Genomic DNA, 288,358 nt, shown 5'->3' with positions numbered 1-288,358 from the left:
ATAAGGCAAAGGGCAAAGGAGCAATTCTCTTTCCCATTATTTCTGAACATTGGCTTTAGTGAAGTCCGAGAAAACTTGAAGGTCCCTCATTTTTGGAAGACTGATCTATAAGACAGTTGCTCACTAAGTTAGCACTATCTTGATCCATCTAGTCAGATTAACAGATTAAGAGAGTTGGAAGGGACCTTGTAGGTCATCTAGTTCAATCTCCCAGCCAGGCAGGAGACCCTACACCATTTCTGACAAATGGCAGTTCAATCACTTCTTGAATGCCTCCAGTTATGAAGCTTCCACAACTTCCGAAGGCAACTTCTGTTCCATTGGTTGATTGTTCTCACTGTCAGAAAATTCCTCCTTATTTCAAGGTTGAATATCTATATTAAATAACACCAATTTTAATTCTTTCGTCCTGGTCCCTAAGATCTTTCCAGGCGTTAGGAACTCTAACAAATGTTTCTGTGTAATTTTGTGCTTTAATGTTAAAGTTTGGTCTTTCCAATTTCTATATACAATACTTTGAACATTTCTGATAACCATAAAATAGTTTTAGATATTGGATATAGAATTCTAAGAATAAATCTAGAATATTTTCTGCATTTCCCCATCATTTTATTTAAAATTGGAGCTAGTTTCATTTTATAATAAGACAAGAAACAGACAGAGAAAAAAAGTTTGGATAGTAGACATTACAGTACAAAGAGAGAGCAGAAGAGAAGAGAAAGAACTGGAGATAAACCACAGGATACAAAGACTTGCAAACAGGAATAGAATAATTGTGGCAAAAGAAAATAAAGATAGTGCCTGTAGTAACAGGTGCCCTGATACAATCCCAAAGCATTTAAAGCACCACTTGAACACCATCAGCATTGACAAAACCATCACTAGTCAATTGTAAAAGACAGCTTTAATTGGAGCAGCTTACATCCTGCAATGATATCTTTAACACTATCAAACAACATCTTCCTATTCCAAGTCTTTGGGAAGAATTTGATAGGTGGATAAACATGCTAAATCCAGTCTAAATATGTGACTGACTCTGTGATCATCATCATCATCCTCATCTTCATCATCCTCATCAACAACAGCAATAATAATATGAAAGATAAAGAGAAGGGAGATGGAGAAGAAGGTTGGATCAAATTATAGGGTTTTTTTTAACTTAGATAATATGAATAGAATAATAGATGAGTCTGGATCCAGAATTGCAGTAAGTGGAGTTCTGTTATGCCACAAAAAGGGGAGAAAGAGAAAATGTGGCTTATTTGCCATTAACCTTGTGGCCTGTAAGTAGACGATTCCAGAGGCTTGAGATCACTCAAAAATACATGGCTTTGGGGGCTAGAAGAGAACAAAAAATAATATAGGATCATAGCACTGAAAGGGGTTATAAAGGCAATAATTTCATCTCTCAGCTCCCTGCAAGAATCCAAATTACAATATATTTGAGAGATGATTATCCATCTAGTAAAAGGGAGTTTCATTATTAGGAAGGTTTTCTTAACCTTAACTGGACAAATGTCATAGCATTTGAAGTGGGATTTCCTATCTCCATCCGGTTAATTATTTTCAAGGCTGCTCTTGTATATGGAATGATTTGTTTTAAATCAGCAGAGTCACATCTTTTAGAATTTCATTTTAATTTCCTAGCACAGTGATAAAAACCTAAAATTTGTGCAGAATAGATATGCCTTTATTTTAGGTACTAAGAATAAGACTTTATTGTTCTTAAAACAATACACATTTTAATTGATAAATCTAATTAAGAACATTAAGCCAATTATCACTTGGAGCGGTAGCTAAAATGAATGCAGTAAGTGAGGAACAATCCAGGCAGTAATTAGATTTCACCCTAGCTATTTAGGCACAATGATGCAGCCAGAAGCTAAGGACTGTAAGTCATATTAATTTCTTAAAATTGTCTCTAAATACCTCCTCCTGATACCAGCAGGATTTAAAATAACTTGATTCTGATGCATGCGCAGGTCAACTAGAGGCGGATCAAAAAATATTAGATTCTGTAAGATATCTGAGATATTTATTTGAGAAAGCATCCAACATACATGGTGCTGCCTTTTCTTCTCTCATGCATTTAATGAAATAAATGGTAGAGGACCTTCCTTCAAATACGTGATGTGATGTTCAAGTTTATGAAATTATTTCTCTGATATAATTAATCATGTGGGCATAATCTCATCAAGCTAATCTGGAAAATCTACACATATGGACATAATGTGTTTAGACATCTGTTTGTCTCTGATCAAATACTTTAGATGCATTTTGATTTATGTTACCACTTGCCATATTGAAGAATGACAAACTTTGTGAAATTCTGTTCTGTCTGTATAAATGACTTGTAATAGCAATGTTCAATCACATCAGGAGGATATTGGAAAAAATCGATTTATTCAGATTCATATGTAATGCTGTGATGAAAACAGAGGGAAGCTTTGCAGTAGAGACAAGAAATTTATACTGCTGGTTGATGGAATAGGGAAAATGATACAAATCCAAAATCATACATAACACTGGATTTTCTTGAACATTCTAGGATAAGTTTGATTTCAGAGATGGAATAGAGTTATTAGTCTTGTCTGAGTTGCAAAGATTGACACATCACAGATAATTCTATTTGAAACAAACAGTTTCATGGGACATCTAACTGTAGTACAAAGCAAGTAGAAACAGTCTCAGAAATTCCTTGCATGCTATAAGTATATACCCTTGATTAGTTATTGCATGTAACTAGTTGCAATACATTCTAAAGGGGAAGCTGTTTTCTTAGCCATTTTTGAATTACTGATGCTAGCAGGATTTTGCTCCTTCAAATGGCAGCATTCTTCTGCTTTTATTTTACTTTATTTTATTAATGAAGTGCCATAGCATATGCTGTTGCAGCAAATTTTATATTTTTAATGTATTGCCTTACAAAATGGACACGAGAACTGGCATACGACAATGTATAATAATACATATAACAAATAGGCCTCTCTCCAATTGCTTAAAGTGTTATAATTCTGAAATACAATAGATTAATTTCAATTTTGTGTTCTTTAGAAGTACTGGACTATATCTTCCTTATCCCCAAACCAGCCACACAGTAAATGGGAATAATGGCAATTGTAATATAGCATACACGAAAATCATCAGTCAATAAAATATGTCTTCTGAATTACTACAGTAGTATAACCCCTAGGTTCAGTTCTCCAGGAGTTCTTACCAGTTTCAATTGCAGTCTTTGGATAGATAAATCAATATGAGTTTAAAGAGGCAACCATCCAATGACCAGCAAACAAATTTCCATTCACATGACGGGACTTCCTTCCGTCTCATCTTGACTTTGGTATCATTACAGTGAGTGGATAATTTGGGGTGTAACTCACTCTTAAGACTAATTATTCCAATAATATAATTTCCCATTGTGATAAAACCAAGATCAGGATGATATACCAACCAACACAAATTCATTAAATCTATCTATTCTCTCTCCCAGTCCCTCTCCCTCCCTCCCTCCCTCCCTCCTTCTCTCAGATAGATAGATAGATAGATAGATAGATAGATAGATAGATAGATGGTATAGCTTTCCTGACTCACAGGATAACAGACAATAAATTATATTCTTTGTCCCATCCAAGTCCTTGATTTTTTTCTTTGAAAGTTTTATATTTTTATTCAGAACTTTTTGAAAATAAGGCCCAGAATTTGAAACATCCAACTATTGTCGAATTGAACTATTAAAGAAACAGGGTCCTGCATGGAAGCAAACACACAGACACCCCCATGGCTTATTAAAGAACATTCAAAACAAAGACTTTAACATGTCATTTTATGCTTGCAGACATGTCTGATCTTTCTAAGCAGTGCCCTGATGCTCGCAGCCTGTGAATTTTTGAAACTTGCTGGAACGAAATTTATGCAGGCCAGTGGAATTGATCAGGCATATAGAACAGTTGAAAAAAAAAAAACCTTAAACAAGAGATCAAATGACAAAATTGTTTCCCCCCACCCTTCCTTAGATTTTTTTGTGAAGATAGATAGAACATAACTTTCAATTTAATGTTTTGGCTAATTCCAGGAATAATTCTTACCCTTGTTTTTATTTGTATTTTTTTTTTAATTTCATAAATAAGACATACTTTGTGACAATGAAAAAGAATCTTCTTCTTGCACACCAAGACACCAAAGTTTAATCTACCACAATGCTAATGCAGCATTGCCTTGGGCACATCGATGCAGTGTATCAGGAAACATATTTTGTAAACATCTTCCCACAGCAATGAAAAATGCTTAAATATTAATTTGTTCATAATTGGCAGAGAAGCAATTAAAAAGATACTGAGCTGACTTCCCCTTTCTCTGTTTTTTCTTGCTTTTCCCTTCCCCCCAATTTATCCCCAATGTAGGAAGTGATTGTAAAACAATAGATCCCTGAGCTGTCCAGAATTCTAAGCTGAACTTGCCTTAAAGCTACAATATGGATGTAATTTATATGCAAATGTAAGCAATAAAAAGGCAGGCACTATCAAAATCATAGTATTTTTAAGGAGATGCTGCTGAACCGGCACGTAAAACTGGAATTGTGATTTTAGTATAGGAGCTAATTATTATTGGTCACAGAGTTCCATTTTCCTTTTAATCTTCTCTCTCTCTCTCTCTCTCTCTCTCTCTCTCTCTTTCTCTCTCTCTTTCTCTTTCTCTCTTAACAAAGTGGAAATGACTTCCTTCAGAGAAAAGCAAGAGGGAGTGAAAGAGAGAGGAAATTAGAATATTGGGAATGAGTGAGTGAAAAGAATCCAAAATATCTCATGTGAGCTTCCGATCAGGACAATTTCACAGTCTCCCTTTTTGACTGTTGTGCCCTGACCTGACTGGCACTATATGCAAGGTTGATCAAAGGCTTAGCGGAAACATCAACGAGAGCTAAACAGAGGCTAACGTATGCTAATAGAGAAGCTAAATGTACTTTAATCCTGTTATAATACAAGGTAACTCAGAGGAAGGGAAGGCCTGGTTGCTGTTTCCCCCTTCGTCAGACCCCACTGCTTTCAGGACCCCTGGAAACCCTGAATGGGACTTGCTTCCTTTTCACTTTTTCCTGTCCTCGATGCAGCTTGGCTATGGCTTTCTCAGATGCGCAGCCAGGCCCCTCCTTCTCCGTTTACTAAGTGTCAACAGTTGGATGAACAAGGCTTCTGAGCTCCTTAGATCAGTACCCTGTGACCTTCCATTTTTAAGCACAGACCATTAGGCTAAGCTTTCCAGCTGTTGCCTGAATTATGAGGGTTTTTTTTTTTCCCCTTTGGAGGAGGACAGTGCATAGTGGAATGCTAGGCAACAGTTTTATATTATGTCCTCACTGCCACCCAGCTTGCTGGTCTGATCCCCGTGCTAAGGAAGGAAGGGAGGGAGGGAGGAAGGAAGGGAGAGAAGAAGGGAGATAGGAAGGAAGGAAGGAAGGAAGGAAGGAAGGAAGGAAGGAAGGAAGGAAGGAAGGACAACACTGGTTTTCTTTCCACATCTTTTTCCCAACCTAGGTCCAAAATCAACTACTTTGAAAGGGAGTCAGATTTGATGAGGCTCTCAGTGCACCATATTTGAGTACCTTTTGCTGAATCCTGATGTGTTTCCTCGAGGGGAAGAAATAAATCAACAGAACCAAATTGCATGCCCAGTTGACCCTCTTGACAATAAAATAGTATTTTCTCACCCATCCTAAATGTAACTTCCTTTGGCTCAATTTTTTTTTCTTTTACAACTTTTGCCTCCTGGTTCCCAAATAAGAGATGGCAACATGCAAGACACTCAAAGGAAGTAGATGGGGGAGGGGTGGGGGTGGGTGGGTAGACACTATTTATAGTTCCTGTAATTATAATCCACACTATGAAATGATATGTTTTAATGGGTGGCCCCAAATTCTGCAGGCAAGGAAAGGCCTAGATGATTTTTTTTTTTTTTAAAAAAAAAAAACCTGATGTAATTTTTAAGCCAGCCAACTGCCTCAGCAACTGTATCAGAAGAAAAAAAAAGCAAACCAAAATGAAACAAAACCTCCACAAAGGATTTATTGAAGCATTACCTCCCACTATGATGCTGAAAATCTTCTGGTTGGATAAATATCATCCTGTTAAGTACAAATTACATACTGGATATAGCAGACTGTAATAGTGTATTTCCATGACCCTTTCTGTGTGAGAACACTAGAAGTGGAAAGAAAGGATCCCATTTATAGATAGCCCTGATCGTGGCTTACAATGTGCACGAAACCAGAAGAATGAAGATATTTTCTTTGCAAAACAATGCTAGGTTCATATTAAATGTGGTTTTTTTAAAGTTTAATTGAGTTTGCTTCCTTCCCTCTCACTCGCTTTTACCCCAAGGTAATCCTTGATTCCCAAATGCCATAAATCCGATACCCTGGATCCTTCTGAAATGTAGGGCGAAGATAACATATCACAGCTTAATGAAATACTACGGATTTATTCCCAAGCCTCACCTGTGTGAGAGGAGTATTTGGTTGCATTTCAGGTCATCATCTAGACAATGTCAGTGCAAAATTATCTTTTCTTTACAAAAGGATGCAGATCCTTAATGCTATGTGTGCATTTGTTAGCCCACGTAAGTAATAAACAGACATAAACTCCCGAATGATTAGCATTCATCCAGATCCCCCGAATGGGAAGTAAAATGTTAATTCTGAAAGTCTGTGGAAGTCTATGAATCTTCCTTGGCTAAGGCTTACTTCACATCAAAAGCTGTAGATGAACCATTCTATTGTCTAGGAGAAAGAAGGAAGAAGAGAATGAGCTCACAATGGCAGAGAATTCTCAAAGTGCTTGTAATAATGTCATGTTTATTCCATGAGCTGCTTGGCTTCTCCAAAGAGCTCAGAAGTCCAGAGCAGCTCACAACTTTGCTGTGCTGAAAAAAACAAAAAAATAATAAATGAGCTTCTAAAAACTCGGCTCAAACTTGGTTCAGTTCTTGCCACACATGACGGACCGCTTGGGATTTCTTTTTGCCAGGAAGGACTTTGAACAGAAATTCATGACAACTGTTGAATAATGGAACAGAAATGGAGTTGACACAACTTATTGCATATATCATTAAGAGATGTTTGTGTGTGTATGTAAACACTTACATACACAGTGTATGTGTGTGTGTGTGTGTATACACACACATATACACACACACTCATACACACCCCTAATGAGTATATGAAGCAGAGGCAAATACCATTCTCTTTTCACAAGTCCTGGATACTTGTAAGAAATGCAAACATCAGTCATCAATGTATTATTTGGCAGAGATATAATGAACTTGATTTGTGAATGTTGAGCTGTAGCTGATACACACAACTTATGTTATTTATTTCCCATTGACACATTTACTTCCCTTTGCCATTTAAAATTCAGGGCAGAATAGTCTATGTATTATCTTTTTAATTTTTTTTTGCATGACGTCCATTGCTTCTTAGTTATAGCTGTGTTCAAGCTTAGAAAAGTGCCCTACAATGCAAGCTAAAACTTTACTGCTACCACTATTACTGCATGCAATACAATATTCTGAAAAGACACACCAACTTATTTATGTATTAGCATCCCCCCAATAACAATTTGAAATGAATTTATCAAATTTATCACATAAATCTAATCCTTTCCATATTGATAGTAATATATTTTTAAGTAAATGTTAAAGAAAAATATGTAAACAAAGCAAGCAATTTGGTGAGAAGAAACATGTGTGATTCATACTTTTAAAGGAAATGGTTCTGTAGTCTTTTGACAAAACCTTACTTTATCAGTAAGGATAGCTTGTAAGGCTACAAAAATATGGAGCCACTATAAACAGCATTGATGCAAGCTAATTTTTAACTATGTTCATTTCCTGTTCTCATCTCAAGTCTTTAATTTCTTTGTCTTAATCTTTCTTACTATTTCCCTGCAGTCTGCATAATATGTACTTCAAAATACTAGTATTTTGAGTATGAATGCCTATTAAAATCACATTCACTTTTAAAATGGGTTACACATACTATTTTATAAAAAAAACTTGTAAAGCATGCCATTGTGATGAGAAAAATGCAGAATTAACACCTTACAATGTATTTGATTGCAGGTGTTAAAAATGGCAACAGCTGCTAAGGATTGAAGCTTACATTTTCTAATTCAGACAATATGGCTTTAACATTACATAGCCATGCAAGGTATCTGTCTGATAAGCCATTTCTGTGGCTGTAAGCTGGAAGACACTCTGTTTAAACCAAATGGATCATACAGGTAAGTCACCTGCGAATATATCTATTGATTTTAGTTCATTTAAAAGCAGACTTATTTTTTTTAATCAGGCTACCTGGGAAAAAAAGGACTGAAATTTCCTCATCCATACAATTAGTGGTGCTATTGGGAATTTGCTGCCAAATGCATAAAACAGGCATTCATATTTTTGCCACAGTATTGGTATTAGAAGCCTTGGCTGGTTGAAAAAGTCATTTTGATCAAGAAAATGCTGTGGGAGAAAAGAATTACATTCCTAGCACTACAATCAGAGTCTCACTGCAGCTTGCGTGAAAGCCTTAAAATAAAAAAAGACCCACAAAACTGAAAGATCCTATTATACATTTATTTATTTTATTGATTTTTATGGCTGCCCACTCCAGAAGACTGTGCGATCTCCAGAGTCACATCCATTAGAACCTAATGAAGGTGTAAAGTGGACCACAATATTTTGGATGACTTGTAAAATGAATGGACACCATTGCCAGATTCTGCAGAGCTACTTTAGGAGCAGAGGAGAACATGGGCATGTCCTGCAGAATATTTATTTATCCATATCACAGCCTGACATCATCCCACACCACAAAGTCTTTTAAAAGATCTTAACTATTTTCAGACCTGAGCATGAACTTATACCATACACCTAGTGCAGTATGTTAACTAGCATCTAGAAATGATGTGTGAAGAGAAGGAAAAATAAATCGGTCCAACTCTGGTAGAATGTAAGAAAGATGCCCTTGACAGAGATATGCAGAAGCTGTTGTGCAGGCAAAAGGCCTAAAGCCATGCTTCTCAATCTTGGCCATTTGAAAATGGGTAAACTTCAATGCTCAAATTTCCCAAGAATGGCTGACTGAGGAATTCTGGGAGTTGAAGTCCACCCATATTCAAGTGGCTATAGTTGAGAAACACTGGCCTAAAGCATAGTTTTAAAATCCAGAAGATCTGCATAACATTCAAAAGCAACTAAGAATTAGCTGAATGAGGAGGAGGAAGATTGCAAGGTTCTGTTAGTATAGCCAATCTCAATAAAAATAGCTTTAGCCTACCTGTGGAATAGATTTCATAGCATGGTCCACTTAGCAAGTGACAAAGTTTTCTATTTTTTTAAAAAAATTGAAGCTTCTGCAAAAATACAGATTTAAAACATGACATCAAACTGAGTTAAATTAATATAACACCAACAGTACAGTATCCATTTATTGTGTACAATACTGAGAAACTTTATTATCCTTTAAGACTGCTAACCTTAGCAAAACTTTCTGTAACTTCTGAAGCTCTATACATTTTGATACGTTTGAGTGTTTCCCTGTAATAATATTCCAACAATTCCAACAAAAGAAAAAAGAATGGAAATGATTTGACAATAATCATTTTTTATGATACTCATTCTACAAATAGTAGAGTTCTGTTCCATGTTTGTCATGAACTGGTACATCAAGACTTTAAAAAGCATCTATGGTTTTGCAAATGAAAAAAGTATTGGAATGGTGTGGATATCTTACAGATAATCCAGATAATTTTTTGGAATTATGTCTGCTATTCTATTCTTGAGCTTTGCTGAAGTCCGCAAATGAACAAAACATTTTGAAAAGAACAAAAGCTATTTTTAAAGATCTATTTCACTATATAAGATCTGCATATTTTCACATAATTCAGTCCCCCTGATAGTGTAATGTCACAGGGAGATTTCTTGATAATGGAACCATCTATATTTTAAATCAACATACCGGAGAATTGTGCTAGCATTCAAATAGATCCCAAATCTTGTGCTTATTACAGGAGGGTACCTGGAAATGTACTGCAGCAAAAAAGGGTGTGTAAAGAATATCACTTTTTGGAAATGCAGCTGCTTTTGCTCATACAAGCTTTGGACACTGTGACTAGAAGAATCTTCTTAGAAAGGCATCTGCACCATAGTAGTGCTGAGACCGAACTTTTTAGTCACCGAACCCTTCCTACTGTCTTTTACTTATTGCTGATGTGGTAGATAACTAAACTGATTTTAAAGGCTTCACTGTTTAAGAGGAATCAGCTGCCATCCTAAACTTACTGACCACAATTCAACTTAGATCTGGCTGATGTAATGCAGTTTTATACCTGCTTTTCTATTGACCTAGAATACAGGAAAAGGTGGGAGACTTTTTCTTCCATAAACCACAGGTAGGCACTTCAGGTTCTATTAAAAAGGGATCAATGGAAGTTGGTTATTGTTTTTTTTTAAATAAAAGTTTTATTTAAGTTTTCACAAAACATACAAATATAAATAAAATATCTTTTTTTGAGAACAGCGTGACCCCGGGTTATCACTTCTCCATACAGACATAAACTCAATACATATTTATCTTATACATTCTAATCCATATCTTATAACTATTTTTGCAATTTTTTCAATAGCTTTTCCCTTTCTTTACTTCCTATAGCCTTATTTTAAATTATCTCATTCTTTTCTTAATTCAATTACCTATCTTTTTCTAATTTTTAAAATCTTTCTAATCAATGTTTTTATATTTTCGTCTGTCCTGTTTACAATTTCATATTATCTTTTCTCATAAAATAAATTTTCCCCTGTAATTACTAGACTGGAGTGTAACACCTTTGCATCTTTTTTCAAATCTTATTTAAAAATTTAAGTTACATCTTTACAGTTATAACATTCATTTTCTAACCTCTATTTTATAACACATACCTATTTTCAATCGAATTCTGCTTGGTACATTCCCTTAAAATACACACTAAATTCTTAAAAGAAAAAAGTATATATGTATCTGTGTATATATGTATGACAATAGTAAATGGAATAATTATTCAAGTACAGCTCTGCCATTAATATTAATAACAATCTTTTACATTTCTATTTCTTTTAACAAACATTACCTAGTAATATCAGTTGTCTTTCACTTTAATCATCTATATTTCATATTTTATTTATTACTGTCTTTAAATAAAAAACCAAACAATAGTTATTAACAGTAGTCAATAAAGTTGTTATTCTTATTCAAGTTCATCTTATCAACTGATAAAAATCTTCCATGTTTCTTTTCATTTTTTTTAAACGTTCTTTTTAAATCATTGAGAGCCTTATTCTCTTTACAAACAAATATTCCACTACACATCAATAGAAATTTTTTCTATCACTTTAATCAGCTAACATATTATATAACAATGCTATCCCATGCACCTTTGCAGAATCCTCTTCTTGAGTTAAATTTTAACCATTGTCTCTGTGTCTTTTAAATAGGTTTATTTAATTCTTGTACATTTTTCCTGTACTTCTATATCTTGTTTCTGTCTTTTGTAGCTTCTTTTCCTTTTCCTCTTCCCTCTCTTCTTCTCCCTCCCCTTTTTATTACCTTTTCTATCCGATTCTCCCTTCTGTGATCCTTCCTTCTGCTTCTTCCTGATGTTATGATTACTTTTCAAATTACTCCTTTTTTTGGTTGTTGCTTTAGTACTTAAGTTTTTAACTCCCTTTCTCCCCTTTCCCCTTTTTACCCCGCTTAAAATCGCTTGGTCATTGAAGATGGCTTCTTTGTTGTCCCGCCCTTCTTGTTCTGCCAGCGTTTCTTGTTTTTCATAGTTCAAGATCTCCATTTCTAAACATTGAAATACAAAGCCAAAAGATCTTGTGCTTCTTCTTTTTGTTCTTTAAGTCTCATTTTTAATTCTTTAAGGAGTGATGCCATTTTAAAATTTTTTAAACAACCCCCAGTTGATTTTATTTTATTTCATTAGGATCCTCCATCCAAAGTTCCAGGAATCATCCAATAATCCCAAACTGTTTCTTGCTTCTTTTCTCACTTTCTCTTTCCAGGGGCTTTGTTTTCTTGTAACAAAGTTTCAGCTACAATGTATCTTTTGCAAGCCTTGTTAAAATTCCACTTTGAAATCCCTTTGAAACTTTATTTTCAGCTAGAAATAGCCTATTAATGTCAAAGTGGATTAGTATCAATTTCTTATTTGAATCTCTTCTTCTTAATGTTTCAAGTCATTTAAAACTGTCGGTGTTAGAGGGAAAAAAGCCAATTCCATTTCCTTTCCCTTTCTCTTTCGCAGCTTAAATTTTTTTTAAGGAATAGTATTAATCTTTAAAATTCAGGTTCCAGGTACCTTAAATAGATGTTCTCCATTCAACCGGGTCAGTCAAACTTTCTCCTTTAAACTTCCTCCTGCACAATCTTGTCCGGTTGGGTTCTTCTTTGAGGTGGCCATTTCTGACCACTGCTTCAACCGCCTTTGGGAAAGGGAGTAATGGCCAGCCAAGGAAGAGAGATGTGGCTCTCTTCAACCCCGCTCACGGCTCCCCCTTTTTCACCACCTCTATGGGGTGGCTTCAGCCCCGAATCCGGGCAGCTCGGGGTGCTCCAACGGCGAGCATGGATCAAAACCACGGACGATCATGATTTCGTTCTGTTGCCGAAGAAGCCCAAACCGGAAGACGGAAGTTGATTATTGTTATTGGTTTGTTGTATAGTTAGCCAGATGTTTAGACTGGATTTGGCATGTTTATCCTTCCCAAGGACCCCAAATAGGCAGATGTTTAGTGATATTAAAGATATCATCACAGAATATATGCTGTTCTAAATAAAGTTGCCTTTTGCAACTCATAGTGATTTTGTCAATGCCAATGGTGTTGGAGTGGTACTTTATATCTTTTGGGATTTAATCTGTTCCTATAGTATTACTATTGAGACTATTTTTACTTTATTTTGCCATAATTGTTCTATTTGAAGGTCTTTGTATTTGATTTTTCTCCACTTCTTTCTCTTCTCTTCTTCTGTCTCTAGATATTTCAATATCTACTAGCCAGACATTTGTATCTTTCTTATCAACAATTATTAAGTCTGGGGGGTTATGTAAGCAGGTGCCTGATTGTTTAAATTCTAAAGTCCCAAAGAACTTTGGCTTCTTAATGTTCTATTACTTTCTCTGCTTTATGGTCCCACCAGTTCTTGCTTGCAGGCAAGTGGTATTTCTTGAAGATATTGCAATGCATCTTTGCTGCTAGTTTGTCATGCCATTGTTTGTAATCAGTCTCGGCAATCTTCTTGCAGCAAATGACTAGGTAGTCTACCATTTCTTCAGCTTCTTTGCAGAGCAGCATTTGCTGATTGTTGCTGTCTTTTCAATTCTGGCTTTATATGCATTTGTTCCTAGGGCTTGACTTGTGAAATCAGAATTAGCTCTTCTTTCTCTTTCTTCAGCTTTCCTGGTCTTTCTTCTCATCATGTCTCTTTTCTATTCTTCATTTGGTCTTCATACAGATTGAGATCAGGGGTGGAATTCTACCTATTCACTAGAACTGGTTGTCAACATTCTAAGAAGTTCGGAGAACCAGTTGTTAGAATAAATTATTGGCCTAATCCTGTAAGGAAGGCAGGAAGGAAACATTCTGGTGTTGCTTACAGAAACTGTCTTTCCATTAATACTTATTACATTCTTGGCAAGGCTAGACTTCCTGTCTCAGGAACGTCTCTGGAGTTTGTTTTCCCCTCCTTTGCTGGTACTTTGCTTGTGTGGAGTGACCATTTAAAATTACAATGGCACTGAAGAAAGTGACTTATGACCATTTTTCACACTTACAACTCTTGCAGCATCCCCACAGTCATGAGAGGCCAGGTGAGGAGATGCGTGCCTTGATGTGAGTGATATTGAGTTGGCCACACCCAGCCAATAACATGTCCACCAAGCCATGTCCACCCGGTCACATGACCACCAAGCCATGCCCACCACCAAAGCCACACCCACCAAACCGGTTGTTAAAATTTTTGAATCCCACCCTTGCTTGAGATCATCCATGTAAAGGAGGTGGGATAGCCTGGTAGTCTGTTTCTGATGTTTTATAGCCATGGTCTGACTTTTTCAATATTGTTGACAGAGGAATCAGAGCGATGACCAAAGTAGTTGGTGGTAACGAGTCTCCTTGAGAGATTCCTGTCTTGAGGTTAACCTCTCCCAGGCTATTACCATTGACCAGCAACTGTGTCTTCTATTGTGCCATTGATCTTTGCACAAAGGCTTCTGATGTTTCTACTGATTCCTGTTATTTCTAGGCACTTGATTACCCAATTATGTGGCAGGGAGCCAAATGCCTTTTTGGAAACAATGTGTGCTATCCAATGTGTGATATTTCTTGATCAGGTATTTCGCAGCTTTTCCATCATCTGGTCCAACTTGCTTGCATGTTGACTTATTTTCCAATCTGATCTTCCATTTTGGTAATGCCTTGTTTGACTCTTTCCCCCTTGTTTGTTGATTTTGCATCCAAGATCTTCAGTTATAACTGCAGCTGTGATATACATCAGTTGGTTTATTACTTGCAGTGAGCTGGTGCTTGGCTTCAATATTATAATATGGTATCTTCTAATATTTAGTGGGTTTTTTTGGTAATAATCTTCAATGTAGGCAACCTTATTCTGCTATTTTTGTGCTGTTCTAGATGCTCAGTTAATCTTCATTTCAGTTTCTCTTATTTTTTTGTTAGACGGCTTTGTTCTTTCTGAGGAGTAGGTAGAACAGAGGGTACCTGATCTGGGTATGAAAATGGTGTAGTAGCCATGCTGACTTCCTCTACTGTCAATTCCTCCTGGGTTTTCCCTGCTCTCTGAGCTATTTAAGGCAAGATTTCAGATAACAGATAATCAGAGTTGGAAGGGACCTTGTAGGTCATCTAGTCCAACCCCCTGCCCAAGCGGGAGACCCTACACCATTTCTGACAGATGGCAGTCCAATCTCTTCTTGAAGGTCTCAGGTGATGGTGCTCCCACAGCTTCCAAGGGCAACTTCTGTTCCATTGGTTGATTGTTCTCACTGTCAGAAAGTTTCTCCTTATTTCCAGGTTAAATCTCTCCCTTTTCAGTTTCCATCCATTTTTTTGCCTTAGGCAAACCTTTCTAAGTCTGGATGTTCTTCCCAGAGCTGGTCCATTCTTTTCAGATATCCTCTTTTCATTAGATTTGATCTGTAGGTCACGGTCATGATTTTTTTTATTTCAGTCTTTATATATTAGTGATGGGTAAGCAACTTTTCTTCCAGTAGTCCTGTAGCTGCTGGCCCTGGTTGCTCAGCCAATCAGTTTCATTTTTACCCGAATATCCAGGAACACCAACATTTAAGCACACTCCTTGTTGACCCAGGTGATGACCAATTTGGTATGGGTTTCTGTAAGTTTGTAGAGATTCTTAGTCAACCAGGGTTGTCCCAAAAGTACTTTTTCAGGAGGCAACTGGACTTTCTTGTTTTTTCTTTGCAGATGGTTTGCTTCTCATCCAAGAAGCTTCTTCAGCTGTGACAGGACAGTGGGGAATGGAAGGATTTATACTCCTTGCAGGCAGCTGGTCATTTGCATCCTTTTAGAGGGTCATTGAAGCACTTGGAGGTTTATCTGTGTCCTCAGGGTCACCTGAGTAGTGCTCCTGGTTCCTGTAGTCTGCCATTTTTTTTTCTGGAAGTTCATCCTACTCCCACACCATTCAAAGGTGTTCATTCCAAATTGTATAGCTAAAAGTCTGTAGAGATTCTCAGTCATCCAGGTCATGGTTGTACCAAAGTTGCTTTTCCAGGAGGCATGTGGACTTTCTTGTTAGTTATATCTCACCATACTATTTATGGGAGAGGTACTCTTCATCTGGTTCCTCTGATCTGTCCATTGTGACTGAACCTCTGGCATAGTTCTCATCTTCCTTAGAGCATGCAAGCTGCCTGCTCACAACAAGGTAGAGGTTACCCCTCGTTGGGGAATTATTATTACTACCTTAAGCCCCAGTATTTTTTATTACATATAAACTTATGTTTTCTCTGCTCTGCCTGGAAAAGCTTCCTCTGTACAAAGTCTAGAGCAAGATTCTTTCCAGGGCCTGGCTCTGCTAGAACATGCAAAGCCCAATACTACCAAATTTACTTTGGGTTGTTTCTCTTGCTCTGCTTAGAAAATCCAGCTTCTCCAGGCAAGATAGAAAAATGTCTGTAATATGCGCCACTTCTCACAAATCATGGGTAATATTCCTAAATGAGAGAGCAAGCATTTATGTTCCTTGAGTTCCACCTCAAGGCAAGGCTTTGGGCTAAATTTTATTTTTTTCCCATTCCTCTTCTGTCTTTGGAGGTTACGAGAATGTCATTGTTGAGGTGCTTTTGAGGCATATTATGGGTAGAAAGAGTAATCTTGTAGAAGAGCCCTGATGACCATGGAGAAAAATGCAAGAGAAGAAGCATTCCATTTTACAACAGTCACAGTCTTTTGATTGTCAGGTACATTGTAATAAAATAGCAATAGCACTCTTAGACTTATACACTACTTCACAGTGCTTTACAGCCCTCTCTCAGCATTTTACAGAGTCAGCATATTTCCCCCCCCCAAAACTACAGAACCAGTTGTCGCTGCTCTTCTTTTTATAGGTAGTCCTCAAGTTATGACCAAAATAGAATCTGTCCATTGTGGTCATAAGTTGCGGTGAGCATAAAGTGGGTAGTCCACGGCCTGTGGAAACCACCAAGTTTTTAAAGAATACTTAAAGATGAGCACCATAGGACCCATAGGGATCTCCAGGAGGATGTTATTCCAAATGACAGGTGCAGTGACATAGAATCACAAATATATAAAGCTGCATCCACTGATACATTTTTAAAACACTTGCTACTGAGTTCTGTAAGAGAAGAACACCTACAATAAATGGAAAAAAGCCATGGTTTTTGATTCACATCTATGCCAGAAAACTCTTATAAAGATATTGGTTGAAATTCTCCAGTCTGTAAGAAGACCCGAAACTTTCTCTCTGACCTATCTGAGGTATCATTTGTTTTTGTTAGCCAAAAATGAGACTAAATATCTTTATCTTGGCTAGAAACATTCATGTGGAAACTTCCATTTGGCCAAGAGCCATAATCTAGCATTTTCTGGGATTTTTATTACTTTGCTGAAAACTGAGAGCAGTTTCCTGCCCATGAGAACTATAGGGTCAATCTTACAATAGGCATGGTGTCATTAAACATCACGTTTTTAAACTGTCCCCATCACCCAGCTTCACTGCTCTCTGGTTCTCTATACCTTCCAAAAGATACATTTAACATATTCAAATTTCCAAAAGAATGTTAATTTGGAATTATCTATATAAGGGCAACTGATAGAGATGGTATGTGAATGCACGGCTGTGACTTGTATAACAAATCACAGTGATGGGTTCAGTTGTACTTTTATGTGATTTAAAATGTGCAATCTAGCCATCTGGTACAGAGACAAGTGATAATTGATTACCGGACCTCTAAAACTCAAGACAGCCACTAAATAACAGCAATCTCTCTTCTGTATCTTTGCTGCTGTTAGTGGTCCTTTTGGATTTTTTTCCCTCACTTCAGATGTGATAGTCTATATGCACATTGGAAGGCTGGAACAAAGCCAGGTGCCCTTAGTTTTAACTTTCAAGCACTGCAAGGACAGTTCTCTTGATCCTAGTCTACTTTGGAACACTGAAAGAAGATAGGATACATCTGGCATCCTATTAAAGTCAATGGCAAAACTTCAGTAGATTATAATAGCTGTGTTTTGCAGCATAGATCAATTCTTTAGATAGAATGGGCTGCATACCTTCTGAGGGGTCCATTCATTACCCAAACCAGGTAACCTCAACAGTGTTACCTAGTTTGGTAACATCGACTCCGACTCTGATAATGTAACTTAGTCTGGGTAATGAAACATCTACAAGAAAACAAGCAAGCTCAGAGAGCACCAAGGACCCCTCATGTCAGCCTTGAGCTACAAATATTCTTCTTTATTGGTGCATCCCTTCTGTAATCACTGCCCCTTCCTTTCAATTATTTGTCTCTCTCAGAAGAGAGAGTAGCTGTATGATCAAATGATGATGGTGTAAGGCCTCTGCTACCCAGGTGGGCCAGCCGATTCAGTCTCCCCCTCCACCCTTACAACTGTCTTCATGGGCCAGCAAACAAGGAGGCTGCTAAATTTCTCTGCCGAGAAGAAAGCTGAAAATGAAGCAGCAGAAGCATTAAAGTGTAAGGCCTTTAAAAGATGGATGACAAGAGAATTCCATTCTCTCCCTTGCACCTGTGAGCAGTAGTATAATAGCAACCAGATGATTCTCATTTGCCACAGACCTACATGTTTATAGGCTTCCTGCTTTAATGCACTGGAGGTTTTCTTGTTTGGGAAGTTGTCTGGAAGCTTTGTGCAGGGAAATACATATTGTGTAGAGAAGGAAGAGGAGGATCATTTTAAAAAAAAACTATAGTTATAGTTTCTTCACTGAACATGGCGCAAGAGAGAAGAGAAACTTCTTAATGGCATTCTCTCTCAGAGTGAAATTGTAAACTCCAGATGCTGACCTGAAAAAACTACGACTCCCAACCAAAGCATCTGGTGCCTTTGTTCATTTTTAGGAAACTGTGTGAAGACTGATGTTACACCAACCTCAGGTTCAGCCAGGTGGCAGGCTGGGTTGTCAGCTTGAAATTTTTTTTTTTTAAATTTCAGCTCTTTCTATCACCCTTTAAAAACGAAGACTGAAGTTAAGTCCAACAAGATCTAAAATAACCATAAAATGTTGACCTATTCAGTTTATGTTGATGGCATCGTGACTTTAAATGCTTTGATTGATATGCTGTTTTGCTCAAGTAGCATATAGATATTCCTATGCTTTCATTCAAGTTTTATTTATTTTGATAAGTAAAAGGTTATTTTGTTTTTTTTACTTCTAATGGACTAAAATGAGTTTAGAATCATTTTAAAAAATACACTGAAAAGCTGTCAGAAAAGCAGTATTTAAGTCAGTGAAGACCAGTCCCTCATCTTCAGTTAAAACCAGCCATCAGCTGTTAAAATTTCAAGGACAGCATTGCTTATGAAAACCCAAACAAAACCCAAATTATGTAAAGAATTGCAAAATGGCTTTGTCATTTTGACAAACAGTAAATTAACAGTAAAAATAGCACAAGATGGTATGATGATAGTAGCTAGTAGCTCAACCGAGAACACTTTGCTCCACCCAGAAATTTGTGCATCAGTGTTTGTGCATCAGATTATGCAAATTAGGGTTTCAAACAGCATTTACAGCAGGGTTGTCAAACTTCCGGCCCACGAGCTGGATGCAACATGTACTGGCCATGGCAGCATACCCGGCTTTATAGAAATGGGCGTGGTTTACATATCCTCTTAATGAAAAAAAGACCTGGATAGCATCAATTTAGTAGTAAATTAAAGTGATGCCAACTCAGTCTATATTGTAGAACTTAGAGCTACAATGTGAGTTCTTTGGTTACTTTAATATTTATGGATCTGGAATCTCACCTCAGGGAAAAACAAACTCTTCACTCCAGAGTCTTAAAAAGATGAGGTAATGGCTCAGAAGAATATCTGAAGGACTTTTCTTCCATGTGACTTATTCCCAAACAAATCATTCATTTTAAACCTTCATTTCCAGAAATTATAACTTTATTCATTCGTTAAAAAGCACTTAGACTACTTTGGGCCCTAATAAGGAGACTCAGAGTGGAATTAGTTGAATGCTATTTTTTTTAAAAAACACACACACACACAAACACAGCGAGAGAGAGAGCACACTAAGATATGGTAAAATATCACATCTAATTTACATGTTAAAAATGTGGAGAGATTTAACATTTTAGACCAGTACCAAAATTAAACACTACTAAATGACAAATGAATTGAATGGTAACTTAGCTGCCTAATGCCCAGGTGCTGTTGAATAAATAATGGAAAAAATACTTGGGAGACAGGAGAGAGAGCTATCTATATTTTAAGTAAATAGGTTGAAACTTTAGATCACAAGGAATAAGTTACTCGTGGTGATGGTACAACATTGGTTTTAATTTCAAAAGATTAATATAAGAGTCCTGATTTGGACAAAGCAATACAGCAGGAACACAGTCTGCTTGTCTTTAAGTACCTCTGGATCTTAAATGGATTCTAACACAGTTGCTTGCAGTTTAAAATTATATAAACGAATGGGAGTATTTAAATTAAATGTTTCACAGATGCACATCTGATTATAGCTTTCAAAAGTTAAGTAAGGAGATGATACAATCCAGCACAGAACTTAAATATGGAATGTGAATTGTGCTCAATGCACAAATGTTGCCCAATTGTGAAAGCAGGAACAAGGAAGCCAGATAGGAAAACGTTTGATTCAACTAATGTGCTGAATTGATTACTGGGCCTTTTGGTGTTCAGTTCCCTAAATTCCAAATCTCCTTGGATTGATGCGCGTACCAAGAATGGACTGTCTGAAAGATCTAACAGATTCATTATATGCAGCAACTTGGGCATTTGGAAGGCAACCTAAACCCATCTCATAAATGATAAATGAATAAAATTGCGATGTTGCAAAGAACAAGTGAATGCCAAACAAGAAATGGAAGGCTAAGGACAACAAAACTGGAAGCAGCTTTTGTGGTTTGTGATTATCACCTTTCAACATGTAAAATATTATTTTCGGCTGCGATCCTAGGCGTGATTCCCTAGAGCAGAGGCATCCAACCTTGATAACTATTAAGACTTATGGACTTCAACACTCGGCTATGGAATTCAACTCAGCAGCTTAGGTGTCTGCTACAATAGCAGGCAATTCTATTGGTCAGGCCAGAGGCCTCTGAATCCTTTAAAAGCCAACATAATTTTATCTTGTGGTGGCTGCACCAAAAGAATCATGGAATAATCTGAAGCATGGAGCAAATGTCAGATACTTGGTTTTTCATTACAACTTTTTAAACAGTCTCCCCCCCCCCCGCCCCCATCAATCAAACTTACAAGTGCAAATGTGCTGCTTTGCATGCACAGACATAGCTATGACTTTGAGAATATCTGAGATCACTCTTACCAATAGACCCGTTAAATTGGTTTTATCAGTCTGGTTGACTGGAATGTTTGAGTACATACAACAGACTCAAGTGTATTAGCATGAAAGTCTTTCTAATGCAGGCTGAATTAGATATGGCTAAATAGTTTCCTTGCAATCTCAGCTGCTCTTTTACCTCTGTGATCTTAACATTCCTGAAATGAAAATAGTTTGCATGGACACGCTGATAATATCTTTTTAAAAATTCTGAGATGTAAATAGTCTCCTTAGACCACCTCTGCTCCCACCTACTAAACTCTTGAGGGGGGACTGAATGAATTGCAAAAATGGAAGTGGCTTGTTATATATGAAGGTAGGCTTTAAATTGATGAAGAGTTAAATGGCATTTTCTACAGTTTCATGACAACAAATATTTTGGACAGTTATTACTGAAATGGGTAAATTTTATTTACAGGGAGTCCCTGACTTATGACCACAATTGAGGCAAAATTTTCTGTTGCTAAGCCAGATAATTCTGTTGTTCAGTGAATCACTGCAGTTGTTAAGTTAGTAACACAGTTGTTAAGTGAATCTGGCTTCCCCATTGACTTTGCTTGTCAGAAGGTCAAAAACAGAGATCACGTGACCTTGGGACACAGCCAAGGTCATAAATATGAGTCAGTTGCCAAGAGGCTGAATTTTGATCATGTGATCATGGGGATGCTGAAATGGTTGTGTGAAAGTGTGAAAATCGGTCATAAGTCACTTTTTCCAGTGCTGCTGTAACTTTGAATGGTCACCAAATGAAGTGTTGAGAACTACTGTATAACACAATTTTGGTAACATTTTCCAGTCCTCAAGAATACTGAACTTTTTGCTAGGTGGATCTGTTTGTCTTCTACTGAATTCAAGCTTCAGTTCCTAAATGGGGAACCTTAAACCATTTCTGCACAATTTGGGTAGTTTAGTGACACTGACAATGAGATAACATGGGCAGGTGTGTTCAGGGATGGGACTCTACTGGTTCGGACTGGTTCTATAGAACTGGTTGTTATGATTCTGCACAGTTCAGCAAATTGTTCTCCTGGCTGGCCCTGCCCCTCCCCACCCACCCCTCCCCTCCCCTCTCCTCCCCTCCCAGTCAGTCCTTATTGTGCCTGCACAACTTTGAATGCATGCCCAGCATCGCTGACTGGGTTCTTCCCTGCCCAGTCACACTTTAAGATACTTTTTCCCCTCCCGACCATCAGCTGTTCCTATGATCAGCTGTTCTGGGATTCCCCTCGTCATCTTACTTCTTCACCCAGGAAGCTTCCATGAGGCCCAGGAAAGCAAAAAATGGAGAGGGGGGTGCAGCACCCCTCCAACGCTCCATTTTTTGGCTTCCTGGGCCCCCAAAAAATTTCCTGGGAGCAAAAGGCTCGGAAGGTTCCAAAATGGAGGGTGGTGGTGGGGTGCTGTGTGCCTTCTCCAGGCTCCGTTTTTTTCCTTCCGGAGCCCCAGGGAAGCCTTCTGGGAGCAATAACATCCCCCCCGCAGGAGGCTTCCCTGAGGCCCACAAGGCCCAAAAAACAAGGGGGGGGAGTGCTGTCAAAAAAGCCACGCCCACCCAGTCACATGGCCATGTCCACCTAGCCACGCCACAGAACTGGTTGTTAAAAAATTTGAATCCCACCCCTGGGTGTTTTCCTCTTCTAATGTTTATGTCCTATATTCAGGTGTACACATTTTCACGTGTCTCCTACTCGTTTGTTTTTACACAAGATATTCTAACTGTTGGTTTCAACCATGCCACGTGTGATAAAATCTGGATGTGCAGCAGGTAATAATGACAAAATACAACAAGAATAGAGATCAGAAATTGAAGCAATAAAAGTTCTGCCATCCCCAGCATGTTGATTTCATTCTCTTATAATAAAGCAAGCGAAAATAAGTTGGATTTTTTTTTAAAAAAAATGTACTTAATTGTTTTGTAACTTTAGTGCAGCTATCTTTAGTCTGGATGTCCTCAAGATGGATGGGCTTTGTCTCTCATAATTCTCAACAGTGGGCAGGTAGGCTGGGGGAATCTTGGAGAACATCTGGTGAACATCCACGTTCAGGAATGGTTAACACTTCATATTATTTTTCACCAAGGATTTTACCTTTAATTCCTTTGTTAGATTGTTAGCTCTGAAGCATCAAAGCCCTATATTGTGCTAATTTTTTGTGTTCCTTCAGAAAATGAGTGGGATGCAATTGTTAAATGTTGGAATAGAATAGAAGACTCTGGGTTCTAGCCTACTTTCAGCCCACAAAGGCCACTGACTGACTTTGGGTCATTCCTTAATTTTCATCAGCTTAATCTACCTTGTTGTTGACATGGAAAAACAGAAAGGGGATTTCTGCATAAATCTGTATTAATGTATTTTTGTCCCATTACAGGCACAATTATTTAGGCAAAAGTGACTGGGTTGGGTTGAACTGAGTTCACGGGGATGCTGGAGACATTGAAGTGTTATGTTAGTAAATTGATCCTGTTTTTAGGGAAAAAAAATTTTCAGGATCACCATTCTAGTTAACACTCTTCTCTAGGCAATTTTTTTGCTCAACTTCATTGGTAAGCTTTTTTTCCCATCCTTCCAAATAGATTCTTTTCTCCATCCTTCCAAATAGATTCCAAGGAGTCAGTTGATCCTATCTTAAGAGGTAGTTGTTGCCTTCAGAATGCTCTGAACGTTATTCTCTACTTTGAATCAAGGCTTCTTCCTTGTGAGACAAGTATTCTAAACAACTGACCAAACCGATGAGACTGATCTTTATTTGATTTTTCCTTTATCTGAATATTAAAAATAATAACATCTGTCTCCAAACAAAACAAAGGCCTACGTGATCCAACACTCAGTTCTCACTGTGCAAAAGAAGATGCTTCCAACTGACTCATGCACATGCTTCCCAGCTGCAGATACTGTTGTATATCTGGCTTCTAAGACTACACACAGCAATTATGACTATCAGCCAGTTGAAGTCTCACCCTCATTACTTTGTTTGATCCAGGGATGTCCAATCATGGCAACTTTTAGACTTGTGGATTTCAACTCCTAGAATTATGGCTTAAAGTTGCTAAGCTTGGACACCCCTTATCTAATCCCTTCTAGAGCTGAAGGCCATCCCAGCCATGCAGCAAATACCAATAGCTTTAACTATGTATGTTTATTTTATTTATTTATTTTTGTCAATTGCTTACAAGATAATAGATATAAATAAAAACATAGTTATGAATACATGGATACATATAAGAAAAATAAAAAATAAAAGAAACAATAGGACAGGGATGGTAGGCACATTGGTGCGCTTATGCACACCCCCTACAGTCCTCTTAGGAAAGGGGTGAGGTCAATAATAGGCAGTCTAAGGTTAAAGTTTTTGGTGTTTGGGGAAGAAACCACAGAGTGAGGTAGAGTATTCCAGACATTAACCACTCTGTTGCTGAAGTTGTATTTCCTGCAATCAAGTTTGGTGCGATTAACCTTGAGTTTGTATCTATTGTTTGTTCTTGTGTTGTTATGGTTGAAGCTGAAGTATTCATTGACAGGAAGGACACTGCAATGTATAATTTTCTACTATACTTAGATCAGACCGAAGGCAGAGTAGTTGTAGGTTTTTTAGGTCTAGAATTTCAAGTCTGGTGGCATAAGGTATTCTGCAATGAGTAGAGGAGTGGAGAACTCTTCTTGTGAAATATTTCTGGACTTTCTCAACCGTGTTAAAATCAGATACGTAATGTGGTTTTCAGACTGATGAGCTGTATTCGAGTATTAGTCTAGCAAATATTTTGTATGCTCTAGTTAGTAGTGTGATATTACCAGAAAAAAAGCTATGCAGGATTAGATTAACAACTCTTAATGCCTTTTTGGCTATGTAGTTACAGTGGGCTCTAGCACTTAGATCATTAGAGATGAGTACTCCAAGATCCTTGACAGAGTTTGGATCATCAAGAAGGTCTTGACTATTCAGTCTGTATTTTATTTTCTGATTTTTTTGCCAATATGTAAGACAGAGCATTTATTTGTTGAGATTTGAAGATGTCATTTGTTTGATCATTCTGATACATAGTCAAGGTCTTTTGAAGGGTAGCAGTATTGTCTGTGGTGTTGAATAGCTTTACATCATCAGCGAAGAGAACGCAGTTGCTCTTGATATGATCACAGAGGTCATTTATGTAGAGTATGAAGAAAGTTGGTCCTAGAATGCTGCCTTGGGGGACACTACTATTGACAGGTACAGAATTTGATAGGACTTTCTTTGTTCTTTGATTTTACCTTCATTATAGTTCTTCATTAGAGGATTTTGGGTTCCACTCTTATGAAAAAACCCCAATATTTATTTACATAACTTTTATTCTACTTGAATTACCTCACTGTAGGAATGGAGATGTACCATATGGATATTAAAATTGGGCTTTCTGATGTATCCTCATCATGTATCTTTTATTTAATTGCCTTATAAAAGGCTGAAATTCTGCAGTTATTTGAATTATTCTTTTTGGGGTACAAATAATATGGTGTACATGGTTTTGAAAAGATGCCATAGATTTGTGTAAAGTTTTTGGACAATATAAAGGCATAATAGTGATAAACTTTAAAATTGATTCCTTAATGTTCCCTGTCAAAGATTCTACCTTTATTCATAGCTACATTTAAGTCTTCATTTAAGCCCCAAATTTAACACCTCCTGGATAGGATTTTGGAGATTGAATCCCACCTGTCACATATGTTCCAATGGAATAGTAAAATATTCTCTAAAAGAAGACCATCTTTGCTACAAATGAGAATGCCACAAAGGAAATCTCCCTCCTCCCCAATGTTAACCGGGCCTGACCCTACAAAATTTAGGATCCTAAAGATGGTCAACCACGTATTATCAAATCCTCCAGTGATAGAATAGAATAGAATTCTTTATTGGCCAAGTGTGATTGGGCACCCAAGGAATTTGTCTTGGTGCAAGGTAAAATAGCTCACTGATGATGTTACCCACTTCGGAGAATGAAACATCTGCAAGAAAACAACCAAGCTCAGAGAGGACCTAGGACCACCACCCCATTTCAACCCTGAACTACAAATATTCTTAGTCTCATAGCTCATTCATAATTGGTTTAGAGTTGTAATCTGATTGTGAGAAATAATATTATATGGCACTCCTCACTTCTTTCATTTATTTTCAAGCATTCAGCTTGACATTCAATTTTTTGTTGTTTGGCTAGGGGTTTCCACTTGAAACTGCTAAAAGGAAGACAGGTTATATCCCAGAAAGTGTGTTCTTCAGCTTGCTCCATATGTGTAAGTAACAAACACACAGAGATGATGCTGTTGTTGTTTTTACACTGTGAAGCCTCTCTGTACAAGATCCTCTTCTACACAAATTAAAACATTTGGTCTGTGAAAGAGAAGAGCTACCTGTGTGGTTGATCCAACCCTTGGATTAGAGTTGGGTCGCCGATCCAAGAGAAGCAGCAGAAAATCAGATTTCACAGCTCTCACTTTGACACCATATGCTGTGCTGGCAGAAGTAGTGGAACCGATTACTATGTCTTTTCAGTTGTTCATATCTTCAATCATACATACATGGCGCCTGCAGTTAATGCATTTATTTTGCCTCATGGCATCATTTGGGATGGGAGTGAGTAGGACAGTAAAACATGAAACTTGAGAACATAAATATTGAACACAAATGCTTTAGCCATCCATTGGAATATCTGGATTTGAAGATCTAGAAGTAAACATGGATCAGCTTATACATGCATGTAGACTTGTTGATTTCTCATAATTCTATCAAACATTGTAATGCAGAAGTATAAGATAAGGGCATTAGCAAGATCTAGAGATACATGCGTAGAGATACATGGGGTGGGACCAGAAGTTTTTGTCTTCTGAGCTTTTGGACTTCTGAAGCCCATCTTCAGTTGCCTACACGAGTCCAAGAGCTCAGAAGGCAAAACCTCTGATCCTGGTGACCAACCCAGATTGGATCCTGCAACATTATCCTGGGACATGTATATACACTTTCATTCATGAAAAAAGATTCTGTGCTTATGTGATCGATGAGGATTACCTTGAAAACTCTTCTGGGTCATATCAATAGTTGAGAAACAACATCTTACGAAGTTTTTTATGGAGTTATGGAAGAAAATAAACAAGACAAGATCATTTTATATAGTCCTGTAGTTTAGAGATTGGAGTGGAAGATAATGGAAAAGGCAAATGTAGTGGTCCAGAAATGGTTTAAGCAAGAAGCAGTTTAGGCAGAAGTGGCAACCTATATATCCTGGGTGCCATACTGATCTGAACTCTCATTTGATGTCCTCCCCAATGGAGACCCTTATGGCTGTATCACAGAATGCTGAGTGATACCCCTAAATTATAATCTGAAAATGATTCAACACAGGCAAAAATGACAAAAATGAATCTAGACATAGGTGTAACCAGTACTGTGTATCTCAAAATCAAGGTGAGAATATGTGGAGCAATTTAGCAAATATGAAGCTTTAATATAAAATCTTCACAACAAAAGACCTTCTCCAACCCAACCATATGTTAACACATATATATATTAAAAAAACACAATACAAAATCTACACACTAAGTCAACAAGTGAGAACATAAATTACAATTGATCTGGAAAAATGCAAACAGGCAACAAAATATATTGGTACACAAAGAAAAATATAATTGTAAGATATATAAAATATAATTGTAAAATGGCACCTCGATTATGAATCTTTTACAAGAAATGCATGTGCTTGCAATGCCACTTTTAAAAATCACGAATCGTCTGAGGCTCTGAAAATAATTCAGGTTTTTTTTGCCTCTTTTGGTTTAAGCAACAGTGTGTTGCAATGTGTTGCAAAATTAGGATCCAGATGCCCAGTTAGTAACACTATTCGAAGAGTTGGGATCTATTTTCATGTTTTTAACTGGAGAAATAACTGAAAACAGCATCTTGAAACTTTGTATGAGTCAAGCAATTAGATAAGAACGCATTCTGCTGGAAACTAGAAACATTTCCAAGTCAGTCATGTTGCTGCTGTTAGATGATGACTGTATTAGGATTAGGTTTACAAAAAATAGTACTATATATTATAAGATGTCAACATTGCAAAACTTCAATTTAACTTGTGCATCAGGAAACTTAACCACAGATTTAGTTGAATTGTCGTTATTTTGCAATGGACTCTCTACCCAATGGGTGAGTCCATAAATCAGCTATATTTTCAAAAGCTTTGCTAAAATGGTTGACTGATGAGTAAGAACATTTTGACTCATAGTTTTGGCAATGGACATGAGTCCCTGAATTTAAAATAGCATTTTTTTTTTTTTGCCCTTAGTCTAAAAACATGTACAAATACTAGGAGAGAAACAAGAACCCGGGAAATGAATTAACAAACATATAGTGATACTTTCTTTTTTTGATGACCATCATGTTGGTTTGCATGGTATTTCAAATAGCCATGGATAATCTATAAACAATATTAGAAGAAAAATATTGCTCTGATGTTTGTTTGTTTGGTTTTTATGACCTTTGTGGTCATGTTCAATCAGAAAATCTCTTCATGGAAATATTGACTGTTTGGCTGAATTTTAAAAGATGGGAGAGCATTTTCTCACAGTTATGGTTCCATGCTTTCCAGAAAATGTGAGATTGTTCACACTTTACCATGGCTGAAGTTGTTTATCAAAAGGGACTCTTAAAATAACGTTTCCATATTTCTAAGGCATACTTCCCCTCTATTTTTACTCCAGGTTTATGAGTGCTTCAAATCATACGGTTGCTACCAATGAGAACAAGATGTGACATATATTTGGGTCAAGGTATTCAAATGCATCATGCTTCAGATTAAGACTGAATTTACAGCTTGATGCCATCCAGTTTTACTTGCAAGGTTGACCCTATGAGAGTTTTGGGATAGTTTCCAAGTGAATGTGATCATCGCAAAAGAAGAATTTAACAGAAAATAACTGAAACGAACAGTTGCTGCTTTTCTTCTTCTTACTCCCTTTTTCACTTAAAAAAAAAACTTTAATGCTAGAATAAGTTGTATGCACAGTTTTTAGGGTGCAATCACAATGCATGACAAAGCAGCAAAATTCCTGACTATGTCAATCATTGTAATACAATATATATTCATCTTATTCCACTGGGAAAAGAGTTTGAAAACAGAAAGCTAATGCACCTAGGTAGAAAACATCCAATACAGGAAGAAAACCATTGTTTGATTAACTGGCGATTGGATGATATACCAACAACAGTATGAAACTTGAGGCACAGTTTCCTAAGCTAATTGGTGTATTTTGGGGGGCTGCCAAACGAACACTTTGTCTGGCACAGCACATTCCAGCCACTAGTCACTCTCATGTCATTTCTTAAAATTTAAAGTCCCTAGGAACAGATTCACTTTGCTTTAGAGTCCTGACAGTCTGAAGATGCAGCAAAGTATGTGACAGAAACAAAACTGAATTAAGGAGGTGGTGTTTAGCATCTCCCAGAGCTCCACAACCTGGCATTTTGCCAATGCAAGGCGTGAGTCATTTATTTATTTATTATCTGAAGAAGTTTCTCCACAAGATTGCATTATATACCACCATCTTAAATATTTGGTACTTGGAAGTCAAGGGTGAACCACATGTCATGAATAATACACGAGAGTCACTTTCTGTGGTTTTTAAGGAGGTTAAGAAAACTAGAGTTAGTTTGGAAACAATTGGGAAACAAAGGAAAGTCAAGGAAATGTTGAAAACTTTCTTTTCAAAAGTTTTTTTTCTTTTACTTCAGAAAATCCCCGATATATCTAGACAGTGCCATCCTGTGACTTCTTGCCAAGAATGATCCCACAATCATTCTTTGAAATAAAATGCAGACAGGCAAACTGTTGCTGCACTACCATGACTAACCTGGAATTTGTTTCAAGTAAAATGAAATAAAAGAAAAATCCCATCTCCAACATGTAAGTTATTTCTTTGCATCATCATTTTTTAAAATTTCCGAGATTCTTTTACTCCTTATGAAAGGAGCAGGATATACCAAGCCTCTTTTCTGGAGCAGATGACAGATAACAGATAATCAGAGTTGGAAGGGACCTTGTAGGTCATCTAGTCCAACCCCTGTCCAAGCAGGAGACCCTACACCATTTCTGACAGGTGGGAGTCCAATCTCTTCTTGGAAGTATCAAGTGATGGTGCTCCTACAACTTCTGAGGGCAAGCTGTTCCATTAAAATCTATCTGGAAGAGTGAGATTCTGGGTCCATGGTTGGACTTGTCTTTTGAACCACAAAGGAAAGGGTTCTTTGCTTTAATAAAATTTCAGGTTAATCACCTACTGAAGGCAAAATTGTGAAGTAAAGCATTTCTTGTGCTTTGAAACCATGAGCCAAGGAGAGCAACATGCTGCTTAGAGGAGATAATGTTTTCTTCATATGCACAAAAGACATTGCCTTGGAGGCATGGCTGCTAGCTGACAGAGCTCAGCCTTGTTTTGGTTCTGTGTGAGGTGACATCTCTCTTGTCTTCTTTGCCCAACACATCAAGGCAGAACACCCTCATTTGGTACAACTCAAAATATTACCTTTGTTCTTTTGGAGGCAAATGGAATATCGGTTCCTCCATTTCATTTATAGCACACTTTGTGAAATTTCTTGTGGGAAATTTCTGAGCTTAATTTGTTTAGATGAAGGACCTTAGAGTGCAATTTTTTTTTTATTTGTTTGATGATATTAGTATTTTAACTTGTAATGCAGTTCTGGCAGCTCGCAAAGGGTAAATACAAACAAACAAGCAGTTAAAAGATAGTGAAGGAAACAGCCATGGTGGGATTGGGAAAAGCACAACAGTCAAAGAAACAAGGTCATCTCAGTGGTGGATTCACACAAGGTCCTGTCCTGAAGGAAGAGTCAGAATTTTAAAGGTTTCCTAAAAGCCAGTAGAACTGGGGTTATACCTGAGGGAACTGCTGTCCCAGAGAAAGCTGTGGCACAAAGTCAACAGTTATTGTTTACAATGGGGTGGAACAGGTTTTTGAGGAAGAATAACCAGAAGGATAGCCCTTCCTTCCTCCTTCCTACCTCCCTCCCTCCCTCCTTCCCTCCCTCCCTCCCTCCCTCCTTCCTTCCTTCCTTCCTTCCTTCCTCTTTTTTAATAAGAAATTCAATATTTACATAAATATTTACAATATTTACATACAAGCCATGCCCACCCAGTCACATGACCACCAAGCCACACCCACAAATTGGGGCACTCCCACAGAACTGGTTGTTAAGGAATTTGAATCCCACCCTCGCCAATTCCCCCCACCCCCGCACACTTCAGGAAAGAAAGACAAAGATGAAGAGCTATCCATCTGAACAAGCTGACTCAAACTCCAAGAGCTGAACATTGTGTGGCCTGGGCCTTGTGGGAGAGAAATAATATAAAATCAAAACACTTAAACCATCATATTTCTTGAACAACTAGTCCTCCCCTAATATTTATTTTTAAACCTTAGGCTTAACTCTGTGATTCTGAATGGTTGACATGAAACATCTGGAAACACAAGTATTTGTCTGCTGATTTATGTACCTTTAGCAAACTCTTTGTGTTCTTCTTTGGCTGGAAGATGAATCCTACTAATCTCCTTTTTCTTCTTCTGAAGTATTTCTGCGGTTTTCGAAACAATCTGAGTTTCAAGTGCATTCTTGAGGTTGGGTAAACATCTGGAATGCCCACTTACCACATCCCTCATCAGGCACCTGATGATTACATTTTCCACTCTTGTATGGCAAATGGGGGAAGTTTGGTGCCTTCATTGACAGTACACCCCCCAGCACTGGGGATCCTGCAGCTATGCTGAATATCTCACTGGACTGGCCAAACCAATTGTCAAGATCAGGTCCAAAGGACAGATTTTCCTGGAAGGGACCTGCAACTCCTGAAGGAATATCCTTAAGTAATATTGGTCATTATTGTACTCAGTTCTCAGTCCCATCTTCTTTCATTTTCTCTTTTAATATTTCAGTGCTCTGATGGTAAGTTAGCTTAGTGACATGGAATTGTATTTCAGGATTGACATAATGAAATTTTTGCTTACTTCACAGCAGTGCTGTCAAATATATCCCTTACCAGTTTTGCTAGACTTAGTTCATTCTTCCAGGATCATAGCCATTGTTCCAGACCAAATGAGGGGTGAGCGAGTATTGGGGCATCTCCAAAAATGAAACATTCACATGAAGTTCTTGTGGTGGGGGCTTCAAGACTTAAGCTTGGACTTGGCTGCCTTCCAACAAAGAGATTGTAAGATCTTATACTACTAGCCTGTATGTGTAAGACACTTGTTATCTCACTGATAACACGTATACTAAGATGCATGACTAACCTTCCCAGTTGTTTGGTTCTTTGTACTGTGTTCTGCTAAATTTGGAACTGATATAAACTGTGGCTGTTTATAACTCTCCTCTGGTAATAGTTGATGGCTTCTCCCTCTCTGTCCTTTCCAATTCATGACGTGGGTGCAAATTTGGAGGTCTTCCAGATGTAATTTGGTGGCACTATGAACTGATAAATAGAAAAACTCATGTGGCCCTGCTATTTGCATTTGTTATTATCTCACTTTGTGCATTATGATTTCATGTGGAATATTGGTGATAAGTAAGGGTTAGGCTTCAGGGAGGATTTCACAGAGATGATCTACCAAGGATGGGTGCTCTCTGGGAATGTAGAAGGAATTTGGCGAACAATATTCTGTAAAACAAAGTATCTGTTGTGTGGTCCTTTGTGTTCTCTGAGTTTGGTTGTTTTCTTCAAGAACCCTTGCCCATACTAGGTAACATAATCAGTGCTGTTTTTTGAACATTTTATTACATTTACATTTTATCTATATAACAATATTTTATACATAGTAGCTTCTATATTAAGCAATATCAGGCCAATTAATTTTTCTATGCACCCTGTTGTTTTTCTGATGTTCTGACCTGTCATTCTTGGCATTCCTCACTATTGACCATGCTTTGCTAGGACCTCAACTGCAATCTGGGTCTTCTAGATTACAACTGAAATAAATGCATAATTGTGGTTCAGTAACATTAAGAGAACCATAGGTTCCCATCTCTCCTCTGAAACACATAGCATATCCCTAAACGTATAGGGACTTGTGGCCAAGGATCTGCAACCAGCTATAGGTTACCAGAATAGATAGCTAATAAATATTTAATGGTATTTCCCATGAAATATATATGTGTACATGAGGAAATAAATATATGTGGCAGAAAGTTTACTTTTAAGCTCACATCTCTGTGTGCTACCGCTGATTTTTGTTTCATTTTCATCTAGTCGTCTTGTTCATTTATATTCACTTACATAATTTATTAACTCACTGATCATTGCTGGATTGCATCTAGACTTGTACTTAGAATAGGCCCTCTGAAGAAATTGGGATTTAAATGAGCAATAATGTAATTAAAGCTATGCAATTAAGACATTAGTACTTTACCTTTAACAGCAATTCCTCCCCCCATCAACCAGCTTATGACAAAAACAGATTCAATAAAAGCATAATTATAAAACAAATTGTTAGAAGCAGCGAGTGCTAGAAAATAAAACACCATCTTCCCAAACTCTGATATAGAGCGCTGAAGCAGGTACTGAGTTACTAACTCAGCAGAGAACAAAGCAACCATTCAGATAAAAGAATGGAAGCATAAAGGAGCATTTTTCTTTCTGTAATCTGTACCTTTCTATTAATTCTACTATAGCCCTAAAATGATTCCTTGGCACTGAAGTCCATTGACTTCAGCAGGATTGACTTCTTCTTAAGGAGATTCAGATTGACATATCAGACACTTGGCATTAATTAGAAGTAGAGTGTATTCTCTAAAAGTGAGAGAATAATCATTTGCATGATTATTTTTTATGATGTTGCAAAGCTCTGTAGGTTTTCCTCTACCAGTTTAAATTAACCAATTTAACTTAAAATTCAGCTCTCTGGATGTTATTTTTTTTTAAGAGAAAAGGTTGGTAAAATAAATAATTCATAATTGAATGATAAGAGCATTAGATCAAATAAAACATGCCCGGACATCCATTTTGACTTAGCTCAGACTGATTTAAACCTGGCTATACTGGTGGTTCCTTTTAAGCCCCAAATTGTATTAAGTCATTCATAATTGGTTTGGCTAATTTCAAATTAAATTTAAGGCTGTTGTATTTGTCTCTTGTTACAGTTAGTGCTTTCAATATTATAACTCTAAAGGAAAACTTATGTCTCAGAACACTTACATTTGAACCAATTTTTGTTTTTGATAGCTGGAGTGAAACAGGCATGAAATAATTAAAAGACAGTCCAAATATTATTTTAAATATTTTAAATGTTTATTCCCCCCCACCCCCCCAAAATACCATTCTGAACTCTAAAATGGTATATATTTAAGCGCTGGATAAATTTCTCTAAAAAGTCTATAGCTCTGATTCAAAAAGTGAGATATTTGAACCTGTTGTTTTGTGGATTTAAAATCACAAGGAAAAAATGGTATTCTTGATTTCAAAGTTTTGGTAAGTTTGGTATTTATGTATTTGGTAATTTTGAATGGAGTTTGTTTAAAAGCAGCTGGCTGTTAAGACATTGATCATGAAATAACACTAAAGGGCAATATTCTTATCATAACATTTTAGTTTTTCTTTACTTAACCCTCCTCTTTTCAAATAGCTAAGCAATCCAAGCCTGAGTATTAAAGGTTTTCTTGTCTCTTTTATTTTCTTTCATATTACTAACACAATAATATATTTATTTGAATTTTGAAAAGCCCTCTTTGATTTCATTGGCACAAATTAATATGTTTAGGATTATCCAGTTAAATAGCTCTGATATTTTCTAAATATAGCTGAGGAATGAAAAGCTATTTCTACTGAAGCCTAACAAAAATCACAATAAAAATAACAATCATATTGAAACTAATACTTCAGAGTGCCAGTGTAAAAGAATAATTAAAAATACAACTGGATCATGAAAGAATGGACATGATGTGTAACTTGCTAGCTTTGACAAAGTGGAAAAAATGGGTTTTCTTACTCCAATTTTGCATTATACTGTATATCTCATCTCCTTAGAATTCTCTAACTTATGAGCTACTTATAGAACAATGCCAGATTAATCAAAACATTTGCAACAATTTATAAAAGTATAAGAGTTTGGGAAGAAAAAAAAGACATGAGAAAAGCATCAGATGGAAATGTTCTTATTTAATTGTTTGGCTGAATACAAACTGGCACTCTATAAAAGAAGTATTTTATACAAGTAATTTAAAAGGCAGAAGAATTATTAAGCCACAACCCTTCTTTTATTCTAATTGTCCTGGAAATCCTTACGTATCTGTCAATACACACTTAGAAATACAAAAACCTTGCATATTACTAAGCAGCTTGCACCAAAAGTATTTACAATGGCAGGCACATACGCGCCCACACACAAATCCTAGATATATATTCTGATCGAGCAAACATCTAATAAAATATGTACTGTGCAATGCAAAAACGATTCCAAAGATCTGAAGACAGCCCTGACGACAGTTTGTGTTACTGTTAAGTTCACCAAGGCACATCTGCAAAACAGACAAGAGACATATCAGTAAATCTTCTCTAGCAAGCAAAAGGTAAAAGGTTTTCATTTGCCCCAAAATAATGTGTGAAAACTTATTGGGGTGGGGTGGGGGTTAGAGAAAGTTGCCAATGATGGATTTTACAGACATGCTAAGTCTGTAAAAAGGTACAGAACTGACTTTCCCTATGTCCATTGAATAGATAGATACTTGGAGTTATACAAAACAGCCCTGATTTTAGAGGCAGCTCTGTGAAGATCTAAGACGTGGACACAAAACTGTGTTGAAGTTGGTATATTTCAGACCACAGGCCTGTACTGCAGCAGTAATAATCTGTTAAGTGGGATGCATTTTGTTTTAACCCCCCCCCTCTTTTGTAGTTATGATTTAGAAACAGCTTTGGACTCCTCAGCAATTAGAGGCCTTGAGGACTAAGTTTTTAATGTAACAATTTCAATTGTATAGTACATTCTCCCCCAGAAGATCTACAATAAGATCTTGATAGCTTACAGAATACATAGCTTAAGGAGATGGGTTTAGGATTCTTATACATAGTAAAAATTTTTTTACAGAGGTCAAGATCAAAACTAGATTATTCAGCATAATCAGTTATGGTACAAATCATACCCTTCTCTTCACTGTGTAAAGTAAATGCACAAAGGAAAATTCACACATCTCTCTCCCATTTCCCAGAATCTGTATATAAAGCAAAATCAAACTGAGGACGAAAAAAAAATGCACCCGAACACCAATTTTCACCTACAGAAATTTAGGCTCCGGTGCACTGCCAAGGAATACTAATGAGGATCTACTACAATTAGTATATTTAAGATTATTATGAGATCTGCCATCCAAGTAGTGTCCAATTCCTGAAGCTGTATAACTCCTTTTCAGATATCATCTGAACACATGTTTTCTCTGAGGGTTATCAATGTGATAAACCAAGTAAGAAAGAAGGTTCCATGCTGTTTTTAAGGTTCATATATTAAGGCATTTGAATTAGTCACAGAAACACAAAATTACCTTAAAGAGTAGCTCCAAAAGATCAGCCCCAAAGATCTGGCAGAGAAATAAGATGTTGGGATTATTTTAAGACTGATGCCTTTTTAAACTATATTAAGAACACCCTTCACAGATCTTGATTCTAGTCTGTTTCTTACACAGGAGGTATTTTGTCTTCACAACATCTGGATCTGTCAAAGAGGTGCGGTTGTAGACCTTACCAGATGTAGACACTTCATCAATAAAAGAATAACTAACAAATCATACTATAAAGAGAAGTACTACAATACAAATGTTGTATATCCATAAAAAACCCAAACTCTGTTTTAAGGCTGAGAAAAAAGATTTGGGCAGGGGGGATAGAAATAACTTAAACTTTCTAGACAGTTTTAAATATAAATTAATACTTCCCCCCTCTCCATCCCTTTCCAGATTTTTTCAGAAGTGACGATTAACAAATTAGTCCTGATTTTTTGCCCTCACAATGAAGACCTTCTTGTACTACTAAGGCTACATTATTGACCTCTGTATATTGCCTTGAAAGGCTCACCTGTTTTATTCACTATGGCTTGTTCAGATTTGTTGTTGCTGTTGTCCATTCTTCTGAAATGAAAGCAGGAAGAGATTAATATGGAAAACACATCTGAAAGAGGTTTTGCATAATTTTGAAACATCCTGCTCAGCTCTTATCAAACCTTTTAAATGTGGCATTATGTACACCTTACTGAACCTGAGCTGCAATCTATTAGGCATAGTTTAGCATCCATAGATCATCTTGTAAACAGTGCTTAAGTAACCATGGCTAGTGTGGAAAAGATTCTATTAACAGCAAGTTACCCACTCTATCCAGTTGCTAATGCTTGTCATTATGATTCTTTCTCTTTATTGCCAAATTAGCACATACTGGATATAGAATGGAACAATATTGTTCGAGAATTTAACATGCCCCTAAACTCTTATTCCAATCCCCTTATGCCTATATGCACACATACAAAGTAGATCCCAAGTAAAGGATTCTGAAATTGGAACTTTACATCCAAGAGACTCAAAGAGTTCTTATCTGTATACATGGCCTGGTGTGAAACCATAGCTTGATTCTTGCAAAAGATTTCGTTTGTCAGATCTCAGACAAAGAGCTCTGAGCCAGCACCCTCCTCACAACCAGATTGCAGTTCAGCACACATAGCCCCTCCTTATTAGCCTGCTCTCCCTCCCGCCCCCCAAAGTGGACTTAAAATTAATTTATTTCAAACTCAGTGCCATTCCACAGAACATTAGAATATTGTCATCTGTGTAATTTTGGCTTTAGAGCGAGCGAGCAGGAAGGCTGTAAACAGGTCAAGAGCTTAGCCATCTGGCTTTTCCATGAACTAAACTTAATTTTTTGACACTCTTCTTTTTAACTAAATCTATGGCAAAGTGACTCACAAAATATTCTTCCAGGAGGGATTCCCCCTCCCTTTTTTCTTTTCTTTTTCTTTTTTTCTTTCGAAGTTGCCCTAGTGCATAAGGGGAACTGCACTGCTTCCACCACCCTGTGGTAATTCTATGCCATGACATATCTTCCATTTTCAGCAGTCTCCTACCTGAAAGCTGCAGACTTTTACAGCTCATTTGTAGCTGTTGCCAACTCGTGCATTCATATTTATTTCAAGAAAGATGAAAACATAGAAAAATTGAAAACGGGGACATCTGTCATAGAGGACAACTCTATGTTCAATATTTGGAATAATTTGAACTCATGCTACTGGCTAGATTTAGAAACATTTTTTAAAAAATGTGTCTATATATTTTTAAATATTTGCTTGGGGTTTCTTTTACTCCTTCGTAAAGAGTGGATGTTTGTCAAATTGTTTCAAAGGGTGATTTTAAAAGCAACCCTACAAAAGTGAGAGAGAACTTGTTTAGACAACATGCCATTTGCACTGTTCTGTTGTAGAGAGAAGGAAATCCCCTCAAACTGTTGTATCCCCTCAAATGGAGCATAACATTATGGTCATTTTCTCACCGCTGGCACATTTTATCAGCTACTCGACTTATTATATGTAGCAGATGGTGTCCAAACAAATCAACAAGCAAAGTTGTAAAGATGGAGTTGCAGACGGGCAGGGGTAAAGGGTTATTCTGTGTGAAGCAGATTTGTGGGGGGGGACCGGTGAAGGAACTCATATATTTCTTCAGGCAGTGGGAAGCGTTGCAAATGAAAAATGTAGGGTAGAATAGAAGATCCAGCCTGTGGTACAAGAGTCCATTAATTTGGAAAATTGGCCAACAGAAATAGCTGTTGTGTATTATTTATGAATGTTCTTAATTTCTCTATTTTATGAAGTCAGAGGTATTGCAATTACACCTAAGCCCATTCCAATCACTCGCTTACACTCACTGGGGATTTTGGGAAACAGTGTGCCACTTTTCTTATGTCCAACTTGCAAGTAAAAACTTTTCCAGGTGGAGCAAGAAATGTATTTGCAGCTTTACTCTTCCAGCATTTGGACCACCAACCTGTCATGTTTTTGCGTTTTGCCCACATGTTCCTAGCAGGGTGGGAAGAGCAGGGTTTTTTTTTTTTATTTGACACCTGCAGCCAAATTAATCCTGACTTAAGCTTGACAAAATGACTGCAAGAAGAAAAAAAGCTAGCTGAAAAGTACTCTATACAAAACAGCTGGATTAATAAGTAAAGGCCAAGAAAAAACATTAAAGTGCTTTTAAAAATGGATTTCAAGAATATACTTGATTATGCTTCTAGAAACCTATAATTAGCACAGTTTATTTGGAAAAGTTATATCCTAATATATCAAGGAGTTTATTTAAAAAAAAATTACTAGAACCAGGTTTTTAGGGCAAGCTATAACTTGAAAGTAAATATTTCTGTCAAAAATTTATGGGCTGCCCCATTGGCAACTCATTGAGAAAATATGACTCTTCGGTTCCAATTGGATGTATCTACAAATATGCATAGTGGAGAAAATAGGAGGAGGAAGGAGCACTAGGAATGTTTGCTGCCTTGACTTATTTATACAACTAATAAAAGTGGGGTATATAGAAAAAATAATTATTAACATGATTGACTGGGCTTACAAGCACTAGAGTTGGTTTTAGAAAATAATTAGTGTTAGAAAGATGGGTGCAGTGGTGATATGTGATAAACATGAGAATACTGTGATACAAACAAAATCTGATTCATATGGTTGTCTATGAAGATTCTCAATCATCCAGGTCAAAGGTGCTTTTTCAAAAGGCAACTGGCCTTTTTTTGTTTTTTTCTTCAAGATGTTTACCTTCTCATTCAAGAAGCTGCTTCTTCATGATTTGTATGGTTAGGAAAGAGAGGCATTTAAGGTTGTTCCAGTTTTATGGCAACTAGAGCCTATCATTTGCAGAAGTAGAGGTAGGTGAGGTTGCTTTGGCCCCATTTTAAAGAAATAAAGGAGTAGTCTGCTCTCATAAGCAAAATATGCTTTCCAATCTGGTCTTAGACTACTGTTCTAACCTCCATTGATCATATTCTCATTCCAACGTTGCATTAATCAAGAGCAGGATAGGGCATGTGAGAACAAATCAATCCATAGTCAAGCAGTGGGGGAAACAAGGGTGTCCCACACAGACAAGAAGGGCATAGTAAGGCTGCCTGGTTTGCTTTTCAATTTATTAAGATTTAGATTGTAAAAAGGCATCATATTTTCAGACTATCTGCTTGTATTAAACATTATTCTTGTAGCCCCAAGATTTCAGTACTCTCAACGAATAAATTGTTAGGATATTGAATTTAGTAGCTGGAACAGAACAGTGTACAATAGGCCAGAACACACTGTTGTGGTTGATTAGTTAAAGAGTACTGACTCATGTATGAGGCAATCTATGCTAGGATTGGTTGCTGAAAGGTGTTTCCCTAGCCCCACCATTTTCTTCTGTGTGTTCTGTATATTGTTTAATTTACCTCATGATATTCCTGTGTTCCTGACTATCTTGCATTCTTTCTTTATGTATAATGACAAAGGCTGGTGTAAATTTGAATATTAAATATCATTTGGCCATTGTCTATTCATTGTAAGGTGAAGGCCTCTTCCGCATGTTTCCAGCCTATACAGTGCTGAGGTTTCTTTCTCCAATTGGACCCGCAATACTTTCTGATATCATTGATCCATCTTGTTTTAAGTCTCTTTTGTGGATGCTTTTTATCAAGTGGGATCCATTCTACGACTGCCTTGATCCACATGCCATCAGTTCTTCTTGCCATGTGACTAGCCCAATTCTTTTACTCTCTTGATGACATCATATACCTTTGTTTGTTCTCTAATCCATGTGCAGGTCTTTCTATCTTGTTTTGTAATGCTGAGCATGTATTTTTCCATAGCTCTTTGCACTCCTTGTAGCTTTTGTATTGATTATGAGGTTAGTGTCCATGTTTCACTGGCATATGTTAGAGTAGGTAGCACACACTGTTTGAAAATTTTTCTGTTCAGGCATAATGGGAAGTTATTCTTGAAAATTAAGCTTAACTTGCTGAATGCCTGCCAACCACATTTAACACGTCATTCAATTTCCTTTATTGTATCACCTTCTATTAAGATCTATTGGCCAAGATATATGTAATGGTCTACTAGGGCTAGAAATTTGTGCTACTGTCTCTAACTTTATCTGAACAGCTGCTATGCAGTCCCTTCACATAAACCATATACTATCTTAAACTATGTATGTGTGTATGTGTATGTATGTATGTATGTGTATATATATATTCTTCTTCTTCTTCTTTTTCTTCAGCGTTTGTCTCGCGCTCGGGCGAGGTCTGCTAATGTCCTTAAGTACTGCTTCCACACCTCTCTGTCTATGTATATATATATATATATATATATATATATATATATATATATATATATATATATATATATATATATCCATGCATATATGCATAAAGTATGTATCTGTACCTATGCATGTACCTGTGCATCCATATAAATATAAATCCTCCCCCCACAACAATTGCAGAGAAGAACAAACTCCTTGTCCCACAATCTTCATTCCAATATCTTTCCATTTCCCTTTACACTTTGGCAGAGAACTGCTCTGACCATAAAGATATAAGTAGTTGTGTGTGGGTGAGGTATTTTTCCATAACTGTACAACATATGGATGCTTTCATTGTACTTGTATTTTGCAAAATAATGACCAGCAAACTACATGTGGCATCAAAGCACATTTTTAATAGAATAAAAGCAAGTGCCTTTATAAGTTTCAAGCCCTTTGAGTGTTTCCCATCTCCCATTCCCCATATGTAGCTCTCAAGATGAAATACTCAACACATAAATTTGACAAACTCCAAATTCCTTTGACATGCCCTCTCTATGAAAAGAGTCTTCCTAAAACAAAAAAGGCAAAAAAGAAAAAAAGCCACAAGATGTATCAAATGTTAAATTTTAACACAGGTGTGCTTCACCTGTAACTCCAGGCCAGCACCCCCCACCTCAAAGCTTTGGATATATTGTTAGAAACACTCCCCCTCAAAAAGCACTAAATTTTCAATCATAAAGTGACAGAAGAAAGAACATTTTAAAATACACATTAATTTGGGTTTATTAAGGAGGTGGACGTTAAACTAGTTTTACTTGGTTTTTGGAAGGTAGCCCCTAATAAGTCATATCAGGGGCAAACATGTTTTTCAACTCAAGTAGCACACTCTTGCTTCAATGCAATATCTTGCTTTGGAAATGAATGTAGCAAGTTCTGTCATAGAGACAACAGCCAGTATTTCTTCCCCAATATTAACAGATTAAAAAAAAAATCCTTTGGAGGATCTAAGCATTAAAACTAGATCTTGACGGGTTAATTTGAAACAGAAGGGCGCCTGCGTATGTGTGTATGTATGTGTGCCTGTTTATACATATTTGCTTCCTCTTCAAAGTGTATAGCTAACCGGGAATTTCATCTTCTGAAATATGTTGGGTCAAGGATCAATGATTCTGTTCAAAATTAGTTGCTGTTAAAATAATCATCATCAGAGATGCTCTGACAATAATTGCTATTATATACATATATTCCAGTCTCTGTGGCTGTGTAGGACGTATCACTTTCACTTGCCAGGTGGGGTTGTGTATTGCAGCAGAGTTTTGTAATGCTACGCTGAGATGGCTTTCTCATCCTCAGCTCGATCCCTCATAAGTTTATTATAGTTAATTGCTTTGTGTGACCATGGGATGCTGCAACCGGCCATAAAGGTGAGCTAGTTACCAAGTGTCCAAAGTGCAGTCATGTGACTGTGACTGTGTGTGGGGGGGGGGAGGGGGGGAAGAGTCACCATTGGAACTCCAAAATTGGGTTGTAAATAGCACTTGGAGGAACCAGTTGTAGTTTCAAAGAGTTGCTAAGAGAGGACCTCTGGTATATCAATTTTGACTAAAGCTTGTTGGCCACAGAATCTAGTTTTTCCGTGTGGTCTCATGGTATCTCTCACTGCAGACCAAGGTAAACAGGGTGTTCTGATTTCTCCCCATTCTGTCACTGAAGCCCTGTCTTGTTATGCTGTATATGTAAACCTAGGGAAGGTAGCAGAGGTAGTATTCAGCAGGTTCTGACCAGTTCTGGAGAACCGGTAGCGGAAATTCTGAGTAGTTCAGAGAACAGGTAAATACCACCTCTGACTGGCCCTGCCCCCATCTATTCTCTGCCTCCTGAGTCCCAGCTGATCGGCTGGGTCTTCTTTTGCTGCCCTGCACAGGAGAACGGAGCTGGAAAGCAGGTTTGTAGGGTCGGGAGGGAATGGGGATTTTGCAGTATCCTTCCCCTGCCGAGGCCACCAAGCCACGGCCACCAAGCCACACCATGCCCACCAAGCCATGCCCATGGAAACCGGTAGTAAAAAAAAAAAATTGAATCCCACCACTGGAAGGTAGGTAGGAAGAGCAAGGCAGATGAAAAGAGATTCTGCCTATGGCACAGAATCCGATGCCTAGGAAATCTTGGGGCTGGTTTGCTTGGGTACACTCCCTTGTTTTTAGTGAGGCTTGCTCTGTAATTGGAAAGAGTGTTAGGATTGCATTTTAAAGCTGTAGCCTATGTAGGTGAACATTTTCTACAAAGAGTCCCAAGTGTGAATAAGTAAATCTCTCGCTTCTAAAACTCTTCCAAGCTATGGGTCCTGTCAAACAATACCCTTTGAGCAACATGGTTGGTGAATTGGTCTTTCTTCCTGCCTTTTTCAAAAGATCATGCTATTGAACTAAATTAGCTGTCCTGCTGTAAATGATTGTTGAATTAAAGAGGACTTTGAGTTAACATTTTCGAACAATGTAATAAGCAACTTCCAATTAAAGTTTTCTATATACGTAGAAAATGTGTAATGAATGAATCGGTAAAGACCACATAATGAAAGCCTGTTAGCAGGTTTGAATGTATTCTTGTAACTCAAATTTCTATACCACTTGGCTATTATCTTCCATCAGAACAAAACATACAATTGCCAATTTTATCTTATCTTGGACTTATTATTAAAGAGGAGTAAAGGAAACTTCATCCCAGAAGCTGTAATGTGATTTTTGATTAATAGTGGGATTTGTATGTGACAAGAATATTTCTCTTAGGCAAAGTATGCACATGTATCTTTACCTGAACTGACTTGTTTCTGTCAGAAATTTTCCCTGACCCTATAGAATTGGATTATTGTATACGTTGGCATGCTGGTGTAGTTGCACACACAAAGCTGGTTATCTCTCCAAGAAATCATATTGCTCTGTATTCTACAATGTTTTGAAGGTTACAGTAGACAGCAGATTGTAATCAATAGAGATCTATATAAAAATAAATTGGGTTAAGAAACCAACTAGCAGTTATCCCAGCTTCAGGAATAAATCGGTTAAAAAAGAGAAGAAGATAATTCATCAGCCTCAATAACTCTGAACAGCTTCAGACCTCCAGAGATGTGTCGGCAGCTGTAATATTTTAGTCTTGCTAACGCTTAGGTATGTTTTGGGACCAATGGAGAAAAGGGGATACTGTTATTTCCCACAGAATAGTTCCCCACACGAAATATAGCAGTTGGAGAAATGTTTCTGAATGTCGCTGCACAACACTTTTCATTTTCTTTGTTGTCAGCCATGACCCCTGGCTTTGCTTATAGTTAAAATTCAGTGACTTCTTTTTTTATATATATAAATTTTTTATTGAACAAAAATTCAACGACTTCTGAAGGGCTGATTTCCTAATCCCGAAGTACAGGGGTTCAGCTTGACGATGTTTTGCCTATAGACAAGGACAAAAATAAAAATGCCTTGCCGAAGGCAGCCACTTCTTGAACATTTTCAGGCTAGAAATCCTGAAATTTATTTATCTTTCACATTTTTGAATGTGTTATGTGTTAATGCAGCCTAGGATTGCATTGCTTTTTTGGCTGCTGCTGCACACTGTTGGCTGATATTTAAGTGATTGTCCATTAGGACTCTAAGATCCCTTTCACAGTTACTGGCATTAAGCCAAGTTTCACCTAGTTTACAGTTGGTTTTTCTTTCCTAAGTGTAAAACCTTACTTTTATCTATGTTGAATTTCATTTTGTTAGATAGGACTCAGTATTCAAGCCTGTCAAGATCTTTGTGGATCTTGAGTTGTCTTCTGGAGTGTTGGCTATTCCTGCCAATTTAGTATTGTCTGCAAATTTGATGATTTCCCCTTCAATTCCCTCATCTAGATCATTTATTATATTTTACTGGGCCTAATATATTGAAGATATTTAAGAGTACTGGGCCTTGAGGCCACTGCACTGAAATTTGTTGCTATCATGAAGCAAATGATCTAAGCGTCAAAGCTCACTGCAACCGTATTGCCCAAAAGGCATTAAGAGTTGTAAATTTAATTTTACGAAGCTTCTTCTCTGGTAATACTGTTTTGCTAACTAGGGAATTCAAAACCTTTGCTAGACCAATACTTGAATTAGCTCTGCTGTCTGGAATCCACACTGTATATCAGACATAAATACAATTGAGTGAGTCCAGAAGTATTTTACCAGAAGAATACTACATTTCTCTGTTCACAACAGAATACCCTGCAGCACCAGACTTGAGATTCTTGGCTTAGACAACCTTGAGCTACGCTGACTAAGATTAGACTTAAGCATAGTACATAAAATCATATGTTACGACATCTTATCAGTTAGTGAATATTTCAACAACAACAACACAAGAGCGCACAACAGATATAAACTAAATGTAAACCACTCCAAGCTCGATTGCAGGAAGTACAATTTCAGCAACAGAGTGGTCTATGTCTGGAACTCACTACCTGATTCTGTTGTCACCTGCTCAACCCCCCATTCCTTTACCCTCAAACTAACCTCTATTGACCTCACCCCATTCCTAAGAGGTCTGTAAGGGGCGTGCACAATCGTGCCTACGGTCCCTGTCCTATTGTCCCCAATTATTAGTTCCTATTTCTTGTATTTAAACTTATGTTTGTTCTTGTTTCTGTTATATTGTAAGCTTTTGACAAATAAAATAAATAAATAAATAAATAAGTTGTACTGTAAGCTCAAAGTCTACCAATCATGCCAATATGCTATCCATAAACAGAGCAAAATAAGATTTGTGAAGAAGAGTCAAACATGGAATTGTTTCCCTAAATATGTTCCTGATGACATGTTGGCTGCCACCAGCGTATTAGTATCCATTCCAGCAGATTCATGTATTCTTTGACTGAATTTATTACCCTAATTATTGGAATATGAACTGCAGTACCCTTTATATTCTAGGTTGATTATAATTAGCTGTTTTCCTGTGAGAAATTGCTTTTGTTGGTCCTTTATAGTGTTATGATGAAGATGTTATTTGGTTTATAAATATGTGTGGGGCTGCAGGCATATGAAGTTATTTTGGCAAGCCAAACATTTTAATAAAAACTGGGCAAAACCCTGAAGCATAAAATTATTGTGTGGACTGTTCTTCTTGGGCTAGGAAACTAGCATCAGTACCAATGTTTTTTAGTAGACAGAATACTGTATATTTTACTGAAATGGATAAAATTTCCGCTTTCAGAATTTATGTTGCATTGGAGTTGCATACATATGCACATTTAAGTATTATGACAAAACCTAAAAAAAAAAAAATCAGAAACCAGGAACATTTCTTTTTTATCATTTTGTATTTTACAAAGAAATTCTTTCAGAACTTGCAAGTGGCTGGCATATTTTCAACTTGGTTATCAATAATAGATTACCCGTTGTTTATTTTATTTGTATTTATTTACCTGGTTGGCCAATGTCTTTAATGAAATAAGGTGTGTTTATTTAGTTTACAATTTTCCATGCCATCCTGCCAAATTGATTTTTCATAGTTTAAGATGCAATATTCTAAAACAATTTAATTTTCACAATTAACAATAATTAAAAAGACTATAAAATAAGGAGCCACCACAGTAGTTAAGAATTTTCTCTGCAGTATATAAATGAAGTTTCACATTAATATATGACAGAGTAGAAACATCTTCACTTGGCATCAGGAAGACAATAACAATGACATTAGGCATTTCTCCCAGTGAAGGTTTTCCGGGGTTTCTTTTTTTGGGGTGGTAGTGGATGAGGTTGTGGGGAGCTGCCATTGAAAAGATCCAGCCTCAGATAGTTACGAGTTGCCTCTCATCATAGGAGAACTGCCTGAGATGATCTTAGGGTACTTCTTTGCAGACTGGACAACATTCTAATGTGCAGACTTCAGTTCCCACAATTCTCGGATCAGTCAAGCCTTTGGTGAGAATTCTGGGGGTTGAAGTCCACACATCTGGACTATGGCAAATTTGGGAAATACTGCCTTAGAAATGGTTAGGATCCTATAAGAAGAGATGCCTTATCCAATATGTTTGTCCCAAGCCATTAAATACATTTTATAAATGAATGTAATTTTAGAGATGATGATGATGATGATTTTGATGCCTTCAAGTTAGTGTTGACTCTTTGCAACTATCTGGGCTACTAGCTGCAGTTTCCTTAGTAGGATGTTCAGGACTGGCTTACTCTTGTCTCCTTCCTAGGGAGGAGAAAAAGTGACTGACCCAAGGTCACTCAGCTGGCTTTGTGCCTAGAACTCACAGTCTCAGGTTTCTAGCCTTCTAGCCTTAAGTACTACACCAAACTGGCTCCCATATACAGGTTTATAGGTTAATAAATGAATAAGGATTATAAATGGACTTGGAGAATACTATATGTATAATATATTCATAATGCCTACTTCCATTCAATATTTCTGAAGAGGTATTTTATACTAGTAAAGTTTCCAAATTGTCTTCAAGGACAGTTTCACATATAATAAATTACAGCAATCTAAACAAGTTTCTGGATTATTACAGTGAGGCTACATCTATTCAAATAAGCTTATAACCAGTACACCAACTTAAGTGAAGATGATCTCAGGAGGACAATTTTTTTCTTTGATGACAGAGAATGATTTAAAAGAATGTCCATGACACTGCATAAATTTGATCATGATATGTTACATGATCCAAAATAGGTTGAGAAGCCAATTAAATTAGGTAAATTACCCACTAATGGCAGTTCTGTCTTGCCTGGATTGAACTTCAATTTGTTGGTTTTCCTCCAAGCACAAGGAGAATATTCACTTATCAGTTGTTAATATCACACACAGTATAGTGATTATATGGATGAAGATGGCAAGGGAGATAAAAAGGACATTGCATGGTGCTGTCATCATGCAAATAATAACACAACTTACAGAACTATATTAAATGTCATAACATCACTATATAAGTAGGAACATGGTGGCTTGAGTGGTTGAAATGCTGGGCAGGAGATTAGCAAGTCTGCGTTCGATACCCAAGTGCTCGGAGCAGGGTTGAGTTCTTGTCCTTCACTCCAACTCCAGCTGGGGAAATGAAAGGATTCCCCAACTGGGCATCCCGAGGACAATGGTGATGTCACCAGATAATCCTTTCAACCAGTGGTGGGATTCAAATTTTTTTACTACTGGTTCTGTAGGCATGGCTTGGTGTGCATGGCAGGGGAAGGATACTATAAAATCTCTAGTCAGAGGTGGTATTTGCTGGTTGTCCGAACTACTCAGAATTTCCGCTATCGGTTCTCCAGAACTGGTAAGAACCTGCTGAATACCAACTCTGCTTTCAACCCAGAAGCTCCTCTGTGCTTCTGCCATGAGTGGGCACACATGTCACTTTGATATCATGGTGGCTTGTGATAGGCATTGTTGTGTTAGTCGTAATGTCGATAAAATACTGCAGTGTTGTTGGACATTATTGATTTTTGTATCATAATGAATGGGTATGAAAATAGACAAAAGGGAAGAAATTCCTGCTTCCTCTCCCTTTTTCTCGCTGATGGGTTATAAGAAGCATTATAAGAAGCCGCCCTAAAGAATTATACTTAAAATTGCAAGCATCCATGTGTAACTCCTCGCCCAGCTCAGTTTTTGAATGCCAGAACTGATCATATTTCTCCTTAGTGCCCCATGCATGCGCACAACATAAGGACAAACAAGAATATTCATTTTACAGTTTAATGAACAATAAGGCAACACCAAAGGATTAGTAAGATAAAAAAAAACCTCAAAAATATTTCAGCATTGAGGATTCCCCATTTCATCTCCAGGTCTGGATATGCCACTGCAATCACAGACTTGTGGACATAGGCTAATATTGCAATGGATTCTAACCCAGTAATAATCAAACTTGATAACTTAAAGATGTGTGGATTTAAATTCATGCTGACTGGGGGATTCTGGGAGCTGATGTCCACACATCTTTCAATTGTCAAATTCCAACAGCATTGTTTGACCGGGCAGCTGCAAGTTGTATTGCACTGCCATCTACCCTGTTCCTGCCATGATCCCCAGTCCCTTAGGTGCCCAACAACATAAACTCCGTCCAGCAGATGGCAGTAAAAAGGCTTTTGTAACTATGTTTGATCTGTGTAGCAAAGAGCTAGCAGGAATTGTGAAGCCAGCAACGAGTTGCCAGTGTTAACACAAAATGGCCCTTTCTAGAAATGCAAGAAAGATTAGCACAGCCATCTGAAATGTTATCCAACAGGAATTAGATCTTTGTGTCAAAGAGATAGTTCCGTTTCATGTAAAGGGTTGCAACATCAATCCTGAAAAAACGTCAGTTCTTTTCATGGTTAGGTACGGAGAAAAAGAAAATTACCAACCCAAACTTTTGGTTGGCTCATTAGATATGCACCCCCAAATTCTCCAAATATTCTTAACCTTCAGAATTCCCTTCCTTTTTGCTCAGGCAGTTGCCACTAGTTGTCAAATATTATTATTTGTTTCTTTCTGTTAGCCAAGTGACAACAATATATATATATGGCCATCCCATCTCTCTCTTTTTCTCTCTTGAGTAACGGAGCAAACACAATGCTGCTGCAAATTCATCTCTCTTTCTGTACGTGTGTCTGACTTTGGGTTTTCTTAACAGAATTTTGTTTTGTAGTTTATATGCTCTTTCCCTACCCTTCAATTTCACATTTTACCCTAAGTTTTTTTTCTCTCCTCCTATCCAATGAAATAGAACTTGGCTAATAAGGTAGCTCCCTGTTTGAATGGGATTCAGTTCATCATGCAATTTGTTCACTGAAAAAAGCAACACAAATGATTCAGGGCAAATGATTTTATCTGTCTGCTGCAATAATTGAATTTGCATGTTGTTAACCTTACCAGACACAGACTAGCCAAAAATTTGCATTTCAGAAAAGCCTAATATGAAATCCAGTATTATATTATTTCTCCTGCAGCTAGCCTGCTTTGTGGATCTGTCCCAGAGTGTTTTCTAACCTTTTAATAGCTTTGAAAATATACGGATGGGAGGGTAAATTTCTAAATCTTTTGAGGAAGAATCAAAGGACCCTCTGATTCTACTGATGAAGGAAATTGTCAGTGGGAAAAAATTACTGGAGTCTCACCCTTGATACTTCATATTTACATGGCATGCAAATAACATTGTCACTGATTGCAACAACTCACAATCCACATCAGCAATTAGGAATGGCTTTTTTGGATTAAGGTCCAACCAAAGTTATCATAACAGAACCGATATCACAGGGCTCCTGACCTGAGTTTCAGTAAGGTAGGATGTCTATAGAACATTATTCTTAGTAAATATTGTGTTAAATAATATTTTTAAGTGACCATGTCTTTGTCATCTTCCTTTTAAAAAAAAAAAAATTGCTAGTGCTTTCAAGAACTTCATTCCTTGAGTACCAAAACAATTGCTGCCATTCTGTCTTTCCTATTCTTCCTACTTTTTCCATCTGTTCAAATTTTCCCCACAATATATTGGTGAGACTTGACCAGGATGTCATTGGGAAATTAAAACGGGCTTTACTTGATATTCATTTCCATGCAAAGGGTTAGGCCAAGGGACTAAATAATTTGGGAGGATTAGAGCAGGCATGGACAGAGCCCTCAGAATGACACTGGGGTTTGGTAGCTGCTTCAGGAAGGCAGGCGTAGGTTATAGGAGCAAAGGACACTAACCCCAATCCTTTGTAAGAAAAGCAGGAAGGAGGAAGAAAACAAGGAGAATGGTAAAAGAAAAACAAAGGAAACAAAGAAAAAAGAAAACAAGAATGGTAAAAAGATAGAGGGGAGAGAGGGTGACTAAAGGACAAACAGATATAAAAACAATAAACATAGTTTAAAAAATAAGTATAGGCCATATATTTTGAGTTTGGTTTAAAGCTTGGACCTGGATCTACAAATTTCAACATTTCTTCAGGAGAATAGATAATTTCCTGTCCCAACCTTTTATGCAAAATAATTATTGGTGGTTTTATAAGTCATAAACAATTTAACAACTACCATTGGGATTTAACCTGGAACCATCCTGCTGAAGCCAACGGGCTTGAAACAAGGTTAAATCTAAATATTTTTGGCTTTTTAACAAGTCTATGGATCAGGTTGCCCCACGTAACATAAGGTCAAGACTGAGGGGTCTGTTGATGTGGCTGTCAGATACTTGTTATATATCCCACTTAACCCTAGAGTTCATAGGTCTTCCAAGTCAATGTGAAGAGGTTTAATCTTGGCTATTGTTGCTGAAGTGGCTTACATGAATTACTCCTTTTAATACTTGCAAATCTCTCTCCCCTTGACATTTCAACCCCAACATTATGGACAGTTGCTTATAAATACCACCAGCGTTCTTGCAAAGAAAAATAAATATATCCCAAGATCACTTCTTTAAGAGAATAGCACTTGGCTTTTCAAACCCATAAAGTTTAAACTATCAATTCAACAATTTCTCCACCCCACCGTCCCATCTTGTTTAGGGTAGGAATTCAACAAAAGGATCACCTATAGATCAATATAATTAACCCACCATTCCATACTCTGCATTGTAGATAATATTCCATAAGGTCTTCTTTAGAAGAAGTCAATGGTAGGCCTTGATGGCTATATCAAAATAAATGTAATTCTGGGCTTTAGTAATCATACAGCAAAGCATTACTCTCACAAAAATATTATTTAATTATAATAAAAGTTTAATTTTTAAATAAATAAATAACAATGAATTTTTAAAAGCTATATAAATATCTGAGCAATGTTCAGTGTAAGATTAATGCAGCAGTTTCTTCACAATCTTTCATATTCAGTAAGGTAAGCTAGAGTTGTCTTAAAACGTTTTGTTTCATGGGGCAGAGTAGCAAACAATGGCCCTTTCCTACCAGTCAAGAGGCATATTAGCCAAACCAACAAGCTAACTATTCAAGTTCTCAGAAGACCACCTTAATATGGCAGTTTAAAAAAATGCAGTAAGAATGCAATGAATAGCAAACATTTAATTTTCTTCTACAAAACTCCAAAAACACCAACATAGAACAATAGGTAAGAAGGGACCTTGGAGGTCTAGTCCAATCCCCTGGTCAAGCAGGAGACCCTACACCATTTCAGACAAATGGCTATCCAATCTCTTCTTGAAAACTTCCAGAACTAGAGTATCCACAACTTCTGGAAGCAAGCTGTTCCGCTGATTAATTGTTCTCACTGTCAGGAAATTTCTTCTTAGTTCTAGCTTGGATCTTTATTTAATGATCTTCCACCCCATACTTCTTACCTTGCCCTCAGGTGCTTTGGAGAACAGGTTGTCCCCCTATTCTTTGTGACAGCCTCTCAAATATTGGAAGACTGCTATCATATCACCCCTAGTCCTTCTCTTCGTTAGACTAGTAATCTTCATTCTGCCTAAAAACACTCCCAGGCAGTGGTGGTATGCTATCAGTTTGGACCGGTTTGGCCAAACCGTAGTAAAAAAAGCCTCCCGTGATCAGCTGAGAGGAGGGGAAAAAATCCTCACAATCAACTGAGAGGAATAAGAAGAGAAAAGCACAGGATTGGCCCTCCCACTCACCCTTGCACTTTTCTTTATCTTCTCAGCTGATTGGTGCTACAGGTCTCAGCTGGCGTGGAGAAAGCTGCCCACCTGCGTTAGGCAAAGCACACCCACCAAGCCACGCCCACCAAGCCACGCCTACCAAGTCACGCCCACCAAGCCACGTCCACCAAACTGGTGGTAAAGCAACTTGAATCCCACCACTGCTCCCAGCCCTGCAAGAGGAACTATGTCATCTAAACAGCCAGGACTATATCATCAACTGAAAAAAAATGGACAAATGCAGAGCTCCCACCTCCTTAGGGTCTGACCAGAAGATTCCAGGTTTTGTCCTTAGATCCATCATTCTGGTTGTAAATACTGAAATATCTTTCTAATGGGTGAGCTTGGTACTGTGTCTCCAGTTTACAGAACGTTACTCCAGTCTGGCTGATTAATTTGCTGGGAATATTGCCCATGAGAGATCCTTGGTGCTTTCTGAGCTAGCGTGTTTTCTTGCAGACGTTTCATTACCCTAACTAGGTAACATCATCAGTGCTAGTGGATATTGCCCATAGCCAAAGTAAAAAATAAAACTGATAAATGAAACAAAAATAAAATGAGCGTATGGCCGAAAAAAGTAAAAAGAAGGGTAAGATTCCCCAAACACACAAATACATGCATTAAAGGTCTACATACATAAATCAGATATTCCATTTAGATATAATTGTCTGTTTTATGTATGTAGGCATTAGATAGATAGATAGATAGATAGATAGATAGATAGATAGATAGATAGATAGATAGATAGATAGATGATGGATGGAATCAAAATTTTAGCCATTGTCTAACCACTGCAGGATGAAAGCCTTTCTCCACATGTTTCCAGCCTATACGGTCATTGTTCCTTTTTGTTTTATAGCCATTTTTTTTTTTTTATTCATATGAGAGAGAATGGTCGCCTTCCCCTCCAGGAATGTCAGAAGCAAAGACAGCCAAGTCAGTTAACCTGTAATTAAAACCAGAATATAAATATAAATATCTTTCTGTGATAAAATTAAGTTATCCACTGTCTACACAAATCAAAGCCAAACTCATAAGTTTATCTCTAGCTTTATCTTGTCACAGATTATTTACTGCTGCTTCTTCCACCAAAAGCACACCTGCACATACCCTGGATTTCCCTGGGCAGAAGGAGGGAGCATCAGGACACCCCACTCTTAAATTAAGGCATTAGGAGCTTAGTTCTTCAGCCTGACATATTTCAGGAATCTCTTGATTGGCATGAACAAAATCTGTTGGATCAGGCTCCAGTATGCACCTGTACATAACCCTTGGTCTACCGAACAATGGAGCCTTTTCAGAAAAATGACTGAAGTCAGTTTGCTGTAGATAGACACTGATTCATTCAATTCCTCTATACATTTTTTTCTTCTTCTTTACTTTTGGAGACAACTTGACCTTTATTATTTATTTTCATTAGGGCAACTCTGGAATATTAACTTTCTTTTTCATAGTAATTTTATTAAAAGTCATAAAAATGCAACCATAGAAAGGAAAAATAGACTGCAGAAATGAAAAATAGAAAAGAAGTAATAAGAATATAGTAAAGAGAAAGAAGTATATAAAGAAATGTCTTCCCCTTTCATCACAAGTATAAATGATTCTAGTAGCTTATCATCCTCAGTTAAAATACAACAAATTATCTCTTCTTCCCATATCACATCTCTTATCTATTAAAAAAAAACCTTAAAAACTTGTCATTTCAGTTCTGATATCAACAATATCATTAATAAATAAAAAAAAACCATAAATAAAAACTTTAAGGGTTACCAGAGATAGCAACGTATGTTTTTTAAACTTGATCAACTCAGCTAACTTTATATTCCTTCCTTTTACATTTAACAGTCTTAATCTTTAGTTCCTTCAAATAATGCCTAGAACTTCATTTCTTTTTCTTTTTTCTTTTTCTTTTTTCTTTTTCTTTTTTCTTTTCCTTTTTGGCTGTCAGTTTCAGAATTCTTAGCTAGCATAGCCATTTTAGTCTGGGAGATGAAGTTGAAGATACAGATAGTCCTCGGTTTACAACAATTCATTTAGTGACTATTCAAAGTTATAGCAGCACTGAAAAAAGTGACCTGGTTTTCTTCACACTTATGACTATTGCAGTATCTCCATGGTCACGTGATCAAAATTCAGGCACTGGACAACCGAGTCATATTTATGATGGTTGCAATGTCCCAGGGTCATGTGGCCACATTCTGTGACCTTCTGACAAGCAAAGTCAATAGGCAAGCCATATTCACTTAAAACCAGATTCTTTTAAAACCGTGTTACTAACTTAACAACTGCAGTGATTCACTTAACAACTGTGGCAAAAAAGGTCATAAAATGGGGCAAAACTCCTGTAACAAAGGTCTTGTTCAGCAACAGAAATTTTGGGCTCAATTGTAGTCGTAAGTCAAGGACTACCCGTATATGGAGGATCTCACATTGGGAAAGCTGAATTAAACAACTATGGAACTGCTGTATCAAATGGCATTCTTTTTAGAGTAGTACTGAATGTTTACTCATAAAACTTCAGAAAGATAAAAAGAGAGAGGGATAAAACGTTTCACAATCCTTATTGCTCATCTTTTCAGTTTTCTGTTTATGCCCATTCAAAAATCCTTTCCTCTAACCTCAGTGTAACGGTTTATTTTGGCAGTTTAATGATACCATAGCGGCTGTTCAAAGACAGTGATATTATTCTCATAGACTTTCTGAATTTATCAGATGAACAATCTGATTTGGCTACATCTGAATGAGGATGAGGCAATAATTTCTGGTCTCACTCCAAATGAAGTAATTTTTATGCTCTATTTTTTTTCCAGCTGATAATAATAATCACAATTTACCCTAACTTCTATGTTATCATCAATCTATTAGTAGAACAGACTGTTAGACGCCCTGTGTAATCAAAGTTCAGATATATTTATTTCAGTATGTACTTTAATATGGGAAACTTGTGTTTTCCAAATCACAAAAATGTTAGTTTTGAGATGGTGTGAAAATACAATTTCTAAGCAATATGTATACTTTATTGAAAACAAGCTTCCTACACGTTTATTCAGTGCAAAACAGAAGAGAATGGGAAGTTTTGTCGGCATTGTTTTGGATGATTTGTCTTTTACTGGCACAACAAAGGCATTTGAAAAATATATGTGTCTAAATAGAGGATTGTCATATGTGGAAGGGATTATAAAGGGTGGTATGGATTAGCTCAGGGTTCATAGCACAAAAGGTTAAACTAGCATATGAGAGGATTGAGTTCGTTGTTTCTAGTTTAATCCACTCACAAAGGGTTAGTGATATTGTCATCCTGTTACAATATGTTCCTATTACATGAGTATAAAATAGTCAACTCCAAATATTCTCTTTAAAAGATGGCCAAAAAGAGATTCATGAAAAAATGGTATAGTCTATGATTTCAGTAGGTATTAATTAGGGAGGAAACAACTGATATACATTATTGAACAAAGCTCTTACTAGAATTTTTAAGTTAGCTTGATCATAATCTGTGTTTTATCTGGATGCATACAAAGATAAAAACATTTTTTCTGGTTTGTGAAATAAAAATTGGCCGAGCACTGTTTTTCCATACTTGAACAGTGCCAAAGCTACATTATCCACTGTACTTCTATAGTACAGTTAGATTGTTATCCTGTAGTTTTTGCAGATGGAATTAGATACACTAATAATGGCAATGCCAAATGCCAAATTATGTATATTTTATATTACTCAATGGGATATAGTGGAAGACTCATTTAAGATGAGGCCAGTAAAGTAGATTCTAGAAACATCTGTAACATTCTAATATTGCTCCAGGATATTCTTGTTGCACCATATGAACAAAATAAATACCTTTGTCCAAATATTCAACAGGTGTAAGAACAGAGGCTGTCAGAAAGAGTGTTGACATTACTTAAAATACAAACAGCAAAACAACAACAAAAAACTACAGTTAGAAAGCATTCTGTTATTCAGCAATTAACATGTGTGAGGAGTTTAACTGTAGAATAGATCCTATATAAGCTGGGAAATACTTGAGTATCAAAAGGCTTACAGTTCATGATCATAAAACGCAGGATGGAATTTGGGACTGATTTATAGCCTTCAATGAACCAAAAGGATATTTGACTGTTTATTCTTTATATTCACTTGGTGTCCAGATAGACTAACTTTTTCAGTTTTCATAAGAAATACTTTGTGGTGGCTTCTGTTGTTCATTCTCACATGATTATAACCAGATGGTAAAATATTATTTTCTTTAGGTTAAAGGTATTTAAAGGCAGCAGTTCATATTAACTTAATCTGAGGCTGATGGAATGGTTTGTATCATTGGAGACATCTAGATTGAATTATCATAGCACCTTATTTTATGTGGTATTTTTTCTCTCTCTCTCTCTCTCTCTCTCTCTCTCTCTCTCTCTCTATATATATATATATATATATATATATATATATATATATGTATGTGTATATATGTGTGTGTGTGTGTGTGTGTATACCCCCTACACACACACACATACACATACATACATACACATATATATATAATAAAATATTTTTCTTAATACAAAATACAACTAGAAATAAAGAAAAGACAATGGAAAAAATGGAAAGGAAAGGGAATAGAGGGGATAAAGTGAGGGAAGGGAAAAGAAAAAGCAATGACATATCTTTTTTCGATACAGTAAGATACATCATAAAGTTATAGTATCACATTTTAATTATGCGAAATAATCATAAGCCATTTCCGTGACAATAATCTGCTTAATTGTCAAAACCTAAAGTCAAAATTTCATTTCCTCCCCTCTTACATGCAGAAAGTCCAGAAGCGGTTTCCAAACAACCACAGAACTATTTACATTCTTGTCCCTAATTAATGCAGTCGGCTTTGCCATCATGTTTTGAATCTGTTGCTGGTTAACACTCCTTTCCATTTCTGGGTGTATAGAAATCTTGCAGCCTTCAATACGTATAGCAGTAAAATTCCACCCCACCCCCCATTTCTTTATCTAATGGACCTAAAAGAAAACTTTCAGTTTTCATGGTAAGAAACTTTTTACTCAATATTTCTTTGCTTAATCACATGTCCATCACATGTGATAAAAAGTACCCTTCTTGCTTTTCCAACAAAAGTTGAAGCACCCTTACACATCTTTGATAGTTTATCTGGCATCAAATACCAGTGGTATTTCTTCTCAAATTCTTTGGGTCACGTTAGACCATAGAATAGCCAACATACTTTAGGAAAATGACTGACACTTACAACATATTATTAAATTGCAGGCTCAATCTGCATGCATACATTATTTTACTCATGTCTCCTTCCTCCACATATCTAGCCTATGATGTACTCTGGGCAACATCCATTGGAACAAGTCTTGCTCTAAATCCTGATCAAGAATCAAGACTGTTTCTTGATTGAACATTATAATCTACAGTTGCCTCCAAACGAGATGGGCGGCACACAAATCTAATACATTAAATAACAAAATAAATATATGTCAAATGTTTCTTTTCATAACTTCAGTGAATTGGGGATGGTGGTGGGGAAACAGAACTCTCTTCTGCTCCATTTATATCCTGAAGCAGGGCTTTGTCTAGCCAGTTTGGTAGTCCACTTGGGGGAATTGAGGGGTTAGGGTTAGAGTTAAGAGGCGAAAGATATTTGGCAATGCAAAGGAAACCTCCCTCCCTCCCTCCTCTCCTCCCCCTCTCTCTTTCCCCACCCCTCCCTCTGTCTCTGAAATTATCCAGATGAAAGCAGGTGGTGTTGCGACCAGCAAGTCCTCACTCCGATCCGCTGTTTAAGCGGGAACCGGAGAAGTACCTGATTGGCTGGACTCTGTATAAAAGGAGCTGTCAAACAGAATCGGTTGTCTCCCTCTCTCAGCTGCTCCCGCGAGCTGCGGCTAGCCACAGCTGAGTTACATGTTAGCAATAAAGCCTGTTAAAGCTTTATATTGTCTCCATCTCTTCTCCTAAGCGCACCAAACACAAAACTGGCAACGAGGATGGGATGCTGACGAACTGAGGCAATTCCTGAGGCAAAAGAAAGAGCACCACACAGCTGAAGTCACTTCAAAAAGAGCTGTCACTAAGAGCTGTCACTAGAACAGTCACTATTGAACGAAGATATGACGGTGCCGCCAAATTTTCCACCTTTTCGGCCAACCTCCGAGACATGGACATCATACATTGATAGGTTTGAATGCATCATGGACGCTGTGAACCTCTCTGACATCCCTCCTAACTGGAAGAAAGCCTATTTCCTGAGTTTCTGCGGGGCCGCCATTTTTGACACCACCACCACACTGCTGGCTCCTCAGACGGTCAAGGCTGTTCCCTGGGAAGAATTACAAGAGGTACTCAGTAACCACTATGCCCCAAAGCCATCGCGTATTGCCCACCGCCATGCATTCAGAAGAAGAAGCCAAGCAGAAGGCGAGTCCATAAGTGAATACATGGCTGCTCTTAGTTCAGCTGCCCTGCAATGCGGTTTCCGAGATCATCTAGACGATATGCTGCTGGACAAGCTCATCTGATGGGTGAGAGACCTTTGACTTCAATGACGGCTGCTGGATAAAGGTGACCTCACCTTGAAGCAAGCCATCGAAGAAGCTCAAGCTGCTGAACTATCCAACTTATCTGCAGCCGAAATACAAAAACCAATCAGTCTTCCCAGGGTAAAACCCAGCACTGCGGTCCACTACGAAGACACCTACAGTGAAGATGATGACTTCGAAGAGGAAGAAGCGATCAATTGCCTCCGAGCACCCCAGCCGACGCAGAGAAAAAGTTTTCCTGCTGACAGGAAACAACTTAGGAAGAAGCCATCTGAGAGCTACTTGCCGTTTCCGAAATGCTGTCTGCCTAAAATGCCAGAAGAAAGGCCACATACCTAGAATCTGCCAGGCACCTAGAAATGCAATCCTGCCATCTCAACATCTCAATCAACCAAAAAACCTCAAATCCAAAGACGAATGCTATGCCATCAACAAAGCATTCCCAAGAGCTGAGTCACTAACTTATTCTTTCAATGTTAATAAAATTAATGTTGATCTTCTCTTAGAAGGCAGCCCCTGTCAGATGGAGGTAGACACCACATCATCTCTATCCCTCATCTCGTGGAAGACGCTACAGAATCTGCTACCAGACTTCCACAAGAATCAGCTGAGCCCCTGCAATCTGACACTGAGAGACTACCAAGGACAATCCATTCCAGTCCTCGGAACAGGCAAGGTCCATATGCAATACAACAATTTTCAGGGTCACCTTCCACTAGTTATCGTAAGTGGGAACTTACCCAGCTTACTGGAATTGGACTGGTTCCATTCCTTGGGCCTCCAAGTAACTGGAGTAAATGCAGTTACCCCCCCGATCTTGCAGTAACTTCTTGCTGACAATTCAGAAGTTTTCAATGACAAACTGGGCTGCTACAAATGGCACTCCTATTTCCCTTAACTTGGACCCTAATGTTGCCCCTATACACCTCAAACCTTGCAGACTGCCATTGGCATTACGTGCTAAAGTGGATGCCCAGCTTGACAAATTGATTTCGCAAGGGGTCTTTAGAGCCAATTGACTTTGCTAAATGGGAAACTGCCATTGTAACACCTTTAAAAAAAGATGGCTCGATAAGAATTTGTTCTGACTACAAATCCACGATAAACAAGGGACCACAACCAAACGCTCGTCCTGTCCCTATCATACAGCACCTGCTCCATTCCCTGGGAAAAAGCTCCATTTTTACCAAGTTGGATATGACACAAGCATACCAACAATTCCCAGTGGACAATGAGACAGCAGAGGCCCAAACAATCATCACGCATAGGGGTGCTTTCAAATGTAAGCATTTACAATTCGGTGTCAGCGTCGCCCCTGGCATATTCCAATCCATTATGGAACGTTTGCTATACAATATCAAGGGTGTCATCCCATATTTCGATGACATCCTCATTGCTGCTGACAACCCACAGGAACATTTGGACAGATTACAAAAAGTTCTCCAGTGTTTTAAACAGGCTGGGCTAGAACTGAACAGGAAAAAATGCATCTTTGCAGTTTCACAGATTGATTTCCTTGTATATCATATTGACCACAAAGGAATTCACCTTGTAGAATCTAAAGTATGGGCCATCCAGGAGGCCCCGGTTCCTCAGAACAAGACTGAGTTACAAGCCTTTTTAGGACTTCTTAACTTCTACAGCTTTTTCCTGCCCCACAAGGCCACTGTAGCAGAACCATTGCACAGACTATTAGACTCTAAGATGCAGTGGCATTGGGGATCCAAGGAACAGGCATCCTTCTCTGCAGTAAAATCCCTCGTCACTTCAAACAAGGTCCTCATTCAGTTTAGCAATGCTCTCCCCCTTATCCTAGTTTGTGACGCTTCCCTTTATGGAATTGGGGCAGTCCTAGGTCATAAATTGCCCAATGGCCAGGAAGCCCCTATAGCTTATTTCTCTAGGACTCTCTCCAAGGCTGAACGCAACTACAGCCAAATAGATAAAGAGGTATTGGCTGCGGTGGCCTCAGTCAAAAGATTCCATGAATACCTCTATAGTCACCAGTTTGAGCTCATCACGGACCACCAAACTTTGTTAGGCATCCTGGCAGGGGACAAGCCCAGCCCACAAATCCTCTCCCCAAGAATGACCTGATGGACAATCTTCCTAACCACTTACAGCTATAAGATGATTTACCGCCTGGCAAAGATGTAGCTCATGCTGATGCCCTAAGCAGGTGCCCTTTACCCCTTTTGGTTGCTGATCCTGCCCCTTCAGCTTCTGTGTTCCTGCTGGAAGATCTGTGTTTGCCTCTTACAGCTGATGACATCACCTACGCCAGAGATGTACAGTTGTCTAAAGTCATGGACTGGGTGCGAAGGGGGTGGCCCAGGAAACCACCACAGTGGATTTCTGTCCCTTCAAAGCACGCCAGACTGAACTCTGAGCATGCTAAAAAGGCATTTACTGTGGGGTCCCTGAGTAATTATTCCCAAACTACTAAGCCCATGCATTATTGAAGTTCTGCATGAGGGTCACCCCAGGATCAACAGTATGAAGGATTTGGCCAGGAGCTATGTATGGTGGCCGGACCTGGATGAGGCAGTCACCAATAAAATTCAGAATTGCTCCATCTGCCAGATGTCCAGGTCTGCCCCACCAGCTGCCTCTTCTGGGGAATGGGAAGATACCAAAATACCATGGTTCAGTGTACACATGGATCTTGCAGGTCCCATGCAAGGGAAAAACTTCCTAATTGTCGTAGATGCGTTTCAAAATGGGAAGAGCTGGTTCTCCTCCAATCAACCACTTCAGATGCTGTAAGCAGAGCTTTAGACAAAATTTGCACTTTCCATGGGTACCCTGACACCCTGGTTTCTGATAATGGGCCCCAATTCACCTCATCCCCTTTTGAATTGTTCCTGGCCCAAAGAGGAATCAGACATGCCCTAGTTTCCCCGCTTCATCCAGCCTGCAATGGCCTTGCAGAAAGAGCTGTAAGATCTGCAAAAAACTCCCTGGGAAGGATGATGGAAGGGGACTGGTCTACCAGGGTAGCCTGGTACCTACTTACCCAATACACCAAGCACAGCCACCAACCTCTCCCCTGCCAAACTATTAATGGGAAGGAGACTCTGCACAACCCTAGACAGGCTGCACCCTAATTATACCCCCAGGGTGCCCCTCAATTCATCCAGCAAGACAAGGGAATTTAGGCCTGGGGACCCGGTCTACTCCTGAAATTATGCAGGGAATCCCTTATGGTTGCCCGGATGGGTTGAGCAGAAAACAGGCCCCAAATCATACAGGATAAGGTTGTCGGATGGATGGTTATGGCGCTGTCATGTGGACCAACTAAGAATTCGTTGGAGTGCCCCAACAGGTCCAGCTCAGAGGGAAACCAAGGCCACGGACTCCGAATGGGGCAAAACCGAAACCCCTAGCCGACCGACTCCCGACCAGTGATCTCTCGCGAAGGACTTACCTCGGGAAGCCACGACACCAACCAGAGACCACTCGCCGGCATTCGGAGAGGTTCCAGTGACACCAGAAGACCTTCCACAGTCAGCTGAGAAGGCCCAGAGAAGAGAGCCGACACCACCCCAAGGCGAGAATGCCAGCCCAGCAGCAGGTCCTTCCACATTGCAGCCACCGGTAGAACTAAGGCGCTCAGAGCAAGTGAGGTGTCGCCCCGCTCATCTGAGTGATTACGCTTGTGCAGAGCCAGGGGGAAGGAGCTGTATAAAAGGAGCTGTCAAACGGAATCAGCTGTCTCTCTCCCTCATCTGCTGCTGCGAGCCGCGGATAGCCGCACCTGAGTTACATGTTAGCAATAAATTCTGTTAAAGCTTTATATTGCCTTTGCCTCTTCTTCTAAGCATGCCAAACACAAAAGGTGGAGTTACTTTTTTCTAAAATGTCCTAGTCCTTTAATCTTATTCTGTCACCAAATTGAAGTGGCTATAGGTTTTTGGTTTTTTTGCATCTTACTGATAAGCAGAAAATAAATTAAAACTCAAAAACATTTCAATTTGAATTAGTTTTTCTTCAAATCAGAAATCATAAACTTCAATTGAATTGTGTTCACTTGAAATATCAAAGTTCCAATTCAAATCTATTCGAGGCTGGTTAGCATAGGCCTATTTGATATAGACTCTCTCTCTCTCTCTCTCTCTCTCTCTGTGTGTGTGTGTGTGTTTATAATTCACTCTTAACTCCTGGTGACTATATGGACAAGATTGTAAAATTTCCTAAGTAATATTTTGGGAAGTGACAAATAATTTAAAAATGTATTCATTGCATTTATGTTGGAGAAGCAACGAAGTTAAAGCTTTTATTTAAATATATTGTTTTATTTGGGTAAGACGTAATTATATGCATTAACTCAAATTTGAGATTTAATATTTTCAGTTCTGGACAAATTAAGTGAACTTATAGCTAAAAAGCTTAGTGTTCAGCTGCATTGTAAAGACACATATATGGCTCCAACTTTCAGTAGTTTGCAGAATTAATATAGGTCAGCTATCAATGACTGTAATAAAACACAGCTCCAGTTTATTGCTGTCTGTTGTTTCTTTTTTCCAGCTTTTTTTTCCTTTTATAATTTTGTGTATTTTTTATTCTTCCTTTGTTTTTTTGTACTTAGTTAATTAAAAAATATCTTTTAAAAAACCACATTTGTTGAAGTGGTTTGTCACTGCCTTCTTTCAAGAGCTGAGATGTCAAGACTGGCCCAGATTCACCCAGCTGGCTTCCATACCTAAGAATAGACTAGAACTTGAGTATCCCTGCTGTTAGTCTGGTGCCTTAGGACTAGACCACATTGGCTCTCACTTGAGACATTAGAAGTGTCCAAAACAAATAATATGGTTTTGTACTAATGTAGAGAAAGAAAGAAAGAAAGAAAGAAAGAAAGAAAGAAAGAAAGAAAGAAAGAAAGAAAGAAAGAAAGAAAGAAAGAAAGAAAGATTAATTCTTCTAATTTCTTGTTGGTGATTGTGCTTTTCTGTTCACACATACGGCCTCTTTTCTCTCTCATTTCACTATAGCTGTGTAGCTTGGCTGCGCAATCCTGTGGTGGTTTTTCATTGCCAGGCCACTTTTTGGCACTGGAGGGAGTTTAAACATTGCTTTGTGGTTTGGCTTTGGGATTTGCTATAGCAAAAACAGAGATTAAAGGAACAAAAAGAAAATGTAATATACCCTACTTGATTAGCTTGTCCGACTGACTTCTCTTGAATATGACTAGTAGGTGATCCAGTGTATAGTAATGCATATGTGCATCTGATTTGTTATCTCAGGGATTTGCATGTTGTAGCTTTCTGCTGGAGAATATAGTCATTGCTTCTTTGTTTATTTAACCTCCAAATATATTCAAAATAACCTTTTGGCTTTGATAATGTCATGGTATCTGTCAGCAGCTATACAAGGAAATACACATACATGCACACACCCATAAAAGATCGGTGCAAAATTCATAGATTAGAGCTCTTCTTCCATTTAATTTGTTCAGCACACTTCTTTCCAGATTCTTGAAAGTTTTTGAAATTAAATATTAGAAACAGCTTTGCTTCAAAATGGGGAAATGAGACATTCAACACCACCAGATTTAATATTATTCTTGTCTCCTGTTGGCTGCACTCCTTATCCATGGAAGATCTTTTGGCCAGAAGGAACAAATCATATTGAATTAGTATTGAAAGGGTTGAAGCAAGAAAAGCATCAACAAAGAAACAATAAACAACAAGATAGAATATTTGAGGTATTTCAAGAATTTACCACAGAGAGGGAAATGACATTTCTGATCAGGTTTGAAACACTGATCACAAATATTGCACACAAATGTAAACCATGTTTTAAGAACAAATTTGGAGGGTGAAGGGACATTTGGATCCTATTTAGATCTAGTTATCACAATATGTGAATTATCTTTCTCTGGAGCATGAGCAAGCATTGTAATTCACCCATGAAACAACTTAAAAATATCCTTTTAATAATCACTTTTTAAAAAAAAGCTCAAAGTAGTTTACAAAATTATGAAACAAATAACATCACAAGACATGAGTTTTATCACATCTAATACTGACTGATGAAATCTGCCTGGAGTCCATCCAGAGTTTGTATGCAGTTATTATTAATATCTAATCAGATATTACAGCCTCTCCCCAAACCAACAGAAATCCTAATGTATTAAGGATTGTTCTGGCATAAGATATTTCCAGATAGTTGACGTTTTTCCAAGGTGCTGGTTTAAATGACCTTCTCCCCAATTTTCAGTAAACTAGTTTTTATCCTCAAATCTGTTGAAAACAAGGATTACCACATGTTTTAAATAATAGTTGGAATTTGATGGAGCTAAAAAGCTATTTGAATTGATTTATAGGATTGACTTCCCATCAGCATTAGCCAATATTTATTCAACATGGTAATTCAGTCTTCTATGGAAACTGGGAGCTTCAAGCTAGCATTTCTATAGGTTGATAAGTAGTCAATCAACTGACAGCTTTAAGAAGAGATGATCTCAAATGAAAGCAGCATTGAAAAGGTTTTTAAAGTAAGATATTAAAAATAATTGTATTTGAGAGCACATATAATCTCACATCACAATCTCTGGTAACTAACTATTTGATAGCAAATATAAGTCAGGTTCAGTCTAGGTTAATATCTATTTGTGATTGTTCAGAATCATCTATGGAGTAGTCTATTATTAAACAAAGTATGCCATTTTGTACAGCTTTATTCTGAAAACCACTCAGACCTTGCTAGAGAGATTTGAAAGACAATTTGATTTTGCTTGGCTATTGTCAACTAAGTGTTTTCCATTAATTTTATTACTGTCCTACTAATGAAGACAGATGTCGGATGGCAACCAGTTTATCCAGATATAAGATATTATTTGACTACCCAATTTATTAGTGAAAGTGATTCATTGCACTGACAATAGGGAAAAACAGATGACTTAAAATTTATGATGAGGTAATTTTATATCTTTCAGGCATGGTAATGAATCACTATTTTCCCGCCTTCTTTGGACCTAATTTTCAAAATTGTATACTTGGATTTAATATTAGGATGTAGATGATGTCTATTAATCTTACAATTATTTTACCAGGTTTTAGGCAGGCATCAATCTCAGAGTGAAGAAAATAAAATGCAGATGTAACTTTGAGATCTAGATAAATAATTACAGTGCAGAATTCATTTTTATCATTCAGTGTATTAATTTGAAGTTAACAAGCACACTTTGACCATTGAGTGGACTGTATTCTAATTAAAAAAAAACAAAGGTCACATTAGTTAATACTTGCAACATGGCAAGTTGCAATATTAATAAGCATTAGTTCTTCTTTTTAGCATATGTCCTGATTAGTTGAAGATTATCCTTGCTTTACACTCTACTCACCTAGATCTTGAAGTCAGATTTATTAATGTGTGTAGGTGATAAGTGTAGGTGTGAGTCCCCAAGGTGCTTTTTCAAGAGGCAAGTGGACTTTCTGGTTTTTCTCTGAAGATGTTTCACTTCTCATCCAAGAAGCTTCTTCAGCTGAAGAGAAGAGCTGAAGAAGCTTCTTGGATGAGAAGCAAAATGTCCTCAAAGAAAAACCAGAAAGTTGTATATATGTACAATGGCAATAAATGATGATGATGATTATTGACAAGTGATGGAAGAAGTTTAAGTCTTCCGTGGTTTGACCAAACACATCCAATCTGCTCTGTTCAATTATATTACATTATTCATATTGCAAAATATTATACAGAATCCAAGTACTGGGTTGTCTTAAAAGCTTATTTTTGAGGCCCAATCTATATGGAACATTGTGCCACATGTAGTTCTTTGGATTATTCTTTTTGTTTAAATGCAGCTGTTGATTGAAACAGCAGATCCATACCAGAAGGCCAGGTTACTTAATTCTTTTTACTTGCCTGTCTTTTCTAATGAAAAGATGTATTTGTCTCTCTCTTTCTTCCCCTCTCTCTCCCTCCCTCCCTCCCTCTTTCCATCTCTCTCTGTCTCTCTGTCTCCCTCTCCCCCTACCACCCCCCACCTTCTTTCTAGAAGTAGAAAGCCAGATAGGAATAGATTGTCAGTGGAAGTGGAAGGAAGATTATTAACTGCTCCATCTACATTGGCATCTCACATTTGAGTGAGGTGTGTGCATTTGTATATGTTTCAGAGGCAGGTCTTGAACAAAGCTTGACATTTCAGCTTGCTGAAAGCATGAAATGTTGTTTGGCAATATGTAATATATTTAACATAATTTACTTTTAAGCTGATGTATAGTTAGCTGAACATTGCAAACATTTACTACAATTACAAATGTCGCTATGATTTGACATTAGGTGTGCCATCAAATTGTGAAGTTTTCCTTGGTAAACAATTTTAACATCTATTTCTTGATATTTATTTATTTTATTTCTTTCTTTCCTTCCTTCCTTTCCCTCCCTCCCTCCCCCCTTCTCTTTCCATGAATTTGTTGTTGAAGATGTTTGAAGAGAAGTCTATATAATTATGTTTTAGCCTGCTTTATCATCCAGATTGTACATGGATCAAGGTAACAAATGCAAATCATAATGGTTTAAATAATCAGAAATTATTCCACCCAACAAACCCATGAAGAATAATTATCTTGCATTTTACTTCCACTTTTAAATTAATGCAATTCAAGAACAAGAGAACCTTCCGCATAAACCTGAAATTTATGCGATTGAGCCCAAAATTGTGAGATAGTTGTTCAGGGAGTCTTGCCCCATTTTATGACCTTTCTTGCCACAGTTGCTAAGTGAATCACTGCAGGTGTTAAATTAGTAACGTGGTTGTAAAATGAATCTGGCTTCCCCATTGACTTTGCTTGTTCACAAAAGTTGATCACATGACCCCAGGACACTGCAACTGTGATAGATATGAGCAAGTTGCCAACCATCCAAATTCTGATCATATGACCATGGGGATGTTGGAACAGTCATAAGTGAAAAATGGCCATAAGTCACTTTTTCCATGCTGTTGTTACTTCAGTGAAGTCACCTAATGAAAGATTGCATGGCAAAAGTTCAGAGGTCCTTGTTAGATCAAGCACACAAACAGATCCATTGGCCTGTAACCTAATCACTCCTTTCTCTAGTAAGAAAGTACAGGAGGATCAGTTGGCTGCATTCCCAAGCAAACCCGACTCTTTGAACTTAAATAGGAAGGGAGGAGAATCAGGTAGACTAGAAGGAAAAAGAGCAGGGTGGACATATGTTCACCAGGGCTGAAGAAAAAAGTGCAGTTTTTTTTTAAGCTGCTATCAATTTTTAAGATGTGTGTTTTTGCAGATACACTGACAATGCATAGAACACTGGAAGACTAATGAGGCAGATGTAAAGATTCCATGTCAGCAGTTCCATTTAGTGAAAAAATATAGAGTTTAATTTAGAGGCATCTAAATTTAGAGTGCTACGGTAATACCAAGATTTCATTGGGTTTAACATACATTTGGATCTAGAGTCTTCTTAAATCCTACTCTTCCCACACTGGCCTTGAGCCTTTTTCCATCCCTAACTCGCCTGCATGCAGAGTCAATACAGTATATAAGTGTTATCAGAAATAGTGCTGTAGGAACCATTTTGTACGTTAAATAGCCAGACTTTTCAAGATAGGCTCGATTATAATAAAAGCTTCTATGTGAAACAATGCAGCCCTTGCTTCTAAAAATTGAAGCAGAGTTGCCTTGTGGATACCCTTCATGTTTCTCCTGAGGCCTCTTATTCATGGTCAGCAGCTAAATGAGGTTTTAGCTATCTCTGTGCATGTACAGACATTTCAGAATTGCCATTTGTGCATCCTTAATCATTAATAAGGAGGCACTATGGCTCAGCGATGAAAGACACTGAGCTTGTCAGCTAGAAAGCTGACAGCCTGGGTTTGAGACCCAAGTGCAGTATGATGGGGAGAGCTCTCATTACTTGCCTCAGCTCCTGCCCATCAAGCAATTCAAAAGCATGCAAATGCGAGTAGATAAATAGATACCACTTTGTTAGGAAGGTAGCAATGTTCTGTGCACCCTGGTGCATAGTCATGTTGGCCACATGATCATGGGAACGTCTTCAGATAATGATAGCTCCCTCGGCTAAGAAACGGCACTGCCCCTAGAGTCAGATACAACTGGACAGAGGAAACCCTTACCTTTAATTAATAATATAACTTACTGTAAATGTTTATATATTTATTCACACCATAGGGTGAACATGACATATGGTAAATTATTAAAAGAGGATATCGGTAGTATTTAGAGTTGATCTTTCAAAACAAGGTTCCTTTCCAATGATGCAGCTGCTTAAATTTCTCTTTTGCTTCTAAACATTTGCCTTTTCTTTGATATGACATTTTGTTATGAGTTTTCCCTTTTTGATTAAGTGACCAAATTAAGTGCCATCTTGGAAAGAATTTGCCTCAGTGATTTGCACAGAATCATATGGTTTTTTTGGATGAGATCCATTCCATTCTTCACGGGAATCTTATATTTCATTTACAGATGTGATTATCTACTGAATCAGAAGAGATGAACTGCCTATCCACAAGACATCAAAACCGGGAAAGTTTACAACTAATTCTCATCTCATTAGTATGCAAGAGCAATTTAATGTGCACACTTCAAACTGAATTGTTTTGCAGGAAACAGAACTCACACAGTTAGTATACTATCTATTCTAATTTTGCAATATATATTGGGTAAGAGTATTTTCATCAAGTCTTAGCTGTGATGATTAAAAATAATTTAGTTTTTACTCACAATCCATATCTCGGGTATTTTTTTTAAAATACCTCGTGAAAGGAATGGATTTTGAGAGCTTGAGCAATTTTCCTAACTCTGGATTCTTACTTTTTGTTCTTATTGCTAGTTTGAAATCTTACTTGTCTATTTATTTTGCCAAAGCCATGAAACAAAAATTAAATACTACTTATTATTATTAACCTTGGCACTTACTAGAGGATAAGGATTTTTGGATTTTTCTCTCTGTTTTACAAAAATGTTCTTGCCTTCTCTGGCATCTAAGCTGGCCTTAAATCAAAGCAGCCCCCTTTTCTATATTCTCTTTGCTCCTTGCTGCTCTGACAGGATGCCGGTAGCCTTTCTCAGTGCTACTGATCACTGCCTGATATTATTCTGGTCCTATTGTCCACATCCCTGGTCCACTGAAAGTGCTTGGCACTCCCAACAGCCCACCTCTATCTGAAAGGAGCACATTGCTTTTCTTTGTTGTGGCAGTACCTCCTACAGAAATGATACTTATCCTGCTCAGGCATATTGGCCACTTTAAATCTCTTTTCCTAAGGGACACTGGCTTTATAGTCGCAACCTGTTTAGGTAGAATGGCTGTCAGCATATTTCTGAAGTGCCTTTTAATTTGTCTGGTTGCTTGAAAATGATCTGAGCAAGAGCCTTGGAAAATGACTCCTCACTAAGGCTACATTGAATGGAAACAGAACTGTAGGATAGTGGCAGAGTGCATGTTTTCCAGGAAACAAAAGTGGTTCCCCCGGCCGTGATTTCTGCAGCAGGAGTGGGGAGATTCTTGGCTATCCTGGAGAGACAGCTATTAATTAGTGCAAACCAGGAATAGGCCGCCTGGTTCTTCCCTGTGTTTTGAACGACAACACCAGTAATGGGGTTCAATTTTTTTTACTACCAGTTCTGTAGGCATGGCTTGGTGAGCGTGGCAGGGGAAGGATACTGTAAAATCCCCATTCTCTCCCCACTCCTGGGGGAAGGTGTAGTGTATTCAAATATAGACTCCTAAGACTACATTCCTATTGGTTAGTTAATGCAACGAAACGATTGGCTAATAACAACAGTTTCGGATTGGCTGCCTAAGCGGCGGGAAGTTTAAATAAATGCCATTGGTTGCGAGCCACGAGCAGCCGCTATAAAAAGGGCTGCCGCGGCTCGACTTTAGTTAAAAGTTACTGGTTACTAATAAAGAGCTGAATTCAACTCCGGTCTTCGAGTCTGCTTTGTCCTGGTGATAGAACAGAAGGTTACCGCAAATACCCCACTAACATGCTTTCCAGCCCCATTCTCCTGTGCAGGGCAACAAAAGAAGGTCCAGCCAATCAGCTGGGACTCGATGGGAGGCAGAGAATAGATGGGGGCAGGGCCAGTCAGAGGTAGTATTTGCCGGTTCTCCAAACTCCTCAAAATTTCCACTACCGGTTCTCCAGAACTGGTCAGAACCTGCTGAATATCATCTCTGGAGTATACCTACTGTTCCTTACTAGGAAGATGGAAAAAAGAACAGGGAAGCTGAGGTTCACAGCATCTGCGGGGAAGGGGATCAGATTTTCTATACCTAATATAATTAGAATGGAAATAGAGAAGCTAACGTTCTGACCTGGCATGGTCAGGTTTACGTTAATTCCAAATTTGTTTTAAAAGGGCTATGTTCAACCTGGGCAGAGGATTAAAATAACACCATTCATAGTAGATGAGTTCAGAGGTGGCCGAATGCATAGGCTAAATCTGCCTTCAGTCACAGATACAAGTGGTGGCTGAATGCACATGCACTGTGCAGGAAAATGAGACATATTCCGCGTGCAAAAGTAATCCGGATTCCCACCCAGATGGAGAAACTCAAGAGGCCTTTCTAATAAAGGGGGATCTGCAAAGGGTTGTATGCAATGGTGCCAGAGAACAAGGGGAACCTGTGCATTTCTGTGGCTTTTCCCATGCTCTCTGAATGCAAACAAGAGGTGTGACTTATGCTCCCTATTCTTTCAATACATTGCCTTGATTCTGCCAGTATTATTTCCCTCCTGTTTCAAAACTTCCTTTGTGCTCAAGTGCACTTTGGCAATCCCAAACTGCATCACAACCTCACTGGGAAAAATTAGAGGCATTCCATAAATACTGGATCCAAGAGCAACAAGGACAAATTGGCCAGATGGCATCGAAAAGGAGGGGGGGGGGAGAGTAGGATTGTAGCCTACAAAAGAACAGCTGAGAAAGGAAAACAACAAAAACAGGGAGATGAATGTTGATATGACAACATATTTTTTTAAAAAGGGCAATTAGCCTTGGCTCATAGTTAGATTTTAATCAGCTCTACTTCCAGATTTTAATTCCCCAACTCCAACACACATTCCTTATATGCTTGAAATATATTTAGAAAGCTTTTCACATTCTGCAACATCTTTCAACTACTTTTCAACCTCTCCTACAAGTTGAATGAGAATTGGAACAAGTGATGGCAATCATCTGCACAACCAACTTTTACTGACATAGCCAAGGAGCCTGGGTTTAACTAAGAACCTGTCTAAGTGGAGCTTTTAAAGATTGATTGATAGATTTAGTAACTTGACACATTTCAATACTTACACTCCAGGAATGATATCCTGGTATAACCCAGCAAAAGACTTTTGGATTGTAAGGAGACTGGAGTATGGATTTTAAATCTTGTCCATATTAAGCAAAAATGTCCTTTTTTCCATTTGTATGTTTGACGTATACAAATAATTTGTTCTTGCTTCTATGAGTGATATACTCTTACCAGCGGTGGGATTCAATTTTTTTTTACTACCGGTTCTGTGGGCGTGGCTTGGTGGGTGTAGCAGGTGGAGGATACTGTAAAATCTCCAGTCAGAGGTGGTATTTGCTGGTTCTTCGAACTACTCAAAATTTCTACTACCGGTTCTCCAGAACTGGTCAGAACCTGCGGGAATACTACCTCTGACTCTCACCCACTTTGCATAATTACTCCAGCCCCTGAGCTCTTGGCCCCCTTATATCCCTGTCCCAGATCCTTAATTTGAATGGTGAGGGACTGAATGCTTTGATTTGCAGGCAGAATTGCATTTCATCAGCTGTGATAATTTTATTGGTCATGAATTAAGCAGTTCCAGAGCTAATGTCAGGAAATGTATGCACATTTGGGCATCCAGCAAGTGTATCATTCAAGAAGTACTTTCATGCATGTGCAAATTCAGATCTAATGTTTGGATCCGTTTGCACGAATCTCTTTCTCAATATAGTAAAAGATAATGGAAATTGTATCCTGTCTATAAAATTGTGGACATAATTGTTTTTTCCCCCTTGGGCTTATCTGTATATCTGAAAGGATCAAATATTTTTTTCCTCCTTGTCCTCTTCTAATACTTGGTTGCATATGCACAACATTGCTATGCCTGTTACTTTTAACAGGAAGCTGATAAGACTTTGCTATTCATGGCTTGTCTACAAGCCTTTGAACTGTAATTTCACTGTCAGTATCAAAGTGGATTATCAGTAATGGTCAAGCAGAATTTGAAAAGGCCTGAACTGAACTGCTTCATTCCAACTTAATTTCCCCGACCTTCTTTTTCTACCAGCAACATAGCATACTTATGCAATTCTTTAAAAAAAACAAAAACCTAAGGCCTTTTAGACTGATATGGCAGTGGAAAAGCAGGCTGCAAATCAATGTCAATCTATGTCTTCTATAATACCTTTTGAGGAGTTCATCTGGGATCATTTAACTAGAAACTCTTTCTTGCTCAGTATTTTCTGTTTGTTTGCCAAAGGTAAGTATAATGAGCTGGATACCACATAAACGCCAAAGTCTTTTTCCTGTTGCCAATTTTTTTTTTTCATGTTCATGGAATCTTGCTCTGTCTTCTCCTTTCTCCATCCTTTTAAAGTGGGTTACTTTTCAAAAATTGAAATTTGGGACAAATCAGAGCTTGGCTTATTCTCTACCTGCTTTGAACTGTTCCTATTCCTTTCTTTCAAAACCTCTCTGCTTTTCTTGGCTCCCAGGCATTCCTCATCTTGCCAGGTGTGAAGAGCCAAGTGTTTGTAAGTGACAAATTAAAACAGTGAATAAATTTGGAAGACCAATATTTTAAGGTAAAAAGAATAAAACATTGGAAAAATAGGGGGAAAGTCCTAGGGCTAGTTTGAAGATCTTTGATTTTTGAAACCATATTTTTGCTACTGCTACGGATGACAGAAAATGTATTTATTGATAATGGAAAAGCAAAGCGAACTTAATACATTATAGTGTTTATTGGCTCAGTATTGTAATAAAGACTGTATCATTTCAAATTTATGTATAAATGAACTTTACCAATAGGTATATATAATGGATTGCACTTTCTGCACCTCTTAATCTCTTTGTTTAACAAATACATTTTTTCACTTTCATTTCTCTTTCTGTCCCTTTTTAAAATCCATTCTACCCCATTTCCTCCCTCCAAAAAAAGACTGGTTTAAAACTTAAATATAATTATGTATTCCTGTACATATGCCTCTTAATATATTCATTTTGCACATCTTCTCTTTTAAGCATTTTTCACAGATTTATCTTATAAAATTAATGTGAACGTTTGTCTGAGTTCCATTTTAAAACAGCATGCAAATATTGATATATACTGTAATCGCATTTTGTATTAAATTGAAATGCATTGGTAAATTCATGATAAAATGGAAAAATGATTTTTTTTCCTTCCTTCCTTCCTTCCTTCCTTCCTTCCTTCCTTCCTTCCTTCCTTCCTTCCTTCCTTCCTTCCTTCCTTCCTTCCTTCCTATCAGCATTTCCTAATTGAATACCTTAAAAATCATTGGACAACAGCATTGATTGTTGCACTGGAAATAATGGGAATTGCAATTCAACATCTTGGAAATTGCAAAATGAAATCTGTTTCTCTGTACTCTGCCAAGTAAGGACATTTAAAAGAGTAGAATATGTAATTGGGCACTCACTATGAGAAATGCAAATTGTATGTACTTGTTTGTAATGAATAGGCTAATTTGTGAAGAACTCTAAAAGCCTAGCTTAAGACAATGTTGGGAAGAGGGATTGCATGCAAGTTTATGTTCCTAATGTATTTTCATCCTACATATGTACATAGTGCTTAACCAGGCTGCAGTTTCCTGCCATAAGTGTTCAGCAGACAACTTTTCTACCATCTATGGGCAACCCTAAAATTAAAGCAACAAGGAAATGACTCTCAGGGTAAATTCTAGCTGGAGTCAATGGCTTTTGCAGTTTGGTTAAACTAGAGATTTGGCAGCTGCACAGTTAATACATCACAATAACAGATCTTAAACTATGTGAGAAGGTGAGAAACAAGCCATGGACAAGTGCCACTGTCAGTGCAGATGAGTGAAACAAATGCAAATCCAAAAATAGGAGCTGCTCCATGTTCTCCTATTCCTCAGTTTCTGTGTCACTTTCTTAGTTCTTTTCAAGGACAGATAAAAATACAGATTAGAACAGGGATTCTCCTCTATGCAGGACAGGAGATCTGCATAGAAATGTGATGGGTCCTTTTTCTTTTAGAGATCATCATTAGTTCCAGAGATACTGCTGTTCTCTTTCTGTCTGCTTAATCCTGCCAGATCCCTCTAAAACTTGGAGCAACACCATTTTCTTTTGAGATGGCAACAGATCCCTTCTTATTCTGCTTTCACAAAGGATGGCAATATCCAGCTTTTCAACATATCCATTCAATTTTATTTTAATTGCAACTTTCCATTTGAAGTTACCAAAGCAGAAACTTTTCTTGGAATTCTGGTGTCACTCATAATTCAGAACCTTTTTCTTCTTGTACTAACATTTATGGACCACTTTTATTCTTTTTCCCTCCCCTAACTTAGAACCAGCCAAAAGTCATCTCAGTTACCTCCCTACAATCCAGAAATATGCATATTAGCAGACATTGACCAAGAAACCCAATGTAGTGGACACTACAGTACACACTGAAACTTGGACCATGTTGACTAATTCCTGAGTGTCATTTCCAGTTTCTGCCACTGTGCATCCCAATCCCACCATTGCACCATAACATTATCAGCATGAAAATCTTTTATAAGGAGTGCAGGTATATCCATTTGCAGGGAAACAGTTTTTTAGTTAATACTAGCTGATAACCCGGCATTGCCCAGGTATTTTTTTATTCCAATCCTGTATTAGACAGGAAAATCCTGTAGTCGGGACTCACACTATTGTACTGTCTTTTGCTCAGTGTCGTAAGTCTTCTATTCCTCTCCTTGGCAGTTTTTTGTCTACGCTGGTGTTTCACTTTTTTGATTGCACTTCGCCAATCACCTGATGTTTCCTTGGAGGGCTGAGAGGGAGCCCCCTTGTGGAGTACTGGAGTACTGTGAAGCCGTTACCAAGGCAAGTCCACTGTGCTGTATAGTAGAAGCCATTTTAAGGCACATACACTCGTTAGGGGTGTCTTACCCCCACAGAATTTGTTTCCAGAGGGTAAGTCATCTGTGTACCAGTTTGGTTGAAATTGCTTGAAGTGTTCCAGAGTTATGCTGGAACATACACACACAAACACACACACTCCATTTTTGAAAAAATTTAGGTGACTCCCATTAAATAGAAGGGATCATAACTCACAATCATGTCAGCTTGATCTATTACAGTTAACTAAGAGAGAAATATTGGCTGTGATGTTATACACTGATATCAAAAGGAAAGAATGTAGATTTCTCAGTACTATTATTCCCCCTCCACAAAATGTCACTGGATGCTATCAGCAATGTCGAATGTCTATTTTTATTTATGATATTTATATCCTACTTTAAAATGACGCACCACACATCAGTATAAACCATAAGTGTATAGCTAGGAGCCCAGGGCCACAAATTACATCTCTTTTGTTCAGTTTCAGGCCTACACTTTACTTTGGTAATTAACTCACAGTCAGTAGTCTTGCTAAATAAGGCAGAAGAATTTGGGAAGTAGGGAAAATCAGTCTGCAAATGAAAGTGAGGAGGACTTAAGATATTCATGATTTCAATCTATTTTCTCATGGATATCTCTTGCCCATCCCACTAATTCTCTCTATTGCCCTTAACTCTAAGAGCTGTCTACCATCCCCTTTGATATAATATAAAGCTTTGTGGGCAACATGCTTTATCTATAACATTTATTTCTCTTCCCATAAAATCTACTCAGCTCAGAAAGCCAGCAGAAAACATTTGTTAACGTCCCCACGGTGCAGTGAGACAGGACCAAGATACAAGCCTAAGAAAATAGGTCTTCCTGGGAAAAAAAACTTACATCCTTGTTATTAATGTTTAGAAAACAGTTAAAAATCTGGTTATTTAAGCAGGCTTTGGGGAATTAGAGATGTGTGAATTAAATACCCGGAAGGTATATGGTGCTATTAGTTATTATGCATTTATGAATAATTGAAATGAATATTTTAGATAGATTGCATTGTATTATTAATTTTTGTTATCTTTTATGTGTTTTATTACACTTGTGAGCCTTTAAGAGCCCTCCCCTCAACAAAATGAATACATCTTGCAACTTTCCCAGCTGGTTTTTTTTTTTTATTTTGCTTTTAAAAATGCTTAAAACCCAAGTTCTTACGTTGAACCAGTGGTCTCAAAGCATCTCTCAAGCCACATTTATGGGTGCATGCAGGTCAGAAAGGAAGAAGCCTGCAGGCGATTTGATGCACAGTGTCACTTCTCTATTGATAGCTAACACTATTTTGCATCTGCTGAGTCACAGTATACTTCAATTTCAACACTATCTTTCTTCACCTGGTGTTTAGATTCTACTTAAGTGTGCCCATGCACCATAGCATGGCTACACGGTACAAGTGAGCATGAGATAGGGATTCTTTAGATACTTCCTATCACCTTAACAGGTGGGCATACTTGAAGCACTGAGCTACAGTTAGACTTCACTTCTGGGACTTACTCAAAGTGGCATTGACTGGTCATGGAAAGCCATAAATCACGATATGGGATCCCATGGTATTTTTGTAAACGATACCAGAGATTAATGCTTTGTTTTGGAACATGTCAGTTTTATTCATATTAAGCAAATTGATAAAATTAGACAGAGAAAGGAGTATGGTGGTATCTCTAGACACCATGTTGTTTACTTATTCCTTAACTTGATGACTCTTCGATCTGATTCATAAAGAATTTTCTTAAGCTGTTGATGCTTAAGGAGGAATGGAACGAAGGCTGTTGCAGCCAGAGATTATACAAAAGCACATTTTAAATGACACAGATTTCTTGACACCCCACTTCCCCCCAAAAAAAGAGGTTGGCAATTCTTCCTAAAGGTCAGTGCCTAATAACACAATGCAGCCTGGTACCTAATGTAGTGTAAAAAAATATACAGCTTAGCACGCACTATAAATGAGGATTTTTTTTCAGTGATGGAGCCATATATTAGCATCTGACTGAGCAGGACCTTTAAAAGCCCTTCTGTCTCCCTCTGTTTTCTTAATATTGCACAGGGCTATTAAGCATATATTGAAAAGAACTAGAAGTGGACCCAATTACAACTCATAATAAGCTAATCAAGTACCAATAAAGAACACAGAGCAAAGACGCTAATAAAGTTTCAAATATAACAATTGTGCCATTGTTTAAAGCAATTGCCCAGCTTTTAACCCTATTGCAGTGATGATTCCCAGCAGGTTGCTGTTCTCTGTGGGTGTTCTCTGCAAATCATCTGGACAGCAAAGACCATGAAATTAATCCAGAGCCCCACCCCCCCAAAGGATGAATCTACTTGGTGCCCTTCACAGCCATATGTGCAGGCTACTTCAAACCTTGCGTTTGTTTTGCTACCATGGAATGACAAAAATGCCCTTGTCAGATGGGTGGACATGAGGTGTTCAGGTGCATACATAAAAAACAAAGCAAGCTGGCTGTACTTTTAACCGGCCCGGAAGGGATTTGGGGCTTTTGATTGCATCAAATGCTCCTTAGCATATATTGCCAGATTAAAAAAAAACCAGAACACAAATAACAAAACAAATAGAGCATTCTTTAAGCTTTCTGCAAAAATCAATCCTTAATCCACTGCTTTCTTTCCCTCCTTTGGATGCTCACATTGTTTTTTCTACTACTATGCAGGAGTCCTCAGAGGCTAACATTAGGTTTTGCAGTGGAAAAGTGGGTGCAAAGTTAAAACACATGTCCTGCTTAAAAATAAGTGAGGTGTGATTTGGCAAGCCTTTTTACATTTCTGCTATGATGATTCAAAGGGAAAAATCTACTTGGAAGAACTCTCTTGTGTGCCTGTGTGATCTGCATTTAACCCTCAGCTGGTGAGATCCCTTTGTAGAAATCTAATGGGGCAAAAGGTTATGTAGAGCTCATTACTGCAGACAGCTTTTAAATCAAAGTGATAATGTGCCTACTCCATGCAGCTGCTTGTTCTAAGGCCCTTTCAGCTGGCAAGATGTGGTAGCTAGCTTAGGGAAGACAAATCACCTTCTGTGTTAGAGAAATGCAAAGCCCACAATCAATTAGGGAAGGCTTCATAAACCTAGCTAAGTAGAAGAATTATTTACTGGTAAGACAAGTTGATATATATGTATTTAAATTTATTTCAACAGACTCTTTATGCAAGTTCTGGAGTTTAGGATAATGTTATAATGTTAACAATAAAGAATGCAAGGGATATATAAACTATCTCATCATTTATATATAAGCTCACAGGTAGTTATTGATATGGGATATGATTCATTGATTTTTGGGGGACTTGTTTGACATGAAGTTGACACAAAACCCTAAACCATTTGGGTCCAATGGTTGTTCCCAATCACTTTATATAAAATTTTCTGATTTCACAGGTTATTTGGCAAGTTTTTCATAGTGTGCTGTTCTCCAGATGTGTGGGGACTGGAAAGCGGGGGTGGGCTGCTGGGGGTTTGCAGGAGTTCGGGAGAGCCCCTAGCTAAGATTCTTCACAGTTCAGACAACCCACAAAGCCCACTCCTGTCTGGCCCCACCCTCCCCTCCCCTCCCAGGAGTCCCTACATGGCCCATTTTGGATGTAGGTAAGTGCAAGTGTGTGCAGAGGCTTGGCCAGGGTGAAAAACGGGCCTCCCGGAAATTCAGGAAGGCCAGAAACAAGCCCGTTTCTGGCTTCCAGAGAATTGAATTGAAGAGACATTAGGTAAAACAAAGGGTGGAGAATTATGTTTATATATCAACAACAGCTAGTCTCAGGATATAACTATAATATATAAATTCCGTGATGAAAATTTAGAGTCTTTACATATCAATTGCAAGCCATTTTATTCTCCATGTGAATTCTCCTCATTTCTGCGAATAGCTGTGTATGTTCCTCCACAAGCCTGTGTGAACAAGGCATTACAAACTCTTGCTGATCAAATTATGGAGGCTAATGCCAAACACCCAGATTCCCTTCCCATCATTTTAGGAGATTTCATCAAGCAAATTTAAGGAAAGAGCTCCCAAAATATTTCCAGCATGTCAATTGTCCCACCAGAGGCAAAAATACTGCTACACAACAGTAAAAGATGCTTATAGGTCTTTATCACAAGCAGTTGTGGGACACTCTGATCACTGCATGATTCGCCTTGTACCTGCCTACAGACAAAGATTTAAAACCATGAAACCAACAATTAAATCAGTGAGGACTTGGTTTGATGAGGCAAAGCTGAAGCTCCAGTCTTGCCTTGATTGCACTGATTGGATATTTTTGAAGGTACCTCTGCAGACCTAGATGAGCTCACAGATACTGTAACATCCTATGTCAGCTTCTGCAAAGACTTTTATGTGCCAACAAGGAACCTGCAAATATATTGTAACAATAAACGTTGGTTCACAGCTAAACTCAAGCAGCTACATCGTTCCAAAGAGGAAGCCTACAGAAAAGGTGACAGAGTTCTATACAATCAGCCCAGAAACATATTAACAAGAGAGATCAGAGCAGCAAAAAGAAGCTACTCTGAAAAGTTAAGGAATCAGTTCTCAACAAATGAACCAGCAAACATGTGGACAACTCTTAAAAATCTCACTGGCTACAGCAAACCACCTTCCCAGACAGAAGGAAATCAACAACTAGCAGATGACCTGAGTGTGTTTTACTGCAGGTTTGAAAGGAAACTACAGCCACCTATCTCCACAACCCCCATCTCAAACACACCAACATCAGCCAAGCTTCCTACAACTGACTCCAGCCCATTGGGTTCACAACCTCTGGTGATCACAGAAAAAGAAGTGCAAGATCTATTTCACAGATAAAAGCCAGGAAAAGCACCAGGGTCAGACAAGATAACTCCTTCTTACTTAAAAGTCTGTGCTGACCAATTGGCCCCCATCTTCAACCAAGTCTTCAATAAATCACTAGAGATATGCTATGTTCCTTCTTGCTTCTAATGCTCTACTATCATCCCAGTGCCAAAGAAGTCCTCCATCAAGGAACTGAATGACTACAGACCAGTTGCTCTAACATTGGTAGTTATGAAAATCTTTGAAAGGCTAGTGCTGTCCCACCTGAAAACCATCATGGACCCGCTGTTAGATCCTATGCAGTTTGCATACCAAGCAAATAGATCGACAGATGATGCTATTAATATGGCTCTGCACTACATCCTACAAGACCTTGAATTTCCAAATATCTATGTAAGGGTCCTCTTTGAAGACTTCAGTTCAGCATTTAATACAATCATTCCAGACATTCTTCTAACTAAATTAAACCAGCTAGTGGTACCTGAACACACTTGTAAGTGGATCATAAGCTTCCTAACAGACAGGAAGCAGCAGGTGAAGCTAGGCAGAATCACATCTGAAACCTGTACAATTAGCACAGGGCCCCCCAAAGGCTGTGTGTTTTCTCCACTTCTCTTCTCCTTATATACCAATGACTGCATCTCAAATGATCCATCTGTTAAAATACTGAAGTTTGCAGATGACTCAACAGTGATTGGTCTCATTTGAGACAATGACGAATCCGCATACAGACAGGAGGTTGTACAACTTGCCTCGTGGTGTAACTGGAACAATCTGGAACTGAACACACTCAAAACCATAGAAATGGTGGTAGACTTTATTTTATTTTATTTATTTATTTATTTGGTTTGTCAATTGCTTACATGATAATAGGTGTAAGTAAAAATATAGTTATGAATACATGGATACATATAAGAAGAAAAAAAAAAGAAATAATAGGACAGGGATGGTAGGTATGTTGGTGTGCTTATGCACGCCCCCTACAGATTTCTTAGGGTGAGGTCAATAGCAGACAGTCTAAGGTTAAAGTTTTTGGGGTTTGGGGAAGAAACCACAGTGTCAGGTAGAGTATTCCAGACATTGACCACTCTGTTGCTGAAGTCGTATTTTCTGCAGTCAAATTTGGTGCGGTTTACCATGAGTTTGTATCTATTGTGTGCTCTTGTGTTGTTATCGTTGAAGCTGAAGTATTCATTGACAGGTAGGACATTGCAATGTATGATTTTATATACCATACTTAGATCAGACCGAAGACGGCTACGTAAGATTAGGTTAACAACTCTTAACGCCTTTTTAGCTATGTAGTTACAGTGGGCTCTAGCACTTAGATCATTAGAGTTGAATACTCCAAGATCCTTAACAGAGTTTGGATCATCAACAAGTTCATGACTATTCAGCCTGTATGTTATTTTCTGATTTTTTTTCTGCCAATATGTAAGACAGAGCATTTATTTGTTGAGATTTGAAGTTGCCATTTGATTGACCATTCTGATACATAGTCAAGGTCTTTTTGGAGGGTAGTAGTATTGACTGTGTTGCATCATCAGCAAAGAGAACACACTTGCTCTTAATATGATCACAGAGGTCATTTATGTAGAGTATGAAGAGAGTTGGTCCTAAAACACTGCCTTGGGGGACACCACTGTTTACAGGTACAGAATTTGATAGGATTCTCCCAATCTTGACCATTTGTTGTCTGTTTGACAGGAATGCTTCTATCCAGTTATGCAGGTGTCCAGAGATACCATAAGATTTTAGTTTTAGGAGTAGTTTGTCATGTACCACTGAACCAAAAGCTTTACAGAAGTCTATGTAGATTGTGTCTATTGCTTTGCCCTGATTGAGTTGTGTAGTCCATATGTTTTTGCAGTGTAAGAGTTGCAGATTACATGATAGTTTTTTCCTGAAACCAAATTGTTTATTAGTGAGTAGGTTGTTTCTAAGTGGAGGATGATGGATTGGTTAATAATTGATTCCATGACTTTACAGGTGATGTAGCATAAAGAGATTGGTCTGTAATTTTCAACTAAGCTGGTGTCTCCCTTTTTGAAGATGGGGGTGACCATGGTTTGTGACCATAGTTTTGGCAAGGAGCTGGTCCTGAAAGATTTCTCAAAGATTATGCTTAGAGGTTCTGCTATGGCAGTGGATAGTTTTTTTAAGAAGTAGGCACATATTCCGCCCAGTCCAATAGATAGAGATACTTTTAGATTGCGTAGTGCTTTTTCAACATTGTCTTCTGTAAAATCGATATGTATTAGATCATTGTAGTTGTCTGTGGTTCAACTAGGAAATACTGGGCATGATCCATCGCTGTTTACAAATATTGAGCCAAATAATGTGTTAAAGAGGTTGGCTTGAATAGTGTCAGCATTGCAGTCTTTGCCATTAGGTCCTTTCAGGAGTGGGATGGACCTTGAGTCTTTTAGTTTGTTGTTTATAAAACTGTAGAAAGCGCGGGTGGAATTTGTGCATAGAAGGTTTTCTTCTTGTTTAATGTGATAATCGGTGCATTCAGTCTTTATCTGGTGGCATAAATTTTTGTATTGACTTTTGAAGTTGGCAATGTGACCAGATTTGTTTTTCTGCCAAAGTGATTCCTTTTTGGATTGAAGCTTCCTTATTGTTATGGGTAATTTGTTTTTCCTGGTTTTGGGAGTTGTTATTGGTACATATAGTTTGATGACTCTTTTGACTTCAAGTAAAAATATGTTGTAATGGTCTTCAACAGTATTGCATCCAGTGAATAGAAATTGCCAATCAAGGGATGAGAGATTGTTGTTTATAAGATCATAGTTGCCTTTTTTGAAGTTATAATAGGGGATTCCATCGTTGTGATGATTTTTGTGTGATTGACAAAAGTCAATCATGTGGTCACTGTTGGAAAGGGGTTCTTTAATTTGTATTCCGTAAATTGAATTCAAACTATTGCAGAAGATGAGATCGAGGCAGTTGTTGAGTCTAGTGTTGTTGGTTACAAGTTGTTCTAGTCCCAGATTTGTTACTGCATTGTAGAAGGTTGCATGTGTGGGTTCAGTTGTACATTCGTTAAGGGTCCAGTTAATATGAGGTAAATTGAAGTCACCAAGAAAGATAAAAGCATGTGGGCAGGATGCTGCCCATGTTAGTAGTGTATTTAGCTTGTTTGCATGTTTGATGTCATAATCAGTGGCTCTGTAACATAGTAAGAACCGAAATGTGATATTTAAGGACAGTTCATAGATAATGGTCTCAGGAATAGCAAGCTCCTGGGTAACTTGGATGTTTTTTATAGAAGATAGAAGAAACCCTTCCATACTACCACCTCTTACAATACTAGACAACACAGTATCAACAGTAGAGACCTTCAGATTTCTAGGTTCTATCATATCACATGACCTAAAATGGACAACTAACATCAAAAACATCAAAAAAGCACAACAACGAAGGTTCTATCTGTGCCAAATCAGTAAGCTCAAACTGCCCAAGGAGCTGCTGATACAGTTCTACAGAGGAATTATTGACATCTATAACTGTCTAGTTTGGTTCTGCAACCCAACAAGACAGACACAGACTTTAGAGAATAATTAGGACTGCAGAAAAAGCAATGACTACCAACCTGCCTTCAATCAAGGACCTCTATATTGCACGAGTCAAAAAGAGGGCTGTGAAAATATTTACAGAGCCCTCACATCCCGGACATAAACTGTTTCAACTCCTTCCCTCAAAACGACGCTATAGAACACTGCACACCACAACAACTTGACACAAGAACATTTTTTTCCTGAAATCCATCACTCTGGTAAACAAATAATTCCCTCAACACTGCCCAAACTATTTACAAAATCTACTGTTACTATTAAACTTCTCATCACTCCTTATCACCCATCCCCTCCCACTTGTGACTGTATGACTGTAACTTTGTTGCTTGTATCCTTACGATTTATATGGACTGTTTCCTAGTATGATTTAATTGCTTGTTGTACCCTATGACTATTATTAAGTGTTGTACCTTATGACTCTTGACTCTTGACGAATGTATCTTTTCTTTTATGTATACAGAGAGCATTTGCACTAAGATAAATTCCTTGTGTGTCCAATCACGCTTGGCCAATAAAAGAATTCTAATTCTAATTTCTCTGGAACATGGAGAGGCCATTTTTGCTCTCCCAGAGGAGCGAAGAAAGCCCGGGAAGGGCAACCCCCCACCATGGTACAGGAGGCCAACTAGGCCACACCCATCATGGCCATGCCCATTCAGCAACTGAGAACCCATTTCTAAAACTTTTGAAGCCCACCCCTGCTGGAAAGCCCCACCAAGCATAACCAGATGTCAACCATGGTGTCTGAAGAATTGGGGGAGATGTTACCTCAATGGATCTAAAGGGCACCAGACTGAAAAGGCTGCTTTATAGATTAGACTTTTCCTAGATATTAGTTAATGCCCCCAGATTGTCCTCGTTGCCCTCATAGACCCATGGAAAGGCTCTATCCTCTACACGAGGGTGTCAAACTCGGGTTTTCATGTGACATATCGTGACTTTTTCCCCCTTGGCTAAACTGGGTGTGAGCCTAGCCAGTGCTTGATGCATCCAGCCTGCAGGCTGAGAGTTTGTCAGCCCTGCTCTACACCATCAGTTTAATAAACTACCAGTCCCTCTGCTTGAGTGGCAAAAACCATTGAGACATAAGATGGGTTTTTCAGTACCTGTGCTCCTACTTGGTTCAAATCTCAGGACTGTTGGCCAAGTTTCTCCACTTTTGGCAGTTAAGCAAGTTTTTTTTAATTAAATGTTTTTCAATTGACACTGCTATTTTTATTGAATATGTATGGTTCACTGATTTTCTTTCCCTGTAGTATTTTGTATTTTTGTGCATACACATGCATAAAAGTAATGTAGACAAATGTATTAATTATGCATACACTTGTGGGATAAAACATGGTGTCAGTTCAGATAAATAAAGCAAAGCAAAACATCCCCACCCTTGATTATTTTCCTAGGGACTTGAGGAACAATAAGCATCAGGTCAGCCAGAAAACATTTAGAGAATCAACAAATGTGGATAAAATCAGAAGGTACTAGGAGATAATCCCAGACTCTGTGATTCAACACCTAACTATGCTATCTGGAAAGCAGTTATTGTAAGGTCATAATATGTCCTCAGTGCATCATTATTTTTGTGATTCTACCCATTACCTCATAGAATCCAATTCAAATCTTAGTTCATCTACACAAAAAAGGCCTGCTATATCTGACCCCAACTATACCCAATTATTTTTCTGTATCCAATCAAATGTATATTCTAATCTATATAACTATGTTTAAAATTTTATATAGTGGGGTTGCATCTCTGTCCCTTACTGTATATAAACAATCTATATATAAAGACTGAACTGGAATTTAAGAATTCAAACTGGTCTGCAGTTTAAACAAATTCCTGAGGTGAGAAATTTCTTCAACATGTGTGCATGCAAAAAATATACAACATACTTTAAACATAAAAATGACTTATATTTTATAATTTCTATAGGATCTCAGTGGGTATTTTTCCTTATAGTTGTGGAACAATAACAGCTTGATCTGTCAAATAAAGGGTCACTTTTGTTTCTTTTAATTCTCTAAAAACCAGATAGTTATCAGGGCATGACTAGAAGTCCAAACATTGAACATCTCTCAAGATAATAATGTTAAAATAATTATTACTTATAAACACAACATGTCCATTATACCCACAGGATTAAATATTTTATGAAATTATCATTTTGACTTGGCCTATAGAACTACAGGCATCTAAATTCAGTACTGTTTATCTTCTGAACGGACAGAGGAGGATAGGCAAACCATTTCTGAAAAACTACAGTCATCAATGCTGATGTGAAGGGACACACACACACTAGCTAATAATAGATCTAGGAGAATCAACAGCACTGGTTCATCTGTCCCTCTCTTGATAAAAATGATCAGTCAATGAAATCATAGTTCAAATGCCTCACCCATTAATTGCAACACTATATAAAGGCCGAAGTTAGACTGCAGTAGTCATTGGACATCTGCTACCCCAAACATATCTTCAACTGGAAGGCTGCTCTTTATCTGATCTGGAAGCAATGTTTGTCATTGGGTAGTCATTCCCCCAAACTGTAATGTTCAGGAGCGGTCTCTCTAGGAGAGGTCACCTTAATGTTTCTTGCCTAGATAAAGAAAGGTCCCAATGCCTCATGCAGTTCCCCAAAACTTTCCTCACAGCCTCCTTGAAAGTAAATAGAAATTATAATATTTAACGTGATAAAAATAAGTATCTATTTGTATGTGGACAATGTTCAGTTTAAATCTATCATTCATGTGGCATAATGTTAATTCTACGAGAAATTAAGTTCAGTTTAATTGCATTTAATTTTTGTTCTAACCGATTTTTCCCCCTTGGCTTCATTTCACATTTTTGAGTGTGCCTACTTAGCATGCTATCCAAAACACAAGCTTGGCTTCCAGCTAAATAAAACTAAGTAAAATAAAATAAAGTAGTACACCTTTGCCCTAGACTTATTATTTGTCTTTCGTTTATTAGGAATGTCCATCATGTATCAAGAGAACAAATAGCCAACTTTATCTTCTAGTTTTTCAATCTGCAATGACTGAAATGAACATTCAGACCAGTGAGTACTCCCATAATCTCTACTGGTGTTGCAATAACTGTGACAAATGAGCACCTGTATGGGTGGGGTTGTCAAAGTCAAGATAGTGAGTACAACCACATGAGAAAAGACACACTGTTTAACAAATATACAATGCATGCTCATAAGGGGTGGGCCTTCAGTCAAGTAGTTCCATCCACCTTCTTGACTTCCCATGAATGCCCCTATCAGCTGCCACCTTATGCTCATTTATGCCTCACTAATATGAGGTAATAATCTGCCATGAATAGTGGGGAGGGAGAATGAAGAGGGGGTGGGGTAGAATGTAGTTATTTTGGTATGCAAATATCAGTTCTGACTTTACATTGCTGTAATTCTTTTTGACCTCTAATGAATTATACCCTGTTGTCACCTCAGGTTTGGTAAAGTGTATGAAGGCTTTCATACAATACGAATGTAGGTATGCCTGCATCATGGTGAGTGTTATCTTCATATTTTTAACAATGAAAAAAAGAGGAGGTAAATATATGATGGTAGTGACAGCCGACCATTATGACTTTTATTCTAAACACACCTTAAAAGCTATGTTGAAGTAATGCTCAGAAAGTTTAGCTGTAATGTGCAGAACTAGGAAATCAGGCTTTTAATGTTGCTCTTGCCTAAGATCACATTACTTTTGTCTCCCTCTCTCTCTTTCTCTTTCCCCCAAATGACACTGATTGTGAAAGAAAGTTCCCTGAGGTTCTGTAATAATTTAAACCATAAATTTGTTTGTCATAAACTTATGTAGTACAAGGTTTCTTAGGAATAATATTAAATTGTGATTCATTGTTTTAAAACACAAGCAAATGTATGTATAACTAGATGAAGTGAAGCAGTTATGGCAAATTAGGGACAAATGTTACATAGCTTAGAGTGGTTAAATAATCAATCTTAGTGCAGTTTACCACTATATGAAAACTGAAATGCCATAAGCCAGATTCCCCTTTACCCCCACCTTACATTTTACTCTTTCAGTTCTTGCAAACCACAAGTTTACGGTTGAAACAGACAGAGTAGACATGAGGTAATTAGGGAAACAGGGGTTGCATGAAGATTGCTTGCTTTTTTGGGTGTGTCTTTTCAGGTGCTTCCCATGTTAAAGATCAAGGCAAAACACAATCCCTGTGAGGGCAGAGAGCTCCTTGGAAGCCAGCAAGTGAAGCCATGGGATGTCTAGAGGAAAGGTAAGGGCTTTGAGCTCAGGATATACTTGTATCATTTGGATTTAAGACAGAGGAACAATACCAAGGAATGAAGTAAAAACTCTAAGCAATGCTCTGAAATGTATAGGACTTGGGTTCTGACTAACTTAAATCCCAGGAGTTGTTTCCACCACTGGGGCAAATCCCACCTGTGATCCCATTTGGTTATTCCTCTGCAGCAGAAGTTCTTCCAACTCAACTGTAAGGCAAGAAGAACAGCATAACATTGGAGCTCTCTGGAGCTTGGGGACAGGCCATTTCTCCATCCTTAGGACTGACCTGATTGTGATGCGTGATTGCTTGGATGCCACTGCTGCTTATAACAGCAGCACTTTCTATCTGTCACTATTGATTGCTTTTCAGTGTGGCCTTTAGGAAATTAATATCTTATCTGTCTGGATCTGAAGGCTTTCAATGCAATCATATCATGTCATTGATTGATTACATGCCATCCAGTCATTTTCAACTCCTAGCGACCACATAGATTTTTTTCCCATGATGATCTATAGCAGGGGTGTCAAACTTGTGTTGGCAGGGCAGCATCACGTGATGTATTGGGACTTTCCCCCCTTTGCTAAACTGGGCATGGGCATGGCTAGCACGTGACATATCCAGCCCGTGGGCCGTGAATTTGACAGCCCTGATCCAGAGTATCCCAACCTGTTCCTTCAAGTCTCCCAATGGTAAACTCATTGTCACTGTAATTGAGTCCATCCACCATGTTGTTCATTGTTCTCTTCTATTTCCTTCCACTTTCCCCAGCATTAGCCATATTGTACAAGAGAGTAATTTTAAATATTAAGTATGATTGCACAAAACATTACCACCAATAGTCCATTATTTTCCTTTTAATCCCCTTCTTATCCTTTTGACCTCTTTCTACCAGTCTTATTCATTGCATTTATTTCAAATGATATGGTTATCCATCTTGCAATAGCAACTCTGTTAGCTAACCAAAAAACTCACTCGAGCAACAGCGATCATTGATAATGATCTTGACTATATAGCATTAGTGTCCAAACAGTGGCAGATGAAGAGTACAACTGTTGCTACAATGGCATCCAATGCACAGGCTATATTGGCCTGACAACCCCTTTGCCTGGGAAAACAGCCATGTTTTTTTAAGGCTTTCCAAAGTGCCAGCAGAGCCAGCCAGTTTTCAGAGAACATAGCATATGTTCTGTGCTTCCTATCTGTTTACATGCCAACATAACATTCTGGTCAGTTTATAAGAGTGGGACAACAGTCTGGTTTCCAAAGCTGGGCTAGTAAAGTGACTTTTGAAGCACCTAGAAAAATTGCCTCTGTTGGGAGTGATGGGCTAGTTTATGACAATTGTCCTCCTTAAGGCAAAATCTTAGCATGTTGACTCTATAGTCTATCACAAAATCCTTACAGCATATTTCCCATTACTTGCAAGCACAGCGTCCTTGATTTTTTTATCTACCATGTGTCTGGGTGGTGTAATTAGCAATCTCCACCCTGTATAATGAACACCAAATGTCAAATTATGTAGATGTTATTGCTGTGTACCGTGTTTCTCCAACAATACGGCCTCCACTAACAGGAAGGCCCAGCATGATTTCTAGGCATGAGGTGAAATTAAGCCCTGCCCCCAAAATTTAGGCCTATTTAAACCATGCGTTTCCCACCATTTCTCACATTGTTCGTTAGAACTACATGAGGTGAAGAGAAATGTGGGGGAAGGGAACGGGGGGGGAGAAAACTTGGCTTTAGGAGCACCATGCAGGTAGCCTAGGCTAGAATACCCTGATCTACTACTGATAGAATATCGGGTGATAGAAGCTCCCCGAAGGCAGAGTCACCAACTGCTTCTATCGGCCGGTAGGAGCGACCTCAGGGCCAGTGCCCATGTGCACTCCCTTCACCATGAGGCCATTTCTATCAGCCAATAGAAGCTCCCCAAAGGCAGAGTCACCAGCTGCTTCTATCGGCTGGTAGGAGCGGCTGATGACTCTGCCTTTGGGGAGCTTCCATCGGCCGATAGAAATGGCCTCGTGGTGAGGGGAGCACGCATTAGTTGTTTTTGAATCTACCAGCGGGGCAGGAGAGAAAGCACACGCGTATCTGTGTCTGGATAAAAATTGTGAGATTGCGACGGAGAGAATAGGAGAAAAGGCCTTAGCCCAAATGTGTTCTTGTTTTGCTTTCCTAACCATTCTCTGATCAATCTCTCCGGGGCAGCTTTTGGCCTAAAATCGCCCAGGTGTCCCTCAGCTAAAGGAGAGGTGAGGTCTCCAAAGACCATTCCTAACCTCTGCCATTTGAGAGGACTGAACTCATTGCTTCTCAAAGTTAGACCCGCAAGTTTTTCAAAAGTTCTTCTGAATGCCTCGGACGTCCGATGAAATCCAGAAATGTCTCAGGATTGAACTCAATAAAAAAAGAAAAAAGAAAAAAAGAACCTGCACCTTGTCGCCAAGTCTCTGATTTTATGGCTCCTCTCTCATCCTGAATTATGCCGAAATAAGGGATTCCGAGTCTGGTGTTGGTTCATTGGTTAATGACAGGCGTTCTTTCAGGTGCTCAGAGAGAGAGAGATGGAGAGAAAGAGAGAAAAGGAGGCATCCCTGAAGTTCTCAGACTCCCCCCAACTGTTAGCAGCACCACCCGTGAGTTGTGGCAGGATTGCCTCAGATCATGTGCAGAGTGCCTTCGCCATTCAGCTTCCCCCCATGACTCAAGGTTCATACTAAAATTAGGTCTTTCCAACCAGCCCCTGCAAATATTCGGCCCTCACCAGAGCAATAGAAAGGACGGTTTAGCTTCTCCCCAGACCTTCTTTGCTCCAGCTCCCTCCCGCCCATCTGTGCCATGGAGGCAACTCTTTCACACTCACCCCGCATCCCTGCCACATTCCCACGAGGACTGCTCCCACATCTCCTTTCGGGAGCCCACCCGATCTCCCTTCTAAGGAGGAGCTGAGCTCTGCTGCCTCCTCTTCCCTCCCTGGCGCCCCCCTGCTCCCCAAACCAGTGGTGGCAGCAGGTAAAGGGAGGTTGGATGCCCTGGGACTTCAGCAGGGTGCCCGGAAAAGGTCTGGCCTGGGGAGGGGAAGGCGGCAGTGGGAACCCCGCAGATGCCAAGACCGTCCTCACCAGAAGGGCTTGGCTGACCTGGTGCAGGGATGAGGGCTAGCAGGGCTGGTGTTTGTGTGTGTGTGTGTGTGTGTGTGTGTGTGTGTGTGAGATAGATAGAGAGAGAGAGAGAGAGAGAGAGAGAGAGAGAGAGAATGAGAGAGAGAGAAACTCAGCTTGCTTCCCTTCTGATAAGAAAAGTTTGCAGCTGCTCTCCCACGTGCACTTCCCTCGCCACAAAGCCATTTCTATCGGCCAATGGAAGTGGCTGGTGACTCTGCCTTTTGGGAGTTTCCATTGGCCGATAGAAATGGCCTTGGGGAGAGTGCGCGTGGGGCACTCCTCTCAGGAGCATCCTGCGGGCAGCCACGCATCACCCCAAAGCGGCTGGTGACTCTGCCTTTGGGGAGTTTCCATCGGCTGATAGAAACAGCTTCGTGGTGAGGTGAGTGCACATGGGTGCTCGCCCCAAGGCCGCTTCTACCAGCCGATAGAAGTGGCTGGTGAATCTACCTTTTGAGAGCTTCCAGTGGCAGCCTCATAGAGAGGTGAGTGCTCATGGGGTGCTCTAGGTGGAGGTGCGCGTGGGGGAAGAAATTAAGTCACCCCCCGAAAAGATGTCCTAGCCGTTTTTTCAGGGCTCAAAAAAAAAAAAAAAAAAAGACCCGGCCTTATTTTATGAGAAACATGGTATTGCTTGTGTGGATCTTAATGACACATATAAAACAAACACCGTAGGTCTCATATGATTAAAAATGAAACAATAATGCGAGATTTCACTCTATGTGCTATAACAAGATGATAAAGTCAACATAATGCTAGGATTTAATCTGATATCAGATTCATCCTTTAAATATTTAGCACCTGATGAAACTTCCCAGGATCTCCCCTGAAAAATGCCCTATGTTACCATTGGATATGCATTGTTGAGCAAAGTTATTAACTTGCAATGGATTATTTACACATAGAAATCATTGCTTGATAGTATAGACAGTAAGTGATGATCATTCCTATATTAACCAGGCATGCAAATAGTTGACCCTGAGCTAATTTTACCATCTTCTTAGCATTACCCTGACATTGACAAAGTGATATAACATCTGCCCCCTTTCCTGGTTTTGGCACAATAATGATTCTAGAAAATGTTGGAAGTCACTAGAGATTAGTTTGGTGCTGTCTCTTTTAAAGTTCAACTGCATTTTAAATATTTTTTAGCTTGTTTGGTTTTCTTATTCTTAAAAGGCTCCTGTGATTTAGTAGGTTGCTTCTCTTAATAGGGAATGATTTTAACTGCTCTCACTTTTAATGTATGATTTTGGTTAATCGATCTCTTTTTATTGCAATCTGAATAGGCAATATTGGGTGAGATACGTATATTTTTGGAGGGATGTAGCCTGTTTCAAGAGTGCAGACAACAGAACAAAGATGACATGGGGTCTGGAGACTAAATCATATGATGAATGGCTAAAGGAACTAAGTATGTTTAGCCTAACAAAGAAGGCTTAAGGCAGAGCTGATAAGCTGTCTTCCAATACTTGAAGGGCTGTCACAGGGAAGAGGGGTTCAATTTATTCACCATAGCATCTAAAAGCAGGACAAGAAGCAATGGGTGGAAGCTCATCAAAGGGAGATCCAACCCGGAAATATGAAGGAGTTTCCTGACAGTAAGAACCATTAATGAATGGAACAGCTTGCCTGAAGTTGCAAGTCCTCCATCTCTGAAGGCTTTAAAAAAGAAGATTGGAAAACTATTTTTGTGGGATGGTACTATATAAGGACTCCTTGCCTTGGGACTTGGGGTTTGGACCAGGGGTGGGATTCTACTGGTTCGGATTGGTTCTGCTGAACCAGTAGTTCCGGTGATCATTTGGCCCCACCCACTAACCCCCCGCTGCCCAAGTCTGTCCTTTATTTCCGTGTTTTTCAGCTCAGCTGATTTGCGCAGCCATCCTCAGCTGTTTTACTCACTGGGGCTGCAGTAGAAGGTAAGTATTAGAGCTGAAAAATGGGTAGTTTTCAAATACAGTACATTGCAATGACTTACCTGTCAACGAATACTTCAGCTTCAACCATAACAACACAAGAGCACACAATAGATACAAACTCAAGGTTAACCGCACCAAACTTGATTGCAGGAAATACGACCTCAGCAACGGAGTGGTCAATGTCTGGAATACTCTACCCGACTCTGTAGTTTCTTCCCCAAACCCCAAAAACTTTAACCTTAGACTGTCTACTATTGACCTCACTCTTTTCCTAAGAGGTCTGTAGGGGGCATGCATAAGCGCACCAATGTGCCTACCGTCCCTGTCCTATTGTTTCTTTTTATTTTTCTTATATGTACCCATTTCATGTATTCATAACTATGTATATACTGATACCTATTATCTTGTAAGAGATTGACAAATCAAAAATAAATAAAAAAATAAAATAAATGTGTGAAGCGCGTGCTCACCAAACCAGTTGTTACACTGGTTGAATCCCACCACTGGGTAGAAGACCTCCAAGGCCCTATCCAGACCTAGGATTCTATTTTATAAGTCTACTTCTCCAGAGAAAGAACCAAAGTAACCGGTTGACTTTAAACAGGCAAACAGTTGCATTAAGTTCTGTTTTCCTAAAAGTCTATTCTGGATGTTCGTTCAGAAGCTTTCCCCATGTAGAGGTTGAATCTGTGAAGCAGAAAAGTACAGGCCATGGTGAACCCCTTGGGAATTCATTGTCTTTTAACAATTGAAGTCATTTTCAACGCAACTCTGCATTTGTTTTCCTGGGTCATTGGGGTACTGCTAATCAAGGGTTCATTGCAGAGAAAAATGGTTGCTAGCAGCCTGATCTGTAACATGCCGAACTGACGTCAAGTCCTTTTTTAATGAATGAACCTTTTTTTGACAGCAGAATGGTCGGGTCGGAGCCTTCAACTTGACAACCATTAGACGGAGAAAAAAAAAAAAAAGGTTTTCTGGTTGGGTCAGACCTTTCAGTTTGACAACTATCTTATCATTCCCTAGCAAAAATAAGCCTAGAACCAGACCACGCTTCTCTTTGTCATGGATTGCAAGCTAACAATTCTCTTTTTAACTAAGAAAATTACCAAGTAGATTTGCAGCGCCATGAGGCTGCTGCTACTTTACTTCTGCTTGCAAGACCAGAAGTTGTTCAGTGGCTAATAAATTACTTTAAAAAAAAAAAATTCCCATTGCCCAGTTTCAGTTTTTGCATCTGCCCTCCTTATGTCTCTGTTGAAAGTGGATGGCAGATGAGCATGAAAGGAAATAATTATCAGCTATCTGCATAAAATCTGCAACAAATTACCTGTAAAATGTTGAGTATCCAAACAGGATGACACTTGCTTTTATAGGTTCATGGTTTTCCTTCTTTAAAGTTTTCTAAGAAAAGAGCAAAGTAATTGCAGCTCAGTTTTGATTGATTAAACATGACATATATGCTAATGTGAAACCAACTTCTGTCCTTTGTTATCCAAGCTTTTGACTTAAAGCAATTTTAAAGATAACAGATGCCAATTTACCAACTCTGCTATTCTTAAGACGGTAATTTTGTATCCTCCAGCAAAGAAGGTATATTCTACTCCCTGCGTTTAAGTCTTGGGCACAGAAGTCAGATGATATTACAACCACAAATCCATTTTTCCTTTATACCATTATGTATCCAAAAACACATGTAGTATGATGGAAGGAACATTTCTCTCATATATTCTTGAAACTTAGTTCACGGGGCAAATGGAATATGTAAAGCTAAATAGAATTTTCGACCAAGGAGTAGGAAGGGAATACCACTTCTAAGCTCAGTAAAAAAAGGGCCCAGCTATAGCTTTGGGGTTCTTTGTTTGTTTTTGACTACAGAAGGAATGGATTAGAATCCCATTCAAGCAGGGGTGCAGAAACCGATTCTGCATTAAGCCTATTGGTGATTGCTGTGCTGAAGCAATATAGATAGTTGATGTTTGAGGATTTTATTACTATTGATGCCACATTTTTATTGGCATTTCCATCAACATTTTGGAAATAACCAGCTTAGTGTACATAATCAGCTTTTTTTGTGTGTGGGGGTGGGGTGGGAGGAGCACCACAGCAGCAAGACAGCTTACCTGCTTCTGAAGTAATTCTGTACCAACTTTTGTCATCTCATTCCAGCACACGTTTATCAGAGAGGTCTGAAAAAGTGGTCTATACCTACTGCACCACTCCTGAGAGCAGCAGGATAGTGTAGAACAGGGGTCCCCAACCACCGGGCTGTGGACCGGTACCGGTCTGTGGAACATTTTCTACCAGGCCTCCGGTTTGCTGGGCGCCGCCATCTTGTTTTGATGAGAAAGTGCTTCCGGTGAGCTTTTCTGGTTGGAAAGCAGCGTTTGGGTCCTGAAGGAATCCTCGCGCCTTAGTTTCATCAAAGGGGGCGGCGGCTTCGAACAAAACTAAGGCGCAAGGATTCTTTCAGCACCCAAGGCAAGGTGAGCCGAGCGACCGTCCCGAAGCCCATCAACAAAGGTACAAAGGAGGAGTTGAAAGTGGCGGGGAGAAGCGGGGGATGGCTGGCTGGCCGGTCGCTTGGCTCGCCTTGCCATGCGTGCTGATCCCAGTACCAGGCTGCGGATCATTTTGTGATGCTGGTACCAGGCCGTGGCACAAAAAAGGTTGGGGGCCACTGGTGTAAAAGACTCAAGAACAGAAGAGTAACTGTGAACAAAGCCTTTTCTGGGAACAGTCAGAGCTGCCACACAAGATGAAGCTGTGCAAAAGTCATCCTGGCCATGGCTTCCACTTTTTCCTCCAGCAGGAACTGTGACTGAACCTGCTGAGTGTGAGGACACAACAGTATCCAAGATCAAAGATGAACCCATTGGAATCTATAGGATTCTAAACTCAGAGTCATTTTATCTTGCTAGGATTACGTCTAAGCCTATTTCTCCCCAGCCAGTAATTTGGATGTGAGCATTCATAATGGAATTTGTGACAGAATTAGTTAAGAAACACATTTTTATGCTTCCTTTTTAGTGGAACACAATAATCATAATTATTTATGCTTTATTCCACCCATTTCTAAATCAATTATTTCCTTCCATACACCCCATCTTCACCATGAACTTTTAACCTTAGTATTTCCTTCTGCAACTAAATCTGGCAAACTAAATTTCCGCATATTTATCTTTTTTATGTAGTGCCATTACAAATAATGAATTGTCTATGTCCAGGAAATGGGTTAATAAAGAATCAATGTTTCCCATTTGTGCTATTTGGACATAGGTATGTATTTTAAAAATAAATTCTGTACCTCTGAAGTTAAAATTATTCTTTAAACTGTTTCACTTGCATTTGAAATAGTTATTAGGCATTCTGTTGAAGAGCAATGAATACATTTATTGTTTGCATGCCAGATTTCCAGAAAATTACTCTTCATTCCCCAATCCATCTTGACATGTGTAGACATGTGACTTTTTGGAACTGTGTGAACAGAAAATGTGAGTTAACACCAGGGAAAAATGATTTCTCTGCTGTCTCCTTTGCTTTGCAGCCCTGCAGCTGCTGGACAAAAGCATCCTGAGATTCAAACAGGGGTAAAGATGGCACTTTGGCCTTGAATGAGGTTGGGTGGGTGAGCGGTGGAGAATGAGTAAATATTGACTTCCCCTTCTAAGAAAGAAGCATGGAAGAAAAGTTGCTATTCAAGGTGAATCATAAGCCAAGGATACCAAGGAATAGAAGTTGCCCATTCGGAAGACACATAAATATGTGGAAGCCATATAGACAATACATGAATTTAACCAAAGATTCATATGGAAGCAACCTGGAAGAGTGATAAAGTCCTAGGGAAAGGGTCAGTCTTCACAGTCTACTACCTGTGGCAAACACTATTCTAGATTTAGGAGGTTGCCTTTGAGAGAGCACAGGCAGGTTAAAATAATGTTCAACTGTTCCAGTTTTACTTTGTCCTCTCTTCTTTAAACTGATTGTATGCTGTGGATTCAATCTATAACAATTCATCACTGAGGTGGTTAATGCTATTGTCAACTAAGACGTCCTTTTGGGTACTTTATGCTGCTGTGTAGTCATTGGCACAGGCCTTCATGGCTAATTTGGCTCAATTCCAGGATTCTGGATTTTGGCTTGATTCAGGCACCTGAACAACTTGATCTTGTATTTGCAAGGTGTGTGTGTGTGAGTTCCCCTGTTTTGTGTATATGTTGGTTTGGTTTACAGTATTGACCTCGGCCTGTTGCATAGATCTAAACTTTTGGCTTGACCGAGTCACACTGAGTGAAGAGGAATTGTCTTGGGACACATATAAAATACATAATTAACGTATACAAATCACATAATAATGTTAAAAGTTTACAATCTTGTGGGGGCACATTACTAGTTGTCCTAACTCTAACCCTAACCCTAATCCTAACCCTGGATATGCCTGATCTAACCTAACCTAACCTAACCTAACCTAACCTAACCTAACCTAACCTAACCTAACCTAACCTAAATTAAACTAAACAACTGCTAGGTATTTCCAGCTGTGTGTTGTTGGTTTTCTAATGCTTCTGTTAGCAAAAGGTTTAACATGATATTTTTCCTTCTCTTTATTATGGGTGGGGGGGGGGCAAGGGCACAGCATGGTTTTGCTTATTTATTCCTTCAATGAATCAATTAATTTGTACAGCTGCCCATCCTCAGTGATTCAACAAGTGAACATTGTTAAAATAAAAGTAAAAACAATTACAAGCACAAATACATAACAAATTAAAATATATAGCAGCCAAGGAAGGTATTCCAATCAACAGTCATTAAGACAGCTTCTGTAGTCTCCATGGTCTACTTCCAGTTGTTGCTGAATCTAGTCATCCATAGCCAGCTTTGCTATTATTTCTTTACAGAATCAGTCAAAGAGTATCCTTGTTACTGATTGTTCTTTCAGCAAAACCCCCTCCATCATTCCTATGATTGTCTGATCACAGGTATAAAGGATGATGTGTTAGTCAGACCTGATGAACAACTTCTGGTTGTTCAGATTTCTTTTCATCTTCTAATTCAACTGACTCTTCCATTAAATTAAAACCCAGCAAGAAAACTTTATTGTTCTAAAATGCATATTGTATTTCTCTTAAAAACGACCATGCATATTTGCTGACGATGATCCAATGGTCCAGCACAGCAGATGACAGGGTAAAGAAACTGTAACAGATTAAAAACAGGCATAGATTGTCCCTTGTATTAGATAATTGCACACTGCTTTCCAAAGATTAGGCTCCAACTAATTCGTGTTCATGTCTGTTTCAAGATGTGGCCAAGGACTGATGTAGCATGGATGGGAATTATTTTCCCTTCTCTTTTTTACCTCCCCATGCTCATTTAAATCTGACATTTGTTTGGGGAGCAGATCTTGTGTGTGGGTGTGTCGGGGAAGTATCAGATATGAGGAACTGTTTTGCTTGGGTGTCGGAGAGATCTCCCCCAAGTTCATCTTTCGAATTTGCCTAGTCTCAAACTAATGCCATTCCCCACTCTCCCACTTGTTTCTTTGAATCCCTGACAGATATGTTGAATTTCAATCTCATTGAAGAGCTTTTACTCTGATGAGATAATCTGAAGCACATGATTTACCTTTTAAAAATCCCATTAATTATTCTAAAGACCTTCCTCATGTTCCCAAGCATGCTACACCTCTGTACACAAAGCAGACCTCGCTTTTCTCATCTTCCCTCGTATATCTCTGATCATTTTTATCATCTGTCCCTTGACTGCTCAAACTTTGTTCTGTTATATCTCACATTATACCTTGATAAAGACAGAAGACTCTATTGCAAGGCAGCATCTGTAAGGAATGCTTTTGTCCTATTTTCATGACCTTTGGAGTATTTCTCTGTGCTAAAGACAGGCAGTTGAGAAATTTTTGCAAAAGTCAGTTTTGTTATTAGATCATTGTTTATATGTGTGTGAAAGAGAACATATGCACATCAGCTGAGGGACTATGACAACTCAGAAGGTTATCAAAATGATGACCTGTAAGGCATGACCCTGCAGTTTAATATTTGCATCCCGATGTCTGATGCAATTAATTTAGTTCTGTCAATTGTGTTATGAGGCACAACCTTCATTTGCCCTTCTGTTCCCTGTTCCAAGTCTTCTGTGGCGTACATTATGAGTAAGTTTGTGTTGGTCTTTGTGCATTAATCTGTTCACACTGGGGTTTCTTACTCAGGATGTCCTTTGCTGCTTCTCCCTTCCCTGTGAGGTCAACTTTATTGTACATGTAATGTGGTGTAGAAACCAGAGGATTAAGTTGAGCTGAGGAGAAAAGAGTTCAAATGCCCTCTTTCACCCAAACATATTGAGTAAAGTTGTTCTAATCACCATCTCTGGGCCTAGTCAGAGAGCCATTGTCAGAGGACAATTGTGAAGTCAAATGAAGTTTGCATGGAATAATGACTAAAGAAAAATATTATAAATAATTCACTTTTCTGGGCTACAAGTCTTAGGTGATATACCTACAGATGTGACATGTTTCAGGTGTCCAGGGTGTAATCACAATTGATTCTTTCTCACAGGGAGATAATAGGATAATATGACATGCCTTTTTATTTTCAGACATGTTACTGGAGAAAAAAAGATAAGGACATAGGTGGCTGTTGGATTTTATAGCAGCTTCAGAATGCCTAGATTATTTCATACAAATATCTTTGCATAATATTTCCAATCAGGAAGCAAGATTTCTCTGGAGAAAGTGTCTCACTGATTTCAATCAGTCCCCATAGTATCTTCTGTTTTACCATCCCTTTATGAAGGAGATGTTTTGAAAAATCTCAATAAAAAAAGAAGTAGATTGGGGTGACTTAATTAAGCAATGGAATATAATTGTTGAGGCTAATGACTTGGCACAGAATTAACTCTAGTGGCTGACAGAGTCATCCTCATAATTTTGAACATGGCAAGTGTTTTTTCAAAATATTGTATCTTTCTTCTCAGCATTTACCTGAAACCCATTCCTGAACTCCTTTGCCTCATGCAGGCTCTCTCTCTCTCTCTCTCTCTCTCTCTCTCTCTGTGTGTGTGTGTGTGTGTGTGAGTGAACTTGGTGTTCTTGACCTCTTGTGCTTCCCAAAGGAAACCCTTTTGCCACCTGATTGCCTGACAGGCATCATCTTTGTTACTAGATAAAAGTAATTGTCTCCCTGGGATGCAAAGAAGTCATTTAGCTCCCTTTGCAATGTCTTTATCCTATTTAATTGTTCCCATTAATCCCCAGCAACAAAACCAGATGCAGCCATATTCTTCCACCTTTCCTGCACAATCTGCCAAGCATCATGCATAGCTGGTGGAGGGTGAAATTCAGGATATCATCTGAGACACATTGCCAGCTTTTGCCATAACTACTTCACACCAATGTGAGGCAATCATTTCATACCAAGGGAAGTACACGTCCAGCGTAACCCTTGAGTACAATTGCCAGGCACAGACAATCACAATTTCCTACAGCCTATTGCTTAACAAATACATTTCATGTCCCTGTGAATCCATGAGGCTGCTTTGAAAACAGGCTTTCATTTTAACCTACACCTTATAGGTGCTGCCTGGATAAAGAATGAGGAACATCACGCACAAGGAAAACAGAGGAGTTTCAAAACAAATATTTGTTTTAGGGATAATTATGAATATTTTGCATATTTGCTTTATGTATATGTACGTGAACATATGCCTACATGCCTCCTCTGACTACATGTGCTTTTCAGATGTCTGTTTATTTACATTGACATCTGTCTCTAGTATTTACATCCATCAGTTCCAAGCAAAAAATTACATGTATGAGCAATCACCTCAAGCTTGGTATCACAGATAGATGGTACCCACTACCATGTCACCATATACAAATTGCTGAGTTCTTAAATCTCTGTTGTCTTTACTGAAGAAAAGTTGGGGTCAAAATATCACCTTAAAGTAATTGTTCTAGCCAAGTGTTTGCTGAATGGGTTTGCCACAGATGACTGGTTTCATCCATAACACTAAGCTAGAAAATCATGGTTTGCCAAGTGGTAGAATTTAGATGGTCTGCACATCTTTCCTACATCTAGGCATCCATGCTTAAGGGCAAGATCAGAAACAGACCTGAGTTACAGAAATGAAAGAATGCACATGGGTAAAGATCTAAGATGAGCAGCCATACAAATATTATAAATGAATGAATATACCAAAGTGATTACTAAATAAAACTACAGAAGATCATCTTATTTTGATTTCCTACATTTTTAAAGTTCCAACCTAGAGATCTTATTGGATATTAAACCTAGCCAATTTTACTTTTATTTAAATCAGCATAGTTTTACCAACTGATTATATTCCTAAATTATCCTTCTTCCCTCCCTCCCTCCCTTCAGCACTTAACAACTAGCATAGATTATTTCTCCCTCCCTTTATTGAAAATTCTTTGACAATGGGAAAATGGGGATGACAGAAGAAGGAAAGTGTGTTCACAGAATATGTAGCAATAAATTATACAACATTTCATTATATGTCTGTTTATGCATTCTTTTCATTCACCCAAAGGGGCTGTAATGTAAGCTGATGTCTTATTCTCACAATTTTTGTGGGCATTAGTTGAGCAACATGTTGCCTAGCAGAAACAAGCAAATAAAAACAACATGTCTAGGAAATTATGGAAGATATTTTTATGTATGAAATGAACATGGAAATGGAATTATGTATTGGGCTATAATATTTGCGGGGAAGAAATGGAGGGGTTTTATTAAGGTTAAGCTAAGCCAACATATGGATTTTACCCATTAAACCTCTCCTAAATATAGGCTGAATATACTGTATTTTGGAGTCACCACTCTTAATTTTTTTTTAAAAAAAGAGCCAAAAATGTTGCCTGCCCCTATTATTGATCCTAAATTCCAGAATATGAGCAGTTTATCTTCATGTTTATTTCAGTTCTATTCTATTACTTTCATCCTTGCATAAATGTAACCAAGACTAACTAAAATCACTCTTATCTGATTCCTTGTTTATATCCATGTACATGTCCCCCTTACCTCTGTTGCCTGGGTGTTAAATTTAGACTACAAACTTCTTAAGACTATGATTTGTTCTCTTGTATTGTCTAAAGCACTCAACCATTTCTAGCACTATATAAATTTTTATTTAATCCTATGATATTATGACTAAAATAAGTACAGTAATAATTTGATGCAGTCAAATCAAAGCATGATATAGCTGAAATATATATCAAAGCACTTACAACATTTTATGAACTTCACCATTCTCAGATTTGTCATGAATTTTAATAATATTAAATTGTTCAAAAAAATAACTTGCCAAAATTAATATTTAAAACCATTCCTAGACCTTTCTTTGGAATATTGAGAGAGATGCTAGCAATAATAAGATTGTATTTTTTACTCAGGCATCAGCTGAAAAAAATTAATCCAAAACACTGATGTTGTTATGCCATCATCACCAATGTACTAGATGAATGGGAATTCATAAATAAGTACCATTCCTTGTGGCCATAGAAAGCCTGGGGAAATGTGATGACATTTGCAAGGATGAAAAGACACTTTGTAAAAGTAATCAAAACCAAAATGTCTCCAAAACTCTCAATTTGAAATAGACCAAGGAATTCTGAACCCTTACAGACATAAAGAACCCCTCCAAGTTTCAAAGACATTCAGATATTCACCTGCCTGCTTGCTGCACTTTCTTGCTGAACTTTTAAGGAAAACATGAACTTTGAGTACTTGCTCTAGTGAGTCAACCTTTATCCTTCCATCTAAACTCACTGTTGCAGGTGGTTGCAGGGGGCCTCATTAATCTTCCAGCATTAGGATTTGAGCTCAAATTTAATGTTACTGTGGGTTGTGTGCATTCCTTAAAAGATGCCAAGCAGCTCCTGGTGCCCATCTTCTCCTAGTGATAGTCCTGTTGCATTTTCTACCTTGCCTCATGCTGGTGTTTTCTTTGCAAAAATAAATGTCTATTGCTAATGTTCATTTCATTGATAGTTATTTCTGCTTCTTGATTGTATTTGAGTTAATACTAAAAATAAGCTAGTGTTGCCCTAATAGTCTGAATTCGTTTATTTTATTTATTATCCTGCCTTTATTTTTTAAAATAAATAACTCAAGGTGGTGAACGTATCTAATATTCCTTCTTTCTCTTCTTTTACCCATGACACCCTGTGAGGTGAGTTGGGGTATGTGTAAGAGAGAGTGACTGGCCTAAAGTCACCCAGCCAGCTTTCATGTCTAAGACCAGACTAGAACTCACAGTCACCTGGCTGCTTTACTGGTAGACCAAACTGGCTTAGAATAGGAACCTATCCCTCTAATTTAGAATCTTATAATTATTGGAAATTATCTTATCAGGTTGTTGACCTTATCAGGCAATTGATCTATGAGCTTTTAGTCCATCTGTCCATCTAATTTGGTATTTTCAAGAGTAATTCTTCAGGGTTTTAAGATAAGATATTTCTAGACATGCCAGGGACTGTTTCTATAAATGAAATGGAAATTCACTGTTACTGAACTACTTATATTTCTACCATAGTAGCAGAATTAAATAGTAAAAGGATAAAGTGTTATTCTAGAACAGGGCTGTCCATGCGGCCCACAGGCCGGATGCATCACACGCTGGCCATTCCCACACCTGGCTTAGCAAAGGGAAAAAAAATCACAATACATCACATGACACCACCATGACAGCATGAGTTTGACACCCCTGTTTTAGAATAATCAGTCTAAAATGCCTTCATCTTCAAAATTCAAGATCATTATATTTTAAAATATTGATGAACATGCATTTTTATTGTCTAAGCCCTGCCTATAAATTCTGATCATAGACAAAGTATTCAGAAAAATCTATCAGTTTGTACAAAAGTCTTTTTTCTTGCATTTTTGTTGGCTGTGTGTGTGAAAGATGCTTTTGATCCAATGTAGAGTCCCTCTTTGTGTTGGTCAGCTGTTCCTTAAAGAAGCACCTTTTCCAGAGCTGGTAGAATAGCTACAATGGGTCAGAAATGCATGTTTGAGTTAAGGAGGCAGTAATAAGAGGTGGTGACATTATATTGCCCTGTTGCTTCCATTTAATACCTCCTTAACTCCAACTGTTCAGAAAGAATCCCTACATTGGATCCAGTGCACCTTGTCTGATTTCATGTACAGCTCTAGTCTATGCAGTTGTTAGCAAGGAGAATCCTATGTTTCATATCAAATGTAAATCTATCTAATGTTATACAAACTCTTCTCTATGTTCTCTACACAAAGATCAATAAGAATTGTTGCTTCAAATCAAATTAGATCTAATCTTTATTACAGTTATAGACCAGTTGCCATGATAAATTCCAAAAAGTATGGATAAATATAATCTTGATCAATACAGTCAAGAAGATATATATTCTCAATAAGCTGTAATCAATCTAAAACCATGTTGACATTCTTATGAACTTCAGATGAACATGACAATGATTGAATAAGCCTAAATCATATCAACATATGATCCAACTCCTAAACTGATTTCCAACAGCAAGATGATTGCAACTAATTTGTTTCGATCTGTTTGAAGTATCCACCACAACTCACTGTTGAGTTTACCATTAGTTCTCAGCATAACCAAAAGAAAAAGAAATACGAGAGTATTATTATGGAACATGAGAATTAAGATATTAATGACTTGTATGGTTATTGCAAAACTTGTTTCTAAAAGAAGTGATAAAATTGGATACAAAAACTAATGAAAAATGTAACTTATGAATGAATTGGAATAACTGGCTTTTGGTTAGAGAACAAACCTTCATTTAATCACTTAATCTAAGTCGCATTAGACAAACATTCATCATTCCCCCCCCCCACCCCCAGTGTTATGTCCGTGGAACTGGTTGGGGTTCCCAGCCAGGTCCGCTGTTTAGGCGGGAGCACCAGCAGCTCCCATTGGTTGTCGGGCAGAGCCAGCCCGTTGTCGCCCGCTGGTCTGCGAGTTAGCTAGCAGACGCGACAACCCTTTATTCACTGCAATAAAGCCTGTTACTTGTACGCTCTGGTCTCTTGCCTCTTCCATTACCATCGCTCCACAACACCCAGCAATACCAAACACAAAGTATTGAGTCTTCTAAACAAGGGTTACATTTATAGTATCCTTATATTCCAATATTTTTCTATTATTTCTATTTTTCTCTTAATAAGTAAAGGAGAGCTTCACAAAATGATACCAACAAAATCTATTGGATATAGTTATAATTCATTATCTTGATGCCTTGAAATAAACATTTTTTCTTATAGTCCATGATTTATCTATGGAATTCACAGAAGGAAAATATAATTGATTTCACTGGCGGAATACACTCAATAAATGTGTGGAAATTAAAGATCCCATAGTTACTACAGATGTCTAGAGCAGCCTTTGCCATTCTGATGAGGGTTTTAGTGTTTCCAAAGAGTCAGAAGCCAAAAAGCAGCAAGCAAGGAAACAAACAAACTCTTTCCTGATGAAAACTATTTAAAGATCAGTGTACTGTAAATAGTCAATTATCTTCCAGGCAAGCATTCGCTGGATGTAACAGCAAGAATTCTGGCTTCTGAATTTTGGAAAGACCCAACCAAATGTGCTATTACCCTCCTTGTGGGACTGGATTCAAATGAAAAATGAGTTTTATCTTCCATTGCTTCCAACCAATCTGCAAATTATTTAAATGAAGACAAAGCGGTCCTCCTCCTAACATCTGCAAGCAAAATGCTCACATTCCAAGCACAGCTTTTACTGGCATAAGAAAATAATAAGTGGAGTTCAATTTATGTCAGCACAGCTCAGGAAAATAAGATATCATGTCTTGCTGTCTGCTTGATGTCAGCTTCTCAGATTCAAGCCCTAATGCCTCATCCTAGGCTGTCCTTACTGAAGGCTGCCAAACAGCAAAGTTCAGCCAAAGTTCACCAAGCTACTACAAAATAGCTTCTCCCCTTCCACCCCACCCCCTTCCTCATTATGAACCTTCTGCTTTATATTGTACACACTTGATTATATCTTTCCTGGAAACTTATATAACTCTATTAGCCTCTTCTCCTATTCGTTTAATATGCACTGCATTCCTTCCTGGGCTTAAGTTGTTTTATAGCTTCCTGCAAAAGGCTTTTAAACTTTTGCATCCAGAGAGGGTTGACTCCCAGGGATACTTGGCTTCTGTCAAGAGAGGTGTGAGCAAAGAGGGGGAAGGTTTTCTGTAACATGCTTTGAGGATTTTGATTGGCCCCACCTTACTAGAATTCACACTGAACCTTTAGACCCAAAGCACAGTCTTGCAAAAGTCTAATAATTGCAAGTACCCTTCAACTCTGCACTTAGCCTTGTATTATGTGGATGGTTTTTAACTAAATTAGTAGACCAGCAAAATACTGTGACCATAATATATTTAGATTTCAGCAAGGCATTCGATAAAGTAGACCACAACCTCCTTCTTAGTAAGCTAGAAAAAAGTGGAATAGATAGCACCACCACTAGATGGATTCGCAACTGGCTGGCAAACCGTACTCAACGAGTAGTCCTTAATGGGTCTAAGTCTACATGGAGGAAAGTAAGCAGTGAGGTGCCACAAGGTTCCATCTTAGGCCCAGTACTCTTCAATATCTTTATTAACGACTTAGATGAGGGAATAGAAGGGGAACTTACCAAATTTGCAGATGATACTAAGCTGGCAGGAATAGCTAACACCCAAGAAGAAAGGCTCAAGATCCAGATGGATCTTGACAGACTAGAACACTGGGCCATATCTAATAAAATGAAATTCAATATAGAGAAAAGTAAAGTCCTACACTTAGGCAAGAAAAACCAAAAGTACGCATATAGACTGGGTGAAACCAGGCTCAATAGCAGTAACTGTGAGAGGGATCTTGGAGTCTTAGTGGACAACCAGCTAAATATGAGCCAGCAGTGTGCAGCAGCCACCAAAAAAGCTAATGCAATCCTAAGTTGCATTAACAGAGGGATACAGTCAAGATCAAGGGAAGTACTAATACCACTCTATAAAGCCTTAGTAAGACTACACCTAGAGTATTGCATCCAGTTTTGGTCACCACATTATAAAAAAGTTGTTGAGATTCTAGAAAAAGTACAGAGAAGAGCAACCAGGGTGATTAGGCGACTGGAGGCTAAAACATACAATGAACGGTTGCAGGAACTGGGCTTGGCTAGTCTAGTAAAGAGAAGGACCAGGGGAGACATGATAGCAGTCTTCCAATATTTGAGGGGCTGCCACAGGGACGAAGGGGTCAAACTATTTTCTAAAGCTCCTGTAGGCCAGACAAGGAATAATGGATGGAAACTGAACAAGGAGAGATTTAACCTGGAAACAAGGAGAAACTTTCTGACAGTGAAAACAATCAACCAATGGAACAGCTTGCCCTCGGAAGTTGTGGGAACGCCATCAGTTGAGACCTTCAAGAAGAGATTGGACTGCCATTTGTCAGAAATGGTGTAGGGTCTCCCGCTTGAGTGGGGGGTTGGACTAGATGACCTACAAGGTCCCTTCCAACTCTGATTATCTGTAGCTAACTGTAGCTAACTAATGGTCTAAGACAAGATTTTTCATATTGTGTCTGGAAATTCTTAAGGTTCTGAGAGAGGGTAAAAAAAATGCAACAAATATTATGTTTACTAGAGTTTTGTCACTTGAACAAGGGTTCCAGGATTTTATTTTTAACTAATTGGTTCCACTCCCTGAAAAAGTTTGAAAAACCCTGCTGTAAGGAACTCTTATTATAATGTAAGAACACAAGTATTCTTGTGCATCTTCCAAGAATGATCCAAGATATCATTTCTGCATCATTTCATTATCAGAGGCACTCTATTTTTGCTGATCTTTCTGATCATTCATGTTTTTTGTCTAAAAGCAATCTTTGACAACTGGACAACATTGTTTAAACCCTTTGAACCTCAAAGCTGACATAATCACTGTCTTTCTGTCTGTCTTTATTTCTTATCCATTTTTATGTCTGTCAAGGCCATCATAACAAGAAAACAAAGCTATGAAACTGTTACTGTCTTTCCATGGACAATTTTAGAGGAAGTAATGAAACCATTAAACAGATGTTGGCTGGACATAGTTTTAGAGTCTCACAAAGCTTTCCTGGAATGTTTCAATCCACTTCAAACTTGCAAACTTCAAGCTCCAGTATAGAATGAAGACACTGATCTCCCCCAGAGGCGCTCACTGAAGTGAATTTGCTGGCTCAGACTATAAGGACTTTCAGCTCTTCCATTTCTTTGATTGGGTATGAGCGGCCCTCATATTGAATTGCTCTCTGGGCAAGAGAAGATGGAGCGGTAACACTTAATTTTTCTTTTGAACTTATTTAGCAGGTCTTCTGTGGATGAAACCATAGCAAATTCTAAAGTATTCAGGAGGTTTGATCTCTAAATAAAATGGCATTCTATTTAAGCCAGTTTGCAGTAGCTTTCTCACTGAAGTTGCTGAGATTTGTTTCAACTGTGTATTATAAGGAGGAAAAAAAGTGCAATATTAGTATGGAGTAATTCCTTGTATAAGATGGAGGGCATGGTAGGACATGCCTTAATGTTCTCAGAGTGTGTTTTCCTGATCCAGAGAGCAACAGCTAGTGAAGCTGAACAAGATAAAATAGAGAGAAAGATGGTGGAATTTCTACAGATTTAAAAGCTAAACTTTCTTATGCTAGTGTTCCACTGAGGCTGATCATTCTCTATTTTGTTGATTCCTAGAGAGAAATGGAAGAAGGTTTAGCATACTGAATTCAGATAAACAAGCGATTCTCAGGAAGATTTCTGGCTTGTATTCTGTGGTAGTTGCAGTAACTCTTGTTATATAGACTTGTGCAATAAAGATGTAGAAAACTGTTCAAGCCTGTACAAAAAATGCAAGCTGTTTTTAAGCTGCCCTTCATAAACAAAAGTAAAGAGGAAAACAAGAATGCATGGAACATACTGTGTCTTCATTTTATTTATTTATTGGACTAATTTAAAATGAGGGACCTCATTCAAAATTTCATTCTCCTCATTCTTACCACAAGTGTTCTGGATTATAATGTCTTGCTTTCCAGACTAAGTTTAGTGTGATATTTTCCATAACTAATATTATAACACAGTCATATTCTAGGAAATCTACTCAAATTGTATGTATCTTTTAAAACAAATATTAATGCGAATAGACTAATTTCAATCAGATTATGGAGTTATAGAGACATCCATTACTTTTGAATGTCACCAAGATATTTTGGGAATATACCAACACTTTACAAGCAGTGCAGTAGATAATCTTGCAGAATAATATCATACTCAATGAATAATTCAGATTGAATAATCATGAGTTTTATCAAATTTACATCTCGCTTTTTGTTCAGGGGCTCAAGGCAGTGTGTATTCTTATTTTTTTTCCATAGCAACAGCCCTGTGAGGATGGTCTGAGAGGTACTGACTAGCCCAAAGTCAGATTGTGAATTTCCATGGATGAGGACAAACTCAAACCTTAACCACTCTACCATAATGGCTCCTGTTTATACAAAATACATGAACCATCATATATGTGACTCTATGTAAATTGCAGCATTTAAAATCTTGTTCCAGAGTAGTAGTTTCTCATAAATGTTGCTACTTCTTCTTGGATCCTAGCACATCTTCTGGTTTAGTGATCAAGAGCTTTCAAAAATAATTTGCTCAATATCACAACAGAAAACCAATTCGTTTAGAAGACTAATTATCAATATTTTCCTCTCTTATGAATCTGTAATTCACATGGATACACAAGCATATTCACACACATATACCTACAGCCACATTTTGTTCTCTTTCAGTATTGTGCATGGATTCATTTCTAACTTATCTGGTATCAATTACTGAGACAGGTTTGCAATATTCAATGTCTGTTCAGATGAAACACTTTAATACCTTAGATGGCTCTTTTTTTGCTGGCAGATAAAATGGTATGATTTAAAAAAAAGCTTTTTCTTAAAAAGAAAAAATAAAAGGCGATCAAGATTAAAATTCCCAAATGTGTATTCTGGATGACTTCCAAACACATCCAGTCTTTATTCATTATTGGATATTGTCTTGATTAAAATTCCTGCTGGTTTGTCCTATGGTTGAAGAGTAATCTTGTATCTTAGCTTTTGGAATGTATCCATATCATGTGACAGCTATGAAGTCCAAATTAATATAGAGATTTTTCTGCCACCAGCCAGCCCAGAAAAAGATTTAGAACATCCAGATTTCAGCAAAGCAGTTTATAAAAATTTATCTTCTCCCAGCCTTATAACACAAGAGCCACTTCAAGCTCTCAGCTGGGAAGAACACAGGGTTTATTAAAGCAAGATATTTTAAAGACAGTTTTCAATAGAAAGTGAAAACATTTAAGCATTTGAAGGGAATTTATTTCATCTGTTCCCATCCCTCTGGAAAAATCCTAAAAACATTCATTCCAAAAGAACATTTGAACACTATTCTTTCTTTTACTGGCCTGGATCTATGCACGTTGTAAGCATGTCGGTGGGAGATCCTTCCAGGACTTTGGATGAAGAAACAAGTCTGGGGCTGAGTTAGAGCCAGTCAGCATGATTAGGTTGTATTGCTTCAGTGTATTCAATTTGCAGGAGACTGAATTCTGACATCAAGGAAAAGTTCTCTTGATTCTTGAAAGATCATATCTACTCCAACAATTCCTGCTTGGAACAACACTTTGGCTGCTGTCATGATGACATTGATGATGGAAATCATTTGGCTTTAGAAGATAGTGTCAATGAATTGCTCTACCACTCTTGTTTAACAGGTGATGATGGTATGGAGTGGTTTTATAATGTAGCCTTATTCCATTACAGTTCAATGATTTCTTTGTTTATTTCTATTTCTACTTTTATTTTTCTTCATTCCAAGGGATGTGGACTCCAGAATTTTTGGGAAAGGCAATTAACACATGTTTTAACAACAGCAGCAAGAACATCAAATAATTAATTTAGAGACAATGAGAATAATTTATTTCATGTAGACATAGTTGCCCATAGCTCTAAGAATCATAGGGTAGTTGCCCATAGCTGTAAGAACCATAGTGTAAGACTTCAGTGTGGGTTGCTCTCCAAGATTTTTCTTGCAGCTTTTAGTCCCCATCCTTGGCTATTATTTTTTCAGTAATCACTCTGGTGTTTAACATACTGTGGTGATTTACCCTGGGAAGTGGGGAAGAACCAGCTTCATGGTTCTTGAAGCTGCATATGAAGAATATTCCCTTCACTATCCTTTCATTTTGTCCAAACTTGGCACCCTGACACTTAGCTCGTATATTTCTCCCTTCCATACTCATCTTTATGGTACAAGGGGAGACTAAGTAGCATGGGTGGAAAAGTGATAAAATGGACATTATAAATGTGGCAAGGCAATCTCCATCCCTTATGTCATTGAGTGCAATGTTGCAATGCAAATATGAAAAGGGGGTGTTTGCACTGTGATTTTGCAACACGATTCACATCATGTTAACCTTCCTCATGTTTCAATATGGATGAGTATGATAGCTAAAAATACCAAACCCACATAGCTAGATGATAACTAAGAGATTCTTGCTAGGGTCATCACATGTTTGTCCAGCATTTAGTCTTTAGACTCCAGTCCTTGGCTGCCTTTCCACAGACAAGTTATCCTGTAATCTACCTAGCTCTGCAGCAGTCTGGTCTGTGTTTCTTAAAGTAGCAAAGCACACCTTCCTTGCTTCAGTTCTAATCTAGGCTTTGTGTGGCATTGTTAAAGGCTTCATTCCCAAAGCGTTGAAGAGTAAAAGAGGAGTTGAAAGTTTGCAATGTTTACAACATTCATTTTAGCCCTTTGCCCTCAAATACAGAGGAAGTCCTCAAAACAGCAAGTGACTTGGCTGCACCTTTTAAAACTAAAAGGACCACTGGAGTTTTTCATCTACAGTTTAGGAGAAATTAACCTTTTCTGTTAGGCAGCAATTCTCAGTTCAAAATTATACTATATAAAGTTAAAGTAGTAGTTTTATTCAAGCTGCACAGAGAATTTGAAATCACAAGACCAACATTTAATACAATAGAGAGTTAAACATAAGATGGTTGTAAAAATATTAATTTATCTGTGTATCCCAGAAGCTAATAATGGCAATTCCTCTGAATACCACAGTAACCCCATTAAAATAAACTTCCAAATATTGCACAATTGCTGATTTTGAGTTATTGGCAATCTCGCCCAACATTTTCCTAGTTGTTGAAATGTCATGACATTTCATGTCATATGAGGTCACCAAAAGATTTTGCTATTGTTGAAATGTCATGACATTTCCTGTCATATGGGACTACCAAAAACAAGTGACATTTCAGCCTTTTTGTTGTTTTCTATTATTTTGGGGATGCCTTGGTCACCATCTCGTTGGCAACTAGAAAAACATTCAGAGTTTAGGTATTCATGCTGCAGAAACATAAATGAATCTGAGACACCTTAGCTTTGGAGAAAAATTGTCAACTTCCTCAGATTGGTCATTGGACTTTTGTCATAAACAAATGAGAAATGTATTTTTAAGCTTAACCATACTTCCAAATAGCACTGCTTTGTCCTGCATTCCTGGACATCTTTTTTTTCTGGAAAGACTGCAATAAAAACATTTATAAAAATCTAGAAAGTGTCCTACTGCTGAGGTTGACGTATCATAGGAAAATAGTAAATAGTTTGTAAATTTGCTCTCTTAAGGATAGGTGACATACATCCTAGAAATATTCATTTCTTCCAAGACTCCTATTTCATAAATCTCTACTAGCTGAAGGGTTCTTTCATTTGGCCTCTTCCTTATGATACATGTTCCTATAGTGATGATACTATACCACATCAGCCTATGTTGATCAAGATTAGAATCTATTCCATCACAAGCATGAAGACACATATGCAAATACACAAAACATAACATACATGTACACCAAAATTATCCCCACTCAGAAACTGATAAATGTCCACCATACATTTATTTAAAATTTAACTTTTCATTTCTGTAGTTGCTTAAATTTCGCTTTTATGTATTGTTTTGCTCACTTATGGGATTGTAGACCATATCACTTCAAAGAAAGAAAACTGAATTATGGATAAAAACATAGACATTAAAAATTTCCTTAATATTTAATTTTTAACTACATAATCCAAATATTCATAGCTGTTCTTGCCAACCAAAGCATAACTTGCATGCAATGTTACAATCTGTAGCTCTTGTTAATGTCCTCTCCTCTGAAATCAGAAAGGACCCTATCTTTAAAAAGAGAAATCTAATAGATCATTTCTCACAATTCTCCTGTCAGCCTCAGATGTTACCTGGTCATGAAATTCCACCCTTGGAAAGTCCGGGCAGTGGTTAAATTGGGAACTGGGCAGGGGCCAGGGGTATATTAGTAATATACTGTACAATATCAGATTGGAATTCTTTCATGTCAAATATTTTTCCTGTGGATAATTCATAATCCAGAAAAAAGTTTACTTTTAAGGGGTCTGAGGCTGTTCATCTCTTCCCTAGAAAGAGAAGAACCCCAGCCACTGCTCATGCAAGGTCGAATAAAACAAATTTTCAAAAATCTAGAAGTATTTGAGTTTATGAGATGTTTCAAACTAGGGAGAAAACCCTAGTTTGAAATATCTCACAAATGGGTAAAGTTTGAGTGTTAGTTTATGCTTTCTCCTCTGCGTTTGTCATTTTTTCTTCTGGAGTAAATCAATTTATCCTACTCATTTAACAGTATTGATTTATAACTGGAATGTGAAGTTTTTTATATTCACAAAATCCTAGATGATGATGTGTGGTAGACTGAAAAAAAAGCTCTATAGAGACCTTTAGGCACGTGCGCCTGCATCTTTTGAATCTGCTATGAATACAAGGATAGGAATACAAGGATTGGGGAATGTAGGCTGCAGACCTAGGCTTGTCTCTATGTAGCCCTCTGACACAATAGCTACCATAATTCTTGCAAAACAGCATCTGATGTAATCATATATATTATTATTAATAACAATAATGCATGACTGAGGAAATATACTGACATGCAAACTTTATAACTTGGCCAATTTTGTGCAAAGTTTCTACCTGTATAAATAATCCTTACAAAGTAATCTCTCAAATAAGTGCATATATTTTAAGACAAGGTTCAGGCTTTACTCAGAATAAATTCATATGGTGGCAATAAGTCCAGGCATGTCCCTTTTTGTTTCCTTATTAAATATCTACTTTTAAGACGAACAAGTCCAAATATGTATGACTAAATGGATGCAACAATTGAATACAGTTTTAGAGATGGAACAGTAGGAATTTCAACTGGAAAAAAATAAGATCAAGCATAACTCTAAACAGTTCACTTAAAGGGAAAGTTATAAGATGTTTTATCACTGGTACATTGCTCAGTCATGACTGCAAAAATGAATCATTCTTTTTCCTGAAATACTGGACATGTAATTAACAGATTGGCTCTTTCTTTCATATGTGGTAGCAATATTGTGCAGCTTAAAAATATTGGAAATTAATTTATTGTAAAATGAAACAAACTGTAAAAATTATGACCCTATTATAACCCGAAATATTTTTTTTATTAAATTTTACTAAACCAGGCATATTTTCAAAGTACACTGAACTGATATTATATGCAATAAGTACAAGGATTTTATTGGGTTTTTTTAAAAAAAATTGGAAACAATCTCTCATTGCCTTTATGGAAGAAAGCTTGATTTGGGGAATATTCCTTAATTTCAATGTAACTTCATATCCAAAAAGTAAATCTGATGTACAGGTTAATCTCATATGGAGAGCATTTCAGGACTATAATTTTCTACATGGAATTGTGCCACATGCTTAATTTCAATTCATATTTTAATCCAACATATAATCAATATGTTATTCACAGTGATTTTTCAACTTGTGTTTACAATATTAATTACATTTTTTCCCTTTCCTCTTATTGATTTCAGTAGTGCTTATCAAATATATTTACAGCTTTACAAGCTTAATTACATATCTTAATTAAGTTGTATGCCTATGAAACATCTAAGTCATTTATAGCGTATTAGAATATATTAGCCATATTTAGATTTTCTGGTTATTCAAGACTTGTTAGTTATACACATATTTTCTTTTATATTAAGGATTTTTCCCCTTTCCCTCTCTATTTTCTATATCCCTTTAATATAATTGTCTCTTTTTTCTTCAAAATTATAATTTATTTTAAAAATACATATGGGTAAGGGATGTATGTACTTGTGTCTGACATATTTTGCACATTAAATTTATGTTGCTCACATTAATTTTTGAACACATGTGCTTTGGCATATGGTTTATATAAATGATATGAAATTCTCCAAAGAAGTTTAAAAAGGATTGGGATGAAAGTAGTACATAAATTTCAAATTCAGGATTCATTACTGATCTCTTAATTATACTAATAGTAAATGTTACCAGAAAATGAGGTCATTAAAATACGACATTCCTTAGAGATAAAAATTCTGAAGTTCAACATAAACTTCATTCTAATTGTTTCCCCCAACTCCAAAATACTTTATTTAATTCCTATACTTAATTTTTCTTTTTTCTTTTTAAAAAAGAGAATAGGAACAGGGTTAATGGATAGTTATTCTGATATTTGTTACAGTTACCCCTTCACATTTCCTATTTATTTTTTTCCCTTTAAGATAATAACATTTTGGATCAGAAGAACAAAGAATACCTTTTCTGAAGCTTTAACTACAAATGAATAGAAATATTCTGAATATAATTGGTATTCTCTCTGTAATCCCTCTATTTCATAACTATAGGCAGGCTTGATTGCCCCTTAGGATTTAAGAGTTGCCTTACAATTTCTCCTTTATTTTCACTTTTGTTCCCATGAAAATATTTGTTATATTCTAAGCACTTTCTTTTCAGAGCTTCAATGAAATTTAAATGCAATAATTTGAGATCTAATTGTCACACCTTAAACTGTTGTTGTTGTTATGTCACTACTGTAAGTTATATCTGACTCTTTGTGACACCATGGACTGTGGAATGCCAGCACCTCCCTATCCACTGCTTCCTGGAGTTTGTCCAAATTCTTGTTCATTGCATCGATGCCACTTTCTAACCATCTCATCTTCTGCCATCCCTTCTCCTTTTGCCTTCAATCTTTCCCAATATCAGGATCTTTTTCAGAGTCCTCTCTTCTCATTTGGTGACCATAGTATTTGAGCTTCAGCTTTAGATCTTAAATTGAATTATCCCTAAATCAATGAAAAATTGATTTCACTTATTCTGATCAGCAGAAAGAAAATCTATCAGACAGCAATACTTTCCTATGCCTACATGACCAGAATATCCATATTTTTACCATCTACAATGTACAACTGCAACAATCACTATGTAGAACAAACAGGCAGAAGACTGGCAGAACTCATCCATGAACCCCAACTACTATATCAGTCAGATGACATGATGAAAATTCTTTACTTTCACAACATTTAGACAGATTTAATATAGTTTCAATTGAGAAAATGTGATAATCCTAGACCATGCTAAGTCCAAAAATGCCAGGGAATTTCTTGAAACCTGGCACTTTGACAAATTTGCCATCAATAGACACATAGATGGCAACATCAATAGACTATTGAAAAGAGACAATAAAACAGCCCAAAAGGGAACAAAAAGACCCAAATACTTCTCCACCAGCAATCAGCACTCAGATCAGCATAGATTAACCCCAATATCAGATCAGACCAATAATAAAAATAATACCCCAAGAAACTGCCAAAGAACCAATAGTAAACAACCCAATCAAAGACTCTCTTTAAGATACCCCTATCAACACTGACAAGCAAGCCAACAGAATATAATAGGTAACACTATCAGTGCTAGTAAGGACAGCAAAATGCACTCCTTACTAGCATTGATGGTGTTACCTAGTTTGGGTAATGAAATGTCTGCAAGAAAACAAACAAGCTCAGAGAGGACCAACCCTCATTTCAACCGAGCTACAAATATTCTCCTTTATTGAAATTTAACCCTTTGTTCACTTTATTGTTTCAATTGCTGACTCCCTCAGAAGTTAAAAGAGGTTGTGTGATTGTTATCTGACTGATAGATTGTATTTTCTTATATGGGGAGATGAGTGCTGCTCTCTATCCCTGACTGTCAGTTCCACTATATTCACAAATGGACATCATTATTCCTTGCTACCACCCTAGCCTTTGTCCAATCACTCCCAGCCTGCTTGAAATTTGCCACAGACATTTATCACAATTTGATTTATTTTCATTGAAAAAAGAAAAACATTGTGTCAGTAAACAAAATTATGGGAATTTGAAAGTCATATTTTCAAGTGATGTAGCCCCAAAGCCCTTTACTCATTCTGCGCATGAGGGAAAGATTTACGTGAGAAAGATTTACGTGAGAAAGAAGAACTGATTTTTAAAATGGTTTTTTAAAAGAAAAGTCTGCAAGAAAAACTAGATAGAGCAGAATTCTACTCTATTAACGCAGGCAAGAAAACAGTAGGGAGTTATATACCATCTCTTGCTGGTCACATCTACCTGACCCAGCAGAGTGGGGAGGCAGGGAATGTTACGGGTCCCATCCTAGAGGGAGATACACCTGGTGGGACCCAAAAGAAGGGCCTTCTCTGTGGTAGAACCATTTCTCTGAACATCATCCCCCAAGAGATTAGAATGGCCCCCACTCTCATACTCTTCTGGAAGGCGCTGAAGACCTGGTTCTGCCAGCGGGCTTGAGGATGAAGCCCAGAGTGGGATGGAGCCCATTAAATGGCTCATATGATCTGCTGTCACCGGGGCAGGGGTGGGAGTTGGGAAGTGATTTTGTTATACTGTACTATATTAATTTATTTGATTCTTTTTGTTAGTTTTTATTGTTTTAAATGTGGTTTTATATCCTGTAAGCTGCCTTGAGTCACCATGGGCAAATAGGTGGCAATATAAATTCAATAAATAAATAAATAAAAATTCTATGTACATCTCTACTTCACAATCCATTAGCCATCCTTTACTGCCTCCTCTTCCTCTTACAAAACAATAAAACAGTGTTCAGCAGCCATTCCTTCCACCCTGGGCTTCTTGGATTGCTTTGGGATTCCCCCTCCTGTTTTTAGGGACAAAAGTTGTAAATTAGAAATAAGTTAAATTTATTGATTATATAACATAATTACAAAACCCAATTAGTTGTTCAAAAGCTGCAGGTGAGAAGGAGGGCCACACCTCCTAATGTTGGACATCAACAATCATCTCCAGTCCATTGTAAGTTGCTGGTTTCTCCTTCTTTAGTATAACTGCTGCTCCATGTCTGGCTGCAAATCTATATAGAAGCTATGATGAGTGAAGAGGGCCAAAGACCATCTTCACCAGAATCTGCAGAATAACCATTGTGTGGAGCTACAAACTGAAGTGGGAGGACCATGTCAGCAACTTTATGGAAGAAGTTAAGGATCTGTTGGCTCTTATTGCCACTTCAACCTACATTTCTACTCCATGGTAATTTGAAGGCAGGATCAACCTTTGCTTCTCTATACATACTACCCTAACAGAACCTGAATCTTGCTTGAAATGCCTTCATAGCAATCTAGCATCCAAGAGTTTTCTTGTTCTGCAGATGGTGGTGAGGTATGTATTTATATTCTGAAAAAGTGGTGAACATCATCTCAGTATGTTCATAGTGGACCCTGATTAAAAAGATTAGAAAAGAAGAATATATGTTTTGGCTTATTCGGTTTTTAAACTGAATAATTTAAACAGCTTTTAAAAACCGTTACATTGATGATTATTGCCATTTTATAAGAACCTTTAAGACCATATGAAAGGTGTATTCCAGAATAAAAGTACGATAATTCAAATCATAAGAATAAAGTCATATAAATCAATATGTTCACAATGTACCTTCCAATAATTTATGAAACATATTTTTTTCTGGCACATTCATAGTTTGTAGACAATGCATATGCTGTATTTTGTTCCTGTTAAACATCCAAAGATGTTATGCCGCTGACTCTTGCATCATAGGTTGGCCTTATGAAAAAATGTGTCTTTTATAAAGACAACTAATACAAGGCAATTTGCCATAGAAACAAAGAAGAACAAATAAATTTATAAAGACATGCATGCATGTCTTTATAGGTTATTCTGCGTAGTTGGCTTACAGAGCTCATTCATTCAACTTACATTGTACATCAATATGGTGAATGGCCATGTGTAGAGATCAGTCTTTTTCCAGTTTCCAAGCAATATTGGGTAATCCAAGAACCTGAAGGGAGAACAAAGGGATACTTTTTGCTCTATTCTAATTGAATTAGCCCTTTATTGTTTCAAGAACAAACCACTGAATCTTCAGCTCTTGAAGGGAGCCTTACAACTGACAGGACATCTCTGCTCCTTAACTTTACCCTAACAACAGCTCCTTTTATTTTATTCTCCAGATCGCTGAACTCAATGTTCCATATTCCTTTAAGTCTTCTCCTCCGACTCATACCCCCTTCCTCCCAAAGTAACTCTAGCTGGTGCTATGTTTGTAACTGGCTAAATCTTTTATTGATGCTCAATTATTTTCTTTACTCACATAAAATCCAATGAGATCTTTGAGATGTGGGAGAAAATAGAATGAACTGTCTGTAAAGATGCATTTGAAGTGGGGAGGGATGGATTCAAGAAAGAGAATTTAAAGATCTCATGTTGCTGTCAGGGTCTCTGTTTCCCCTAACCCCATTGAATTTGGGTATGAGATTAAATGAAATCCTAAAACAGCTTTGATAGCTTCATACTTAGGCTGAGAGGAAGCAGATGCATTCTACCCACAATAAACAACTTTATACGTGCACCCTTATAGGGAGGGAGGGAGGAAAAATGAAAGCCCCTGTGAAACATTTTGATATACTTATAGCATTAAGCAGTTCTCTCTCTTTTCTTTTCCCTCCTTTCCTTAGCATTCTTTTATTCAATTTATCTTTGCAGTGGCTTGACTAATATGTGCCAGATGGATTTTTTTAGTAACCATTTAACACCATGCTTGCAGTATTAAAATCTGTAACATTTAGTATCAAATGCTTTTTAAAACTGACTTTCATGTTAAAGTGAAATTCAGATGGAGTAAAGAGTAGTTGATGGTCAAGAATTTTTATTTTTTAATGAAATAGCTACATCAGCTTTTCTTCTCCATGGATCCAACTGCTAGCCCAGCTTTGCCCATTCTACCATACTCCTGATGTGTTGGATTGGCAGTTCTCAATGCTAGTGAAAATATTTGGGGATGGGTCACACTAAAGAGAGACCATTCATACCTTGGAGACTTTCTACCTCCTTCTCTATAACTATGAATTTTCTGGGAAACTCTAAACAGCGCCATGGTAGCGCTTTGGTTAGAATGCAGTATTGCTGGCTAATTCTGCTGACTGTTAGCAGTTCAGTCCTGACTGGCTCAAGATTGACTCAGCCTTCCATCCTTCCAAGGTCGGTAAAATGAGGGCCCAGATTGTTGAGGGGCAATATGATGACTCTGTAAACCACTTAGAGAGGGGCTGTAAAGCACTATGAAGCAATATATAAATCTAAGTGCTACTGCTATCTCTCAAAAGGGGGCAAGATATTTTTCAGCTTGTTAAGGTTTTCCTTGTGCTTCCCACAGTAAGTGTGAGGCATTGCCAAAAATGGAGGGAGGCTTCACGTATACGAGCAGTCCACTCCTTTATCCAATATTCAGAGAGAGAGAAAAAACTGCAATGGAGAGGATAGAAGGGGGAAGTTCTGATGTGTCAGAGGCCTTTTTTTTTTTTTTTGGTACTATTCTGGTTCTAACCTTTCCTTAACTCTCCTACTGTATTAATTCTATTCCAGGCTCACCTGGAATCATTACAGAATGATATTTTTAGAATGTTCACCTGTTCTATGAAATAGTTGAGGTTTACAGAAATTGATCGGCCAAGGTTCACCTCATGCTTTTCAAGGGAGAAGAAGGGAATTGTTGTCGTTTTTTCTTATTGTTAATTTTATTAAGAAGAGATAAAGCAAATATATTTTCTTAAGATTAAAAACCATAAAAGTATCCATACTACAACTGGGTTTTAATTCTCAATTTCTTGGCATTGTTTTGATAGTCTAACCCATGAACTGGGCATTTCTAGAAGTTATGGAAACAAGGGCATTATAGTACCTAAATAAATTTTTTATGATCTGAAATAGGAGAATATAGAATTTACTTTTCCCTTATTATTTCTTTCCATGCTGTGGACTTGACAACTTCCTGCATTTCACTGTTGTTCAAGTTGCATGATAAAAGCAACAGAGTGGATATACTGTTTCAGGTCAATTCTGGCAAATATGAAACTAAAGAAAATGAATATAAGAAACGAAAAAAATCTGTTTTGTAAAAGCCAGACTTATGTAATGAAACCAAATGTATGGACTGGAATTTTAAAAGAAATCCTAGCGAGAAGATAAAAGGACATGAAGGATAGTAAATGCTGAAATGATACACCACATAATGGTACACTGTCAGGCAAGAAAGATAACATGATAACATACAGAGTCATCTTAAAACCTATAGAGGTACTTGACCTATAGTTTGGAAGGAAACAATTTTTTTGTTTCATCTGGCTCATATTAAAAATAAGAAAAACTCAAACCGTTGCGTCTTTTTTTTTTTTTTCACTCTCACACATGTGGTTTGAAATCCATGCAATTTTTAACTGTCTAAAATTCTTTTCAAGGAACCTAAGAGAGAAAGAATTTGAAATCACTTTTTCCATTTCATTTAATGAAAAACTGCAACACTGCTCTTCATCTAGGTCCCTATCAGTTTTAAACTGAGCACGGTTTCAATTGGCCCCAAGGGCAATCAATCAGCAGATAGGTATCAGTGTTGATAAAAGTCGGACTTCCTTTAGCACCATCTTTATACAGAATATCAAGGCACTGAGTAAAATTTCAGCACTGTTCCAGCCATGCTTCCCTCATTGTTGTATTTGGATGTTATCAGAGACACAGGGGTCCCTGATTTCCATATGATGCAGAGGCGCATATGTGCTGCTTTTCAATAAATAATCTGTGCTATGGAATAGTCTTCTGGTAGAGACCAAGTTGGTCACCACAGTTTCAGTCTCTGGAAGCTCTTGAAAGCTGAGTTATTTCAAAGGGTTTATAGTGAAAGGTAAGAAGCCTAATATCATTGGAATAAATTCTGTTTTGGGGTTCATGATTTTAATTATAATTTAACCTTGCCCCAGTTGTTTTAATTTCTGTTGCTTTGTTTGTTGTTTACTCCTAATTATAGCAATTACAGCAATGACTGAGAGGCTAATCATTTGTGGCATGCTAAATATGATAAACAAATAAACAAAAAAAGAAGGGGCTTGGTCCAGCTTCAGCTGGTCTGCCAATTGTAGCCCTTGCTGTGTGGGAGGACCAGGTTAGTACCTGCATTGAGCTTTCATCTGGAATTCCCAGTTACCTCACATATTTTCCTTAATGTATGTTTTAAAAGCATCCAGCCTTTCGTCTTCATTTTTAATTGTTAAAATATATTGTTATATATTTCTTAACAAGTTGTACGTAGAGAAACAACCACTCAGAGTCCATTATAAGATGGCCAGCTATATAAATGTCTTAAATAAAAAAAATAACATAAAGAAAAAAATGACAAAATATATACAGGTTATTTGCAAGTTACTCTCACTTAATGGTTGTTTAAACTTTCCTGAGGTTTTGTGACCGTTATCTCTATGGCCATGTCATGTTATTTGAGGCCCCCGGAATCATATTTTTTTTCAGAAAATCCCATTATTTTTGAAGAACAGTGAAGTAGAGAATAAAATCCATTCCAGTGATGAAAATTCCAACAAGGTATACAGAACAATGCTTGAGAAATAAATTCAAGTGTACCAGGTAACCTTTGATCTTTTTTGTCATAGTCTGTTTAGACTACCATAATGTTTATAGACAATAAGGAAACCACATAGCTTTCAGTCTACTTGTTGTCAAGTAGCAGTTCTCCAGAGTTTCGCATAGGAATTATTCCAGCTCTCATTTAGATATGCGAAGATTTGAATCTTCTGTAGAAAAGCATATATTTGCCATTAACATGTTTCCTAATCAGCTTGATCTATTTATTTTGTTTATAAAATATATGTGCTGCTTATCTTTCTGTCCAGCAACTCTGGGTGGCTTAATGCTCCTTTTGTGCAGGTAATTCTTTGTAGTTCTGATTTTTTTACTTTCTGACCAGCATCTTCCTCTAACTGTGCTACAAACTACTCTTATCATTTCCAGTTTGAACAGAAGCTGGTGATTTATCTCTGAAACCCACTCCAGAGAGGGTTACTCAGATATACTATGATCTTTTCGCTACAGTGAAGGCCTTCTTATTTTCCAAGTTTTCAAAAGTCTTTTAAAAGACCTTTAGACTTAATTCTTCTATTCCTGTTTTAAGACAATATTAAAATGGGTGCTAAAAGGAGCTCGAAAATTAGCATTATATCTATAAGTTAAAAGCAGATATATCAGTCATGTATTAACCAGAAATCCACATTACATTTACTTTAACAAGCAGGTTGTTAAAAATGTATCACATGATATATCCTTCTTGTGTCCAAATGATTTCAGATAAAAATGGAAATTAAGCCTATGACAGTTCTTGAAATATTTCTGCACTTAGCTATCATGGAAAAGAAGCTAGTTTTCTCTTTAACATGTTAATTTGACAGTATTCAAAACCTTTTTGATAAATTGACAGGTAAGATATTTAAAAATGTGAGACACACAACCCTCTCCTTCCAATGATGATCCTAATAGAATAGAATTCTTTATTGGCCAGGTATGATTGGACACACAAGGAATTTATCTTGGTGCAAATGCTCTCAGTGTTTATAAAAGAAAAGATACCTTCATCAAGAGTTACATCCTCTAACCCTCACTTCTTTAACCTCGAACTAACCACTATTGACCTCACCCCATTCCTAAGAGGTCTGTAAGGGGCATGCATAAATGCACCATTGTGCTTACTGTCCCTGTCCTATTGTCCCCATTTATTTGTACCTATTTCCTGTATTCTTATTCATATTTATACTTATATCTATTACCTTGTAAGTGATTGACAAAACAAATAAATAAAGAAGAGTCAAAAATCATAAGGTATGACACTTAATGATAGTCATAGGGTACAAAAGCAATCAAATCATACTAGGAAACAGTCCATATAGATCATAAGGAGTGACAAGTGACAAAGTTACAGTCATACAGTCACAAGTGGGAGGGGATGGGTGATAAGGAGCAATGAGAAGATTAATAGTAATAGGAGTGCAGACTTTGTAAATAGTTGGACAGTGTTGAGGGAATTATTTGTTTACCAGAGTGATGGCTTTCAGGAAAAAAACTGTTCTTGTGTTGTTCTAGTGTGCAGTGCTATAGCATTGTTTTGAGGGAAGGAGTAGTTTTTAGATATGGAGGTCATATTATTTGTATTTGCTCTTTTCTCCGGAGTATCCAATCAGCCATGACTTCAGACAAAAAGTGAACTAATTCTGCCTCACAATAGCACAAAGTAAATTAATATCAAACTGAAATTCAGCGCACTTAAAGAATAGAGATAGTCCTTGCTTTACAATCCCAATTAAGCCCAAAATTTCCATTGCTAAGTTAAAGTGAGTTTTGCCTCACAGTACTGGAAATAGGACAATATACCATCTGAGAGGGCAGTGACAAGAAAGATTCTGGACTGCGTGGAGATGGACAGGCTAGAGTTAAAAGATAGAAATGAAATGGAGTATTATTTGGTCTGAGATGCCTGGTATATCTAGTTGGACAATTGACATAAAAGTAACATAGTAATTAATATATGAATATGACTGTTGATGATACTGTAACATTGTTGGAAATGTAAATATGTTTTTAAGTTGTTGGAAAATGCTTAATAAATTTAAAAAAAATAAAGTGAGTTTTGCCTCATTTTACAACCTTTCTTTCCACAGTTGTTAAGTGAATCTGGCTTCTCCATTGGCTTTGCCTGTCAGAAGATCATGAAAAGGCTCACATGAACCTGGGACACTACAACCATTATAAATACCTTCCAGTTGCCAAGCAACCAAATTTTGATCATGTGACACCCACCCACCCGGGGGGATGCTGCAATGATTGGAAATGCAAAAAAATCATAAGTCACTTTTTTTCCTAGCGGTGTAGTAACTTTGAACAGTCACTAAATGAATGGTTGTGTAAATTGAGGGCTACCTGTATTATAGGCTGTAGAACATAAGAGATATACATTTCAAAATATATACATCATCCTTGATAGGAGTGGATATGTCTGCAGAAACTCGTTGGGAAGGTTTGAGTATGTTCTCAAGGTGTTGAGAGATTTTATCTTCCATCACTGACAGACAGAGATAAGAATAGTCAGCACCTCAGAGAAGAGATGAAGAATAATTCACTCCACTAACCACCTACAGCACAATACACTTAATCAGCACCCAGATGAATGACCTGCTCTTTAAATGGGCTGATAGCCAGAAAATAAATTTAGTGCATCCCATTCCTATGGATAAAGAATGGGGAATTGCTCACTTAATGGTGAAATATATGTTTGACCGGTAAGCCTGATGGATGTGGGTTTATATTCACAATAGCTTACAGGTATGATATAGTATTTATTTATATTCATTTCTTTTGAAGTTTTTTGCCTCCCGCCCCCCCGTTTCCTTTTATTCTGTCCTCCAACCTCAATGCGGCTGCAAAAGAAAAAGAAAGCAGGACAGGGCGCCCATTGTTCAAGCAAGTCTCAAAATAAAAGTAATTGTCTCACACTACAATATATTCCTTGGAGCTTAATCAAAATGAAGAATGGGCTGGCACTTTTTCTTCCTAGCAGGGTCTGCACCCGTTAAAGTCTGCATATAAATACTTTTTGGTAAAACGCGCTGAGAGTTATAAATGCTTATGCAACGTAGATATTTCCTCAAATATCCCATTAGCAACAGACAATATCAACTTGGATGCTCTTCTCTCTCCTTCTCTTTCCTAGGTCATCATTTCCCTAATTTTTAACCACTACCCTGCTTATGCTGAAGAGAATGAAGTGTCCTATTTTCTCCGCAACCCAATATAAAAAAGTACAGGTGGTCCTCAACTTATGACTGCAACTGAGCCCAGCAATTTTGTTGCTAAATGAGACATTTGTTAAGTGAATTTTGCCCCATTTTACAACCTTTCTTGCCATAGTCGTTAAATGAATCACTGCAGTTGTGAAGTGAGTGATACGGAATCTGGCTTCCCTACTGACTTTGCTTCTCAGAGGTGATCACATGACCCCAGGATACTGCAACCATTATAAATATGAACCAGTTGCCAATCATCCGAATTTTTTTTTTTTTTACAGAGTTTTATTTGGGTTTTCACAAAACATACAAATACAAATAAAATATCTTTTTTGGGAGAACAGCATGCTCTCGGGTTATCACTTCTCCATACAGACATAAACTCAATTACATATTTATCTTAGTATTCTAATCCATATTTTATAACTATTTGTGCAGTTTTCTCAATAGTTTTTCCCTTTCTTTGCTTTCTGTAACCTTATTTTTAATTATCTCATTCCTTTCTAAGTTCAATTACATAACTTTTTCTAATTTTCAGTATCTTTCTAATCAATATTTTTATACTTTTGTCTGTCCTGTTTACAATTTCATATTTTCATTTCTCATAAAAAATTTTTTCCCCTGTAATTACTAGACTGGAGTGTAACACCTTTGTATCTTTTAATTATTATCCATTCAAATCTTGTTTAAAGTTTAAATTATGCCTTTACAGTTATAACATTCATTTTCTAACCTCTATTTTATAACACATAACTATTATCAACTGAATTCTGCTTGGTGCATTCCCTTAAAAATACACACTAAGTTCTTGAAAAAAATGTGTATATATATATATATATATATATATGTGTGTGTGTGTGTGTGTGTGTGTGTGTGTGTGTGTGTGTATGGCATTCAGCTTTGTTCGGGTATTTTCCCACATCATAATAGTTGTGCTTTTAAAGTTGTAGCGACGTTTCAGCAGAATCTCATCTGCCATCATCAGGCTTCTGTATAGTGTTCATCTGTGAGTCAGGCTTTTATAGTGGTTTCAGATTTAAATTTGGGGCAGCCTATTGCTGTGCCAGAATGGTTTTTTCTTCACCCTGATTGGTTGGGAGTCTTGGTCTGTGTTTATTGGTCTTGGAGTTTGCTGTGTTCTGCTTGATTGGTGTTTCTAATATCTCCTGTCCGTTTTTTTGGCTCCTTTTGTCTCTTGATTGGCTGGCAACATTGTGTTACTTTATTGGAGGCCTTTAGTGCAGCTTGGCTCCAGGTAAATGGACGGCTATCATTAGTTAGGAAGCTAGGTTTCATCTGGGTGCCTGGTTGGGGTGTGTTTGAGATGGAGGTATCCGGGGGGATCTGTCTGTGCCCAGGTGTTTGCCTGGCTTGTGGTGTGGAGATTTTTTTGTTTGTGAGTGCAGGCTTCCAAATGATAGACAGTCTGGTGGAATCATCTCTTCTATTCATGCTTTCTGGTCTTTTTTCAATCTCTATGGCTTCTCTGATGATTCTGTGGCTGGGGTTTTCTATAGTGGCTAGGGTTTTGGTGCCATTGAAGTTAATGCTATGACTTGTGGCTTCCATGTGTTGGATTAATGAGGAAGTGTGTCCCATCTTTTTGACTGCATTTTTGTGTTCATCCAGGTGGGTACTTATTCTTCTATTGGTCTGTCCGATGTATGTGGCAGGGCATGATGTGCAGGGGACATATATATATGCCTTGGTTTTCCAGGTCAATTTTATCTTTGGGTTTTCTTAGGATGGTTGCTATTTTTCTGTCTGTTTTGAAGGCAGTCTTGATGTGATGTCTGTGCAGTATCTTACTGATTTTGTCTGTAGTACCTCTTATGTAGGGCAGGAAAAGCTGTTCCATAGGTTTGTTCATCTTCTAGGTCTCCATTATGTCTCAGTGTGTTTTTGTGGATCAGGCTTGTGTTTTTGCTTTTGTGGAAGCCGTTGGCTGTCAGTACTTTAGTCAGGGTGCATAATTCAGTCTTTATGTGTGTCTTGTCTGCCAGGCGTTTGGTTCTGGCGATTAGTGTTTTGGCCACGGAGTTTATCTGTGCTGGGTGGTGGTGGGATTAGGCGTTGAGGTAGCGGTTGGTGTGTGTTTTCTTCTGGTATATGGTGTGTCCTAGTGTGCCATCTGTCTTTTTATAGATTAGTCCATCTAAGAATGGTAGTTGTTTGTTTCTGTTTCCATGGTGAATTTGATTTTTGGATATGTGCTGTTTAGGTATGGTAGGAAATTGTTTAGGCTTTCTTTTCCATGGGTCCAAATCACAAATGTGCCATCAATGTATCTTAGCCATAGTTTGGGTTTGTGGATGGCATTGGCTAGGCTCTGGATTCAAATTCTTCCACCCAACGACGGGTGACAGTACTGATCCCATTGGGGCTCCTTCAATTTGCTTGTATCTTTGTCCTTTGTATATGAAATATGTGTTGGTTAAGCAGTGTTCTGCTAGTTCCATGAGGTGTTTGGGTGGTTGGTATTTATTTTTGATGATTTCTAGGGTTTCTTTTATCGGGACTTGAGTGAATAGTGAAACCACGTCGAAACTTATAATGATGTGGGAAAATCCCCGAATACCAAAGCTGAATACCATACATATAGATACCCGTGAAAACTTAAGAAAACGTATATATATCTGTATATATATGTATAACAATAGTAAATGAAATAATTATTCTATTTGAGTTCAGCTCAGCCATTAACATTGATAGGAATCTTTTACATTTCTATTTAAAATATTTCTATCTTTTAACAAACATTATCTGATAATATCAGTTATCATTCACTTTAATCACCTATATTTCATATTTTACTCTTACTGTCTTTAAACAAAAAACAAAACAATAGTTATTAATAGTGGTCAATAAAATTATTATTCTTATTCAAATTCATCCTGTCAATTGATATTAATTTCATTAAAAATCTTCCAAGTTTCTTTTCAAATTATATATTTTTAAAAAATCATTGAGAGCCTTATTCTCTTATCCTCTTTGTTTCATTTAATTACTAACAAATATTCTGTTACATATCAATGCCAATTTTATCTGTCACTTTAATCATCTATCATATTTTCTAACTCTTTTCTATTTCTAGTATAACAATGCTATCTCATGGACCCTTGCAGAATCCTTTCTTTAAATTAAATTTTAACCATTGTCTCTGTGTCTTTTAAAGAGGCTTATACCTTTAAATTTTGTATGTTTTTCCTGTTTCTCTATATCTTGTTTCTGTCCTTTATGACTTTTTTTCCTTTCCATCTTCCCCCTCTTCTCCCTCCCCTTTTTGTTCCCTTTTCTATCTGATTCTCCCTTCTGTGATCCTCCCTTCTGCTTCTTCTTAATGTTATAGTTACTTTTCAAATTACTCTTTTTTTGGTTGTTGCTTCAAATCTTAAGTTTTTAACTCCCTCCCCCCCCCCCCTTTCCCTTTTTTACACTGCTTAAAATTGCTTGGTCATTGAAGATGGCTTCTTCTTTGTTCCGCCCTTCTTCTTCTGCAAGCATTTCTTGTTGTTTTTCATACAATGGAGTTCAAAATCTCCATTTCTAAAAATTGAAATACGAAGCCAAAAGATCCTCTTCCCTCTTGTGCTTCTTCTTTTTGTTCTTTAAGTCTCATTTTTAACTCTTCAAGGAGTGATGCCATTTTAAAGATTTTTAAACAACCCCCAATTGATTTTATTTCGTTTCATTAGGATCCACCATCCAAAATTCCAGGAATCACCCAATAATCCAAAGCTATTTGTTGCTTCTTTTCTCACTTTCTCTTTCCAGGGGCTTTGTTATCTTGTGACAAAGTTTCAGCTACAATGTGTTCTTTACAGGTCTTGTTAAAATTCCACTATCAATTCTTTTTACTTCCAGGTGGTCTCCTCCATTTTTCCAGATTCCACCCTCTTTTTTCCCCCTCTGCTTTCTTTCTTTTTTGAAATTTTAAAATTATCCAAGAGTCTTTATCCCCTTGACACTTTATTTTCAGCTAAAAATAGCCTGTTAATGTCAAAGTGGATTAATATCAATTTCTTGTTCAGATCTCTTCTTAACATTCAAAGTCAATTAAAGCTGTCAATGTGAGAGCAAAAAAAAAAAAAAACCAATTCTTTTTCCTTTCCCTTTCTCTTTTGCCGCTTTAAAAATATTTTTTAGGAATAGTATTAGTCTTTGTTATTCAAGTTCCAGGTACCTTAAATAGATGCTTTCTCCATTTAACTTGGTCAGTCAAACTTTCTCCTTTAAACTTCCTCTTGTACAATCTTGTCCGGTCAGGTTCTTCTTTGAGGTGGCCATTTCTGACCACCGCTGCAACTGCCTTTGGGAAAGGGAGTAATGGCCAGCTGAAGAAGAGAGATGCAGCTCTCTTTAACTCTGCTGGCGGTCTCCCCCTTCTTCACCACCTCTACGGGGTGGCTTCAGCCCTGAAACCAAGCAGCTCAGGGCGCTCCAGTGGTGAGCACAGATCAAAACTGCGCACAATCATGGATTTTGGTCCATCGCTGAAAAAAATCCAAACTGGAAGTCCCAATCATCCGAATTTTGATCACATAATCATGGGGGGAGGCTACAATGGTCATAAGTGTGAAAAACAGTCATAAGTCACTTTTTAAATGGCATTGTAACTTCAAATGGTCACTAAACACAGTGTTCTAAGTTGAGGACTAGCTGTATTTTGAATTTTAAAAATGCATTTATTTATTCATTTACATAGTTATAAACCATATAATATACAAAAAAGGATAAAAGTTAAAAACTACAACATAAAAAACCACATAAAAGAAACTTAAAAAGAGAGAAGCAGTACAATACAATAGTTATGTAAAAGTGATTTCAAAGAGTGCACAGACAGAATCATATTAATCAGGTTTTTTTTTTACTATGTCAATAGACAGCGAGTTCAAAAGCTAAGCACAAATTCAGGATTTTAAGTCCATGATGGTAATTTCTTTCCAAACATGCAGAATTATCTCTTTAGCTACACTCCAAGCTTAGTAAGTTCAAAGTTCTTCACAGATCAATACATTCCAAACTTTTGGCACATAACTTTGAACTACAAAATATGTATCTTACATGTTTACATATTCCTGCAGTCCTGGAGTTTTCTTCTGAATTCCTAACTGGACTATAGAATTTCAGGGTTCTCAATGTGATATTTTTAAAGAAATGTATTTGAATGAGAAAAGTGCAGTTGTCTGTCCAGAGGGCATAAAAGGACGATATAGCAACACAGGAACATGTTTTTCACATAAGCCCTATAGTTTAATGTTTGTACATGGGCTTATTGTAAAAGCAACTTTCTTCCATGGATAGATAGTCTGAAAATTCTGAGTAGGACTGACTTGTACCACCTTCAGTTAAAACAACAAGGTTCTAGTGAAACTATAAGGGTCTTCTTTGTGATTAATGTCTGAGATTCAAGTTGTCAAAGATAACTGTCTTACCAGCACATATCCCAATGAAAAAATGAATATTGTCTGGGTTTGAGTGGAGTTTTTAAAAGTTTACATTTTGTGTTAAACTCATGTTTCTAAAAAGATGGAACTTATGTCTAAAAATATGAAAAGTCTAGAGATAGCTTTGATGTGGCAGAGGAAAATTCTGGCTTTGAAAGTCCATGAATTACTTCAGAATGAGCTGCATAGTTTTTGCATTACCTCAAAGAAATATTTATTTTTTAATTAAATGTATTGGCCGGCCATCTTACCACAGAGCTAATCTGGGCAGTTTACAGTGCCAAATTATGCTGGAAAAAATTCCTAAATTTCCTAAGAGAAACGAGGCTGAGAATGACTAGTTTCAGTTTAGTCAGAACGGTCCAGGACCATGCAGGATTTCTTGTCTTTGTGCACATCTCTTGTGTAGTTATGCGTATTTTCTGCATAGCATGGTATGGCAGAATAGTGCTTGTTAATAAAAAATAATTGCAAATAACTGCAAACAGTCATAACAAAAATAAACATATAACTAGATCGGTAGAAAAGAAAAGGGGAAAATAGCTATAAACATATTGTGACCATTTGGAACATGAGAGCTCATGTAGTCAAACATTCACTTTATTTAATTTATATCCAGCCTTTATTAATGTTATAAATAACTCAAGGCGGTGAACATACCTAATTCTCTGCCCTCCTGCTATTTTCCCCACAACAACAACCCTGTGAGGTGGGCTGGGCTGAGAGAGTGGATGATTCAAAGTCACCCAGTTTTCATGCCTGAGGCAAGATTAGAACCCAGGATCTGCTGGTTTCTAATCTGGTAGCAAAAGCAGTAGCACTTACTACTGCTATTGCTACCAGCTTCACAGTGTTTTACAACACTCTCTGGGCGGTTTACAATATCAACATATTGTCCCAACAATCTGGGTCCCCATTTTACAGACTTTGGAAGGAGGGAAGGCTGGGTCAACCTTGAGCCAATGAGGATCAAACTGCTGGCAGTTGGCAAAATGCAATACTGCATTCTAACCACTGCACCACCAGGGCTCCTGGGACCTTCATGCCCGGATCAAGCTGGCAATCTTTGTTTCTTTCTTTTCACAGCAATTTATCTAATGCCTAAAAACAAATAGCATGCAGCACGTAGGAACAATAGTACACTTTCACACAGCTTCCCTTCCAATGTACATGCACTCAGACTCACACCCACAGCCAGCCCATTATATACTGGTAGATATTACTGAAACTTTTGGATCTGATTCTTTGTAATCTTGAATTGGGTGAAATAGGAAGATATTGGACAACAATTTTATTGGGTAACTCAAATTGGCCAACTTACAAACATTCTGGGACCTTTGACTCCCACGAAAGTGAAATTTAGGGGAGTTGTGGCTGATTTAGCCAGCTACACTTCTCAGAAACCCATAGGTTGCATGGCACCAAAGAAGAGGGGAGGGACATATTCCATCCTCTCTCCTGCCTCTGGCCTCTGCACCAATTAGCTGGCAACAAGACCCAACAGGCGAGCCACGATTGGCTGCTTTGGAAATGGAAATAAAATTTGAAATCTCGTAATAGCAGTGAGCAGTTAGGGAAGGGTGAAGAAGTAACTTGGATGCCTGCTGATGAGGAGTGGGCTGGCTGGAGAGGGCCAACAATCCACAGGTGAGCCTTTTTTCTCCCTGGAGTGACAGGGGCCTTAGGAACATGCTAGGATTGGAAACGGATGGAGTTTTCTTCATGGTTTGTAGCTTCCTTTGTTTTTGTTCCTCCCAGTAAAATGGCAGGCAGTTCCATGGGTCAGCCGAAGAGGAGGAAGGAGATCTTTCCAACACAACCTGCCAGCTTTTCACAAACAACATCAGTGCAGAAGTTGGCAAGAAGCTGGAAGCTGCTGACAACTAATCAATATAGTTTGTTATTTTTATTGTTGTGCGATAGTTAGCTGATAAAGCTAAGCCTGACTCAAGTCTGGAAATCATTAATTGTTGTTATTTGTAGAACTACTAGTTGAGTCAGCATTTATAAAATTATTGCCACATAATAAATGTTTAAGGGTCAATGGCCAGGGGTGGGATTCAAATTTTTAACAACTGGTTCTGTGGGTGTGGCTTAGGTGGTGGGTGTGGCTTGGTGGTCATGTGACTGGGTGGACATAACTTGGTGGTCATATTATTGGCTGGGTGTGGCCAACTGAATATCACTCACATCGAGGCACGCATCTCCTCGACTGGCCTTCCTGCCCTCCTTACAGGATTAGGCCAGTAATTTCTTCTAACAACCAGTTCTCCAAACTGCTTAGAATGTTAACAACCAGTTCTAGAGAATAGGTGCGAACTGATAGAACCCCACCCCTGTCAATTGCCAATCCGAAATATTATTAAGGGGTTGATGAGATAAATACTAGTCTGTTTGACTTAATTCTTTATCAGTGCATGCAGTGAAATATCTCAATCATTTGTATCCACGCTGACCAGGTTTGGATTAGTCTTACTGAATAAGGGCCAGTGGATATCTTGAGAAGTATATCCTTTCTCAGACAGGTTTTGGCTTAAATAATGGTTTGGATTAAAGGTTTTGACACTCAGTGATTACAGACAGGTTCAATCCAGGTATCTAATCTGAGATATACTGTAGTGCTGGTAATGCAAACTCTGTTTCCTCTCAACGTCTAGGGTCTTATGAGCAGGGCTATTGATGAAGTTGCTGTTAGTATTTCATGGCTTGTAGCCCAAGGAATAGTTTGAAGGCAAGGAAATCCAGAAACCACCAGGAATGATTTTTCCAATTGATTTGTACTTCTGGGCATCACTTCAGATGAACTGGGATAAAGGAATTATATCTCCCTGAAAATCTACAGAACGAAACCCTTCCTTGGCTAACCTCATCATAATTGATTAAGTGAATATAAGAGAAAAGAAGCAAGAATACGCTAGCACATAACAAAATAAAAGCCAAATATTTTTATGAAAAACCATGATAAAAAGAATGGAGTTTATTAATTGAACAAAATATATAATAGAATAACAGAGTTGGAAGGGACCTTGGAGGTCTTCTAGTCCAACCCCCTGCTCAGGCAGGAAGCCCTATATCATTTCAGACAAATGGTTGTCCAGTCTCTTCTTAAAAACTTCCAGTGTAGGAGCACCCACAACTTCTGAAGGCAGGTTGTTCCACTGGTTAATTGTTCTGTCAGGAAGTTTCTCCTTAGTTCTAAGTTGCTTCTGTCCTTGATTAGTTTCCACCCACTGCTTCTTGTCCTGCCCTCAGGTGCTTTGGAGAATAGCTTGACTCCTTCTTCTTTGTGACAGGCCCTGAGATATTAGAACACTGCTATTATGTCACCCAGAGGTGATATTCAGCAGGTTCTGACCAGTTCTGGAGAACCGGAAGTGGAAATTTTGAGTAGTTCAGAGAACCGGCAAATACCACCTCTGACTGGAGATTTCACAGTATCCTTCCTCTGCCATGCCCACCAAGCCACGCCCACAGAACCAGTAGTAAAAAAAAATTGAATTCCACCACTGATGTCACCCCTAGTCAGTGGTGGTATTCAAAATTTTTTACTACTGGTTCTGTGGACATAGCTTGGTGAGCGTGGCAGGGGAAGGATACTGTAAAATCTCCATTCCCTCCACACCCCACTAACCTGCTTTCTAGCTCTGTTCTCCTGTGCAGGGCAACAAAAGAAGACCCAGCCAGTCAGCTGGGACTCGGGAGGCAGAAAATAAATGGGGGTGGGTCCAGTCAGAGGTGCTATTTTCTGGTTCTCCAAACTACTCAAAATTTCTGCTACCGGTTCCTCAGAACTGGTCAGAACCTGCTGAATACCACCTTTGCCCCAGTCCTTTTTTTCCTCAGATTACTCGATATATCCAGTTCCAGCAACTGTTCTTTATGTTTCATCCTCCAGTCCCCTAATCATCTTCGTTGCTCTTCTCTACATTCTTTCTAGAGTCCCAACAGCGACCAAAACTGGATGCAGTATTCCAAGTGTACTTATATATAGTATTTATACTTGCTAGATAAGGATCTTCAAACATTCATTTTGATTCTTGCTCAAATATCGGGAAAAATTTCATTCTACTAGATAATGATATTTAATAATGGTCTGCCATGCAGGCAGCCAGATGTACAGGCTAGATTTGGCAATTTTGTCTGTCTATCAAGTCCTTCCCAAGGACCTGGGATAGGCAGACGTGCATGTTAGATGAGTTAGAGGTATCGTTACAGGATATCAGCTGTTCCAAGTAAAGCTGTGTTTTTCAATTGACTGATGGTGAATTTGTTAATGTGGATGGTGTTCAAGTGGTGCTCCAGTTGTTTTGGGATTGCATAGGGACCAGCTTTGCTGTCTTTTGCCATAGTTGTTCTATTTCTATTTCCAGGTCTTTGTATTTTGTTACCTTCTCCAGAGAGCCTTCTCTTCTATTCAGCTGTCTCCAGGTACTGCCAATGTCTACAATCTGGACTTCTTGTTGTTGTTGTTGTTTTGTCTTTGGCACTGAGCAAGAATATCTTGTTCTTCTATTCTCCCCACTCCACCCCCACAAGCCTTGGTAAAGAAATGAAATATTCTTCTGATGACTTCTCCTCTTCGTTGACAAGCAGTAGCAGTCATTAATCTGCTCCATGAGATAAAGTCAACCATTCAGTGACTCCCTGTAAAGCCAAGTTCTTTAATTGACAAAACCCGTGCTATTGAAGTATTTGGTTTGCTTTATTATCATTCTTAAAGCCTAAATAAAATTCAATCGTCTGAAGAAATATTGAGATATTACATCCAGATGAGGGGTGGATGTCAGAGAAGAACAGGCTGCTAGCAATATTCTCTAGGCATTTTGCCATCAAACTTGGTTGGAGTTATAAAGTCTTTATTAAGCGCATACCCATATACAGAAGTGCTGTGTGTGTGTGTGTGTGTGTGTGTGTGTCTTTCTGTGTGTCTGTCTCTGTCTCTGTCTCTCTCTGTCTCTCTCCCCTTCATCAAAATGGGTTAGTCTCCTCAATATGTTATAGACATAGAGGAGATAACGTTTATAGTTACTACTGTATTCTTCATTTCCTTATACACTATTTGTTTTGTCTTCCCTCAGTGTAGATTCTTATATAATACAATTCAGTAACAAGGGAGGAAGAAAGGAAAATATTCATGCTAGCGTTCAGATCTGGTTCCAAAATGCCCAGAAAGTGTGTGGTGGAAGGTAGAAACTTAGCATTTCTTCACTCCTAATTTCATCAAGATGAGAATGCACTATCTGTTTTTCCTTTAAAAATTGTGCCAGCTGTGCTTGGAAGAATGTTTTATTGTGCAACAGTAAAATTTTTCTCCCCAACTGGGCTTAATTATTAAATAAGAAACATTGACAATTATATTCAAAACAAACAGCAACTTTTCGCTCTCAGCTGGCAGCAATATTTACAATTAGGGAGCTTCTCATGGAGAAAATATTTCTCCTGGAATTGGTGAAATGAGATAATTATAAAACTCCGTGAGAGAGTTCACAAAGGCCTTGGCAAAGTTGTGACATGAAACATTTTTCTAGAGCTGCACCAGCTCAAGCTTAAAAATTAGGACATTCCAAGACAATCATACAAGGTACTAACATTGAGTATGGCCTTATACTATGCCAGGAAAGGCATTGATGATTCCACAAAGATGGATCATAATGTCTTTCTTTTCTAAGGCAAACCTAAACCCTTCAAAAACCTTGGAAAATTAAGGTTTTTGAGACTGGAGGGCCACATACCTACCGTTATTTACAATAATCCATATTGGTTTTTTCTTAATTTTGCAGTTATTATTGCATAATTTATGCTAACTTGAATCTCAGGTTTTTTTTTTTTCATACCTATTCCATAAGTTGGCTTCTTTAAATTCCTTGAGGGCACTATGGCCTATATGCAAATTACAATTTTATAATTTCATTCATTAGAAATCATGGAAATGTATACAATTCTTCATATGTTGCTGACTTTAAATAACCAGGCCTCTTTTTTTAAAAAAACCAACTATTTTATGCTGAAAAGCTTCATCCCGGTGAGTTTTGTTTAGTAACTGGATACTACAATTTGCATTTTAGCGGTTTCTTTGACAAAATAAGCAAGGTTAGATTCTTCTTTTCCTATATAGTCATCAGAGGTGGTATTCAGCAGGTTCTGACCAGTTCTGGGGAACCGGTAGCGGAAATTTTGAGTAGTTTGGAGAACTGGCAAATACCACCTCTGATTGGAGATTTTTCAGTATCCTTCCCCTGCCACGCCCACCAAGCCACGCTCACAGAACTGGTAGTAAAATCTTTTGAATCCCACCATTGATAGTCATTCTATATCTCTTGATAGAAAAGGGAACAAAGTGAGGCAACAGTTGCTAAGGCTTTGTATAGCCATTGATATTTAACAGAACACACAAGCTGGAAGGAAAACATGTAGATGTTCATGAAAAAGTAACTCCACACCTGCACACCAAAATAACAAAAATGCTTTTCTGCCCTATTTGTACAAGGTGCATCTCCTACCATATCCCAAACCTAATGTCTGTGCCACCACAGCCCCTCAGACCTGTTATATTTAGCTAAGAAAATTTGGAGTAGTGATAGGGAGGTTGTTAGATCGGGTAGATCGGTTCCCATTGAGACATGAGACCAAAAGTGTTCATTCAGCTCTTTATTTGGTATGTAGACCAGTACTGGACCTCGGAGCCGTGGCAACCGTTCATATAGGAATTGCTCGCGGCGCAGCAGCCAATGACAGGGCTTTGAATCTCCCGTGATCGGCTCGGCCAATCACAGTTGATTCTTAGAGCGCCAATCACGGCCATTTAGTTGGCCAATCAGGTTGCTGTCCGTGTGGACCAATCAGGATTCAGGATTTGGAGTATGCTAATATAGAACAGAGGTAAAGATATTAGCTTCAGATTCTGTTGCAAACCAAAGTTCAACAGTTCCAATTCTATGATACCTTGTTGGCAGTAGAACTTGGAGTCTGATAACATTCGCTTGATTTCGGTCCAAATATTCTAACAAAAGGATTTGTATTGGAGAAAGATAGAGACAAAATGGGTGCATTTAGACAAACTGAATCCCGAAAAAACCTGTCATAGTCATTTTACTATTTATTTATTTAAAAGACCTACTGCATGTCTCTGGGAAGCTGACAACAATTTAAACCAGAAAGAATGATACAAATAAATAAAGCAGCTACTATGTATAACAAGAAATACTAAGGCTAGCTATGTATACAAACCATAATGTTTCAGGAGCTGCATTAAGAACAGCACATTTTAAGACAAACTGCAGACAAAATTACATTTATTAGGGAAAGCTGTATAAATTGAAACATGCAGATCTGATTTTTAAAATAAATATAGTAGAATTTTGACCCTGTAATGTGTGTGTCTGTATATGTGTCTGTGTGTGTATTCTGAAAATTAACAGTTGGGATCATGTCTACCCACTTACTTCTTGATTTTGGCTTTGCAATTTTGTTCTGGATTTCTTATCTTTGCCCATTTGAGGCTGCATAAACACCTGATCTTTCCCTTATATTATTATTTTTAAATGGCACGTCTTTGCTCTTGGTTTTGAATGCCATGGAACCTAATGTTTGTCATGCTTGCTTCTATCTATCTATCTATCTATCTATCTATCTATCTATCTATCTATCTATCTATCTATCTATCTACTTACCTACCTACCTACCTGTAATTTTTATAGGTGCCCATTTGGTGACTCTGGGCTGATGGGTCCCTCCCAGAGGGCTGCTTCTATTCCTCTAATTATTTTTTCCCAGCCTCAAATATATTGTATTGATTAAAATTTACAGTTGCAAGAAACTTGCCTCCTTGATTTTCAAGAACAGTTTATATGCCAGCCGATTTTCTTTCTGCTAATAGAAGAGGAAAAGAAAGAAAGCAGCAGGAGAGAGAAATGAGAAAGAAACAGTGCAAAAATGTTGTCACAGGAAAGATTGATGAGATTATGATTTTAATATCCTAAAGTTGCAGATGTCAGTATTGATCCATAGCACAGGGAAGCAGGCATAATTCATTTAAAGATGCTAGATCTCCACTGAGCACTGCTGACTACATTTCAAAATTAAACTGACTATGCAGCAATAATTGTACAATAAGTGAGAAAGAGAAAGAGGTGTAGCTTTTTATTTGTCTTTTCACCCAAAGATAAGAAACCCAAATCACACATCTGCATTATTTTAGGTACTTTGTAAGTGAATAATTCTACAGGCAGAAAGAATTGGTCTGATTTAAATATATATATATATATATATATATATATATACACACACACACACATATATATATATATATATATATATATATTTCTATTTTACATTTCTAAATTATTAGGTTTTTTTAAATATTTGTTTCTATATTCACAAAAGAGTTCAATGGGTAACTAGTAGTTCGAAGCATCATAATGTACTATTTGAACATTATTTAAATAGCCAAAACAAATAAATGCATCTGAGATGTTGAAATCTCACAAAACAAATGGACATTTGTTAGAACGACAGCATTAGTTTACAAAAGAGGTGTAAATAAATATGTAGGCAAGAAACTTTTCATTTCTGAAATATTGTTTTTCAGATGAAGGTGATTTAATTTGGAAAGGAAGAAGATTATAAGACATGATTTTTTCAGGTATCTCCATGTTACTATGCTTTTATTAATCAGAGTTCCTGATTCCAATGCTTTCTGTTACTAAGATGCAAACCAGAACTGGTCTATCAAATTGTTTTTGCTGAATCTTTCTATATCAATGGTCCTCTTTTCCCATTTCTAAATGTAACTTTATTTCTTGGGGCATTAAACACACCCATATTAGCTATAGAGTATCTTGACATACTAGCTGTGGCCCAACAAGATCAAGGGACCATTAACACAGACATCTAATGTGTCAAGCGCAATAAATCCTCTGGGGCCAATTGACTCACTCCTTTTCTAGCTTCAAGCCCCACGTTAGGCCAAATAGTGGAAGCTGATGTCCTGTCCTTTTTGGAGAGTAAGAAAGAGTCTGGATTCTCATATTGCACAATTGTGCCAACAGTTGGAGAATTCGATCTGAGAAACATCCAAACTTATTTGCAAAAAGACCTGTACGTACAAACTTCGAGAAGGGATTCCACAGAGACTGAGAAAAGAGGAGCTGCTATTGTAGGAAATTACGAGACTCAGACCTTGGAATCCAAAAATAAGTTGGTTTTATTTGTGCAAACAGGTTCAGAGTATTTTAGTGAGAGTCACTTCTGAACAACTTTCTTATTGAACAGCACATGCCTATATACTTCTTCAGAAGGGGCAAAACACATGAGTTATTCATTGGTTACTTGAAAAACAGCTTTCCTCCTCCCCTGTTGCTAGGCTAGGATGGCTGGATGTCACAAACCCATCTTGCTAAACTCCCTAGCTTGTGGTTTTGTTACAAGCGAGACAAGGTATCTTGGCAAATATGACTTTGTGACCGATAGATGAACCTTGTGGTTTGGCTTTTCATATTTCCTTGTTCTTTCTCTTGCTAATACCACATATTTCACTATCTATAAAACTTGTATCATTATTTCTCTAAAATTAATATATTTTTATGTCCTGCCTTACTATAACATAGAAGAAATTTAAATGCTGTCAGAGAGCGAAGCGGTATCTCAGATTGCTGTGATTTATCCAGTAGCACTTACCTGCCTCCACAACTTTTGAATACCAAACTGACAAGAAAGGCTGCAGTACTCAATAAGGGGATACACTCTCACCTTCCATCCTACTATTCAGCTACTTAATCCTCACTGTTTAAGGGAGGCACCTCTGAGATGGATTTGAAAAATCTCTGCTTTTGACTAGTGAGCAGCAACTGGGCTCAAGTTTTCTCAGAGTGTTAAAGAAAAGATGGTGGAATGGAAAAGTAAATTTCATAGATTTGAGTTTTACATTCTATCTAGACATCCAATATCATTCAATTTTATGCACCGGCACAGAAAATTGAATGGCAGCTCTCAATCTTCTGCTCTGCGCATATACATAACATCTCATGCTTAAGAACCATCCTTGACATGATATGTATGCTGCAAAAAAATACAGCGTACTGTACATGTCATGGAAATCACTGCACCTTGCACACAAACCTTCTGTTGAGCGTATAGAAAGCGACAGATTCCCGTCCCACATAAAGCAAACCACAGTTTAATTTCGCTTTAGAATTAATAATTAATTAATTATGAAAAGTTATTAATGAATAACTGGGTTTGTTCAACATATCCGCATAAATTAGTCTGCCAACAAATCTACATGACATGCCAAGGGAACCCACCCACATTATGAACTAGTGCAGTATGTAAATCAGATCACTGATTGTGCAAGTGGGTGGAGAAGACCAAACCCCACATGTCACATACAAAGAAATTACATTTTGTTCTCTGTGTGGGGCTTACACTACTCTTCTCATTTCAGCAGAAACGCTTCCAGAATTCAGTCCTAGCAATGTTTACGTTATCCAGTTTGGATGGCTTCAAAGTAATGAAATACAACACAGAATGTATATCAAACATCCTGTGAATGTCTGGAACAAATCCAACCGGCGCTATTAAGATCAATAGATTTTATGTATGTGTGTGTGTTTTTCCCCTTTATTGACTTAAGTACCTGCATTAATTTTCATGCAATGGAAAATGTATCCCTGAGAGTTGTGATTTAGGTGTTTGTTTTCAGGAAAGCTGTAGGAAACAAAAGGTGGTTTAATGTTTGACTCCTGATTCCTATCCATGCCATATATTCTGATGGAAGTACAACTTCGTTCAGAACCCAGGGTCCTTTTATACTTCTGGTACTTCCAAAAACCATTGGTAGTGGCGAAGAGCGCAGTACCAGCAATTTCTCATTTAATGGACTTTCTGTTAGAATGGATCTGGTCAGGGGTGGTATTCAGCAGGTTCTGACCAGTTCTGGTAGTGGAAAGTTTGAGTAGTTCAGAGAACCGGCAAATACCACCTCTGACTGGAGATTTTACAGTATTCTTCCCCTGCTACGCCCACCAAGCCACGCCCACAGAATCGGTAGTAAAAAATAATAATGAATCCCATCACTGGATCTGGTCCTTCCTTTGCCCTTTTCTTTTATTATTCGGTTTCTCTTTTAATGCACTTGGTCCTTTAAGCATGCACTTGTCATTCATGGCTATGTCATATTTCAAGCATTCACAGAGTAGTACTGGGCATCCTGAAAATTATGATGCTGTCTTCAGATGCTATTATCTATTATTGCCATTTTTGTTGGGGCTCAGATTGCTGAAGTATTGAGGCAGATTAGATATTGACTGTGACGTGAAGAATGACAAGCAGCACAACATCTTCATCTGGTGGTTTTACCATTTGGAGAAGTATTTGAAACAGAGTGTCTGGGATATTCAGATGCCATACAACTCCACCACAGAGGAATTAAACAGTCTTTCCCCCTTCCCATTACTTAGCAATGTCTTCCCAGTTCTTAACTGGATAGAACATAGAGAAGGTTTACAGTAGCACAGATATTTACTTAACATAGAAACAAAGGAATTATTAAATAATTTAAATGTCAGCATTCCAACTAACAACCTCCAAACCAATAAACTCCGAGACAAGCATTTCCTCAAAGTTCCATTTTATTAGAGTCGTCATATTGGCACATCTAGGAAAACCCGAATCTGAGAGTTCTGGGTTTTCCCTTCCCAAAAGAAGAAAAAAAAAAAACCCTCCCCTGCACCCAGCAGTCCATCACATGGTCCTATCAAACATCGGCCCAACTGAAGACCTTCCTCCAAACAACCCCCTCCAGGTGCAGGGTAACATGACCTTGACTTTTTGTGAAAGAACGTTGTTGAGTCTAATCTTCTACCTCTCTAAGACATCCCCTCTCCCAAATTCCCAGGCACTAAATGTACCAGCCTTGAAGCTTCCAAGTAAAATATGGCTTCCAAGGCTGACATGAAAGTGGTTTTGAAGCGGAGTCCAGAAATCATCTATAGTCTATGAATACTATCCTCCCCTTATGCTGAAAATATTCCCCACCCTGTTGTCTTGCCAAAGGGAGGTGCCCATAAGCCAAGCTTCTGGGCCTCTATTAGATCTGCCCTCCATCCTGCCTTGTCAATTCATCTCCATTTGTTCCTTCCTCTTCAGGGCCATCTCAATATTTTAATGTCCTAGGCAAAATCATATTCTGGAATTGCCTATGGTTTGGTTCATCTTTTAATTTTATTAGGAATTTTATAAAGGTGCCCTCTTTTTTTCCCTTTTGATGTTCTGAAATTTACAGTTAAAAATTTCAACCCTGGACATGCTTTCTTAGGCATTTTGATTATTTTTACACTACAAATTTATATTTAACCATCAAATAGACACCTAGTATGCTATTACTTCTTTTTTAATTGTATTTTTCAAAAAATACTTTCAATTTTGCTCCATCTGGTTTCTCTAGGCTGGTGCCTATTCAGTCTTAGCCTGGAGATGGCTCTGCTTCTTCTCCTGGAAAATACATGGAAGAAGGTCATCAGTGTTAACATTCTTGGATTGCTCCAAAGGTGCTTTTGAAAAGGCCACTGGACTTTCTTGGTTTTTATTTTCCTTGAAAATGTTTTGCTTCTTCAGTTCTGGGTAGATCGTTCCATTCTGAACAACTGAAGAAGCTTCTTGGATGAGAAGTGAGTAGTTTTCAAGGGTAAAAAAAAAACAAGAACATCCAGTTGCCTTTTGAAAAGCACTTTTTGGACAACCAAAACCAGGATGATTGAGAATCTCCATAGATACCTTTTGATTGGCAACTTTACTACCCAATCCTCACAATCCTGGGTTTTTTTTTCCCTCTCACTTTTTCACGTTCTGATAGTCTTTATCCTCTCTTACCAGAAATCCGTATTGAAAGGGCTTAGGCTGAAGGAACCATAAAATTAGGCTGAGGGCTGCATATAACCCTCTCCTCTCCTTCTTGTCTGTGTTCACTGTCACAGCTGCAATAAGTAAAGCACTCTATATATCAGGCCTAAGTTTGGCGAGACCAGTTGCCTTGCTTTAAATGTCTGGAACATTTGATTTCATAGTCTTAGTCCTCTGCCTACTAAAAGTTGGTAGATTGGAAAACCTTGTCTGCACCCTGGCAGACATGTTTATGTGGTATAGGTAAAGGAAAAACAGAGAACGTCATTCTTGTCTGATGCTCAGGATATAAATCTGTCGCAACAGGCTTCCAAAGATATTTTGCCCATGGAGTAATGAAGTGAAATCAATATCCCGAGTAAACTGATATGAGGCTTGACTTGGGAATTAGAAAAGCACAGAGATTAGGCAGGCATTTTAGGCCTCTATGAGTAACAGGACTGAAAAGTTGCTACTGTTTGCAACTCAACACTATGAAAACCAGGCTGAGGTGAGATGATGTTTGTCATTGCTTGGTGGCTAGGAGTGCACCCCTTATAAGGGAGATAACTTGGCATGTTCTGAGGTTCCATCTATAGCAAGTACAGTTGCAAATTTGCTTGAGCAGTAATTATGCTGCACATGCTTCCAAAGGACTTCCCAAATTGGACCTCATTTGTATTTCAGTGGACCTAAGAAGGTTTTCTTTTGAGCAGTGGATGATAAACATCAAGTGAGTTTAAAGAGAGGTTTCAGAGGTAAGAGAGACGTACAGATGGCCATAAGAGGATACCTATATTTTTGTTCCTTGCATTTTGCCTTGCATTTTTCTCCAGGGGATTTGCCCACACACCATTCACAGTTCTAACCACCATGAAAGATTATGAGAGATCCACTTATGTTTCTATATGGAAATAGAACACATTTTTCACATTAAGATCCATGCAGTTTAACATGTGGGAAGTGTATGTTATCTGCTTTCTTGTGCTGTTTCTGGTTCAGTTCAGGCTTTATGCTCAGAATCCTTTTGCACACTGATGCTATGAATAAATTTTGCTCACTAGAGGGAGAGAATAGCCTAATAGCAGATAGAATATATCACACAACCCATTACCCAAGCCGTTAAAACATGAGAGGGCCAGGAGATTATAGCACAAGATCCAGGATATCTCCACAACAAAACTCACAAGGCCATCACACAGCCCATTATACCAACATCAACTCCATCAACCAATCAAGAGGCAGCAGTGCAGCCAACCAGCCCAGCACTCCAGCCCCCACCACCAGTAATTATAGAGAGACAGCAGCTCTGATCACACACTGCTTGCACTAGTACTAAGCCGAAAGCACCAGCCTGAGGATGGCGAGTGGGACCTCGCCGAAATGTCGCCAAGATACTTTTAATCTTACACGGGAAAAGACCCGAACAGACTTAGACCTACATACCCGTACCCGTGAAAATCTATGAAAACAAATATATATATACAGAAGCCTGATGATGGCAGATGAGATTCTGCCGAAACGTTGCTACAACTTTAAAAGCACAACTACAATGATGTGGGAAAATATCCGAACAAAGCTGAATACTATATATCTATATCTATATCTATATCTATATCTATATCTATATCTATATCTATATCTATATCTATATCTATATCTATATCTATATCTATATCTATATCTATATCTATAGATAGATAGATAGATAGATAGATAGATACATACACACACACACACACACACAAAGAGAAAGAAAGAGAAAAAGAAAAAAGAAAACAACTGCCAGTGTCTAACATTATATTAACACAATGTATAATAGAACCATCTGCACAAACATTTTTCTCTTTGAAAAAGCTCAAAGCTACTTTTTACTTTCAACATATGCTTTTGTTATAATATAAAGGGATGTGATGGATCAGTGGTTAAGATGCTGAGTCTAGGGCAAACCACCCTTAGATATGGTAGTCCTCCCTGAGCATTTCCGTGTAAAGCAGGCTGCAGAATCCTATAAGGAAAGTAGAGTAGCAGTGTTTCTCATATATTTATATCATCTTTTCTTTTGGGTGGTGTACATAATAATCATTCCAATAGTCCTAAAGATTAGAACAGATTAATTGATCTAAGATCGCTTATTAACTAGGACTGAATCCATTCAGTTGATCCAAAGCAGCAAAGCAGAGACTTCTCATTTGTAGATCCTGGCCCCTTGGGTGGAGAAGGAGTATTTAAAAATGACTCAAGCATAAGAATTGAACTTGGACTTTTAAATAGTCTTAAACTTGTGTTTTTCATCTACTTGATTTTCTTAACAGAGGAACAATATATTACGAATTAATCATCAATATATTTTTTTAACTTATGGAATGTTGTTTTGAAATTATTTTTTGGGAGGGAGGCGCATATCTATTGACTTTGCAAAATGTTTCAAATGTCAATAAAGTTTTGAAATGTGCCTTGATTAAAGAATAACATATTTTATTGATTTGTTTATTTATTTAGAAGACATACTGTCTGTAGCTGCCCATTTTATGGACAATAACTTTTGGTGACTCACAAAAACAAACACATGGAAAAAGAACAGTAAAAATAGTATTAAAAAAATAAACCATCGGGGCCACAAAACAATCCTCTTTCATACATTAACATTCTCATTTATAGCTCCATAAATGCTTTGATTTATGGGCTGGGCCATTCCACAGCTGAAATGAACAAAACTGTTAGAATCTGCTGATCATTTGATACTGATCCTTGATATTTGAGTTCTGCTTCTCTCAGAAATCTTTGTATGTTTCTAGCATTTCTGCTGGTGTGGTTCTCATTGCAATATTTTGGTAGCCCCTGGAACATTTTTAAAAGTGTACTCAATGACCTTTGGCACGTTTATCTGTTACTTCTACAATGCTGGACCTGTAACTGGCACACTCACTAATACCAGGGAGAAACAATTCAGTGATGTCTTGTACTCTTCTCCGTAAATAAACTTCTGGACAAAAATGGGGCTGTGAAATGAATGCAGAGAATTAAGTGAGGCGGTGAGCAGATTGATTCTCTTTGCAATATTTTATTTGTGCAAGCAAAGGGTTTCTACAGTTGCCACATTAAAGAGTAAAATTTTGGAGTGTTTACAGAAATAAAAATATTATTTGTTTAACAATATAAACTCTTAAAACATCTCATCGTTCAAGCCTATTTTCTTTAACAGATGCTTTCTGCAAATCATCAAACTAAAGAAATCCACTTTATTTGTCATGTTCATGCTTTCCTGTGCACCACTGCCCAGTATAAAGCCACATTCCACTTCCCAATTTTTTCATTACTAAAATCTTTCATACTCTATCGGTCAGAAATCTGCTAAACATGTCTCAGGTATTCTTAACAAACTAAATCCTCTCTAGATTTTTGTTAGGGAACAGTGACAGTATTATTCTAATCTTCAGATACAGATGTAGTCTACACACTTATTAAATAAGTCGAAACACAATCTATCAGCAAACCACATATGCATTTTAATATTTATCATGAGCCCCAATGAACCGGTAGATGATGAGTTGCTGGTCCCAGTGCCGGGATGAGGAGTCAGCTGGTAGCCACCAGTTGATGAGTTGCTGGTCCCACTGCAGGGATGAGGAGTCAGCTGGTAGCCCACGCCTGGACTGACTGCCCAGACGGGCTTCTCTCGCAGAGGCAATGAAGACAAGGACACAAAGGCATGTTCTTGGGGGAGGAAGCCCAGAGCAAACTTTGCCCCTCTCTTTTATTGTGCAAGTTTAGGGTGGGGTTTAGGGTGTATGAGGAAACATTCCTTTTGGGTACATTTGACCATATAAGGCTATGTATTTGCATATTTGACCATATAAGGAAACTGACCATATAAGGCATACTGACCATATAAGGTAATACCTATGTTGACCAATCATAGCTTTACACGTGTTGTTGGTTGTTTTGTTACCTGCCTCACTATGTTGACCAATCATAGCTTTACACGTGTTACCTGGCAGGTATGGTATCATTGGATCATTGGGTGATATCGCAACATCTCCCTGTTTTTATTTTGTTTTTAGGGCTATTTACTCACTATCCTCACTGTTATGTCCAGTCTAGGTCCTCCGACTCATCCTGTCATAGGTTCATGAGAATTCGTGGTTCCCCTTTGGCAGCATCTTTGGTGAACTCGTTATCAGAGTCTTCGGAATCTGAGGAGAATTGCAAGAGGGCCTTTTTCTCTATTAGCGCATTAATTTGTTTTTGTTTTGAGTATAAATCCAAATCAATTTGGCCAAATTTTCTTTTAAGGATTTCTAAGAATTTACCTATCACACATGGTCCAATGGTACATGCCAACAAGAGAAGGATAAGTGGACCAGCTATAGCAGATAACAATGTTGTTAACCATGGGGAAAGGTTAAATAGTCCTTGATACCAAGTATGTTGTGAAGCTCGTTCCCTTTCTCTTAATTTTAATCTGGTGTCTAGTTCTTTCATGGAATCTAGGACAACTCCTGAGCTATCAGCATAGAAACAACACTCTTCTTTAAGAGCAGCACATAGTCCCCCTTGTTTCAAAAACAAGAGGTCTAGGCCTCTGCGGTTTTGTAAGACCACCTCAGATAAAGAGGTAAGAGAAGTTTGCAAGGCAAGAATGGATTTTTCGACCCTTCTAAGATCTTCATCTATGGTGGCACTTAACTGGCGAAGATGCTGATCAGAAATAACAAGGCCAGCTATACCTGTGGCCGTCCCAGAAGCCCCAATCCCAGCAGTACAGTTAGCATCAAAGCAGTTACTACTTCTCTTTTTGCCCTAAGGTTACATTGTCTAGGTTCTAGTAAAGAAACAAAATCTTCTGAGTTATATACATCAATTTTGGGAAACAATTGTACCTGAATACAAAATAATTTTTTTGTCAATAGTACATAATCATTTCAGCAAAGTCAAAATGTAATTTGGGGAAATAGGAAGAAATCATGGTGTAATTAGTTGTAGAGTTGAGTATTTGTCCATAAGCGTCCTTGATGACCCATGTGATGTTGTGTGGTTTGTGGGCGTTAAGGCTGGTGGATGTCCCATCAGTCCAGCAAAACGAACAGCCAAGCAGGAAGAAGAGGAGTGCTGTCATCTTTTTCGGATGATGGCTTCGCTGGTTGTGGGCGGTGATATGGGCGGACACACCTTGCAGGAACCCAAAGAGTTCTGTCAGGAAGCTGGACTGCTGCGTTGCCTCGACCCCAGGTGATCAATTCAGCAGGTCCTTTCCACGCAGGATCAGGTAACTGTCTATAATAGACTAGTGGTCTCAAGGGAACAGGTGGTTTAGTAAAGTGTCGAGATGCAGCAGACAGGGGAGGTGCCAGTGAGATTGAGGAAGTTAAGCGTATACAGACAAACATTCAAAATATTTTGTAATGCTGGGAGGCTAGGGGGCCCTTAAGGCCATTTGACCCCATGTATCGTTGCAATGCCAATTTTAAGGTTTGATGAGCCCTTTCAACAATAGCTTGCCCCTGGCTATTGTAGGCAATCCCAAACTTGTGGATAATGGACCAGTGATAGCAGAACTCAGAGAATTGAGAGCTGATATAGGCTGGTGCATTATCTGTTTTTAGATTTTTGGCAGTCCCAGTACTACGAAGGTCCGAATACAATGATTGATAACGTGCTTTGACTTTTCTCCCTTTGAGGGGTTGCCATGATGAAACCTGAATAGGTGTCAATAGACACATGAAGGTATTTCCAAGGGGCAAAGGTGAGAATTGAGTGACATCCATTTGCCATGTCTCACAAGCCTCTATGCCCCTGGGATTAATCCCTTGAGGAAAAGTTTTTGCTTGCAAACTGCAAGTGGGACATTGTTGGATGATTGCCTTTGCTTCTTCCAGAGAAATGCCAAATTGTTTAACCAAAGCCTTTTTGTTTTGATGAAAATAACTATGACTTTCCCCTGCTAATAGAGGGGGAAGGTTGAGGCATCTTAATTGTCAGTTGCTTGTGCCAGTTCATACCAAACACAAGCACCATGAGTTTTAGAGCCATCAGTTAAAACTGTGATGGCTAGGAGTGTGAGGGAGGTGAAGCCATTCGATGATGTATAGCTTTTTTGTTTTGGGGGCTGTTTGGAAGAGAATAGCTGGTGTGGGCAAGATAGCCAAAGATAGCAGACAGGGATGATGCGATCAAGCCCTTGAGGGCATGGAATAGAGGGGAAAGGGTTGCAATAACAAGAGTGGCTACTGTAGTGTTAACAGGAAATGAAAAAGATCTTTCACCTCTGAGAGAGAGGCAATTAAGAGCGGATGAGTCATAAAGAAAGGGGGCAGCGACCACCCCTTCCATGATCAAAGAGGAGTTTGGGATGATAGAAGTTGAAAGCAGAACAGGAAAAGCTGTTTGTGTGGAGCGGGCAAGTTGGGGAGATGTCAGGAGCATTGAAGCCATTGTTTGCCATTCAGAAAAAGAGAATATTATGGTTGTTAGAGATATTCTCCAGCATGGCACGCACATAGGGTGACTTTAGACCGTAGTTGGTGGTGGCAGATTTAAGATCTTTCATAAGATTCCATTCCATGGGGGCATACTGAGCAACTGGATTGCCTCCTGCTGCTGGGGCTTGAAGGATCATGGGGAAGCAAGAAAGATCTTCTGCATTAATCTTCCCATTAGCTAAAGCTTCCTGAAAGGTGTTACGAAGCAAGGGGAGGGGTATTAGAGGGGAAGGAGTCAGGTTTTGTAAAGGAAGATTTTGAGGCTGAAATGCTGTAGGGAGGGGAGGGGGAAGGGGGGAGAGGAATGCGAGGAATGTAAGGCTTTTGTTGAAGGGGAAGAGGGAGGGGGAGCGGGGGCGTTTGGAGACAAAGAGTAGATGGGTGGAGTTTCTGTTGGAAGAGGAGATGGGGGATTAAGGGGGAGGGATGAGAGGAATGTAAGGCTTTTGTTGAAGGGGAGGAGGGAGGGGAGCGGGGGGTGTTTGAAGACAAAGAGGAGATGGGTGAAGTTTCTGCTGGAAGGGCAGGGGAATTAGACAAAGGAGCTGCTGAAAGAGCAGGGGGAATTAGGCAAAGGAGCTGCCGAAGAGCAGTGGGGGATTTGAAGAAGGAGGAGGGAATCTTGTTGATTCAAAGTTGAATCAGGAGAAGGATAAAAATATCAATCGCAGCCATGGCGCTCTCCAGGTACAGAGAATATGTGGCGCTGCCGAGGAGGTTGATGGATCCATTTCCCAATTTTCTCCCATGTGGAGCGTTTAAGAGTGCCATCCTCGGAATAAGCTGGGCAATGTTTTTGAAGATAGAGGAGAAAAGATATTATAGCTTTCCTTGAAAGAGGAAAGACTGTCATGCCATTAGTTCTTTGCAGAGCATTGGCCTTCCTGACTAAAAAATGAAGTTCATCCACATGCTTGGACAGAACTTTGGAAAGTGGGAGCCCATACTTACGAATGCGCTTTGCTGTTGCCCAGTGGGTAGTACGGGAGTCAGGCGACGTCTCCCTAGAAAAGGAGCACGTTGTGAAGGGACGTGAAGGCGATCACGTCGGGGTCACCAGTTGATGAGTTGCTGGTCCCAGTGCCGGGATGAGGAGTCAGCTGGTAGCCACCAGTTGATGAGTTGCTGGTCCCACTGCAGGGATGAGGAGTCAGCTGGTAGCCCACGCCTGGACTGACTGCCCAGACGGGCTTTCTCCAGAGGCAATGAAGACAAGGACACAAAGGCATGTTCTTGGGGAGGAAGCCCAGAGCAAACTTTGCCCCTCTCTTTTATTGTGCAAGTTTAGGGTGGGGTTTAGGGTGTATGAGGAAACATTCCTTTTGGGTACATTTGACCATATAAGGCTATGTATTTGCATATTTGACCATATAAGGAAACTGACCATATAAGGCATACTGACCATATAAGGTAATACCTATGTTGACCAATCATAGCTTTACACGTGTTGTTGGTTGTTTTGTTACCTGCCTCACTATGTTGACCAATCATAGCTTTACACGTGTTACCTGGCAGGTATGGTATCATTGGATCATTGGGTGATATCGCAACAGGTAGATATTATCCTTTGTCAGCCAGTATGGTTTTGCTTATTGTAGGGCTTCACATAATGCATAGTTTGCATGTTGTGGAAGAATTGTACGACCAGCCTTAGTCGTACCCTTGCCAAATGCAGCCTTCTCTGCCATTACTGAGGACAGTTCTATGAGTTTGGGCATATTTTGTCAATATGACCCTAGTGTAACAAAACCCCATGTTTACCCCGCCCTATGCAAGCTAGGATTCCTTGCAAACTATTGGCCATATGAGATATACATCATATATGATGTAATCATAAAAGCATCCAACCCAAATAAAACCCATTTCAGCAGACAGACCCCTTTTTAATGCTCAAGGGGAATACAAATGTGGAGGGCAACTTTTTTCAGATTAAGAATCATAGCGTGTTCTCCTGACCTGAAATAGGCTGAATTTCAGAAGCGCTTTTTGTCTCAGAATGCTTTAAGAGATGCAAATCAGGCGTTAGAACTCCAAATTCTACTGGGGGAGGAAGGAGAAAAGAAATTTAGGAAGTGTTTTTCGGTTTCCATATCTTTTCTTTATGCAAAATGATTGACTCTAATATTGTAGGAAGTTCTTCCCAGTCTAGATGTTGAGCACATGCTCGCAAATTATGAGATTCTTTTGGTCATTCCACTTCAGTAATTTTATTGAAGAGAGATAGGAAAAACCTGCGCTGTAGAATTAGATTGATAATAGACTGACAGCAGTGGCCCGGCACAGTACCAAGTGATTTTTATAGTTATATTTCTTTTGAAGGTTAACTCTACCCTCCCACCCCAATTAAGAAGCCTGCAGATAGGCATTTATGTGTTTATGTGGGTATATGTATATATAGCTCCTTATCGTACTTTTCCCAATGGGGAATGATAGACAAAACAAAACATTTTTTAAACATTTCCTTAGCTTACTCCAGGTTGACCATCAAAGCAAGAGCCAAAATATTGGCATTTGTTTTTAAAGAATCTAGCAATGGTTGAGTTAGGCTGTTACTAAAATATGTTCCAATGAACATCTAGCAGTGGAGCAACAGATTGCTTATTTGCAGGGGATTGTGGGCAAATAGAATGACAACATATTTGGAGAAGAAGTGCTACTGCCTTTCAGAACTGGAATCAGATAAGAATACCTTCCGGGGTGGGGTGGGAGATCACCCACTCAAATCCACAGCTGACATTAGTTGGGCACCATATGTTTGAGTAAAATAGCAGCTCGTCTTTCATGAGAAAAGTCTCTAATCACCAGCTTTGATTACAAGGGACACTGCCAAGATTGAAATTATAGATGTGTTCCTGAGTAATGATGCATGAGGTCAGAGGTTTCTAAATTGGGGTGGGTGGAGACAATGGGCCTGCTAGAGAAAGGATGTGATAGGGAAATAGAATCATTTGAATGGATGAAATACTTTAGCCAGGGAAAAAGAAAAACAAAACAAAACAGGAGCTAGCTTGTTCCTCTGAACAGTAAAGGCATGTCCTGGGATAGTCATAAGCTTCATTCACCATTGTTGGTGGTAACCACAGGGAGATGGGGATAGACAGAATCTAGGAAACGGTGCAAGTGGATGTTTTCTCATTTTCAACATATGTATATATTTTTTTCCTGAAGAAGAAAAACTGCATGTGAGGGATCGAGAAGGGTATAAGGATTGGATGGTGTAATGCAGGGGTGGGCTTCAAAAAAATTAGCAATGGATTCTCTGCCTGGTTGCTGGGTGGGCGTGGCCATGGTGGGTGTGGCCTAGTCAGCCTCCTGCACCACAGCAAGGGAGAGGCATTTTTGCCCTCCCCAGATTCCAGAGGCTTTCCTCAAGCCTCCAGGAGGGCAAAGACAGCCTCCCCAGGCTCTGGAGGCTCTCTGGAAGCTGGAAATGGGCCCATTTTCTACCCAAACTTCAGAGAGGCCCTTTTTCACCCTCCCTTGAGCCTTCGCACATGCCCTGCATCCAAAACAGACTGCATGGGGTCTCCTGGGAGGTGCAGGGTGGGTGGGGCCAGCCAGGAGTGGGATTTGGGGGTTCTCTGAACTGCACAGAATCTTAGCTAGGGGTTCTCCTGAACCCCTGCGAACCCCTAGCAGCCCAATCCAGTGTAATGGTATGTGGAGAAGACTTTGGGAGAGGACCAAAGAGATGATGCCTAGGGAATAGTAGGGAATGGTACTTTCAGACTTCCAAGATTCTTTATTAATGTAGCTTTACAATAAAGTAGAATTAGTTTAGTTGTTCGCATTTTCTCTCTAGTCTACCGGATAAGGCAGGCATCAATCTTAGAAGTCTGAAAGTACAATTCTCCCTGCTGTCTCCTTTATACCCTAAAAAACTAGGGAGGGTCCCTTCTGAGCTCCTTGCCCCACCCACAGTCCAGCTGCAGTCTGAGTTGTCTCTTATTTGTTCTTTCCCTAGGCAGCATCTCTTTGCTCCACTTGCCAAGGTCTTTCCCTTATACCCCCAGGCCAGATGCGTTCATGCACAGGCCATGCCCTCCCCAGCTCCACAAAGGCAAAAAACATAGCAATACATCATGATACATCACGTGACGTGATCAAATGCCATATACCATCACAGATGGTTCTCAAGGGACCACTTTTTTCACATTCAATTGCCACTCCATTTATGAAAAAAGAAACCAAATATTTTTATCAGTTCTGATTTATTTTTTAAAATGAGCCAAGCCAAGAAACAGATTCCACAAGGACTACTGTAACTCTATGGCTGCAGGGTACAATAACAGAATCTTTAAAACCTGACTGAAGTTTTATCTCCACTCTTATGCCAAAAGAATCAAGGTGGGATAATTTGAGTTTCTTCCTTATTCCTTCCTTTCAGAGCTATGCTTAATTTTTAACAGTTTGAAGACTGTCATTATACTCCGGTACACCACCGTGAGGCTATCAAGGATTTTTTTGGGGGGGTGGGGGTTGGAGGCTGAGGGGACCTACATGGGGAAAAACAGACTCTGACTTAACCTAAACAAAACTGAGTCAATGTAGGTTTACAGTCTCCAGATGTGAAAACCTCCTATCTTTACCTCTGGAGGGGGTAGCATTCTCCACAACAGAACTAGGTATGCAGTTAGGGTTATCTTCAACTCATCGTTCCTGCTCAAATACAATTGCACCTGGATCAGGTGGTCACTCTCATAGTCACATGGCTTGAACATCTCCCATTTTGATTATTGCAACATGCTTTACATGGAGTGGCTCTTGAAGTCCATGAGAAGCAAAATGTCTTCAAGGAAACGAAGTCCAGTTGCCTTTTGGCAAAAGCACCTTTGGTGCTTTGGTGCTCTTGAAAAAGCACCATGTCCCAAAGGTACTTTTTCAACAGGCTTTTCATCGAAGACATTTTGCTTCACATCCAATAAGTTTCTTCAGCTCTGACTAGATCAGAGGTGTCAAACTGGCAGCCCGGATGAATCATGAACAGACTACTCCCATCCCAGTTCCACAAATGGGAAAAACATCACAAAAATGTTACATGATGCCACAAGTTTAACACCCATGGACTAGATGGTAGGGAATTGAAGGGTTTATACTCCTTGCAGACAGCTGATCATTTGCATTCTTTTAGTGAGTCATAAGGCCACATGGAAGTTTATCTGTGTCATCAGGGTCAAAACTGAACAGCCCTCTCTCAACAAAGGGGAATGGATATGGCATCATCTATCTCCAGTCTACAACACAGTCCTTTCAACAGTTCCAAGAAGGCTCCATACCTACCTGTACCACTCAGGTGACATAAACCTCCTGGTGGCCTTAACAATTTGCTAAAAGGATGTAAATGATCAGCTGTCTGCGAGGAGGATAAATTCTTCCATTCCCCTCCATTTAGTCAGAGCTGAAGAAGTTTCTTGGATGAGAAGAAAAACATCTTCAAACAAAATCCAGAAAGTCCAGTTGCTTCTTGAAAAAGCATCTTTGGGACAACCATGGCCTGGATGACTGGAAATCTCTCTAGACATTTGTTAGGAATACAACAGTGTAGGCAGTTATGCATAAACTATGGTATTTCCACATAATACTACTACTTTGCAAGCTGCATTGGCTTCTTAAAGGCTTTTTGATGCAATCCAGGGTGCTGATTATTTCCCATTATGGTCTACAGTCAAGATATTTATGGAACCGCCAATCTGTGAACGTATCTGCCCATTCTGTAATCTCTGACATAGAGGGCATATTTGAATGCCTGCAATAAATAATGTCATCTAATGGGATCTTCTCTGTCATGGCGCCTGTCTTTGAAATAAGTGTATTTTCTGAGATTCGAATGATTCTAATCTTCCTGGTCTGGCATTAGGCTTTTCCCTCAAGCACTAGGTTAGGAGATTGGATAGGTCTGCCTGGAAAATGGACTTTTCCAGACAAGTTTATCGATGGATTTTGAATAGGTTGCATTTTGGGCCTCTTTTTGTGCTCCTTATTAGTGTGTTGTTCTTTTTTAAATTTATTGTTTATCTAATTTCAATGTTATATTAGCCATCCAGAAGCCATATTGTAAGTGAAATAGCTGTAGAAATCATTTGAACAAACACAGTTTACGTTATAGATATGCTCACCATATGCACCTGCTGCACTATAGGTTTCTGATGGATTTCTGAATTTGAATAATTTTTTTGCTACTAAATATGCCATAGCTCATATTATCAAAGTGATACTGAGCTACTTGTTGCTACAAGCAGCACACCATGAAAGAAGAATCATTTGCTCCAGGGCTGAACAATAAATGTTAAAGATTTCTTAAACTGTCTAAAGTTCTGACAGACAATCACAGAAATATAAAGACCTTGTTTGAACCTGGATTATTCTCCACATTCAGGCCACAATCTGTCATAAGTGCTACAGTGATCCATTTCATCTGTTTCACAGAGGAAGGCCTTTTTATTTTTAGTGCACTATTTGTGCCTTTGAAGAGAAGAGGGAGAAATAATAAGCGTGGGTGGGCTTTAAAATTTTTAGCAATGGGCTCTCTGCCCCGTTGCTGGGTGGGCGTGACCATGGTCGGCATTGTCTAATCAGCCTCCTGCACCACAGGGGGTGTGTGTTTTTGCCCTCCCCAGGCTCTGGAGGCTTTTCTTGAGCCTCCGGGAGCGTGAAAAATGGCCTCCCCAGCCTCCGGAGGCTCTCTGGAAGCCAGAACTGGGCCCATTTCCGGCCTTCCCAAACTTCCAAGAGGCCTGTTTTTCATCCTTCCCGAGCCTCCATGCGTGCCCTGCACTTACTTGCATCCGAACTGGGCCACATGAGGACTCCTGGGAGGGGCAGGGTGGGTGGGGCCAGCCAGGATTGGGATTTGGGGGTTCTCTGAACTGTGCAGAATCTTAGCTAGAGGATCTCCCGAACCCCTGCGAACTCCGAGCAGCCCACCTCTGGTAATATGCTACACTGGAGGAAGCAGCTGATTGTCCTTCATTTTCAAGAGGGTTTAGGGTGGACCCTCTTTTCTAGAGCTGAGAGAGAATGACTGGCCCAAGGTGGGACTAGGACTCATGGGTCTCCCAGTTTGTAGCTTGATTGAAATGGGATGTGTAGATGACATTGGGGAACAAGAGGAAGAGATGCTGCATAGGAAACAACCATACAAGAGAGGCAGGAGATTGGCCCCAGGGGCATAGCAGTCAGAAGAAGAAATTTAGGATGGACCCAATCTAATGAATCAAACAGTTAAAAATACATCTGTTAATGTAGCTGTACAATAAGGAAGAATTAGTTCACCTTGTTGTGTTTCTTGTCTGATCTATCTGGGAGGCTGAAACTGAGGCCTTAACTTCCATTGTCTTTTGCTATTAGGATTTATGTTGTCTTTTTGTCAGCTGAGTTTGTTTATGACTGGTGGAATATAAATTTGGTAAGTCCACCAGCCAATCAACCAACTGACCTGTGACCTTTGTACCTGAGATCCTCCTTATTATGAGGATCCTTCCTTAAGAAGGTAACACACATTTTCAGTTATTTTCATTAAGTTGTCTCTGTGTAAAACCTATTAGGAATAGAATTAAAACCTAATGTTGGAGGAGACGATTTATTCTTCTTTCTAAATGAGAAGAAAGATGGTTGTGAGGTCCAGTTAATTAACTTCCCAGGGGATCAAATGTTTGGCTTTTGAAGATATGGTAGCAGCAGAGCTGTGGGAAATGAGTACCTGAACGAGGGAAAATGGGAGTTTTCAGAGGTATTCTGAGGTTGCTGACTCAAACAAAACCAACTGAACACTAACTTGACTGTTTGCATATGTGGAATGAAAAAAAGCCCTGCCAGAAAAGACCATCTCCTGAGTCGATCCAATTAGCCATGTTCTGGTGACATCAAATTTGGATTATTATGCTTGCTTTACTTCTGTGACCCAAATAAAATAATGGACACACTGCTCATATGGCCATCCTTCATGGCTGACTGGAACCTGGGTGCAAAATGGAGCAGTAATAATATGCTAGTACTCCAACATGGAAATATTTCTTTCCAGGATCAATTCCTGTTTTTATTATTAATAAATAATATGTAAGGACCAGGAACCTGGATAGTGCTGAGCCATATAATGTTCACAAGCTCTGGGCAATGCAGAAGACTATTGGGAGTAAGAGTCAGAGACATTGAGAGAACCATATGTCTTCTGATTCTTTTTTCAAGTACTTAATGAAAGGAGATAGCTAGTAGTTTCAGATCACACACAGCCCTTACCTTAATTTCATGCTGCTCTTGGCTTCATTGGAAAATTTTTTTACACCTCTCTGAATAGCCAGGCATGAATTGCTATTCAAAATTTCCCACCCCATTTGTGCAAACAGACACAGAGGATAACATTTCCCCAAGAGTATGGGAAAATACCTGTAGGTACTTCAGCCATCATTATATATCCCTTGGTACTTCTGATCATTCATTCCCCATGTGTGGTAAGCAAAGCTATCATTGCCCTGGGCATAAACCACATACCTTTCACACAATATTATTTTGGTTCTGCTAGGCCTCTCAATATCTGCTGGTCACCCACATATGAAAAAAATGTGAGAAAGTAGATATTGGAAATGGAAGCCCCGACATTTATTTATTCAGGATATTAGACTGAAAGGAGGTATCCTGGTAGAGGGGCCTGCAGTGCCCTTTTTCAGGTTGTTTTGTTCTCATTTGGGAGTCAGCTCTCACCTGTGACTCCAAACAGCAATAAAATGTGCAGCAGCCGCATCCCAATAAACCATCTTGACAGACAGGCCAAAGCAGGTAAGGATAGTCGGTTGACCTAGGAGGTTTGTCTATCCCAGCATGTGAAGTTTGGCCCTAGCAGATGGTAGGAAATTGATCAATACTTCAACAGTCAAGAAGGCCCAGCAGATTCGATGTTCAGATTATCGACTGGAGCAGGAGAGAGAGACAATCGCTTTCCAAAAGAGTTGTCCTGCCCCTGTTCCTGAGCAGTGGTTGTGACATTTCCACTGTAGCCATCCCTAAAAGGGCAAGTGCTTTTGCATTTTTTTGAGTGGGATTATTTTGCTCCACCCCCCAAAAAAACAAGAGATAAACCCCTCCCCCATCCAATTCCCATTATGTACACACATATCTCTCTTTTGAGAAGACTAAGGAATCCCATGAAGACTGGAGATCTGGCTTTACTTCAAGATTATAACTTGCAACTGAGTCCAGAAATGGGCTAAGAGCAATTGTAGTTCAGAATAACACCATGGGAAGGGACCTTAGAGGTCTTCTAGTCCAACTCAACTCAGACAGGAACTTTATGCCATTTCAGACAATTGGCTATCCAATCTTTTCTTTTTTTTAAAAAAAATCCAGTGTCAGAGCACCCACAATGTCTGGAGGCAAGTTGTTCCACTGTCAGGAAATTTCTAGGTTTGTTCTTCTCTCCTTGATTAGTTTCCATCCATTGCTTCTTCTCCTGTCTTCAGGTGCTTTGGGGAATGGGTTGACTCCCCTCGTCTTTGTGGCAGACACTTAGATATTGGAACATTGTTATTATGTCACCCCCTAGTCCAGAGGTCTTCAAATTTGTCAGCTTTAAGACTTGTAGAGTTCAACTCCCAGAATTCCTGAGCTAACATGACTGGAGAAGGAATTCTGGGAGTTGAAGTCCACAAAACTGTCAAATTTGAAGGCCCCTGCCCTAGTCCTTTTCATTAAATTAGATATACCCAATTCCTACAAACTTTCCTCATATGTTTTAGCCTACAGTCCCCTGGTCATCTTTGTTGCTCTTCTCTGCACTCTTTCTAGACTCTCCTCATCTTTTTATTATATCATGACAACCAAAACTGCAATATTCCAAGCGTGGTCTTACCAATGTATTACAAAGTGGCACTAACACTTCATGTGGTCTTGATTCTATCCATCTGTAAATGCAGCCAAGGACTGCTTTGGCCTTTTGACAGCTGCAGCACCTTGCTGGCTCATATTTAAATGATTGTTCACTAAGACTCCAAGGTCCCTTTTGCAGTTACCACTATTAAACCAGGTACCACCTAGTTTGTAAAACTGGTCAGCTAGTCTGTTTAGCCCAGTCATCAAATCTTAAATAAGTTGCAATTTTGGAACCATATAAAGCATTACAACAGGCTACCTGGATTTCACATCTGCACTGATTATGCCCCTTACTGTGGTAATCAATATCCCAGAGCAAAACACCCTCACTCTGTTTATGAAATTATTTCCTAACTGATATCAATGTACCTAAGCATGTTTCACTTATGTTGAATTATGAGCAGAGATGCCTCCAGCTGCATTGCAGATGTTGTGTAATTTTCTTTTGGCTTGCAAAGGGAATGGTGAGTTACATATTAACAGCTGATTATCACCGATAGCCTACTCAGTACTCATTTAAAGCTTTCAAGAACAAGAACCTGCCTGTTTAGTTTTAAATTCTTCCTGAGTTGTCACAGGAAAAAACAGTAGATTAAAGAACTTTTAGCAATCACTGAGAAGATCACATTTTTCAAAGCCACTTCCATAGATGTACCCATTGTAGCCAACAGTCATGCTCAAGTCAAGGCAAAAAAAAAGTGTCTTCATGTACATATTTGTAGATCATAGAATAGATTAGATGCACTACCCATCTTCCTGGGGTTATTTCAAACATTTTAATTAATTTCTTGAGGTTGTAATTGTGTACTTATCTATCTGGAAATGAACTCATTAAACTCAGTGGGACTTATTCAGAAAAGGCTTGTGCTGCAACATAATTAAAATGCTTTGCATTGATATGATAGAAAATAAATGGATTTTCTTTTAGGGTTTTACTTTAGAATACAATGTTAGTTGTAGTTCTAATCCTTACATTTTTAGTTCTAGTTCTAGTTCTTATAGTTTTATTGTAAAGAAAACAGTAATCTCCAATTTTTTCACAACTGAAGCCATGGAACTGACTGGATGGATGGATGGATGGATGGATGGATGGATAATCAATCAATCAATCTTCGGTTCACATATTGTATTAAGCCCACAACAGGTCCATTTGGTTTAAATTAACATGTTCTGTCAAGTCACTCAGAAGGGCTTCCCATTATGGACAAACCAAAACACAATGACATGTTCAACATGTCAGGTAGAAGACCTGGAAAGATATTGCCAGTGAACTTAGAAAGTAATAGTTTAAATGGACCCATGGTCTGACTGTAGCTGTAAGCTTCCTATTCTCTTAGAAAAACTGACCAGATTGGCAAGTAAGTTGCTCTTCTCCGCTAATCTGAAGGTCCCATGAAGACTACGTGCAAGTTATCTGGAATGTACAATTTTGTCCTCAGCGCTTGAACCTTGGGTTGCCACAACAAATCTAGATCAAACTTTCTGAAACTATTCCAAATTCATTAGATAAGAAATAGTAGCATAAAGTTCTCCAGGTATTTTGTGCTTTAGCTGCAATGGATACATGAATGTCCCAGGGAAAAGATTAAAAAAAAAACTTCAAATATGTGAATGCTCCAAGCAAAAGGATAAACACAGTAGGAAGCCCATGAAGAGTGTGGATGAAACAGGGTATAAAAGGTCAGGATGGATAAGAAAAAGATTAATATTTGCTTCATGTCCTTCTGTTGTCTGAATCACCTGCAGCAGGCAGACCTGAAATTTGTTACAGGTAAATAATTACAGTTGGTATCTCCCATAAATATCCCCTTGAAAGTTTACTGCAAAAAAATAGAGATTGTATCTCCAAGCAACTGTCAGATGGCAAGAATAAATTTCAAAGGCTTGAAATACTGATGTGCATTTCTCTCATAGATATCTCTTGGTCTAGACTTTGAGGCTGCATTTTGACAGAACACATAGGATGGCTGAGAAATTAGCAACTCTGGACCCAAATAATAATAATAAAGAGCATGTGGTGTTGCCACTTGTGGTTTGTGTCTTTTTTTAACCCCTGGACTTGGCAAAACAGGAAGTCATCACTCTAAAAAAGAACAGGAATATTAAGAGGACATATCCCTTTGCATTTAAAGCACCGGAGATCATAAATCTCACCCCAAATGGCAAAAACCTAAAGAGGTCACTGTGTAATGGAAGGCATAATATCAGTGCTTTTCAGTACTGTAATAAATCTGACATTGCTCTTTTAACTTGAGTGGCTTCTGTGCAGGTTGCAGATCAAAAGTTTCTTTCTTCCCACTCTGTCTCCAAAAGATATGAAAAATATGTGTGTGTGTGTGTGTGTGCTATATGTAAAGATGGAGAGAATATAAAAAAACACAGAAAAGATGAAGAGGACTCCATATATGTATTTAACTGTATGCAGTACCAACACCTGTTTCTCATTCTGCATATTCGGAGAGATTGGCGGTGACGGTCCATATGTACTAGATGAAATATCTATCAATTCTGGTCTGAGTAATCATCCAAATCTTGCTACTATCAAAACTATGCTTCACAACTAACAAATTGTTTGGCATCTGAATGCCCCAAAGATGCTTTTTCAAGGGACAACTGGACTTTCTGGTTTTGTGTTTTTTTTTATATGCAGTACAATGCAGTGAGCCATGTGCAGATCTGTACTTTGGAGAAACAAAACAACCAATTCAGGAATGCATGGCACAACATAGAAGAACAAACCCATCAGGACTAGAGTCAGCAGTGCACCTGCATTTAAAAGATAAAGGCCACTCTTTTGAAGACAGCAAAGCCCATGTTTTGGACAGAGAGGACAGCTGGTTTGAAAGAGGGATCAAAGAGGCCATCTATGTCAAAACTAACAGCCGTCTCTCAAAAGAGAGGGAAAGATACAACATCATCTATCTTCAGTCTACAACACAGTCCTTCCAACAGTTCCAAGAAGCACCACACCCATTTTCACTACTCAGGTGACCCTGACCACACAGATAAACCTCCAGTTGGCCTTAATGACTCACTAAAAGAAGGCAAATGACCAGCTGTCTGCAAGGAGTATAAATCCTTCCATTCCCCACACCATCCAGTCAAAGCTGAAGAAGCTTCATGGATGAAAAGCAAAATATCTTCAAAGAAAAACCCAAAAGTCCAATTGACTCTTGAAAAAGCAGAAAAAGCACCTATGTGACAACCATGACCTGGATGATGATAACCTCCATAGACAGAGCATCTGAACTTTCTTTTCTAAGAGGATTTTGAATACATTTATACACTTGATATAAGAGAGCTGAGAGAGGTGGGGCGGGAGGGAAAGAGGGAGAGAGAGAGAAAAAATGTATAGAATCACAATGTGTTATACTGCATTTTGCTTTGCTTTGTAATATATATATATATACACATAACACATATCTCATAAAGGATAGCAAGTCAATAGAGTATCCATGTGCACAGATAACTGGGTCATTAAATATAACATTTTAAAAGGGGATATTTTGCCTTCCATTTGAAAAAGCTTTTAAATAAGCAAATAACTACTGAAATTTGTACAAGTTGCCAGGGTTGATCTATGACTATCATGAGATAGCTGTTGATTATCCTTGCCCTAGAACACAGGTGAAAAGAAAGGGGGGGCGGGGAAACCTAACCTGTCAAGTAAGGATATTCCAATGAAACAGATAATTCAGGGCTTCTCTGACTCAGACCTGCAGCTCATAATCAGTATGACAGAGGTTGAAGCCACAAAGCCAGATCAGTAGGTGCTTTGTCTTTCTTCAGCTCTTGGCTGGCCCAATGCAGATAGACCAGGTTACTTCTAGCAAATGCACTTCCTGCTTCCTTCTTGATTGAGCTGGACTAATGTTGGAAGGGAGAATGAACCCACCTCCACCCAAGGTTGGGGCTGTGCATGGGCCCAGGTTGCCACATCCAAGCCAGCCCAATCCTTCTACTAATCTGAAATCTTGGGGGGCCAAGAGTCAAAATGGCTGTCCTATCCCAAGCTACTGCTGGTTCTGCAGCAAGAAAAATCCCCTCATCTCTGCTGCAGGAAAAATAGGAGAGAGGAAGGGAAGACAGCACACACTTTTATTCCTGCTCTCTTTGTTGGAGTGTCTGAAGGAGGGGCTGCAAAACTGGCAGACTTGTGTCTCCATTGTAGGATCAGAAATTTGGGCTCCAGGAGGAAGAGTGAGACAAGCATTTCATCCAATGAAGAAAATGGAGGCATAGCATTCAAAATAAAATAATAAAAAACAATGGCACAAAGGTAACTTCAAGCCGTTTGGATTACCCTGCAGCTGTGCCAGAAATAAGTCAGCTGAGCTTTCTAATAATCTTACAGTCAGGCCAAGATGAAGTTCGGAAGCTCCACTAATGAGGCTATCTAGTTGAGTAATGAAATGTCTGCAGGAAAATATCTAAGCTCAGAGAGGACCAAAGACCTTACTGAGCTCCTTTGAAATTGGTTGAGACTTGTGGTGGGGAAATGTCTAGAGTTTTCTTGCATTATACAAAATCTCCCCGAGAGGGAGCAAATAGTATACTGTTTTCTGATAGCAGCAAGTTAACAAAGAGTGTTTTTTAAAAAAAAAAAATCTCCCCAAATGTAAAGGTAGGTTAAATATTTAAACACATACATACACCCCTAAGCAACTTTGGGCCCAAGATGAGAAGGGGCTTGCACTGATAAGCTGTGAACTCTTGGATGCTTTTCTAATAACAAGGAAGGCTTGTAAAATGGTGCTAGAGTAGGCTGGGGGAAGAGGGAGGAGAACCAGGGATCATGTTCTGCTATAGGCATTTTAATAGAAGGATTCAAAATAGCCCTGAAGGCAATTTTCAAGAGAATAGTGAAGATGCATTTGACAGGGACATTTTTAGCAAGGGGTTATATTGGCTTGGGAACTATTACTGGTCTTCCCTTCCTTTGGTTCTCAGTCCCATTCCCATAATTTAGACAAGCTTGATACTGTCCTGGTAATTTATACTATGACTCTCAGAATGTCCAGTCATAGATCGGTTGACCAAGCTCGATAGTTGGAATTGTGGTGCTGCAGATCTTGAGGGCATTAATTTGGAAAGGTTAATTAAAATTGTACATCTTTTCCTCCTCCTCCAAAATTACCACCTACAAGGTGGCAGTTGAAAAAATGATTCATACCTTTGTCTCATAAAGGAAGAATCTCCTTGCGCACATTCCTAACATGACATGATTTTTTTTAAAAAAATAACTTTCCTACAATCCTAATGTAAACTTAACCTTTGAGGCTTTAACGTAGAACTACTGAAGAAGTATGACTTTTTTAAAAAAACAATGTTTGGAACAGTATATTCAATTTTGCTCAGTACTGATGCTATAATATTTGTTCCGGACTAGCAGGCTCGAAAGCCTGCAACTCTGATTGGCCCGCGAATAGCAGATCGTGATTGGTCGCCGCAGACTGATGCAATTGGCTAGTAAACGGGCTGCCGCGATTGGCCCAGCCAAGAGCGGCAAACTCAAATCGCCTTCATTGGCTGCCTAGCCGCAGCCAGCCCTATATAAGGGGCTGCTGCGGCTGGGGTTAGTGCTCAGATCTGAAGTCACTAATAAAGAGCTGTTGTTGTTATCTGAGTCTTGCCTTCATTCTTGAACCATCCTCCCAGATCTAACAACATTCATATGCATTTCACTTGTTTTATATACATACTGTATTGACTTCATAATTTGAATCCCTGCATCTTTATCATTATGAAGACTTAATTCTCTAATGAATGGTCTTAAATTTGCTTTAATATTTATTCTTTCTTTAGAATAATTATTGATGCAATATGATAATAAGAACAATGATCATATAATTCAATAATTGGAATAAATAAAATGCATAGCAATACATCAGATGTTTTGATGTATTGCTGTGCAATGCTTAGAACCACAACATCAACCAGATGGTTAATATGCTCCATCAAACCCTTCAATATTTGTAATAATCCCCCTTTTTTCTTTCTCTCTCTTTTTCTCCTAATTATGATCTTAACAAACAGAAAAATCCAGGATCATGCAACAAACCTTTCTTTTCCCTTTCACTGCAGCTTCTTGAATTCTGTGAATCTTCTCAGATCAGGGAGAAGGAACAAACAAGGTCCTTCTCAACTCTAAGAGAAACAGCTTCATACACAGAACTTCATTAGTGTTATTCTATGTTAACTTATTTCTATACTGGTGTTGCATCTGTCTACCATATTTACCTATTTAAAATAATTTTCTTAACTCTCTGGGCAATTAAATCATTTTGACTTTAGAGCTCCAGATTCAGACTTTCTCCCATTTGCTTTAGCTGTTATCTCTCTCTTCTCCCCACTTTGGGGAAAAAATCTGGCCTTTTTTTCCTTATCATGGTAAAATTTGGGCTCTCCCCCTCCCAAATGTGGGTTTTGAATGTGTACTTCATTTGAATTTTCCCTTCTTTCTTTTCTTTTCTTTTTTTTTAAATAAAAAGGCACCACTTTGAAAGTGTTTCAAAAAGTGTCCCATCTGTTGTGGAGTAATAGATTTTAGTCTGTGGGGGTGGGAAGATCTCTGTCAAAATCACTATCTGATATGGTCATATTAAAACTGACAGGCTTGTAGATGTCAATTGGTTAGCAAGTCATATGTCTCAAGACTGCCTGAGGGTGGCATATGAGGCCGTGGACCTACAGTAAGCTACGTAAAAGCCCTATTTACAGCCACATGTATTTTGATGATGGAATGGCAACTGACTGATTCCCATCTCTCCCCTTCCCCCGTTACATATGAAGGAAGAAATCATTCATCCTTTAAGCTTTAAGAAAATACAAAGGCCCCTTTTTGGTTCTCTGCCAAATAAATGATCCTAAAATATTTCCATTTTTTTCTTCTTTTTTAAAGTTTTTCTTTATAATGGCATTGGTGTTAACAAGCATCAGTATCTTATACTATAAAGCTGAATGACACACTTCTGGTGGCATTTCATATATCTGATGGCATTTCATATATATCTTGGTAAGGATCTCATTCCTTAAGGCTAATTAGCAGGGGGGAAATGCTTATTGACACATTTAGTTCCAGTGTAGCTTCCATACGTAATTCCAGTATAACTCTGTACTTCTCTTTAGATTTTGAGAAATCATGGTGTCCAAAAGTTTCTTCAAAGATAAAAAAGAAAGAGAGAGAGAGAGAGAGAGAGAGAGACAGACTGTTACATTAGGCCTACAAACTAAAAAAGGACAAGGAGAAAAAAGTAAAAGTGGGAGTTATTCAAAAGCAGAAGTCCAGAATTATAAAACTTTTCTTAATACAACTGGCAATCTTGTTTCTTTGGTACAGGGGCACAAATGCATATGCCATTCCACAAAAGTGTGGATAGAAAAAAAAAGCTTGCTAATCCAAGGTTAAGCACATGTGGGCATTATATACACTAGTTATAATCTGTGAATCAAAAACAGAAAAATGTCACAGTGTATTCATAACTGCTGATTTAAAAGCATGTGCAGGAAAAGGACAAGAGAACTCATGATTACAGGCACTGGACCAGGGGTGGGATTCTACAGGTTCGCACCTATTCGCTAGAACTGTTTGTTAACATTCTAAGTAGTTCAGAGAACCGGTTGTTAGAAGAAATTACTGGCCTAATCCTGTAAGGAAGGCAGGAAGGAAACATTCTGGTGTTGCTTACAAAAACTGCCTCTCCGTTAACTTTTATTACAATCTTGGCAGGACTAGACTTCCTGTCTCAGGAACTTTTCTGGAGTTTTTTCCCCTCCTTTGCTGGTACTTTGCTTGTGTTGAGTGACCATTCAAAGTTACAATGGCACTGAAAAAAATAACTTATGACCATTTTTCACACTTACGACTGTTGCAGCATCCCCACAGTCATGAGAGGCCAGGTGAGGAGATGCGTGCCTCGATGTGAGTGATATTGAGTTGGCCACACCCAGCCAATAACATGACCACCAAGCCATGTCCATCCCAGTCACATGACCACCAAGCCACACCCATCACCTAAGCCACGCCCACAGAACCAGTTGTTAAAATTTTTGAATCCCATCCCTGCACTGGACAATGCAGGCTAAAAGAAAAGTTGCTTCAGCATCTTGACTCTCCTCAGATTCAACAGGTACATACTAACTTTTTACATGTTTCTGACTCCCAAGGACCCTATTTCTCCCAGGGAACAGTCATTTCCCAAACATTTAACTTTTGGGGAAATTCAGACTTCTGCTGACCTTGAATCTGTCATTTCCAGAATTCAAAAATATTCTTGTTTTGACTCAAACTCTTGGGAGTATCCTTCCTATAGTCCAGTAAGATGGAACAAATTATTCTAAGGCCTTGTCTCTTATGATTATAATGATCCAAAATATAATTTTTCTAATGTATAATGATGAATGTCATGAAGACAATATTTTCAAGGAACATTCCCTTATTCCAAAAGAAGAAATGAGTCTTAAATAGTACATCTACACACTGTAGAATAATTTTAATTGTAATTGAGGGAACAGAAACAATGGAAGCGGTCATTCACAAGAAAAGTTTGTTCCTTGTATTGAAATGAACAGTGCATAAACACAGAAACCCTGATATTTATATACACAGGGATGCCAATAAATTCTGATTATTTGCTTAATCAATTGATTAATTGATTAATTTATCAGTTAAATAATTTTCCAAGGGGCCACATGAGAAACTGGGCCTATGTTAGAGAGCTGCCGCCACCGTCCTGCCATTGCCCTTCCCCCCTCTTCCCTCTGCCGCCACCACTGTACAGATGCCCCACATCTCACCCCAATGCCCTGACCCTAATGTTGCCAATGCTCCACCACCTCTGCCAATGCCACCAATGCCACAGGTCAGACAGGCACCACCAGGAGGCTGGATGTGGCCCGTGGGCAATAAAATGCCTAGGTCTGGCTTAGAAGATTAAAATTATATAATGTGAAACCATGGTTAAAATACCTGCATTTTTAAAAATTCTGTAATGTTCAGATAAGACATCTGTCCCAAGAATGCCAGTAGTTCTTTTTGCAGAGTCCACTAATCCATATAACAAAATAGTTGAAAAATTGTGTTAATTCTGTCATTCACATTCTGGGTTGTGGAATCATTGGTCAGTAAATTGACCAAATCATTGGTTTGGCAAAGAGGAATTGAAATTGGTAGAAGAAAGGAAACAGGCTAGAAAGCTCAGAATGACAGAAACAGCTTTTGGATTTATAGCCACAGTGAGTCACTGATATTGAAGTATGTATGTATGTATGTATGTATGTATGTATAAAAAGAATTCAGGATTGAGTAAGACAGTGAGTTTAATAGTGGACTTAAATTCATTGCCTCTTTGAGATATTAAGTGTATTTATATTAAATCATTAGGTTTGTACTGGATAATTGTAACCTGGGATTTGCCAAACTCTTTCCAGAGATTTTCTGTGAGCTCCCCATATTTAATTCATATCTCCTTACAAAGCCTTTGTATATTTCCTTATACAGCCCCACAAAATAGCCTGCTTTCCCGCATTGCCTCTTACTTGCAAGATACAATTTTATTCTATTGCACATGATCTCATTATCTCATTTTTGTCACTTGATCTCATTTTCCTTGGTTCGAAAAAGATTTAACAATGAATGATAAGGATGAAATTATCAGCACAAAAAAAATAGACAATAATTAAATGTCAGTCATCCTTGTGACAGAGGAAATGCAATTCTGTATTGCACTATTTTTGGTACTGAATAGTATGATACTCATTAAGAAGGGCTCTTTTTTGGAGTTTTTTTTAAAGCTGGACATTTTTGCAGTGATTTCAAAGAGAAGAAATGCATTTCACTTACTAAGGCTTTTTTTCCTGCAGATTTAATTCTTTCTATGGAAATATTGGCTAGAAAATTGGCAAGAAATGGGCTTATTTATGCATTAGAAGAAAAGTATGAATATTAAGAGTAAAAAAAAATCATAGTGCCATTGTTTTGATGAAGATGAATTGCAACTTTTAAGGCTTTGTAAGCCGCCCAGAGTCATTTCTAGGTGAGATGGGCAGCAAACAAGTCAAATAACTAAATAAACAAACTTTAAAAAAAGAATTAAAACTATCCAATTTATGATAGAGCTTTTCTTCTGATACTCTGCAATGATATCCTCAATTTATAGCTAAAAATATATGCGCTGGATTATTCAGTAGACTTTCGATGAGCCAACTATCTAACTTGTTGCAAATCATTAGTAGGATTTTTAGAACAGAATAGAATAGAATAGGAACAGAACAGAACAGAATTGAATTATTGGCCAAATGTGATTGGACATACAAGGAATTTGTTTCCAGCACAGAAGTTCTCAGTATGCATGCAAAGCAACAGAGTAATAATAATCACAGTAATGATACTGTCCTGTAAGAGGAGGTAGCAGAGAAGATGAGAAGAGTACTAATAATACTACAGCCATTAGTCATAGCTCTCTAATCAGATTTAACTTGCTGCATCATGAAGATAATTTATGAATGGTCTTTGAGAAGCGTGTCCTCATGATACCCCTTGCATTTCGTTCCTAGCCCATTGCTGAGGCAGCATACAGCTATCCCTAGCTGCTCCAGTTTGCAAGTGTTTTCTTTCTCCTCCCTTGGATGAACCAGGGTGCCACACCAAGGACAACATAGTCAGAAAGAGTGATCTGCTCACCTCCTGGCAAGTTTCTGGAAATGCCACTCCTCGAGCCTTTTCGCCTTTATTTATTTATTTTATTCAACTTATGTGTCGCCCATCACACCTAGAGGTGATTCTAGGCTTCTGCTATAAGAGAGATCAGATATCTGATTTTTCCTCTTTATACTGCAATAAAAAACTCTGCCAGACAAGAATCCCATTTGATGTTTGTGTGCATATGTATCAGAGATGGTATTCAGCAGTATTCTGCCAGTTCTGGAGAACCGGTAGCAGAAATTTTGAGTAGTTTGGAGAACTGGCAAATGCCACCTCTGACTGGGCCCACCCCCATCTATTCTCTGCCTCCCAAGTCCCAGCTGATCGGCTGAGTCTTCTTTGGTTGCCCTGCACAGGAGAACAGACCTCGAAAACAGGTTAGTGGCGTGGGGAGGGAATGGGGATTTTGAAGTAACCTTCCCCCAGGAGTAGGGAGTGAATGGAGATTTTGCAGTATATCCTTCTCCTGCCACGCCCAGCAAGCCATGCCCACAGAATTGATAGTAAATATTTTTGAATCCCACCATTGATGCCTATTGTTTGTGTGTGTAGGTGTATGAGATTATACAGTAATAGGAAAAGCACATGAGGCATGAATGTGAAATGAGGAGAGAGGGAGAAAAGAGGACCTTTACCTGATTTGCTAGGAATATTGGCTTGGTTCCTTATGAATAATCATTTGTAATAAAAGCTAGGAAAAAGAAATTAAGGCTGAAATCTACAGTTTTGCCACGTTGCCTTGTCAGGAGGTACAGATGCTGGATGGAGATGGGTGGGAAGAATGATAGGAAATCCACCTATCAGAGCCAGGCATTAAAGTGGGTGAGGACATCTAACTGGTCTTGTTGAGCAGGAGCCATAAACGTTGATTCTGATGGCAGCCTAATTCACGTTAATATACTTTCCTCCTGATTCAGGGATGGGAGAAAGCATGTTCCCATGGTTGAAGCCCAAAGGTTTTATTGATTTTTTTCTCCTCAGGTGATTGAACCCCCCCCTCCCAATATAAATCCTGTTCAGGAAACAGGTGTAGAGAGAAGCTTTTGCTCCCTCCTCAGTGTTCTCAACACAATCACCAAATGAAACAAATTGCCAGAGGTTGTAATGTCCAATAGATTGAATGGATCTTTATTTAAATGATTTGATAGAGAAATAGAAAACAGATCTATCACCCACTATGAAAGCGCCTATGAAATTGGGTCAGAAGTTGTTTGTCTCTGGTGTCTGAAGCAAATACTCAGGGATATTTTCATTGTCAAGCCATGGATATTTTTCTCTGATTCAGTATTCTTATATACTGTATATTTTTATGCTCTTTATTGACTTTCTTAAAAATATCGTTTTCTCTTTGTTGGTAGGGAGAACTTTCACACAAAACCATAAATTAAATCACAACAGTCTGGTAGCTAATGGAAAACATAACCTGTAGGTTCTCCAATATAGTTCTAAGAGTTATGGAAGTAATCTCTTATTTGTGAAAATATATCACATATCACCTAGTTATTTCTGCCTTTGTTCTGTACTATTATGCTTGGAAAGTAATTAGCTAGGAAGTGTTTGGCTTCAAAATAAGCCAAAACAATATTGCTGCATTAAAATTTATAGAGGCTAAATACTTTTTTTCAACTCTTCAATCTTTTTTTCAGTCTTGGGCAATATAGCTATGTTTTTGTAGGGTTTTTTTTCTAAAATCCAGTTTTATTTATGCTTTCTCTTTTAAGCAAAACTGTTTAAAATTCCAGCCATTAAAAAAAAATGAACTCATCAAAGCGTTAAAGAATTACATTTCATAGCTATCTGAATTTAAGCTTCTGTCAGATATAATAAATATTATTAAAGGATTTTAATTTTCAAAAATAATCCTCTCATGAAAAGTTGAGATAAATTAAGCATAGTATATAATTTGAAAGCTAATGTCCTAAGCCTGTTAGGTGATATTTATATTGATGTTTTCCCCAATCAAGAAACTACATTTTGGTCAATGTGAGCTCTCAAGGATATTTTCTAACCTCTCTAAATTTGAAATTATAAGCCAAAATTAATAAAGTTAAATTAAACAAAAGTGTGATTTTTTTGTCACTAATTCTTGAACTTTTGAATACCTGCAAGTGACAACTGCTTTTTTAGATACATAGATTTCATCAGTAAAATAAGTTCTTAGCTTTTTACCATTTTATGGTTATTTTATGGATCCAATATATCTTGTCTTAAAGCAGTGGTATATTATAGGTTGAATGATGTATGATATATGATATATTGAGTGATATATGGAAATTCTAGATCTTATTATAGAAAATTATAGAGGGGATAAAGGCAATATATGAAATTTGAATGGGATGAATGAAGAGATTGATGAGTGGAACTTCATTTCAACAATAGCTGCTTTCCATCGTACAGCAGATGTATGTTCTTATAGTTTCTTTTGAAAGCAACAATTCTATGAAATGGCATATAAAGAGGGGTGGGATTCTACCAGTTCTCACCTATTCGCTAGAACCTGTTGTTAACATTCTAAGCTGTTCAGAGAACCGGTTGTTAGAAGAAATTACTGGCCTAATCCTGTAAGGAAGGCAGGAAGGAAACATTCTGGTGTTGCTTATATAAACTGCCTCTCCATTAACCCTTATTACATGCTTGGCAAGACTAGACTTCCTGTCTCAGGAACTTCTCTGGAGTTTTTTTTCCTCTCCTTTGCTGGTACTTTGCTTGTCTGGAGTGACCATTCAAAGTTACAATGGCACTAAAAAAAGTGACTTATGACCATTTCTCACACTTACGACTGTTGCAGCATCCCCACAGTCATGAGAGGCCAGGTGAGGAGATGCGTGCCTTGATGTGAGTGATATTGAGTTAGCCATGCCCAGCCAATAACATGACCACCAAGCCATGCCCACCAACTAAGCCACACCCACAGAACCAGTTGTTAAAAAAATTGAATCCCACCCCTGCATATAAAGATGCATTCTTGGTTGTAGCAAGACATGAAACAAATACCAATCCCTTAACATAAAATAGTTCTGTTTCTCTACTTTAACATAGAACTAAGACTTCTCATCCTACTAGAACAAGCCTATCAAACTGGCGGCCCACGGGCCAGATGCTAAATCATCTGCAGGCCACATCCACCCTGGCTCTGCAAAGGCAAAAAACATTCCGATACGTCACAATACGTCATGTGATGTGATCGAGTTTGACACCCATGTCCTAGACAGAGATAATGAAATCTGACTTTACACTGACTTAACATCTGTACTTTGTTGGTTGCAAGTCCATTAATACTGGTCACTTCAGATTTCCCAAATAATTTTACCTGAAATTAAACCAGTTGACTTGTTTGCAGCTTCATTTTTTAATTTCTTTTTTCCAACTCCAACCATATATTTCATTTATTTTCACTATTAAAATTCAATTTTATTATAAATATTCTTCAGATTTCCCAAATAATTTTATGTGAAATTAAACCGATTGACTTGTTTGCAGCTTCTTTTTTTATTTCTTTGTCCCACACCAACCATATATTTCATTTATTATTTTCGCTATTAAATTTTAATTGTATTGTAAATTGTCTCAAGATGCAGAATTATATTGAATCAGAAAAGTGCTCAGACAGAAGATAAACTAGAAATTATATTTAAAAAATGCTTTGAGGGAAGAAAAGCAGAAGATACCATTACATGGTGAAGGCATGCTTTTCCTACAGCAACTTGCCAAGTTAACCTCTACCTCTCATTAAGGTTGGGAAAGTTTTCCCTCTGCAAAGAAACTACTCATCTTAAAAGTTGCCCAGTTTAGAGACTCCAGGCATAAGGCAACTTCATATGTTCAGGAACCATCTCCCAACCTTAATGATAGCAAAATCAGGCATTTTATTTAGATGTTAGTCTATGCAGGATATTTACTGGATCTCACATTTCCCCCAGTTCGAAGAGGGAAGAACAAACTCACATCAGAGTGATTGAGGAATACATAGTGCAGTATTCAATTCCCTTCAAAATACTAATGGGTAGTAAATTTTTTCACTCCAAAAGAGCCTCAGTATGTACAGTATTATCTCCTATTTACTTATCACACCCTAGTTAGATAATTCAGGGATACATCCAAGTAAACTCAATCCCATCTGTATCAGAATGTCTGATTCTTTTTCAAATGATTTGCATAAACTCTTCCCTTTCCATGCTATTCTGCAAGCAGCAGGTTGTAGTATTCAGGTTTATGTTTCAAAATGTTGTGCAGGTTTGAGCTACCCGGTCCTTTTGGTGTCTGTGTTGTCACGAATATTAACAGGTCACTTTGTTCTCACATGCAAGTTTTTATTGTACTATCAAAGCTTTCTCTAAAAGCTTTTTTTTAGCTTTTGTTCATCATGCTACATCAAAAGAAAGAAGCTTTGAAGATTGTCTTATATAAAATGTACCTCCAAAACCATGATACACTTTCATTTCAATTGCTGATTGGCCTCAGAAAGAATGATGTGAACTTCAAATAAAGGAAGGTGGAGAGAAGGCCAATGAGAACATCCACCATCCCTCAAAATGTGCGACTGCATCTCCCAGTTAGTGCACCTTCCATGGAAAGCTGTCAGCTGTACTTGCCTTTTATCAATATTGCTAAGAAAGTAAATTTGTCACCGTACAGCTGAAAATCTCTTCAAGATCTGCTTTAATGTTTCACGCTACGTTTGCAAAACAAGAGTAATAAGAATAATGACACTATTATTACTCTTCTTACTTTGTTTTCAGTTCATCACTTGCATATTTGAATAATGAATTATATTCACATTATCTCTACATTCTTGCTCAGGAGTTCCTCTGCTGGCTGGAAGTAAAGCTATTATCCAGTTGTCAGTTCTGAAGAGCCATTCAACGTAGCAAGCAGTGACTCTGACATGCAGATATACTACTCGGCAAAATTATCTAGTATACAATTTCAAGCTATAAATACAAAAATTACTATCTGCTGTTTAAATGAATCTGGAACAGAGCTGAAATGTTTTAAAAATGCATCTGGAATACACTTTGGGACAAAAGAAATAATTGTAAATGGTAAAAGGCTAATTAATACAGTTGTAATTTGCTGACTACTGTGTTATGAAATCATATGCATATCTACTCAGACATAAATTATGTTCATTAGAACTTACTCTAGGGAAGTATGTATAGGGTAGCAACCCTGAACTATTAGATCCTTGTTCTGTTCTTTTAACACAGCTCTTCAAACAAAGAAAATCCCAGCCATGTTCAATTTCACAGGATCCTTCATACTGGGAATTTAATAGCATACTGTTAGAATTAGAATTCTTTCTAGGACAAGTGTGATTGGACACACAAGGAATTTGTCTTGGTGCAAATGCTCTCAGTGTACATAAAAGAAAAGATACATTCATCAAGAGTCAAGAATCATAAGATACAATGCTTAATGATAGTCAGAGGGTAGAACAAGCAATCAAATCATACTAGGAAACAGTCAATAAAAATAATAAGGGTACAAGCGACAAAGTTACAGTCAAAGTGGGAGGGGATGGGTGATAGATTAATAGTAATAGGAGATTTTGTAAATAGTTGAACAGTGTTGAGGGAATTATTTGTTTAGCAGAATGATGCGTTTGGGGGAAAACTGTTCTTGTGTCTAGTTGTTCTGATGTGCAGTGCTCTATAGCGTTGTTTTGAGGGAAGGGATTGAAACAGTTTATGTCCGGGATGTGAGGGGTCTGTAAATATTTTCACAGGCCTCTTTTTGATTCATGCAGTATACAGGTCCTCGACTGAAGGCAGGTGGGTAGTAATTGTTTTTTTCTGCAGTCCTAATTATCCTCTGAAGTCTGTGTCTGTCCTGTTGGGTTACAGAACCAAATTAGACAGTTATAGAGGTGCAGATGACAGACTCAATAATTTCTCGGTAGAACTGAATCAGCAGCTCCTTGAGCAGTTTGAGCTTTCTGAATTGGCGCAGAAAGAACATTCTTTGTTGTGCTTTTTTGATGATGTTTTTGATTTTTTTTTGAAGTTTTAAAAACAATTTTATTTACAAATTTAAAAAACATACAATTTCAAAAATACAGAAACAATAATAACACATAATTTTTTACATTTGTTGTCGAATTTGGAAAGTCCTAAAAATCATTATTGGCTAGTACTAGTCACATCTTCACTCACTGTCACATCCTAAGCTCTAAATAAATTTACAATATACTCCATTTATTTTCACGTTGGGCTATAACTACTCTTCTATTGTGAATACATTCATGTTTTTTAACTAATAAACACAGAAAGTATTATAAATGGCTAATAATAATAATAGTAGTAACAGAGAAAAGAAGGTTTAAAATCTTTAATTTTTTATATACTTCTTTTGAAGTTTTAAAAACAATTGTATTTACAAATTCAAAAACACAATTTCAAAAATACAGAAACAATAACAACACATAATTTTTTACATTTATTGTCAAATTTGGTAATGTTAGGTGTCCATTTTAGGTCATATGATATAATAGAACCTAGGAATTTGAAGGTCTCTACTGTTGATACTGTGTTGTCTAGTATTGTAAGTGGTGGTAGTATGGAAGGGTTTCTTCTAAAGTCTACCACCATTTCTATGGTTTTGAGTGTGTTCAGTTCCAGATTGTTCCAGTTACACCATGAGGCAAGTTGTACAACCTCCTGTCTGTATGCGAATTCGTCATTGTCTCGAATGAGACCAATCACTGTTGTGTCATCTGCAAACTTCAATATTTTAACAGATGGATCATTTGTTGCTCATTTTATTAACGTACCTCCAATTCAACTCTATTCATTAATTAATCCTGTTTATGAAATGATTATCAAGTTATCACAAGTCCACAAAAAAACCTTATTTGCCAATCAAAACTAAGTTGTTAAGGTCCCCATATATATGGGAATGGAAATAATTGGATAATTTAACTTAATTGTGTAAAGGTGCCAGTTTTTTCTCCCACCTCATGATGCACTGGGCTTAAAACATAGGGTGTTTCCTAAGTCAACTTTAAGATATGGGCAGATGGAGGTGGGTGAATGAATTTATAATATTAATACATAATATTCATTTTACTATACTGTTTATCACCTAATGTTAAGAAACACCAGTTAAGAAAAGGAAAGCTTGTCTCCTTCATGTTTGTACTTCATACTATTCATATTATTATTCTTCCATAAAACTATCAGATTGCTGCTCACCATTATTGCTTGTGCTTGTACCCAAATTAAACAACAGTGTTCTCTGTGCCTCCGTGTATAGTCATGTTGGCAATATGACCATGGAAGCATCTTTGGGCAATGCTGGCTCTTTCAGTTAAGAAATGGAGATAAGCATCACCTCCTAGAGTCAGATATGACTGGATAAGGGAAATTTGCCTTTACCTTATTTATTTAATAGTATCACCCTGAATCAGGTGTTCTTATTTTGACTGAATTAATTCTTCTATGACCTAGAAATGAAATCACTTTGAAATCTAAATGAAATAATAACATTAAAAAAAGAATGCAGGCCAAAGGAAGTCCCATAGGAAGCTGGGGGCCCAAAGCCAAAGTGAAAAAAAAATTCTTCTAGTACATAAGACATCAAAATACTATACAAAACCCATTTTTTGAAGTTCTAATCTCCATCTTATGTCCATGGACATTGTTAAAAGAAAGCTATACCTGGACATTCTTATTCTTGTTGTTGTGCCATTTTCATCATTGGACATTGGTGATCATGTTGGCGAACCTATTTTTACCAATAGCTGCACGAAAAAGTGCTGCTGAGTTTTGTCCAAACCAGTCCCTTTGAAGCCATGATGTTTTCCTTCTGCCTGGACCTTGTTTGCCTTCAATCTTTCTGTGGAGGATTAAGCGAAGTATGTTATATTTTTCCAGGTGTCACATCCCATGTCCAAAATATTCTAACTTTCATTTTTTAATGGTTTTGATGATTTCCCTTTGCTTTCCCAGGCAGCTTATCACCTCCTCATTTCTGATTTTGTCAACCCAGCTTATACGTTATAGTTATCTGTAAATCCACATTTCAGATTCTTCTAGTCTTCAAGTGGCTTTCTGTCAGAGACCAACTCTCTATTCCATAGAGCAAGATAGAAAAGATGTAACATCTGACAAGCCTGATTTTCAATCTTAGGTTTATGTCATGACTGCAGAAGAACTTTTTCATTTTGAAGAATGCTGTTTCAGCTTTCTCTATCCTTGTCTATACTTCAGTGATCATGTTCCAGCTTTCATGCAAATTAAAACCGAAGTACGTGATCCTTTCAACTTGTTCTAGTGGTATTCCTTCCAAATTTATCGGTGGTAAATTAATGGGTTTGCTGATGACCATGATCTTGGTTTTTGAGGTGCTAAGCTTCAAGCTGTATTTTTCAGATATTTCTGTGATTCTGTTGATGAGGAGCTGAAGGTCTTCTTGCTTACTGGCAAACAGAACTGTATCATCATCAGATCTTAAATTGTTGATCTGAACACCATTTACTTTTAGGCCAGCATCAATGTTTTCCAGTGCTTTGTTGAAAATTGACTCAGAGTAGATATTAAACAACAGTGGAGATAGGATACAGCCCTGTCTGGACAGAGAGGGTTCCAATCCAATCAAAAGGAATATGTTTACTTTTCTACTTAACCAGTATTATTTTCAGTTGGTACAAGTTGATGTCCCTGGTGTAGTTTTAGAATAGAATAGAATAACAGAGTTGGAAGGGACCTTGGAGGTCTTCTAGTCCAACCCCCTTCTCAGGAAGGAAGCCCTATACCATTTAAGACAAATGGTTATCCAATTTGTTCTTAAAAACTTCCAGTGTTGGAGCACCCACAACTTCTGAAGGCAGGTTGTTCCACTGATTAATTGTTCTAACTGTCAGGAAATTTCTTCTTAATTCTGAGTTGCTTCTCTCCTTGATTAGTTTCTATCCATTGCTTCTTGTCCTGCCCTCAGTTCATACCACTTTTTAAAAATACTATTTGGAGCCTCCCTGAATTTAAGATGCCCATATCCCATTCAGAGTCTCCGCTGTATCATGGCAGCATGGAACAATTCTACAGTAATTTACATCTTTCTTTTGAAGAATTCACAGCCTGGGATTTTTCTTCTCTGTGTGAATCAGACAAAAACATATCCCTGAAGTCCCAAAGGTGCTTTTTCAAAAAGCAACTGGAATTTGTTTTTGTTTTTTGAAGGTGTTTTACTCAGAGGTGGCATTCAGCAAGTTCTGACCAGTTCTGGATAACCAGTAGCGGAAATTTTGAGTAGTTCGGAGAACTGGCAAATGCCACCTCTGGCTGGAGATTTTACACTATCCTTCCCCTGCCATGCCCACCAAGCCACACCCACAGAGCTGATAGTAAAAAAAAAAAATGAATCCCACCACTGGTTTCGCTTCTCATCCAACATTTTGATATCTATTCACTTCTCTCTCTTAGAATTATTTTTGGGTGAGAACCGAAACATCTTCAAGGAAAAAACGAAGTCCAGTTGCCTTTTGATAAAGCATCATTGGGACAACCATGACCTGGATGACTGAGAATCTCCATAGACTTCTTCCTGAAGGGAGTGAATATACTCTGTCCCAAATAGCACTCTCCAAGCCTGATCTCCATGCCATGTCACGTTTCTTTTGCCAACCAACGACATTCCCAAACCTCTCTCTCATGTATGCATGGGAACAGGAGCATTTCCCCATTGTGATAAGGGCAACTAGCAGAAGATGAAGCAACTGAGCCTTAATCTCCATGCACAGCCCAAGGGGAGGTGAACACTGCACCAAAGTAATAAAATTGGTAGAGAGAAATGAATGGGGAAGTGCCCTTTCATTTCCCAGAAAATATGTCCGTAGGGCATCATTTTGCTTTCAAATTGTGGTGTTGGAGAAGATTCTTGAGAGCCCCAAGGAGATCAAATTAGTCAATCCTAAAGGAAATTAACCCTAACTGTTCTTAGGAAGAATACCTATTGATGTTGGAACTCAAAGGCTTTAGCCACCTAATAAGAAGAGGGAATATTTTGGAAAGTCCTCAATATTGAGAAAACTTGAAGGCACAAAGAGAAGGGGATGGCAGAGGATGAGATGGTTAGAGAGTATCATCAACACAATGAACATGAATTTGGGCAAACTCCAGGAGACAGTGGAGGCCAGAGGTGCCACATGCTATGGTCCATGAGGTTGCAAAGAGTTAGATACAACTTAGCAACTGAATAACAATGGCATCATTTGCCATGGGTGACTACATAGTTACTATCACATTGTCAAAGATATGTCCTTCATCAATTTAGTTCCTAAACAACAACAACAACTAAACAAAACAATTTAAAAGCTTGGCTTCAGGGTATCATAATACCCATGCTACTTTTCACTGGATACTTATTCGTAGCCTTTTCTTTTATCTTCCACACTGAATGAACAATAGGATATGTAATCAAACTGTAAGAAAAGAGTTTGCCTATTCCCCTTACAATATGTTTCTTCCTTGTGTTTTTCATCTTGATGCCTTAGTGCAATGCTCAAAGGAAGTGGTGGCAGGTTGAACATGAAATATTGTAGCCATGTGCAGACAATGCTAATGACATACACATCTGAAATTATAAACAATACGGGGCTAGTCTGTGCAAAATAATGGAACCGATGCTCTTCTTTATTAAAGTTATACAAAGAGCTTTTGTGATCTTACCTATGTTGCTTAGTACTAGCATGCATAAGTAGGGAAAGTGACATTTTGAACACAAAAGCAAAGAAACTACATCTAGTCATGCATGTATATTTTCACACATCTCTCAGTTCTAAGCCACAAATTATTGCAACAAATTAGAAGAGAGTCCACTCTGAATTGGTGCTATTTGAATTGAATTAGTGTCAGGCCCTGCTCTATATCACTCCCACTAGCTATAAAATTTATGAAGGAACACTGAGAATTAATCTGCAAATATATACTAATTCACGCTGACCTTTTTCCAAGCCGAAGCCCTTTTTAGCACTCAGGATAGGTTTAACATTGCCCTACTGAGTGTTGTTATAATGCGCTGAATGGTTGTCCGTAATTATATAATGCAAATGACATTTGCTTTTTTTGTTTGAGCGTATTCCCTCAGATGTTTCCTTCTTTTTATCACGCTCCTCACACATCTGTGTCCCTAAAATGGCAGCGTAACCCCTCCTCTTTCTGTCCCCAAGTTCCTCTTTCTGTCTTTGCCGCCTGTCACATAGCAGCACCAAACAGTTTGGAATGAGCTGGGCTATGACATATCCTTCTGACATAGGTTGGGCTGCCAGCTGGCTGGAACAGGTGTAGACTGATTCTCACCATCAAATGGCGACATAGATTTGGCACTGCCCCAGTGCACAGACATGAAAAACCTGTTCTCTTCCAAATTTAGGGGAGGTGGAAAGTGGGCAGTTTGAGATAGATGAACTGCACTTCAATAAAACTTCCAGGGATTCATCCACCTCCCCCCATGTCACTTGGTTTAAGACTTTTCATCAGGATTCTCTGTAATCCAGACAAATGATTTGTTCCTTTGTCCCTTGTTTGATCAGACAAACTTTTCTGGCAGGAGCTCATTAGGGGTGCTGCTTTATAATCCATCATTTGAAGATCTACCTTTATTCCCTAGAAGATAGCCTTGGCCACACACACACACACACACACACACACACACACACAAACACGATATATATATTTTTTTTGCATCATAGAGTAAGCACAAATCACCGGCGTATGACATCTATATTGCTTTGTAACTTCTGCCTCTGCAGTGCAATATAATTTTTTAAAGAAGTCAGCTATGATCACTGCTGTATTTTACTAATGCAATAAATTCTGCAGGAGGATTAAAGAGCTTGTGTGTTATCAGACTACTAGATGGGTGGAGGACACAGAGATGGGAAAGATCTAATCAATATAGAAGAATCATTGTGGAGAAGGCAGTAACATAGGAGGATTTGTATATTTAAGAAAACCCTGACCTTTTAGAACAATAGAATAACAGAGTTGGAAGGGACCTTGGAGGTCATCTAGTCCAACCCCCTGCCCAGGCAGGAAACCCTACACCATTTCAGACAAATGGCTATCCAACATCTTTTAAAAAAACTTCCAGTGTTGGAGCATTCGCAACTTCCGGACACAAGTTGTTCCACCGATTAATTGTTCTATGAGCCACTCTTCATGGAATAATATGCACACTGGAATGCAATTCGACGGCAAATGTCTCCAAATTTGGTAACATTATCCTGTTTTCTAAAAGAATGAGGTTGAAAATAGGTGGGGTATTGGGGTATTGTAAACATACAATTTAAATGTAAATTCTTATTGTTGTTTAAATGGCTAAGATAGGACAGAATGAGCTTAAGTTGAATACAAACGAAAATTGGCATGCATGAGAGATGGGCTGATCCCGGCATCCTCATAGTAAAGATTTTTTTTTTTTTGCACCCTGGCCTGTTTGAGCTTTTTTTGGGGGGGTGGGGGATGGGATGGGCGCGTTTCCTTTTTCTCCCTCACTTTTAAAACACAGACAGCCACCTCACAGGCTGCATTTATGCTGCTTCTGGATTGGCTCCATGCCCCCGGTGGGCAGCTAAGCTGATTTATTTCTGGCTCAGCTGCAGGGTATCAGAAATCTCTGTGAGTGTGTGTGTGTGTGTGTGTGTGTGTGTTTGTGCTTACAAGGCTACAGCTCTGCAAAGCCTGGGCTGGGGCATTTTCCCATCAGCAGGAATGCCCAGCTGTTGGGCCCTCCCTACTCCCTGGGTTCAGACCCAGTGGCATCAGGCCAAGTTGCTACCCTTTCACAGTCCTTTTGCCTTGTGAGCAGTGAGATGGTGCCATTCTGGCTTTTTCTCATCCTAGGTAACAAAGGGAAGGTCTTGATAGGGTACCCCTTTTATGAGATCCTATCCCAGAAAGGTAGAAGGAGCATCTGGGGTTCCTATAATTTGAAGGGTGGCTTTACATGATTGCTGGTGTGAAGGTTTGAAGGTAGGATGAATGTACCCAGAAAGAGCGAAATAAATTAAAAAAAAGATAGTCACAATGCACCTAGAAAAAGTCCAACAAATTATTACAAATTATTGCAGCCAAATAATTGTTTTGTACACCCTGTCCAGCCTTTCCAGCTGACTGCAACGTGGAAGCAATGAAATAGTCTGCCTGGAAACGTAATGGTCTCCCTAGCATGCGAGGTTTTCAAATCGAAGCTGGATGATGTCCAACTATCATGAGAGGGTTTCATGGATTCCTGCACAGAGTAGTGGTTGTACTAGTTTGCCTCTAAGAGTCTTTCCTTCTGGGGTCCTTGCTGCTCTCTGGTTGAGATGATTGGGAGACTGGAGGTTAAAACCCATCAAGAACAATTGCTGGAATTGGGTATGTCCAGTTTAATGAAAAGAAGGATTAGAGGTGACATGATAGCAAGGTTCCTAGAACCTAAGACTAAGGAGAAATTTCCTGCCAGAACAATTAATCAGTGGAATGACTTGCCTCCTAGCTTCAGAGGTGCTCCAAAGACTGGAAGTTTTAAAGAAGAGATTGGACAACCATTTCTCTAAAATGGTATAGGGTTTCCTACCTGAGCAGAGTGTTGGACTAGACTAAAAGACCTCCAAGGATTCTTCCAACTATTCTATTCTATTCTATTCTATTCTATTCTATTCTATTCTATTCTATTCTATTCTATTCTATTCCCTTCCCTTCCCTTCCCTTCCCTTCCCTTCCAGTCCAGTCCAGTCCAGTCCAGTCCACTCCACTCCATTCCATTCCATTCCATTCCATTCTTAATTTCATTACTCAAACTAGGTAACACCATCGGTGCTAATCATTAACACTGATGATGTTACCTAGTTAGGTAATGAAACATCTGCAACGTCCAAGCTCAGAGAATACCAAGGAACCCTCATGTCAGCCCTGAGCTACAAATATTCTCCTTTATTGGCCCTTCAGTGTATAATCTCTATAATTCTTATCAGACTCAGCTAGCATGCAAAATATCAGGGAAAAAAGGGACCTAGCCTAAAACAAGTGGATCAGCCTGTTTAATTTTCCAAGAAAACTCCAGATTCATAGGCACTACAATTCTAAGAATTCCAGCAACTAGGTCAGGCTGGTTCAGATGTGGAACCTACCACATTTGAGCACACTGTGTTGACCAATTGAATTGGCATGGGACATCTAATGCAAGACTGCGATCAAGGGCAGCCATGAAATTCCTCATCAAAATACCAAGGGTGGGGAAGCAGTTCTCATAATTTGTTCATTTGTGCCTGGCATTCAAGGTAACACTATTCTTGAATGCTGAAGTTAAGCCACAGTTAATGGTTCTCCTTGCACATATGTGCTCGTTGTTTCCAGCTCTAGGGGGCAGTGCTCATCTCTGTTACAAAGCCAAAGAGACAGCGCTGTTCGAAGACATCTCCATGGTCATGTAGCCAGCATGACTAAACACTGAAGGTGCACAGAACACTGTTACCTTCCCACCAAAGTGGCCCCTATTTTTCTACTTGCATTTTTACATGCTTTCGAACTGCTAGGTTGGCAGAAGCTGGGATAAATAATGGGGGCTCACTCCGTTACTCAGCGCTAGGGATTCGAACCACCAAACTGCCGACCTCTCTGGTCAACCAACTCAACGTCTTAGCCACTGAACCACCGTGTCCCCAAAATTAATAGGAGCTGATAAATATCTATTCCATTAATTCTTGTCCTTTTTAAAAAGCAATTAAAATCGTTACTTTAGCTTGTGGTGGAAAATTCCATAAATCAATAATTTTTTTAAATGTGATCTTTATGCCTAGGTTCCTTTTTAAATAATGAAGAAAGTTAACTGGTAAGGGTGCAATCTACAGTCAGCTTCATCTGGGCTCTTGTCCTGCCTGGATCTTCTGTCAAGTGACCAGGTAAGTCCTTGTCATACTTGGAAGCTGGGATGCTATCATAATTCATATATATTTCTTTTTATTAATCAGGAAGACATGGAGGCCTTGCTACAATGTGTGTGTGTTAAATGAGGGTGATTGCTTCTTTTTCCTCTTTTCTCCAGAGTTTGTGTTTCCTGGGATAAACACAATGATTTCTACAAATGAGGGCCATATACTGTCTTCAGATTTTAGAGGCATCCTGTACTGAATAATAGCTACTTCTTGGTTTATTGCCTGTGTTTATTGCTTCTGAATGTCTCAAAGATGCTTTTTCAAAAGGCAACTGAATTTTGTTTTTCCTTAAAGACATTTCACTTCTCATCCAACTTCAGCAAGAGAACTGAAGAAGCTTCTTTGATGAGAAGCAAAACATTTTCAAGGTTAAAAAAAACTTCAATTGCTTTTTGAAAAAGCACTTTTGGGACAACCATGACCTGAATGATAGATATTCTTCATAGACATTGCTTCTAGACATTAGCTCCATTCTATCTTAGTTCTTTTTATATTCTTGAATAAGTATTCACAGCATTAACACTGAAGACTGTTTTCATACCAACACACCTAGAAGTTATCAACAAATTAGAGGGAGTCTTACTGAAAATTATCTACTACTTTATGCATATCATTCCTCTTGATCCTGGGAAATGACTGGGAAATCTATTCGTGTATTTCTTGGCCAGTATACTTGAAAAGCCAGCTTGCTATAAGGTTGAAGCCAGCTTGATATACTATTGAAGACATCCAGAGGTCTAGAAACTGAGAGTTTGTGAGTTCTAGTGCCATGAAAGTCAGCTGAGCGATCTTGGACCAGTGACTTCCTCAGTCCTTGGAAGGAGGCAATGGCAAACCAGTTTTGAAAATGAAAATCTTTCCATAAAAACTGTAGGAACTGTAAGGACTTGTCCAGGCAGTCACTAGGTGTCAACGCAAATAAACACATGCACACATGCACACATATGCATGCGTGCACACACACAGATATGCACATGCATGCATGCACACACACGCACACACGCACACACACATATACACAAAGGGACCTTGAAAATGGAGATCCTTGCAATAGTTTCCATTATATCATTCTCCTTTGTCCCGGAGTCAACTATTTCTTAGAGCAGCTGTCAAACTCACAGCCCGCAGGCTGGACACAGCACACGCTGGCCATGCCCATGCCCAGTTTAGCAAAGGGGGAGAAAGTCCCGATATGTCATGTGATGGCTCTGTAACGATGTGAGTTTGACACCCCTGTCTTAGAGTTTGTTAAAATATGAGATGAACAGGAAACATTTTAACAGGCAGAAATATACAATACGGCGTTCGGTGGTGTCAGGCACATCCTTTGAGCCTCTATTTGGGTTTTGTTATGATTCAGTAATTGAAAAAAATAAATAAAGGGCCAGCCAATAACCTCAGCTTTAACTCGAAGAATGTCTCTGAGCACCTATGTTCAGAAAATAAAATGCTTGGAGGGCACAGCCCCCAGCGTTTTGTCTGAAAGTGTGCCCAGCTTCAAGGGAAGGAGAAGAATTCAGATGATGCTCAGAGATTGAGAGACACACATGGGAAGGAATCTGACCCATTTGCTTTCAAACCAACAGACTCTTTGTGACTCGTCCCTTTTAGCATATTAGCTGTTTCGTGACTGCACAAAGCCATAGCAGTCATTTTGTAAAAAAACCAAAAACAAACTATCTCTCCAAATTTCTTTCCAATTGCACTTGTAATTAGTGTGTCTGCCTCTGTGGTAAAAAAAAAAATCTATTTGAATGGAGGAAGGTAAAGACAGCGTGGCAGCTAAATTGTGGGAAACAGGCATCTGGTGCAAACTACAAGGATGAAAATAATGACAAAACAAGCATTCTGGTGTCAGATACAAGGATCTGAGCCACAGGCTTGTGTCACAAAATAAGATGAGTGTTTTGTCATTTGCACATATACATACTGATGCCAATGATGGGCAAACAAAGCTAATGAACCCACTGCTACCAGATTTGAGCTGAGACATACAATACATATAGGATGCCACGTATTGATCCTCCAGATTTTTGCAGCCCTGATTTTGTATCCACAATGAACTCAAGCAGGCTGAGTATTGTTTCTTCTTTTCTTAAGATCTGGAGAGGATCTGGGCCAGTCTGGTGTAATGGTTAAGGTGCCCTCCTAGAAACCAGGAGACTGAGAATTCCAGTCTCGCCTTAGGCATGAAGCCCAACTGGGTGATTATGAACTAGTCCCTCTCTCTCAGCCCAACTCATCTCACAAGGTTGTTGTGGAGAAAATGAGAGAAAGAAGGTAAATTCTGTTGCCTTGTGTTACATATAAAGGAATAAAGGCAGGATACAAATCCAGAACAGAGGTGGGTATTCAGCAGGTTCTGAGCAGTTCTGAAGAATCAGTAGCGAAAATTTTGAGTACTTCGGAGAACCGGCAAAGACCACTTCTGACTGGAGATTTTATAGTATCCATCCCCTGCCATGCCCACCAAGCCACGCCCACTAAACCTGTAGTAAAAACAATTTGAATCCAACAAATAAATTCATAAAATAAATGAACTCATTCTTCGGGACTAGATGCCCTAGGACAACTGCCATAATGACCCTGTTGCATTCATATTCAGCTTCAAGACTGATGTGGTCATTAAACTGGATGGGAAACTGAGGTGAGATGAGTGGGGGTGAAACATCTGGGCTAAATTCTCCTGGACAGGAAATTTTGCATGGAGAATGAAATAATAATGCTGATCCTAAACTGAATTCATCTCAGGCTGGATGTACATGCCTTTTGTCCTTATCTGCAAATTACTGCTTTGAACTGCATGTCCATTAGCTGACCAAGTTTACTGGGGGAAAAAATGTACAGGTAGTCCTCACCTTACGACCACGATCTCCTAAGCGAGACAGTTATTAAGTGAGTTTTGCCCCATTTTATGACCTTCCTCGCCACATTTGTTAAGTGAATCATGGCAGTTGTTAAGTGGATGTGGCTTCCCCATTGACTTTTGCTTATCAGAAGGTTGCAAATGGTGATCACGTGACCCCGGAACACTGCAACCATCATAAATATGAACCAGCTGCCAAGCATCCAACTTTTGTTCATGTGACCCTAGGGATGCTGCAAAGGTCTTAATTGTGAAAAACAGTCACAAGTCATTTTATTCAGTGCCATTGTAACTTCAAGCTTTCACTAATCGAACTGCTGTAAGTTGAGGACTACTTGTATTGCAAAAGGAAATGTATATACACACAGAACACCCACCAGCCAACTAACTGTTCTATATTTGTTGTTTAATTGTTTATCTTTAAAAAGTCAAGTTGATTCAGATAGTAAGATGAACAGCATATGGAATAGGATTAAGGTAGGGTAGGGTACGGTAGTTAGGGTACGGTAGAGTAGAGTAGAGGTAGAATAGGGTAGGATAAGATAGAATAGAGTAGGGTGGGTAGGGTAGAATAGAATAGAATAGAAATAGAAGTAGAAATAGAAATAGCACTTAAACTTACATACTGCTTTATAGTGCTTTACAGCCCTCTCTAGATGGTTTGAAGGGTCAGCATATTGCTCCCAACAATTTGGGTTCTTATTTTTCCCACCTTGGAAGGATGGAAGACTGAGTCATCCTTGAGTCTGGTGTTATTTGAACTTGCAGGCAGCTGGCAGTCATCAGAAATAGCCTGCAGTGCTGCACTCTAACCACTGCGCAACTGTGGCAAATAGACTAGACTAGACTAGACTAGAATACAGTAGAGTAGAACAGAATAGAATAATAATAACAGAGTTGGAAGGAACCTTGGTGGGCTTCTAGTTCAACCCCATGTTCAGGCAGGAAAACGTATACCATTTCAGACAATTGATTGTCTTCTTAAAAACTTCCAGCGTGAGAGCATTCACAACTTTCAATGGCTTTATAGTTACAGATTTTCCCAGGCTGATTATGCAGCTGCTGATCTCTCATTTAAAACCTGCAACCATCCATGCCTTGAAACATGCATAACATAACAGAACATAACAGAACAGAACAGAACAGAACAGAACATAACATAACATAACATAACATAACATAACAGAACATAACATAACATAACATAGCATGCATACATATCACTAGCTTTTCATAGGCAATGTTATGTATTTATTTATTAATATATATTTAGTTTACTAGATCTGTTGACAGTGTCACATTACTTCTTTTACCGTGTACAAATATAGTTTCTGGAGTATAATTTTTAAATGTTGATTTCTTTTTTTTTTTTGGTCAATCTCACGTTGACATTTACAACTTGAGATACAAGGATGGGGTAATTCTAAACAAACTGTAGGAACTGTAGGCCCTAACTTGTTTAGTTTCATGTTGCAAAGGCAGCACAGTCTTACTTTGTGGATACTTTGAATGTTTAATATCATGGAAACAGTAGGATTTATATAAAAGTGCTATGCTGAAATAATTTAGTACGGACTAAGATCTGAACTGAAATATATAGAACACTGCAACGATGCTACAAAAACATTTTTTCTCTCCCTCTCCAATGCTTAATTAGGATGCAAATACTGATTATTTTAAGCTTTACAAAAGAATTCATTGCATATTAGAGTGTCTGTTTCATGCAGCTCATGTGATAAAATTCTCACCAGCCTTAAAATGACAGATGTAATATTACCTTTAATAAGTGTCTACCGATGCATGCAAATTGAATTAAATAGTGGGAGTACAAATTTGTCTGATAATTAAGATAAAATTTCATGTCAGCTTAAGCCCTGGTGTATATTAGTAACCCTGTATACTTCTTTAGCCACTGTTCTCAACCAATTATTTTAAATGTCGAATTCCTGATTACTGCTAATATGCGGACCTAAGAAATGTTTAAAAATGATCTATGGAAATTATTAAGCAAACAATAGACTTCTTTTTAAGAGCATCTTCAGTGTGGGCAAATTATTGCTATAATTTCAAAAATTGCCTAGATTGCTAAATTGTAGTAAGTTTCAGATACATTTTTATAAAGCTAACGCTTCTTTAAAGATACAGTCACAGTGTAATGTAATTTATCCAATAAGATTTTGTCCAATACTTATCTTAATTTGAGATGAGTGATACCGGGAGAGTCTATTCGATCAGGTATGAATGCTATTAAGGGAAGAGAGCCAATTTAGTACATTTTAGCCAATTATGGTTTTGCGCGCATATACTGTAGTTCTTATGTAAAAGAGGAGAGGTGTACAATTCTGCTGGTTTATTGAACTCCTCTTTATGGGTTAAGATACAAAAGGTCTGTTAGATTTATCATGAAAAAATGAATGTAGTCATTACTGTAGAGAATGGAAGGAATGACCTGGAAAAGCAAGAGGAAGAGCTACTACCAAGGTAATAGAGAAGAGGGTATTTGGGGGGCAAAAATGTAAAAGGAAGGACGGAAGCACATTCAGACTTGCAAAAGTGTACTAAGGTAACTTCACAATAAGAGTACAGGAAGTCCTCAACCAATAACAGTTCATTTAATCACCATTTATTAGGTTCAAGGTTGACTAAGCTGCCTATCCTTCCAAGGTTTGTAAAATGAGGAGCCAGATTATTGGGGGCTCTATGCTGATTCTGTAAACCACATAGAGAGGGCTGTAAAGCATTGTAAAGTGACATATACATCTAAGTGTGATGACCTGGGGCATGGCACAAAGGCAGCACAGCCAGATAATAAATATGGATCCTTTTATTATCTCCAGCTTTGCCTCCAATGTTCCGGTTACCTTCCGGTCTGGAGAAAAACTCTCCTAGAAACCTGCAACAGCCTTTGGCTGCAGATATTCCAGTCCAAAACATTGTAAACAGAAAACTTTAAACTATAAATCCAACAAGGCAAGATAAGGTAATAAATCCGGCAGGGCAAGATAAGGAGTTCCAGAAGTGAAGTAACACGGCAGTAAATCAAACCAATTGGGAGGATGAGAGGAACTCAGATAACAAAAGCCAACATTAGATAAATTCAACTTTTGTTCCCAACAAACGCCCCTCCCAACTGCCACTCCTTTAAACTTCCTCTCCAGGTGTACCTTGTGAAGGGAATCAGGGCCCTTTCCTCCCTCGTAAGCCACACAACTCATGTTGCTCTCTTCTCCATTCTTCTCTGCATGCCCTAGGATGAAGAAGGGGTGGGCCTTGGTCTTCGTCTGAACCCCCTCTCCCTTGTTCTACCATTTCCCTGATCTACCCAGCCTGACTTTGCCCTTCCCCATTTTTTTACACAGCCAACGGAGCCACTCTCCTATTCCTGGTCAGCTGTTCATCTTCCTCCTTGGATTCAGACTCTGATGGGAGCATGGCACTAAGTATTATTGTGATTGCTATTTAAAGTTATGACCATTTTTCATACTTACAACCATTGCAAACATCCCTGTGGTCATGTGTTCAAAATTCAGGATGGTTGCAGGGTCCCTGGGTCATGCCATAAACTTAACCACCCCAGAAATTCACTGAACAAGCATGGCAAGAAAAGTTGTAAAATGTGGTAAAGCTCACTTAACAACTGTCTTGCTTAGCAAGAGTAACTTTGGGCTTAGTTGCGGTCATATGTCAATGACGATCTGTAATATTGATCTACATGACCTTGGGTTCCTCTTCTGACCTACCATGACTGGTTGACAATTACAGAAGAATTTCAGAAACTCTATGTTTTAGATGCAAGTCTGACTCTGTAAATCATGTAGAGAGGGTTTTAAAGCACTGTGAAGCTGGATGTAAGTCTAAGTGCTACTGCTATCGCTGTGCTATCATCCATTCAGGCTCTGAATCAAAAGAGCTAAAAGAGTTAGAATGCTATTCCTTTGGTCCACTAATATTTATAAATGTCAGGTTCAATCCCTTTGTTAAAATCCATTTCATTGGATTGTCTGGGATGGCTTCCCTATTTATTTTGCTTGTCAGAAGGTCGCAAGAAGTGATCACATGACCCCAGGATACTGCAACCAGCATAAATACCTCCCAATTACCAAGCATCCAATTTTGTTCGCATGGCCATGAGGATGCTACAATGGTCATAAGTTTAAGAAATGGTCATAAGTCGCTTTTTTCAGTGTTGTTATAATTTGGAATGGTGACTTATTAATGGTGTTAAGTCGAGGACTACCTAGTCTATGTCTACATCTAAGTATATTTCTGGCTACTGTGTTTCTCACAAAATCAGGCCGGGCCTTATTTTTTTTTTTTTGAGCCCTGAAAAAACGGGTAGGACCTCTTTTCGGGGGTGAATTAATTCCCCCCCGTGCACCAGCACCGTTTCCAACAACAGCATCTGAATCACTCCCGCTTTTCCCCCGTCCCCGTAACAACAGGGGAAAAAAGATTTTGAGGTACTTGGGAGCGCCACATGTTGCGTTTTGGTTTAATCCCGAGCAGCTGGGTGGGTGTGAGAAGAGCCGAGCGAGCGCCTCTGCTGCTGCTACCCTTGGTGCTCCAGCCTTGGGCTCTACAAGTTTGCAAAAGTCCCAGTTCGCAGCCCGTTCCTGCATTCCAAACGCCCAGGCCGAGCTGCAGCTGCCCTCTCTTGCCAGCACCATCTCCAATAACAGCAGCGGGAACTGTGGAAGCATTTCAGCCGCTTCTCAGGTGGGGGAACCGCCTCCGTAACTTCCATGGTTCCCGCCGCTGCTGCCGCTGTTATTGGAGATGGTGCTGGCGAGAGAGGGACAGCTGCAGCTCAGCCTGGGTGCTTGGAATGCAGGAACGGGCTGCGAACTGGGACTTTTGCAAACTTGCAGAGCCCGAGGCTGGAGCACCAAGGGTAGCAGCAGCAGAGATTCTCGCTTGGCTCTTCTCATGCCCACCCAGCCACTCGGGATTAAACCAAAACGCAGCGTGCGGCACTCCCAGGTACCTCAAAATCTTTTTTTTCCTTGTTGTTATGTGGACGGGGGAAAAGCAGGAGTGTCTCAGATGCTGTTGTTGGAGCCGGCACTGGCAAGAGAGGTGCCAGCACCAGTGGGAACCATGGAAGGTACAGAGGCCTGAGAAGTGGCTGAAACACTGCCGGATATCCACGCCGACACTGCCTGCCTGCTGACCCAGGTAAGGGAGCCCTCTGTGCTCCACCATGATTGGCTGTTAGGAGCGGCTGATGGTGAGGCATAGCTGCCCGTGGGACACTCCTAATGGCAAGTTCCCCCCCACCTCCCCCCCATTCTCATGTTTTAAACTAGGCCTAAATTTAGGGGGAGGGGCTTAATTTCATTTTATGCCTAGAAAACATGCTGGGTCTTCCTATTGCGGGGGGGCGTATTGTTGGAGAAACACGGTAGAAGAAAATAATTTGTATATTTGACCCATACCATCTATATTTCAGAACCACAGACAATTATAGGTCATGGGAACCTCAGGTAGGATTCCATAGGGAATAATTAATAATTAATAATGGTTATTAATGGTTAATAATTATTAATATTTATTATTATTAATAAAAATAATAGTTAATAATGTTTGCATTATTAACTTGATCTTCTTTTCTCCTTCCTTCTACTATCCATGTAAATGTCATACCTTTCTGGCCTTTTCTGCTCAATAACAGAAAGCAAGAAGATTGTTTATCCTCCTTGTTTCTTCCAAATCAGTCTTGAGCTGGTTAATAATTCTTCTGTGATGGTGCAACCATTAGAATGCAGTACTGCAGGCTAACTCATTGTTCACTCTAGGAGTTCAATTCCGAACGGCTCAAGGTTGACTCAGCCTTCCATCCTTCTGAAGTCGGTAAAATGAGGACCCAGATTGTTGTGGTCAATATGCTGACTAAATGGGGTAAAGCTCACTTAACAACTGTCTTGCTTAGCAGGAGTAACTTTGGGTTTAGTTGTGGTCATACGTCAATGACGATCTGTAGTATTGATCTACATGACCTTGGGTTCCTCTTCTGATCTACCTTGACTGGTTGACAATTACAGAAGAATTTCAGAAACTCTATGTTTTAAATGCAAGTCTGACTCTGTAAATCATGTAGAGAGGGTTTTAAAGCACTGTGAAGCTGGATGTAAGTCTAAGTGCTACTGCTATCGCTGTGCTATCATGCAATCGGCCTCTGAATCAAAAGAGCTAAAAGAGTTAGAATGCTATTCCTTTGGTCCACTAATATTTATAAATGTCAGGTTCGATCCCTTTGTTAAAATCCATTTCATTGGATTGTCTGGGATGGCTTCCCTATTTATTTTGCTTGTCAGAAGGTCGCAAGAAGTGATCACATGACCCCAGGATACTGCAACCAGCATAAATACCTCCCAATTACCAAGCATCCAATTTTGCTCACATGGCCATGAGGATGCTACAATGGGCATAAGTTTAAGAAATGGTCATAAGTCGCTTTTTTCAGTGTCGTTATAATTTGGAATGGTGTCTTATTAATGGTGGTAAGTCGAGGACTACCTAGTCTATGTCTACATCTAAGTATATTTCTGGCTACCGTGTTTCTCACAAAATAAGGCCGGGCCTTATTTTTCTTTTTTGGGCCCCCCAAAACAGGTAGGATGTCTTTTCGGGGGTGAATTAATTTCTCTCCCCCACCCATGCACCAGTGCCGTCTCCAACAACAGCATCTGAGTCACTCCCGCTTTTCCCCTGTCCCCGTAACAACAGGGAAAAAAAGATTTTGAGGTACCTGGGAGCACCACAGGCTGCATTTTGGTTTAATCCCGAGCAGCTGGGTGGGCATGAGAAGAGCCGAGCGAGCGTCTCTGCTGCTGTTACCCTTGGTGCTCCAGCCTCGGGCTCTGCAAGTTTGCAAAAGTCCTGGTGCGCAGCCCGTTCCTGCATTCCAAGCGCCCAGGCCGAGCTGCAGCTGTCCCTCTCTTGCCAGCGCCATCTCCAATAACAGCGGCAGCAGCAGCAGGAACCATGGAAGTTACGGAGGCGGCTCCCCCACCCAAGAAGCGGCTGAAATGCTTCCATGGTTCCTGCCGTAGGCTTTCAATTGCACCTCATCAAATTCTAACAAGTCCTCAGAGCCAAACATAGCTTCTCACGACCCAATAGACTGGGAGATAATTACCCTATCATTCAAGAAGTATATGGCAGAGTAATGAGTTGAACCCAGCCACCACAGTCCAAGATGAAGAACACCAATGATACAGATAGTATCATAGTATGCACAAGTGCAGCCATCTTCCCTGACTCTCCTGAAGCCTTTCTCTTCTTCCTACTGGCTGAAGATTAAATAGTTTTCAATTAAACTCTCCCAGCTCCCCAGCTTTCCAAACTGAGTGCATACAACTAGCCGTAAATGTGAGATTGCTTTAATGGCATTGTCTCCTGTTGTAATTTATGTCTAATTGCGAAGAACAGGGCTGCATAGCCTGATGTGCAGAACCTCAGGAGATTGTTTCTGTTTCAGGATGTCTCAACTGAAGCTTCTATAACTGTGGTTACATGCCTACATACATACCTGTCAGGCTATTCCCTACTGGGGCATGCAACATTGCCCTAAGTGCAAAAAGGAAGGCGAGAAATTGTAAGGGAAGAAAGATAAACACATTGCATAGGCGAGAAGGAAAGGAAATGTGGATAAAACTGGTTTTAATGAAGACCTTTTCCCTTCATTTCTCCATAACATGAACATTCTTTCTTCCACCACATCCATCTGCATATTGATACAAAGATTTGTTGTGTTCCTTGTTCCTTGTTGTGTTTAGCCCATCAACATCATCAACTGCTATTTCCTTGATCTTGTCCTTCTTTTCAGTCCACTAGCTTGTTCTCTCTCTCTCCCTCCCTCCCTCCCTCTCTCTCTCTCTCTATATATATATATAGATCTAATCTTCATTTGTTCTCTCCAGATGATTGCATTTATTTATTTGTTTGTTTTGTTTGTTTGTTTATTAATTAAAATTTATATGGTTGCCTAATTCACTCTCAGTGGTTCTGGGAGGCTTACAAAGGTAGAAACCCAAGATAAAAAAATAATTTATAAAGAAGTAATGTCCCCCCTCCTCCCTCTGGTAACAGTAAATAAGACACTTGATAGGCTCCATCCAATTCTGGAGTCCCTGGGCCTATTGGTGAAACCACACACACGCACACACACACACACTCATACACACATACATTTTCAGCAGCATTCATGAATGAAGACATTTATTCATGTTCCTAAGTAACAAACCTCTAACACTACCAAATGAATTAAGGTGGTTTTACTGTCTGACTAAGTGTAGGATGCATGAGATTTCAGTCTTGACAAAGCTGAAAATTATCCCAACACTATTTGACCTGATGCTCTTCTGTGGTTTGTGTGAATGTCAGCTTGTAATGGCTGAAAGCTGTACATTCTGCAAGTCTACCCATATTCTTCACCGCAGGCAGAGCAAAAGTGTTTCATGCAGGCAGGTAGGCACTCCTAGCTATAAATGACTATCCGATCTGCATTCCTCAGGGCAGGCCTGCTAGGACTATCTCAGGCTGAGAATACGCTGGGAAAAAATGGCTAACTGTGGTCTTTAATTTGTCAATAATGATTTTAGACCGTGACCCTTAATAGGACTTTGTCACATTTGCTGTGATTTATGCCTAGCATGATGACATCAGTACCAATACTGCTGATAAAAGAACACTTATATTGAAGCAAACAGGATGATGAATGGAGTACAAGTCTACTTACTCATCTCATTACCGGCTCTTCTGTTCACCAAAGAGCTAATGTAGCGAGTCATTGTGTGCCTTGGGAGTATTTTGCAGATTGAATTTAATGGCAGACAGGCAGGATACGTAGACTTGCACTAGGTTTGACATGCCAAGATAGCCTATATATATGTGGATGTGTACAAATGCACCTACACACCATGCAGAGGGAGAATCATTCCCATCCAGTAAAGTAAGTGATAAATATTAATTTACTTTTTCAATTCAAATTACAAACAGAGGAGAAAAATGAAATCAGTGTCATCATCACCATCACCATCTTCATCAGCTCTTTGTCAGATTTCCCATAAGTTTTGACCTAAAAGAAACTTAAACAGCTTGGGATACATGAGGCTCTTGAACTAAATGAGGATGTAATTCTCCAGTCCAGATTTTTCTTTTAAAAAAATAACACTTGCTTGAAGCCAGCTGATTTGTAAAAGATCTTTAAATTTGAACAAGTGTGAAATTGGAGTATTTACACAGGTATTTATGCTAGACTCTTTCCAATATCCATTGCTGTATTTATATAGCCGTGGTGGCACAGTGGTTAGAATGCAATATTGCAGGCTGACTCTGCCCACTGCCAGGAGTTAGATCCTGACTGGCTCTGTAAATCGCTTAGAGAAGGCTGGAAAGCAGTATGTTTGTAAGTCTAAGTGCTATTGCTAAGTGCTATATCTAAATATTTAGCCAATATTTCACATGAATGCAACCCAGAATTCCTTAGTCTCCTTCTGAATAAGTACCTTCTTTATTTTTTAGTAATCAATTATAAAAAAAATATGCTTTTAAGTCTGGGGAGGTGGGACTTCTTAAGGATGAGACTTTTCATTGTTCTTGCTTTCTTTCTTTTTCTCCTTGGCTGGGCCACATCTGTCCACCCAGTAAAAAACCTCTAGATCTGTGATTCTTAACCCAAAACATTCTGCATCTAGGACAGTGGTCGTTAACCTTTTCAGCACAGAATGACAAAATGTGCACACGCTGAAAACCGGAAGAGCAGCTCCCAGCACACGCATGTGCACTGGCCACCTGGTCTTCCAGTTTCTAACACGTATGCATGTGCAAAGACCAGCTGGATGGCCAGTTTCTAACATGCATGTGCACTGTGGCCAGCTGGTTTTCATGTGCACATGCGCATTAGAAACCAGAAGACCAGGTGGCTGGTGTGCATGCGCATTCCAGGAGCTGCTCTTCCAGTTTCCAGTACTCCTGCACACACAAAAACCATCTGGCTGGCATGCACCAGAACCCAGAAGAGCAATGGGCAATGGCTGGTGTACCCAGAGAGGTGGCTCGGTGTGGCATTTCTGGCACACTTGCCATAGGTTCACCATCATGGATCTAGGATCTACCTTAATGATACTATTTCATTTCCTTTTATCAGCCTTCTCCCAGGTAATTCCCTCTAGTTGTCTTGTGACTTTACTCCCAGAATTCCCAATCAGTGCAATGACAAGGGGCAAGAGATTAAGCTGGCCAGGCAATTGTAAGCTCAACATATGGTAGTCACATTGATCAAGTGATTTTACTGATTGATTGATTGGTTGGTTGATTGTTCAGTTTTGTTCCATTCATGTCCATCCTGGTGTGTAAAGCTATGTTATTTAAAGTAGCTCTATTGGGTAATGTACAATCTAGCCGATAGCTTCCTAAGAGATTATTTTTCCCTCAGCCTGTCCAATAAATAAATAAACAAACAAACAAACAAACAAATAAATAACCACACCGGGAATTTAATTACTAAAAATTTCTGGGGAATGAAATTGAAACCTGACTTCACTCTATTAGTCTCTCTATATAAAGTATCTCTATGAGCCATGGTGGCAGTGGTTTGAATGCAGTACTGCAGGCTACTTCTGCTGACTGCCGATTTCCAGCAGTTTGGCAGTTCAAATCTCACTGGCTCAAGCTTGACTCAGCCTTCCATCCTTCCAAGGTAGGTAAAATGAGGACCCAGATTGTTGGGGCCAATATGCTGATTCGATAAACTGCTTAGAAAGGGCTATAAAGCACTGCAAAGTGGTATATAAGTCTAAGTGCTGTTGCAATTGCTATTATGTAGGCATGGGGATATTTATAGACCAAGGGAAGTGAAACCTGTGGTTCTCTGGTGGCTGTTGAACTATAACTGCCTCAATGTTCCCAATGGGATTGCTTGGAGTTCTGAGACAGCTATATCCGGAGAGGAAATTCCATGCAACAGTTTAAAATGTCTAGATTGGAGTTGACTTTATTGCCATTTGAATGTACAGGAGCACTATACATGAGTACAGTGTCAGGTCTCCTTATTTCAGGAGGTTTTGCATGTGCGAACTTCCCAGCATCCCCTGCCCAAAGTCATTAACAAATATTAGTTAGTTTAGTTATTCAAAGTAAATAATTTATACATGAACAACTTCTCTAATGAGATCGCTTTCTTGAAGGATAAATGCAGTGGCCTATTAATGAAAAAAGCTGCTAGCATAATAAGAAAGGCAAAGGAATTCCCTTGAGTTCTTTGAGTCATGTGGATGTCACCAATAATTCTCCTGGCCATTGTGAGCCGGTGATTTTGCATGTAGAGAGGGATGTTAAGAGCAGTTTTATTAGTTGGGTTTTAGAGCTGTGGCCAGCTGCACTCTTGGCTGTATAAAAGATAATTACTTCCAATAGTAACAAGCTAATTGATTGCTAATTAAATCAATTGGCACTCTAACCACTGTCAGGGAGTGACAGATTAGCCAGTCACATGACTGCACGTTGGTAATGAAAAGTGGACATGGTAAGCGTGTGATTGACACAGTGGATGAGAAGTGATTTGGGATCTCATCGGTCGTCATGAAGAGGGCATGGCAAACATGATTGATTCAATGGCGACTGTCAGAGAGGAAATGAGAATTGAATGGTATTTTGTGTCGGCCTTGGAAATACACCACACGATGCTTCACATTGTTCGCATGGAAATAAGCCAGGCAGAAGTCATTTGCAAATGTAATCCTGAGAGGGAGAAATCTGTTGAGGAGTGGGGGGAAACTGGGAGAGAAAGTAATTAGAGTTAGCACACTTGAGAAAAGAAGAAAAATAACGGTAGTATGGAGGACGGGAGAAAATGATCTATCACCTACATTTGTCCTGTAAACCATTTTGACTTTATTGCCTTAAATGGTGCTTGTTCACCTGCCAGTATGAGTTTGTTGATTTGCTTCAAGATCAATCTATCCCAACAGATTTCACCACCTATTGTTGGAAGCTCTTTTCAGGAAAAAGATCTTCTTACCATAAATATATATATTCTATTTTCTGATCATCTAAATTTCCTTTCTTTCTTTTATCTTTTTTGTACATGTATGTATGTATGTGAGTGAAATGGTCTTCATTAAAATAAACCATTTACTAGCTCCATAGTATCTTTTCTTCACAGTGATAACATTAAGTGGCTACGATGACCCATGGCTAAGTTCAACTGATAAATACATTGCAACTTTAGCTCATCAGCATCAGACGGACCCATTGATTCTCAGTTGATCTGACAACAACAGAGTTTGAATGGATTAGGACCATACAGAATCCACTTTTGTGAGTGAACTGTGAAAGGCTTATATTTGAACACATAAACACTGGCCATTGTCATTGACAGAAGAGGTTCTTGAGTCCAGGGAGGGAGGAAGAAATCCAAGTGGTTTCCTGAAATTGGCAGCCACATGGAGCTTGACAGAAGCTGCATTACACTGTTCATTTAAATTCAGCTTACAGTCAATTACTATTCCACTATCGTTTTCACAAGAACCATTACAAAGGCAGGTGTTCTATTTGATTGTTTCCTCCTGAAAAAAGAAATTTTGCATTTGTCTATGTAAAATTTCATACTGTTCATGGTAGCCCATGTTTCTTACCTAATAAGAATGTCTGAATGCTATTTTCCCACCAGTAGGAAAATGTATCTGAAGTCCTCTCCCTTTGCACATCGGTTTGACTTTGAGGCATGTACAAAAAAGGCAGGACTTCTTTGATTATCCTGCCTCAACTGTCACCTTGACTTGTTTTGATCCTCTTACATGCACTGCTGTGTCCCATTCAATTTTAGGTTATTGGTAGTTTTTCATCCAAGCTGCTAATAAAAATACAGAAGAATAGTGCTTCCAGCACTGAACCTTTCTTGATTCCACATGAATCTTAATTCCAGTTGATTCCAACTTGATTCCACTCTCCGTAGAGGAGTGGAATCATAAAGAGGCACTCTTCAGGATCAACTTATGAGCCATCTATGTATCCATTAAATCAATGTTTCCCAATCTTGGAACTTGGAGATGCGTAGACTTTATGAATGCTCGCTGAGGAATTCTGGTAGTTGAACTCCACACATCTTCAAGTTGCCAAGGTTGGGAAACATTGCATTAAAATAACAGAATAACAGAGTTGGAAAGGATCTTGGAGGCCTTCTAGTCATCCAACATGTCCTCCAGCCCCACCCACACTTAACAGACTTGCTAATCAGTAAATCAGACACTTTGCTGAATACATCCCATTCTTCATTTCCCTGTGGATGTATATAGGAAGAAACCCCTCACTTGTGGTTACTATTTTCACATTGCTTCTATGCAATCATATACTGTATTCTAGTTCTTGATTGACTGGTAAACAGCAAACTTACAATTGATCGTGTGATATTTTTTTTACTGACAAATGCTCTGTGGAGATAAAAGATCTTGGAAAGTGTTGGAATTTGAACAATGGGGATTGGGGGGCGGGGATATTGAAAGAACTTGTGTGCAAGTAGGCCATTGTCCAAAGTTGCCTGTCCTCATGAGGAAAAGTTGCCTCACATAAATTGGCACAAACAGCAACTCTCTAAAAGCTTTGCTGCTCCAAAGAGGGTAACTAGAAAAGGATAGCAAATGTAAAGCCCGAATGACAAAAAGAAACCCAGCCAATAAAAAAAGAAGGGCAGTTGAATGAGAAGACATTTTGGGTGCTGAAAAAGATAAAACGCTACTAGCAAATGCCAAGTAGATGATGTTGCTCACTCTTCACAATGCAACTCGCTGCTTTTCTTGTGGTGACTCTTCTGTTCCAGGAGAAATGTACCCTAAAGGTGAATAAACCACAAAGTGCCAGAAAGGTGGGAGTTAATAACAGACAACTGCCAAACCTATAGCACTTACACTGGCAGTACAAATGCTGAAGCATCTTAACATGAACTCTTGTGCCTGTAACCCAACGCTGCTTTTTCATCCAGGTTTCCTGTGATAAAGAGCTAATGTAGTATACCAGTTGCCCCTGCGACTCTATTTCTTTCATTAAGTTTACAGCATGTGATAAGGGCCAGCCAGGATAGGAAGATAACTAGAGACCGCATTTCTACTCCAAAGCTTGTCCTTTCAGCCAAGAGAGCAGGGTGCGGGAAAATCCTCTAATCCACAGAAGAAGGGGAAAAAAAAAAAACAGAGACACACTCATAACAATGGATTGTGAAATCTTTGAAAAGGTTATTATAGTTGGTATCATCCAGCAATAAGCTGATGGTTGAGTAAGAAGCGCTGGTGGGTTCATTATTTTTTTCACTTATCAGGTGCTTTATTATTATGTACACAACAATGTGAAATCACAGCTGCCGGTTCTTTAGCTGCTGTCATACGCATTGAGTTCTTCCCAAGAGCTTAAGGTGTTATAATGTACTGGCATAACATAAGTGTAGATTCAAGCAGTGTGGCCTTTTTTGATGGACGGATGGAAGTTTCATCAATGCTCAGATTTACTAAGGGCTATCCAGGATTTTGTGGAATGGCATCCAGAGTGCTGATAACCACTTAGACCACAATGGACCATTATTATTATTATTATTATTATTATTATTATTATTATTATTATTATTATTGTTGTTGTTGTTGTTGTTGTTGTTGTTGTTGTTGTTGTTATTCATTAAACATGAAACTCAGTCAACTGAACATTTAAAAATGTATCACAAATACCATTGACTGGCCCTGATGGTTGATAGGGTTGCTGCCAGCATCCTAGGCCTCAACCAACCATCTTCTTAAAATGTACGATGTTCTGTGTAGTGCAATTTTTTTCCAGTTCTGCTGCTGTTGTTGCAGGACGTTGTGATTTCTTTATGTATTTTATAACATTCTTGGACATTTTACCAAGTGCCCTGATGACAATGGGTATCAGTGTTACATGTTTCATCCATAATCACATAGTTTCGATGGCCAGGTCACAATATTTTATGATTTTTTTTCCAGTACATCATCAGCATTATTATTATCATCATTATCATTATCATCATTATTGTTGTTGTTATTGTTGTTGTTAATTGATAACTGATTTCTAGAATTTAGATAAAGATTACATTGTAATTGTGCACTTACAAGAAGAGCATAGGGACGATGGCATGTAGGACCTAGCCGGGAGAACTGGTAGGACTAAATCTGGAAAACTATATGAGGACATAAATAAGCATAGTATATCTGCATACCCAAATAGGTTGAAGATCTTCATGCTTTTACCATGAAACTTTGAAAAAGTTCCTGAGATGTTCTGTTGTATGCAGTTGCAACCTTAGACTAGAACCCTGATAAGAGCATGGTTCACAAATGCAGGACATTTTATCAGTAAGATAAAGGTTTCCCCTGTCCAGTTGTATCCCCTATCCACTCTAGGGTGTTGATCTCCATTTCTTAGCTGAGGGAGCCAGTGTAGTCTGAAGTCCCTTTCCGTGGTCATGTGGCCAGCATGACTACATGATAGAGTCAGAGGTGGTATTCAGCAGGTTCTGACCAGTTCTGGAGAACTGGTAGTGGAAATTTTGAGTAGTTTAGAGAACCGGCCCCTCTGACTGGCCCCATCCCCATCTCTTTTCTGCCTGCTGAGTCTCAGCTGTTCGGCTGGGTCTTCTTTTGTTGCCCTGCACAGGAGAATGAAGCTGGAAAGCAGGTTAGTGGGGTGGGGAGGGAATGGGGATTTTACAGTAACTCCCCTGCCACACCCACCAAGCCATGCCCACCAAGCCATGCCACGCCCTCCAAGCCACACCCACAGAACCGGTAGTAAAAAAAGTTTGAATCCCACCACTGGTCAGGGTGCATGGAACAATTACCTTCTCACCGAAGTGGTATTTGCACACTTTCAAACTGTTAGGTGGGCAGGAGCTGAGGCAAATAATGGGAGTTCACCCTGTCACATAGCACTCAGGTCTCGAATCTGGGCTGTCAGCTTTCCAACTGACAAGCTCAGTGTCTTTAACCACTGAGCCATCATTCCCCCTATTTTATCAATGCATTTAACTTATTTTCAAGAGTTCACACTAAAGGTGCAATGTTCTCTCAAGAAACCAGTGGTGTAGGTTTCACATAAATCCTTGTGATGAATTCAGGCAAGCATGTGCTCCTGTCTTGGCTGTCCAAGACTGGAAACAAATCCCCTTTACTTTCTGGGCATAAAGCTAGTATTTATTGCTACATCTCCTAACCTTAGTATTCTAACTATATGTCAGTACACTGAGTATTTGTGGAAAGTGGGTAACTGAGAAATTAAAGAATGACAAGAAAAAGAAAAGAAATGAGAGAAAAGGAAAGGAAAAAATAAAATAAAATAAAATAAAATAAAATAAAATAAAAATGCATTAATGATATTAACTAGTTTGGGTAATGAAACATCTGCAAGAAAACAACCAAGCACAAAGAAAAATAGGTATGCTATGTATTATGAAACAAAGAAAAAGGGAAGAGTCATATGACCTTATAGAACAAAATTGATGAATTCATGTAAAGGAATGAAGGCATAAGTTTGATTATTCATGGAAGAGCTAAAATGTCAAAAAGTATGAAATGGTTCCATCTAAACTGTTATGGGCGCATATGAAAGTTGGAATGTACAGGTTGGCAGGAGGTTTTCTTTTTTCTTTTTCTTTTTAATAATAACATTTCATTGCAAAGAGTTTTATAGAAAGTGATAGGGAAAAAAATACAAAGATAGGAAGGAAATACATGAACAACTATAAACACAAAACAAACAACATCCCTCTCCCCCTGCCCCCCGCCTTGTCAGAATATAGTAAGAGTTGCATATTAAGCTCCAGTGCATGTAATCATAAAAGAATCAGGGGTAAGTTTGGAGAATAACTATTCGGTGATTTCAATGAATGTGATCCAGGGAAAACCTTATTCTAATAGGTGGCAGGAAGAGATGGGTGAGAATCATTCTAGAATCATTGGGTTGGAAGGAACCTTGGAGAGTTCTTAGTTCAACTTTGTGCCTGGGACAGGCTTCCTCAGACCATCCCAGACAAATAGAGACCAAACTGTGTTTGTAACCATCTAGTGATGGACCACCTATGATTCCAGAGTCAGGCTGTTCTGGACACTCAGAGACTAAATTTTTTTCTCAGGCTTCCATGGCATTTGCAAAAGACCCATGGTCTACTTCATTGCAAGTAAATTAGGTGACACTTCTCGTGGTCCTCACCCTCTTTGTTGCTCTTCTTTATATTTTTCCAGTTCTTCAACATTTGTTCTGTATTGTGGCAACCAAAACTGATCAAAATACAGGTAGACTAGGACCAGAATTTCCACTGCTAAACAAGGCAGTTGTTAAGTAAGTTGTGCCCAGTTTTATGACTTTTTTTCCGCCACTGTTGTTCAGTGAATCACGTCATCATTAAGCAAATCTGGCTTCCCTCATTGAATTTGCTTGTCAATGAAACCAGCTGGGAAGGTGGCCATCACAGGATCCTGGGGTGCTGCAACCGTTATAAATCCCTGCTAGTTGCAAAGCACCTGGATTTTGATCATATGACTTTGGGGATGCTACGTTGTAAGCGTGAGGATTGGTTGTAGGACATTTTTTTTTTCAGGACCGTTGTAACTTCAAACAGTTGCCCCACACTTAATCTGTACTGTACCAGGATATGTGTGTGTATGTGTGTGTACACATACACACACACAAAGAAAATACAAAAGTAAATTTTAGGGAAATTAGGGAAGGGAAAAGGGAAGTGGATAGCAAGAAAAGAAAAGATAAAAAAGGCATTGACTTCCAACTCCTTTGATGCAGTAAAATAAAGCAATAACATCTACCCTCAACTTTTTTACTTCTTCATAATAATATAAACTAACAATTTCTATAACAACAAATCTACCTAATTGGTAAAACTCAAAATCAAAGTTTCATATTTTTTTGTATCAGGACACCGAGATCCTTCTTACAAGTACTGTTTCAAGGCCAGTAGTATATTGTACCTGTTTCTTTTATTGTCTCCTACTGAAATACCCAAACCTGCATTTTTCATGTGAACTGCATTTTGTTGGGAAAGGATCAGGGTTGTTGTTGTTATTGTTGTTGTTATTATTAAATTTATTTGCCACCTTTCTCAGGATTCAAAATGACTTATTCAATATTCAAGTCTATCAAGATCCTTGTCATCCTGTTAGCAATATATTCTACCCGCTTTGTTAAAAGAAGGGAGAGTTGGGAATGTCAAAGAAAACCATAAAAGTAAATTGACTGTAGTCAGAATAGAATAGTTAAGAAGCTTGTGCAGTCAAACAAGAAGACACGGGGACAAAAATGAACATGGGTTAAATGAACATGGGTTGAAAACTGAGTGACCGCTATGAAAAAATATATATGTATTGAAATGATTTGGATAGTATATACTTCTACCTCAATCATCAGTGGAGATATTTATTTATTGACTGTTTCACCCTGGCTTTATTTCTTTTTTTAACTTATCAAACTCTAAGTGCAGTTGTTAACAACAGTGAACCAGGAAGGCCAACCGGATGCTATTATACCAGGGATACCAGCAGAAGATTCAATAACGATTGAAAATTGATCACTTCTAGTATGGTAGAGGGAATAAGAGATTAGAATTCCAATATGTGGATGTTATGAAAATTCTTCCGTAGGGCCTGATATTGGAGATCTACCATATTTAATATCCTTATCTTGATACAAGAGAATGATCAACACTGTTTTATTACTAGCAATCCGGAGAATCGCACACTAAAGAAATGCTCGGTGGCTGTGTGAATATTATACTGGATAGCTATTGACTAGAGTTATGACAGTGGAGACTCAGAGCTTATTCGCATGATTCTTGAAGTCATGACCAAATGCTTATTTTCTTCCTGGGAATGCCTGTGGACACCTTTGCTTTATTATGACAAAGTATGCAAAATTAAGTGTTCAACTGCCATCTATTTTTTCTCCTATACGTTTTTTTCAACTTCAAGATTATTATCTTGTAGGATACTGAATTTGTCAGATTAGTTTATATTAATCTATTTTCATATATCCCCTGGAGATATATGAGCATTTTAATGTATCTCCTTCCTTCCTTCTTTCCTCTCTCCTCCTTTCCTTCCCCCCATCTCTCCCTCCTTTCTCTCTCTCTGTGTCTCTGTCTCTGTCTATCTCTCTCTGCCTCTCTCTCTCTTTCTCTCTCCTAATATACAAAGGAAGCATAAAATAAAAATACCATTTGAAAATATGTGAGTATTTAGAAGGAGAAATGCCCTTCAAAACTTATTCCCTGCTCATTAAATTATATATGAATTATATCAGCACTGACCCTACATTTTCACCTGGATTCTACTTTATAGAAATTTTAAAAGAGAACATAAATGCAGTGCCTGGCATCTACTTTTCACGAGCTACAGGCATACAGTTTTGTAACATCATCTCAAGGAGATATATGCTTTGGAACAGGGAGGAAGAAAGTCGTCAGTTTGATTTCTTGAAATGGCCTTAGGCCATTGATTATGTGATTTAATAGGCAGGCGGAAGGCTAACTCTTATTGAGAAAGGGAAGCCTGCAAAGATTAAATGAGGATCAGTGACTATGAAGGAAAAGCTAAATATCTGCCTCAGTATACCAATATGTTCTATATGAAATATTTACTTATTTAATCAGTTTATATTGCCACTCAATTCAGCTGATAAGTCTGGGTAGTGAACAATATTTAAAATCAAGTAGAAATCTCTACAATCATGCCTACCAAGATTAAAATGTATCGCAACCAAGAAAAAGTATAGCAATCACTAATACAACCAAGAGAGGGATCACTTTACACAATTGGGTGGTGGTGGGGGCAGGCTTGGGACAAGGCCACTCTTTAAGGCCTTATGAAAGGTGAGCAGAGTCAGAGCCACCCTAATCTCCAGAGAAAGGATATTTCAGAGGGCAGCACAATGGTAGAAAAGGCTCACTTTTTAAGTCCCCACCAGCTGACATTCTTTAGCGGATGAGACCAAAAACATGCCACACCTGCTGGGCCAGATAGGATGGGTGGGAACAGCAGGAGAGAAGCAGACCCTTAGGTAAGCCAGTCCCAAACCATAAAGGTGACAAGCAATACCTTAAATTGCACTGGGCAGCATGTGGCAACGTTCTGACCCAGCTTCTCAAACATGACAAACCCTCTGACATGAACTCAAAAGATTCTTTTATTAGGAGTGTTGGCAGCCCCAGCAAAAAGTTTCTCTTACAGGCTAACAAGTCTTTCTGGCCAGAAGATGAACCATTGTCTGCCACACCTATTCATCTCCACCCCCTGCCTTTTATCCCCAGAGCTAAGGTGGGGCCGCACTAGCAGCGGTGGCTCTGCCTTCCCCAGGATCGGCCCACGGCTTTCCACTGCTCTCCTCTCCTCTGCCTTCTGCACAGCCGCATGTCAGGCACTGGACTTAGCTATTCCTCCTCTTCTTCATCAACCATCTCTAGACCTGGGGGCTGTTGACACTCCATTTGAGGGCTGACGGACGGCCCAGACTCCGCTCTGTCTCTCTCTGTCTCTCTCTCTCTCTGCCAGCTCCATTCCCTCTTCCCCCTCAGAGCTCCCAGGTTGCCCAGATACCGACCCTCTGATTTAGCTGTTAGAGGGGCCACAACATGCAGCCAATGCAGCTCAGAAAGTAGTGGTGTTACATGCACTGAATAGCTGATGCTGTTAATTATCCATCATTTGCATTCTGCACAGCTGAAGCTTCCAAATGCTCTTCAAGGACAGGCCCATTTAGAATATATTGCAGTAGTCCAGACATGAGGTCACAAGGACATGAGTCACCGGAGCAAAGAATGGGCCCAACTGGTGCACAAGTGTTACATAGGGAAAGAAGAACAAGAGCTTTGCTGCAGAGCTCTTGAAAGAGTCACTTTTTTTTTAAAGCATCCTTAATATCTGCTTCTCAGAGTTCATCGAGAAAAACAAAATGCTTTTTTCTCCTCTGTGCTGAGTCTGTCTCATTTCCCTGTCAATATTAGGGTTAGAGTTAAGCAGAGTACATGAATGAATATGGCTGTCATGTGGCAATTGAATCAGCGTCAAACAAGAATAGATGTTGAAATCATCATGCTCAAATAATGTACTAGCTTGCAAAGCTTGCTGCTAAGGCAGCTGATGTGAAACCACCTGAATTTGAAAAAGACAAAATGAAAGAGGCACATGACGATGATGGGTGTAATGTCTGTCTGTGAGATAGAATGGGCGGGAAACGGCTTCAAGAAAACACATTAGCTTTGCCCCCTTTGAGCTGGGCCCAATCACCTATGTGGGCATCAAAGATATACCTGCCTCTTGAGGAGGGACCCAGCACTTGGCTCTTGTTAGTGGCTGTTCTGGAAAACTAGATTTGGATGGGACAATACATAGATGGGACATTACTTGGATGGTACATAGTACATAGATGGGAGACTATTTGGATGGGAGACTACAGAGTATTGCACGCCAAAACAACTAAACACAGAGATAGGTTATTTTTCCTTGTGCCATACTCTGCTGAACAGCTAATTCCCACAGTACTATCTTATGTCTAAGAATATTTACCCATGGCTGTATTACTTTTATCCTTCTCTATTCCATTACCTTCTCTTATTGGTATCATTATTATGATTATTATTACTTGATTGTTATAATTATTACTACTTTGTTGCTTATATGTACACTGACAGCTTCTGTACCGGAGACAAATTCTGTGTGTGTCTAATCACATTTGACCAAATAAAGGTATTCTATTCTATTCCATTCCATTCCATTCCATTCCATTCCATTCCATTCCATTCCATTCCATTCCATTCCATTCCATTCCATTCCATTCCATTCCATTCTATTCTATTCTATTCTATTCTATTCTATTCTATTCTATTCTACCAGTATTCCATTCAGTGGTGGGATTCAATTCTTTTTTTTACTACTGGTTCTATGGGCATGGCTTGGTGGCTGTGGCAGGGGAAAGATACTGTAAAATCTCCAGTCAGAGGTGCTATTTGACGGTTTTATAAACTGCTCAAAATTTCTGCTACTGGTTCTCCAGAACTGGTCAGAACTTCTGAATACCACCTCTGTTTGGTGAGCATTGCAGAAGAAGGATACTGTAAAATCTCCTGTCAGAGCTGGTATTTGCCATTTCTTCAAACTACTCAAAATTTCTGCTACTGGTTCACCAGAACTGGTCAGAACTTGCTGAATACCACCTCTGATTCCATTCCATTCCAGAGATTTATAGGCAAGATAAAAAGCATCCCAGAAGAAAGCCACAGGAAACCACTTCTGCATCACTGCCAAGAAAACTGCATGGGTAAACTCAAGTGAGTCACGAAGACTCAAGCACTTTCCTATATGTTGCACAGATTTGTAGCTGTGCAGATGCAAATAGATAAAATTCCACAAAACATCCATAATAAAGTACACTTATTGGTACATCAGGTATCTTCATAACTCACATTTGTGATGAAGTTCTTCTTTAATGACCAATCCATTGCAGGTGAGAGATGGTTATCTCCTAACCCATCTCGTAGCGGTAGAAAAGCTGCTATCAGTTCATGAGGCCAGGCAAAAATGGAGGGAAACATCCCCCAACCCCTCGAGGGTCAATTTAGTGACCAATTGGGATTACAGATGTGGCCACGTGACATGAACTACATTTCCCACGATATCTTTAACTACATTTACCATGATGCATTCCCTTAAGGGGACAGCTGGTAATTCCTAAGTAACTATCCAATGCCCATAGACTGGCGGGATAGCACAAGCACTACTCACAGGTGACTTTGTTGTATTTCGGCTAGAAAGGTGAAAATGCATGTATTCCCCAACTCTCCCCAATATGCAATTCCATTAATAAATCAAAGTTGGTCATTGGGATGGAGATTATGCTGTTGGTTGATTACTAACAAAGGTTGAAAGTTGATCCTTACCAGTAACATATAGCAACTTCATAGCAATCTCTGGCCACCATTGCAGTAATATAAAGGTAATTCTCTTGATCTTTGGGCACAACGGATGGATGATCCAAAAAACTATAAGTCTTTAATGGGGAATGATTTTTACACAGAGTATAATTACTTGCTGATGAATATAATTTTAACACTTTACAAGACTGCATATGCCGTACAATCAATGACTGATGCTGCCAGATAGAATTGTAACTGAATTCAGCAAACACAGCAACACTTTTGCCCAAGAATGTTATATTTGGTACATGGGGAAAATTGTAAAGGGGTATCATATAAGATATTTGATATAGAGCTTCAGAAAGCAGGTGCAGTAACTGTATGTTTGAGACACCAGGCCTTTCAAATACTGTGGATTGCCACTTACTTCCGCTGTCTGTAACATCAGCCAACCACTGAAAATTGAATTAAACTCTGGAGGTCTGTGTTTTGACAATGAGGTATTGTTAAAACCAGCAAAACCAAAAGCAGCAGATGAGGATTATGCAACAGAACAGGTAGTCCTTGACTTATTACCATAATTGGGTCCAACAGTTCTGTTGCTAAGCAGAACATTTGTTAAGTGAATTTCTCCCATTTTATGACCTTCCTTGCCACAATTTTTAAGTGGACTACCGCAGTTGTTAAGTGAATCTGGTTTCTCCACTGACTTTGCTCAGGAAAAGGTCGCAAAAGGTGATCACGTGATCCTGGGGACAATGGGATCATGATGAGCCAGTTGCCAAGCACCTGAATTTTGATTACGTGACCATGGGGATGCTGCAATTTTGAACGGCCACTAAGAGAACTGTTGTGAGTCAAGGACCACTTGTATTAGAGATAAAACCTCTTCATAAAGAGGTGAATTGATGGTGTTCACCTGCACAGTATATAGTGAGAACATGTTTCTCAAATGATGGAAAATTATGTTGTTGGGTAGTACCCTTACTCCTTTATTGTAAAGTATTTGAAAAGCAACATACGATATATTTAGCACTAAGTTCTGATTCCCCACCACCTAACGAGAAGGAAGGATTCACTGGAGAAGAGCCTAATGCTGGGAAAGATTGAGGGTAATAGAAGACGGGGATAGCAGAGAATGAGGTGGCTGGATGGAGTCATTGAAGCAGTTGGTGTGAGCTTAAATGGACTCTGGGGGATGGTAGAGGACAGGAAGGCCTTGAGGAACATTGTCCATAGGGTTGCAATGGGTCAGACATGACTTCGCAACTAACAACAACAATTTTCTGATTTCATAAATAGGAGGAAAAACTGTGGGGAGGGGGAAGAGAGAAGACTGGCTATGTTTATTATTTTATCAGGATCCAGATTGGATATGCAGTTAGTTTCCTATTTCAATCAATCAATCAATCAATCAAAACTTTACAGCATTTATTACTGGTCTTCTGTTTCTTTTCTTTAATTCTGAGGATCTGATCTGTATTATCACAAAATTTGCACTGAAGAGCAATTCATTTTGATACACAATAATAATCCAGAGAGAACTCTAGGATGCGTGTCAAGTTCCATTTCAACAAACAGCAGCTTTGTATGGCAAAGGTGGAAGTACAGGAGCTGGAAATGGTTGGGATCATCTGATTTTAAATCTCCATATAGAGGAGGAGGAGGAGGAGGAGGAGGAGGAGGAGGAGGAGGAGGAGGAGGAGGAGGAGGAGGAGGAGGAGGAGGAGGAGGAATAATTAAACTTTATGTTGCCCAACTCTCAATGATTCTGGGCATCTCATAAAAATTATTAGATCAATAAAACATAAAAGATAAAGGCAAAAGACGGCAAGCACAATGAAGTGAGGGGGTTTCACTGTCCCTCACCAAGGTCTGTGTGAAGATCCAGATCTTCACTGCTTTTCTAAACACCACTAGAGTGGGGGCCAGGCAGATTTCTCAGTCATGGCACACACCTCCCCCTTTACTTTATATTATGTGAAGCTTCTTCTTCGGCAACACCGAATTGTTAACTAGGGCATACAAAACCTTTGCCAGACCAATTCTCCAATACAGTTCATCTGCCTGGAATCCACACTGTATATCGGACATTAACACAATTGAGTGGGTTTAGAGGTATTTCTCTAGAAAAGTATTCCACACCTCTGCTCACAATAGAATTCCTTATGCCTCTAGGCTCGAAATTTTGGGCCTGGACAATCTAGAACTGTACCGCCTGCAGTCCAATCTAAGCATAGTACACAAAATTGTCCGTTACAATGTCTTAGCTCTCGATGACTTCTTCAGCCTTAATCAAAATAATACACAGGCAAACAACCAATACAAACTCAGGGTAAACCGCTCCAAACTTGATTGCAGAAAATATTACTTCAGCAACAGAGTGGTCAACACCTGGAACACCCTACCTGACTCCATTGTTACAGCCTCAACCTCTCACAGCTTCAACCTCAAACTGTCTACTGTGGACCTCACCCCATTCCTAAGCGGTCCTTAAAGCGGGCGTGCATAAGCGCACCAGTGTGCCTACTGTCTCTGTCTTACTGTCCCCATTTATCTGTATTTACTCCCTTTGTTCTTGTTTACGTTCATACTTACACTTGTTATCTTGTACATGTATGACAAGCAAACAAAAAAACAAATATATGGGAAGAACACAATGGTTAAATGTATCTCACTCTGTATTGGAGTACAACGTGATATTTATGCAGGATCTAGAATATCATTAAAGCAAAAATCCAGATGGAGCTTTGAGGTAGATTCTTTAAGAGAAGGAGGGAAGATTTGAATGCTAATAATTATCCTATTCAATGAAAGCCATGTTAAAACCAAGAATAAGTTTATTTAGAGCATTCCTGCATTCTTTTTTCTTTTGCTTCTTAAATGTATTTGGGGCATTTCTTTTACAATTAGAAGTGAAAACAAAGAAATATGTCTTATCAGGTCTTTGAACCAATATCTTGCTGCCGCATGGAGGAGATACTTTGATGATACAGTTTTCATTACTAAAAATGCTATAGAATAATAAATTAATTCAGTGTTGTGCACTTATCTATTAGACACATTACTACAGAAATATAAAAATGTTAATTATTCATTATCATCCCTGTGATTATTTGTTGTGGCTGATAATTACATTGAATGTATTTTATATCAGTAATAACCTTCTGTCTACATTTATGACATATCATATCTGGGGGGCTTGTCAAGCTTTTTCCCCAAAGCCTTTTCTTTATTAAGACACAGACCTCAGGAGTACATAACCTTTATGTTGAAGCCAAAGTTTTTCTCCCCCTCCTCCTTCATATAAAAAGCAAATATTATAGATTAATTAATCCAATGTGATTATAATTTAATCACCCTTTCTTGGTGTGCACTAGGGATTCGTCTGTTATTTGGTGACTTATTCATATTGTCATGAAGTAGAAATGCAGTCATAAAATATTTGTGCCCTGCTCATTCATGGAAGAGCAAACTGAAGTTCATGGCCCCAGCCAGCTGTAGTCAGAGCCAGAAAGGTAGAAGGTGTGACTCAGAGGAGGGAATACGGACGCATCTTTCAATGCACGTTGGTCCATCTCACTCAAAGCAGCGGTCGCTCAGCTGCACGAATAGAATATGCAGCCAAATTATACCAAGAAGGGACAAAGGTGTCTAAACTTGCCTAAGCGTCATGTAATGAATAGGCAAAACGTTCTTTTCAAAACCACTAGAGTTCACTGAAAGCCTCAAGTGATGAATTTAAAATTATCACTAGCTTGCTAGAGTATATGCTCCGGTTGGGTTCATGTAGCTCACTAAGGCATCGAGTAGTTTGTTTGGGGTTTTGATTGAGTGTGTGGATTGTTTTGATTCATTTTTAAAAGTCTTGATTTCACTCGTAAGCTTTTTAAAATATTAAAAAAAAATTGTATTCAGTGCCTTCTACAATTTGATTGTTATTGTTATCACAGTTTGCCTTGATAGGAATAGGTTGCTTTGATTATCTGCTAAAGATCAAAACAATGTAATGAATGAATGAATGAATGAAAGAAAGAAAGAAAGAAAGAAAGAAAGAAAGAAAGAAAGAAAGAAAGAAAAAAAGAAAGAAAGGAAGAAAGGAAGGAAGGGAGGGAGGGAGGGGGGAGGGAAGGAAGGTTGAAATAAATGCAAATATTTGCTGTAGACACCAACCATTATCATTTGCTCTGTAAGAACTGCAAATACTGTTGTGATATATGGATCATATCATACTCAAGTAACTTACAATTTAATTGCATATGATGAAGTGGCCATGTAAGTACATTCATTTTCCTTTCTCAGGTAAACTTGAGGTCTAAAGTCTGCTATTAAATTCAGGGTGAAATCATATTGTCTGTTTTCTTCCGATATTGTTAATCCTGCCTTTCATTCAGGAGCTCCAGGTGGCATAGACAGAGTTTGCTCCTCTTATTTTTCCTTATCACAACCACCCTGTAAAGTAGGTTGGCTGAGAGGGAGCAAGTGAATTTCTATGGCTGAAGGTAAAGTAGAATATGAATCTCTTCTCTCCTAGCCCAACACTTGATCCATTACACCACAGGTGTCAAACTCGCGGCATCACATTGCCATCGCATGATGTATCGTGTTTTTTTTTCATGGAGCTGGGATGGGTATGGCAGGTGTGACACATCCACCCTGCAGGCTGCCAGTTTGACACCCCCTGCATTACACCATGTTCATTCTCATAATCTTCTTATCTATCTTGTGTCTTGCTGTGGAACTGAGCTGAGGAAAAATTGCCTAAAGCAATACAGCAGGCAATTATGACCAATATCACTCTTTTCTTTTCCCTTTCTGATTTATATATGAACAAAACAGAAGCACACATGGCTGCTCTACTTTACTGGGTTTGTCATTGACAATATCAAGGTGAACATACTGTTTAAACCAACCAACCAAACCTTCTGGGTTTTTATAAGAGATATCCCAAAGTCTTCTCATCTTGTTCAAAAATTGCACATCCAAACTTAGAATAAGGTTGTAATTACTAGTCACTGAAGCAGACTTTTTCCTCTCCAGTACTTCAGGAAGTCCTCAATATAGGACCACAATTGAGCCCAAAATTTATGTTGGTAAGTGAGAAATTTGTTAAGTGAGTTTTGCCCCGACTTTTCTTGCCACATTTGTTAAGTGAATCATTGCAGTTGTAAAATTAGTAAAATGGTTGTTAAGTGAATCTATCTTCCCCATTGACTGTCAGAAGATTACAAAAGATCAGAGGTCTCCAAACTTGGCAACTTTAAGACTTGTGGACTTCAACTCCCAGAATTCCTCAGCCAGCTGCTGAGGAATTCTGGGAGTTGAAGTCCACGAGTCTTAAAGTTGCCAAGTTTGGGGACCCCTGCAAAAGATGATCACATGACCCCAGGACACTGCAAGTGTCATAAATGTGAGTCAGTTGTCAAGCATCCGAATGTATGGGGATGCTGCAACAGTCATAAGTGTGAAAAAATGGCCATAAGCCATTTTCAGTGCCATTGTAACTTCGAACAATCACTAAATGAAGTGATGTAAGTCGAGGACTATTGCTACTCAGCATTATTGATCATCCCTTCCTGGAATGTTGCAGGGATGAGTGAAAGGTAGGGCAGGATCTACAGAGAGGATGGAAATTCTCACATTCTTTCTCCATTCTTCTCCCTCCCACTCTTTGTCAACAATCAGTTCTAGGAATGAAAATGAATTGATGAGCTGAGCAAAGGCTCAAAACTACCTGCCCCCCACCCCCATTGTTTCCAGAGCAGTGTTTCTCAACCCTGGTGACTTTAAGATGGGTGAACTTCAACCACATCTTAATCTTTAGAATCCTTGGAGTTGAAGTCCATTCATCTTAAAGTCATCAACATTGAGAAAAACTTTTCTAAAAGATGCCTCCAATCTTGAGCCAATGTGAAAATCAATTTTTGGGTTCCGGTAAAACAACTAAGTGTCGTAATACTCAAGTCTTTCTATCCCTGAACCATGTAAATTTTTAAGCAGCAAAATGTCTATCAAAATGTATTATCGACTGCTTCTCATTCTTTTTATTTTATGTGAGCGATATAAATTTCTGAACCAGAGATCTTTGGATAAAGTATAACCTATGAGTGGAAATGAAATTGCTATTTGATCTAAAAAAGAGAGAGAGAGAGAAACATTTGGAAGGCTAGCTCTTATGACAACAGTATTTAATTAAATGAAGTTTAATATTATACAGACTATTTTGTTTGAGGAAGCTAAGCTAATGTTTCATTAATACTTTAGGAAGAAGTCAAAGTTAAATGAGGTTTTAAAATGCAAAGTCTTCCCTCTTCCATCTCCTGAACCACTGGGACATATCACTCCAGCTCTAAAAATAAAATGCACTTTAAAAATGTCCCACAAAGAAATTGTATAATGTCTCAGTGGAGCTCACTAATGGGATTCCCAATGGAACATGTATGCAGATTCTGCAATAGAAAGGAAGAGTTGGATGCGAATTAGAATCTGCATCCCTTAAAACCAATAGGGCAAGTTGGCTATTAGTTAGGTGATGTCCCACCGATTTCAACAGAATGTACATTCAAATACTCCAAACCATTGTTTTCCTTGTCAAAATTGCATTGGTGATCAGAGAAGAGTGCTATTACCAATACTATAAGACGGGTGTTTTGCTTACACAAACCTGTGCTGCGTATATTTTATTTCTAAATTTATTACAACTATAACTATGAATTATAAAGAATGAACAATTGAAACCTCAGCAGAGGACTAACACCCAAGTAAATATATTAAATAATTTAAAACACAAGATATTTGCACTGCCTTCCTAAGCATATTGACAGCGCTAGTTAATTAGATCTTTCCAACAAAGTTGCTATCTAACAAAACTAGCCTCTGTGTGTGTGTGTGTTTTTTTTTAAAGATTCTAATCATGCCACCTGTTGTTTATTTGGCTTCTCACCTAAACTGGATCCCCATCTTTCATTGAGAGAGAAAGAGAAGGGGGAAAAACAGCAACCGCAAATCACAAATATCTACCCTTTATTGAGCCAGAGATATGAATCAAAGTATGCCAACAAACCTCTGGATTTTTATGTTTTTAATCAGTGAGGGAACCTATATCTATGATACAGTTTTAGTACTTTGTCATCACTACAGAGAAAAGAAAAAGGGTGTGTGGGATTTTAGGAGAGATTTAATCCAGATCCCATCTGGAAATATTTTGTTGAGCATATAAGGAGAATGGGAACAGTTTGTGTATTTCTCTCCACACTGAAAATGATAGCAGATCACCTCAAACCCTCATATCTTTGCACAACAGAAATACTATCGATATCAATATTGGTTGACACACTCATAGTAACTCCCTAGAAGAAAGATCCTTTTGTAATTTTCATGCTAGTTGTCACTTGAAAGTTCCCTGTACATCCATATTTACTGCCCATTATTTAAATATATCCATTGCAAATGAGCTCTCCAGTAGTTTATGGGGTACAAAAATAATACAGTTGAAATATAGCTTGCAGCTACATCATCCTCAAGCTGTGATCCTGTCAGCACTGTGTAAATTGAATGGGCTTACATTAATTAATCCAACATCTGGATGGGAATCAAAAAGAAACAGAGTGAGAAATAATAACAATGAAGAAAATTATGAAAATGAACTCCTGTGAAATAGGGATCTCTATACGGTCTTCAATGTTCTTTAAATAAGAAAGTCAAGCAGAAATGATGTCAGCCATGATATTGTTTACCTATTGTCTACCTATCTACCTATTTCTTTACCTGATCCCTGGCTTAATATCCTTCTTTATGACAACATACATACACTCTGTTCATGCTGCCCAGATGAGAGTCCCATTGATACTTCCGGCTTGAGCTCCTTCGGCGACAGACTGAAATCTGTGATTGTGAGCAGTATCGATCTGTGCTCACTGCTGGAGCGCCCTGAGCCAGCTGGTTTCAAGGCTAAGTCACCCTGTAGAGGTGGTGAAGAGTGGGGAGACTGCTAGCAGGGTCGAGGAGAGTCACATCTCTCCTCCCCAGCTGGCCATTACTACCTTTCCCGAAGGCAGTTGCAGCGGTGGTCAGAAACGGCCACCTCAAAGAAGAACTTGACCAGAAAAGAATGTGCAGGAGGAAGATAAGAAGAGAAAGTTTTGGCTGACTGGATCGAACTGGAAAAACAACAATACAAGGTACCCTGGAATTTGAATTATAAAGAACAACATTGTTCCCAAAGAAGACTTTGAAGAGGAGAATGAGAGAGGGAAGGGAAAGGACTTGGTTTTTTTTTCTTTTCCCTATATTTTCCCTATATTGACTACTAAGAGATTTAAACAAGAAAAAATCCACTTTGACATTAACAGGTATTTAAGCTGAAAATAAAATGTCAAAGGGATAATAAAGATTTCTGGATTCTCAAAAACTTTTAAAAGAAGGAAAAAAACAAAACAAAAGGGTAGGATCTGGAAAAATAGAGGAGACCACCTAGAAGTGAAAGGAATTAACAGTGAAACTTTAACAAGATTCCTAAAAGATACATTTTAACTGAAACTTTGTAACAAGATAAGAGAACCCCAGGAAGAGAAACTGGAAAAAAGAAGCAAGAAGAAGCAGCTTTGGACTATTTGGATTATTTGGTGATTGTTGGATTTTTGGCTATTGGATTTAAAGGACTAAAATTAATCGGGTGGTTGTTTAAAAGTTTTTAAAATGGTATCACTCTTGGAAGAATTGAGAATGGAACTTAAAAAACAGAAAGAAGATGCATAAGAAGGAAGAGGTTCTTTTGGCTTCGTATTTCAATTTTTAGAAATGGAGATCCTGAACTATGAGAAACTACAAGAAATGCCTGTAGAACAAGAAGGGAGGGACAAAGAAGAAGCCATCTTCAATGACCAAGTATTTCTATGTGGGGAAAAGAAAGAAAAGGGGGGAAAGAGAGTGAAAAATTTAAGATCTGAAAAAACAACTCAAAAAAAGAATAGTTTGAAAAGTAATTACAACATTGGGAAGAAACAGAAGAGAGGATTACAGAAGAGAGAATCAGAATTAGAGAGAGGGGGTCAAAAAGGGAAGGGAAAAGAAGAGGGAGAAGAGGGAAAGGAAAAGAAATTATAAAGGACAGAAACAGGACATAGAGAAACAGGGAAAATGTACAAGACACAGAGATAATGGGTGAAAACTTAATTGAAAGGGGGATTCTGCAAGGGTACATAAGATAGTATTGTTATATTAGAAATAGAAATGAAATTTGAAAATATGAAACAAGTGTGATTAAAATGATAGATAAAATACTCATTGTAATGTAATGTAATGTTTAATAAATAAATGAAATAAAGAGAATGAGAGAATGAAATTAGGAAAGGAGGGGGACATTTTAATTATTATAAATGTGTTATAAAAATTTAAGTGAAGAGGAATATGAAAGAAATATGAAAAATTATGGAAATATTATAAGTTTTTCTAAGGAAATATAATATCCTATTGAAAAAAAATGTTAAAGATGTTAAAGATTATAATTAATATTAATGATAGAGCTGAATTGGAATAGAATAAGTATTTTATTTATTATTGTTATATATTCTCTTTAAGAACTTGGTGCATATTTTAAGAATGAACCAAGCAGAATTCGATTGGAAGTTATGTGTTATAGTGAATGTTATAATTGTAAAGGCATAAATTGAACTTTAAATAAGAGCTGAATGGATAAAAATTAAAAGATACAAAGGTGTCATACTCCAATTAGTAACTACAGGGAAAATTTTTGTTTAATGAGAAAAGAAAATATGAAATTGAAACAGGACAGACAAAAATATAAATATGATGACTAGAAAGGTATTGAAACTTAGAAAAGATATATATATATATATATATATATATATATATATATATATATATATATATATATGTATATGTATATGTATATGTATATGTATGTATATATATATATAATTGAATTATATATATATTTGAATTATATATATATAATTGAATTTAGAAAGGAATGAGATAATTAAAAGTAAGATTGATAAAACTAAGGGAAAGGAAAAATTATTGAGAAAATGTTAAAATAGTAATAAGATATGTAATAGAACACAAAGATGAATATGAAATTGAATTTGTATTTATATGGAGAAGTGATAACCTGGGACCATGCTACTCTCAAAAAAAAAAAAAAAAGAAAGAAAGAAATTTTACTTGTATTATGTTTTGTGAAAACCCAAATAATTTTTTTATTTAAAAAAGAGTCCCATTGATAGAGGTTAAGCCCAAGATATTTTATTGCCTGAGATCAGGGGTGGGCTTCAAAAATTTTAGCAATGGGTTCTCTGCCTGGTTGCTGGGTGGGCATGGCCACTTTTGCCCTCCCCAGTCTCCAGAGGCTTTCATGGAGACTCCAAGAGGGTGAAAACGGTCTCCCCGGGCTCCAGAGGCTCTCTGGAAGTCAGAAATGGGCCCATTTCTGGCCTTCCCAAACTTCTGGGAGGCCTGTTTTTCGCCCGCCCTGAGCCTCCATGCACACCCTGCACTTACCTGCATCCAAAATGGGCCGCATGGGGACTTCTGGGAGGGGTGGGGTGCGCAGGGTGGGGCCAGCCAGGAGTTGGATTTGGGGGTTCTCCGAATTGCACAGAATCTTAGTTAGGGGCTCTCCTGAACTCCTGTGAACCCTCAGCAGCCTACCCCTGCCTGAGACAGAGCAGAAAATAACCATCCTAATCATGCAACTGCGATTAATTTAATTTTAGCATCTGACATCGGTGTAACATATCACCACACACTTATTTTCCTTCATTTATGGCAATGCTGTGACATGTCTATACCTTTCAAAATTGGAATCATGCAAGTCATAGTATCCCCTGTGACATTTTATGGAAATGGGGAGAATGGGGGGTCCAAATTTGCAAGATGGAAGACAAAGAATCATGATATGAGCCTATCCCCCACAAACATATCCAAGGGGGATGTCAATCACCATGCTACATCCATCCATTTAGACATTTTAATATGTACCTCTCCCTCTCCATGAATATTCATGCTTCCTCAAATGAAGTTGTGGATTTCCAATAGGTCCAATTACCCCTCTACTTTTACAGCCAACCTGAAAATGCCATAAGAGTTGTCTGTATCTTATCACTCTTAATATGTTGACATCTCAACTTTCCCCAACAATAAATTTTGTTATTCATGACTTAATGAATACAGAAGGGTGGTTGCATTGGACAAGATGGTAAGTATGAGAGCATGGCTAGGTCTTGAACTACCAGACAGACAATATGGCAGCCGGGGGCAGTCAAAACATTTCCCTTGGCTGCTCAGTTCAGATTGTTTGAAACAAGTTTGTAACATTTCATAAAGGCCAATTTCTTTGACTCTGATCATTTCATATCAAAAACTTGTTAGTTCAGAAGACATTTGATATATTCAAAGGGAAAAAGACAGAGGGTGCAGATGGCATTCACTACAGAGAATAGAGTAAGCTTTTAAAAATAAAATATGCAACAGTAGAAAATAAACTTCTTTACCAGACATAAAGAAGCAAGCATCATAATCATTATAGCTAAAAGAGCAGATTTAGGACATAGGAATGTTAGCCTGGTCTGGACTCTTAGAAAATTATTGAGAGGCATGATTAAAGTGGGAATATGTAAATATTAATTTATATTATAATTTTCCCACAAGACATTGCAAGCAAATTATCCCCATATTTTCAAAACATTTCTGTTATTTTCTGTTGATACTGGCCTTTCCAAGCACATGCAATGCGTTGAATATGGTCTATGAATGCAGATGTCCATGAATGTACCGTAGATATCCATGAATATAGATGTTCATGCATGTACATATTAATGCCTCTTAATCTACTCTCTATGGTTCTATTGAACAGCAACAAGGAAAGGACAAATCATGCAAATCATTAGCTTAATATTACTTTAGATGTAAACAAATATCTGCCTACTGGGGTTGCTAGTGTTTTTCAGTTCCTATCCCTATTTCTTTGAACTGTTCAACTGAAGAAAAAGCACATTCTAATCCCATTCATATGCCAGAAGCCCATTAATAGAGCTAAGCACTGTTGAACCAACCATGGTTGGTTCAGTACATTCATACTGTAGCATATATGAGACCATCAAATCACAACAGAGAAACCTTCCATAGAATTAAATGAGTAATGGGCCTCAGACAAAGCTTTCTAAGGAATTTGCACACAATTAACTCATACCTTCTTGACTTGGATACAAGGCAGTGACTAAAAGTCTGAAGGCTGAGCAAAGTCAGCAAAATAACTCCAGCGCTTTCCATCTTAAATGAGGACAACTGCAGCCCCACTCTTTTGCAGGCATCTGCACTAACCTGAAGGCACTGGGGTGGTGGCTGCTTTAGGAAGCTAATTCACTGAAGCTAATCCGTCCTTTCAAATCGGTGGCACCTTTTCTGCAGGCTTGTATGCAGCCTAAAAAAAGGGGGGCAGCTTTAATGCATACTGGTCATCCCCAAATTGTGACCAGTTATTTAGTTACAAGGTTGACTCAGCCTTCCATCCAGTGGTGGGATTCAAATTTTTTTTAGTACCAGTTCTGTGGGCATGGCTTGGTGGGCGTGGCAGAGGAAGGATACTGTAAAATCTCCATTCCCTCCCCACCCCACTAACATGCTTTACAGCTCTGTTCTGCTTTGCAGGGCAACAAAAGAAGATCCAGCCGATCTGCTCGGACTCGGGAGGCAGATAATAGAGGGAGGTGGGGCTAGTCAGAGGTGGCATTTGCTGGTTCTCTGAACTACTCAAAATTTCCATTATCAGTTCTCCAGAACTGGTCAGAATCTGCTGAATAACACCCCTACTTCTATCCTTCCAAGGTGAGTAAAATGAGGACTCAGACTGGAGTCAATCTGCTGACTCTGTAAACTGCTTAGAGAGGGCTATAAAAAAAAGTGGTATATAAGTCTAAGTGCTATTGCTATTGCTACAAGGGGACTCACAACCTGCATCTGAAGTTCCAACAATTACCCGCTTGTGGTCACGTAACTTTGGGCACTTGGCAATATGATCACGATGGTCATTTGCAGCATATAACTCGTTTACAACTGCACCCATAGGAAACTGTTAGTTCATTAAATTAGCACTGAATTTGACCACGGCAAAAAAAAAATGGTATAATGTGACTGGCTCGTTTTATGCCTCTAGTCACTTTTGACTGTAATTACAGTCTTAACATGAGGACTCCTTGTAGCAGAGAGGTGCTGGGCTTGCATCCCGTCTGACGTAGCTCATTCCTGAAACATGCACCACCTTCCTGAGGGGATATGGGATGATATCAAATAAATAAATAAATAAATAAATAAATAAATAAATAAATAAACAAACAAACAAACAAATAAATAAATAAATAGGAAAAAAAAGTTGAGGGTGCATGAGCTTGACATGAACCTTGAACCAATATCATTGGGACTGCACTTTCAGGTTTCACAATTCATGAAATACGCTGGCATCAGTGGACTTATTTTTACCCCAGGCATAGAATTCTCTTACAACAAGAATGTTAAATTGAAAATTACATGAGTAGAATAGCCTGATATACAAAAGGAAAACGAATAAAGAGATGATAAAGATATCCTTTGCTGGTGGTCTTCAATTAAAATCCAGATGCCCACATGTTGGAAATCATCTAATTTTGGACTGGTTTTATGCAATTCTCATTCCATTATGGTCTTTCCTCCCGCCCCCCAAATATTTTTTTAAGAACTTGCATCTGCAACATGTATTTGAGTTAAAGGTAGGGTTTGTCGGGATTGCTCAACACTACTCAGGATTTTCGCAGGTCTACAACCCAGATATTTACATCTTAATTAATATTTTCAGTAACTTTCAGCAGTGTAATTAAAAACTCTTCAGTAACGCACTACTTGTACAAATTATTTTAAACTGAAGCACGCAGGTGCCAGCTTTGTTTTAAAAACTAATCATCACTCGGCAAATGTCATATCTGTCTGGATGACAACACTCAAAAGTTTCTTCGTTTAAAAGAGGGAAAAGACAATATGTTAATTAAAGGTGGAAAATAAGTGTTCTGCTGGTTAAGGAAGCCGCTATTTATTTATTTTTTATAAATGTGTGTGGCGTGTTTCATTTTATCCCTTTATTCAGCTTCCCATCTTGCTTAATGTCAACACTTCACACTAAAGGTCTGAAGTTAATTGAATTTCTTAGTCAGAATTTATGGTTTGAAGTGAATTCAATAAGGGAGACATTTTTTTCATTTTCCACAAATTGGAAATACATCTCCCCCTAAAAGAGGGCAGAAGAGATTGAGGGTTTACATAACATTATGTGTATGCTAATTTTAGTATCTGGGTACTCGTTTAGAAATGATTATTATTACTACAATTGAAATGCAATGCAAGTCATCAAGAGTTGCTAAGGTTTTAACTAAGGAAACTGTGTGTGTGGTCAGTCTGAGGCTAAATGCGAACATAATTCATTAGCAACTTCAAAGCTCCCCCCTCTTACAGTTTTCTTTCTCTTTCAATTGCATTCTAGACAGAAGTTGCCTTTAGAGAGAACATTATTCCTTCTCACTTCAAAATTGGACGTATGGCTACTTTAGCTCCCTCCTTTGAGGATGCTCACACATGTTATCTTTGTTTTAAGAATGGTTGCAGGGATTGGGCATGTCTAGTTCAATGAAAAGAAGGACCAGGGGGAGACATGATAACAGGGTTCCACAATCTAAGGGGTTGCCCACAAAGAAGAGGGAATCAGCCTATTCTCCAAAGCATGAGAAGGAAAGAAAAGAAGCAATGGATGGAAATTGATCGAGGAAAGAACCAACTTAGAAAAATAACGCAAAATTTCCTGACAGAACAATTCATGAGTGGAACAGCTCCCCTTCAGAAGTTGTGGGTGCTCCAACAATGGGGTTTTTTTTTTAAAAAAGAAGAGATTGAACAACCTTTTTTGGGGGGGGGAAAACATTGTAGGGTTTCCTGCTTGAGTAAGGGGGTTTGGAAGATCTCCAAGCTCCCTTCCAACTTGGTCATTCTGTTATTTTAACAAACCACTGTAGTTTTTATATCACTGTAAACATCAGTCTGGGAGGTGAATGAATGCAAAAAATTTCTATTTATCTTCAGGCTGATTCTGTTGGGATGGTAGTTATAAGGAAATTATATTTAACCTTATCCTAAAAAAAAAAAACCCCTACAAATCTAAAACAATTACTATGCATTATAGTTATAGATAGAGACAAAAATCCCCTTAACAACTGGATTCCTATTGGAATGTGATTTTAACATATTTGCTCCACTACAACGATATGTAAACCGAAATGTATGTGTCAAAAAGGGAGACCCCATCAGAATGTATGTTATTTAATTGGGTTCACTGTCAACTGCATTAAGACATAGTGGAAAAAATTGCTAGGGGAGGAAACATTAGACGTGGAAATAATGATGCTTTCATTTATGCAGTCTATCGTAATAGGTGTCCCAATGCCTTCCAAAATAATTTTCTCACCACAGTGCAGAGGAAATATTTTGTTTCCATTATAGTTTATCAATGGCACATCTCTCTCTCTCTCTCTGTGTGTGTGTGTGTGTGTGTGTGTGTGTGTGTGTGTGTGAGAGAGAGAGAGAGAGAGAGAGAGAGAGAGAGAGAGAGAGATTCCTGTTTGTCCTGAATATATTAAAATAATGTAATGTTTTGTAACATATCTTGAGATTAAAAAAAGGAGAAGGAGCACCTTATTAGCTTTCCGTTTCATGTCTCTTATGAAGTTTTGTTTGACAGAGCGTAAGATAGTGGTGAAATCCTACAGTAAAGGTTAAACTCCATTTTATTATGTTTACAGGATTTAAAGGGTAAATCAGGAAGTGCTTATTTAACGTCCAAGTGAAAGTGGTGGATTAGTAACCAGACCGAGACTTAAAAGTGGCCTTAATCCTTAAAAATCTTTGAAGGTGAAAGGTCATTCTTAACACCACAATGAGGGGAGAATAAAGCAGACAGAAGCTTCTGTTTCATCATTGCCCTTCTAATCCACTGAGGAAATGAGCAGATTCTCTCTCAGTTCGGCCCACCGCTGCCAATCGCCAGGCTAAGGAAGCCTTTGCAGAATCAAAAGGAAGCAATTAAAGGAGGTTTATTCTGCAATGCTGAAAAAGGCATTTGAGAAAAAAAGGGGGAAACTAGACCCAATGAATATAAAATTAAATGTATTCATTTATTTCTATTCATTCAGTTTGGACACATGCCTAAGTTGAAGAACAATTCACGTGTTAATCTATTGATTGATTGAGAGGGTAGTAATCTCCATAGAAAAAAGCTAGGGGTAAAATCAGTCCTAGAAAATCCATTTTAAGACCAAGATTTCCAAACTAATTTCTTTGTTTGTTTCAATTAAATTCCACAGCATTTATAGATTTATGACCCTTTGTTTTTATCTTACAACAACAATCTTATGAGGTAGGTTGGGCCAAGAGAAAACAAACAGCCCAATGCCACCCTGTAAGCTGCATAGTTGAGCATGGACTTAAATCTAAGTCTTCTCAGTCCCAATCCAACCAGTAGATCACAATGATAGTCAGACATGCTTAAGAGATCCCAAAAGAATATAAACTTCATATGAATTTCAGTCCCAAGCTACCTTCTTGTCTAGCTCTCAAAGGCACCGAGATTTCCTGGAAAACAAAGGACTAAAGCAAAGAGAAGATCCTGACTGGACAATTTTGAATGATTGACCAAAGTAGAAGGATTTAGTGCCTCATAAATCAAATTCTACCTTCAAACTTAGCTGAGCAATCTAAGGAGCCAGGGAGATAACAATAGCACCTAGATTTATATACTGCTTCATAGTGCTTTACAGCCATCATAGTGCTTTACAACAGTTTATAGAGTCAGCATATTGACCCCAACAATCTGGGTCCTCATTTTACTGAAGTCAAAAGAATGGAAGGCTGAGTGAACTTTGAGCCAGCAAGAATCGAACTGCAGGCAGTCAGCAGAATTAGCCTGCAATACTGCATTCTAACCACTGTTGCACCATGAGTCCTTGCTGGAGAAGTTTTCTCTTATTGAATTTGACCCTGTCATGCAAGCTATGGTTTCTTTTACTTCCTTTGACTCTGAAGGGAGAGAATTTATTGAACAAGCTCTGGAGTTCGTGCAATTTATTAAGTTTTGAGGACTAAGAAGGAATGGGCCGCTAAGATCTTATGGATCTTTAGCCAACAACAAACTCCCAATCTGTGAGCAAAAACAGGAACAAATTGATTAGAAAAATCACAGGAACAGGCTTGGGAGCACAAGCCAAAACACGTGTATAATGGCACAATCATTAGTATACTCTTTTGTTGAATGCTGTGCACCTGTATGGGGAAGAAGTCATACCAACAAGATTGATGCTTACCTTAATGACAACATGAGAATAATATCTGGAACCCTTAAATCCACACTTCTCTCATGGCTTCATGTCCTTTCTAACATTGCCCCTCCTGATCTCAGATGACAGCAACAGCAATCCAGGAGTGGAATAAGATAAACATGTCATCAATTCTTAGAGATCTTTCAATACATAAAACATTAGATTCTCTACCTCTTACCAGGCTGAAGTCTATGAAGCCAATTCAGAGTAACATACCACAGTCTTACACTCTAGATCACCTTGTGGACCTCAGGGACCACCAAACTCATAATTTTAAATCCAGGGGACCATTAATATGAATTCTGACTGACAATGGCTTGCTGATGTTGCTGGGAGGGAAGGAGAGAGAGAGAGACATCTCTCTCTCCCTCTCTCTCTCTCTCTCACACACACACACACACACATACACGCACACACAAACACACAGAGGCAGGAGTGGGATTCAAATTTCTTAACAACTGGTTCTTGGGCAGGGCCTAAGTTGTGGGTGTGGCTTGGTGGTCATGTGACTGGTTGGGCATGGTTGCATGTAAACATTATAAATATTTATGTAAATATTGATTTTTTTTTTATTTAAAAAAAGAGCAACTGTTACTCAAAATCAGGCAAAGCAGGCAGGCAGACTGAGTTGCTCACAGAATCACAGATTCATTCAGAGATCTATCTTTCTGCCATTGGCTATCTGTGTCTGTCACATAAAATTTGCTTGCAAGCAAACTCATAAAATTAACTCACAACAAACCATGTATGTAAATACTGAATTTTTTATTTAAAAAGAGCAGCTTTTACCCAAAAGCAGGCAAAGCAGGCAGGCAGATTCAGTTGCTCATAGAATCACAGATTCACTTAGAGATCAATGATTCTGCCATCAGCTACCTGCACTGAATAATAGAAGCTTCAGTCCTAAGGAAGGTTCAGTTCTGCTTAAAAGCAGAGCCGAAGATCTAAAGATTAGTTAGAAAGCAAGAAATCCAACGATTTCCTGCTTTCTAGCTAATCTAAATCTCCCACGGAACAGTTGGTGGTCAGGAAAAAAAGGAAAAATAGCAACTTAGAGGGCAAGTTTACCAGGTAAGGAGTGAGTGGGTGGGGAGGGTTCCTGCATGTTCCCGCGCAGCTTGGATTAGTTGCTTTGGGGGGACCCTAAACAAATGTACAATTGAACCCATACATGCAACCTTCTACAATGCAGTAACAAATCTGGGACTGGAACAACTAATAACCAACAGTACTAGGTTTAACAACTGCCACAATCTTATCTTCTGCAGTAGTTTGAATTCAATTTAAGGAATACAAATTAAAGAACCCTTTTCCAACAATGACCACAACATGATTGACTTTTGTCTCAACATACATCCACACAAAAATCATCACAATGACAAAATCCCCAATTATAATTTCAAAAAAGGCAACTATGATCTTATAGACAACGATCTCTCGTCCCTTGATTAGCAATCTCTATTCACTGGATGCAAATACTGTTGAATACTGTTACAAATACTGTTACAACATCCATTCTGCTTCATTACTAGAAATCAAAAGAACCATCAAACTATATGTACCAATAACAACTCCCAAAACCAGGAAAAACAGATTACCCATAACAATAAGGAAGCTTCAATCCAAACAGAGATCACTTTGGTGAAAAAGCAAATCGGGTCATGTTGCCAACTTCAAAAGCTGTTACAAAAATCTATGCCACCAGATAAAAACTGAATGCACTAATTATCACATTAAACAAGAAGAAAACCTTCTATGCACCAATTCCACCTGTGCTTTCTACAATTTTGTAAAAAGCAAACTAAAAGACTCAAGGTCCATCCCAACCCTTAAAGGACCTAATGGCAAAGACTGCAACGATGGCACCATCAAAGCAAACTTTTTAACACATTCTTTGGCTCAGTATTTATAAACAGCAATGGAACATGCCCAGTATTTCCTAGCCGAACCACAGAAAACTACAATGATCTAATACATATCGATTTTACAGAAGACAATGTTGAAAAAGCACTATGCAATCTAAAACCTTAGACTGTCTACCATTGACCTCACCCTCTTCCTAAGAGGCCTGTAGGGGGCATGCATAAGTGCACCAATCGTGCCTATCGTCCCTGTCCTATTGTTTTTTATTTTTCTTATAAGTATCTATCTCATGTGTTCAAAACTATATTTATTTTTATACCTGTATCTTGTAAGCGATTGACAAATCAAATCAAATGTAAAAAATGTAAAAATGTAAAAATAATAGCAACTTAGCAGGCAAGTTTGCCAGGTAAGGAGTGAGTGGCTGGGGAGGGTTCCTGCATGTTCCCATGCAACCTGGATTAATTGCTTTGGTGGGGTGCTCTGGAAGTGACATTTCTCTGAGGACCACCAAAATTTTCTTGCTGACCACCAGTGGGAACGGACCACCGGTTGGCGACTACTGATCTAGATGAAGAATGGTGATTAAGATGGACGACTTTCAATAACCACAACCAAACAGACCACACAAAAAAAAATCCAAAAAAACCACTTCCAGGAATGCAATCACCTTGGAAAACATGGAGCCACCCAGTGGTGAGATTCAATTTTTTTTTGCTACCGGTTCTGTGGGCATGGCTTGGTGGGCATGGCAGGGGAAGGATACTATAAAATCTTCCAGAACCGGAATTTGCCGGTTCTCCGAACTACTCAAAATTTCTGCTACTGGTTCTCCAGAACAGGTCAGAACCTGCTGAATACCATCTCTGGAGCCATCTGAATAGAGCCAGGACCGGCCATGCCAGAACCAAGGCAAAGCTCTTCAAGTGAGGAATGACTGAGAGCCTGCAATGCCACTGCGGTGCACTGGAACAAACTACACCACATATCATTCAAGAATGTCCCCTTGAGAAATTTCAAGGCACCTGGGACGATCTCACTACAGCCATACCAGAAGATGATTAGTTTCCTTAGATATTGAATCATAACATCTATCCCATTGCAAATTGATGGCTCCATGTTATAGTGATAAAATGTGTTAAAGCATATTCTGATACTTTATTTAAGCTAGATGTGTATATTAGTGATTGCATGACCTCTGCAGATGCCATGCGATATCTGTGTGCATATCTCTTATCTATCTCCAGAGCATTCAGTGGCTCCTGAGATGCCTCCTAATAGATTACAAGACTGCAGTTGAAGTGTAATATATGAAACATTTTAGAGCCTACTATTTTCTAAATATTCCTACATATTGTGTAGACAAATCTTAACTTTTCTTGAACAATCAATGTACCAAGAGAAAGCTATCCCATATTTTAGCTACTGAGAGCTTTTTCTTTCAATACGAACAGCCCTTTCAATATTTATACCAAGCTCACCATTATTAAATCACTGGTTTAAAAAAAAAAGAATATGAAGGGTCTGCTGTAGTTTAATCATAAAGACTAGCCCAGGCATTATGTCATATAAAATTGCCTCACACAAACAGATGATCTTAGCTTCTTTTCGTCATACAGGGATCAGATTATTATTATATTTTAGCCTAAGGTAATTTTGAGTTAGTCAGCTGTTAAACTTCGCCAGCTTATTTTTCCCCAGAACTGGTGGTTAAGTGTTATGTTTAGTGTGTAGGGCCACATTATATTATCTAACCTTAAAAAAAAAAGTCTACAGTTTTCTTTATGCAAACTGTGAAACATGACACCTGTTCTTTGGTGGATATTTTTTCAGTGACATTTTTTCCCTTTTCCATTAGTTTTTTTTTTTGCACTGATGTCTCAGATAGTTTAATCCTTTTATTCCTTTGTTTAAATATCTGCCCCAACATTTCTGCTCCCTACATTTTATACACAACTGTAAAAAAAAAAAACATTGTAAAACACACTGTGTCAATGTAATAAAAACAGCACTAGTGCACAGAAAGAAAGAGCAGTAAGAATGAAGCAGGTATTTAAAATATAAACAAGATAAAAAGGTAAGTTTTATGCAATATGAATGTACCATAGCACTCAGGTCAACAGAGACAAATTCGGCAGAGTCTTGTTGAACTTTCCCTTGTTCTCATACAGCAAATGGATAACCAGGATATATTCCAATTATATCTGTCCATCAAGAAAATGGAAACTCTTAAGAGAATAGATATCTCTTTCCCCCAAATCTTCTCTCCATGATTTGTTAGCATATTTGGGTGGTACTTTGAAAGTGCAAATGCCCATTTGTATAACACTGGATACAGATTAGAATACATGAAATGCTCTTCTAACTCTAAAGAGACTTTATCTTCCTTCTCCAGTAGGGAAGAAGTGAGAGACAGCAATTATCTATGGATCATTTGTGGTTGAAAGTCAAGTGTGTTTCTCCTGTTCTGAATGTCTAATTTGTTTGGGACTACTTTCATTATTTCTTTAAAGATTAAATCTACAATCTCTCTCTCTCTCTGGAAGGATCTCCAGATAACCTGAAGGGAGGACCAAAAGGGGCCTGAGTTTAGAGTCATTGCATTGCAATAAGCAGCAGAGTCTGGACCTCCCCCAGAATCCTTGAAGCCTTATTTTGCTGATCCCAAGGAAATACTGATGAGATCATCTTCTTCTTCTCCTTCTTCTCCTTCTTCTTCTTCTTCTTCTTCTTCTTCTTCTTCTTCTTCTTCTTCTTCTTCTTCTTCTTCTTCTTCTTCTTCTTCTTCTTCTTCTTCTTCTTCTTCTTCTTCTTCTTCTTCTTCTTCTTCTTCTTCTTCTCCTTCTCCTTCTCCTTCTCCTTCTCCTTCTCCTTCTCCTTCTCCTTCCTCCTCCTTCTCCTTCCTCCCCACCACCCCTCCTCCCCTCCTCCCCTCCTGCTCCTCCTCCTCCTCCTCCTCCTCCTCCTCCACCACCTCCTCCTCCTCCTCCTCACCATTAGTCCTCACTGACTATTTCAGGTTCCAAGGACGAGAAACTTAGAGACCTCAGATAATGACATACGTGAAATTGTTCCTAATCTATTTCCAAATAGGAACATCTGGTGTTCCTACATGGGAATGGTAACTTGCAGTTGTGCTCTTATGGAAGAGAAAGCTAAAAAAGGAATTACGAGGGTGAATTAAAATTTATGAAAAATAAGAAACTGTTATTAATCACAGAGCTGGGAACAAAAATAAATCTTACAGTTTTTCTTAAAAGAAAAGAAATCCCATGAGTCTTTAATTGGGTCCATCTTTTCAAAATTTTTTTATGAAAGTTATAAAATTTGTGCACAAAATTATATTCAAAAAGCATTTTACATCCTAAAAAAATGATATATTTGACTCTATTTTCGACCTAGGGTGATTTGCTCTTAAAGTTCTTCGCTGATAGCTGTTCTTCACTGATGGCATAAGAATTGAAAAAAAATATCTTCTCATCCAAGGAGTTAGAAACTGTTGCAGGAATTACTTGTACTTGGAAAATATATAACTTTGTTGAAATCTTTTTAATGGAATTAATAACTCCCCACAAATCAATTTAAGTTCAGCCAAGATTAAAAAAAAACCTTTCTTTTGAATCCAAACGTATACCCTATAGAAACTTAAAAATAGACAGCCAACTTATTACTGCCACTTTCTGGTACCCCTAAGCACTCAAATGCTCTTCTAAATGACCTGTTTCAGTGGAACAGGTTTATTTTCACTGTGGTCAGTGGTGCAGAAAAATATAGATTTTTATATTTCTGATTTAGGGAAATAATAAAGAGCTTCTTCTTTCTGTATCAAAGGAACTTCTCCAAGTCAATGACAAATCCAGAGCAATAAGATTGCCACAGAATGTCATTAATGGTCAAGGATATTTGTTCAAATAATAGATCAGCAATCAGCAATCAGCAATCCCAGAACCCTATTCCAAAATCCAAAGCACCTCATAATTTTACAAAATTTAATGGCAAGACCCTGTAATTCATTGTGGACATTTGCATCAATACTTGCAACAAATGGAACTCCCCAAGGATTTGCAAGGCAACCCCCAATGCAAATGTACACATGACTGCAAGGTAGTGTAGGAACTAGATTTAAAAATGAATACAGGTAGTCCTCAAGTTACAACCACAGTTGAGCCCAAAATTTCTATTGTTAAGTGAGACATTTGTTAAGTGAGTTTTGCCCCATTTGACTGCCTTTCTTGCCACAATTGTTAAGTGAATCACTGCAATGGTTAAGCTAGTAACACAGTTGTAAAGTGAATCTGGCTTCCTCATTGGCTTTGCTTGTCAGAAGGTTGCAAAAGGTGAATCACATGACCTTGGGACACAACAACCATCTTAAGTAGGAACTAGTTGCCTGGTTCATCTGAATTTTGATCAAATGGTCATGGGGATCAGTGGTGGGATTCTACCAGTTTCCCTACTGGTTTGGTGATCATGCACTTCATGCATGCATGCTTGCGTGAACACACTCAGTTTTCCAAACACCAGCTCTGCTGCACCAATCAGCTGAGAGGATAAAGAAGAGAAAAGCGCAGGGGCAGGTGGATTGGCCAATCCTGTGCTTTTCTCTTCTTTATCCTCTCAGCTGATCGTTGGAGCTTTTTTTTTTTTTTAACTACCAGTTGGGCTGAACTAGTAGCATTTTTTGCTACATTTCACCACTGAAGGGGAGGCTGCAAAGGTTGTAACTCTGAAAAACAGTCATAAGTCACTTTTTTTCAGTACTGTTGTAACTTTGAACAGCCACTAAATGAGCTGTTGTAAATTGAGGACTACCTGTATACTTAAGATCACACAAAAACTTAAGAGCACACAATAGATACAAACTCAAGGTTAACCGCACCAAACTTGATTGCAGGAAATACGACTTCAGCAACAGAGTGGTCAATGTCTGGAATACTCTACCTGACTCTGTGGTTTCCTCCCCAAACCCCAAAAACTTTAATCTTAGACTGTCTACTATTGACCTCACCCCTTTCCTAACAGATCCGTAGGGGGCGTGCATAAGAGCACTAATGTGCCTACCGTCCCTGTCCTATTGGTTCTTTGTATTCATAACTATGTATATACTTATACTTATTATCTTGTAAACAATTGACAAATCAAATAAATCAAATAAATAAAAGATATCTGTGTGGAATTAAGCATACAGATGCCTTCGGGCAATCTTTGTATCCAGTCTCCTCCTTTCTTTCTCTGTTTGCCTATATTTTACTTTTTTGAATGCTCAGCAAAAACAGTTAAGCTCATAAAAATCAAGATTATCCCCATAGAAAGAAGCCAAGCTTGGTTTATAGCAATGAATCAACCTATAAAGTAGGGAAGCCAAATCAAACAGGTAGTTTCAGTAGAGGAAAGTGTAGATAATAGTTCAGCTTTATTCCCCTTAAAATGCCAGAATGATATCCACCGAATAAAGGAATGTGGATCAGCAACAGAACATTCCAGCAAGGTGTGTTCTGGTGTCTGGATACATTCTGGTCATCCTGAACTCAAGCTGTGTAAATCGGGTGACATAATTTGGGGTTACAACTTCTTTCGGCTATCATTTGAAACAGTGATTTTACAATGATCTCTATTTGGCAGGACAGGAAGGCAAAGAAACATAATATCAGGATGGATTTTTTTGGTACACTAAGGAACAAATAATACGAAAGCTGCCAGTATAAAAGGGGAAATATTAATTTACAACACTATAAATATTTTTGGGGCCTCTTGTTGAAATATATTACTCCCTGGAATTTTTAGTGTGCACAATTGTGTGATTGTTTGTGAAGCCAAGCAATTCTATAGGTCCTGGCTCCAAAGTTCTATTTTTCTTATTATCATCCTTACCAGGATATTCAAAAATAAAACAAATGCTCCTAAGACTCCTTGCTTGTGACAGGGGTAATTGAATTCAAGCAGACACACCATGATGATTGATTAGTGCTAAGGGGATTTTCTTTATAATTTCTTTTCTCCTTTAGTAATATGTTATGGACAAATAGCAACACTGAGTAATTTGTTCAGAAAAATAAAACGTGGAGGTTGAAATACATACATTAAAATATCCTGAGTGATGGTTTACATTTTTTTGTGTGAAAACAAAACAAAATAATATACTGCTTGCACCAAACCAAACTGCTGGACTTTGTCCCAAAACCTGTTCTTTCCTTTGAAGAATTCAAATTAATGGCAAATTAACATTTCCTAAAGAAAGGATCAGGAAAGCCCATGGTTTCCTTTTCATCCTGAATATGAGTTGAATGTTATTTTTGGCAATGCCACATGGACACATTTGCTGAAAATGACAGGCTCTTTCTGGTGAGTTAGGATAGAATTCAAATATCACCTTAAATGTGTGCAATTCATTGCTGGAGAGAGAAAAAAGTCTGCCAATATCAGGAGCAGAGAGTTCTTAGGCATGCCAATTTGGGGAAAAAATGTATGCACATTTTGTGTCTTCTTTTTTCTTTCTTTTTTGTCTTTTTCTGAATAACAATAGGGTGCTTTCCCAAATCTGATTTCTGTGTTGGAGCCCTCAAAGAAGCAAACAGCAGGCAGAGGAAGAAATAATTAAAATTGGAATTCTACACCGGTGAGGGTGTTGCCAGAATATGTAGGGATGGGACTGGAAGGGGTTGAAAGCTTCATATAATTAGAAATAGTTTGGGGGGAAAAATGAAAATATTCTTTATTTCTAATCATGATGAAGAGATAGAATTGCATGTCGTTTTCATATTAAGGAATAACAAAATAACAGAAGTGGTTGCCCTGCACAGTAGAATGGAGCTGGAAAGCCAGTTAGTGGGGTGGGGAGGGAATGGGGATTTTGCAGTAACCTTCCCCTGCCACGCCCACCAAGCCACACCACACCCACCAAGCCACGCACACAGAACCGGTAATAAAAAAATGTGAATCCCACCAATGTGTTATTCTATTTAGTGAAGTTCTTCTTGGAGTTCTTCTAGTCCAACTGTCTGCTCAGGCAGGAATCCCTATACCTTTTCAGACAAATGGTTGTCGAATTTCTTCTTTCAAAAAAACCCAGTTTTGGAGCATTTACAACTTCTGAAGGCAAGTTCTTCCATTGATTAATTGTTCTCACTGTCAGGAATTGTCTCCTTAGTCCTAAGTTGGTTTTCTCATTGATTAGTTTCCATTCATTGCTTCTTGTCCTGTCCTCAGGGGCTTTGGGGAATAGCTTGACTCCCTCTTCTTTGTGGCAACCTCTGAGATTTTGGAACACTGCTATCACCTCAACCCTGGTCCTTCTTTTCATTCATTTCATTTAAGGACACTGAGCCCCCACCAATACCTCCCTGCTATGATCACCGTACTGATTATACCTCAGCAGCATATATAACTGGTAAACCTGAGGAATAATTGTAGGTCAAATAAACAAGGAATTATGCAGAAAGGATCAGAGCCAAAGTAAAAGAGAATGTCTAAGATTCATCCACCTTACCATGAATAGTGGAACACAGAACACAGAATATTAGAGTTGGAGGTCTTCTAATTCAATTCCCTGTTCAAGCAGGAGACCCTATACCATGCCAGACAAATGGCTGTCCAATCTCTTCTTGAAAACTTCCAGTGATGGAGCACTCAGAAGTTCTGGAGGTAGACAGTTCCATTGATTATTTGTTATTACTGTCAGGAAATTTCTCCTTAGTTCTAGGTTGGATCGCTCTTTTATGATCTTCCACCCATTACTTCTTGTCCTGCCCTCGGGTGCTTTGGGGAATGGGTTGATCCCCCTCTTTTCTGACAGCTTCTCAAGCACTGGAAGACTGCTAACATTTCACCCTTAGTCCTTCTTGACATTTGACTAGACATAGTCAATCGTTCATTGTAAGGTTTAACAAACAGCACTGAGAAATCAGATCAAAGGGACTACACTTGCACAGTTCAGTTTTTATCACAGATCATCTACTATGGCAACACTAAAAAAGTGTATATCTAATATCTAGATATTAATTGGATTGGAATGAAAGACTCTGCTATGCTATACTGTTACGTTCCCATAATACTGTTTCATTCCAGGAGCTGTTCTCCCCACTCTTAGACAAATATCATCATGGTCGCCAATATCACTGATATTTATTTTAGCTTCACCTATTGCCTCTGACCAACATGACGCTGTCTCAGTAAACCCAGCTAAGTACTGCTTTGTTGTCTGTAGGATTCTCCATATCAATAAGCAGCTATTAGATATCTTTTTACCCAAACAAATTGATTCCTTATTTTTAGTTTTTTTAAAGAAATAACCAGCCACATAAAAAAAATGTTTAATGAAATCAAGTGTTGTGGTTTTGTATTTCATTGTTCATTTTCATTACTCACCATTGGAAACTGTATGTTTTAATTTTGAATTTATGAGAACTGGTATTATAACAATAATAAAATAAAACCTGGACTGGATTGAATTGATTCTAAGTGAGCCAGTTCACCTACAGGTAGTCCTCGATTTATAGCCATTCATTTAATGACCATTTGAAGTTTAAAACAAAGTGACTTATGATCGTTTTTCACACAACGTTTAGCATCTCAGGAATCACATGATCAAAATTCAGACACTTGGCAACTAACTCGTCTTTATGAGAGCTGCAGTGTCCTGGAGTGTCATGCCCCTATCAGAGTCTGAATCTGAGGAAGAAGCTGGACAGCTGACAGGGAGTGGGAGTGTGGCTCTGTTGGCTGTGGAGGAGGCTGGGGAAGGCCAAAGTCTGGCTGGGCAGAGCAGGGGAGAGATAGAACAAGGGAGAGGGAGTTCAGAGGAAGAACAAGAACCAGGCCCACCCCCCTTCATCCTAGGGCACGCAGGGAAGAATGGAGAAGAGAGCAATGTGGGTTGCTAATGGGGGAGAAAAGGGCCCTGATTCCCTTCATTAGCTACAGCTGGGAGACAGTTGATAAGAAAGGTAGGCTGCGTGCGGCAGGCTACTGGGAGCAAAATGACTTTATCCTGTGTTGTCATGGGTTATCTGTATTCCTGGAGTCTTCCCAACCATGTGAGTTTTGTTGTGCCTTCAAGCCTGAGATTCTTGCTTCTGCCCTCCCAAACTAATGACTGCAGTTTGGTTTGTTTGGACTTTAAATTACAGTTTGTGTTGCTCATATTTTGGACTTAATTTTCTGCAGTCAAAGGCTGTTCCTGGGAGGGTTTTTCAAAGGCTGTTCCTGGGAGGGTTTTTCAAAGGCTGTTCCTGAGACAAGGTAACCTGGACATTTGGGGCAAAGTTGGAGATAATAAAGGGACTCTTATGGCTTATCTGACTGTGTTGCCTTTGTGCCATGCCCCAGGTCATCACATGGAGTCCTGTAATCACTTTTTGTGACTTTCTGATGAACAAAGCCAATGAGAAAGCCAGCTTCACTTAACAACTATGTTACTCACAACTGAAGTGATCCACTTCACAATTGTGACAAGAAAGATTATAAAATGGGGCAAAACTCAGTTAACTTGTCTTCTTGGCAATGGAAATTTGGGGCTCAGTTGTGGTCATAAGTCGAGAACTATCTGCACTCTATTTGTAGTATAGCTTTAATTAATTCTCATGAAGCTCATTTAAGATTTAGAAAAGAAATTGGGAGGTCAATCACTTCAATTTATAAAAAAATATTTTTCCATCTTAGGGCTCTTTAGCTACCAAAGATACATTTGATACATTAGAGCAAGGTTGGTGAATTCTGGGAGTTGAAGTCTACAGGTTGCCAAGATTGGACACCCCTGCATTAGAGAACCCATGGGAATCTGAGGCCGTAATAAATTTGCTACACTGCAGGAAAATGCCTTATTGTTTACTAAGGATTAAGGCCTATTGAATCTAATGGTACTTACTTTTGAGTAAGCACGCTTTGTACGTGGCTGCACATCATTCTGCCATTGCTAGATCCTCCTGCCATTTGTCAAAAAAATTCCCCTGATCCAAGTGGTCAAAATAAATTACTTTGGCAGAATGTCCCATGAATTGCTTTGGGATTCAGACCACGATGAAGAAAAAATGCCATCACTGCCTATAGAAATTCAGACAAAGATGCTGCATTTCCCAATTAGTTGTTCATTTAATTACTAGCCCTGTTCAACTTGTCTACAGGTGAACAGGGGATAGACGACTCTGTTCTATTATTATATGCTCATTTTGCTTTAGTTCCACAAGGATCCATTGATGTTACCCACAATTCCTTATTCATCCAAAGATGCCGGTGTCACATGGATATGTGGTCATATCTAGGAGGTTAGGCCTGACCAGTGGTGGGATTCAGCCAGTTCGCACCAGTTCGGGAGAACGGGTTGTTAACTTTCTGAGCAGTTTGGTGAACTGGTAGTTGGAAGAAATCATTAGGGCAGAGAACCGGTTGTTAAATTATTTGAATCTCACCAATGGGCCTGACCTTATGGTGTTAGTGCTGCTAAAAAGGATATATTTAATCATAGGGTTTATTTCCTAAACATTTTGCTTAATCAGTAACTGCATAAATTTCAAATTTCATTGTATTCGTGGAATGCAATGACAATAAAGGTATTCTATTCTATTCTAAAGTACACAATGGTGACATGGCCTACTATCCTTAAGAGACATACTGCTGGATGAATAATAATACCAAAGCATTTCATTTATAATAGTTGCATTTCCTATGAATAGGACACCTCAATGACTTGACTTATTCCAGCGTCAGGTTTTTTCCCCCGCTTCATTGTTTTTTTAAAAGCTCTTAATATTATAGATGAGAATCTTCCTCAAAAGGCAACTATGACAAAAAATAATTTATTTAGAAGAACAGTTTGGTAATTATTTTTTAGGAGGAAAGAAAAGACGGAGAGAGTAGAGATTGTGGTACCCAGTTAACTTACCCTAAAAAAAAAAAAAAAAACATGCTGAATTTTAACACAATTCCAGTGTAAGTAATTGAGTTTAAGCAATACAGTACAGTTACTGTAAGTCTACTGTGAGAAACAAGGGGTGGTGTAAAAGTAAATGATCAGAAGCCCCTTTTAAAACTAAGGAAAACTTGCCAGAACTCTAGAAAACAGTCCAAAGCAGGCATGTCCAACTATGGCAATGTTAAGACTTCTAGACTTTAACTCCCAGAATTCCCACTGCTGACTGGGAAATACTGGGAGTTGAAGTCCACAAGTCTTAATGCTGCCAAGGTTGCACACCCTTGTTCCAAAGTACATCTCCATCTCTAGCTATCAAAAGATAAAAGCTCTTTATAAATTTTACCTTCTGGAACAGTTGTGGGTGCTTCATCACTGGAGGTTTTTAAGAAGGGACTGGAACACCACTTGTCTCAAACTGTGACGTTTAGGGTCTCCTGCTTGAGCAGTGGGTTGGACTAGAAGATCTCCAAGGTCCCTTCCAGCTCTATTCTGATTGATTGACTAACATTCTTGCACGGCAGGAGAAAATGAATGTTCCCTTTACATCTTTGGGTCAGGTTGTCTATGTACTATCGGGAGCCCAGGTGAATAATGCTCATTGGTGCTCTCTGTTGTTCAGTAATATGGCAACGTTGAGGGCATTCCAGTGGAGGGGGTAAGTCTTCAAGAGAGGATGTAAGGTTTGGAGGAGGGGTTCTATGACATGCAGCCTTATTCTTCCTTTCCATCTGATGAGGACTACTGGTAATTATTGGATCGTATAAATTCCAATTTACACTTTTTAAAAATAATTTTTAAATTTACAATTTAAATTGAGTGGCATGGTGGTCTCTGGTAAAGACTCATGCCTCCCACTCGGAAGGTTGAAGTTTCAATCTAGATAGCAGTAGACATTTCTCTCTCAGGGTGCAAGGAAAAATATCTGCTGCAAACTCCGTGTAGGAATCAAGACAGTGGTGGGATTCAAAAAAATTTTAGTACCGGTTCTGTGGGTGTGGCTTGGTGGGCATGGCAGGGGAAGGATATTGGATAATGGATGGAAACTGAACAAGGAGAGATTTAACCTGGAAATAAGGAGAAACATTCTGACAGGGAGAACAATCAACCAATGGAACAGCTTGCCCTCGGAAGTTGTGGGAGCGCCATCACTTGAGACTTTCAAGAAGAGATTGGACTGCCATTTGTCAGAAATGGTGTAGGGTCTCCTGCTTGGGTGGTGGGTGGTGGACTAGATGTTCCTCAAGGACTAGATGTTCCTTCCTACTGATTATCTATTATCTGTTACTGCAAAATCCCATTCCCTCCCCACCCTACTAACCTGCTTTACAGCTCCGTTCTCCTGTGCAAGGCAACAAAAGAAGACCCAGCTGATCAGCTGGGACTCGGGAGGCAGAGAATAGATGGAGCAGGGCTAGTCAGAGGTGGTATTTGCCAGTTCTCCGAACTACTCAAAATTTCCATTACCGGTTCTCCGGAACTGGTCAGAACCTGCTGAATATCACCTCTGCATCAAGAAGGACATTCAGCCAGTAGATATTCAGTTCCATCCAGTCACTCTACCCTGAATTAAGGGATTATAGGATAGTAAAATGGGAGTTATTGGAATTGTGTAAATGGAGCTTCATTTCAACTATTACAAGCCTCAGTCCATGTTTGAAACAACGATCTGCTCTATCAGCTTGAATGGGAAAGTTATGACTCAGTTATGTAGATGTTTAAAGAATATTGCAAAAACACACTAAAGCAAAGCAAATGATGTGAGAAATAAAATTAAATGTGAAATTTTCATACTTATACTTCTTAAGACAAAGTTTCAACCACAAGTAATTCATGGACTCTATTATAAGTTAATGATTGATAGGTAGCCTGAGTTGGCCAAATTACTAAATGCTTACTCAATATCTTCAATTCAAAGAAGTACATTCTGTGATTGAATTAGCTACTTTTTAGGGAATGGAACATATCTTCTGTGAAAGAAGCGTTTCTTGGCTTATTGTTTGTTAGTGTTTGTTGCTTTTAAAGAAAGCTGGCAGAAATTATAATAGAGAAATGGCCACATTGATCAATCAAAAATGTGGGCCGCAAAGGAATATCTACTGTGCCAATCAGCTGTCAGGTGGCAGCATTGGAATTGGTGATGACAGCAATACCTGGAGGTGTTGGTGACACTCGATAGGATGTCTTTTGTGGCAATGGTGAATTTATAGGGTTTTTTTTAATGCCGGTGGACTGAACAAGGCTTTTTGGTGGGTTTCATGTGGCCTTCAGGCCATATGTTGTACAGGCTTGCCCTAGTAACCTTCTTTAAAAATCTGCACAAGGTTTGGAACTGTTGAATTCCAGCTTTTCAGAATTTGGTATGCCATGTGTTTTAATAGCTCATTAAAGTCTTTGATTTCAGAGACGTACATTTTTAAAAAGCCAGGCATTATACTTTTCACACTGGATGTAGTGAATATTCCCACAACAATGTTGACCCAGACTGTACTTCTGCTAGTAAATCAGCCCATCAAAAATTAGGCTCATAACCTTGCAATACATTATTCTGACACACAGTCAGTTCTTCACCTGCTTGTGGTATGTTTTTTAGCCACAAAATGAATGGTTTTATATATAATAACTAGCAATAAACATAGATCTTTATACAAACTAGATTGCATTTACAAAAATGTAATGTATACTTACAAAAGTATACAATAGGGAAAGTTGCATGTAGAATTATGTATTAAGGAAAGTTGTAAAGTTTATGGGTATGAATTTTTCACTATTTGTTTTAAAAAAAATGATAAGAGTGGGGATAACACATGAAAAAGTTGCAGCTGTCTTGCTTTAAAGCCTGGCAAGTAGCACATATGGGAAGCTAATTTGCAAAGCTGTAAAAGAACCCAGAGGTCAGAAAGCCAAAAATGCAAACAACAACCATAAGTTCTGAGACTTTATACCAAGCTGGGTTTTGCAAGGCTTCACCAAAGCTGCCTGAGGGTCCAGATGCAACATTCATGCCAAGAGAGAGGCTCAGCAACAGAGTCAAGGTTCAGCAGCACTGAGATTGGTGAACCGAGTACTTAGATGTTACTCTGTGAAGAGACATATTCAAAATTTGTAGGGGAGCCCCTGGTTCTGTGTCAAGAGGATGGTGCTTGTTGCAGCTTCCATTCTCAAGAGCTTCTGTTGAAGGCCTAGGGTTGGCTTCAAGAAGGTCATTGACCTCAGCTGCTACATCTCCCCTATGATTTCTGCAGATTTCGGCTGGGCTCTACTGTCCATTTTGTCCCCAGTGCATAGTATCTCTTTTAGAGGCAGAGATGCACATTGATACAGACTTGATTGTGCCTATTCTGTCCTCTTTGTATGATTATCTATATTTTAGTGTAAATGCTGCTGTTAACAGCAAAGTGCTACATAAAACAGGTATGTCAATAAATATTACCATCATTTATAATTCTGTTTGTGAGCTACCCAAGGCATTTGGTTAATATTGTAGGAACAAAATTCTGGATAGAGCATGCTTTGATTAGAGTAGGGTGATCTCATATATTCTTTGATATCTCTATTAAAAGCACCGATGATGCTACCTAGTTTGGCTGTATGCAATGTTTGCATACAAACAACCAAGAAAAAAACAAGAACTCCACCTTCTAACAGTCTGTAGATATTTCCCATTTTACTAGAAATTAGAATGTTTAAATCTGCAGTTCTTTGTTCTTTGAAACTGTTTCATTTATTTGTCCAGCATATTGCTATTTTAATGTTCAGTATACTTTTCTACCAATAGAGAACCCCAGGCAATCAAAATCTTAAAAAGTTAAAACTGAGTGAAGAAGTTAAAATTAGTATCAATCCAACTTTAAAGGAAGTCCTTGATTGCAGCTCGGGCAGAAGTGGTTTCTGAATGACATAGAGATTTTTGTTACATGCTGTACTGCCAAAAAGTGCAGAATAAATGGAATACAGAATTAACTAATATGCCATCTTTTATATATTTCTCCAGTGTTCATAGGAAGCTTTAATTATTTGAAAGGATGCACCAGTTGGATGACTGAGACTCCTTTCAGATTATTTAATGTCTAGGATTGCACTGGTTTTGATTTCAACAGTTGCTCACTGACAGGTCCAAGTACATTGTGTGGGTAAATTCAGGGGTGGGTTTCTATCGGTACTGTCTGTAGAACCGGTAGCTCTGAAGAGCAGCAGACATAGAACCGGTTCTATGTCTGCTGATGTTTTTGCTCACCAGCCCACCTGGGCTCTTACCTGATCTTTATTTCCTGATTTTTCAACTTCAGCTGCTGAACGAGGCACAGCTGCAGTTAGAAAAGCAAGAAAAGAGGGCTGTTTCAAAGGCTGCTTCTCTGCAGGCAGCTGCTGCTGACGATTTACAGGCCCTGGGCTCGCAGCCTGCAGGGAAGCTCGTAAATCCTAACCCTGTCGTATCCCATCCCTGGGTAAATTCCAGATTCAACCAAATGTAAGTACAATCTGGATTAATTTGTTATAAGACTTGCAGTCATTTAGTCTTGAATTTCAGCCATCAGTATGTTTCCCATTTTTTGCACTGTTGCAATGCTTCAAAGTATGCTACAAACTAGGAGATCTCATTTTTTAAAAAAATAATAACAATAATTAAGACAAATTTTCATAAAAAGCTGGTCCTTTTAAATTAGTAATGGTGAAAGAGTTAACATAATTACCAAAAAAGGCATGGAAAAGGTTTCAGGTCAAATAATTGCAGGAATACCTAAGGGTGATTCCATAGATTCAGAGCCACATCTGTTTTATGGAAGTTATATTAGTCTTCAATATTCTTATGCTAAGCATTTTTTTTCTATTTTCACGCCCCCCCACCAAAAAAATAGTGTTCCTTTCTTCTGATTCATTTGAATAGATTACCTTTCAGGAATATGCCTTTTTTAAAAGGTTCTCCACTTCTAGTTTTGCTTTTTGCATATTTACCTTCAGTCTTTGTGTTAATAGGAGTCTATTATGGATTAAATATTATTTTTATTTCATGAGTGTTGCTCCTCATCCAAATTGTTTCTTACTCATATAATCCATTAACAGATGAATTTGCATGTGATATTTGTAAATCTTATAGCTTTCTCTGCTCACAACCTCCCAAACATGTGTTGAGGATCTGGATAATATAGCCAGGAAAGTCTCTGCACAACTATATCTTGGTACTTAGTTGTGACCTTTCCAGTAACTAATGTTGTGCATAATCATCAATGTGTTTCAACTGGACTATTGTAATTCGTTCTGTATGGGATTCCTTTTGAAAGACCATCTAAACTGATTCCGCATGCAGTGGCCTAAATGTCATTGAATGGCTCATCAAGATTTCCCCATTAATACTAATATTCTGGCAGTAACACTTGCTGCTAGTTAGGAGTTCTGGGGTAAAATTCAGGTGTTGCTTATCACCTGTAAGTCCCACATGGTTTATGGCCTGATAATCTTCAAGATCACCTGCTCTGAAACATATCTGGTAAATAAAGAACTTTTGTAGAGATTTTTAAGAGAAATGAAAACTTGGTTGAAGGAGAAAGGATTTATTTATTTGTTTGTTTGTTTATTTACTTGATTTGTCAATCGCTTACAAGATAATAAGTATTAGTATATACATAGTTATGAATACATGAAATGGGTACATATAAGAACAATAAAAGAAACAATAGGACAGGGACGGTAGGCACATTGGTGCACTTATGCACACCCCCTACAGACCTCTTAGGAAAGGGGTGAGGTCAATAGTAGACAGTTTAAGATTAAAGTTTTTGGGGTTTGGGGAAGAAACCACAGAGTCAGGTAGAGTATTCCAGACATTGACCACTCTGTTGCTGAAGTTGTATTTCCTACAATCAAGTTTGGTGTGGTTAACCTTGAGTTTGTATCTATTGTGTGCTCTTGTGTCATTATGGTTGAAGCTGAAGTATTCATTGACAGGTAGGACATTGCAATGTATGATTTTATATATCATACTTAGATCAGACCAAAGACAGCGTAATTCAAGGTTTTCTAGGTCTAGAATTTCATGTCTGGTGGCATAAGGTATTCTGCAACAAGTAGAGGAGTGGAGAATTCTTCTTGTGAAATATTTCTAGACTTTCTCAACTGTGCTAATATCAGATACATAATGTAGGTTCCAAACTGATGAGCTGTATTCAAGTATTGGTCTAGCAAATGTTTTGTATGCTCTAGTTAGTAGTGTGATATTACCAGAGAAAAAGCTACGTAGGATTAGGTTAACAACTTTTAATGCCTTTTTGGCTATGTAGTTACAGTCGGCTCTAGCACTTAGATTATTAGAGATGAGTATTCCAAGGTCCTTTACAGAGCTTGGATCATCAACAAGGTATTGACTATTCAGCTTGTATTTTATTTTCTGATTTTTTTTGCCAATATGTAAGACAGAGCATTTATTTATTGAGATTTGAAGTTGCCATTTGTTTGACCATTCTGATACATAGTCAAGATCTTTTTGAAGGGTAGCAGTATTGTCTGTGGTGTTGAATAGCTTACATCATCAGCGAAGAGAATGCAGTTGCTCTTAATATGATCACAGAGGTCATTTATGTAGAGTATGAAGAGAGTTGGTACTAAAACACTGCCTTGGGGAACACTACTATTGACAGGTACAGAATTTGATAGGACACTCCCAATTTTGACCATTTGTTGTCTGTTTGACAGGAATGCTTCTATCCAGTTATGCAGTTGTCCAGAGATACCATAAGATTTTAGTTTTAGGAGTAGTTTGTCATGTACCACTGAATCAAAGGCTTTACAGAAGTCTATGTAGATTGCGTCTATTGTTTTGCCGTGATTGAGTTGTGTAGTCCATATGTTTTTGCAGTGTAAAAGTTGCAGATTACAGGATAGTTTTTTTCTGAAACCAAATTGTTTATTGGAGAGTAGGTTGTTTGTCTCTAAATAGAGGATAATGGATTGGTTAATAATTTATTCCATGACTTTACAGGTGACGCAGCATAAGGAGATTGGTCTGTAATTTTCAACTAGGCTGGGGTCCCCCTTTTTGAAGATGGGGATGACCGTGGCTTGTGACCATAGTTTTGGCAAGGAACTGGTGCTGAAATATTTTTCAAAGATTCTGCTTAGAGGTTCTGCTATGGCAGTGGATACCTTTTTTAAGAAGTAGGCACATATTCTGTCCAATAGATAGAGATGGTTTTAGATTGCGTAGTGCTTTTTCAACATTGTCTTCTGTAAAATCGATATGTATTAGATCATTGTAGTTTTCTGTGTTTCGGCGAGGAAATACTGGGCATGATCCATTGCTGTTTACAAATACTGAGCCAAAGAATGCATTAAAAATTTTGGCTTTAATGGTGTCGTTGCTGTCTTTACCATTTGGTCCTATCAGGGTGGGATGGACCTTGAGTCTTTTAGTTTGTTGTTTACAAAATTGTAAAAAGCACGGGTGGAATAGGTGCATGGAAGGTTTTCCTCTTGTTTAATGTGATAATTGGTGCATTCAGTCTTTATCTGGTGGCATAAATTTTTGTATCAGCTTTTGAAATTGGCAACGTGACCAGATTTGTTTTTCCGCCAGAGTGATTTCTTTTTGGATTGAAGTTTCTTTGTTGTTATGGGTAATCTGTTTTTTTCTTTGTTTATTTTGGGAGTTGTTGTTGGTACCTATAGTTTGATAACTCTTTTGACTTCAAGTAAAAATATGTTGTAATGGTCTTCAACAGTATTGTAGTGAATAGAGACTGCCAATCAAGGGATGAGAGATCATTGTTTATAAGATCATAGTTGCCTTTTTTGAAGTTATAATTGGGGATTTTGTCATTGTGATTATTTTTGTGTGGGCATATGTTGAGACAAAAGTCAATCATATTGTGGTCACTGTTGGAAAATGGTTCTTAAATTTGTATTCCATAAATTGAATTCAAACTTTTGCAGAAGATGAGATCGAGGCAGTTGTTAAGTCTAGTGTTGTTGGTTACTAGTTGTTCTAGTCCCAGATTTGTTACTGCATTGTAGAAGGTTGCATGTATGGGTTCAGTTGTACATTCATTTAGGGTCCAGTCAATAGAAGGTAGATTGAAGGCACCAAGAAAGATAAAAGCGTGTGGGCAGGATGTTGCCCATGTTAGTTGTGAATTTAGCTTGTTTATATGTTCGATGTCATAATCAGGTGCTCTGTAACATAGTAAGAATTGAAATGTGATATTTAAATAAGATAGATTTGGGGGATATCAACTCTGAGCTCTACCCCTGTTAGTTTATGCTATTATGGTTTATACTGAATTAATTAATTAAAATAATAATTTCAGCTTATTGTGGTTTTAATTCCTGCTGGTTTAATTCTTGCATGACAAGTAATGCAGCCTAGAGGCTAAAAGATGGACCAAAAATGGAGAGACCCAGATTCTAGTCTGTTCTTGAAGCTTATTGTTGGTCAAACATTCCCTCTTAACCCAGTTTAACTTGCAGAATTGTTGTTGGGGGAACAATATGAAGAGGGATCATTATGTATGCTGCCTTAAGCTCCCAGTCAAAAGGCAAGAGGTACATCTAAAACATGAATGTTCTTCTATTCCTAGAATTGTTATTTATATGGAATGTTGTATTATTTTCCTTCTACTTATAATTATTGTGAATGTTGACTTTATTTAAATTAGATCTATGTCTATTTTGGTTAGTCTTTTTCTTTATGTATTTCTGAACAGCATCCAGTTTTACAGATGTTCAAAGTGTATAAATATTATCAAACATTTCATATTAAAGAATTTTCCAATGCAATTGTAGAGAACATTTTACAGTTTATCTTCAACAAGTTAAATTGGTCTAATTTGAGAAAGGTACTAGTTAGTACTCAACTGAAAATTTCTTTGGGAATACTAGGGCTATAAACTGGAATGGGAAAATTTAAAAACACCATGGAAAATCACTTCCATACTGCCAAGAACAGCACGTGGACTTGTATTGTCTATGGAGATTCTCAATCATCCAGGTCATGGCTGTCATAAAGCTGCTTTTCCAAAAGGCAACTGGACATTCTTGGTCTTTTTTTTTTCTTTGAAAAGTTTCACTTCTCATCCAAGTTACCTTGACAACTCTCAGAGAACCAATGACTGAACTTTAGAATGCCCAGGGTCCAGAAAACTGCAAAGAATATAAATGCTTTTATTCCCCACAAGTCAGTTAGAACTGAAGAAGCTTCTTGGAGGAGAAGCAAAATGTTTTCAAAGAAAAAAGAAAGAAAGAAAGTCTAGTTGCCTTTTGGAAAAGCACTTTTGGGACAGGCATGTATTGTACATGTCTATTCTGCATATCTACCAGCTTTTCCTTTGTGTTCACTCTTTTTATTAACATGGTATGCAAATTATGTGAACGACACCCCCAAAATATTTGTAAATTATCTGCATTCTTTCAGTCACTTATATTTAATGTGCTTTTTGGCGATGATAAAGCAACTCAACACTGTAATTTAATTATTTGCATAATTGTGTAATAGCAGATGAAGGGAAATACTATTACAACAGGTTTGGACACTGAAAGAGTGAAAGGAAAACCAGACTGATCAACCCAGGTAAATGGGCTGAGGCAGCAGAAATCTGGGGAAATCAACTCTAAGTAGCCAATCAAGAAAGAGAAGTTCCCCTCTCAGCTGCACCTTTCAAAGAGTAAGGAGAGATGCCATTTTGTTTTTGCCTTTTCTCTCTCCTCCATGGCCAGATGGAGAAATTACATTTCAGGGAATGATACGCATACAAGAGGCTAATGGAAGCAGTACAGAATAAGTTTCCTGTAATTGATTGTCATCTGAGCTGTATTGTACATTTTTGGTGGTTGTTTGTGGAGCTCCTGGGTTGAAGAAGCAGCTCACCAAAAACCTGAATCAGTGTTGCTCATTCTGTGGAAAGGGATGGTCCTTATACCATGCCCTCCCATCTGTGAAATTACTGAAGGAAGGGGAATCAATACTATCAAAACAACTAGGTTTTTTTCTGGGATGATGGGGTTGTAGGAAACTTTCTGAAGTTGGCTTTTCCCAGGAATTGTGGCTTGTGGATGGAGAGGAATCAGAGTCAAACCCACCATGCTCTGTAGACTTGTGTGTCCCAATATATATACATATACATATATACACACATACACATAAAACACACACACACACACACACACACACACACAAGGTCTACAAGCATCTGTGTACATGTATGTATGCATTCACAAATGATCGACACCAGCAATTTTTAACCTGTGATCCATGGACCTCTGGGGGAGGAGGGGTTGAGATGTCATCACAGGGGCTCTGTGAAGGCTTGAAGAAATGTTATGAATTAATCTTGGGTTAAGCCTTGGGGTTTGATGGCCATGGTCCATAGCCACAAAAGGTATTAAAAGGGGTGGGTCCATGGTGAAGAAAAGGTTGAGAACCCCTGCTCTATACCTATCTAGGAATTTAAACCTTAAGAACTGGTCATTGTAATAATTTAAGTCATTCCAGTTAACAAACTCGGGTTGTGACTGTCAACAGTGTTAGAACCATATAAGGTTAATGGGAAACATGAAGATAAAATAAACCTACTTGAGGAGACCCTGACATTATAAAAGAGCATAAATATCAGAATGCAAATCCCATCACAAATCCCCCCAAAAAAAAAATGTTCCGGAATGAGCATGCTACAGAATGTTTGGTGTCAGCTAAAAGCACAAAATGGAAACTGGATTGTGTCTATGTTTGTGGTAGAGGTGAAATACAGCAGCATTTTACTGCAGGTCATTCTGGCATTGAATACATTTCAGCTTTGACATATCTCAACAGAATTATGTCTTAAGAACTCATTTAGTTGTAAGTAATTTAATAATCTAAGGCAAAAGTTATTAATGGCCATTTTTATATAAGCACATTCTGCCAGTTAAAATACAAATTGCAACAGTACCGACATGATACTGTTCACTATTTTCTTTTTCCTTCAAATCTTATGTGACAAAAATAATCTGATTTTGTTCATTGCCAAGTTTGTATGGGAAGAGATGTACAAATCCAAGAAAGAAAAATATGATGAAGTGCTTGAAATGATATTATATGTATGTTCTGTTCCTTAAAGATATGTTATAAATTTTGGGGGTTATATTTTTTAAAAAGGTACGCCAAAAATACAAAGTTGTTGACAGTTGGCAGGTTGGGGGATCTCAGACAAAGTGTTTTCATGTGTCTCTTATATTTCAGCAGTAGTTCACACATTGCAAAAAACTATATTTCATTTCCCAAGTTAAAGGCTCCTTGATTGTTCTCCAAAACTAGAGTTAGTTCAGTGCCAAGAATGTTTTTCATGAACTTTCAAATAAGGAGGTCGACATCTTTCATTCAAGCTGAAACCAAGCAGTCATAATTCCTCACTCTCTGCTTTTGCTGGAAAGGCTGGAGTTGAGTCATACAGTACATCAAGCTACTTTGGAGAAAGCAAGTAGGAATAGGAAATTGCATAATTTCTAATCAGACCATTGGGCCCTCTAACACAGCATTGTTAGAAGCTTGCCCTACCTGGGTCCTCACCATGAGTGTATAATTCCCCTTACCCCAAGCGAATGGGATATTTGACGGAGCCATGGTGGCACAGTGGTTAGAATGCAGTGTTGCAGGTTAATTCTGCTGACTGCTAAGAGTTTGATACTGACCAGCTCCAGGTTGGCACAGGCTTCTATCCTTCCAAGATCAGTAAAATGAGGACCCAGATTGTTGGGGGCAATATGCTAATGATGCAAACAGCTTAGAGAATGCAGTAATAGCAGTAGCAGTAGCATTTAGACTTATATACCACTTTACAGTGCTTTAAAGGCCTCTCTAAGCGGTTTACAGAGTCAGCATATTGCCACCAACCATCTGGGTCCTCATTTTACTGATCTTGGAAGGATGGAAGGCTCAGTCAACCTTGATTCTGGTGAGATTTGAACTGTCAAATTGCAGCCAGCAGTCAGCAGAAAGAGTCTGCAGTACTGCACTCTAGCCAGTACACCACCATGGCTCAATGCACTATAAAGCAGTATATAAGTCTAAGTACTATTGCTATTGCTAAGATGGCCATTGGTAATTGCCAAGAGCATAATGGAAATTGTAGTCATCCTATATATCCAGTTGGTATTAGCATAACAAGGACCAGTCTATATTAATTAGGAGATCTACAGATTTGAAGCAAAATGTTTCTCAGCATTAACTAGAGATGCCAATGATGGAAGCATCATTGAAATACGCCTCTTTTTTAAATGAAGAAACAGCAACTCTTGAATTTCTGCCCACTGGTCCTTAGTTGCAGCTGTTTCTTTCTTATTTACAGGGGTTCTTCCCTGATTCTTTTAATTTCTGAGCTTCAAACAATTGCCAAAGTGAAAGGTGAAATATTCTATCAGGTGCACAAAACATGTCATCCTCAGAACATCTGTCATTTATAACTGAGCATCAGATATTATGAGTTGGCGACTAAGTTGCTCAGTGTAGTACTTTATTTTCCATCTCCCTTTTTCATTCTGAGAGTTGGGAAGCTGAAAAACAAATGTATCATATAATACTGTATAACATGTTGTAATTGCATAATTACTCAAATACTTCATCAATCTTCTGCCACCTAGTGTTTCCAAATCTGTTGGAGCAATTCAGAGAATGTCAAGTTAGCATTTGGCTGTGCTGGCTGGGGATTTGGGGAGCTAAAATCTGAAAGTCCCCATTATGGAGGAAGATCTCCTATATCAGGGATGCCAAACTCGATTTCATTGAGGGCCACATCAGGGTTGTGTTAGACCTCAGTGGGCCATATGAGTGTGGCCAGCTTAACATCACTCATGTCAGGGGGCACCTGTAGTGGCCTGGGTGAGGCTGGGGGCATCCTCCTGCAGCCCTGTGCCAGTGAAAATGGAGCCATTCCTGGCCCTCCTGAGCTCCATTTTCACTGGCAGAAGCACCGCAGGCTGGTCCTTTGCTGTTTCCAGGGTGGCCCTATGGGCCAGGTCTAAGTACCCTGAGGGCCGGATCCAACCCACGGGCCTTGAATTTGACACCCCTGTGCTATATAGAATGAAAATCAACATTTTTACCACCATCCCTATGTTATTTTTTCCCCAAAAGATTGATTTAATTGAGCAATACCATAGATTACTTGACGTCCTCTAAACATGTTGTACTAGAATCATCATCTATGGCTATTGTGCTAAGAAATTCTGGGCATTCAAATTTAAATATTTCGCACCCAAATATTTGGTGGGAGACTAATGTCGGAAATGAATTCTGCATATTTTATTACATCTCTTTCTCCTTTGCCCTTGTATTTAGTTCATAACAATAGGTAATGCTCATAGGTAAAGGCAGGGGAAAAAATGAGGAAACTTGTGGCCAATTAAATTGTCATATACTGTAAATTACATTTTCTGCCTGCAGACAAGATGCAAAAGAGTTATTCGTTCATTTGATCTACAGCAGGGGTGTCAAACTCAAGGCCAACGGGGCAGATCCGGCCCACGGGATGCTTAGTTCTGGCCTGTGGGGCACCCTGGAAACAGAAAAGGACTGGTCTGCGGTGCTTCTGCCAGCAAAAATGGAGCTTGGGAGCTCCTATTTACTGGCAGGGGACTGTAGGAAGCCATTGCAGTCGAAAACAGAGCCCAAAAACAGAGCTTTCCCTGGTCTCACCTTCTTCCACTGGAGAGAATAGATCTCCCAGCTCTACCTGGATCACCATAGGTGCCCCCGATATGAGTGATGTCGAGCTGGCCATGCCCACCCTGGCCATGCCCACCTGCCCCCCCCCCGAGGTGAAACACAACCCTGAGGTGGCCCTCAATGAAATTGATTTTGACACCCCTGATCTGGAGTATAGCCCACTTTTCATTCAGGAGGTTAAAGCAGTGTAGAAAGCATTCACTTCCATTTTTCCCTACAAGAACAAATCTGTGAGGATTTATAGACTTAGAAAGAGAGGGACTGGCCCCAATCTGCACAATTAATTTCTTTGGATGAGGATGGACTAGAATTCGAGTCTCCTGTTACTAGCCCAACATCTTCACTACTATGCCAGCCTCTCTGGTTTCTGAGACCTAGTCAAGTGTTGACAAATGATGGCCTGTGTAATTTTTCCTCAATCTCAATCAAACTGTACTTCCCGTCAGTATCAAAGTCTGAGTGGTAATATCCCTGCTATATCGCAGGTGGTTGAATACCTGCCTGCTTCTGCTTGATCCTAGTTTCTAATTGGAATTTGGCAAACAACTACCATGGGCACCTTTGAAATGCAGTCCTTTATATTCAAATGCACCCTGCCTTGCAAAGCATGTGGCCTAACGTGGCAGATATATCGTGGATCCACACTGAACTGTTAAGGCAAACTTCAGAGAGGAACAAATTGATTCCTAGTGACATCCTTTAAATCATCTATACTATTGAAGGGAGGAAGACAGAATTCTTCACTTTCATCTTCTTATACATAATCTCCAGGAAAAAAAAAATACACAATATTATCTGGGGTTACCACTCTTCCCTTAAGAATGATTTCATTCCAATGCATATCCCGTAATATTTTGATCTCCAGGCTTCATGAATCAGGTTACATGGGAATTCATTGCATTTGATTTACCAAATCACTTTGAAAAGTCTTTCTTTTCCCCATAACTTGCTTGTCTCCAGAGCTCCTTTCAAAAAAGAGATGATTTATAAACTTGGGAGACAGGCAGTTTTTAGATGCAAATTCAGCAGACAGGAGCCCTTTAAAAAATGTTACTTTGGTTTAAATAATCAATGAGATTTCCAAAACTTTCAGGCTTTGTTCTTCAGCACAAGCCTTATGACAGAGGAATGCGCACACTATTCCCAGTCTCAATGCAAACCTTTCAAAATAGCTCCCAGTTAATTCCTAAACTGCTCTTTTGAACCTAGCAAAACTAAAGGGGGTGGTGGCGGGCTTCATTCTTTTAGAAAAATATCTGTTTCTCCTAACATGTAGAAGCTATATAGAAGATGATGCTCTTTGTATCTCAGTGCAGGGATCCCCAGCTCCCGGGCCATGGACAGGTACCAGTTCATGGCCCATTGGAAATCGGGCTGCACAAACGGCAGAAGAATGTGCAAAGCTGTACACATGTACACATGTGCGGGAGCCCTGGTGGCACAGTGGTTAGAATGCAGTACTGCAGGCTACTTCTGCTGACTGCCGGCTGACCGCAATTTGGCAATTCGTATCTCAACAGGCTGAAGGTTGACTTAGTCTTCCATCCTTTTATAAGCAGAGATGGTATTCAACTGGTTCGCAGTGGTTCAGGTGAACCAGTAGCGGTGATTTGGCATGGGTTGCCAAACCGATGGCAACCCCTGGCTGACCACGCCCCCAACCTGTTCACCTGATCACCTGATCGTTCACTTGCCTCAGTCGCTCTCCTAGCTTTCCCTACCACGTGGCGGGCATGGTGCAGCTTGGGTGAATGTCCCAGGGCTGCTGCACATGAGCACTGCATGTGCAGCCGCTACACATGCAGTGCACATGTGCAGCAGCCCCAGGACATCTGCTTGCCTGCCTGCCTGCCCTCCCGGAGCACATATTCTTTCTTCTCCCGGCGGACACGCCTCTTCCAGCCTGGCCCAGCCTGACCAGCCAGCAGGTAGGTGGGCGGATGTCCCGGGGCTTCTCTCCCCGCTGGTCACGAGATGCCTGCAGCTGCTGTGTGCTTTTTTTTCGGTGTGGCTGCAGTCCAGCAGCCACACTGAAAAAAGCATGCCCTGTTTTATATGCCAGGCCCGGCAAGTCTGAACAGCCGGCACATAGAACAAGGTAGTGCCAGATAGTTGGAGAAGTGGGGCGAAGCCAGAGATCAGTAGCCGAAGCCCTGGCTGTCACCCAGGAGAGAACCGCGGAGGGACCCATGACATGGCCCTGTCACCCCCGCCGCCATTACTTTTGCTCTCGCAGATGGCCACAGCAGCGCCCACAGCAGCAACAGGCAGCACCCCAACAACGAGGTACAGTAAGATTTGGCGGTGCAAATTTATCTCCAAGGGGCTTCTGGCAAAAAACAAAACAAAAACCATCCCCAAACAAAACCCATTCAGCAAGCAGACTTGGCAGGCAGTCGTGATCTTTAGTTGGGCAGAGGAGGGAGGGAAGATACATAGGAAATCACCTTGTCTCTGCCAGATGAGTCGTGTGACTGAGTGGGCGTGGCCAACTTAACATCACCCGCAGCAAGCTGCTGCACCATCTTGCTGAGTTGGACATGCCCACCCAGTCACATGACCACCAAGCCACACCCACCAAACAAGCCACCCCCAGAGAACCGGTAGTAAAAAAATTGGAATCCTACCACTGCTTCCGAGGTTGGTAAAATGAGGACCCAGAATTTTGGGGGCAATATACTGACTCTGTAAACCACTTAGAGAGGGTTGTAAAGTATTGTGAAGTGGTATATAAGTCTAAGTGCTATTGCTATTAGATTGCATGAGCAAAATCATCCCCTCCCTCCTGCCACTGTTGCTGCCAGCTGCCACCGCTGCTCCCAGTCAGTGAAGCTAGAAAGGTTGGGGATGGCTGTCCCAGCTCATCTCCTCAAGTGGTTGCCTCCTCATAGTCTTGCTGATCCATCCACGTTTATTTCTGTAATAATTCCATTCAGTGTTTACACTGAATGGCCATGAACTTTTCCACATGTGACCATGCTGTGCTGCTCTTGCCTGTCCCCACAACGGGACAGGAAGTTTTCAAGTTAAAGGGATGAAAGGATTACAGGAGCTGTTCCTGGAGTTTCAGGTTTAGGTAGCTTCTCTCTAGCAAGAAATCCCATTTTTTCCAGTGTCTCCCTCCTGAAATATCCCCTTCTTCTAGCCACAAGCTAGAAGCATCCATCCAACAAGCATCCATGTTTCTCACTTGAGGGAAAAGTGGCTGTGCTGCTACCCTACAGGCAATAGTCTGCTTTATCCTTTCTTTCCCTATAACGAACTGATTTGTGGGATCAGAAATGAAACAGATGACCTGTGACAACAACCAACAAGTTCACATTAGAAAAAGTGATGACTTTAGAAACAATGGTTAGGGAGAATTTGGAAGGAAACTTTGCTAAAATGCAACAGAGATAGGCCTCACAACTCACACCTCACAAATCACCCAAGAGGTAATTGCAGAGCTGAAGCTCACCTTCCTAGGTCTATCAACTAGATGCCATCACCCTCCCCACCCTAAAAAAAATCTGAAAAAATATCTTTGTAGGCATCTATTTGACTCAAATAAAGAGGTTGAAATGACTGCCTAGACCTAGTCATGGACCTGTGATACCTTTAAAAATCATGCCTATCGTTGGCTAAAGTGGGTAGCAAATAGTGATTTCAAGGATTTACTAAAATATTCCTATTCCAGAGATAGAGGTATTACTTTTAGTTCAACTCTGCAATAACTTATTTCAAGATATTCCAAATGGTAAGTGGAATAGAGTACAACTTTATTTATTTATTTTTTTGTAAATTTTATTTGAGTTTTCACAAAGAGAAAAAAAATGCAAATAAAACATCTTTTTTTGAAAGCAGCATAATCCCGGGTTACATTTCTTCGTACAGACACAAATTCAGGTTCATGCTCATTTTTATATTCTATTCCATATCTTAGTACTATTTTACATTTTTTGCATAGCTTCTCCCCTCTTTTAATTTTCTTAATTTTATTTTAATTACCTCATCTCAATTCAAATCATTGTATTTATATTTTTTGTCTGTCCTGTTTCAATTATCTATTATCTTTTCTCATTAAACAAAATTTCTCCTGTTGTTACTGATTGGAGTATGATGCCTTTATATCTTTTTCCTAAAGTTGTAACATTCAATATAATACATAACTTACATTCGGATTCTGCTTGGTACATTCTTAAAATACGCACTGTATTCTTAAAAAAAGAAAAAATATATAAATGTATATAATTAAAACAACATTCCATTCCAAGTCAATTCTATCATTAATATTAATATTCCCTTCCTAATTCAATTTTCTCATTTATTTTATTTCACTTATTTTATTCACAAACATTTCACTAAATTACACTGACTATTTTATCCCTCATGTTAATCATACATTGTTTCCAATTTTCTAAAGTTATTTCTATTACTAATATAACAATACAATCTTATGTACCTTTACAGAATCCCTTTTTCAGTTTGATTTTCACTCATTATCTCTAAATAGGTCCTCTTTCTCTATATCTTGCTCCGGTCCTTTGTAACTTCTTTTCCTTTCCTTCTTCCCTCTCTTCTTCTCTCTCCCCTTTTTACCCCCTTGTCTCTCTACCTCTATTTCTCTCTTCTGTATTCCCCTTTTCTGTTGCTTTCCAGTATTATACTTATTTTTTGAATTATTTTTCTTTTCTTTGGTTGTTTTTTTAAGTCTTAAATTCTCCATTCTCTTTCCCCACTTTCCTTTTTCTTCCCCACATAAAATTGCTTGTTCATTAAAGATGGCTTCTTCTTTGTCCCAGTCTTCTTGTTTTGCAGTCATTTCTTGTTGTTTCCCATAGTTCCAAATCTCCATTTCTAAGAATTGAAAAATGAAGCCAAAAGAACCCTTCCCTTCTTGTGCATCTTCTTTGTACTTTTTAAGTTCCATTTTCAATTCATCCAGAAGTGGTGCTATTGTATAAATTTTTAAACAACCACCTGATTGATTTTAGTCATTCAAATATAATAACCAAAATGCAAAGATCACCAAATAATCCAAATACACGCAAGCTGTTTCTTTTTTGCTCTTTTTTTTTCACTTTCTCTTCCTGGTGTTACTGTTTAGTTGCAAAGTTTCAGTTAAAATGTAACTTTTAGAAGTCTTGTTGAAGTTTTACTGTAGATTCTTTTTAATTCCAGGCAGTCTCCTCCCTCTTCCAGATCCTGCCCTTATTCTTTTTCTCTCCCTTCCTGCTTATGAAAAAGAAAGGTTTTAATGTCCAGAAATCTTTATTATCCCTTTGGCATTTTGTTTTATTTTCAGCTTAATTGCCTATTGATGTCAAAGTGGATTTTTCCAATTTCTTATTTAAGTCTCTTAGTTGTCAGTATAGGGAAGGAGAGAGAAGGGGAAAAAAGCCAAACCTTTCCCTTTTCACTTTCCTTCGCTGCTTCCAACTCTTCTTTGGGAGCGATGTTATTTTTTGTAAGTTTAAGTTCCAGGGTACCTTGGTTGTTGCTTTTACAATTTAACCCGGTCAGCCAAAACTTTCACTTCTTATCTTCATCCTGCACATTCTTTTCCAGTCAAGTTCTCCTTTGTGGTGGCCATTTCTGACCACCGCTGCAACCGCCTTCAGGAAAGGGAGCAATGGCCAGCTGAGGAGGAGAGATGTGGCTCTCCTTGACCGTGCTGGTGGTCTCCCCCCTCTTCACCACCTCTACAGGGTGGCTTAGCCCCAAAACCAGCAGGCTCGGGGCACTCCAGCGGTGAGCCCAGACAGAAACCACGCACGATCACGGATTTCTGTCTGTTGCTGAAACCCTTCAAACCGGAAGAGAGTACAAGTTTATTATGGGTGCGATCTCAGTATCTGTAACATATAGTACTTTGTATGGTGGTATCTATGCTTGAATACAGGGGTGGGATATGAAAGGGTTAACTACCAGTTTGGGATTTACAAGCTTCCCTACCCTGTGCCTGTAAATCATCATAAATCATCATTAGCACATCATTAGCATGCATCCTGCTGAGAAGCAGCCTTTGAAATAGCCCTCTTTTCTTGTTTTTTTAACTGCAGCTGTGCCTCATTGGGCAGCTGAAGTTGAAAAATCAGGAAATAAAGATCAGGTAAGAGCCCGGGTGGGTGGGTAGGCAAAAACATCAGCATAGAACCGGTTCTACGTCTGCTGCTTTTCAGAGCTACCAGTTCTACAGAGGTGGATAGAACCGGTAGAAACCCACCCCGGTTTGAATACAGAATGTTAGTTCCACATTTGTGTGCTCTGCCTAACCAGCACTGAAGCTCTCCCTCCTGATTGTTCTGCCTGTGAGAAATGCAAGATGGAGATGGTTTTTCCCCTCTCCTCTAAGACTTGGCAGTATCAACATTATCACAGATATATGCTGGGGCAAGGAACTTCACAGCATGATTAATTATGTTTAGTGGCGGTAGAAAATTTGAATCGCTCCTTGAAAACTCATATGTAGAATGCAGAAATGCCCATTTAGTTGAATTCATATCTGCTGCCATTTTGTAAACTGAAATCATTTGGAGGAGTGTGACCCATTTGGAGTTAGTAATGTAATATCACTGGAAACACATGACTTCAAACTTACAGCCACTCAATAACTTTAGTTAAACAGTCAGGGGTAAAGTTGGTTGCGATAGGAAGAAAATAGACACAGCGTTTTTTTTAATCTACCTAGATGGAGTATATAGAAAGATAGTATGGTATAGATAGATAGAATAGATAGATATAGAGATATAGATAGTATAGATAAAAACTCTTTTTTTACAACTCTTTAATCCCTTAATTCAGGGTAGTGCCAGTGTGATTGGATGGAGCTGAGTGTTTACTGGCCAGATGCCCTTCCTAATGCCTATGTGGAGTTTGAAGCAGATTTTTTTTATGCCCTAGAAGAAAAACATCTGCTGTTACCTAGGTTTGAACTCTCGACCTTCCAAGTAGGAGGCGAGCATTTTCACCACTAGGCCACTATGTCACTCATATAGATGATATAGATACAGGTATAAATATAATGTATTAAGAATAAACCAAACACTGATACCTACCATGGTTGTTGTATAATTGTGAATTGATGGTTCTTTATTATAATAAAAACACAGCTCTATGGAAATGACAATTCAACAAAGGCAAATATCAAGTAATGTAGATTTCCCTCTCCCTGGATTTCTTTTTTTTTGCCTTTTACAAAAGAGAATTGATATCTGAGCATTTTGGCTAAATAACAATTCATACCATAGAATAACAGAGTTGGAAGGGACCTTAGAGGTCATCTAATCCAACCTGCTGCTTAAGCAGGAGAGCCTATTCCAAATATTAGGATCAAACTCACAGCCTCCTGATAGTGAGGTGAGAGAATTCCCAATAAGCCATTCGTAAGTAGAAGCATCATTAATGTGACCCAGATCGCATCACCCTAACATTGCAACACTCCTATTTCAGCCCTGAGTGGTTACACTGACTTTGTGTTCCATCCATGTGGGTGAAGGGAGAAATGAAGAGATGTGCGTGCCAATGTGAACATGCAAACAACATGACTTAATATGCTTGCATCACATGTTGAGGTAAAAGTATACTAGGGAAACATTTGCGTGATATCATGCTTGCTCCCATTTTGGTATCATCACAAAATGGTGCAGACAACACTGAAATCAAACCATGGTTATCTGATCCCCTACTGTTTTGAAAGCAGATGAAAAGAAGATACCAAAAAGGATATTTGAACGAACGTCAGTTCCACTGGCCTTGGCTCAGCCGCTTAGCAACCTCCCCACCCGCCAGACATAGATACTTTTGAGAAGCAAGGAGCACAGCTGGTATTTTAAGAGCTATGGTGGCACTATGGTTAGAATGCAGTACTGCAGGCTACTTCTGCTGACAGCCAGCTGCCAACAGTTCAGATCCCACTAGGCTCAAGGTTGACTCAGCCTTCCATCCTTCCAAGGTCAGTAAAATGAGGACTCAGATTGTCAGGGACAATAGGCTGACTCTGTAAACCACTTAGAGAGGGCTGTAAAAGCACCATGAGGTGGTATATAAGTCTAAGTGCTTTTGCTATTGCTGTTAAGAAGCAAGAAATGGCTTCATCCCCAAAACAGAGGCAGGTATGGGGGAAAAAAGAGATAGAATTAGGGTTAAAAATTGTGTATACATAAAATGAAAATTAAATACAACAGTATTCCCCATTTAATTAATAATTTTCTCTTTTTATCACACTAAATATTGCAATTTGGTGGCAATAAACTGACTTGCATATAAGCAGCTCATACATAAGGGTATACATTTAACTATATATTTATGATATACAGCTCAGCATCAAAGTAAAATTCTATTAATGTGTAGTTCCTGTCATGCTTGAAGTAAAATGTGTATGTTTGTCCTTGCTGGGGATATCTGTAACCAATAGTTTAGTACTGTTTCCAAACTTGGCCACTTGGCCACTTTTTTCAGGCATGTCAAACTCTCATCATCACAGTAGTGTCACGTGACATATCGGGATTTCCCCTCCCCCCTTTCGCTAAACTGGGTGTGGCATGGCCAGCATGTGGTGCATAACTTGACTTACTTCTAAATTCAAATCATTTATGAAGAAGTTAATGACCACTGCCCTCAACTAGATCTTGGGATGGCTAAGCTGAATCCACGAAAACCAAAGCATGGATAATATTATTGCATTACCTAGGATTCATTTAGAGCTTTGACATGTAAGAGACACTAGAAAGTATTTTCACATCATCTTCACTTAACAGATGAGATGTAAACTGAGCTTCTTGAGGTTACACCATCTGTCTTTGTATAGAGATTTCTTAGAAGCATGGGGCTGTTGCTGCACAGCTGTTTTGAGGTTCTTACATTCTTTTTGCTTCTCAGCACAAAGGGAAGTAGTTTTAATAAAAGAAATGAAGATGGCCTTTGTGTCTTGGAGATGCAGCTTTTATATGCTGATCATGTGCCTACTCTCATTCTCCACTCGTGCTTCTGATTGATCTAGCCTATTAAAGTTGAGTTGGCACTGTAGGCTGGGTGAAAGAGAAATCCAAGGTCAGAAAGCCATGTAAACAGGGATGAAACAATTTACTTGTGACTCCCAATATTTTATTGCTATGCTCCTGGTTCAACTGAACAATATATTTGTAATTCTGGTGGAGATGGAGACTTGTCAACAAAAGCCCATTAGACTATTTAGACAAGATGCCCATGTAATCCGCTACAACTCTCCCTGCTCCGAGTGCCTTGTGCCTCTTCTTCACCCAGAGCAATGCACCTGTCCTTCATTAGAACTGATAAATAGGCAGGCTAATTTTGTTTTCCTTGGACTAATTAAGAAATAGATTGTTGGTTGTTTATAGCCTTGAGAAAAAAAAGAGAGGAAAACCCAACATTGAGAAAAAGGTTTCAAACATGGGATGAAGGCTGTACTGCCACTGTTCCCTACTCCATTTTCTGCTAAAGAAGATGAAAATATAATGTAATATTTTGGGGTAAAATAATTGTATGGATTTCTTTTTTTTTTTTTACTGCTGCCTTTTTTGAAACCCTGGGTGAGATAGTTGATTTACATATGGATTTTCAATTAGAGACATAGAGGGCTCATTGGATTCCATCCATCTCTCTCTTACTCCATTCACCCTCATGACACACACACACACACACACACACACACACACACACACACACACACACACCCAGCCCAAAGAAGCACATACAAATATCCTTGGTCCTTTAGTGTTAAATTCTTGAAAAAATAAATATTTTTGCAATCCAAAGAAGAACCTACATTTTTTAAAAAGAGAGATTTCTATATAAATAAGATTCAAAGGACTGATATGCTTTTTTGCAATGCACCAAAAAAAAAAAAAATAGCCACTTAAATCATTTACAATAGACTCGTTTAATCTTCTTAACCCACTGCCCAGGGGAAAAATAAGGTCTACAAAAGGATGCAGATTCAGGACCATCCAGATTTCAGGGAGGTGTGCTGTTCCAGAGGGTAAGCACAGTGACTGAGAAGACATGCTTCCTGGATCCCATAGGATGTTTCTTTAATATTAACAAATTCCAAGGGATCTGGAGCATGCCAACGCTGACAGGTCTTGAGGGACGGGCAGAAATAGTTGGAGATGGTGTGGGTTCCCTCAAATGATCTGGCCTTGCCATAAGAGTCTTTGTAGATGAAAACTAGCAACCTGAATTGCACTTAGTAGTTCTCTGGTAGCTAGAGAAGCTGGCAAAATAGTGGTATTGCATAGTATACACCAGGGGTGTTAAACTCATAGCCCATGGGCTGGATGTGTCATGCACTGGCCACGCCCATGCCCATTTTAGCGAAGGGGAAAAAGTCATGATACGTCCCGTGATGACAACATGACACCGCAAATTTGACACCCTGGTATACACCGAGCATTGTGGATCAGCAATAGGTTCAAGGGCAGGTCCATACATAGCATACTGAAATAATCCAAATGAGAGATGACCATGAGCATGAGTGATCATGAGCAAGGCCATCCAATGTAGGAACAGGTACCATTAGGGCCCAATACAGATTTGTACAAAGGGCTTCTTAACCATGGCTACATCTGATTTTTGAGCAGACCCTCAGGATGCGTATCAATTCTGTCTGGGGGAACTACTACACCATCCAGAACCCACAATGGAAGGTTCCCCAATATGTATGGTCTTATACACATAACCACTCAGTCTTGCTATTATATTTACAAATGTTATCACATACAATTACCTTTGGAATTTCACAGCTACTGCTCAAAGAGCAGCTGTGGTAAAGAGGAATTTTGCAGATGCCCATCTTGTGGGTCAGTAGCATTCACAAGAATAAATCTGTTTTTTAAGTGGAAAAATCTTTTTTTTTCTTTACTTGCAATATTTTCTTTTCTTTTCTTGAAAAGTATGTGCTATTTAAGCAGAGTAGTGAAATTTATAGTTTCATATTTGAGGTAAAAAAAATCAGGTAGCTTTGCGTTCAGGTCATATGTTGTTAATAAGCCTGAATTTTCCATACAAAAGTAATAAAGTTAATTGATGGTTTGGAGCCCTTTCTGGATGGATGGGTGTGCGTGTGTGTGTGAGTGTGTGTGTGTGTGTGTGTACATGTTCATGTACAACACACACACACAAAAAAAAATCTCTACTTTTAATGCTGTCTTTTTACATTTTAAAATGTTTGTTCTATACTGTATGTACTGTATGTACGATTATTTTACATTGCCTAAAGAAATTTCTCATGAGATGAGTGGCTATATAAATCTGATTAATAAATACATAATACTAATTGGTTTAAATCTGAATGAATGCCTTTGGGGCTAATAAGCTATCAAAACCAATTTTTTAACTGCATGTTTTGTGCAAAATTAATATTAAAAAATCAATGTTTTGCCTTGGATAATTTTTACCATCTGTGATATTCTTATATATCTTTTTAAAAGGTATTTTTAGAAATGTAATTTACTATTTCAAAAGTTTATACAGGGAAATTCTGTTCCTTATTTTTCACTCAGGAAGCTTCAATTGCAACTTAGAGAAGAAGGTTTAAATTTTCCAGCTTTAAGTTTATATCATAAACTATATTTTTCTTTATTGGATTACTGAATGCTCAGTTTTGCCCACTGGAAATGTGCCCTTGTGGGCCATTTTGATGGTTAACACTGTGTAAATGAGACAGTATCATCTATCTTGGAAAGTATGGAATTATTTTCCATTCTATATTAGCTGCTATGGGATGTGTGGCATGGATTAAAATACCAATCCCAGTTTGAGTTAAATTATGATATATTAGCATTATGAGAAACTCAAACCTGAAATTAATAAGAAAACTGTGGAATTAAGAATAGTGTATGGAGTATATATTTTGTATTACAGTAAATGATAGCAAGTCTATAGGATGATGATGATGAATTTGTTATTTCAAAACTTGAAACATATATCCTTTGGCAGCATTTTCAGCTTAAACACCTTTTTATATCTAGTTATAAAATGTCAGCCTTCACTTTCATAATCTTCTAGAGAAATGAATATATTTGTCAGAGGTGGTATTCAGCAGGTTCTGACCAGTTCTGAAGAACCAGTGGTGGAAATTTTGAGTAGTTCAGAGAACCAGCAAATACCACATCTGACTGAAGATTTTACAGTATCCTTCCCCTGCCACGCCCACCAAGACACGCCCACAGAACCAGTAGTAAAAAAAATTGATTCCCACCACTGATATTTGTTCAAAAAATAATAATAAGGCTATTATACCTATTTCTAAATGCTTATTAGAACATCATCAATTCATCTCTTTATAAAATGGTTTTACCTCTAATACAGATGGTTCTCAACTTACAACAGTTCATTTAGTGACCATTCAAAATTGCAACAGCACTGAAAAGTGACCTTCAGTTATTTTCAGATGACCATTGCAGCATCCTCATGGTCATGTGATCAAAATCCAGATGCTTGACAACTGACTCAAATTTATGACAGTTGCAGTGTTCAGAGGTCATGTGATCATCTTTTGCAACTTTCTTATGAACAAAATCAATGGGAAAGCCATATTCACTTAACAACTATGTTAATAACTTAACAACTGCAGTGATTCACTCTGGCCAGAAATGTCATAAAATGGGGCAAATTCACTTAATAAATCTTCACTTAGCAACAGAAATGTTGGGCTGAATTATGATTGTAAGTCAAGGAATACTGTACTGTAATTTAATTGTCAACACTAAAGGCATATAATAAGAAATGGAAGTATCCAGTATATTGAAAACTAATGGGAGATAATTTGAAACTTATGTCACATTTATATTGATTATTTTAATTAATTAATTAATTAAATTAAATTAATTAATCCAACAAAATTATTTCATGTCTACTGAATACCTATGCATCTCTTCAGGAGTATACTTCTAGATTAAGTGTTACAGGTGATTCTTAAAACAAAATATTGGTTCACATATTAGGTTGATAATGACTCCTTTTTAAATAAAAGTTGTTTCATTAATTTTCTTCTAGGAAACTCGCTAGCTTTTCTATGTATCCATCTTTTTTGGGGGGAGAGGGAGTTATATCCCAAGGATCTGAGGATGAAAATTGATACTTTCCACCTTTATGACTGAGAAAAGTTGATACACCCTTGAATAGATCTTGATTTCCCATAAATTATCCACTCACTTGATGAAATGCTTTTGATATTTGCACACATAATTTGTCAATTGAAATCCACTTGGGGATCCATTTAGATATCTGGGCAACATGTTCATTTTATTTCTTTAGTTCCACATGTCTTCTTTAGTTAATAAACTGGCAATGATTCTATAAATGGACATGAATTTATATATGTCTAAATTTAATTAATACATGAGACTTTATTGGCTTTTTCTTTTATTTCTTTCCTTAGATTCTTAGAATCAAATAACTCATTTTAGATAGTCAACAAAATTCTGTCAAAACTACCAACTTTCCTCTGGATCGTACAACTGAGAAAAAGTATTCATTCCCTGGGACACTACTCACAATTCCATTTTGACTTTCCTTGTGTTATCCTGTACTCCTTGCCATCAACATGTAGGTCTACAGTAGGGGTGTCAAACTCGCATCATCACTGTGACATCACATGATGTAACAGAACTTTTCCCCCTTCATTAAACTGGTGGGGGTAGGGCCAGCATGTGACACATCCAGCCTGCGGGCTGTGAGTTTGACACCCTTAGTCTAGAGTGTAGAGTGTTTACTTTGAGTGCAAGTTTAACAATTACCTGAAGTTAACCTCCTGCAACAAATTGGAGGATGTTGCATGAAATAATGGAGACCTGTTCTTATCTTTACATACTTATTTAGGCCAACAGTCAAGCACAGTGAATTTTCTATGCACATGAATGCTCAAGTCAGTGGGAAGTAAATGAGCCATAAAAAGCAGGCAACTATTTTGTTAGTATCCTAATGTCCTTGGCTCTGCTGGAATGCTGTCTCTTGCCTTCAGGTTAGAACTATCTGAGGTAACAGAGCAAAACCAGAATACAAGCACAATGTTGCATTCTGAAGCGAGGATTAATCAAATCCCATTTTTACAAGCATTTGCAATATTCTAAGAGCTTTCAGTGCTGAAACACCTCAAGCAAAGGTCAAGTGTGTGAAGATTTTAAGGACTGGTAGCTGTAAATTACAGCGGGAACATGGAAAGTATGAAGCATGAAAACAGTGGATTCCATCTAAAGCATCAGCAAATTGAGATAGACTAGGATTGGACATTTTCATTCAGAAGATAATACTACTTATTACTCAGTACATGAAAAACTAGGAATGGTATTGCTTTTATATTTAGGAAGGGTAGAACAATAATGATTCTTGGTTACTTTGCAACCAATGTTTGAATAAAAACAATTGAACTCTGTGGGCAACACTTTCATATGTCCAAGCTTATGGTTCAGCCATAGATGAAGAGGAGGCCGATGAGTCTGATAATCGAGGGCAGTATGAGATATGTGATTTGTGATTGTGAACTGGAATGCCTAAGTTGGAAATATTGAAGAAAATACAATTGGAAACACGTTGGCTTAGGAAATCAAAACAAAGCAGGAGACACATCTACCAGTTTCTTATATTCCAATGATTTCTTCATAACACCATCTTCAAACAAACAAAACAGGTATATATGGACATCATCAGGTGTAATACATAGAAATCAAACTGACTATTTTATTACTAAAAGGAAGTATGGGAACTCAGTTACAGCATCAAATACATGGACAGGTGCTGACTTGGGAATAGGTCAGATATCTCCATGAATGTAAAAAATAGATTGGAAGAAGATGAGAATGGTTTGAAAAGTGGAGTAAGAAATATCAGTAACCTAGGCTATTATTCTAAGGACACTACTCTAATAGCCAAAAATACAAAGGATCTGCAAGCTTTAATAATAAAAGTCAAAGGGCATAGTGAAACTAGGGAATCTATGATTATGAATCTGACATAAGTTTTTATATAAGCTTAAAAACTTAGCTTCAACAAGCAAAAACTAATGAAGAGTAATTTATGAAATAATTAAGTGCCCTAACTGAAAATCATCCTGCCAATGTGCAACGAATATCCAAAATGTAAGTCATTTTCTGTTACTATACACATAATTCAGTATCACAGACACAGCTGAGTTTACAGATAATTTGGGGTATGATGGTTGAGTCTAGACTTCAAGGTAAGCCTGGTTGATTTTGATTTAAGCCCAAGCTATGAATGCAGCCATTCTTAATTGTCAACCATGGCTTGTGACTTAGTCATGTTATGTGAACCAAGCGAACTGTGATTGATTCATAAGCTGTAATTAAAGAAGCCATGGCTTAGAATGATGTATAGACTGTAATTAATTTAAGCTGTCATACTTCAAAATGTTTAAGCAAAAGGATACGAAGGCTTTTGTTCCTTTTCTTCTGCCCCATCTTTAGTGCTAAAATTTCATGTCTGAATTTTTTTTTCGTCTGCCACAGGCCTAATGGATTGGAGCAATGTCCTTTTTGTAACTGCAGTCCGAGTACATAAATTTCCAGAGATAACTGCCAACCATTGATTGATAACTCCAACCATCATCCATTTGGCAGGAAAGAAAATGCCAGAGAGTCAAAATAAGCAGACATGTGAAAATCACTGGTGGGCAAACACTTCTTTGGTGGGCCAGAAACAGAAACAAGCGTCAGTTGAGATTTTTACAATACCAGAAATAACCTCAAGCTAGAACTAGATGATGCTTAAAAATTGTTGACTGACCAGCAACATTTTCTCTTCTCTCAACAGACAGCGAAAAAAATGTGTCCAAATGGCAACTAATGAAATGCAATGAAGTAGGAAACTTGAAGCAAGCTGATGATATGCTTTTGAATTTACTCTGCATTGTGGGGAAGGAGAATGGAAAGAGTGATTGTGGGGTTCCTGTTATCAAGGCAGCCACAAGTTTCATTTCCAACTCAGACAATGCATTTAGGCTGCTTCTTCCTAAGTAGCCAATATAGCATTTGATGAGAATTTTCTATTTGATGCTAATAAAGGAAACTGAAGTTTCCCTCTGTTTCTTTTCGAAGTTTCTCACCCTCTGAGGGGGAAAAAAATGACAGAGAAGACTGCGCTGAAAAGCATGAATTCAAATTAAAAAAAAATGTGGGAGGAAAAACCGAAGAACCAAGAGGACTATTAGAGAATGGAGAGAACATAGAGAAATCTGATTCATCCAGTACTATAAATTGTGCATCATTTTCTCACTTGGAAGGGTGGGGGGAGTTTGTGGCTTTTTAAAATTTTGCTCTGATGATGTGGAAGCATTTTTTAAAGAAAAAAATATGTTTGTTTTCAATAAATCATACTGAATTCCAATACGTGTTAACTTTTCATTGAAGACGAAACTGACAACACATCTGTTTCTGCCATTTTGAAACAATTTAATCTGGCTTCTTAAAAATGCTACGATGGGGCAATATTCATGTCTCATCCCACTACTGTTCTGTAGCCACTGTAGAAGAAGCTGGAGATGAATTTTTTCGAGCACATCATCTGCAACATTTTAAAATAATTATTTTGGGGTTTGGGCTTTTTGAGCCATTTAATTGCATGCCAATTCTTTGTGTTACTTCATTAGCAGACATGATTGGATCCAATAACTTACTCTTTGACAAAACAAAAACCACATTTGCATCACATTTTAGGTGTGAATACATATGCCAATTTTAAAATGAAAAAGACTGAGGGACCCAAACCTATTTTGCAAGGCTGTGATAACTTAGCTCTTCCCTCAGGGATGTTGTTGGTTGTGGCTTGTTTGATCTGCAAATGATATAATGGGGGGAGGGGAAAGGCTCAACTCAGTTTCTTTTGAATTGGATACGTATAGTTTGGTTATGTTTTATTTTTGTTCACCACCCAGAGTTCCCTTGATAGATGAACAGCTCTCTGGATCTGTTAACAAATAAATAATAATTAAAAACAGTTCAGTGAACTGCTTCAGTGAAGATCTCCACCATCTTGTCAAAAGGGAATCTGTAGGCCCAACACCATCTTCATCTCATAACATTGTTTCCTGCTAATGTTTTCATCCAAGAAGGTGGCTGGAGTGATGGGAGCAGGAGAAAGAGGCCTGTTTTGGTAATATTTTCAATAACAAGGAACACCTTTGATTAATGTTTCTATTTTTTTAAAGTAGATAGAAGCAAGAATTTGGATTCTGATAAGAACCAATTCAAGGCAGCGAGAGGTGAGAACTGCTCAGAAAGTGAACTCTAGTAACTAAGAAACTTATAATGTCAGAAATGCACCTCTTGAATTCTAAATTAGTCCTTAACAAGATTATGCTAAGAATATTATGGAATAATATGAATTGTTACATGTATACATGTGGAAGGTGAGCATGTTGTCTAGATGATTAATGATTCAAATTATGCTAGCCAATGAGAGGACATATTCCAAACCCAATACATTTGAACTGTTTATAAAATGATTTCTCCCTTTCCTAAGCATCTTTCCATCTTGTACGTGTGGGAGACATTTCCTTTATAAATAAATAAATATTTATTTGCTTTCTGACTCCAGTGTTATTTTAAGCACACAGGGCTAAGAACTTTGCCATGATTTATGCCTAATAGGCTCACTTTCAAAAATAACCCCAACCTATTTGACTAAATTATGATTGTTATTTCTTTTCTTAAAGACTCTTCTAGTCTCTCTTTTACCACCACAGGGCATATGTTGGAAAAGGCCCCTATTGAACGTCTCCTCAGATCAAACCAGATTCAACCCATTAGTTGGGTTGGTGCAACACCTTCCATTAATTGATTCTGATTCATTGATTTAACTCTGTTGGATAATAACGCAACTGTAAACTAACTTGGCAACACAACACACACACTGCAAGTCAAGGAAACCATAATTTAGCCCAACATGTTGTGTGAACCTCGTTATTGATTCTTGACCTATGGGCTTTCTAGAAAGTGCTATATAAATCTTCAGGGTAGATAAAGGACCCCACATTTTGTTTGATTGCCTGGCTACCTGGAATCCATTTCCTATATTTTCCTGCAAACCACAACACAGAGCTCTCCATAACACATATTTGTGTTAGTACATGAAAGCAAGATGTTATCCAAGCTGCACTTTTCCCCATCTTTATTTTAGTTGCTTATTTATTCAGAGATACCAGCTACATTCTGAATCAGCATGTTTGAACATGTTGTATGAATGCGGGTCATTTTGGTTAACTCACTAAACCTTCTTTAAGTTACCCCTGGGTTAGTTAACATGTTATATGAAAACAATTACTTTCTCCTCTTATGTGCTTAATTATAACTTCTCCATAACAAAACAAAATTCATTATCTCTCTCTCCCTCCCACCTTCCCTCCCTCTCCCCACCCCCAGAGCCATGAATACGAGAATACTATGCATTTTCCTCCTGAATGTGTTCAAATTAGTACATTATTTTGATACGGATATGCATTTTATGGGATTCCACAGTCAGACTTAAGATTCATGTTAAGATTCTGTTTAGTGTCAGTGATAGTCTGCCAACCCGGGCACAAGAGGTCAAAGGAATAAATCAGTACAATAAAACAGCACTACATATTATGCAAGTCTATAGCTTATAGGTCTGTTTGAAAATCAGATTGTCCATATTTATGGAGACATTACCCTATATAAGAGAAGATAATGGATCTGAATCTAGGTATCCTGGGTCCAAAAATAACTATCAGACAATCGAGATCTCCCCGCTCCCCACCTTTTTTTTCAAAAACATAAAAGGTTTATAAGTTTAGACAGGAAAAAAAATCAATGTCATTTCAAATCAAATCTGATTTTAATATTTTAGCAATTACTTGCATTCCTTCCCAGCAGCAGGTCATTCTCCTGCAATTCCCTTTGTCTGCTGAAAAAGATTTCTGAAAATTAGACATTCCTGGTATCAGAAAGCAGTAGAAAAAGAAAGATCAAATGTAACTTTTTAAAAAAGAGGTACGCAAACTAGAGACAAAGATCTTTGGATCTTTTTGAACAGATTTTGTTTGTTTTTGGTTGTCGTTGCTTTTTACCTTTGTTCCCATGTTGTCATGGCCTTTACATTGTTTTTCTCTTCTCGAGAATTCCTCTCCAACCAGAGGTGGCATTCAGCAGGTACTGACTAATTCTGGAGAACCGGTAGCAGAAATTTTGAGTAGTTCGGAGAACCGGCAAATACCACCTCTGACTGGAGATTTTACAGTAGCCTTCCTCTGCCCCGCCCACCAAGCTACGCCCACAGAACCGGTAGTTTAAAAAAATTGAATCCCACCACTGTCTCCAACTATTAGTACTAATTGTGAAGGCTGAGTTGCTATGGGAAAGACTGAACAGCTTTCTTAGCAAGCTTCTCCAGTGACTCTGCCAAGGAAAGCCTGCCTAACAGAGTTCCTTAGCCACAATTTCGAAACATATTCCTGCTGTGCAGTTGGAAACATATGTTTTTATTAAATTCTTGCTTCAGAAGCAAAGATTGACAGTTAAACCCAAAGCTTTGATACTTATATAAATTGCTAAGTGGTTGCACTGGAAAGTACATTTCAATTAATATGTCATATTGCATCAAGGGTGGCTTAACGTTTGCTGCTTCCTGGCTGTTTAACAGCTGCATGCAGGTTTTTCTTAAAATCTCTTATGGACAATAACATGAGTTCATTGGACTCTTCTCTGAATAGAGTTTATAATCAGGTTAACTGGAGCTGCCAGGTTGCAATTTGTAGTTCTACTCCTTCCTCCAAACTCATACATAATCCATCTATGTTTAAGGCAAAATAACTGTAGCCTCTTTCATTCTTCCCCTGCCATGCCCACCAAGCCACACCCACCAAACCATGCTATGCCATGCTCACCAAGCCATGCTCACAGAACCGGTAGTAAAAAAAAAAATTGAATCACAGCACTGTGTGCAGTATATTTAGACCCCAGCTCATTCCTGAGGTGGCTGAACACAGTGACTGGACACCATCAAAACTGACACCATCTAGAACATAGAATAACTCAAAGAAATAATGCAAGATCAGAAAATGTGGAGAGACTTGGCCCATAGAATCGCCAAGAGTTATGGTGATTACTGAATGGATATCATCATCATCATCATCATCATCCCTAAGGGCCAGAGAAAATAAAGGTATAGCTAGTAACTTTATATAGCAACATGAATATTCATGGCCACTATTCTGGAGTTTTAATCCAAAGAGTTTTAATCTTCAGTTATGGTCATAAATTGAGGATTACCTTTATCTGGTTTGGCAGTAATGTAGATGTAGCTCTTAATTCATGAATCCCATGAAATCTCTCTCCAACATTGGAGATTATTCACTTTTGCTCAAATCAAAGTGATATCTTCCCATGGAAAATAGGGCTGAACAGAAATAGACAATGAAAATTTGGAAATATGAATGAAATATAACCGTAAGAAATTAAAAGAATTTTCTTACAACTGAAATTAGTTTTAATGAACTCACATAATTACTTCAGTAATTACAGAAAATAAAATAACAATTATAACTAATGCAGGAAGTCTGCATACTGTTACTTAGACCACTCTTCGGTTATTTGTTATGTGGTCTTAATGTTCTTTATTGTTTTCTAATGGACCATAACCTGCCATAAGATCCTCTCTAGAAATTGCGTAAGTATTTAAAATAAGGAAATTGAGTGAGTGAACAAAAAGACAAACTGGAAGACAAGCCCAGGTCTAAGGCAGATCTCCTATCTCCTGTATTTTCTGCAGTTCTCCAAAATGAGCATCTTCCATTTTGAGTTTTCCTCAAAAGGAGTCTTAGTTTTCTCCATTTTGTATGCAACAATTAGCATCATGAACCCCAACAGCAGTTGTGCATGTGCTTGCCTTGTATTATCTGAATTTTGACTTACCTAGTATAAATTTTTAATTCACACTAAATTGAATATTGCACTATTCAAACTCACATTAATCTCCCTGATCTGAGAATCCTTATTGTTCAAAAGTTCAGCATGAGCCAACAGTGGGATGTACTGTTGAAAAGGCAGGTGCTATCTTGGTTTCTTTATTATCAGGAGTGCAGAAACTTGGCAGATAGTTGTCCCATTCTATTGCACCTTGATCAGACAGTGTCAAGTCCTGGGTACCACAATTTGAAAAGGACAGTGACAAATGATAATAAATCAGAACAGGAGCAATGGGGGTGACCCTGGAAACCCTCCCCAATGAAAAGCTTTAAGGCTTTTAAAGTTTTAATATTTTAATGCTTTATAGCTTTGCTAGATTTTCAATGGAAGGAATTTGGAATATTGCAAGGACATCTATTATTTTATTTTATTTAATCCAAAGGTGTTTTTCAAGAGGCAACTGAACTTTCTTTGTTTTTCCTTGAAGACATTTCACCTCTCATTCAAGAAGCTTCTTCAGTTCAGTCAGAAAAAGCACCTTTGGGACAACCATGACCTGGATGACTGAGTCTCTCCATAGACAAGGGAACTCATGTTGTTTTTCCAATAGGATGCCATCTTAAGAATCCAATACCTTAAAGGTGTCTTATCACTAGATACTCCACCATCAACATTGCTAGCAAAAATGCAAACGTTACAATATTCGGTTGTAACATGCCAACTGTGGAATATTTTTCTCAGAGATATTCACTCTTTGTATAGCCTTTTCCATGCCAGCCAAAGAGCTTTTTTATCTACCCAAGTATGTGTATTTATTTCTGCTTCCCTGTATATGCTGCAACTTTAACTTTGTAGCTTGGAACATATTTTATTTAATTGCATAATGCATTTTAATTGTATCATTACAATATAATAGCCTAGGGATATGATTGACAGTTGCTATAAAACATACTTTTGATAAGTAGTTTTTTTTTAAAAAGGCTTGACCAGCAAAGTAGCTATTACTTCTTATAGCCCAGCTGTAAAACAGATAACTAACAATCTGGTAGCACAGCCCCCTTTTCACTCTGATGAACTGACCTAAAGGAACAAAATGACGGAAAAAGAAATGGATCGCCCCGCATCTCAAAGAGTTGGTCTAGTGGAAAGAATATTGTGCACCTCTCAGTACTGATTTTTGCTCCTTTTAGGGAGAAGCCAGTGACTTCAGAGAAGATGGGAAATGGATGGATATTGTTGATTAAGAGTAGAAAAATGTGTCAACTTTATTGATTGATTGATTGATTGATTGATTGAGTGATTTGATTTGTCAATCACTTACAAGATAATAGGTATAAATATAAATGTGAGTAAGAATACAGGAAATAGGTATGAACAAATGGGGACAATAGGAAGGGATGGTAGGTATGATTGTGCACTTAAGCATGCCCCTTACAGACCTCTTAGGAATGGGGCGAGGTCAATAGTGGATAGTTTGAGGTTAAAGGAGTGGGGGTTAGAGGATGTAGCAACAGAGTCAGGTGGTGCTTTCCAGGCATTGACCACTCTGTTGCTGAAGTCGTACTTTCTGCAATCAAGTTTGGAGCAGTTTATATTGAGTTTGTATCTGTTGTGTGCTCTTGTATTGTGGTTGAAGTTGAAGTAGTCATTGACTGGTAGGAATATTGTAGCAGATAATTTTGTGTGCTACGCTTAAGTCCAACCATAGGCAGGGTAGTTCAAGGTTGTTCAAGCCTAAAATCTCAAGCCTGGTGATATAGAGTGTTCTGTTGCGAGCAAAGGAGTGTAATACTCTTCTCATGAAATACTTCTGGACTTGCTCAATTGTATTAATGTCCAATATGCAGTGTGTATTCCAGACTGATGAGTTCTATTCGAATATTAGTCTAGCAAAAGTTTTGAATGCCCTAGTTAGCAATTTATGTTTCCAGAGGAGAAGCTTCGTAAGATTAGATTTACAACTCTTAATGCCTTTTTGGCAATGCTGTGACAGTGAGCTCTGGCGCTTAGGTCATTAGATATGAGTACTCCTAGGTCCTTAACAGAGTGAGGATCATCAACGAGGTCATATCCGCTTAGCTTGTATTTGGTGTACTGATTCTTGTTACTAATGTGTAGGGCAGAGCATTTGTTGGTCGAGATTTGGAGTTGCTAATTGTTTGACGATTCAGACATATAATCAAGGTCTCTTTGAAGGACAGTACCATTGTTGGTGGTGTTGAATAGTCTTATGTCATCTGTGAAGAGGATGCAGTTGCTTATAAGGTGATCATAAAGGTCATTTATATAGAGTATAAAGAGTGTGGGTCCTAGAATGCTGCCTTGGGGGACACTACTATTAACTGGAGCAGGATTTGATATAGCGCTACCTATTTTTACTATTTGTTCCCTGTTTGACAGGAACACAGTAATCCACTTATGAAGGGATCAGGAGATGTCGTAAGAGTTTAGTTTTAACAATAGTTTGTTATGTACCACTGAATCAAAGGCTTTGCAGAAGTCTATGTAAATTGCATCTATAGCTTTATCCTGGACTAGTAGAGTAGTCCATATGTTTTTGCAGTGTAGGAGTTGAAGATTGCAGGACAATTTTTTCCTGGATCCAAATTGGTTTTTTTGGAGAGTAAGTTGTTTGACTCTAAATGGAGGGTAATGAATTGGTGATTGATTCCATGATTTTGCATGTGACACAACACAGTGAGATTAGTCTGAAGTTTTCAACCAGACTAGGGTCACCTTTTTTGAAGATAGGGATGACCGTAGCTAAGGACCATAGGTTCAGTAAGGAGCTGGTTCTGAAAATCTCATATATAATACTTAGGGGTTCCACTATGGCAGAGGAGAGCTTTTTAAAGAAGTATGCACATAATCCATCGGTGCTAATCGATAGGGATGATTTTAGGTTATGTAGTGCCTTTTCTACATTATCTTCTGTGAAGTCAATATGTAGTAGATCATTACAGTTAGTTGTGTTATGACTAGGAAATGTGGGGCATGAGCCATTGCTGTTTACAAAGACTGAACTGAAGAATGTGTTGAAGAGGTTGGCCTTAACAGCTTCATCGTTGCAGTCTTTCCCATTTGGTCCTTTTAGGGGTGGGATGGTTCTTGAGTCTTTAAGTTTGGTATTTACAAAATTGTAGAAGGGGCGGGTGGATTTTATACGCAGGAGCTTTTCCTCTTGCTTGCAGTGGTAATTTGTACATTTTGCCTTTATCTGTCAACATTCTCACATGCATATGATCCAGTGCAAATCCTGACAGGTAGGAATCACTGGTTAATATGAAACTATTGTTGTTTTCACCAGCCTATCTTTCCCAGCAGGTGTCAGGAGATTCCAGATAAAGAAAATTGAATAAATGGTAAATAAAAGAGGTGCAAAGGTCACACAGAACTTGGAATTAGCTTGCTGAGTTGTTTATCTTTGACATATTCCTAATTCCCAGTAGTGTTTCAGAGGGTCTGTTTATGTTTGAAGACTGCCATTCTCATATGTATGTATGTATGCATGCATGTATGTATGTATGTATGTATGTATGCATGTATGTATGTGTGTGATATATATATATATATATATATATATATATATATATATATATATATATGTATGTATATGTATATATATATGTATACACTCTGAGAAGCACAGAGCCGAAGACACAAGCCTGAAGATGATGAATGAGACTTCATCAAAACGTTGCCTAGATACTTCCAATCTTACGCAGGAGAAACCCAAATAACCAAAGATCCACATACAAATACCCACAGAACCTGAGAAATATATATATATATATATATATATATATATATATATATATATATATATATATATATATATATATATATATATATCTCCAACTAACATAGGTTAATGAAACACATTGTAGCTAATCTAATATGCAGTCAAACTGCCCCTATATTTCTGGTGTATTGTACCTTGATCTAAAAGGATGATGCACCTGTTAAGACCTTGGAAGTGGCCTTAACTGCAAGTAACCTTTTCAACCAAGACTCACAAAGCATCTTCATTAACAAGATTTGTTGAACTGAATGATTGGGCTACAGATATTTCAGCAACTGTGTACAGCAATTCTTACATTACTAATTTATATCTTATAAATATTTTAGTCCAGAAACTTATTCCATTTCTTCTTAAGAGTTGACCTGGAAAGTGGTGAGGAGTAAAACCCTTTTTTTTTTTTGCAAATAATGGAAAACCTTGCAGCTGTCCATTAAACTCTTTAAAGGATGTAAATGTACAGTACAATCTTTTCCCCGCCCCCCATGATGAGCAGAAATTGAGCTGACCATCACAGCTGACTTGATTCTCTGGATGTTGAGAATGATATTTGGGACAGAATAATTGAAAGGTTGAGGTTACCTAATTCAGCTCTTGCCCAGTAAGTATTCCCAACATCTAGCTCCTATTTAACTATCTATAACAAACCAGAGCCCGCCATCTTCAAGGCAAGCCTTTCCATTATTCAACAGCTTTTACTATTAGGAATTTTCTCCTTAAGCCCAACTGGCTTAAACTACATGTAATTTAAACCTGCTGTTTTCACTCCTGTCTCCTAAAACCGCATTGAATAATTTTGTTCCATCCTCTATCCTTCAATCTTCCTTTTTTCAGGCTAAATATATCTGGTACCTCTGACTCTTCCTCATTTTCCTTCCATATTCCTTATTATTTTGTTTATTCTTCACTGGGACACATTCCAGGTTTGTTAATGTCATTTCCCAAAAATGGTGTCCAAAACAGGATGTAGTATTGTTGATGCCACCTGACCAATACAGCATAGAAAGGACCAATGGCCTCTCAGTCTTGACTTTGCCTTTAACACATGAACTTGATATTTATCTTGACCTTGATATCATGAGATGAATTTTTCTTATGTGAGTGCTTCAGGTTAGGCAGAACTCTAAAAAAAAGAAAAATCAGAACTTTTGTGCCTGTCATTTTTTTCCAGCACACAGAGAGCAATGCGAACAGTAATGGAGGCAGAGGGAACTGGCATGCTTGTCTCTGCACTTCCTCAGTGTGAGAGGAACATGACAAAGTAGCATGACTTGTACATAACAACATGCTCAGGTTGCTTTTATTGTATTCTAAGGTTCATTGTGTAGATTAAGATGCAGTGATAGCAATATGATAAGTGATGCTTCTTTCTTTCTGTACAGCTGAATTATGTGATAGCAATGAAAGCAGTTCATGAACCTTATCTCAGTACAAGAAATATTTTACTCAATATTTTGAGTGGTTCCAAGTGCATCACCAGAGTAGTCAAGGAAGGAAGGAAGGAAGGAAGGAAGGAAGGAAGGAAGTCTGGTTAATGCAATTCTGATAACCTATAGCAGAGGTAAGCAAAAAAAATAACTGCAGCCCTATACAACAGAGCTGCTGATCCCTTTCCACAAACATCTGTTTTTAATTTTCAATGGAGGAGAGGAAATCCAATTAGGGAAATCTCCATGTAAACCATGTAAAATGGTCCACTAGAGAAATAGTGAGTTGACCCCCTCAAATCCTCCTGTATCAAACCTCTACCTTATTTCTATTATTGTGGGATTTAAGGCCCACTTGTGCAGTGGGGAGCTCCAGGACCTTCAGAATATTTTTTGGAATACCCAATTCCAAAGAAGGCAGAAGAAAACTGAACCACTTAAGCAGAACAAACCTACACTAAACCAGGGGTCCCTAAACTTGGCAACTTGAAGACTTGTGGACTTCAACTCCAGAGTTCCGGTTTGCAGCGCTTCGGGGCAGGCAGGAATCTGCGATCATGCACGGTTTCTGCCTGTGCTTGCCACTGGAGTGCCCTGAGCCATCTGGCTTCAGGGCTAGCCACCTCCGCAGAAGGTGGTGAAGATAGGGGGGAATCTGGCAGGGTCGAGAGAAATCGCACCTCTCTTCCCTAGCCAGCTAAACCCCCTTTTCCGAAGGCGGTAGAGCGGTGGTCAAAAATGACTGCCACAAAGAAGCACTCAGCTGGAAAAGAAAGTGCAGGAGGAGTTGAGAAGAAGTGAAAGTTTTTTTGCTGACCAGGACAAAGCAACAACAAAGGTATCCTGGAACTTAAAATTTGTGAAAGATACATCGTTCCCAGAGATTTACAAGCAGTGAATGGAAGTTAAAAGGGAAAGTTCTTTTTTTTCCACTCTCCTTCCTAACATTGACAGTGAACAGAAATGCATGAGAAATCGGAAAAACCCACTTTAGCATCAATAGGTAAACTGGATAATTAAATGCTAAAGGGATAATAAGGATTTCTGAACATTTTAAAAAAAATTTTTTGCTGTAAGTGGGAAGGGAGAGGAAAAGAATTGGAGCAGGATTTGGAAGTAAGGAGGAGATTGCCTAGAATTTTAAAGAATCATTAAATACTAACAAGACTTCTAAAAGATACATTTTAACTGGAACTTTGCAACTAAACAGTAACCCCAGAAAGAGAAAGTGAAGAAAGAAGAAAGTGCTAAAAGAAATAGCTTATTTGGACTGTTTGGTGACTTTGGGACTTTTGGAAATTATCTTTGAAGAACTAAAAACACTTGGGTGGTTGTTTTGGAAAAAAAATTTCTTTCTACAATGGCATCACTTGTGGATGAATTGAAAATTGAATTCAAAAAATACAAAGAAGAACAAGAAGGGAAAGACTCTCTTGGAACTCTTTTTCAATTCTTAGAAATGGCGATTTGCACCTATGAGAAACTGACTGCGCAACAAGATGATTGGGATTAAAAAGAAGATATCTTTGATGAACAAGTAACTTTATTTGGGGAAGAAAGGGAGAAAGAGGAAAAGAAAAAGGGGACTTTAAGATTTAAAAAAACAACCAAAAAAGAGAAAAATAAGGTGAAAAGTGGATATAATGTTAGAAAACAACAGAAAGGGGGAATGCAGAAGAAGAAAAGGGAGGTGGAGAGACAAGGGGGTAAAAAAGGGCAGGGAGAAAAAGAAGCAAGGGAGGAAGGAAGGGATGAGAAGCCTCAATGGTGTGGAGCAAGATGTAAAGAAACAAGATTTATTTAGAGATAATGGGTAAAATTTAATTTGAAAGGGATTCTGCAAAGGTACATAAGATTGTATTGTTATATTTGTACTTAGAAATAATGTTAGAAAATTGGAAACAACATGTGATCAAAAAATGGGATAAAATATTCAGTGTAACTTAGTGAAATTTTTGTGAATAAAAGGAAGGCAATGAAATAAATGAGAGAATTGAAGTAGGAGGAAATGGGAACATTTTAATGATACAATGATTTAAAATATAAGTGATGTGAAGTGGGGGGGGGAAATAACTATGGAAAGTATAAGTGTTCCCATAAAAGTATGATATTCAACTGAAAAGTAATATGTAAAATGTTTAAGATTTAAATGAATATTAATATTAATGATAGATTTGAATTGGCATGGATAGTTGTTTTAATTATATTACATACTTATACATTTTTCTTTTTAAAAAAATATAATGTGTAACTTTAGACTGTACTAAACAGAATCCCAATGGAAGTTATATACTATACTAAGTGTTATAAATTTAGGGGAAAGAGTTAAAGGCGTCACACTCCAATTAATGTACAGGAGAAATTTTGTTTAAAGAGAAAAGATAAATAGATAGCTGGAAACAGAACAGACAAAGAATAATAAGCATAATGATCTGAACTGAGATGAGATAAATAAACTAAAAATAAGAAAGTTAAAAGAGGTGAGAAGCTATATAGAAAATGGAAAATGGTAATAAGATATGGAATGGTATATAAAATGAACATGAATTTGAATTTGTGTCTGTATGAAGAGATGTAACCCGGGATCAAGCAGCTTTCAGAAAAGATGTTTTATGTTTTTATGTTTTATGTTTTGTTTGTTTGTGTATTGTCTTTGAAAATTAATAAAACTTGTTTTAAAAAAAAGGCTTGTGGACTTCAACTCCCAGTATTCTGCACTTAAGAACTCTGCACTAAGCCCTGTTTCTGTATCGACAGGAGCAGCCCAAGTCACACTGAGTATGAGTAATTTTATCAACAATATAGGTGGCAATTTCATCACAACTGACAGCAGCTCAATTTCTAGTAGAATGATAGAAGGATGGATCAACTTAACTCTCTGTGTGTGTCTGACTGCAGATGTATTGGGAACTTTCCTTATAACCATCACTGCACTAATGAGAAAATATGACTTAGAACCTTCTATAAGTTTATCATTGAGCCAATAGCTTCCACATGCATTCCTCCACCATAGGAGGAATATTAATTAACATAATCTCTCTCAGCATTTTCTTTTTTATTATTATTATTATTAATTTTTATTCTTTAAAAACAAAAAATACAAAAATCTCATTTCCATTCACAGTTATTGTGTAATTGTATATACATGTTTCTTATTTTGTGACTATACATTCTTTTTATCCTTATCCTTCTCCCATTCGTACCACCTCTTCCATGTCACATAGTATTCTCGATCCTCTTTGCCTTTCAGTTCCATAGTGAATTTATCTAGTTCAGCACAGTCCATTAGTTTTTGAATCAAAACTTCATCTGGTGGTATTTTATCACTCTTCCAATTTTGTGCTAACGTGATTCTTGCTGCAGTTAAGATGTGTACAATAAGGTATCCTTTATCTTTACTCAAATTCCCTTTGATCATACCTAATAAAAATGTTTTGGGTTCCAAATTCAATTTATATTTTTTAATCTCAAAAGGCCATCTCTGTATTTTCTTCCAGTATTTTTTGCCACCACATATGGAAAAATGTTCCTTTCTTTTGTTTGCACTTCCAGCATTCTGGTTTCAAGGGTGGATACATTTTCGCCAGTCATGCCGGCGCTAAGTGCCATCTACAAAACATTTTATATTGATTTTCTTTGAATGCCGTCGACAAAGTCAGATTCCATTTCTTGGTCCAAGTCTTTTCCTACTCATCCAAATTTATATTATGACCCACATTTCTTGCCCAGGCAATCATTGGACCCTTAACAATTTTCTCCTCTAGTTCTACCTCCAGTAAATAATTATATGTTCATGTTATAAATTTTATATCCTTGTGTGCATTTTCTACTGGACTGGTGTTAGTAGTCTGTAATAATGTGATGTGATGTCTGATACCCAAGCACAAATATGTTGGCCCAGCTGTTGAAGACAAGCTCTACAATTGCTTGGTTTTAAACTTTTCACTGTTTTCACATAAGTCCCAAGTCTTCAGGTCCTAGACTGCTATATTTCAAAGCCCTTGTTTAAGCTTACATATTTCAAAGCCCATGTTTAAGCTTACATATCTGTCTCTCATCTTGACTGAGAGGGATAGACAACTTCTACTAAGAAATTGACCTTTTGTCATAGAGGTGGCCAAATACAGAATACCCGCTTTCCCCAATCTCCAAACTGTTGAACTCACCCTTGTTCTATGGTTCTTTCTAGTTTCTCTGGCTTCATTTTTATGCCTTTGAGCTTCCAGGGTTGTTATTTTCTTTGACAATAATGCTTTCATTGCAATGAAATTATTTTAAAAGCTGTTTTAAAGCTACTAATGTCATTTTATGGGTTCATAATCTTCCTGTAAAGCATCCAACTTTGGAGGAAGAGGGGGGGGAGAGAGAGAGAGGGAGGGGAGAGGGAGAGGGAGAGGGTGGGAGAGAAAGAGAGAGAGAAATAGACAAGGTGCAAAGCACATGGTCTGTCAATGTTATAAAAACCAAGTAGAGCTGGAACTGGTCAATATCTCAGTGGGAAACCATCCAACAGTCTGAGTAGCGTTCTGGACTTTAGCTATTTCAGGAAGGCAGGATTTAATATAAAAACTAGGCTTTAAAAGGAAATCCTGCTGACAGTTTTGGAACTGGTGTGTTCCATTAATTCTCTAAAGTAGGCCAACCATAAGGAACAGCTAAATATCATGAGGAGGATATTATAAAACTACAAAAACCAGCTTCTACCTAGACTTCAAAACACAAACAAAAGATACATCACAATTTTCATTTGATTT

General features: G+C 38.4%; 3 long non-coding RNA genes across 3 annotated transcripts; 1 reads left to right on the top strand and 2 right to left on the bottom strand.

Moving 5' to 3' along the window:
* Positions 1-35,491: 35,491 nt before the first annotated feature.
* On the bottom strand, positions 35,492-37,271 carry LOC148128011 (uncharacterized). Its single transcript, XR_015740808.1, has 3 exons — positions 37,224-37,271; positions 36,695-36,730; positions 35,492-35,674 (listed from the first exon to the last, which is right to left on the bottom strand). It is a non-coding gene; the product is annotated as an uncharacterized LOC148128011 (long non-coding RNA).
* On the bottom strand, positions 37,262-131,938 carry LOC148128010 (uncharacterized). The gene is made up of 3 exons (XR_015740807.1): positions 131,759-131,938; positions 120,662-120,743; positions 37,262-37,276 (listed from the first exon to the last, which is right to left on the bottom strand). It is a non-coding gene; the product is annotated as an uncharacterized LOC148128010 (long non-coding RNA).
* Positions 131,939-134,420: 2,482 nt separating this feature from the next.
* LOC148128009 (uncharacterized) lies at positions 134,421-273,777 on the top strand. The gene is made up of 3 exons (XR_015741294.1): positions 134,421-134,669; positions 187,723-187,824; positions 273,268-273,777. It is a non-coding gene; the product is annotated as an uncharacterized LOC148128009 (long non-coding RNA).
* Positions 273,778-288,358: the final 14,581 nt, after the last annotated feature.

This window comes from Pseudonaja textilis, chromosome 1 (assembly GCF_049901715.1).
Source record: "Pseudonaja textilis isolate UNSWEBS1 chromosome 1, rPseTex1.2, whole genome shotgun sequence".
NCBI classification, from domain to species: domain Eukaryota; kingdom Metazoa; phylum Chordata; class Lepidosauria; order Squamata; family Elapidae; genus Pseudonaja; species Pseudonaja textilis.
The sequence above is the reverse complement of the archived record's forward strand: the minus strand, read 5'-3'. Positions and strand labels throughout refer to the sequence as shown.